Genomic DNA, 288,358 nt, shown 5'->3' on the forward strand with positions numbered 1-288,358 from the left:
GTTGGATATGAACAAATGTTAAATGTAATTTTAGAAATACACATGATAGCTTAGTTAGGACAGATCCGCAGCTGATACAAATCAGCAGTGCTTCATTCACATCAGTGGAAATATGCCAGTTTACACCAGCTGAGATTCTGGCACAAATGTTTCTTCTCTTTGCTTTTTACCCACGGGCCACGGACTAAAGGAGGCTGTTTCATCTCCTCTTTCAACAGCTAGTCTTGCCAGACAAAAATGACACTTTAAACATTCTAGGCCTCAATCACTGACATCAGTCGAATTCTATCTGGGAGGGATAGACCTTTAATTTTAAATACAAGCAGAAAATTAATTGTTACCCCATGTGCTGACTGGGACAGTCCCACAGTCTGTTCTTGTACTGATGACTGGCTAGTCACCAGTGGCTCATTGCTAATTAGCCATTACTTAGGTCTAGCCCCAAACAGCCCTGTTCAATGGTATTCATAACAGTGCTGTTTGAGACAATATTCCTGGCCAACGTTCCATGCTACTGCAGCAATGGCATTCCGTCAGTGCAAGCGCCTGGCTTACACACTGGCCGCTATCTGTCTGCTCAGTAGGACTCTGAGTTAATTTAGCCAGCTGGGCTCATCTTTGCTGCCAAACACAGTAAAGTGGCAGCAGTTTTCAGTTCTAGTCTTTCCTTCTCCTCGCAACACAAACAATTCACGCACCCAGCCTCTCATTTATTTTCCAACCATAAGATAGCAACCCCTCTTCTGTATTCTTAGTCCATGAGCTCAACTCACCCCGAATGGTGTTCGGGTTCAGTCCTGAAGACATGGTAGTGGGCTATAAATTTTTCGGAACCAAATGGCTAACTCAAGAGCAATACCCCTAAAGAGAAAGCCTCTTTAATACAATAATGAATACACTGTAAATTAATATACACCATGAACACACAATCATTCATGGCAAGACCATCTTCTCTGCTCCTTTAAATCCCTTCTCAAGGCTTACTTCTGCTACGAAGAAACCGGTCATCAGGTCGGAAGGGGAAGGGTGAAAATGAAAAACAAAAAGTATATTTGTACATAAAAGTTATATTTATTTTTGTGTTTTCCCTCCCAGCTTTATAAGTCGGTTGTCTTCAAAGATTTCAAACTCATTGCCCATCTTGGGTTTCGTGCAGTGCTCAGCACACGGGCCCAGTCCTCACTGAGGTCTTTGGACACTACCGTAACATCCTTGTTGTTTGTTACTAATGTATCAAATAAATGCCTAGTAAGGCATATATGCCCAGAGGATAGTCATTTCCCCCAGCACAATTTTTATATTTCAGGTGTTTTGAAATCATGACTAATATTTGAGAAAAGTTAAGCAGTTTTATTCAACAGGATGAGTCCACATCCAACCAGTGGCTTGATCTACATGGCATCATCAGCATACATGACAGAGGATCCAATCAGACATTCTAACCAAATGGCATTTTATCATACATTACAGAGACAATATCCATAGGAGGGACAACAATCATTATACAAGGCAGTTTCTAAGGTTTTCTGGCATGAACAAAAAACAGCCACTCCAAAGCAGATCAGAATCAGGAGGTCTACTGACATATTGTGAAAACTGCAACACTGCTAGTAAATAATACAGTCCAGGATTTACAAAAAGAATCTATCAGGTATACTTCAGTCTAAGGAAGAAAAGTGCACTGTCATTATCATTAAAGGGACTGGCACAATTACAATGGTCGCTTAGGAGCATCTATACAGAACTAATATCAGCGTGGGTGCAATTGCTTTAAAGTCGCCACCGTTAAATGCATCAATGGGTCAACAGAAAGACCGCTTCACTGAGCCACTGGGGAGACAGGCCAAAGGAATGGCTACACTGGTGACTACCTACTCCTGGGAGTTAACAGAAGTAGTTTTGATAGAGCAAAAGCAGGTTATTTCGTGGAGGAGGCAAAGACTCAGAGCAACTGAGAGAGCTGATTCGAGACTTTTGAATTTGTTCTGCACAGCAGAGAATCATCTTCTCCTTAAAGAGTGCCCTTTCCTGGCCCATCCTAGAGACTTGGGCTCTGATGATGTCTCCATATTATAATCAAATGGGTGGAACGGTTTTCATTTGAAACAAGAGAAAATGATTCAGGTGAGCATGTCCAGCAGCTGCTCTGACCAATTTGTAAACTGTAAATTTCACAGTACCCTTAAGTGAACAGAACTGAGATCATATTGAAGACTACAGTCTATAGAAGTACAAATGATCAAGATTAAGTTATTCAAAACCTATGAGTAGATTCCAGTTATGATGCTTGTACAGCACAATGCAGGTGGTTTAATTTTGTGCTGAGCTGAACTACAGAAAAATACATAGTTTTTAATTTACAGTAGTTGCCCCAAACTGCATTTTGACTGCAATATTAAAAAGGCATCATTTTTTCTTTAAATTTAATAAAATGTCTTTTTTAAAGGACTTGAAAAGCAATACACCCACAGCACAACATAACGGTACATAAGAAATCATGATCTGTATACAGCTCCAAGTACATTAATTCCAAGCATTTGTTCTGGTGCTCAAAAGGCACTTAAAGATAAGAAAACAAGCATTAAAAAAAGCAAAAATAAAAGGCAATAATTTAATGCAAAAGACACTGGAATTTGTACCATATCTTTTAAAGAGGGGGGAGGAAAATAAAGATCGTTTTGCTATTAAGTCATTGTTAAAAATATATATATAAAAAAAGTCAGACTACCAAAATGAATGTTCTCCAGGAACTAAGTGGAAAAAATTACTGGCAATGATTATACAACAATTGTGCCAAATGGGGGCTTTTTCACTCTCCCTAAAAGCACATTTGCTGGTTCATTACTAGAACAGACTGACAGACCGTTTGAACATCTGCTGCCCATAATGACAAAGGCAATGACCTCAGGGTTAGGAAAGGGGGAGGGGAAATCATGATGAAAAATAATCATCAATATGAAGTAATTGTGGTAATTACAAATGTCAACAATGTTAATAGACAAGTACGTAAACACCATTTCCTCTTGTAATACTATATTGAGGAACAATAGAATCACTACATACAGTACTTTCCCCCACACACACACTGTACACTGAAGGTTAGGTTTGTGTTTTTGTTTTTATTTTATTATTTTTTACATTGAGCTATCTACTAAGTGCAAAGATTTGGTGAGTGGCATTGGCTTTCATCTAATTTTAACCTATTTTCTTTTTACAGTTTACATTTTAACAGTTACTTTCCAGCATTTAAGCAAGTACAGCAATATATAACAGACTAGAACAGGCAAGAGACAGTTAAGAGAAGAGGATATGTGGAAGTGAAACATGCTTGTGCACTGGACACAGAATAAGAACGAACACCTAATCAGTTCCATTGGATTTGTGTTAAGATTCCTCTATATCCAGTCAAGTAAATGTTACCTTGCACAAACCATAGGGCTTTCCATTGTTTTATGCACATGGATAAGTTATGGATTGGACTCCCAAATGAGAGGTGCTAACATGATAAGATTCGAAGGGCTAGATCACCCCATTGGTCTTTTCCATATGTACATTCTCTGACAGAAATATTGGATTGTTCACCTGGAGACGTGAAGGATTCTGCATTCGGTGGTGGCTCTGAGGTGTCGGATAGAAAAGCAAAAGAACTTAAAAAACATGCGATGGGATGCTGAAAGAAGCTGAATGTTAATCTTAACTCCCAACAAGGCAGCAAGGTTTGTTCACTTATTTTGCTCAATGAAAGCTACTACAGCAGAAATCAGATTAAGGGAAAGGAATTAAGGTGTGAAAAACGCTAGTACAGCATCTGTGCGGAGTTTGAGTGAGACTCATCAAGACCTGTTTCACGTTCGGATGACATATGATTGTATGGAAAAAAAACAAAATTAAACCGCAGGTCAATTCTATGAAAAGCTGGTCAAGAAATAAAACAAAAAAGAAAAAAGAAACATGGAGTGTCTTGTATTCAGCAATTAGAGAAGAGACTTAGTTATCAGACAAAAAGTATCATGCAACCCCTATTTCTTTCTGCATATTTTTTCTCTAGGTTAAATGTTCAGAGGAAAAATAAAATACAACTTCTTTTGCATAAACTCAAACTTCTGTATTATATAGTACAGTACAGAAAGTGCAAAATATCACCCCATCAGATCAGTTATGCGTCTGATATGGTCAAATATGGCTCATGCTTTTCATGCAAGACGACAATCTGAATCAAGACCCTCGTGTACTGCTGTGCAACTTTAAATAAAGGAATGTTATCTTTTCAAAGCCTCCTTGCCTGTTTAGTCCCAATTTGTTAAGATGTCATTAGTTAATAAAAGGCCAGGGGAGAAGGGGAAATGAAACATTTCAATACTTTATAAGTTAGCCTATTTATTTTTTACCACAGGTCTCTTACTAGTCCTTGTTGGTTTGGAAATCTTCAAGACAACCCAAGTTTTGTGGTTTCTTTTTGTACACACCTAACACTGTGCTATGTCGTGGAGTAGATATTTATACACTTTATCCCTATATATGAACTAAAGGAATAAAATGTTTCATTTGGCCATATCATATTCTGTACAACCTACTGGCTGGGTAACAGCCGCAAGATTCAGAGGTGAAACGAAGAAATCTTAGGACTGAATGCAAAGAAAAAGAAATCCACCCAGCTTGCTGAGAACGGTCACTAGATGCATTTCAGTTTCTTCTCTGTAGGCCAATACTTGAGCAAAAAACAGCGTGTCTTCTCTTCTTTTTAAATGCCAACTACTACAGAATAGAAATTCCAGGATTGATCTTGTATTGCTTGATGCTCAGTTGCTCCACACACGCACGCGCACACACAAGTATTCTCAAAAAAATTAAAATCAACCAAAACTCTAGAGAGGAAATTTCAGGGCAAGTTTCTGAGGTAAATCTAAAAAAAAAAAAAAAAAAAATTTGAACTTTGTACACTTTATATATACTTCTACACAGATTGTATATTCTCCAGTGACAATACACAGGACAGCCATCTTATTCTGCCATACAGTTTTACTGCAATCTTGGTAAAATACTTCTGCATGGATGTGTGTATCTATAATGGAATCGTTAGGCCTCAGGCCTACGCACTGGTTTCCCTACTGAAGTTTTCTTCAGAGCGTAATTTTTCTGTCTTTTCCTTTTAAAGAACGAGACTGCAGAGTTGCGATTTCCACCCAAAAAAATATCCAGATATTGACTTTTTTCCACCCCTCAACTAAGAATCCCTTGCTGCAGAGCTACATGGTGCCTGATTTATCCGAGGAGCTATTGGGGTAAATCTTCTCTGTAGGCGTCACTGCAGGACTGCCCATTCCTGAACTGCTACTACTGCTTGATCGGTGTTGAACCACCGGTCTGACGGGTCTCATGGGTGGAGGCCTAAGTTGAGCCCCAGCAAGCCGGGCTGAGAGGGCTGGTTTAAAAGTAGTCATCATTTCAGTGGTGGAGCTACTGCTGCGTCTCATGGCGGCATCAGGGTCTCGGATCATGATGGTGTGAAGTGGGCTGGCAGGTTCTGAGTTGACAGAGCCCCCCTGAGGAGTTTTCATTGGCTCCAGGGTGTCAAGGACGACATCAGGGGCCTGCTTCACAGTGTTCTGTCTCTCGAGCTCACGCAGCTCATTCAGAGCGGTGCTCATGGTCTTCTCAATGTCCTGTCAATGCGATAAGCAAAAGTGTCATCAGCATCCCTGCATTTTAGCATTACTTTGGCTTTCCTGCACATCACTCTGCCGTCCGGTGGAGCTTTAACCCTGGCTCAGCATCAGTGCAGTTGTTTTCTGCCTCCCGATGGCCATATGCCCTTAAATCCTGAGAACTGCCGAGCTTCTGCAACTGCACTGACATGAGTTGCTGGTGCTCACCACCTCTCATGAGCTGGCCTCTAAAGGAGGAGCTGGCTCTGAGAGGAGATGTAAAACCCAGGTCCCGACCACTGGTAGGCACCATGCATCTTTGAAATCCTGCACCTTTGACATCAATGGGAGTTCTGGCAATGATTTCAAAGGCAGAAAGTCCTAAACGCCCCATAATACCATGTGCAGTTAGCCCTCAGAATCTAGTGAAATTCCAGGTGGGGGAATTAATTTTTGCCTACCTCCCCTATGCAGTTTGTTTGATACAACATTTTTCTCCACTCTCTGACCTAAGTTATCATGCAGTGTTGTTGTGTCTCTCAGCAGCTACCACGCTCTACTCTAGAGATGGCTGCATTTCACTGATGGGAGACATATCCCTTGCTGTATCTACTTTTACAGATGTGTGGTAAGTCTTAATTATCTAATGTTTGTAAAGTGTTTTGTGATCTTTGGATAGTGTTCAAGTATTATCATCAAAAAGAGGGAGTTAAAAGGTCACTATCAGCCAGGTTAGGACCCAGCTAGGTTTTGTTACATATAAAAGATTTACAAAATTAGCAATATTTTCACAGGGCCAGATCCTAAGCTGGTGTAAACTGACATTGCTCCATTGATTTTGTTGGAATTACTGATTTATACCAGTTGAGGATCCGGCCCGTGATTTTAAAAAAAGACTAAGAAAACCATTTTATATTTTGGTCTGTTCTTAGTTGTGATATATCCAGCCCCCCAGCAGTGTTTGCAACTCGGGTGCCACTACCATGAGCTGGTGCATGAAAAGCAGAGTGTGAAACTGACAGAGGCAGATTGGTTGCCCAGTGCAAACAAACAGCAATGCAGGAAGTAAACAAAGAAAATCCAGTGGTGGAAGAGGAAATGAGACTGTAATAATTCTTTAAATATACTGGACTTTTTTAGCTGGACTTTTTAGCTTGCCAGGACCAGCAAACAAACAACTAGAAATATTCCCAGGCTGAAAATACACCAGCACACGCCCATGTGACCTCAGTGGGAAAATGCTGGTAGGAGAGAGCAGCCCTGAACTGTTCTAACTTACTCCAGAGGCTGAACTGGGCTCTGGGGAGTGCAAAGGTGGCACGAGGCACAGCTGAGTCAGACCCCAGAGCATTTACGTGGAAGGCTCTGCTTTTCACTTAAGCTACCGCAGGCTATAGAAGTTATTTCTTTCTCACCAATGTTCTCGCCGCTGGCATTTCTTCCTACATTGGGAATAATAGGCTCAAGTAGGAAAGGGCCAGTTCTCATGGTAGTGATTTGTGAAGCATCGAACAAAGAGCTCTCCCTGGCATATGCGGGATAATAACGTTTTACATGGTTCACTGCTTTGAATGGTGAACTGGACCAGCTGCCTGGAATACAAAAAGAGTCCCTATTTTCCTGAGAAAAAGCAGGTCTGGAATAATGGTATTTACAACAAATCCATTATTGAGAACAAAAATATGGCATATACCTTTAAAAATAAAGCAGACACATGACTTAGGCTTGGTGTAGCAAAAGTGTCATAGTAACAATGAGCAACAAAGGAACAACACGCCCGCATCAGGCAACAGCCCCCACAGAAGAGACTGAGGTGTGAAAAGCTCAAGCAGCGCTACATCAAAACCAAACAGCTACACAAAATCTCTGGGCAGCCCAACCACCAACCTGCACCGAGGGAGGAGGCAGAGTCCAGAGAAAGAAAATGCTCCCCCACTCACACCATCCGGCCATTTCTTCTAAAAGACTGCCCAGCATGCCAACTTCCTTGAATCCAAAGGCACAATGTGCCTGGCGTTCCACCGCCTTGCAGTGTGTGCCATCACTGACACCTGTGTAAAGCAGAGGTAAACTCCGGATTCTCTACTCCCAGTGGAGAATGGCACAGTTTTACACCTACTTTCACAGGAGTCAATAGCTACACGAGGTGCAAGGCGGCATCAGGACCTCTGTGGTCATGTTTGGATCACAAATAACACTCTCTGATCTTGTATGTATCTGTGTATCAGTGGCCCACGAGAGACCCCAAAGCACCTTGCAATTTTGTGCCCTGACTCTGGTATGAATTCTGTGAGGTAGAGTTGCCACTGTTGTGAGTTGGGTCTGCAGCTGAAGGACCTTAGCTTCTGATTTCAACAGGTCTCACGGGCTACGTGTAGCCTGGTTGGTACTTGGATGAGAGGCATCCATTAAAAATTAAGAGTACTTCAGGATGCGTTGCTGGTAAATTAGGAAGCAGTAATGAATCAATAGTGAACCCACTGTGCAACATACTGCTAGGGGGCACTGTGTCGCTGGAGAGAACATTTTTTTGGATTAGACATAAAATGGGAGGTCCTGGCCACATATGGTTACTAACAAACCTAAGGTGTGTTTTACAAAAGCAGGGATGTTAGTCCTGGTAACTCGACCAAATTCTTAATGGGGTAATTAAGTTCTGTCACTTTAAATCCCCCCTGAAGTTCTAAATAGAGATAGTATTCCTCTTTACTTCCTGTCCTGTCCATGAACAACCACCACATTTCTTCCCACAGGTGACTGCAATTCAGTGGTTGGTGAAGAGATTCCTCTAGATAATTGTAAAGGGCTTTGAGGTGAAAGGCACTTTGTACTGTATCTCCAGTCTCCACAGCACACAGAGCCATCTCGCAGCCCTCTTACCTCCGCAAGTGCTTCCGCTTCCAGAGATTTCTGATCTCCAAGACTGCTGTGCCGAGTAGACCCACAGGTCGATCTCAGTGGGTGGCCATCAGACAAGGCCTTCCTGTCTGGATAATTGATGCTGCCAGCACTGCCAAACGTGGCCATTCTGCGCTTCTCAGGGCTCTCAATCCTGCCTCTGTTGAGCGGTATTTTGTGGGGGCTGCTAGGACATGCTGCTGCTCGAGGAGGGGTGTCTATACCAGGACCCATCCCCCTTGGGGGGCTATGAGTGTCCCCTCCACTCCGACGACGAGGGATGGCTGCGCCATCAGATCTCAACCTTACTCTGCAAAGAATTCATTGAAAGGAAATTAAATTGGATCATTATCTGGCATTTCAGATTTGATTGCATGCTGCAAAATCCCCAGTGGATCAGCTCTAAACGCCCGTATCAAGTCAAAACACAGATCTTTCACCATGAGAAAACCCAGCCAACAGGGGTGCTAGAAATTTTGGAGAGTGCCAAGAAGTGGCAACCATAATATTTTGGAGGCTGTTTGGATTGATGGATCTATTTGGCTCCCTTCTAGTTTAAATATGGCATAAATGGTACAAGTTGTTCTCTGGTTCTTACTGAATCGTGACATTCTAATTATCCTACCCTAAATGGTGTGCCACAATCGATTTGTCTTTCACAGTTCAAGGCCACCCGTACTTTCATACCAAAGTGGATCAATTGCCCTACCGGCCCATTACTCCCCCAAATCCATAGTCTGGAATATGATCTGTCGGAGACTGGATGTCATTCTTTGATGAGGCTTTATCATCCAACAAGGGTCCACTGCTTGCCTCGCTGTCTGCCTTCTGACTCAAACTGTCGGAGAATGCATCATCCCTATGAAAAAAATGAAACTCTGTATCAGGCAGGCAGATAACTGAGTGCCTCACACATGAAAGAAGAGTGTGGCCTCTTAGCATTTTCATGCCTTTGGAATCCTAATGCATCCACTCCAACCAGGGAGGAAAATAACATTCATTAGCACCCAACAAGGAGAGAGTGGGGTCTAGTGGAAGAAAAGGAGGCCAGGAATCACAACTCATGAGTCCTAATGTTGGTTCTGCCACTGATTCATTGTGTCACCTGGGGCAAGTCCCTAAACTAGAAGTGGCCCCAGCCGAAATCTTGGCCTGAACACCCTCAAACCAGATCCAAAATTAACTATACCCGAGCCCCAGATCCAAAATCCCCTGAAATTAGGGAAAGTTTGACACTAAGCTTCATGGCTCAGGTCTATCTCTGCAAACCTCCCTGTGCTTCAGTTTACCCATTTATAATGCAATCCTAGGTACAGTACCTATTCCACAGGGGCATGGTGAGACAGAATGAGTGAATGTTTGTCAGGGGCGCTTGGATCCTTGGATTAATGGCCAACTCGATGCAGTGTAAGCCTCAAAGATACAAGTCAATGGTGCAGTGCCAACTGACACCTGCTGAGGACCTAACAGCGAGTCTGGACTGCTCAACTCTGTTCTTTTATGAAGCCAATGACTGATGTGTTTCAACCCTCTTGGAGCTTTACTAATTATTTAGGTGCTGTTGTATTCTTGAACAAGAAGCAGCATCTGAGCCAGTAACAGGAGAAAGGTACACGTGACCAGCTAGAATCTTGGCAAGGAGACAAAAAATAAATGCAGCACGTGGCTCGGTTCAGTTATCGGCCACCCCATGGAAGGTACAAATATCTTCACACTAGTTACTTATGAAACTAGGGGTACGTCTATACTTACCTCCGGGTTCGGCGGTAAGCAAACGATCTTCTGGGATCGATTTATCGCCAGTACTCCTGCTCCGCGAGAGGAGTATGCGGAGTCGACGGGGGAGCCTGCCTGCCGCGTGTGGACCCGCGGTAAGTACCTTGTAGTTCAAACTAAGGTACTTCGACTTCAGCTACGTTATTCATGTAGCTGAAGTTGCGTACCTTAGTTCGAACTGGGGGGGTTAGTGTGGACCAGCCCTTTGAAGCAGTGTTGGGCAGCGGACAGGCAGCCTAATTGCTCTGGTAGGCAGAAGAGCGTTTCATGGTAAGAAACGCAAACCCTCAGATGTGTGCTTTCCTGAAAGGCTCAGCTGGTAACAGGACATGAGCAGAGGCCCCATGTCTTTCACATCTTTGGCCATCAGGAGCTGAGGGTACACTGGAAGGCTGAAACTTGGAGCTTGGGACAAGGTCCCTGGATGTTCTGCGTCCCTCTGAAATTTCTGATAGTCATTGACCATTTATGGCCTGATCCAAAGTCAATTAAGCTGGTGGAAAGACTTCAACAGGCTTGGGGACAGGCTAACAGCAAATGCTCTTTTGTTTCCTCTGCCACTAGGGGAGCTCTGTATGTAACATGCCTTTGGTGTCTGCATTAGCTTCTTCCCTAAAATTTCCCACCCAGCTCCATTGTTCTACTGTACAATGGCTGCTAGCACTTTAACTACAGTGTCATCTAAACCAGTGGTTCTCAAAGCTGGTCCGCCGCTTGTTCAGGGAAAGCCCCTGGCGGTCCGGGCCGGTTTGTTTACCTGCTGCATCCACAGGTTCGGCCGATCGCGGCTCCCATTGGCTGTGGTTCGCCGCTTCAGGCCAATGGGGGCTGCAGGAAGCGGCGTGGGCCGAGGGATGTGCTGGCCACCGCTTCCCGCCACCCCCATTGGCCTGGAGCGGCGAACCGCGGCCAGTGGGAGCCGCGATCGGCCGAACCTGCGGACGCAGCAGGTAAACAAACCATCCTGGCCCACCAGAGGATTTCCCTGAACAAGCGGTGGACCAGCTTTGAGAATCACTGATCTAAACACCTCCTGTATCCAGAGCCCAGCCCCCATGTAAATTAGAGCAGTCATTGTGGCTTTTTCTCAGATGCCTATAGCCACTCTGTGGTCTCAATAACTGGAGCATGCACGCACCCTCTTGCCTCTGACATACCCCTGTGCCAGGGTATCCAAGGAGGGGCTGGCAAAAAACTGCCTGCACCTGCTCTATGCTGCACAGGTAACACCTGTGCCCCAGGGGAATTCCCAGCTCAGAGAATCTGACAGGAGTGGTGCAAAGGGGCTGGAACAAGGTCGAGAACTGGACTGGTTTTAGTTTAACGTTTAATCGTCACTTGAAAGCGGGGGAGTGGGAGGGCGTCAGATTAAAACAAAAGAGCGTGATGAAGGCTGTGCAAATTGCAGAAAGGCCTGTGCACCTGAGGGACTGCCAATCCCTCCTGGGAGAAATAAGCACCCTGGCTATCCTCTATGGTCCGATGCTGTGAAGTGCTGAGAATCTTCAACTCCCACTGCAGTCACATTGCAAAAGGAACCCAGCACCAGCCAGGACTGTGCCTCAAGTTTCTGATAAAGGCCCCAAGGAGCCCATCCTTGCAAATCCTGCCCATCTTATTTCTTGGAGAGGAAATAGCCTGCAAGGGTTGTCCACATGCAGATTTGTTTCAGTTTTTACAGCAAAAAATAAATGTCAGTTGATGGACAAAAATGCTGTAGATATTTACTAGGATTTTTTTTCAGGCTTCATCCCATTTCAGACCCCACAGAGCGTATCTATGCTGGGAGCAGATTTAATTGTAAGAATCAGCTCCATCACGTACATGGTTACATATCCTGATTTCTATTTATTATGCTGTGCAGATGAATTAGCCCCCAATACTGTCTGGTTAATCGTTCACCTAGTGAAAAAAAAGTGCTCTAATTTATTATTCAAAGAATTATTGGATGGAAAATAATGCAACAGTGTATGTCAGAAATTGTCCGTCGATATTGCTGGCTCAGCTCTTTCATGCATGTATTCAATAATACAGTGCTGAAAGAGACACACAGTGGATTAATAATTGCCATTCAAGCAAAGAACAAAGGTAAGAAGAGAAAATTTATTTGCAATCAAAGATGGGAAGAATTCTTAAAACAAATAAAAGGACATTTTAAAAAGTTACCAAGTGACTTACGAGCCTCCCAAGTCCCATTTTCAAACATGACTTGGGCACTTAGGAGCGGTGCATTGACTTTCAATGCGACTTGGACTCCTAAATGCCAGAGTCACTTTTAAAAATGGGAATGAGAGGTTTCTGAAAATTTTGCACTAAACTCCCAAAGCAAATTAAGGGGAGAAAAAAACCCACTACAGTTCATCCAGTGAGTGAAGATTACAAATTTCTTGCTTAAGAGGCCTGGATTAATGGTTAGAAGACAGGACCAGGAGCCAGGAATTCCTGAGATCTAATTCTGGCTCCAACACTAGACCCCTCTGCCTCAGTTTCACCGTCTGTATAAGCTTGACACCCACTCACCTGCATCATCTATGCCCGTATTTTGGGCACTTAAATAAATGGGCAGATTTTCAAGAGAGTGCAGACCCAATGGCTCACATTGAAGTCAACAGGACTTTGTTTCTTTCACAAACAGCTTAAATCCCGGCTTTTGGAAAACAGGGATGTGCAGGCACCCCACAAGCGCTCAGTGAAGTGCACAGCACTTTTGAAAAATCAGGCCATTCATTTAGGTGGCTAAATAAGGCTGAAGAAGCCTAAGTGTAGACACAATTTTGACATTCTTACACCACTTGAACTGCCCACTCACATGTCTTGTACAACTATATACTGATGTGGTATGAGACCATCCACACCATTATGGCGCCCTTCCCACCAGTCCTCCGATGCACGATGGTACAAGAGGAGTGAAGCTCCTTTCTTAAAGGAGAGTTCTCGCAGGGACCGGCCAATGTAGTCAAACTTCGCTATTGCTTCAATCTGTTCCACTTCTGGAAGAGAAAGAGAAAACAAAGCAAATATAGGCATGTTGTCCTCAGAAATCACCTGAGCCCCATCAGATGCCTCTCACCCACAAGACATTGATACTACTCTCCATGCTTCTCCATGCTCCATGCAACACTTTCTACTAAGTACTGTCCATCCTTCTAGGATTGCTAAATTCTCATTGGTTTCCCAGACTACCACGCAAGAGGAGATCAAGAAAAGCTACAAAGCAAATGGGAATGAATGAAAATTTCATTGCATGTAAGTGATGTTCCCACCATATTTATTCATGGCCACCCATATTTATAAAGTCATTTCTTTTGGTTATGGATTTCGGTTCTTCCTAGGTGGGGGACAATGTAAATTACACTCACATCCTGGGATCAAATCACCACTTGGCTACTGCTTCAGATTAGATTTCACTCCCTCTTCTTTATTCTGGAGGCAGTTTGGTCTGAATTATTAATGGGTAGCAAATACTCTCAGAGGATTCCCATCGGGAAAGTGAATCCAAAACCTGAGCTATGCTGATACCCACCATCCATCATCAAATCATTTCTCTAGACTCCCCCACTACTCTGCCACACCCCACCCCTTCCAATCCGAGCGCCGCCATTCACCAGATATTTCAGAATCAGCAGCTACAGGCCAGATTTTCAAAAGAGCTCAGCTGCCATTACAGCACCAAAATTAAGCGGCCAGGTTTCCAAAACGTGCAGCAGTCAGGGCACTGAGCCATTTTGAAAATCTGGCCCCAGAGTGTCTCAATGGGAGGGGCTGGGTGCGGAGCACTTTTGAAAAGCTGCCTTTTCTTTAGGTGCCGGACAAGTAGCAGCGCTCTTTCGAAAATCTGGTTCCAATTGTGGATGCTGAGCACTTGGAAAAAAATCAGACCAGCAACTCTCCTGAAAAGCTGGTTTTGCAATAGCAAGGCAGAGACGACATCCCCTCAGGATTGTGAGCGTGCTACAGTGCACGACTTAAATGCAAATTATTGGATTTAGGCAGCAGTGTGCACCTCGCTGCCCACTATCAAGGCCATCCGTGGGTGCCAGTGAAATCAGTTTATGTAGCTTGGTTTTCTTAGACCCTGCCTCTTGTTTTCAAGCCGTACCTGCAGTGCAGAAAAATGGGGACCGACAGGGGCAGCAGCAAAGCTAAATAGGGCAAATTAACCTTGATCTTTCATATCTGCCCCATTCTCATTAGACTATGGAAACTTCCTTCATTCCATCTGCTGCCTCTTTGAATTGCAGGCTCAGCACCTGCTGGTAATCAGGATCCAACCTACCCTTCTGCTTAGAAACTAAGTATGAATGAGGCGGGCAGTGCTAGGGAGGGGGAATCTGCAAGATATTGACAAACTCCCCAATCTTCTCTCTCTTGTGACACAGTACACCATTGTTTGAGATGTTCCTTTGTGCTAGATCGGTCACCCTAAGATACATATTTTCACTCAGTACAAACGATGTGACATTTGGGGCTATTACGGGAGGGGAGGCAGATCGATGGAGGAAGCTCACTGGAGAAACATAATAGGAGAGGCTATCAGAGGAGCTTTCAGAGCCCTGATAAAATATTGAGCTTCTCAGCAGGGAGTGTGCATGGGGGTAAAGAGAGAGACAGAGTATGTAAATTCATAAAATAAAGCCGCTCTTCTTCTCCACACTTGCATCACAGTTAATCACCCGGAAACTCCAATCAGAACTATTAATGTGACCATCCAAGCATAAAATTGGCTAAATGGCAGCTTGCTCTCCTTCACCTTTGAGTCACGTTAGCTCCCGCTTGTTGCTTACACTGAAAAACGTAGAGTGCCTTTTTCGTTAAAGACCCATTTTCAATCATCTGAATGATCATCTCCTTCCCACCCCTTGTGCCATCTTTTTACAGACCACCAATTAGGGCCACTTATGCCATTTCCACATCAAGTGTCAGAAAGGCATTGGGGTTTTTTTTACAGCAGTAGAAGAAATCAATGGAAACAACAGCAATAAAGAAAGTAGACAACAGGTGTGCATAGCAGTGCATCATGCAGATTTTCAAGTGCCCCTTCACTCTGCAGAGTAACTCAATTAAAAAGGCATCTGGGGTTCTGGCTTCATCATCTCTCAATAATCCCAAGACAAATTTGTTCAGTTTACAATTATTTTTCCAAAAAGCCACAGCTGCAAATGCAACCTGGATATGGAAAGCAAACTGGGCTCTTTCTGGTTTGTGCATCACAACTAGTGACGAAAGGTTCTGCCCTTGTTATCTACGCTGGTTGTAGAGATTTTACTGAGGGCACAACTAGGCCCCGCATGTAGAATTTAGTTAACAAGTCTGTTGCCAGAACAGAATCCAGCACCTCCTCCCGTAGCTGCCTCAGCTCCATAGGTCTGAAAGGAGTCAGACCAAGTTCAGGTTATTCGTGTCACGAAAGAAAGCAGACCTGACTGTGAATAAACAGAGGGTGCCTAAGAACGGCACCATTTTGGCTAAGGTTTCTGTTCAGTGTAGGGCCACCGGGTGGGCGTGACCCACAGCCCACTGATGCCAATTGAAAGACTCCCATTGATTCCAGTAGGCTTTGGATCAGCCCCTTGAAATTCATTACTCTTCCTTTGGTATGCGCAATAACGTGGAGGTGAATGGAAAGGGGGTCCCAAATACAACGGGCCCTCCCCGCTGTACTTGTCAGTTACTTTCACACAGCAAGTCTCTTGCTCTTTTCCCCACCACTCACACCCATTAGGTGGCGATTGTATTGTAAAAACAGTGGCCAAAAGCCAGCCAGGTCACCTCAATTCCAAATTCAAAAGAGAAGAGCTCACCATCGGGATTAACGGGAGTATAAGGGGCAGTTCTGAATGCATTGTTTTAAAGCTCTCACAATAGCGCAGAATGAAACTGAAATGTAGTCAGTGGCCTCCTGCACTGCTCCCCGTGGTCTATGTTGATTAGATCCCTCTAAAGAAGTGTTCATTAATATGCACATGCACTGTCAGACACATTGCAGCATCTTCCCCCCTAAACAGCCATATGGTAGTCCAAGCTAATTTGATTAGGAGCAAAATACACACTGCTTTCCTGCACGCCTGTTCCCCTGGCTCTTCCTACTCAGACTCAATTTTCCGCCGTTTATGTCTACACTCACCGTCGTCGCTGGTGTGTGGCTCTGTGCCGTTGTCATGGTCCACTTCATCAATGGTGCCCGGCTCGCTGTGGGGGCTGTCGCTAACATTGAACAGTTGGGAAAAAAAAAAAAAGGATACAAATGTAGTTTAAAAAAGAAGAATTAGATTCTACTTGCAGACTACACAGTAAAACAAGTTCTTGGGGCAAAATCCTGATGCCACTGAAGTCCATGTGAGTTGTGCCATGATTTTAAAACAAACAAAGGGTGAAGTCAAAGGCACATCTCTGAGCTCTCTCTCAGAACCCAAGACTCTCATTCTAGGAAATTCACATACAGGGCCTGAATCTCCACTGTCCTGCACCTTGTGTCATCGCTTACACCTGTGCAAAGCAGGGGCAAAACAAATTCTCCATTCACCCACTCGGTCTCATCGGTGGTATCATTTCACACTCTCATTGTACAGGCATTCATGGTGACAGCAGGTGCAAATCATGGGATGAATGAAAGCTTTAAACACCTTGAACTTCAGGGATTTTGAGCTGGAATTTTGGTTGAGCCCATTATAAAGACACTGACTCACTGTAAAAATTCAGATCTGAATCCAGGTTTGGATTTCAAGCACCCCCGAAATTCCTGGGTATTGATTACTGAGATCCTTGTTTGAGCATGGGGTTATGTTTTCTAGTTTCCTCTCAATTGTGACTATTAGAGGGGCTATTTCTGCAGCAGAAACGAGCTGTGCAGTAAATCTTGCCCATTCCCCTTTTCTGATAAGCAGAACTCTGAAGTGAAAACTCCCATTGAAGCAAGTGTTTCTTTTTAACATTCATGAGAGAAGGACCGAACAAGACATATAGAGAGATGGGTCCCAAGCCAAACCCTGGCTTCATAATCTTGAGTCAATGGAACTTTGTATGCGTAACAACTGAGTAAAGAACTATGGAACTTCAATCAGAATTCCCAATTCAGGAGAAATTTGGTCACAACAACTGACCTAAAATTCAGCTTCTGTATTAACAAGCTTCCATGAGTCTTAGACCTAGAGAATTTTTGTTTACCATAAATGCAAATACAGTTTTAGAAAAAAACCCAACCATTGTCCTGAAGCTTTCGTAATGCTTTGCGGCACTGAACTAATGCAGGAGGACTGGAAAGGGAAATTGACCATAAGCAGACTAGTCCATTGTCACTAGCGAAGCTGAGAGAAATGCAAAACATAACAAGCTGCTACAGAAAAGCAAAGCAGATTTTTAAAATTCTCTTTGTTTTACTAATCTACAGTGTGACAGTAGAACCTTGATTTTAGAACCCCCAAACTTACAAATGACCAGTTCCACAAACCATTTTCTCAACGAGGGTGTGGGAAGTGATGTTGATGAAGAACAAGTCGACATCCCTCCACATCCCAAAGCCCTCAATGCACTGGAAATTGCTTTGCAGTGGTTTGAAGGACAAGAAGAAAATGCTGCAGTGCACCATTCTGCAACTTATGGATTGCACTGTCTGTAATTTTGAGATGTTCTACTTCATGAAGTTTGTGATTTTATGAACTCCTCAGTCCCCAGTGAGTTTTCAAACAGGGGTTCTACTGCATTTGTAACGAAGATAAGGATGCAGTAGCAAGGGATAAGGCCAGATCCTCAGCTCACGTAAACCAATGTCCTTCCAGTGAAATCAGTCAGTTGTTCCAATTTACACCAGCTGAGAATCAGATCCATGATGTTTATAACAGGAAGAAGTAACACTGACAAAACGGAATGAATTCCCACCTGGGGTTTACCCCAGACCTGTAAGGCCTGAATGCTTGGCCCAAACGTTCCCAGGGCATTCTGCCCAGCCCATCTCTTAAAGAGCTGCTTTTATAAGCCATTTCCCTGAACTCATGTGAACAAAGTTAACCCTTGTTCATCAGGCACCAACTAGTAGCCCTGCATTGTCACAGACTCACTCTTGGCTTGCAATGGAAAAAGATAAAGCTAGGGAGAGAGGTCTGGCCCTGTTTAGAAGACTAAAGTTGCTTATTTCAATCACCCACTTCTTACCAATACTCTTCCCCTCCAGTCATGCATTTCTCATACACAGGTCCTTCCAGCTCTCTGTGGTTGGGGAAGATGCCCTCGTGATTTATTATGATAGTTTTGATGACCTCATTTACATGGGCTTGGCAGGACACCGGATCCTGCCCGTCTGGAATGTGCATCAAAGTTGGTCCAAAGCAGATGGCCAGGTTGTAGGGATCCATCATGTTCTCATCACTGTACTGTGACAAGCTGCAAACACAAGCAACCCACAGGTAAAGTTCTGAGCCGTCTAATGTTGGCTCCAAACCCCAGCACTACAGAGAGTTCACGCAGTCATGCATAGGAAAGACATTAAGCCAGAGCAGACAGCAAAATATTAACAACCAAAGTGCCTGTCAGCATTTGACTTGACAAGAAAAGGGAGGCCACTGGAAAGGAAGGGAGCCAGCAGCTGAGTTAAATAAGACCCAGATAAACAAACTCACTGATTGAGGAAAGCAAAGAGGTATCTCATGACAACAATGACGGCTCGGGGCAGGGTAATGATGATTTGCTGGATCTGGTGCACTCTTTCTGCAGGGTTCTCCATTTCTGGAACACAAGAATACATGGTAGAGTTTTATGGTCAGGCACTTGCCTGAAGGGTTCTAGTGGCTAAACAACATAGTAAAGCCTGGACTTTTATCCAGACCTAATAGCCTGACATGTAAGGGGGAAAAAACTTTATGTTTCCAGACAGATCTGATTTATAATTTGACACTAACAACGAAACATAGAAACATGCCTACCAAAATTGTGCAGCTCTGTGTGTACGAATGCCCATTTATGCCTGTAAATGTAGAATTTGCATGGAGAAATTCAACGCATGCATTAGATTCTGTATCTAATTGAAACTGTAGATATTTCCATGGCTACATCTTTATTACCAGTATTTATACATTTGATCCCTAAACTGCTACTGCATTTCCCAAAGTATTTAGTCAATACAGGGACTTGAAAACAGAGCAGTTTTTCAGCTTTCCTATCCTACTTCTGTTTTAATTTTCTTTACTGCTTTATGGGCCTAATCCTGAGGTCCTTACTTAAGCTTGGTCTATACTAGAAAATTAGGTCGTCTTATCTATATCACCTATGGGGTGTGAAAAATTCTCATCCCTGAGTGCCGTAGTTAAACTGACCTAACACCCAGTGTAGACAGCCCTAGGTCAACATTAGATCTGTTGACCTAGCTATCGCCACTTGGGGAAGTGGATTATCTACACCAGCTTGAGAACTCCTCCCATCGGCGTACGTAGTGTCTACACTGAAGAGCTGCGGTGATGCTGCAGTAGCATTTCAAGTGTAGACAAGCCCTTAGTCTTTCACTCAGTCCTTGCTCTGTTTTTACTCACGTCAAACTCCCATTGATCTCAAATGAGAGTGTTGCCTGAGTACGCTAACTCAGGACAGGATTTCTCCCTCTATGCACACCATCAAAGCCAACATACTGTATTAGAAGCTGACCTATTTCTTTATGAAGTGTGACTTCAGGGACATAGTGTGGGCACAATGTTGGGAATACAGATGAGCACACTGGTTCATATGTGACCCACACTATTCCCTGAACCTTCACTGCAGCTAAAGCACTTTCCATGGCCCAACCACAGAACTTGACTGAACATGAGCAAAGCCTTTACTCAAGGTGACTTAATTAGCTTATCCCATTTCCCACCCCTGCTTTTTTTCTTTTTTTTTTTTTTTTTTTTTAAATTGGGTGCCTCTGCTGTCCCAGATTCTATCTAAAATGTTACAGGAAAAGTGACTTCCAGGCCATTTCTGATCCAAACAGAAGCAATAAAGACCAAAGATGTTGTGAGAACAGGCACTCTTAGGAAATTCCCTGTCCCAGGTGGATGATCGAAGAGAGATTTCTACTCTAGAGGTATGTCTTACACAGCCCCAGCAGTGAGCCTCCCAGCTCAGGTCAGCAGGGCTTGCGCTAGCACTCTAAAAACGGCCCAAGCCGCAACATCTACACCGCTAATTTTAGCACAGTCGTGCAAGCCCCGTGAGCTCGAGTCTGTTGATCCAAGCTGGGAGGCTCATTGCCATTGGCTCTGTAGATGTACCCGAAATGAATTGCCTAATGTTTGGGTGCTCAGTCAAACTGTGAACCTTGCTGAAGTTTGCTTATCGCTCTGAAGCACAAAAGCTGGTCAATATTTTTTGTTCAAACACTTTTCTGTGACTATTGGCCATATTTCAAACATGGAAATACTGCAGGAAACATTTTGATTTTCTCCAAGTTGTCCATTCTTTGAAGAAAATATTGTTTTATTCTCTATTTGTTATCATTTGCGGTGGTCAGTTTTCGTTGTTTTGATTAAGGATGGGGGTGATTTAAATTAAATTTTTAAAAAATTAAAAATAAAAGAATTTTTTAATCCAAACAAGATGACAACGACGAACGATCTGTACTGAAACCCAGTGGAACAAAACTCTCTCGGCAAATTTCAAAGTGTCCATTTATAAAAAAATATTTCAACCAGCTGTAACAGAGAGGTTTTAATGGATGTAATCACAACTGGGGCAGGCCAGTGAATTGTGAACCTCTAGAATCAGAATTCCTTTTCTGTCCATTTCTTTGGCATGTGCATTTGAGAAAGGTTTCCATGTAAACTCTCAGCTACCAGCTGAGCAAAAGTGACAGGCAGCCTCTCATTTGTTAAGGAAGGAAGATGCTTTCGTATCTCATAAACAGTGAGTTATATGGCACTGCAGCCTTCCGGGGCATTCAAAGGCCCTCTGACACGTGCAATGCCACCTGCTGCAAAAAGTCACTCAGAATACTTTAGCGTGAGCCAAGGGAAATCAAACAGGCTTTCTGTTTTACTGCAGTAGAGAGTCCAGAGAGACTTTTCGGCTGAGTCAACCTTTCTGCCTTAGTAAGTTCGTGGGCCAGAACAGAAAGTACAAGGCTTGATCATTTTACAGCATTTTGTTTTTGAGTGGTTTTCAGATGTAGACATTTTCCCAATCCATTTAGGTTGAGAGACATATTATATAGCACACATTTATTGGACAGAAAAAAGGAAGACATTTATTATAAAACGTACCATCAGCAGCACTTGATGTAAAAGAAAGTTAGAAAAGAGGAGAAGAAAAGCTACATAGAAATTTTTTTTTAAAAGGGGGATAAGGAAGAAGAAAAGGAAACACTAATAAAAGGAATCAGAAAATTAACCACTGATGTATGCTAGGAATCACTCCCAAAGGCTCTTATAATTGTGCTAACTGGGCCCAATTCAGCAAGGTACTTAAGTACATGCCTAACTTTAAGAACATAAAGTAGTCACGTTGACTCTTATGGGAATATTTATGTGTCTAAGGTTAAGCATAAACTTACCTACCTTTTTGAATTGGGACCTTGGGCCAGATCCAATGCCCATTCACGCCTATGGACTTAAGTGAGGGCTGGATCAAGCCTTTTGCAGCCTTGCTTGCAACTGTCTTTGTCAGAGGCAGCCTGTGTCAGCAGCATGTACGCTAGAACCGTGCAAAATTCAGCACTTTCATTTTGTGAAACTGTTAGTGGAAATCGCTTCCATCATGTGGGATACTTGCACACATACACCCTCTGCCTCACAGACTTTGCTGTATGTAACATTTTGACAGGAATGGCTATTTTATACATCAAAAATATGAGACAACAATGAATTTCCTAAGCCTATCGACACAAACCTAAGTTGCTGGGAAAATGTGCATACCGTAGGCACATCTTAATAGAAATAGGCCAATTTGAATGTCACCCACCCCTAGATATAACCCATTTCTTCAGGTTCTGCTGAATCCTTAGCATTTTTGAACACTGACATTGAAGGGAGAGGTTAGACATGAGCAGTAAAGGCCCTGATTAAGCAAAGCACTTAAACGTGTGCTTATCATTAAGCAAGTGAATAGCCCTATTAGAATTATTCACATATTTTGACAGGTGCTTTGTGACTAGGGCTGAAGTCTATACATTCTGGATATTTCTTTTGCCAAATAAAACAAAGAGTAAGCATTTTATGCAAAAATGCACATCACGCTCCCCTGTTATTTCTAAAACTGCAGGTTCATCCCACCAGTTCCCCTTTCCCTCAAGGGCGCTAAGAGTGTCCATCACTTGGCAATACATATTCACTTCAACCCGGAGGTATTGAGAGAAATAGAATTAAGTCTGAGGTTTTTTCCCCAGCTCCATTAGTTTGAGAAGAGCAGTGTGGAATGTTTTGAAAAGAATAAGAATCAACCTGAACCTTCACCCTGAAATTCAAACCCAAACTTTGTAAGGTTCAAGTTACCTGAAACAACCCCACCCCTGACCGTTCACATCCCTCAGCACTTTCCAAATTTGTTTGGGACGTGAAATGCAAATGGCAAAATACCATGAGAAAGACTGGTCTCTTGAGGTTCTTCTCGCCGTTTGAGCCCAATTTTGCAGACAGAAGAGGTTCGGATGAGGTTTTGATGCTTATCTATACTGATGGGCTTATCTACCACTGCTTCTCTGTTGGGAGGACACGGTCTTGTAGCTGCAAAAATCTAAGGAACCTACCTGTGTCTCATTGTTGGTACTTACTTATAGTAGATATCAAATCTTGAAACCTTTCCTTAGGAAAGAGTGGGTTTTCCAGTCCTCGGAAATACAGCTTTAAGACCCCAGCAACCGAATTAATATCACGTTCATTTTGATCGTCAGCAAGAGGGTCTTCACCTGAACACACAAAAGATTTATTTTCAGCATTCTTTCCTAGCTGAATTAGGCACCAAGCACCACTCAGCTAACTAGAATTGGAAAACCAAAAGCTCTGCATTGATAAAAAAGCAACACATGCAATGGTAACACTATGTAGTTTCCCAGCACGTTAATGGCTTAATAAGATATTGTGTTAAGCAGCATCATGCGGAGACATGCTATAGCCTAGCCTATAGTAATCAAGGGGATGTGGGTAATGGTCACAGTGAGGGTTTTAAAACATTCCTGAAGGTTAGCAGTATTATTTGGTTCTTTTTCCATCGTTTTCAGTCCAATACATCTTTTGCATTCAATGTGTTAGACAACTCAAGGAAGGATGACACAGTGGTACGGGACAGCCTCAAAAGATGGGACCTGCTGGGTGATGCAATCATGTCCCACCTCACCTGTGTTACATTGAAATCAATGGAATAGTATTGGCCAGCTCAACAAGTGCATTGTATGGTGATAAGTCTGGAGGCGGAGATTTTCAAAGCTGCCTAAGGGATTTGGATGCCCAGTTCCTATTAAAATAAATGGTAATTGGGCATCCAAGTCCCCTAGTTGGCTTGGAAAACCGCAGCTGGAACCTTCAGTAGTGGTCATGTGCTAACAACCTTTCCCAACTACCAACAGCTATTTTGAAGTATTTATGGAGTCTCAGATTCTAAGGCCAGAAGGGCCCATTATGACCATCTACTCTGACCTTCTGTCTAACACAGGCCATATAATTTCACCCAGAGCAATTTTGATATAAATATAAGGCCCAATCCCGCAACCCTTATATGTCTGGGTGCTTTTTGCCAGGCTGAGGCTCATTGTTATTAATTTTTAATAAACTATGTCATCTGGAGGTCAATTTAACATTTATTCCCTGTATTATGAGTTAAGATGAGCCTTTGTGAAGTTTGTCAGTCTTTTTCCTATGTAGTGTGATAAAGGGTAGCTAACGTGAACAATTTTGTATTGGCCCTATCAAGCACAGAGGGACAAGAAAAGGTCTTCATCATCCCCATTTTCTGTTATCCAGGAAATGATACGCTGTCTAAAGGCCATTAGGGTGTGATTTTCTAAAGCCCTTAAGGGAGGAGTTAGATATCTTAAAATCCACCCTTAATCTCGGTCTCCTTGATGGATAGGAAGAGAGGTCCCAGAAATCACACTCTTAGCTGCATCTACGTTCCTTGGCAGGTCCAGAGGCTATTCACATACCTCTTTCAAATGAATTCTTGATGTCATTGACTTCAACCTGAGACCCAGGAACTCTAAAAATACCCTGTTGCTGAAGACCTGGAAAGAAGGAAGGGAGGGAGGAAGAGATTGATTGATTTGTTCCAGTGCATTGAAACCAACATCAAAATTTGGAATTTCAGTTGTTTTATTCTGCTGTTTTGCTGGAATCTGATGGGGGTTAATATGACAATCTCACAGAATCTGGTAAAGAACAATCCTGGGGAAAAGTAAAAGCAATGGACCCACCCATTACCCCCAAATTAATAAATACATAAAAAAAGTCAGAACCAACTCTCATGTCCAGAAAACCTACACCTCACCCATAGAAAGAAACATAGCAGAAGTCTGCATTTTCCACACTGAGCAACACACAGCATTATACAGACATAGCCATTAAGAGCTGATGTTAAACCTTCCTGCCCTGGCTTGTCAAAATCTCGAGCAGAAAACAACCCCACGGGCTCCCCTCAACCGCAACCTTCCCTAGTAACACAAACACTTGCAATGAAAAAAGAATTTGAAGTGGGCGCAGGTGCGATCTGAAAGACGAGAGGCAAAACTGACAGGTAAAGGGCAGCCCAGAGCCAGCGTGCAGTGACTTATACAGACTGCACTGTGTCGGACTTGAAACATGCCAGGCAGAGCGTCCCCTGAGGAATCTCCACTGGTTTTTGTTGCTAAAGAAATTGAGAAGCTCTGCATGGGCTACATCTGCCTCTTTGTGCAAGAAAGGGAGAGGTAGGGGATACCATATTAAGATTTTATTTCTGCTTTTGCCTTTTCTATTCCAACCTCCCTAGATCAAATACCCGAACCGGCTCCCATTGGATCAGGGTCCAAGTGAACAATTTAACGCCAAGTGAGCACATATAGGACCCATATATTTATCATGTATACAGTATTACATCACAGTTTATATCCTTATAACTCACATCCATACAATTGGTCAAGGCAGCTGGCTCCTCTATTATCTTTCATCATCAATACTTTATTTCTTTTACACAACAGCTTCCATTGTAGCTATCAGCAAATGAGGAATTAGCTTACCATATAAATTGATGTATCGGATGCAGCTTTCAACTACAAGTGGGATAGCCTGTCCTGAATCCTAAAAAAAAAAAATTAAATTCAATAAAGAATGAAGAGCTTATTAGCTTGTTGACAACAACGTATTGGAAGCTTATTCAAACAGAGATTGCAAAAACTCAGGTTTGAAGATCAGCGCCATTGAGTTTAGTAAGAGAATAAGCAAGAAAAGGAGGTGCTAAAAACATCAAGCCATCAAACAATGCTGAGTACACTTGTGTGAAGTCAATTATTCGTGGAAAAGGCCTCTATTAATGTGTGCGAAAAGCTAATTCTCCTTATATGGTTGACTGAAAAACAAAACGTAAGGGACAAATGAAACTGGATCACAGCTACTCCGTTTCAAAGACGTAATGATAAGCCAGATCAAGACTTGCATTATACCTGTCTGCTGAAACAGGCTTCTGGTTACAGAATTTAAAGAATATTTTAGTCTTAAAAAAAAAAAAAAAAAGCCATTGTCACAGAAGTGACAAAAAAATGTGTGAAATGCATTAACTATGGACCTAAATGGGGGCCTCGTGCTAGAATGAATTTTGGCTTTTGTTCTCGTATTTAAGCCACTTCTCAGAGGGCCCCCAATAGACCAGGGGAGGTCTGCAGGTAAAGGTTGGGCTTTGGAAGTGGACATTTTTACAGTAGGGATACAAGTGCATCCCTCACATCGATTTCGTTTGGTTTCGGAAAGGAGGCCCTCTAGTAAATACCTGGTTCCTTGTTCGAGCATTCCTTCTTCCTCTGATAACATAAACAAGCAGCAGAGCAGGAAAAAAAGAAAAGATTAAGCAAGAATAAGATCAGTTAAAGTAAGCACATCTTCTGGAGGCCATGAAAGCTCAAATGCAATGGCAGCTTAGAAAGAGACAGTTCAAGCTCCCAACTTCCCCCCACCCTCACCCCCGAAACCCGCTAAGTATGCAGTGTCTGAGCCTCAGTGATTGACGAGAATTCAGAAGCCTCTTGCCCGATTTGTGCCATTCCTCCTCCTCCTGCCTTCCTGCTACTGAACTGCCCAGACCCTCCCTCCCATCACTGTATTCAAAGTGGGCTTCTATTTTTTACCCACATGCCATAGATGTTCAGAGGGAAGTGTGGTGCCCCGGCTTCTCAAAAAGAAGGGAACAGAATTCTTGGGAACAGAAAACCCTGGTGTTCAAGGCATCTGTTAAACACTAACTGCCCTGGGTTAGCTAGGAACTTCCATAATTGTCCATTACAGGGGGTTTTATGCAGACACATCTGGTACCAGCCTTTGTTGGGCACAAGGTTCAAGACTAGATGGACTGTGGGTCTGATTTGGTGCAGAAATCCCTAGGATTCTAAATAAGTGAACAATGGTTTCCCACAGACCTCTCTTCATTATGTAGGACGCTAGTCCTTTCAGATAGGTTTCCAGTGCAGCTAATTACTCCAGAACAATATTTAACAGGCTGGACTTTAATCAATATTGCCTTTTTAAAAATCAATTTAAGAATGGAAAAATTATAAGTATTAAAAGATGAATAGTGTTGTATGTCTGGACTGTATATTATTTGTGACAATGCACTTCCCCATTTAAAAACACTGCCTTTAGGTTTATGGCTGCACTAAAATAGCATAATAGAATAATCTAAAACAGGGATGGAAAAGGCCCATTAGTTCATCTAATCCAGGCTTTACTCAGTGCTGTTCACTACAATATTTTCTCTCATGCTCTTTCCAGTCTCAGTTGAAACATCTGCAGCAAAGGAGCTCTCATCCCCTCACAAACAGAATGTATTGCAGGGTTAGATGTTGGAGGATCAGTGGTTAGGCAATGAGATTAACCCTTGGGGAATACAGGGGAAAGACTTTGAAGGCCTCTTCAAAGATCTGTACTATTATTCTTATACTATGCAGTTTATTCAGACTGAATGGGCCAAGTGGATTCTGAGTTATATGCATAATAAAGGGTCACATTCTGCTCCTAGTTTCACTGGTATCAACCAATTTAATCTGGATTGATACCGCTGTAATTTAAAAACTATTTGATCCAAAAAGTTATCAAAGATGCACACTGTGCACTGCCAGAGCAAGTCAGAGCTTTCCAAAGAGTGTCACAGGCCACTTAGCCAAAGCTGTTAGGGCTCTTCAAGAAACAGTTTGCTCCTGTAATGGAAGAGTAATAAAAGGGAAACATTGACATTCTTCTCCCAGGTATTGCGTATAGTTTTTGTTTTGTACAGCCCCCAGTTCACAAAGCATTTAAGCACATGACTGAAATTAAGCACCAGTTTAAATGCTTTGCCAAATAAGGATGGACTGCTGACTCAGGGTCTATGGGGACACAAGCACATTACTTCTATTTCAGCCGTTCTTCCATTCCCCAGCCTGTGTTAGAGTAAAACACCTTACAAGAGGCGGCTCATCCGCTCTGCCAGCGCTGGATTTGACTGGAGGGCATCAGCACCTATCCACACTGGCTCTAATTGACTAGTTTTTGGGGGGAGGGTTAAGAAAAGCATAGAATATGTAATCCTCCCACTCAGCCACCTCTAAACAAAACATTTCAAGTCTGCTTTGCTAACATTCCCTACAACAGGGAGGCAATTTGTGAGAGTTTATGAATCATTTTATCTCCTCCTGTAGCCATGAAAACAGGAGATAAAATGTTCTGATTTCTTTTTAAAGTTTCTAATCAGACATTGCTCAGGGAATCCTCCTCGAAGGACAATAGTTTCTTGGGAGGTCGCTTCACCCCTGCTCGACACTCCTCTTAAAAATAAAAGTCTAGGTGTTAGCACAATATATATATATAGTGCTATCTTTCCTTCCCCAGACACAAAGGACCCCCATCAGTGGAACACCAGGAGCTTTGGGGATTTTCTTTATTTTTTGCTGCTTGATCTTTTGCAAGTCTCTTTCTATGACAGGTGGGAGTAATGCTGTTTACTTCCAGGGTGTTCATAGAACAGCAACTTAGAAAGCCAACACAGCTACGCCTGTTGTGATAAGATATGGCACATTGCAATTAACCTGCTGACAGGCAAGAATGACATGGTGACTCCACACTGTTCCACTAGGGTCATTACCATTATCTCATCCCTCCCAGTTGGTGTGGACAGTAGCATGACAAGTAATGTAATGAATGCACCGTGGGTGAGAACAGATATGGAAGGAAATCTTCACTGAGGCAGAGAGCATACTAGCCGTGTTAACAGCGTGCACAGTGGATAGGAAGGACCAGGTCCAAAAGAGGAAATGAGTTAGCAATTAGGATAGAAAAACCACCATTACATTCAGAGCGTTCATAGACTCTCACTGTCAGCCAGCAAGTACCTTAATGAACGTTTCCATATTGCCGTTAAAGAGTTTATGATTATAGACTGAGAGAGGCCTAGGTCTCCTCATTTTCTGTGGTTTAGGGGGAAGACATGGGGGCCTGGGAGAAATGGAACAAAAAAAATCAAAACACCAACATAAATACATTGACAGGGAAAGATTTCATAGGCTGTGGCGGGCGGGCGAAGGGGGGAAACTCGCTGTGAGGACTAGTGCATTGGCTCCAAACGGATGCTGTATCTGTTCCCCCCGCTGGCATCTTCCTACGAAGCATCCCCACTTACTGAGAATTACTTAAATCAAGTCACAGGGTTTTACTGATTATGCCCACATTGTTTGGGAATCCACACAGCACTGACTATACTCTCGATGTCCCGGGCCAGGGCTCAGCGTAAAACCTCACATGGGTTTTCTAGGACAGACTCTTGATTATTTCAAAGCCCTAGCTAAGCGTCTGGAGGGGGAGATCCTTGTGCGTGTTGACAGACCTTGGATGTAAGGGTTAAGCCTCACTCTTGTGATGAGCCCCAGGGAAGCATGCGTAGGAGAGCCTTTCTGTGGGCAGCTCATTGCAAAATTGGGGCCTTACACTGTAAGCTGTTGGAGGCAGGGACCGTGTCTTCCCACCGGCCTGTACATCACCTAGCGCCTGGTCAGCGCAGCCCATTACCCACCACGATCTCCCAAAAGTTGTCCCACAATGCCACATGAGATGATCACCAGCAGAGTAGCAGCAATTAAACAGCTCTAACAGGATGTTGCTACAAGGCACAACTCTGACAAGCCATCATAAGACACACCCCTCTCAGGAAATCAAAAGCTGCGCACTGTGGTGACTAGCCAGGATCTTAATAAATGATGGACTATTAGCAATCTTTTTCTCCTGCCACACACAGAACCTGTCACTTCCATGCCAGAAATTAATACAACTGCTTAGTATTTCTGGTCAAGCCCTTGTCTATTACCTCTGCTAAGCTGTGGTTTGTTTTTCACTCTCCGAGACAACATGTATCACAGTCCCTGCTTGGGATTTGGGCTAGAAGCAGGGGTGACATTTTTACAGAAGTAAAGACCAGTGTTGGCCCTTTGCTAGGTTTTTAACATTTTCCTGCCACTTATGCCAGTTTATCACACTGTCCTTCTGAGAGAACTCTCAGAGCGGCTGAAAAGTTCAATCCATTCACTGGCAGACCCCAATGCTAACCTACAGAAAACACTCAGGGCAAAACTGTTTATTCCCAAACAGATCTCATCCTAGTGTTGGGAACTCAGCAATTAAGAGGAACGTGATGGCACCTCCAAAGAACCCGCAGCTAACTTTTATTTGTAAGATTACAATTACAAATATTCATAGGGACACTGTCTAGGCAGGTGAACTTAGGCCCAAAATTTGCAAATAGCTGTAAGAAAAAAATGCAGGTCAAAGTTCCTGGGTTTTGTCATTTTTTCCCCTTCAAAATGGATGCTTCAATGTCGTTTTTAAATTTTAAAGTCAGGACAGCCCCCAGCCACCCCATGCAACCCTGCAGAGGCCAGCACTCATGCACAACAGAGCAGTAAAAAGCTGAAGTGCACAACTCAGCCTCTATAACAACCCTTTGGCCACAAACCAAACTGAGTGTGGAATGGTGGGGGGAAAAATCACCACCATATTTAGGGCTCTTCCTTTGTCACAATGAATTCTCTTTGTTTCAAATTCCCAGTGGGCTTTTCTAAACAGAGAGATTTTTTTAAAAATAAATCACAAAAAGTCGTTCAAGTCCACAATGGTCAAGTAAAAGGAGCATCTGATAGACAGCAGGGAAGTGTCAGGGCATCCTAAGGGGCAGGTATATGAAAGAGGAATCTGAAGTGAAGCAACTATTGGGCCTGATTCTGGTCTCTCACTTACTATTACTGCTGGAATCACAGTAGTGCTTACAGGCCCCTACAGAGAGCAGCACCCATTATTCCAGGCACTGTACAACACTGAGTAAGAGACAGTCCCTGATCTGAAAACTTACTAGTCAGAAATAGACAAAGGGTGAGAGAGGAAACAGAGGCACATAAAAGTGACTCACCCAAGTCCCATAGCAGAGAACTTACAACAGGGTCCAGGTCTCCCAAGTCCCAGGCAAGCGCCCCATCCACTTACACCAGAGCAATTACGAGCAACTCCACAAAGACAATACACTTACGTAGGAGTGGAATTGGGCCGACTGCCTTTATAGCTGGAATGGCTGGCAAGTGATACTAGCTTCTGCCCTATGCGCTGCTGGTGTTTGGACCTGATTTTCAGAGACAATGAGCTCCTGCAGCCCCATCTGACGTCACTGGCGATTGTGCTCAACACCCCTGGACATGTAGCCCATGAACGCACAGGAGGATTATTTCAGTGCATTGGGTGGAGATTTAGCCAGTTGGTTCTTATTGACATTATTCAGAATGTGACTATATCTTCTAAAATTCAAGTCTACAGAACTCAAATATCTAGACCTTGAAGGAGAAAAATGGCATGAAGTCCTACTGTCATGATTCCACTCTACCTTCATCCTCACCGCCACAAAATGTTCTGGATGTTTGTATTGTAACACATCACAGGAGGGGATTTTAATGAGTCTGGCTAAAATCAGTGCAAAGAGCCTTCCTGCAAAAATTCTCGGAGAGCTGAGCTGAACCGATAAGAATAATTTACAAACAACTCTAAATGTTAAAGGTGACAGAGTCATGATCTACTGACACATAAATCAGGTGCCTGTAATTAAAAGAAACAATTTGACTCTAGGCACTTTTGCTGCTTATAGCCATTCCTTCAACTGACAATTCAGGAGCAGAAACCATTACAGTGCAGCGAAGAGCCCATCCAATTCTCAGTTAGATGACTGTGATATAAACCAAAGAGACCGAGGATGTTTGTTGCTCTATAATTTCCTCTAGCTGGGTGAGGCCCTGAAGGAAAAAGATTGTGGCATTCTGGCCTCCAGCTGGATTTAGTCGGAAGGCCATTCTGACAGTGCTTATAGTGCTGCCTCGGGAGGAGGGGATTTTTCTCATTTGTTTGTTTATGTGATGCACAAGCTAATTCGGGGACAAAAAAACAACAAAAGTAGCAGAGTGCTGTGTTGTCATCCCTCACTCATGAGTCTTAGTTATTCGTTCCCCTGATTATTTTGGCCTGTGACACTGTCCCAGTCACTTCCGCCCCAGATAAGGAAGCTCCTTAAAAGCAAAGTTTAGGTACAGTTTTTGGTCTTCCTTTAGTTACTCTGGTGTCCCTTCACCAATCAATCAGTCCTTTACCAAAGCACCTTTCCATCCAGAGGATCACAAAGTGCCTTGCAGGCTGTATTGCTACCACTGAAATGCAATCTCATCTGGGCTGGAACATGGCATCATTAGAGAACGCTGTACACAATTGGCTTTATCGCTCTGTCTGCAATCAGCCAACTATGGCTCCAACTAGGACCAGTAATTAGGTAATCAGTGGCTCCTGGGGTAGCTGGTAGCCTTGGAAGAACCCGGGAAGGACCTGGAAGCATGATTCTTGCAGAATCAGCTATCCAGGACTTGCAACAAGTGAGTGAGCAAGCATTTGAGCAGACGCCTCTTGCCTCCATTGGATCTTGGGAGATATGCAGATTGGGAAGTTGAGCCATGTACCTCTTACACAGCAGATAACCCTGATGTAAGAATTCCTCAAATTCACAGACCTTCCAGTCCCCGCCATGGGTTATTCTTGCCTAGGGGAGAAGGGAACCTCTGTGTTTTCATGTGATTGGCCCCGGCCACCTCTGTTTAGAATCCTGGTCAGTTCTCAGCCTTGCTGACGTTCTAAGGCATGTTAACTCCGGCAGTATGCCTCCATTTCCAGCCAAGGCACCCCAAATAGCTTGCTGAAGAGAGAGCTCCATAGAAAGCTAGAGGAGCTGTTTTTCTGTCTGGAAATGCAGCCACAGCAGCCAGCATGTTTCAGCATTTATAAGATTAAATGTTTCTGCTGGTATTGAAAACTTCATGAAAAACTGAAACAGGGCTATAAAAAGATGAGGGGTTTCTACAGGCTGTGGGGAAAGGTTTGGCAGCTCCACTGACCCACATCCTATTGTTATAAATCCTACAAATTCATAGCAAGCCACTAAAGCTAAGCTCAATGGCTTTGTGTATCGAGCATTCGGAAAATGCAATGGAAAAGGCCCCTCCCTCCTACATCTACTCTCAGCTCCATCAATTGCTTCATTTGGATGGAAAGTTGTGGGGTGCACCAGCATTTTCTGTACTGCCCGTTAAAAGGGCTGGATCAGGGGTAGTCACCCCAGCATCACCTGGAGTCCCATGCAGCAGGTCCTGCCCTTACTTGAACAGTGGGTGGACAGGGAGGGGCTGGAGACAGGGTTGGGAGGGTTGACACCCATGTGTTGTGCAGTCCTAAGGCTGGCTATGAATACAGCACAACTTCAGATACGTTTATCGAGACACTGCAATGCACCGTGCTGACACAGCACTTCCAGGCACGTCAGAGCTAGTCAGCTGGAACTTACACTGCAGCAAAACAAGGGCCTGTTTGTCATCATTCTAATTAATCCACTTAGACAATGCAGCAGAGGAGCAGGCCACTGATGTGGGGAGCTGGGTTTCAGCCTCTCCCCTGTCGCACGGCATAGCCCAGCACTGGGCAGCTGGAGGACTGTAAACCCAGTGTGCTGGGTCAATAAACACCACATCAAGCCATGTCTTCCCTGGGTCTTGGTCCCTCGGAAAAAGTGAGCCAGCCCCCTCCCCAAGCAGGTAAAGCAGACGAAACCCTTCTTACCTGGTTGTGCCACATTCAGCTCTTTCACCTAGAAAGAAAAATTGCACATGACTTTCCATCTCATTTTCACATCAGTGCCAAGGACGTGGGCTGTTTTCTCTCTCTCACACACACACACACACACACACACACACACACACACACACACTTAAGCTGTCAGTTAATTGCTTGTGACAGGTGAGAAACTGAATATGCCTCAAGGTCCTGTATGGTACAGAAGATTTCTAGTTTGTTGCTATGTTACCCCACTAACAACTCCTCCACTGAAAGAAGTTTTACAAATCACGGTCCCTAACCTGTGAGCCACGGAATCCCCTCGCAATCCACTGATGTTAATGGTTTATTTGCAGGATTGATCCCCGAGATAGTATTTTGTGTCTTCTTGCCTCTCGTAAAAACCAACCAGGTCCTCAGCTGATGTAAATCAGTGCAGGTCCATTGCTACCAGTGCAGCTATACAGATTTACACCAGCCGAGGAACTGACCCTTGTGTCTGATTATTATACCAAACCAAACAGGAAAACAGGATTGTGATAAGGCCTGTTGCCCCTGGGGAGTGAGCTGAGATTATCCCACTGCCTCATGGAGGGCCACTAATAGCATCTTAATACAGTGGAGTATTCAGTAGCTCAGCTTTTCCTAAGATATAAAAGACCATCTAATCATATCCAGGCAGACTCTATTCTGGCTGTCAATATTCTTATTCCCTTCATGTATTTATAGTGCTCGGATTTTATATAAACGGCAGCATATCACTGATAAGATCTATTCATTTTTATAAGTTTATGTCATTCCGCAGATAAATTGTAAACTAATTTCGCATGCTGTTTGTGCCTTTCTGCAAAGGCCTGAAAAGCTGATTTCCTCTTTATTTTGTATGGCACATAAAAGGAAACGTTCAAGTTCACATCCCTGCTACAATGTCGCCAGATATCAGACCTAAGCTGACTCCTCACTGCCATCTACACACTGTCCTGAGCGACACTGGTCAATCACACAAGTTCAAACACCATCTCTGCTTCTGCGACGGCCACCATCTTGGCCATCAAGCCTGTAACGGAAGCGGGGACCTCCAGAGATAAAAGCATGAGCTGCTACAGCTTGAGCTAACAAGCCTAGGCTCTGTACCTGGGGCTGTAACAGACTCATATCCCCGACACATTGGATGCAGAGAGGGAGCGATAACACACACTCACCAGTGGGTCACACTTACAACTCACAAAACTTTCTTTTCCCACCTGAACCTCTCCTGCACTGTGCGGACTCACATGACTGTCTCTCTCACATCTCTTTCCAGATATGTCTGAAACTCAACATCATGAAAAAGCCCTCCTCTCCACCTCCCTTCTGCTGGACAGCTGGCCATCCAGCCATCCTTTCCCAGACTTGCCACCTCTATGGCATTTTTGACTCCAACCTCTCCTCCTCCCCCAGTAGAAAAGCTGTTGATAAATCTTCACTGGTTTTCCTCTAAAAATATTACACCCCATGATAACGTGACACTGAAGTGGTACAATAAAATCAAGGAGAGTCAGGAAATACAAAAGTTAAGGTCCCTGCAGCAAATCATTCCCTACTTTTGAGCAAAAAAATACAGTGTTTTGAAAATGCCGAATTTCCTTCAGATAAAAATCAGGTCACATTGAAATGTGCCATTTTAAATATGTGAAAATGGCCATTTAGTGGATTTTTTGCAGAAAGTCTAAACGTTGGAATCACCCGAGAGCTTGGAATGAAATGCTCAACATTTTCATGTGAAATTTTGTGACACCTGTGGCTTTTTCCACACAGCTCTTAGGGAATAAAAATGGGAGTTTAAACTGACTCTTTGCAACCTTAACTATAGTTCTCTCTCCTAAGCACTGCCATAGTTTTTCTAGTTACGGGAACAATGATTAGCAATGCATCATCAGGAGTCCGATCATTTTACGCACTGATTGATGGTATCATCTTAGTATTATCAAGGAAACAGGCCTGTTCTCTGCATTAAGATCTGATCTACGGGAAGAGCCCAGATGGGTCAGATTTCTACTAACACTTTACAATAACAATATATGGAGATATACCTATCTCATAGAATTGGAAGGGACCTTGAAAGGTCATTGAATCCAGTCCCCTGCCTTCACTAGCAGGACCAAGTACTGTCCCTGACAGTTTCCCCCCCCCCCCCCACCAGATCCTAAATGCCCCCCTCAAGAATTGAACTCACAACCCTGGGTTTAGCAGGCCAATGCTCAAACCACTGAGCTACCCCTCCCCCTTTGCTCCACCTACCCCTCCCTCCTCCAAAATATCAAGGCCTGAATTTGGAAACAGCTGCTGGGAGCTCTGCCTGGCAACGTACAGTGATTGACTAAATCTAATGAGATCCATATCCAAGTTCATTTGAAATATGGGACTACCCCAATAAGAATGTAGAACAGACTGCTATTGTTCTATTACTGCAGTGTGTTAGTGGGCTATCCAGGGTACTGTGAATTCTAGGAGAGGAAAGTATTTTCGTAGAGCCCTATGAATCCACCATGACAGTTTTCTTACGTTAAAATTTTATTCTTCAGATGCAGTTCTGTTTAGGGAACACACTGCATGCAATAAATCACAGGATCTAAGGGAAAGGTAGGTTCTAAAGCTAAAAAACTTGGAGGAGAAAATATGTTTGGGATAAAAGACAACAAAAGCTAATTAATTTGTATTACATGAAGATCAGCAGTATGCTTATTGTAGTACTAAAATGAGATTGGAGACAGCTGATTCTTTAAACTTTAAACATAAGTATCCTCTCCCCCATTGTGGAACAACTATCAACGGCTATAAATCATCTCAGTCTTCTGCAAAGTGGGCAGAATACACAAAAAATATATATTGTTCGCATAAAGCTAAAAATCCCTGTGTTAGGTATCAGTGAGAGAAAAGCGTCTCTATTCAGGACAGCACTTAAGCAGCTACTTAACTTAAAGCATGTGCTTAAGCCTTATCCTGGATAGGGATAGACTTAGGCATGTGCTTAAGATGTTTCCTCAATCGCGGCCTTAAACTTAATGAAACTGTGGCTAAAAAAAAAAAAGGGATGACAGAGACCCCTACGCAGAGAGTGAAGATTCAGACTGTAGACCAGAAGCCCAAGGTGCTATAAGAGGTTTGTAACAGGACAACAACGTTTGCCGGAAACACCCTCTTGTGTTAGCAGGTAGATGAAACACCCTACTCTTTAAGTAGGTGGGAAAGAGTTAAGTGGGTTTTCCCCAACTCACTGAGACAGGTGACTATCTGCATACAAGCAGGTGGAAATGGCTCTCCAGCAGGATTGGATCAGGCCTGAAGGAGGAACTCTAGCAGCAGCCAAGACTGGGGATGGGGACAAGGTGTGAGCTGACCGTTATAGGATCTCATTGTTTTGTAAATAAAGCCAAGCCTCAGGGAGGGGATGAATCTGCAGTTTACACAGTGCATGGACTAAGTTCAGACCTATTGCTTGGGTAGCTGAAACACTCTACTGTTCAGCCTGAAGATACCCTTCAAGTTCCCAGTGCCCTTATGTAGTCATATGAACGTGAATGTACGCAGAGGGCATGTGTAGGTCATGAGCATCTCCTCTGCCAATCAGAAATGAGGAGTCCCCTTGTGGTCTAAAGCTCAGAAGCTTTATAAAGCTAATAAAAAGTCTTCCTTTTTGAACAATATCATTAGTGCTCTTGGGAAACCCCAATTGGCTTCTCAGGAGGCTACATTTCCTTCCAGTGGAATCTTTCACTAAGACCAGGCCCCTACAATTAAAGAAATTGAATTTATACATTAACTGAAATTAGTCTGTCCAAGATATTAACTGCAGTGAAATCATTTGTAATTCAATAATACAGACCATCAGGAATGCATATTACCCCAGGTTATCCTAGTCCTAGTGAATTTAATAGAGGTTCCTACTAGAAGACCTACTGAACTGACTAAAGAATAAAGATCCCGTCTACAGATTTTTGAAACCATCCTACAGAATTCTAGGGCAGGGATAAAAGTCTCTTTTTATTCTGTTCCACAGGAGGATCCACAAACCTATAGAAATCTATAGGATTGCCCATAAGGGAAGGTGCTGGGGCCTCAGCACACATCAACTTGATGTCAGCACCTGTCGTTAACAGTTGCAGACCTCAATGAGGGTTGTAGGTGCTCGGCACTTCAAAGACTCAGGAAGATTGTCAAGGATAAAAAAAAAATCATATAAATGTTCTTAAATTTCTTTACTGTACCGCCATCACAACTCCCTGATTATTAAAAGTGAAAGGGTTTTAAATATCCAATGACTTTTCACCATGTGTCCTGTTTGGTTTGGTTTTCTTCATTTCATTTGCTTGGAAAGTGAAACTAGACCAGACGGTTAACCACTATGTGTTTCCAGTCAGGTTCACTGCCAAGTCTCCATGCTTAGCAGAGAGTTGCTGCTGCAGTTGGCTTTAGATTTCCAGCGCGGCACGGAATTTAATTTAAAATTACATTTCTGCAAGCATTTCAATTCACATCAGTGCTCATAAAAATGTTTAATGTTCAAAACCTAATCTGGAAGCCCAACGTATTTGAAAAATGACCCTTGAATTGCCAATGAAAACAGTGAAATATACAGCATCCCTGTGAAAATAGCTTCCATTGGGTTTGGGGTTGTGCCGTTAACCCCTTGGTTGCTGCTGGAGAAAGCGTGATTGGGTACAGCTGTAATTCTGGGCTGAATCCTCGCAGGCACCCAGAGCACCTGGCAGTGTAAGCAGCTATAATACAGCCTAACATTTACATTTTGAATTCACAGTCTACTCTCGGTCAAAAATAAAGGTGATCAGGTCAAGAATATTTTTGCATGTCTTCTGTTAAGCTTAGAGAAGCAACTAATTGTAGAGGCTAGCATTCACCCAGGGAAAGGAAAGGGAGATTTGAAAAGTTCAAGGTCTGGTTTGAAATCTTGATGTGAGATGCAAGGTTTCTCTCTGGACCTTACCCTAGGACTCACCTTCTCCAAGAGTCTGCTTCAGTAAGTCATGTTTAGCCTGGAGCTTGGTGATAAGGTTACTGCCATTCAAATACTCTTTAAATTTCTGGAAAAAAAACCCACAAACACAAATACAACATGGGTAAGGACTCTTGGTGAAAATGTTTTCTAATTGATATACATTTTTGCCTATGGGATTGCTGGAAGGGAATTCAGCAGGAGAGTCTGTAAGGCTCTAATAAACCAGACTTCAGTTACATACACAAAAGAACCAAGGATGGGTTAAAATTTGCTCTTTCACTATTCAAACAGCAGTACTGTTGATCTTATTAGCCCAGAATTCTTTGTGTTGTACCATGTGCTTGAGGTCAGGGCTTTGGAACACAAGGAACCCCAAAGAAAACAGTTCAAAGAAAGCCTTCTTTTGTCAGGCTTCTGGGAATGGCCCCAATGAGCTTTTCCTTCCAGAGACAGGGCTCTGCCTTTGTGCAAACAGCGATAAGGAAGGGAGAATTCCCAGTGCATGAGATCTTGCTGGCTCAGGAGATCAGATATTATGCTAAGCAGCTAGTCTTATTCAATGCATAACCTTCCTATTTTATTTAGAGACTGCCTCATACCCAATAATGCCTTGGAGGCCAATAACTTTATACATCTCAGGAGTGGGGGAGAAAGGGACAGAAAATGAAAGAGAGAGATGATAACTTTTGCAAAATGCCTTTAAAAAAAATCCTCCTTACAAATAAAATTGCAACTAACTCTCTGAATGGGAACCATAAAAAAAATAAACACAGAGAAGCTGTAAGCCCTTCTGCAGATGTGAATGTATCATGGGACACTACAAGCCACGTCATGTTACCAACCACCTTCAACAACATGTGCCTTGTTGAGAACAGGGGACATTTCTCTTGAAGTCACCTCTTATAATACTTGAAATAGAAATAATAATGAGCCTGTTCTACAGACCCTGGGATCTGCACAGTGGAAAGGTGGACAGGTCAGAATGAACATCACATCCATACCCAACCTTTAGAGCTTGCTGCAGAAAGATGCTACAGCCCCAGGTTATGGGTATCTTCCTACAGCCATCTTTCCATGATGGAGATTACCCTTAAATTTGTCCCCAGGGCAGATGCCAGGCTGTGGCTCTTGGGCAAGGACAACACTGAAGTCCAAGAGTTAAAGCAGAGGCATGGGCTCCCCACATGGATGGCCTTGGCCTCCTATTGACTCCCCGGGATGCCTGTGGACCCCCTGAGTGGCCCATTCTATGGGGCCAGAGGGAGCTAATCCCATACCCTCCACAGAACAATAGGAGAGAAGTTTCAATGTGGAAATGTAGCCATGCCTGTAGGTTTTTGCTGAGGATAGGTGGGCTGAACTGACAGTTCTGCAGAGTGACGTCTTATGGGAATTGAACAGAGACCATCAAACTCATCTCACATAGACCCTGAGATGGTAACCCTACGAGACTGGGATGGTTTCAGATCCGCAAACTGGAGTGGAAGGCTCTACTGCCCATTATTGAATCTCCCAGCTCATTTCTTTAAGTCTCCTTTCATGGCTAGCTTTTAAAGTTGTTGCTTTTTTAAAGTAACACAAGGATGCATGATTGTTCCCTGTGCATTTCCCTACAGTTGAGAAGCAAATATTTCAATTTCAAACAAAACACAAGACAAATATTTAAACAGACCAAACTGGCTCTTGCTGTTCACTAACGAGCATTTCAAATGGGACTCAACCCAACCAATTAATGCTGTGTAGCCTATATAGCTTGAGATGAGACTCACCGTAAAATAGAACATTTCAGTTTCCTGTTGGTTGGCTCTCCTCTTGGCAATGTTTATTTTACTCATGTAGGTCTCTGAAGCGGCTGATTTGACTGACTCAGTGGAGCGACTATGCTGGAAGGCATCGGAAACATCGAAATCTTCCACCGTCAGCATGTCCTGCAAGGTCTGCATAGTGGCATCCAGAGTTTTTCGTACCTGCAGAAACGGGGAGCGCAGGAGTTGTGAAACAAACTGGGAGAATGACATATTTTGGCCACAATAATTGGCCATCAAGCAGCTCTTATGTACTGGGCTTGATCCAATATCCACTGAAGTCAATGGGAGTCTTCAGAAAAGCCACCAGAAGCCTCAGCATTGCAGAAGATTCCAACCCAAACACTCCAGCTGACTGAAAGCTCTAGCACAGAATGTTGAAGGTCATGTGGCTCAGACTGTAAAGTCATTAGCACAGTCCACCAGAATAATGATCTAAGCCAGTTATTGCTCTCACCTCCTCATTCTCTATCTTGAGAGTGGCAAGTCTAGACTGCAGCTGGTGATATCGCATGAGCAACTCCGTCTGCACAGGCTGTTGGGCGCTCACCTGACATACCTGATGGCAGTAACAAAACCAGAGAGAGGAGACTGAAACATTCACTGGACAAATAGAAATACTTTAAGCAATTAGATCGTTCTCTCCCCCGCCCCAAGCTTGTCTCTTTCTGGTAGGTTAGGGAGGTTGAGTACCCCAACCCATCTCTAACCGGCAATGCCCTGTATCTGGGCCTAAGCAAAGCATTTATCACATAGCAGTTGAAAAGAGTTGAAAAAGGAAAGAAGCACGAACAGAAGCACCGTGGCAATAGGATGGGAAAGAGGTTAAAGATCACAGACAAGGGGGAGAGGAAACAAGGACAGCTCAGGCTATGCCAAATTGCTGACGCTGTTTTCTGCAGGTCCAGTACCTCATCCCCCATGTGAGGCTGGAATTCAAACTTCAGCGGAGGGCAGAAGACCTGGTTGCACATGTCCATGACTGTATGCTTGTCACTCCGTGCGTCCAGGTTGTCCACCGCGTTCTCAATGATGTCCAGGCCCTCATGGCGTGAGGTTTCTAGGTTATATTCAGCAGACAGGTATGTCCTGAATGTCCGAGCTAGGCTGGCATGGAATCCCAGATCACAACACTGAGGGAGGGGGAGAATTATTGAAGAAAGGTCACGTTCACAGACTGAGTAACATGAGTAAAGAATTCTCACATTTAAATATCCCCTTCACCCCGAAGGGTCTCAGAGCACCATGTATGGGCACAGGAATCATTTTGTCAGCCACTGAAATGTAGCCACTTCCGGAGTAGAACACATCAGCTGTTTAAAAACATACATAGCAGTAGGACGTGAAGCATACAGTACGCACTCAAAGATGCTGGGGGAATTAAAGGAAATACCCTCTGTCATAACTATAAAGGGAAGGGTAATAGCTGTCCTGTGTACAGTACTATAAAATCCCTCCTGGCCAGAGACTCCAAAATCCTTTTCCCTGTAAAGGGTTAAGAAGCTCAGGTAACCTGGCTGGCATCTGACCTAAAGGACCAATAAGGGGACAAGATACTTTCAAATCTTGGGGGGGGGGGGGGAAGGCTTTTGTTTGTGTTCTTTGTTTGGGAGTGTGTTCGTTCTCGGGACTGAGAGGGACCAGACATCAATCCAGGTTCTCCACATCTTTCTAAACAAGTCTCTCCTATTTCAAACTTGTAAGTAAATAGCCAGGCAAGGCGTGTTAGTTTTCCTTTGTTTTTCTCAACTTGTAAATGTACCTTTTACTAGAGTGTTTATCTTTGTTTGCTGTACTTTGAATCTAAGACTAGAGGGGAGTCCTCTGAGCTCTTTAAGTTTGATTACCCTGTAAGGCTAATTTCCATACTGATTTTACAGAGATGATTTTTACCTTTTTCTTTAATTAAAAACCTTCTTTTTACGAACCTGATTGATTTTTCCTTGTTCAAGATCCAAGGGGTTTGGATCTTGATTCACCAGGAGTTGGTGAAAGGAAGGAGGGGGGATGGTTAATTTCTCCTTGTTTTAAGATCCAAGAGGTTTGGATCTGTATTCACCAGGGAATTGGTGAAAGGTTTTTCTCAGTGCTTCCCAGGGTGGGAATCTAGAATTGGGAAATGGTGGCAGCGGAACCAGAGCTAAGCTGGTAGTTGAGCTTAGAAGTTTTCATGCAGGCCCCTACATTTGTACCCTAAAGTTCAAAGTGGGGATCCAGCCTTGACACCCTCACTGGACAGTGGCCATTTCAAGCTGGAGGAGTAAATTCCAGCTCAAGGAAACATACCCCTCTAGCTCTGAATGAGCCAGCAGCCACAGCAGTGCAAGAGGTGGGCGGGGCTAGCTGGCAAGTGCCTAGAGCCTCAGACAGGTACATACTTGGGGTGGCTAGCCCCTCCTGCCACTCACACAGCCACGGCTATGCTTGATTTTTAGTGCACTGGCTCTATCAGAGCTAACACAGGTATGACTCCTCTAGCTGAGAATCACACCACCCAGTTGCAGGGTCGACATACCCTAAGTCGTGCCAAGAGTGACATGGCTCAGCTGAAGGGAAGCACCTCCAAAAGTCACAGTACCTTCTACAGCCACGCTGGGCTATTGGGCAAGTGCTGGCTCAGGGGGAAGCCTGTAAGCTAGTGCCTCATCAATGCCCATTCCTGCCACAGCCTGCAATTTCCTGGGCCAAATTCTGATCAGACCCAACTCTGCTAACTGATCAGATTTCACAGGACAGTAGCCAGGGAGGAACAGGTCATGTACTCCTTGTTCACTGACTGTGCCTAGCTTATTTCTCCCTCCTCAGTCAAGTTACTGCACCTTTCCATAAGCCCCTTCTAAGCACAGAAATGCATTCATCAAAATTAGCTAGCAGAGACAGACATTAAAGTAAGCTGGCATTCAAACACTCCCTGTTATCATAAACTCTTTCATCACAGCAATGACGATGCTTCCATTATCCCCCTCTCTCTTACTCAAGATGGAACAGTTTCTCATGCATAAGTGATCATTCCTCCTTGGGGAAAATGATAGAACTGAAAGCTAATTGCTGTCAAAATTCTGTACATGAAAAAAAAGCCCAGTTTTCAATATAATTGAGTCTTGTTTGTCTGATATATCAACAGCATTGGATTCGCTGCAAAGAATGGCCAGTCACCATCTAGTAAAAATGACTTTTATGGTCTCCTCCCAATCCCTAAAGGGAGTTTTGGCTATGCCGCAAAACCACTATGTAATTTGGGCTTGGTTGGCAGACTCTACTTGAAAGGGGACCAAGTCTTGAAGAGCATGTATGCTGTGGATCAGGGCAGAGGTACACTGGCAAAGACAGGGAGCGAAGGGACATTCCAGTTTTGGATCTCAGCCAAAATGCAGGTATAGTTGTGTGCAGAGAGAGAAAGGGAAGACTGGAAATGGTGGGATTGTTATACATCAGCAGAGCTACGAGGGGACTGAGCTAGAATGGACAGTCAGAAGATGTCTCAGCCCTGATGACAATGACACTTTAACAGGCCTGTGGAGGACAAGACTGAAACAGAAAGTATTGTGGGTAAAGATTAAGGTGCATGAGCAGAGCTCTTTGAGACCCCAACATTGGGAGAGAAGAGGAGTTAGAGTTCAGGATAGAAGGGCACTGGCACAACTGTGTTGGGGAGCTTATACCACTCCAGGCTTTACCCCATGTGAGGAACTTCACATTCACCTGTCCCCAACACATGCATACTGTGATATGTCTAAAATAACCCTCTCCCCCTAGAAAAGAGGACAAAGAATTGCTGACCCTGGCATCCAGTTTGGGAAGCATCTTTTGTTTCATACGGCATCTAACTAATGACTGCTACTGAATTATCCTTATATTATAAAAAAGCTGTCAAAATACAATTAACATTACAAATTGCAAATCGTAGAGGTTAAGAAGTTTTGCTGACATATGAACAAAACAACAGCAGACGAAGTTCATCACCGTTCTAGCTCTAACTGAGAAAAGCTAGAAAGCTGGACCATCTATCAGGACAACTTAAGTGCCTGATATAATTAAACCATTTCTAAAATTCTCAGTGGATTAAACCCACTCCTGAAAAATAAAACTCCACATTATTTCAACATTGCTTCTATTGCATTTTCAAACTGGGTTACATTGGCTACCAGCATGCTCCCAAATTAGATCATTAATATTAAACAACCACTTGGTCATGACTAGAGTTGGGACCAAGTCACTAATGACTAGAGGTTGGTGAATTTTGTCAAATAGTAAATTTGGCCATGCCGCAAAACCACTATGTAATTTGGGCTTGGTTGGCAGACTACTTGAAAGGGTGTGTATATATATATGGGGTCAAATTCTGCAAATAGCTTTGGCTGAAAAAACTGATTGGGGGTGGGGCCGGGAATCAGTAGATATTTCAACAAATTTCTAAATGAACCATTTTGTTTTGAAATGTCATTATGAATCAACATTTGAAACCTGTTGTTTCATTCAAACTACATTTTCCAGTTTTTTTATTTAGTTAAGAATTACCCCCAAAAAAAATTTTAAAAAAATCTGTTTTGGTTTGAAACAAAACCAAATGTTTTTAATTTTACTTTTCATAGCAGTCACCGAACCAAAAAAATCAGTTATTCAGTCAACTCTAATCATGACCGAGATTCTTTACGGTTTGATAGCTATTAAACAACCTATGTGAAATGGAGTGGGTGGGCTGAGTTCAGGTCTTCAAGCTCATCATAAAACCTGCCACCTTATTTGTTAAGTGATTGGTTCATATTAATGTCAGTTATGCTGCGCCTGTTAACAGTATTTGTTACTTCTTTATCACTAAAGGTGTGTGAGGTGCCTATCACACATACGAGGAGACAGCTCTTGAGTCAAGGAGTTTACATTCTAAGCCCTGGATCCAGCCATAGCACTGCCTGACTTCAATAGGATTTGGTGTGGGTACAAGGGATCAGGACCTAATTTAATATAAATAGGCCAAATTCAATCCTCCTAGTGTTAACTGTTGAAACCAGATACCATGGTGATCAGTGTAGACGGAAAGAATTTGGCCTGGTTAAACTAATCAAAATTAATCCAAAATAGACTGTTCTGTGGATACACAGAGGACTCCAGTTTCCAGACCTGCCATCACCTTTCTGAGCAATACACTGAAGGGAGAAAAAAAGAATTAAGTCATGTTAAAGAAAACCCAGAATTCTGCATCAAAATGTTACCATCACTAAACTCAAAGTGAAATGTTCAAACTCCGTTACTGCCACAAGCAACTCCAGCCAAAGACGACATCTCGTCCTATCCATTGATGTGAACTTAAGAGACGTCCCTCAATTCAGATTAAGTCACACGGAGATATTTTTATGTCAGTGTGTGCTAAAAGTGGGAGCAAAACCATGGCGGGCTGACTCCTGCTCACTGATATGCAAGTGTACTCAGCCTGCCCTGACCCAGGCTTGCCACATGTGCAGTAGCCAGTTTGGGACATGAATGACATGGTCATAGTGCACCCTTTACCCGGACCTGGCTTAATTTAAATAAGTCAGACTGCCAGCAGTCAGACATGTTGACACTTCTTTGACGGCCCCATGAGCAGAATTAAAGCTTTCCTTAAAATAAGCGTCCAGCCTTTACAGTTGAAGAAAAAATATGATGGTGAACCGATGCACTGTGCCTTCCTGAATGTGCAAAAGAGACTGAAAGAATATTTCCTAAAGAGGTAGGAAAGGCTCCCATTCATAACATTTGGACGTTAACACTGAAGCCTAGTGATGGTAATCCAAAATGTCAATAGTGTTAACTCTTTCACCACTGACAATTTTAGAACAAATAGCCAGCTACTCTGGGACTGTGGGTGGAAGTTGAGTACAGTATTAACATAATCTACCCATTGCCTTTCAGCTTTCATGAGATCAATGTACTTCTCTGATATTCAAGTATGTGAACAGACAGGCAATGATGTCAGTTACAGGAAGTACCGCCTCCAGAAGGAAGCCCTTTTGAGACTAATGTCACAGTGCCAGGAAGTCAGAATTTCAGAATGCCACAATAAAATTGCAAGCAGGAGGGGAATAAAGGCAAAATTCTCTTCTCAGTTCAACAGGGGAATCTTGACTCTATGATCTGCTCATATTAGATGCAGGCAGATGCCATTCCTGTTAATGAGATTTCTGCACATATGGGAAGAGCAGAATGGGGGAGCCATGATCCATGTGTTGACTTGACAGAAGAATGCTGTCCTACTTCAGACTCAGCTGATCAGAGCCTCATGCTTCCAAACGGATCCCAAAAGTCTTTGCTGAAGAGGTCTACAAATCTGTGCTACTGTAGATCCCCAACAATTATAGCACCAATTAGCAGGTCAAAAAAGACATGAAACCAAAATATCTGTGTCTGCCTAAGGGTGGCATTTTCCAAAGAATCCAGTGTCGGCCTAGCTGCTGCCATGGAAATCACTGAGAACCACTAACTTTAGTGGAAGAAGGGTTAAGGCAGCGCAGTGCGCTTCTGAAAACCTCACAATTCAGACACACCCTGGAGTTCTCCATAATGCTGTCTCACCTCATTTTTAATGCTGAATTCATACTGAACCAGCAGTTACTGTAATACCAATAAGTCTGCTGCTACTGACAACTAGGGCAGCCGCCTTACTAACAACATTTTTACAGCTCCTTCAGTCTCTGCTGATTAGCACCGTGCCTGATGCTTCACACTCTGGTGCCCAGAAAAGAAAGAAAAAAACAAACCTTCAAAGAGACACACAAAGAAAAAAAAGACTTCAGACTCCTTCTCCCAGCATCAGAATAAATGGCATTTTCTAACTCCATTCTTCCCTTTGACAGAAAGCAAATCAGAACCACAAATGCTAATAAGAATTCTTAGCACTTCTATAGTGCCTTTCACCTGAGGAACCCCAAGTCTTAATATATTAACTAATAAAGCTTCGCAACACCCTTGTGAAGTAGGGAAAATATTAGCTTTTTTTAAACAGAGGTAAACTGAGGCACAGGAAGTTAAGTGACTTGGTCAGAGTCAAAGAGTAAATCACTAACAGAGGTGGGAACAGAGCTATGAAGTCCCAATTCCCAGTCCCACCCCAACTCTTACCAAAACCCCTTCCCTGTCATTAAAGCTGCATAGATACTAAAATGAACCAAGAATTGTCCCACTGCTGCACTGGAGAGGACAATCCTGCATTTGGCTGAGAGATAGGTAGGGTGATCTAACAATTCTTCCCATCTCTAATTTCCATGAGTCTGATGAACTCTCAGGCTCTTGTGTATTTTAAAATGTTATACAATAAACTTAGGTTTTCAGAAGAGCTCAGGGGCAGATTTTCAAGTGCTCTGCTCACATGATTGGGGCCAAAGTTTGAAAAGAGCTCAGCTCCCACTTCTCTCTCTCTATGGCACCAATTACCATAGTATTTAAGCACCTCAGAATCTTTACTTATCCTGACAACATCCCTGCGAGGTAGGGAAGTGCTACTATCCCCCTTTCACAGAGGGGAACTGAGTCAGAGAGATTAAGGGCCTTTCTAGGTTGCGCTGCAGCACAGACTGTGGGAGTATGAACTGCAGAGCACACCAAAAGGTTGCAATGTAACTGCCCTGTGTGGATGTTGCTGGCATGAACTAAAAGGTACAGTTAAGGTAGTCCTGTTTGACAAAGAGCTCTATGGTAATATGAGCAAGGCACCTTTTAGCTCACACCAGCAGCATCCACACAAGGCATTCTGGTGCACTCTGCAATCCACACTCCGCATAGCCCGTGTGGCGGTACAGAGATAGGTACAGCTTTAGTGTCTCACAGGAAACCAGTGATGGGGCAGGGAACTGCACTCAGGTCTCATGAGTCCTAGACGAGCACCCTACTCACAGGGCCATCTTTCCTCAGCCTTCTTCACTTGGGCACCAAAACGAGGGACAGGTTTTCAAAAGAACTCAGCTCCCATTGTGACACAAATGGCCAGATGGTCACAATTAATGTGAACATGGTTTTAAGCGGTTGGCTGGCCCCTAACTTAAGAAGAATTAGTCCCATTGGTCATGGCACAGGCACACAAGTTGCGCCAACAGAATAAAAGAGGGAGTAGAATTTTAAGAATAAAACCAACTTTCAGCGGACAAATATTTGAGCCTGAACTCCTTTGTTAATAATCAATGACCTTAAAACATTCTTCACCAGCACACAGAGGAACTGCTCTATTTCATGGCACAGGTAGATCTCTCTGCAAAGCTCAGTTGCTCCATTTTCCTATTCTTGTATTTGAACATATTACGAATAGTTGTATCCACGCTATCAAACAAATTGCTCCCAGCAGAATGAACTAGACCTTTTGCTCGCGATAGGGAAGGAGTGTGGCTTAGTACTGAAGGCAGGCGAGTGGCCCACATGGAAGTGCCCTATAGCATTTAATACCGATAGCAACTAAAGGGTTCTACAGAAATGTTATAGAGTACTAGATAAATAACCCTACAAACCTACAGAATTTAATAAAAAAGGAGATTCTTTCTATAGGCTTTTTGAAGCAGGGATAGAATTCTATGGGATGACTAAAAAACCCATAGAAAGTTTAGTATTGTTGTTTTAAATTCTATGGGACTTTTCCATTTGGGGAGGGAGGCAGGACTCCTTGGTTCTATTCCCATCTATGTCAATGATTTACTGGGTAACCTTGGACAAATCACTGAACCACCTGTGCCTCAGATTCCCTATCTGTAAAATAGGACTAAAATACCTAAAATGGCTGTAATATGGCTTACTGTAATGTTTGTAAAGTTAATACTTGCACTGTGCTATCACAATGATAGAATCATAGAAACACAGAGCTGGAAGTCATCTAGTCCATCCCCTCATGCTGAGACAGGACCAGATATACCTAGAGGCCATCCCTAATAACAGGTTAGACAAACCCCTATTAAAAGCCTCCAAGGGATGCCACAATCTCCCTTTGTAACCTGTAGGCACTGGTGCTCTGCAAACACTTGTAATAAATGTATGCAACTGCTTGAGATTCTTTGATGGATGGTGACATAGAATGGAAAGTGTTAATGTTACAAAAAATAATTTTTAAGGAATAATTGTGTTGATCTATAACAAATACAGAAGACAGACTAATAACATTTCTATAGCCAATGTTTGTGTTTTTCCTGAATGGAGAGGGGACATCACAATAAACATTGCACAGGATATTCCAGCCCAATTGTGATAAATGCAGTCAAAATGCCTGACCACAACAAGCTGTTCTGCTCACTGCAGTACGTGATCGAAGGGTGGATTTGCCAGGGTGGGAAGTTCTAATACACTGATAGGATTGAAGAGATACTGGTTTAGCTGCCATAGATACTTCCTCAGAAAGGAAGCGAGGAGGCATAGTAAACAACACAGTCCTCCCTCACTGATGAAAATTATTCCCCATTGCTAGCTATTTGTAGCGAACCAGCCATCCTGGTATTTTGATGTGGATAATAATACTTACCATGTATATAGGTCTTTATACTTTCCAAAGAGATGGAGAAACACTAACCTCTCTATATCCCAAAGTTTTTGCAACGATGATTAGCCCAATATTTTCAGATTTAGCTATCCAGCCAAGATACTTCTAAGGTACCTGTCACTTCGATACCTGAGCACTTATGAGAAAACTGAGGCAGAAAGGTTAGCAAGTCGCCCACACACCACGAGTCTGCAGGCAACGCTAGCATTAAATTTAAGGCTTACTGGCTTCCCACTTCATGTCAATCCGCTAGATGAAGCTGCCTTTAAACCAAGATAAACCTCTGTGAGCCACTTCAGTAGTGAGGAGGCAAAACATTTCCTCCAGGAAGTAGCGAAGGTGATTTTCTCCGAGAGCAAAAATAACCATAAATTGTTCTGCTCGTCCATCTGCCTGAGAATGAACAGATTCTTCGAGTGCTATGAACACCTGCTGTAATTTAATTACAATGGGCACAATCCCAAAGTCTATCCCAGTTCTAGAGATTTTTACCAGATCCCAATTTTAAATAAGGAATCTCTTTGAAACTGGACTGGTCTTTTGAAGTATGCTCACTGTGCCTTAGCAACCGGTCACCTCCCTTCCCAATTTTCTGGATTCCAATTTCGATGGGTTGTTCCTGCCCCTTGCCAGCTAGCCTGACAGGACATTGAAAGCATCCTGAAAACCCTTTGGGGCCCATACAACTTCACCACATGGTGACACGTCAAAATGTCTGACTGTGATACAGCATCAAACATGAGGCAAAGGCTATGCGCTGCAGAACAAAATTTAGAAGCTGGTGACTGTCCAAGTATGGGAGCATCCCCAGGAGGTATCTGCCAAGGGCTTGGCTATTTTAGCTTCAGTCTATGTTCCAGACCTTCAGGATGATCTGGAACTTTACATTTGCACTGTAATGGGATGGCTGCCTGTGGAGAGGCAGTTCAGGTTTCAGTAGATCCTGATACGGCCCAAGGCACAACCTACAGTCCTGATCCACTTATGGATTCTCTAGGAGACTGCCCATGTTTCTGACTCGCATCAAAACCACCCCTATTACTTTCATGGAATATTGACAGTCATAACATGTTAACTGGGGACTTGAGGAATTTTCTTATTTGAAGCTAGGAATTGGAATGCCTGTGTTGTGATGCAAGATAAGGTAGACACAGAACACTAAGCTATCGCCTTTTCCCCCCAGAACTCAGTGTGTAAGGTTTTCACCCCAGACATAGGACCTGACCGTACCGCCCTCTAAAAAGTCACTGGGATTGGAACCTTGGACGCCAATTAATTCCAGTATTCTCTTCCCCATAGGAACTACGGGTCCATCAAGTTCAGTATTGTGCCTGAGGCAGTAGCCAATACCTGATACTTCAAAGGATATGTTAAAAACTACCTATTGTGCTCCCAGCCACATGTGTGGTGATGTGTGAGGGGCAGGGAATAGGGGAAGAGATCTTTCCTGAGCCCTGCAGTCATCGAATTAATGCTTCACAGCATGAACTGAATATCTTTATCTTACATAACAAATATTACTTGCCTTAAAACTACCCATCCCTTTTTAAAATCCAGCTACAGTTAATTAACTCTGTGGTCTCTGGAGTAGTTCTTCTCTGAAGGATTTTAACCTAGATTTCATTCTTTTCCCTAAAGTCTCTGCAGCAATCTCCAATATATGCAGGTTTTCTTAGCTTTTCCTTTTTTTAAAAAAAAAAAAAAACTGAATTCATTGGTGGATTATTCTTGAAGGGATTTGGTGAATTCGGGGCTGTCCTTTCAATTCTACCTATTGGGGGATTGACTAGAAGTTGTCGAGAAGCGGCATATTTTGTTCTGAGGGAAACTACCACCACTTTTCAACAGGGCCGGCTCTGGCTTTTTTGCCGCCCTAGGCAAAAAAGCCCCCCCCCCCGGCGCGGCAGGGGAGGGCGGCGAGCCCGGCCGGGGCTCTCCGCTCTCTCCAGCGGCCAGAGCGCCGGGAGGAGGGCAGAGAGCCCGGCCGGGGCTCTCCGCTCTCTCCAGCGGCCAGAGCGCCGGGGGGAGGGCAGCGAGCCCGGCCGGGGCCCCGCCGTGCCGCCCCCCTCCAGGCGCCGCCCCAAGCACATGCTTGGTGGGCTGATGCCTGGAGCCGGCACTGCTCTTCAAGGTAACAAGGGCAGTCAAGCAAAATCTCTCTCATGGTCTTCATACAATAATGGTTTACAGGCTCCATGATTTTCCTGAACCAGCGCACACACAAAAGAATTGGCAAATAGGACCAGTGTATGAACTTTCCAAGCAAGGAAGCTGCCAACTTTGGCAAAAGAAAATATGTGCACTTTGGCCACATTATTAAACAAGAGCTTGCAAAAATGAAGAGGTCTACGTTTTATTTCTAACTAATTTATTAATATGCTCTGGACACAGATCAAAACCATCTTCTCATTATTAAGGGCATTGGCTTGACATGCAATGGGAAATGAAAGCACTTTGACACACGAGTAGTTACTGTTAATTTGTCAGCTGTGCACAGAGGCCCCAATCAATGTTCACAGCCCCATGGTGGCCTTGGGCAAGCGACATCCCTTCTCTGTTCCTCAGTTTCCCCATATAAAATGGGGATAATAATACTTACCTCCTCTGTAAAAGCGCCTAGAGCTCTGCTGATGAAAAGTGCTACAGAAAACAACTAGGCATGATTATCAGCATCACCTACCAAACTGGCTTGTTTGTAACTTCTCACAGCAAAATGCTGCAGTGGATCACAACAGAGCTCTGCACTTTCCTGCGTGGACAGGAAGAGAGCTGGGCAGCATATTTAGAATAGATACTATTTCTCCTTCAAAAGATCTGAATTCACAAAATTTCAGTGAAATTGCCCCAATTTCATAGGATTTCAACATTGGCCAAATTTAATGCAAAATTGCTTTCTCTGGAGGTGGAAACTGGACCAGCTCAAGGCCTTCACGCCATCTACAGGGTTTATTCAGGACCTAAGTGGTGCACAGGTCTTTTGCTGGCCCTTTGCACAGGAACAAATTGCACATTCTCGGAGTGTTGGGAAACATTAAAAAGAGGCTCTTGATTGAAAACTCGTACCTGTGAATTTTGAGAAAGCTGAAGAAAGAGAAAATGGTGCCAGAGAAAGTACTGGATGAAGCACAGGGCTGGAACTAGACGGTCCTGAGTTCTATTTAAAGATCTTATGTTGGATTCTGCTCTCAGTTACATCAAATAAATCCAAGTAACTGGCCCCACCTCCATCCATTTGCCTATCTGTCCATAGGTTTTATACTGCTGCCCATCACCATGGTATCTGAGCATATTCCAAGTAAAATCAATAGTGGACTTCATGGAGTCTCTGGCACATCTCCCTTTTGGGGTCAAAGCTGCTTAGAATAGAGTTTTTCTGGTTGGTAAGTGTTTGGGAATAGAGGAGGCTGTTCTTATTGCGAGCATTACTTACGGTGGAAAAGCCTTCTCAAAGAGTACGGCTTTGCAATGTTTGCTAAAGATGGCCAAACTCTGGATTTGCCTGAGCAACTCTGGAGAAGCGTTCCATAGCTGATCCCCTCCACTAGGTATGCTTTGTCCTCAGCTCTCATATCTTCGTCCTGGGATCTGCATTGGAGCACAGATTCTATGCCTACTAGTAGAACCCTATAACCAATGCAGCATTCCATGATGATGCATATGAAGCTACCTGTTCTTTTCCTTTGGAAATGTAAAACTCACAAGAGATGGTTTTATCAGAATTTAGGAAAGACTTGCAGAGAGAGAGAGAGAGAGAGAGAGACCGACCTATTTGTCTAGGTCCTTATATGTCCCTCACTGCTGCAGTATCTGAGGGTCTCTTGAACTTACTCTCTATCACCATCACCACAAAGTAATATTCTATACAAATGTCTGTCATGTGTAGAGGGGGAGGGGGAAGAGAACAATTGTACAAAAACACCACATTTCAAGAACAGCCCTGTCACAGGGAACACACATGAACATTTTTAAGGACACAAAGCTTCTTTGTTAATACATTTTATCTTTCTTGAATATTTCCTCCCAGTTCTGCATGCCCAGTTTAGCCTTGGTAGCCACAGTCTAGAATAGGAGTTAAACAACTCAACCACAAACTTCCCCATCCGATAATGTTCAAGAAATACCTAGCAAGAAGCCATCAATTTAAAGCCACGGCTTGGAATAGTTTAAGCCACCCCACAGCAAAAGAGATCATCCCAACCAAAGTAAGGGTTGGATAATCCCCATGGCCACAAACAAAACATCAGCTTCTGTGGTCAGCACAGAGCAGTCAGTAGGCTCCATTTTAACTAACAGGAAGGTGCTGTGCACGCAGCTAAGGGATTATTACAACCTTGTTATCAGTTAACTGAACCTTTAAGCCTCCAAGGACCGCTGTGTTGACATACGAAGGCAGCACCCCTTTGCTCTCTTGGAAAGAAAGTAGGAAGAAATTATTAGACTGTGATACAGTTTTCCAAGGGAACAGGCAGGGATCCTATCAACTGAATTACTGAAATTTGAACTTCCAGCCCTGAAGATTTTTCTGTAGAGAACAATTAACTGGCTGAGGAATAATCCAGGGGATCTACAGACATTTTCCATCACATAGTAAGGTACCAGTCAACATGAGCACACACGGCAGAATCCAGCCCTATGATCCACGGGATTATTTATCATACAGGATTTGTTTCAGATGTTTGAGTTTCATTATTTAAATGCCAAAGGGCCTAATCTTGCCCTCTTAATATCCCTGCAACCTCACTGAACACAAGGGGCCGAACCCTGGTTGTACACTTAAACCAGGGCTGAATTTGGTCCAGTGAGACTCCAAGGGTATAACTAAGAGCAAAATTCAGCCTAAACCTAAAGATTATTATTCATAAAGGTACTAATTTACCTAACTGACCATTATGGCCAATTATTCACATCTGTACGTGCCTCGTTCACTGCATTAAAAAAATAGATAGATTAGCCTGGGGATGTTATGTAATGTCAGACTAAAAACAGCTCCAGCCACATCACTGTATCTAATTCAAATCTAGACTATTCTATGTTACCTGATCAAACCTTCACAAAAGCAATGTCCAGATGACCCTATCACAGAAAATACCTATCAGGGAAAATACTTTGAGCCCAATAATTCCCAAAACTTTTTGGAGAAGAGCCCACCTTGGGGAAAATGAAACCAGCTGCACACCTCTGCAATGCAACCACGTGTTTTTAAACCACTTGTTGTTAAACGTATACATCTTCTGCACCCATCCTCTACCCCCAGATAATCCTTTGTACATTACAGGGGCTCACCCCACACCTTCGGAAATGCTGTGGTGGATCTTCATAATATGATCCTTCCTCGCCTTTCTTATAGCAAAATAGTTAATTTTAAAGTTTAAAATAGCCTTTAAAGTTTCACCCTTACCAGCTGAGCTAGTGCCCTCTGAAATGAATGAGCACTTCATACTTCAGGGCTATTGTTTCAGGCTCTCTGCAAACTCTGGCACCCATTGCTACTTTGCTCACATTCAGATCATGTTTTGAAGCTTATCTAGAGACTAGCTTTTTTTCTTCAAAAAGAAAAGTCCTTCACAACCATTCATTGTGTGTATGGAATGATGCAGGATACATTCCTTACTGTCTACTTTTTTCATTGTGAATGAATACTCAGTTGTACAGACTCGGGGTGCATATATTTCCTCAGGACACAGCTCCCTAAACTGGCATTCAGGGACTGGAGTGGAGAGGAAGGTTTCTCTCTAGTACCGCCTGGCAAAGTCTTCTTCATTTTTCTTTCACAGAAAAGATTTTTTTTTTCCTCCCCCACCCCCAGTAGCGGAGAAAGTGACTGGATCAGGTGCTGGGATTGCCAGTGGCACTGCAGAATTGCCTCCTCAGCGGGAAACTGAATAATAGGGACACAGCAGGCTGGGAAGTAAAGGCTGTCAAGAACTGCACTGCGCCTTTTGAGAAAGTCTAATTCCCCGTGATAGACGCTGTTTATTCTTTTTATTGCTATGCTTTATTTGAAACCCCCTGAAGCAATGAGATCTCTTAGTTGGATACATGAAGTCTATCAAGCTGAAGTGAAGGCACCTGCAACTCAGAGAGGGCTACTTTTGAGTTACAGAAAACGCTACGTGTCACGGCTCTCTTAAAGCTGCACTTTGCATACAGTACCCACGACCCATGCCTGGTTCTCAGTCTGCCATTTGACAGAGTGCCTGAGATCCAGGCCAGCAAGCTAAGTGGGGTGCTGGGACTCAGAGGAGCTGAAAGGCCTTTTTTGTAAGGGAAATAAAAAGCTGATGCCAAGTGTCACTTCCTTCAAATGAAAAAAAAAAAAAAAAAAAAAAAACAGGAGAGAAGAAAAATCATGTTGGATCCAGTTCTGATCTCAGCTTCACTGGTGTAAATCCAAGTAATTCTTGACATAAGCCGGATAACTGAGATCAGAACCTGGACCGCTATGATTTGCGTCTCTTCCCTTTCCCCATCATTTGTATGTTTCTGGCTCAATCTGGAAGCAGTGATTTATTTGTGAAATTCCTGGGAAGAGGGGAAAGCCAGGAAGATCTCTTGAAGCTGGGGGCGGAGGTACAACAGGGTGTCATAGTATTTGGAAAGAACAATGCCAACCACAGAAAAATAGAGGGATTAGGGAACAAATATGCTCTCTGATAGAGCCTCAACTTGTGCAAATGGGGGCCTCGCCATTAAAGTCAACAGAGTCAGACTGATTAAACCAGATGAGGATCTGCCATCTGGGAGATAATATCCCCTTATAAACATGGGGGAAATGAAGCCCAGTGAGAGAGACAGAGACCTGGCTTCTGATTTTGTAGGCACAGTTAGGCCCAGGCAATTAACGGTGGGTAGAATTTATGGCAATTTTGGCTGTAAATGCTTACCCTGGGTGCCTACATAAAAATGGGCTGATTTTCAGAGGAATTGAGCATCTGTATCTCCTGGTGACTTCAGCACCTCTGAACCTCAGGCCCATTTTTAGTTAGGAGCCTATATGTGGATTTAGGCACCTAGCCTATGCTTATAAATTTGTGGCCTACCTATTTAACTTCCTGATTCAGGGCACCATTTGGTAGTTAGCCTATGCCACCACTGGTGCATGCAATTAATTGGGGGTGCAATGATTTGGCCCTGCAAAATGAAAGGCCATGTTGCAAAATCAAGCTCTGGGTGACTTGTTCAAAGTCACAGAATGAATCAGTTACAAATTTGAGAATAAAACCCAGGAGTCCTAACACTAGCCATCTGCCGCTCTAACCACTAGACCTTAGTCCCTCGTTAAGGAGGAAGACCACTACTCTAATTTCTCCGATGACAGGCCTGAGACTCAGCAATAGCTCCTCATCCTACATCTTCCACACGCTGCTTTTAAAACTCTTGCCATAGCAGAGGAAAGAAACTGTTTTCCTGTTCCTGTGCCCCAGCTAGAGGGTCTTTTATTTTTCTTCTTTTTCGGGCTTGTGCTCTCTTGACATATTTGCAACACCAAACATTTTGCTTTGATGGAAGCAAATTGCTTTGCTTGAGGACTTTTAGCACTATAACTTTGACTGGCATCTCTGTTTCCCTGCTTGACTAGGCATTATTTGACTGTGTGACAAATGGCAATGCCATCAGCTAAGTTTTCTAGTGCCCATACAACTCGGCAATAGAGTACAACATTAAACTGCCTGATGTACTCATTTTTCTGAATGGCAGGTTGTTAAGAATACTGCCCCTTTACCTATCTATCTAGCTGTCTGTCTTAGATATGACAAACACACCCATCACTTTAATATCTAGATGCAGTAGAGGAGATTCAGAAAGGACATATGCATTTGTATTTCCACATATTACCACCTACTAAGTCCTACGACATATTTCATCTGACTACCTCAAAATGCTTTGCAAATACTTCCCACAAACCCCAGCAAAGGTATATCAATAGCGTTATCCACATTTTACCATCAGAGGTTAATCCAGATCATGCAATGAATCAGTAACAGAACCAAAAAAAAAGAACCCAGGAGTCCTAAAATACATCCATGCTTCTTTGGAGGAATTTGCACAAGGACACTCTTTAAATGAAAGTCTAACAACATGCCTTTCTCTCTGTTGTAAATCCCTACCCCCACCAGGAAGGATGGAGCAAAGCCCACTTGAGGCAAAACAAGGGACAGTCATGTGTGCTAATTCATGACTACTCTGATCAAGTTTTAATTTCCTCATTACAATCCAATGCTCCGAAAGAACTCCCCTTTCTCCAAGCAGCTGAGACCCTGTATCTCACCAAAATGGAGACAACTCTTTAGCAGGCAGTATAGTTGTGATTCTGCTTTGGTGCTGATAACATGAGAAATGTAAAGGCTGGGCCTAACAGATGACATTTACCCATCCAGGATCTTTTTTTTTAGATGCTGCTGAATGTTCCAGTGATCTGATGGTTCAGACATGCGTACAAGTCATAAAACTCTAAATGGCAATTTGTGCTGGATATGAAATGCCTGTAGGAGCCCTTCTATAACCCCTATTATGTTCTAGAGAGAAAACACTTTACATCATTAATCATCGCTCTTGGTGACGCTGGGTGGAGCAGCTGGAAGTAGAATCATAACTGCAATACATCAAGCTTAAGCCCTTTCAAGAATGTCAGTCTGCTCTTAGGCCCTTTGCTCAGATTTAATTCTCACTTGAATACGGTATTCTTCCTCTCTTCAGGCAAAACTCACCCCTGCAGAGAGGCTAGGCCTAAAGGCTATGCACCACTCAAGCTCCAGGTAGGCCCTTCAAATTAGGGTGCATAGGCTTTGTGCTGGCTCTCTGCACCGGGTGAATTTCACTTTTCATATACAACACAGTTGTGCAGCACAGCCCCATGCTGTTAAATAACAGCTGATCTCCACCCCATAAGTGGCTACATTTAAGTGGTGGATGGAGAGAGAGAGAGAGAGAGACCAACTATACATTGAGATAATGATAGAAATCCAGATACAAATTTGTAACTGTAACAATAACACGCAGCACTGAGTTTTTTCTTGTATCAGTTACACGCATGGGGTTGAAAGTCCTGCTGTTGCTAGTACTGGACAAGTATGAAAAATATATCTTTTTCTTTTCACTGCCCTTATTGTGTGGTGCAGTGAATGGGATCCCTTTATTCTGGGGTGTACGGAAATCTCCCCTCCAGTGCTCCTGTGAAACACACTGGATTTGTACAAAAGCCTGTTCAAATAAACTGCTCTTCTCCTGGGGGATTTGAAATTAGGACACCCATGAACAGCTCGTGCATCCTTAACGATACTTTGTTTTCTTTGGCAATCAGAATATATAATTAGGCGCATATAGTTGTACAGAGTCAAAGATGCTTTAGTTAAAGTCCCCTGAAGGGATTCCTGGAGTGAGGAAGAAAAACCATCTGCTGACTGCAATGGAAGTGTCAGCAAGGAAATAAACTTGGGAGGAACATAAAAACAACTCAAGCTAAACTGGAATTCAGCAACTCTCCAGCAAAACAAAAGTCACTCATTAAAAAATAAATAAAAATAATAAAAAATAATAAAATAAAAAAAAACAGAAACCAAAAGGGCAAATCAGTAAGGCAGCTTCATATCCTTTTGTTCATGTGTTTCCATTGGCAAGGGATTTTTGTTTGTTTGTTTTTTAATGTGAATAAACACAACCAAGAGGAAAAAGAGCCTCAAAAATTGTACCCAATAACATTTCTATCAAACTAAGATCTTGAAATTCCTGTGGGTCTTACCTCAAACCTCCCTTTAAATTACTAACTAAACCAATAAATACGATCTGTAGATTCATTAAAAGAGATTAACACGCCCATGTTTTTTTAAATAATGCATTTTAGTGACATTTAAACCAGGACAAATACTCCGTACGCACAGATAGATCACTATTATTTATATAACCATTGCTGCAACTTAAGCAAGTTAAAACTGACTAGCAGGAGGCAATTCCTTATGGTAAGAACTATGAAGCTGTGATATTATCTCCCAAAGGAAGTGACGGAAGTCCTATTTCTTGAATCACTTAAAAGTACACAACATGAAACACAAGCAAATATATACGATCTGATCCTTACTACTGGGCTTGCATCCACGAGTAATGACTGCACTGGGGCTATTCACAACTGTAAGCATTACAACTTCAATTCAGGAAAGCATGAGACTCAAGCACCTATTCAAGCATTTTTCTGAATTGGGATCTGGGCCCAGCCATAGGTGTTTGCCGCCTATAACGGGGAACAATGCTGAACTGGTAGGGCAGGGACACACGGCCCAAACCTGCTCTCACTGAAATCAATGGATATTGTGCTATGGATTGAGTGAGGACAATTAGGTTTTTCAATGTCTAACTTCCATAATAAAGAACCATTTGAGATGCCTAATTTTCAAGAGGTTTTTCTTTCATCCATTTTAAATACAGATTCTTAGATAGGCCAGATGAGACCACTATGACCATCTAGTCTGTAACACAGGATGAAGAAATTCAGCGGACAATCTCAGTACTCATTTCTGTTTTAAATAAAAGTTTGCCCAGTTTTATGCTAAAACTTGTTATAAAAATATACTCAACCATGTGATGTTCCTGCATTAGGGGTGAAATTCACCCCACCTCAAAAGGTCCATGTACGACCCGATCCATCACTTAAGCTCCTTATTAAAAAGTTTATATGTGATGCACAGTAGCTTTTCTAGGCCCTCTTGCACTGAGGTGAATTCCACTGTAACCATTTATGCCCTTGTAAACCTCCATATACATGTGATAGTGTATTCTAGCCATTTTATATCAGGCCACCACCACAGGCTATAGGAAGATGCCAATCCAGACACAAATATTTCTCTGGAAATTTCTACTGAAGCCATAACCCTGGCACACTGAAGCCAAAATCTTGAGATTCTTGTGCGATGAAGTAAAAGATGCTGTAAGTGTTCAAATAATATGTACTTGGTAGATTTATCTTAGAGATAGCCCTGGACCACTAAGTTCAGACCCGGCTCCAAATCCAAACGTCTACATTTGTGGTGTTTGCATCTTGGAGGACTGACTCGTGCCCTGCTCTAATTTATATGTATCGATAGTTACCAAAAAAAAAAAAATCTCTATTTTGTCAACTGTTGAGGAGGGAGGTTTAAATGTTGAGTAAAAATGAATCAATGACTTTGCTTTCATGTGGCCTCCATGAAATATATTGAAGGCCAACTCCTAAATAACGACTACTGGGCTTCTGTCACTATCTTTGTATAATGTGGTGGGGAGCCCTGAGAAAAAAACTGTAATGTTTGTAAAAGGCCTACAGGTTAGCCAGAGTTCAAAATGCCAACCAACTCCCCTTTATTACCACAGCACACATCAGGGTGAGCTACAGAATCAGTGTGCAGTACTCGGCTGCTTACTCGCCAACAGGAAGAGGGGCGGATGCATTCAAAGAGAAGGATCACTTACATCGATGAGGTCAGAGACATCGTGGATGTAGTATTTACTGACGGCTGCATTTGTGGCTGCCAGGTTCAGCAGATAATCGTTCCTGGCTTTAGTGCACTTCAGCTTGTTTTCAGAATATTTGGCTTGCCGCTGAAAAAGCAAAATAGAATGAAAAAGCACAAATAAGTTATCCAGGAGGTTCCCATTTCCTCTTGCTACAAGTCTCCCACAGCGCATTGCTGTGCTGGTGTCACATACAACATGCGAGTCCATCTGAATATACCTGATACATTCAACAGCACAGCAAGTGCATTCAACTTGAATGTACGTAATGCATTCAGAGCACAGTTATCTTATCTGCAAATTCATGGAAGATTTGGCATCAGTCAAGATTAGAGGGCCAATTTTACTCACATTACACTGATGTATATCTGGAATCACTCCAGATTTATACAGTTGCATCTGGCCATGGAATCTGGCCCAAAGGTTTAAGCTGCAAAATTCAGAAGGGGATCCAGAATTCGAACCCCTACAAGTTCAGGGCATTTGTTCAGGATGGTCTCCAATCAAGAAGTTAAACAAGAATGCCTGACCCTTGCAAGGGGCTTTCTGCTATCTCATATTCCAGTGCAACATACACAGCTGGGTAAACACACATCTAACTAACAGTTTCCTGGCCAGGGAGGCTACTTTTCATTTTCACAAAAAAAGAAAATCAGAAAAAATGCCCACATGACAATTTGGAGATTCTGTGAATCTGCAGAATGCAAGGTTTTTGGCGGCCTGGAGAAGAAAGAGGTAATGGGTTTTGCCAGTAGTAAGGGCTGCATTTTTCTTCAGAGCCCCATCAGAATGCTGCCCCATTAGCTCACAGCCAGTGGAAAGAGTATCCAAGTCTCTTCTTCAAGTCTCTGATGTAATGAATCCTGGGATATCTACTGTTCATTGTTACAAGAACAGATTTGGGAGATGAAAAACGAAGCAGTGAAATACAGTCTGCAAGCTGACCATAACCCTCCCCTGCACAGTGTCCTCTCTATCCACTTGACAGAGCATTACCATGGCAGTCTAGATTTACAGCTATGCTCCCTCCCTCAGCAGTCGGCAAAATCTCTCAGATCCTAGATTGCGTGTGATTAAAATATCAGTTGGACCCACTGGCCACAGTTTGACTAGCTCCTGTATAAGCATTTCATTTGCTCTAGTTTATGCTGGCTGCCTCAGCCTCTTTTGTTGTGTTTGTTTTCAAAGCCATTGCTTTTTGGAGGCCCTTTCAACTGCCCTTTTCAACTCTCCCTCCATGCTGAGGCACTGTGCAATATTTAATGGTTGGCCACATCAGACCCTAACTACGTATTTCATCCTCTCTGTGGATGTGTGCTGCATGATGTTCCCCAGGCCCCGTTTTCTGCTAAAAGGTCGCAGCCTGACTTTGAATCAAACCCTTGCTGCCTACTGACTTTGGCACATCTCCATTACTAACAAGCAATAAAGAGACTTTTTATAGCATCCCCAGACTGCTCTTCGCTGAACTATACACAAGCATTGAACTAGCAGGAGACTTCCTCCCGGATCTCTTCAAAGGCTGCAGAAAGGGTTGCACGAGAATGCTAGATGAATGCTAGAGCCAAAACCTTTGCCACAGGGAGATTTTTGTCTGCACACCTAGCCCAGTGCACATGTAGGTGGCATCCACTACTGCGTCCATCAGCAGCCAAGCAGTCAGCCATGCGGGAGGCTCGTTATTCCTCCCACCTACCTTCTCCTTCATCTTCTCAATCTTCTTGACGGAGCTCCGGCGTTGAGGCCTGTCCTCGTGCCGCAGCAGGTTGACACTGATGTCCCCAGACTTGTTGAACTGCTTTTCCTCCTGCTTCTCTGCTTCCTTCAGCTTGCTCTCAGCGCTGATGCTTTCCGCGTGGTACATGTGGTAGGTTTTCATCACCTGAAAAGAGAGACAGTAATGAGTCTCCTACACTTAGTGTTAGTGCTTGTGCACGGTGCAGGCTGGAGAGCCCTAGAGACCATTGGCCGGATTCTCAGTTATGCTACGGCTGTTTGATACCACCCCTTAAAGGGGGCTGGGGTCAGCCACTGAGACTAACCCTTAAACAGAACATCTCCACAGCCAGGACAGAGCTGGCGTAACTCTACACCATCCCTGCCCCTATCCCCCAGCATTAGAGCATGGCCAGAGGGCACTGTACTCCAGCTTCTCATTCAGAGCCACAGGGAAACAGGACATAGCTTACAGCAGCTCTGAGCTGCAGGCAGGCAGGCCCTAGCATGGCCCCAGGATACAGGGAGCACAAAGGTAGCTTGATACCACCTTGGCCCCAACCCTCCTCTTCCCAAGTGCAGGAACTGAGTAACTGAGAACCAGGCTCAAATTCTCTAGCCATAGAAACAGATGCAGCTTGGGCAGAGGCAAGCTCAACCCTCCACCACCTTGCCAATGTGCCTCATCTTTAACTTGGAGGGGTGCTGCATCAGAGTGAAACAGAATTTGATCACCAATGCCCATTCCAATTGGTGCCTTATCTGGCATCAAATGCAATGGTGGATTTGACAACATGGATGCCCATCCCACTAGGAACTAGAGTGGCTCGAGTTGTGTGGTGTTGTGTGTCCCAAGGAAAACATCTACAGCTGTTTCACTTCGACAATCACATTTTTAAACATGAAAGATCAGAGGGCACAGTGGGATCATTTTAATAGTGTTGGCAAGAAAAACCCATCTACTCCTCTCTCTTTATGCCTTCAGTCGCATTGTCCCCTTTCATCAGCTCGCTCCAGGACCCAGATGTTTTATTTCACATTGCCTTGACAAGGCCAGAGATGCTGGATTTGCCTCTGCAGAGCAGAATTACATATTCATGGTCCGGATGCTGCTGTCAATGGGGCTGTGAAATATGGCTAATCACGAAGGGCCAGATTCTGGCTTTTATGCCACTGCCCTCCGTAGGGCGCAGTGTGGAACTACATGGGCCCAGGAGCAGCGCTGGGGAAGATTGTGCCTCACACCAGCACAATCTCTTCCTTTACAGGCGGGTGTGTGCTTTGCCCCAGCCTTTACGTTGCTCCCCTGGGGGCAGGGCTATGGAGCGATCCCCTTTCTCCTCATCTGCTTTTGAGTGAGCAGCTCCCTAGGTAGAACAGGAGCAAGGAGCCCCTGCCAGCCCCAGAGTGAAGGGGAGACACACGGACAAACAGACCCACGCTGATGCCACTTTCTAAAGGTTTAAGGATTTTTCTCAAGCCCTCCTCAAAGGGCGTTATTCAGAACCAATCTGACCTCTCAGGGACCCATGCACAGATGACGACATTTACCAGAGTGAACAAGCAGCTAACAGAACACTAGATACAAAGACCGAACTCATTCTGCCATGCTGACGGCTTTGAGAAGTAAGGTTTTAAAATGGGACTTAAAGGAGCTCTGAGCACCTCCTAACACAAGGATGGAGAGCAGGCCACAGCCCCCAGGTGCAAAGGCAACGATCCTGACACCTCTCCCTTTCTGCACCTCAAGCCCAATGCTGCAACCACACCAAACCCTCCAAACTGAAGACATGCCAGCAAAGCTCTCCGCCTACAAAGCACCAGCATTACAGTATGATCTTGACAATAAAATATAGGCTGCAACCAAACTATCAGAGAAAGGAATGCCCAGGGCTCAACTCTGGGAGGTGCGAAACCTCACATCCCATTGGCTTCAGTGGAACTTGGGGTACATCAACACTGCATCTGGGAGCCAGCCTCCCAGCCTGGGTCCACAGACTTGTGCTAATGGGGCTCACGCTGGTGCACTAAAAATAGCTGTGTAGACATTGCTTTGACGTTGCAGTTTGGGCTCTCAGGCCCAGGCCCAGCCCCACCCCACCCCCGACCTGAGCGCCTGAGCTCCACTCTGAGCTGCAATGTCTACATTACTATTTTTAGTGCACTAATGCGAGTCTCTGGACCCAGGCTGGCAGGCTCACTCCCAGATGCAGTGTAGACATAACCTGAGGGGCTCAGCTGCTCTCAGAAAAGCATTCAGCACCTAACAGGATCACATGTGCCATGGGGAAACATTCCCACCATTAACACGAATTAAGCTTCCCCTTGACTCAGCATCTTCACACCCGTAGTTGGTAGACAGCCAGAGTACACCAGTCTGCAAGGGCTAGGCACACGTAAGTCTAAAAGTAAGGGGGACCCTTAGTAAACCGGGTGCAATGGAGAGAGGCTGGATCGGAAGGAATGGAGGCGACAAGGGGATGGGTTTGCGTTGAGGAGTTTGTGAACCGCCGCTGGAAGATCATTCTGTGTTAAATTCTACAGGCTGGTTAAAAGAAACTTTTCATTTTCAATTACATTCTACCGGACTTTTCCTGTAAGGTAAGGAGCCAGCAAGGGGCTCGGTAACACGAATACAAGGGTTGCGTTTTTGCAGGCCAGCTCCTTTTTTCTCTCACTCTAAGCAGAGAGCTGGCTGCCTCTCAGCCACCCCCTCATGACCAGGCGTGGCCCTCACTTCACAGCCACATTCACCGCTCTCCCACCCAGTCCCTGCATTCTCTCCCTTTCCCCCTGTTAAGCTTTCCATAAAGCAGTTGGACTCAAGGTTTGAAATCCTAGCCCCCCCTGAAGTCAATGGCAAGACTATCATTGACTCCAATGAGGTCTGGACGTTGCCCAGGATATCTACCTCAGAGGAAATTCTCTTCGCGGCAAAGATGCTGGCCACAATTTTTACTAGTGACTTGGGGTGCAGAGTTTGGACACAGAGGGCCTGATTTTCAGAAAATCAGGTCCCTTTAAAGGCATCTCAAGTTGGGCACCTAAAATCACTAGGCACTTTGAAATCTAGGTCTTTGATCCCGCACTAATTTCTGCTTTTTGATGGTGTCCCCGTTTCTGGGCATTTATCCCAGTGTTTCCCTGCGGTTCTTGTCAGGCTGAGCAGTACTTTAGCTCTCCGTGCCTTTAATCAGCCCACATGAACATAGGGCCAGATCCTCAGCTGATGTAAATTAATGTAGCGCCACTGACATCAACGGAGCCGCGCCGATTTACTCCAGCTTAGGAAATGGCCCACACTGCTCAAGTTGATCTACTACATTTCTTGTGCTAAGCATTTTTTTTTAGCATCCTTTCAACAAGGAAGTAGAGAGAGAGAGAGAAGCCCAAGGAGGGAGAAAACGACTGAATGTAACTCACCAGCCCTTGTCTGTGATGAGAGAGCCCTTTATATTGTCTGACTCGGGGATGGGGATGGAAAGAGGAATCGTTGGGGGATACTGAACTACAGCCTGATAGTCCTGCAGATTAGCACAGACAGTTTATCCCCACCCATATCCCTCCACCCTTTAGGCAATGTTAAAGAAAATAAACTTACAAGGACTTTCTTTCTGAGCCATTGATTTTCCAGAGAGCAATAACCCCATATCCCTGGCTAAAAATGGAGTGGAGGGACAGCTTTGGCCTAAAGCACACCTTGTTATATAACTGGCTCTTCAGATGGCTGCTGGAATCCAAACCAAACCCTAAAGGACACGTGCTAGATTTAATCTTTCTGGCCTTTGAGATCTGCCATGGCTTTGGGCTTTGCTTTTGACACTCCCTACCAGCATACTTCTGTGAGACTGCAGAGTAAACACAGCATTTGCTTTTCATTGGCAATGTACTGTTCTAGCTTCCTAACTGCACAAACCCATAACAGGGCATATTTTACTGCTCCATAACACACTAGCAACTAAATGGAGGCGATAGATAAGGATAGGTGGAGTGTCAAAGAATGGGCCTCCCTTCCCATGCAATATGGCTGAAGTTCCTGTAGTGGTGCTCCAAGAGGCTCAGGCTCTGGAGGTGTGGAGAGGTAGGGAGGTGACAACTACCCCATGGCATTGTCTCCATCCCACAAGAACCCTGTGAGGATCCCTACAGCAAACTAGTGATGGTCTCTTACCTCACACTGGTTCCCCCATAGCAATATGCAACATCCGACCCCTACCAATGGAACTTGGGGCAACAATACTTGCCATTACATGGGGACCATTGGAGGCAAGCCAGGAGGTAGTACAACTATATCACCTTATAGCTAGGGCCCTACCAAATTCACAGTCAATTTTAGTCAATTTCACAGCCAGAGGATTTTAAAACTCATAAATTTCATGATTTCTGCTATTTAAATCTGAAATTTCACGGTGTTGTAATTGCAGGGATCCTGACCCAAAGAGGAGTTGGGGCGGGAGGTGGGTTGCAAAGTTTCTGTAGGGGGGGTTGTGGTACTGCTACCCTTATTTCTGCACTGCTGCTGGTGGTGGCGCTGCCTTCAGAGCTGGGAAGCTGGAGAGCAGTGGGGAGACCAGATTTATAAATAAATTAATGGAGATATCCTATCTCCTAGAACTAGAAGGGACCTTGAAAGGTCATTGAGTCCAGCCCCCTGCCTTCACTAGCAGGACCAAGTACTGATTTTGCCCCAGATCCCTAAGCAGCCCCCTCAAGGATTGAACTCACAACCCTGGGTTTAGCAGGCCAATGCTCAAACCACTGAGCTATCCCTCCCCCACCATGGTCTGAGACGCGTTTTTCATGACCGTGAATTTAGTAGGGCCCTAGTTATGGCCTACCCTTCCCTTGCAGCCTGGCCAGACAGAACAATCAGGTTCCATGAATCTATGCTCTCAGAATCTTCCTGCCCCATAGACAGCAATAAACCACGTAAGTGGCAATTTGGCCCAACGTAATTATTACAAACAAAATAAATCAGCTTTCATTAATATTTCCACTGTTCTCCATAATGGCTATAGACACCTCTTTAAATGAGCCTTTTCTCCAAACCAATGCCACTTTTATATTCCCCATCCAAGATAACACCAACTCTTTGCAATACAAATCTAGAAGAATGTCAAAGGATAACAATCTTTTACATGGACAGAAAGACGAGTACCTGGAGGGGGTTGGGGGAACAAACAGCTTTTGTCTGAACAAGAGACAAGTCAAGTAATAATCAATACCTGCTGGCAAACAGATCCTCCCGACTCAATTAAAAGCAAATATAGTTCAACCAAAATGATGTCCTCTGAACTGAGTTTTAACATGGGCAAAAGCTTCCTTTTAAATGTCAGCTGAGTTGTCAGCAGAGGAATAAAACTGTTTACTATGTTTTGGGAGGAAAACGATGGTCCTGGGATTCAGCCCCAGGCCTGGGAGTCAGGAGAACTCCCACTGTCAGTAAGGTAAGCATTTCACCTCTGCACTCAATACATAGCTCTGTCACTGACTTGCTGTGTGACCTTGGGCAAGTCCCAGCTTGCCTGTAACAAACCCACTACCTGAGTCAGGTACGCTGCTGACTGAGATCTGCCTGAGTTTTGAACAAAGCTGGGCCAAGTTACATTTTTGGATGGAAGCTACAAGAAACCATTGTTGACGGGGAGGATGGCGGGGGCAAAACAGTGAATTGCAAGGAGTGTGCATCCACAGAAAGCAAAAGCAGAATAAAAAGGAAGTTTGCACAAGCCCCAGTGAAGAAAACACACAGCATTTTCCACAGCTGTGGCTGTCAAAAAGAACCTAGTGTTTTGCTTGGAAGAGGTTCGGCTGAAACATAAGATCTTTTTCCCAGCCAAGCATAAACATAGCCTCTAAATGAGCTTCAAATGCCTTATCAAAAAGTCCCCCAGAAACATGCCATCTCCGATTTATAATTTAAGAAGAATGGAAAGAAGAGTAAGTGGAGGTTTGAGTCCCATTTCTGCCCTGTCCTGTTATTTCACAAAGCCCATAACTTTCCATATGTGTTTGCAACTGCAGTTTTCCTAAAGAAAATCACAGAAAACAAACCAACCAGACACCTCCTATGCTACATACACCAATGGGGAAGAAAGACTTGCTGGGCTTTCATATAACCCCTCCTCTGCTACCCTGCCCCAACCCTGCTTCTTTTTGTTGAAAACACAGAGGAAAAGGCTGCACTTTGGGCAATATCTGGCTATAACAAGAGAGGGCTCCCAGGCATTTCCAGAGACCCAAACATGCACAGCTGCATTGTGCTAGTGTCACAAGAAGGTCTGACAGTGGAACCCTGGCCCAGTCAGTATTTTAAATATAATTAGGTTTTTGTCCCAGGTTGTGATGTGTTCATTGGACCTGGATACTGCTGTGCCCAAACAGCAACTTTCAGCACGACTATTTGTCACCTGTGTTTGAGTTTCTGTACCTACCATGGGCCTGATCCAAAGACCGCTGTGGTCAGCTAGACTCTATGGACCTGAATGGGCTTTAGTTCAGGCCTCACATTTGTTGTGCAAGAAAGACTGATTTTAAAAGAAAAATACCTTATCACAGAGCTTCATAGAACATAACCTACTCCCACCGCAGCCTAGTCACTTTACACCCTTTTCACAGTCATGTTTGCTAATTATAATTATGTTGCTTCAAGAACTTCCTTCCCTACCATGTTTTACTCCCACTTGAGCCTGATGCGCATACAGGATTGGAGGAGAAGAGGGGCTACAGGACTGGAACTTCACTGCAGGATCGGCTCTGCTTATTCCGATTTGCATATCATCTCCCACTCATGAGCAGCAAGAATACAAATGATTGCTGGGAGAGTCCAGCACAGTGCTTTTCAAATGAATGTTCCTTGTCCAGTTTGCACCGCCTCTGAAAATCTTCAAGACTGCACAAAAGAATCATTTTATATCATTTATTCTTTCCAAACTGATGAAGTTTGTGTCACTGACACCACTGCCTTGGAAAGTCTGCTGTACAGACCACAGCCCTCATTATCTCTCATCTGATGCCACTTAATACAGCTAGGAATGAACTGGTCTTTAAAATTCCCAAGTTGAAAGGAACAACTATTTATTTTAAGTGCTCTCTTAATTCTGGAGGATGTCTACCTATAGCAATCTACTCTCCAATCTGCAATCCTCTCACGCCTTCTGGACAGCACTTGGAAAAAAGTCACGTTGTTCCTGTCTTAAGCTATTGTGTCATAAAGAAAAGCTGCCACAGCTGTGTCCCTGGGATCTTTTTGCAAACAAGTTAATTAGCTACAATGGAAGGAGGAAAAATATGTTGTCATGTTCATTAGTTATTTAACGACACAAGTTGCATTTTGCAATATTAATATCATGTTCTAGATAAAGGCCACAGTCAAAATTACTAGTCATAAATGGTGCTGCTTGCTGCCTTTAGCTAGAGTGCTTTATGCTTCTAAATAGTTCCTCATTAAGGCTCAGATTCAGCAAAGCACTTAAACATATGCTAAGCACTTCGCTGAACAAAGATGGAGTTAAGCATGGGCTTAAGTGCTCTGCTGAATGAGGGCCAAAGGCCAAAATCCTGCTCCCAGTGGAGTCAATAACACAACTGTTACTGAGGTCAAAGGTGCAGCATCAGGCCCAATAGGGGACATACCTCTAATCTAGGCTGGACCTTATCTCTGTCCCACTCTAAACTGGTGTTATTACGCTATTGTTATTTTAAGAACATATGAACTGTCCTGCTGGAATAGACAAAAGAAGTCCATGCAGGCCAGTATCCTGTCTGAAAACAGCCAAAGCCAAATGCTACAGAGGAAGGGACAACCACCTGCACTGCACATAACTGCAGGAGGACATTTCCGACTGCAAATGGCAACCAGCTTCAATCTGAAGTACAAGGGTTGATGGCTTTTATAATTTTTCACTAATTTGATACAGCTCTAGATGTTATTCTAATTCATATCAAGAATGCAATCATTTTTTAAAATTACGTTTTTTCAATATCATCTTGCAACAGTGAATTCCCCAGGTTAATTATACATCATGATGCTTTGGCAATTTTCAGTACACTGATTCTAACTGAATGCTCGTTTGTGTATTACGTGAAACAAACATTGTCACATGCAAAACAAGTAATTACATTGCGCCTCTAGAAAACATTAGCTCTATTATACAAATTGAAACTTCACTTTGCGGCTATCTATGTTGACCCAAATTTTGGCTGACGTTCCTTTAAACATGAATGCATACAACAAAGGGAACAAGTGGTGAGTGAAGACACCATATCTTCACGCATGACTCTTGCATCAACTTGTGCCCAAATTCTGAGGGCTTATCTACACATATATTGGAAGTAAAACAACAAAATCCATTTTAATTCACACCTTAATTACTTTGCTGCAAGACTGTGTGTGGATGCTCTTATTTCAGCATGAAATTTTGATGCAACTTTAAGTCATTTTTTTTTATTTTTACAGACTTACTTAAATGAATAGGGCCCTCATTCCAAAATAAGGGTTTGTCTGTAGTACAGCCGGGACATGTACACTCCAGCTTGGGGAGACCTACCTTCACTAGCTCTGATTGAGTTACTGCACTAAAACCAGAATGATAGTCGCTGTGGGGAGGGATAGCTGCCTAGCGTACAATCCCATCTGAGGTCGTAGGTATGTACTCAGGGCAGCTAGCCCCCCCCAGCACTCGGGCCACCACAGCTACACTTCTATTTTTAGCATGGTAACTTGGAGAGCTAGCATGGGTATGTCTTCTCAAGCCAGAACGGACACCTTCCATCTCTAGGGCACACGTACCCTAAGCGTCGATACACACAGGTTTACATCAAAAGAACGAAAGGTGTGAATTAAAACAGATTTAGTTATTTTGGCTCCGGCTTGTGGGTAGCAAAGCCCTGAGAGGCAAGTTAAACAGTGCAAAAGTTGCCACATGCTGTATACAGTTCTCCTCGCACAATCCCCATCGGGGTCCTAGCCAGGGCACAAGAAAGCATGGGACGCTCACAGCTTCCTCTTTTATCATGCATAGCTGAAAAACATGCAGGGAAATCAGTCCACTTGATGAACATTATTCCAGTAAAGAAATGCAATACTGTAATGCTGATATAGCCCTGCACAGCATGCAATGTGCTAGGTCAGCATGTGTGATAATGTTAACACCCAGTGGCTGGCCAGCAGAGGATAAATGACTTACTATTACTGCCAACTATGACAGACCCCATTAGCATAAGAAGGAGAAGACTGATTTTGGAGCCAATGGTTCCAAATTTTATCCCCAATTCTACACAACAGTGATTTTGCTGTCGATTATTGTTTAATTATATGTGCAGTTCCTCGATTCATTACAAGACATTGCCAAGGTCTGAGAACACCACTTCAATCATGGGTATGGTGGCAAGTCACAGAGCAACACTGCCACGCTGGGTCATCCTACAAGCAAAATATGCTACAACATTTTAAACGATCACCCCAGGGATGACACAAGCCAGTTGCCTAACCAAGGTAATATGATTTGTACTCTGTGCATTTCGGATGATCTCTTAAGACAACAGGCTGCCTAGTAAAGCTCAGTTCTTGAACCCGTTTCATTGTAATTTCTGGAAAGAGCATGCCACTTCCAGGCCACGCATTTCTAACAGGCTAACACAAATAGTTGGCTGTCATAGGTAGATCAACTCAAAGTAACATGGTTCTCCTTCTCCATAGATTTCTGCCTTTTTATTCATTTAAGCACACCCAGCTCAGAATGTGGGAGCAGAAAAGCATCATGGGTGAAATCTCACTGAAGACATTGAAAATTTTGCCATTAATTATGGGGCCAGGATTTTACTCCACATTTTTCTTACAGAGTTGCATTCATTTCAGACCCCAACAGACTTTTTTGAGACTTAGACTGAATTCACGGTGTTATGTCCTTCATTTGGTGTCTTTATCCTATATCTGGATCCTTTATCCAATCTGTGAATAAATTGATCCAAATTTTTCCTCCAACCTCATCTTGAATCTATCACATTGTTTCTGAAATTAATCTTAATATCCTACTGCCACTAAGAGACCTTTGACATCCAGACATCAACTCACTCCCAAATCTGGCCCTTTTAATCTTCCTGATCACCCACCCACATAGTAACCCACAGAGCAATTCAATCCTACAGCAGCCTGTGCGGAAACGAGCCTGTTAAATAAAGAAACTAGCTATTCTTAGTTAAGGATTTTAGCAGAAATTTCAAAGAAAAAAGTTAATGATCTATTGTTTAGGCCAGTTTATCAGCGTGACGGTACAACATGATTATCCAGCTTGTTGGTAAGAATAACCTGCTGTGGAGCAATTTATGTCCAGGGAATGGATAGGGTTGAGGGGCTCAACTAGATTGCCTGACTTTTCCTAGGTAAGATGGATGTTTTGCTTCCTAGAATACATCACCAATCCTTAAACCCAAACAGAAATGAAAAACCAACTCCTGATGGCCAAGGATCAGGAGCAATACAAGGACTTTTACTGCCTCGCTCATGAAAGCCTACTTTGGGAGGAGTGGCTCAGGTAACAGGGTCATTGTTTCGTTTAGATCTAGGAAGATGAGATCTGTGAGGAAACTGCCACTGTTGAATTAAATCAGAAAGAACAGCACTTACAGGAGAAAAGTGATACTAAATTTACCTGCTGAAGGCCAGATTAAGCCATCATCAACTCTGTGACATGGGCAGGCAGCAGAACTCACAGAAGAGCCAGATACAATGTCACTTAAACAGTGCCAATTCAGAGTGACTCCACTGAGCCATCAGAACCTGGCTCAAATTGGAGTCACTGGTGACATCTAAAAGGGACTACAGAAAACAGGAGTAAAGGCAGCATCAGGAAAGCCCCAGCAGGTGTGAATGTTACAGCAATGGGTAAAGATCATATTGCATCTAACCCAAAGCAGCCTGAGGGGCCTCCACTCCACTTAACTGCAAGAATCAGATCATGTAATCTATAATACGGTCTTAAATCCATGGCTTTTAAAAGCTCTCCACTGTAGGACTAGGACAGCTGGTAAGTTTTTCTCTGCCCTAGTCAAACCCAATTAAAAAACAAATATTTCCAACAACTAAAAAAAACCTAAAAAGGCAGTAACTGTAACAGGGATGGAGAGAGCCTCCAAAAGTAATTGTGTTTCACACTGTACATAACCAATGACATTGACTCTGTTCGTGAATAAGGGAATCCTCACTACACAGCTTAAAGAAGAGAAGGAAGAACACATTACTTACTGTGTATAGCTCATTGGTGACCTTCAAGAGTTCTTCATGCATCTGTAGACCAATTTCTTTACTCTAGGACAAAAAACATTGAAAGGTAAATTGAGATTCTGTTATGGTCACAATATTTACTTTTTCTTACAAAGGTCAGCACACTGGGAGGGGAGGGGGGAAATAAATGAACAAGTTGTGCGACCTTGCATGGTTCTATGCTTACATGACATAATACTTAATGGTTTTCAGCCTTGCTCGTCCTCAGGTGAATTCTGGATGCTTTTTTCTGTGCTGCTGGTGGACCCTGCCTGTAAGACCAGCACTGCCAGACAGAAGATTGCCTAGGAGATGTGGATACTTCAGTGGCACAAAGATTCCTATGCCAACTTGCCCCTGCAGGGGGGGTGCAGCCAGGGATAGGAGGCCTGGCTCAGCTGATCCCCAGAGCCTGTACTGGTGCCTTGGGGCTAGCAGCTGTACATTAATCCAGCCTTTGTGTTGCTCTTGGTTACGCTGAGGGACCAAAGCGGCACACAGCCAGCCCAGGATTAGAGGAAAGCAAAAGGCACTTTGACATATGCCCCATCCTGAGCTGGACTGCATCCACCTCAGCCATAGCCAGGGATGTGGGCCTTCATCTTCAAACCTTAACTAACCCGTCAGTTCTTTCTTCCTGCTGCAGTGGGAGCTCTGCACTCTGATGGAATGCCAACAAACACCTCCTTCTCCACCACCACAATGCACGTTTATTCAGCCCCTTTCATCAGGGGAGGGTTAGGTCAAGTGCTCAGTGTTCTGCCCGGGCAAGTGGTGTAGAAGCCATGTGAGCATCACAATTACAACACTGGCAAAATCTAGCAAACCCCTGATAAGCATGTTGGACTCCAGTGAGGTCTGCTGCAGTAGCCATGCATCTTCAGTGTGAAAAAATGGGATTATGGGATGACGACATCCCTTCTCGATGATGTGACACACATGCAACATAATCAGTGGGGGGCAGGGGAGGGTGATGAACAGAAGGTTGGGGCTCAGATAATATGGTGATGGGCAACAGAAGATATATATCAGAGACGGGGAAGGGATTAATGTTACAGCATTACAAACATGCTGTTAAAATTCAGGAAGATGGTGACTCTTAAAACTCACTGATCACGCGCATAATGGAAGAGGTGAGTTTTTGGGGTGGGCGGGTTAAATGAGGCTGGGTGGTGGTTCTGCAGATCGAAGCAGCAAGGGCGTTCCACGCTGGAGGGATGCCAAATATCTGGGGTGGGGGAGTTCATCGGTTTGGTTGGGCTTTTTTTAAAACCACAAATAAGGTCTGAAACATCATGTAATGAGATGTCTTTGTTCCAAACCCCTTAATCACTTGCGTCCGAGTGAATCCTGCTAATCCCTAGCAGATGCCTTCACACCCATCCCACAGAGAACAAAACATAGCAACTTAGAAATGCCACTGCTATCTAGCCGCATTTTTCACATTACTTTCGTGCTTGCAGGGTTTTTCCTTTCCTTTTCTCAGTTTACAGAGGAGCGGGTAGATTTTGGCAGCACAACAGGTTTCTGGCAATGCCTTTTTAAAATACATTCTGCCTCCACCCACATTTGCCCTCTGTTGCTTCCACTGCTTCCTAGACAAGATTTTCCATCCTTTGCTCTGCTCCAGCACCAACCAAATGTGTAGATTTTAATTACGTCTCTATTTTAGAAATTAAATTCCCCCATGGTGGGGAATGCCCCCGGGGCTTTATTTACAACACTTCTACAAATCCTGTCTAATATCCTTCCTGCTTCAGAAACTGAAATGACACCATCAAGTAGGCTGCCAATCCACTTCGGGATTCTGTTTTTCACATTTATAAACTTGAAAACTAAAATACAGATGTTTTCTGCTTTCACTGCACCTAGAATATTAGCAGTGGGCGGCCCCAAATTAACCAAGACTTCTATTTCCATGTATTTTTTTAAAAATCCTTATTCAAATAAAATCCATAAATGTAGATGCGAACAACAACATTGTACAGACCTATACATCCATATTGTACCTCTCAATTATTGCACTCCTCATTCCAGACTTACATTTGCCCCTGTATCACCCAAACCAGGTTTCAGACACCATGGTGATGAGCACAATACAGATCTCTATACACTCGGATGAAAAAATTCCTCATAAGGTCTCTGACCCTGCAAAGTTCCGAGTAGCCCCAGCTCCCTCTGTGTTCAGGAGGAGCTGAGAGTATTCCCATTCCAGCAGGAGGCACTCAGCATCTCTGAGTCAGGGCCTTGGTGTAATTTCTTTGCATTGTGAATCCACAGTCATGAAACTGAGTTTATAGAAAAATATTATTTTGCTAACAGAACTCATTCCACTCAACACCGAACTCTGTGGGTCTAACATTTTTTTTGTTTCTCATTTCGGGGATTCTGTCCAATGTTAGGAGACAGGAAGGGAGAAGGGCAGTCGGGTCCCCTGGATGGCTGCAATAGCCTTTTATATCTTTATGTTTACCTAGCACTTTTCATTCTGAGGCATCCCAAATTTTACAGGCTGTAATCTAAACTAATATACAGGTATCACTTAATCCGCCACACAAATGCAGCCAACTCTGGGGAGAAATAGGGTGGCTTAGCAGCTCACAGCAACAACTGCCTAACTGAAGAATACTGCATACGGTTGAAAGTACATTAAGAATTGAGATTGGAAGCATATACATGCCAATATGGGAATTTTACCAGGATACTGAGGTTAACAATTGTAAAAAATGCCATCTCACCTTTAATGAGCTCAAATGGTCAGGAAAGACAGCAAGCCTAGCAGCAGAGCACTCCCAGAGATCATTGCAGGGTTTTCGCTTCAGTACCAATTTAGCAGGCAGAGTATAACCTGCAGAGTCACTAACCATGTGCTGGGGTATCTTTCGTAGGTGATTGTGGGAAATGCCCCAGTCAGCTACTGATCCCATGCAATCCTGCTTAGCTTGTAGAAGCTAACAGAATCACCTCTAGTATTGGAATGGATGAAGTAGCCCTACTGCCCTTCCTTCATTTCACTTTGGGTGGATCAATGTCTGTATGAGAATCAGTCAAAATACTTCTCCAATGAGGCACTACACTACAAAAGTAACCACTTCAATGCCACATCATGAGGGCCTCTGTTTCCACTCCAGCACTGGCAGGGCCTTAGAAAGCTTAGGGAGGACAGTCCATTGTAAATGTAAAGTTTCATGGGTATTTTTCCTTGGCATCCTTTTCCCCCCGATGCTGAAATCCCAATATCAATTTTTTTTTTATTTTGGCAAGGAGATGCAGATTTTAATCATGAGATAGCCTCCCAGCTCCCACAACATGAATATAACATTTCACAGAAAAGGGCATTTCTTAGGGAACTGCTGATCATTTATTCTTGGCTGCAAACAAAGTCAAATCCTACTTAAAAATCCAGTGATTGGATGTTACTGCACATGTGCATCCATTACTTTCCTGTTTCCCTTGTAATTACACTCAGATTCTCTCTGTGGACTCTTTTTGGCCTTGGCACATTCATTATAATTTGAAGACAGGTTTAAAATAAGTATAGACCCCCAAACACTAAGAAGTCACTTTTAGAGTTCCTCAGGCAACTCAATATATTTTTGTGCATGCAGTTAGCATGAGCAACCTCTCCTGGGCCTGTTGGTTCGATGGCTTTAATCAAGGAAGCCCACATCAGACAGGAGACCTGTAATTAAAGCTGCGTGGGTAACCTACGCACATCCAAAAAGTTTAAGCTTAGATTACTAAAAGTTAGTCTTTAGTATGCAGGGTGCAGCTGAGAAGATGGCCAATTAACAGGCTGCAATTTATCTCTGAACGATATTTCAGATAAGAATAAAATACAATTTTCAAAAGTGACTAGGAATTTGGGGTGCCTTGGGTTTTTTTGGTGCCCAAACTGGGATACCTTAAAGAGGTTGGATTTTCAGAAGGAGCTAAGTACCTCCTGCCTTCTGAAAATCAGGCTTCTTTAGGGTGTTTCAAATTGGGCCCCCAAATTGAGGCAGTGAAAATCTCTAGCTATTCTTAGCAGTACCTTCCATTAACATAGAGGTAACAAAGGGTATGTCTACACTACCCACCGGATTGGCAGGCAGCGATCGATCCAGCGTGGGTCGATTTATCGCATCTAGTCTAGACGCAATAAATCGATCCCTGAGCGCTCTCCCATCAACTCCTGTACTCCACTGCCGCGAGAGGCGCAGGCGGAGTCGACGGGGGAGCGGCAGCAGTCAACTCACCGCAGTGAAGACACCACGCTAAGTCGATCTGAGTACGTCGACTTCAGCTACATTATTCACATAGCTGAAGTTGCATAACTTAGATCGATTCCCCCCCCCACCAGCGTAGACCAGGCCAAAGGTTTTTCACTCACAGCTCAACCCAAACACCCAGTATTTCCACTATTTAGCCTTTCCCACACCAGTGAAAGGCCTAACCCAAAATTCAAGCTCCAAATACTCTGAGTTTGAAGGCGTTCAGATGGAGGTCTGAACTGTACAGCTGACCTGTATCTTTTGCAGCTGCCAAGCCAAAACCCCTGAACCAAACCCCTCCCAAACTAAATGGAGAAGGGTGGTCTTGTGGTCAAGACACTGAAACAAGACTCTAAATTCCTGGATTCAGTTCTTGCTTCTGCCTCCGACTTCCTGCGTGACTGTGGGCAAGTCAGCGAGGCCATAATTTGCAAACCTGGCTACCTAAAATTAGGCTCTTGAATCCAGCTAAATATAAGTGCCCTGATTTTCAGAAGTGCTGCTTACCCACAAATTCCACAAAAGAAAATGGAGCTGCAGGTGTGCAGCACATTTAAAAATTGGCTCACGTAGAAGCACTTCATTTGCACTTTCTAGATTCTGGAGGTTGCTGGGAACCAGAGCAGTCCTGTTATGAGTTAGAACAGCCCTTGGGATTGCTCTACTTTGAACCGTGCTGTCATGCCCCCTAGAAGCCTAACAGGCCCCTTTTCCTCCACCACCCACAAACCCACCCCCAGAGTGGGTAGCCTAGTGCGGTTTACCAGCTCTACACTGCCTGGAGAGCCCTGCTGTTCTGAGTGGTTGGGGTAAAGGGGCCAGGATCTCAAAGACCACAGCTCACCAGTTCACACTGTTGGATCCTTTCCCAAATGCAGCTAGGCAAGAAGCCAAAGGACACTCAAATCTCTTCAGAGTTTGCCCTCTCTCTTCTAAACAAGAGAAAAATTATACTGATATATTTATGAGGAGACAAAGTCAAAATGTCAGGCAGCGCGTTCCAATTCGCCGGCACCATCTGCAAAAATCCAACCTTTAATTTAGCTGCCTGATTTATGCCTTCCATTCCTATTAGAAAGCAGTTACTTGGATAGAGCAAGAGATGGGTTCAGTTTAGGAGCCCTTATTAAAATCAATGCTGCTGCAAGGGAAAAAAGAAAAAAGCACCCAACGATGCAGTGCGGCCTCCTTGACAACACAGAGAGTGAGCATTTAAAAAAAAAAAGCACTTCCTTATTTGCAGACACCACATCGTCATTAGGTTTCCATCCAGAACAATGCAGTACACACCATAACCAAATTCACTTCACTGTCACGGCAAGTAATTAAATCTCAGCTCAGGGAATAACATAGCACTATTATTTCAAGCACAGCAATGTTTGTGTCTGTTACATATTTTTTCCCTATGTTCTATCCTAATAAAACAAACAGCACGTTTATTTCCATCCCTTGCATTGGTGGTGACTAAGAAGCTGGGGAGGAAGAACAGAACCCCTTCTGGGGGTCTGCACCGATAGCACTTCTCCCTCTTAGGACAGCAACCTCCATTGGCATCTACTAAAACAATGTGCTGAGGCTGAAGTGGGGACACCGATTTGTACAGACGGGAGATCAAGTTGGATCATCTTCAATAACTGTTCTTAGGAAGGCAATAAACTAAGAGGCTATCAGTAATACTAATAATGGCCCCAATCATCTCCTATGTGGAACAAGCATGAGTAGAAGCCTGGGAACTCTTGGAATATTCCCTTATCAGAGTCTCCTCTCTCTTTGTACCTCAAAGGTAGGGTTCACCTCCTTCATGGAGTAGGCGGGGAGTTCATCTCTGCAAGTACAGATAAGCTAGAGGACAGGGATGGCTGAACAGAAGCCATGTGCCTCCACAATGCTTGAGGACACCTCCACACACACACACGGCTCTGCAGTTTCCCATTGGCCATTCCCCTGGAACACTTCCTTTAGGGAGGGCCACAGTGGACAGGAAGCACACTTAAATGATCATCTCACTCTGGACTGCATGGGAGGGAAGAAGGATGGGGGCGGGAAAACAAAAAACACATACTCCATGCATGAAGCCCAACCTCCCCAAGAAACATTCCAGTGGACCTGGGGAAGGAGGGAGGATGCCATGGAGACTACATACTTCCCAGACAGGGACTCGTTTAGTTTATAGCTTGTCTCCAGGCCAAGTGGATAATTTGGCCCGATGGCTCTTACCATACGAGAGTATTTTACACATGAATAAATTGACTCTTGCACCCCATAGATGAGGTAATCACCATTGTCTTCATCTGAGTGGCGGGGAAGCAGATGCAGAGAGGTTAACTGACCTCCCCTGGTCACTAATAGTCATTCTCAGAGTCAGGATTAGAACTCAGGAGGGCTGGCTCCCCTACACTTAAACCACATGATGATGCCCATACCTTTCAAAGATGATGATTAAAAATGAACAAAGTAGATCAGAGCTCTTCAAACCCTGGCCCATTTCTAGAGCCAGGAACTAGTTTCTAGAAGTAGGAACAGCCATCTGTTCTGAAGGTGCTGAAATGTTCAGCTAACATTTTCCTTCCGCACCCTATTATTTTTTCCATTTTCACTGCATGCCCCTCCAGCGTCCATCATGGACCAGATGCACTGAAATACAGAGAGATGGGGCTTTCTCGTGGTATTTTCGGCTTCAGTCAAAGAAAGAAGTACCAGAAACCTGATAAACAATCCAGCTCAGGTTTGCATCTCCTAAAAGTTCAGATAAAGACATTCTGGGGACTGCAGAATAACTTCCCAGTGACAATGATTGACAATGAACTAGAAATTATACTGCAGGGCACAAATCTTTATTAGCCAGGGAATGGATTCGATGATCCAAAAGGTTTTTTCCCCCCCATCTCTAATTCCTACCACTTTATGACCTGAACTAAAACCTTTTGAAAACCACCCATCAATAAAAACTGAATTTATACAGTCAGATCCCAAAGTCATGTACAAGCTGAAATATAGCCACCTCTGGGTAGGAAAACTGCAGCCTCTTAGTTTTTAAAAGAAGCACTGGACACAAAAGAGTTCCTTTTTTTGGTTCGGTTTTAATCTGACATTGCCCATGCTTGCAAGTTTTTTTTTTTTTTTTTTTTTTAAACAGGGAAATATTTTGGTTGTCAGAGAGAAGTAGAACCAGTGGCACAAGTAATAGAAAAAAAAATAAAAACACTGTGTGTCTCACAGTTGGAGACCTAAAAATGGAGATACTCATAATCAGAAGCCACTTATGAAATGGCTCGCTCATGTGTCCAAAAGGCACTTGTCACCGTCCTAGTAGTGGCGCTGGGATATTTGTATTGTAAGTATTCATGTTTCTGTTTGGACCTGAACACACAATCCCAGTGTTCAGCACCAGAGCTGGCTGGAAAACAAAATATTCCCGATATGAAAAAATTCAACTTCTGGGGGAGGGAAATTATCCCAAATTGGGAGGAAAAGTCAACAAATATTGGGAACATGTTGATTTTGACAAATCAGTATTTTCCAATGGAAAAAAATTTCCTTTTGAAATTTTCGATCGGCTCTATTCAGCGGGCAGTGTGCCGGACTGTAAACCATTCTAGTGAAATTTATTACTTTTGGAGGACTGATGGATTTTACCTAACAAGAAAACACATCCACTAGAGAACAATTGCCCTTTGTCGTTGTAACTTTAACAGACCAGTGCAACAAGAAAAGCGATATCATTACTGGGTCTTTTTATAAAGATCCCAAGACACATTTAATATCCCTTTGGGCTTTTCCTTCGCCATAAAAGTCATCAGTACAACACTACCCAGCCTTAGAGTAACTAATGAAAGGCCTCGAGCTTGGGTTTTAAGATTGCAGTAAACTATTGTGAAGATTATAACAAGTGCCATGGCTTTAGATTACTAGGCCCATAGAAGGCAGGCAAAGTGGTCATGGAATCAGAGAGTCATCTGATACTGAGTCACTCCTGCCCCTGAATCAACTCAAATGGGTTGCTAGGAGGCACTGTAATTGACAGTCAAGATTGTAGCAGAAGGTTCCACACCAGATTCTAATGCATTGCCGAGTGAAGGAGAGTGCATAATTCACTTAATTGCTGCGATAAAATTTAAATACAGCGGTTCGATTATAGCAGGGTGAAACCTGTGCCACCTACTACAGAGATCAATCGTGCTGATTAGACCTTCTCGCACATCTATCGTGTTGGGATTATCACCCTTTCCTTTGCAAAGAGAATCCACTGCAGCCATTTTACACCATCCCAAATGACTGTGCCACATTGAGTAGTGATGCAAGTGTCACAACAGAATGATGCAATGGCATCTGAAGCCAATGAACATGAGGTGGTGGGGGGAGAAATAATTGTGGTGCTTCCACCACAACATAGCTCACAACAGGCTCTATTTACAGATGAAAGAGTAATTCTCTCCACCTTCTATTGCTCTAAAGGAAACTGACACTCCATTAAAATACTGCATTACCCTACAGTAACGGCCCGAAGTACTATATTATAGGTGATGCCTATTGCAAAGGTTGCCTAACACTTTCCATGTTAACCCCCTCTTTTCAATGGCAAAGAACTCTGGCAAACTTTAACCATTTGGGCTCAAATTTGCCATGACTGAGGTCTGCCTCGAGTTGAATTTTTCTGGAAAGCTTGAGCAAAAAGGCTGCAACTATTTCCAAAAGGTTATTGAAAAATAATAATTAGTACTATGGATATGTGACATATTTTACAGGCATGTAAGAAGACTGAGGATTGCCCTCAAAAGCTTATCGTGTAAGTAGACAACATACAAACTGGGGGCAGTAAGGATGCAATACAAGACTATTCTTTTTACACACACACACACACACACACACACACAAAATTTGCATTGCGTGTGCTGTATTTTTTTCCCCTTTAACTCCTGTCCCTTTTCTGATCCTTAATCCTCATCAACACTTCAATAATTTTGGTCTCTCTAACCTTTAACCATTTCCTTTTTGAATTGAAGTAGGTTGGTTTTCTTTAAGCCTTTCCTCGTTTCCTTTTTTTCTTTTGTTTTAATTTCTTTACTCTTTTCCAATTTTCCTTTCTCCTTGTAAGCTATAGTGTCAGGCCATTACTGTAGAATCCTAATGGGATTTTTGCTTATTGGGGGCCACTGTAGTAACAACAATGGCTTTCCAAGAAATAGGACTTCTCTTTAAGATGATAAAAGGATTTTGAGAAATAATTTCTGCTGCTTCCCTAAAAACAAGAGAGACTCGTCTCCTATTTGGACATGTTGAGCCAAACTGCCAGCTGCTATAAACCGATATATCTTGTTGACATACAATTGTTGTAGTTCCACTGAATTCAGTGGAGATATGTCGACTTCCACCAACTTAAAATCTGGCCCTATTGGTTTGCCTTGGCTCTCACTAAAACGCCCAGTGACAAGGGGGTGCAGAGCCCAGCTGCACAAAAGCTCATTATTTTCTGCCTCATCAAGTCTTATCAAAAGCCAAGATGCTTGGAATCATCCTTGTCCCTGGAGCTCCAAACAGATTTATATAACCAACACTATAACCCAGCTCCCTGAGGAGAGCAGCTTGCATCTGGGTTTTTTTCCGGGTTCATAATTCCTGGTAAGGAGGAAAAGAAACAAAACGCACCACACACACACATGCAAGCAGAAAGGGGGCTTAAGGTTTGGGAAAGGGAATGATTTCAAAGTAGTTTTTCCTCATCGTTCAAGGCTAACAAAGCTCCCAGTGCTTTCAGTCAAAGAGGGAGTGTTCCAGGAGGAAAGAATGGGAGAGAGACATGCCTAACAGAATTGCACAGTGCCCTAATGTTACCAACAACTAGGGTGGTTGTTACTGCATGGCAATGCACTGAGAGGCCATCTTCCAGAACCAAAGAGTCAACTCCAGTCTCAGTCCTAGAGAATCTATGGATCCTCACTGGGTTCAAATTATCCATCTCCCTGACAACATCACAGCAAGCAAGAAAGGTTAGAATCAAACTGGCTCCACTGCAGAGCAGGAGAACAAGCTGTGCCATAAATATAAGAAACCAAGATATTAAACTTCTCCAGGAGACTCCAGAGTTCAGAGATGTGCAGTGAAATCAGAAACCATCTTTGGAGGAAATGACAACAAGCAGCATCATTGGATCATAGTAGGGAGAGATGAATGAGGCTTCTAAGAGTGGGCCCAATGCAAGGGCAGGATACAGTCCCCGGATAAAGGACGTATTGGATATTAACACTGATTCTGCACCTCCCTCCCCATGAGCCTTTATGGGATCATTTTTATTAGGAAAAGACAAAGCGGTTCAGACAAAAGTAAAAACTAACTCAAATCTTAGCCCCAAATTCAGAATCCAAATCTTACCTAAGGTTCCAAAAGTGTAAGTTAAACTTCCCTCTCCCCCTCAATGTGACAGCTGAGGCCATTGTGAGCCTTTATACCAACTTGGGAGTGAAACTGAGCGATCTGTTGGCTCTCTTAAATCCTGCCTACTCCAACACTTTTAAACACCAGCTCAGTGTCTCCAAAGTTCCCATTTCCCTCCGGCTTGGGTAAGCCAGTGGGCCATTCCTTGGGCTAGCCATGCAGAAACCTATCTACCATTGGAAGGATAAAGATCTTCAGTGGAGAACAACAAAATACAAAGCCACAGTTTACTGGCTGATGATCCTGACGGGAGCTCAACTGAAGTCAGTAGGAGGTTAAGGAACTCAGCACCTCTCAGGACCTTTGTTGGCAAATTACCATTGTGATGATCAAATGCAACTCAATTATGCATGTCCTGATAGCTCAGCAATTATACATCCCTCTCTTTACTGCAATAGTTTCTATTTACATAATGAGAGCTCAATATACACTTGTAATGGGAGAAGTCACAAAACCTTCCAGTTCCTCTATGCATCCAGTGTGTCACAATCCATTAATAAATCCTGGACTGGGGGAATTCAAAGTGACATCTTGGAAACAAATGTTACCATAATTTATCATCAAAGAGCAATCTACAGCAAAACTAAACGGCTGAAGAACAATTAGGGATGCCTTTAACCCTTCTGGTGCTGGCTTATTTGCATGACACTCATCTATTAATATAGCCTATGACATGCTCTCCCCAGGATAAGGACTGGAAGTGACATCAGTTGAGATATTCAAAGCTACACTGGACAAAACACGGGAAAATACATTTTAGGGAACAATCATGTTGGCTGCAGGGCTAGATTGGATGATCTAATAGGTATTTTCCAGTTCTCATTTCTGGGATATTCATCAGTGCCTAAACTACCTCATCAAAACACTGACAAAAGTGAAAACCCTCAACTCAGTTCTAAAGATTCTGTCTGAAACAGTACACAGGGGGTTAAAGCATAACGCTTATCCTCTAAATTGTCAGCCTCCTGATATACGTTAGTGGCAAATGACGACACAAAATAAGCCTTTTCAGTGATTTAGCTGGTCATTATTTCTATGGACATGTGAGTCCTACTGTGATTTAAACCTCCAGGGACAAATGCAAGTGAAATCACACGACTCCACAACTCAATTGTGCAGCTTCCTTCTGATTAAAAGCAGGTGCTGGCTTTGACAGGCTAGAGATGGAGACAATGCTACTTTATTTCTGTCGGCAAAAGGACTGGAGAGTGGGGAAAGGAACCATTTCTACACAAAGTAAGTACTTGTACCATTAAGTCTAAATAAAGGAAAAGAAATGGAACATTGTCTACTCAGCAAAATATTTTATCACCTTGGCTAGGTAAAAGATTGAAATATTTGAAACACTAGGCCCTTGTTTAGTCACCATTCAAGCACAGACATGTGCTACTGTGATTTAAAATGAGATATGCCATCCAAAGATACACACTGGGACCAACTGGGGAGAAGGGAAATTTGTAAAAGTAAATTGTAAATAGTTCCTTTTTAGTCCTACTTAACTCTGAATTAGGCAAAAACTGGACCCTTGAATCCAAGACCCTTCAAGGCAGTTATGGGGCAGAAAAAGGAGAAGGATGTTCAATTTCAGGCCACCAGAATCAAACTTGCCCTTAGGATTTCAGTTCTAGGTCAGATCCAAAATCAGAAGTGTTACAGTTTAGACCCAGATATGGCTGAAATATCATAAGAATGGCCAGTTTTCAGGAGATTTTGGTCCATGGCAGCAGAAGTTTAATGATAATTGCTCATCCTACCAGATTCCCACCATTTAGGATGGTCAGAAAGCTCACAAGACCATCTGATCCCATGAGATTATTGTTGGGCTGGAATCTCATAAGGCCAGCTTGACATTTTGGGAATGTCAAATCCAAATATTTGAACCTGAATCCTAACCTTGACACTAGAACTAGCCTGAAACCTCAAACCCAGCCTAAACCAAATTGAGATTGGAGCAATGTCAATACAGTCCAACTCTGTTAAAGCGAGAGGAGACTTTATGGGCAAGGAACTGATCCTATTCACTCACATGTAAATAGCCAGCCACACAGTGTGGAAAATAAGATACTACACTTGTGCCCAGACCATAAGCTCTGCAGAAGGCCATCAGACAGGTCCAGTGTGCATGCATTTGTATCTGGGATTGGTTTAGTGGATGCACTAAAGAAAATTTTGGTCAGGAATTTAGAAAGAGAACTGGGGAGTCTCAATTCCCAGATTCCTCCACTTCTTGTTTCTGGAAATATCTCTAAGAGGTGTAGCCCTGGTCTCTCAAGTCAATGGCAGTACTCTCTCAAGTCCAGTACTTCAATAGGGCTGGAATTTCACTGCAGGTTTCTTTAGCTCCTGCAAAAGCAAGATATTTTACAGTTCCCACATCCACACTATTTCTAATATGAAGAGTTTTGCATTTTTCATGTAAGAATTTCAGATTGCTTTACCATAGTGACTATTGCTATCCCCACTATTACTATCCCCACTTCACAGCTGATCTCAATCCCAAAATCTAAAGTAGGTTCAAACTATCACTCTCCCATCTTCAATGGATCTCTAGTTTGTGCACAATCTCATAGGAAGTTGCATTGCTCTGTGAAAAACTAAGAATGGCTCCTTAATAAAAACTGCCCATTGCTTTGCTTACCTTCTTAAAGAGCCTGATGACGTCTTCGCTGATCTGCGAGAGGCGGACAATGACATTGTTCATGAAGATGTCATTCAGGGTAGCATGGTCTCTGCTCTCTCGCCGAGTCTGGGTCAAAACTAGATACCAGCAATTCACCGGGGAAAGGAGGTGCTGATCCTTCCTGGGGAAACATGAACAATTCAAAGAGGAGTTTAATTCACAAGTGGATACTATCAACCAAACTGATACAGTCATCTTCCACTGAGTAAATCTGCTACTATCCCTTCTGCCTAACAAAATAGGTCTGAACTCAGCCTTGTCACCTTCACTAAAGCCAGTGCAGCATTTGATTAACTACTTGATTGTCATTCATAGCATGTGTTCTGGATTCAAGCTGTTCCTGCTGTGCATGGCTGATTAGAATGAAATGTGAGGTCTCATAACAAATATCCATAAAAGTGTTACTTCATTGGATGCATTTATTATACCCAGAGCTAAATGAATGTGAAACCTCAGATGTGCAGATCTGTTGACGGGATAGCTGGTCATCACATCTCGTGCTACCAACATCCATAATCTCCTCACGTCTATGGTGCTCCCTTCCCTCCCCCTGTGGGGACTGGCTCGGGCCTTGCCATGCCCCCCTAGTGGGGCACACCCCACAGTTTGGGCACCAGTGTTGTAATGATATCCAGGCCTTTAAAAAAAATGTGTGGCCTGCAAGGGGAGAATTACACTTCAGTAACACAGTGCAGCCTCTCTATATACAGCAAAAGGTGCAAGTCATAGCAGTGTGCCTGATATAACAGGAAAGCTGAATGTATTTCATCAGTGTTCGTAACCAATACAATACATCATAACCTCATAATAGGAGAATTCTGATAATGACCCCTAGGAGTGTCATGGTGAATTGGTGCCTGCCTCGTCTGGTATCTCTAGTTGTCTAGGAAGCAGACACCAGTCAGTTTGGTGGGAGGGTTTCTAACTACACAAATTTGGCATTCCGCTCTTTTTCCCCCCACGCACCAACTTGGCAAAATTTCAGTCAGCCAGTGAGGCAGACTTATAATTTCTGTGTCTAAATCTTCTCTGAATCTCACGCTCCACTTGGCTATTAACAAAGTCATGATTAATGACAATTTTAACGGCAAGTTTGTGCCAAAAATAGAGGGGGGACGTTCCAGCAATGTATTGTCCAACACACAGTCCATCACTTTGCATTCACATGCAATATTTTAAAAAGCTATTCTCGGATGGGGTCCCAAAATGCTTCATCAACATCCCTTGGTTCACACAACCCCTTTGCAAGGTGGGAAAGTATTACTCCATCCACCAGAGACTGATAACCTGAGGCACAGAGAGGTCCTATTCCCAAACCTTCAATTCTCAGACTGATCAGTAGAGTACCAAATTTCAAAGGAAAATATACCCAGGTAATCCAGCCACTGAGACTGAGGTACCTGTATCTGTCCCTAGGTTTGGCTAAAAGCCAATGTAACTCTCTGGTAAATGTGTGTTCCAGGTCCCTCTCTGTGCTTGATCAACAGATGATCACTTGGAGGAGAGGAAGGTGATCAGGAACAGTCAACATGGATTCACCAAGGGAAAGTCATGCCTGACCAACCTGATTGCCTTCTATGAGGAGATAACTGGCTCTGTGGATATGATATATCTTGACTCTAGCAAAGCTTTTGATACGGTCTCCCACAGTATTCTTCCCAGCAAGTTAAAGAAGTATGGATTGGATGAATGGACTATAAGGTGGATAGAAAGCTGGCTAGATTGTGGGGCTCAATGGATAGTGATCAACGGCTCAATGTCTAGTTGGCAACCGGTATGAAGCGGAGTGCCCCAGGGGTCGGTCCGGGGGCCGGTTTTGTTCAACATCTTTATTAATGATCTGGATGATGATGGGATGGATTGCACCCTCAGCAAGTTCGCAGATGTCACTAAGCTGGGGAGAGAGGTAGATACGCTGGAAGATAGGGAAGGGGGTACAGAGTGACCTAGACAAATTGGAGGATTGGGCTAAAAGAAATCGGATGAGGTTCAATAAGGACAAGTGCAGAGTTCTGCACTTAGGAAGGAAGAATCCCATGCACTGCTACCGGCTGGGGACCGACTGACTAAGCAGCAGTTCTGCAGAAAGCGACCTGGGCGAGAAGCTGGATATGAGTCAGCAGTGTACCCTTGTTGCCAAGAAGGCCAACAGCATATTGGGCTGTATTAGTAGGAGCATTGCCAGCAGATCGAGGGAAGTGATTATTCCCCTCTATTCAGCACTGGTCAGGCCACACCTGGAGTACTGCATCTAGTTTTGGTCCCCCCACTACAGAAGGGATGTGGACAAATTGGAGAGAGTCCAGCGGAAGGCAACAAAAATGATTAGGGGGCTGGGGCACATGACTTACGAGGAGAGGCTGAGGGAACTGGGATTAGTTAGTCTGCAGAAGAGAAGAGTGAGGGGGGATTTGACAGCAGCCTTCAACTACCTGAAGGGGGGTTCCAAAGAGGATGGAGCTCGGCTGTTCTCAGTGGTGGCGGATGACAGAACAAGAAGCAATGGTCTCAAGTTGCAGTGGGGGAGGTCTAGGTTGGATATTAGGAAACGCTATTTCACTAGGAGGGTGGTGAAGCACTGGAATGGGTTACCTAGGGAGGCGGTGGAATCTCCATCCTTAGAGGTTTTTAAGGCCCGGTTTGACAAAGCCCTGGCTGGGATGATTTAGTTGGGGCTGGTCCTGCTTTGAGCAGGGGATTGGACTAGATGACCTCCTGAGATCTCTTCCAACCCTGATATTCTATGATTCTATGCTGTGGTCCTACCTAGAGAGTCCTGTCTCTTTAGTTCGAAATGTAGCAGTTCTTGTTTATAGCTCTGGAGGTCCCTGGTTCAATCCCCAGTGCATCAGCCACTGTCACGAAAACACCTTTTACACAGCCATCCTGGGTGTCCAGCCTGACAGAAAGAGACTGTCCTAGGAGGTCAACTGTCAAGAATATCCCTCATTGTATAGGGCAGTGGTCCTCAACCAGAGGTCCGGGGCCCCCTGGGGGGCCACGAGCAGGTTTATGGGGGGCTGCCAAGCAGGGCCAGCTCTAGATTTGCTGGGGCCCAGGGCAGAAAGCTGAAGCCCCACTGCATGGGGCTGAAGTCTGGGACTCTGAGCCCCACCACCCAGGGGGGGAAGCTGAAGCCTGAGCAACTTAGCTTTGCGGAGACCCATGTGGCATGGGGTCCAGGCCGTTGCCCTGCTAATTACCCCCTAATGCTGGCCCTGGCTTTTAAATGCCGAAAAACAGTTGTGGCAGAGGTGGGCCGTGGAGTTTTTAATAGTATGTTGAGGGGGCCTCACAGAGAAAAAGGTTGAGAACCCCTGGTCTAGGGCTACATGGCCCACATATAGAGAGATGCATCTTAGAACCCTCTGCGTTCACTGGCATAGCTCGGAGCAGGTCACTTTCTCTCATGGTCAGCATAAGATATACATAACACAATGTCCTTGGGTGGGTCCCAGGCAGCGGGTTGAACCAGAGACCTCTAGATTTAAACCCATGAGCTTCTACTGTCTAAGCTCAAATTCCTAGCTTGGTTAGCAGCAGACTCACAGACCTCTATGTGGTCCAGCCAGAAGTGGAGCACAGAGCAACTCACAATGTAAACATGGGGCAACACCCCTCCCCAATCATCTCTGGCAGCATAACCCATGTGAACAAGGAGACAGTGTATGGGGATGCCACAAATGGGACGAGGTAGGGCTAGAGGATCCACTCGCACATGAATTCTCCGTTCTCTCACTGCACAGCGAGTTTGTGGAAGTCTCCAGGGTGCGGGGGGCGAGGAGGGGGGGGAGGGAGAGAAGCTTCCCAACCATCCCTAGTACATCTGTCCTGCACTCGTCCAGCTACTCAGGATGGGTGTTAGCATGAGGATTTGGCCCCCCCTCAGTCACAGAGGGAAGCTGCTTTTTTTGGCTCAACTTCGTGATCTAGAGTGGACCCAAGGGACCTAGTTATAGTCTCAGATAAAGTAGCATGAAAGAGGCATGCAGCAAATTCAGTCACTAGACAGGGGACTCCTCTAATCATTGAAGTCTGAACTAACACCTGCCTTGCAGCTGGGAGAGTTAGTTGCTACAGCTTGGTCTACACTACAGTTAGGTCAATGTAAGGCAGTTTACATCAATGTACCTCAGTAAGCATTTATACTAAAATGTAGCTCCCACCGGTGTAACTCACCCACTGCACCGACTTAACTCCACCTCCACGAGAAGCGTAGAGCTTAAGTTGACGCAGTGTTAGTGTAGACACTGCGTTGCTTACATCGACTATTGCTGCCTTTCAGAAACCATCCCACAACACCCCACATTGGCAGTTAAATCGGTGCAAGTGCTCCTGACGAGCATGCGCACTGCAGACACAAGGAGCATAGTGTGGACATGTAAAACTGACTCAATTACTGTGGTGGCTGTACATTGACATAACTTAGGTTGACTTAATTTTGTAGGGTATACTTGCCCTAAGAGACAGGCTAAATTCTAGAACAGCAAGTTAGCTACACCAACCAGTGCAGAACTTACAGCAGAGCAAACCTGCCCTCCCAACAGCAGGTCCAAGGAGGTGGGCTGAAGAGAAGCACCTATGGATTGGGCTCTCTAGGTTGGAAAGGAGCAAACTAGGAAAAGTGGACGGGGGGAAACACTAAGGTGGACAGATAATGCATTATGCTCATAAATAGCTTCGTTCGTTAAGACAATTTTCCATTTTTCCTGTGGAGCCTTCATTGCTCTTCTAGTCCTAGATTCTCCTTCAAGTTTGCCATTAGCAATTCTCCGAGTTTCCATCACAGACACAATAGGTTGAATAATCATCTCAGATTTATAAAATTTCCAAGGTTTGCTTTTTAAAAAAAAGCACTTATTTTCAGTCAGAGACTTCACACACTACACTGCACTCTGATCTTCTTTTCCAGTCACTCAGTATTACCGTGATGGCACTGCTTCTTGATGTTTTCTTAGTTATATTGTTAGAGATGGATGGTACATGCTCTGGCCCACTGGTTTCTCAAAGCCGGTCCGCCGCTTGTTCAGGGAAAGCCCCTGGCAGGTCGGGCCAGTTTGTTTACCTGCTGCGTCCACAGGTTCGGCCGATCGCGGCTCACACTGGCCGCAGTTCACTGCTCCAGACCAATGGGGGCTGTGGGAAGTGGCGCAGGCCGAGGGATGTGCTGGCCGCCCTTCCCGCAGCCGCCATTGGCCTGGAGCAGCGAACCGCGGCCAGTGGGAGCCGCGATCGGCCAAACCTGCGGACGCGGCAGGTAAAAAACTGGCCCGGCCCGCCAGGGGCTTTCCCTGAACAAGCGTCGGATTGGCTTTGAAAACCACTGCTCTAGCCTGTTCTTCTAGACTTCCACGGTAATGATTCCTGGATTTTATTCCCTCCAATTATAATGGTAAATTGAGCATCCAAGACAACTTTCTTGCCAAATCTACTGTTAGTGGTGGCAATAGCCTCCCATAGGTCATTATGTTCTGTCCATTTCCCCTTACAAAGCAAAGAGAAGTCCCTCTGATGCTCTCGACAAGGGTGCCAAGGGAAAACCCCAAGTGCATTGCATCCCTCAAGTTGCGGGAATGAAGGTCCTTCCATTCATGTAATTCCAGCAATTTCAGTGGAAAAAATATGCTGTAAAGTCTATTTTTTATTTTGGCCTGGAAAAGCAAAGCTGCAAACTCCACGCAGTAGTTACATTATTTGCTGTTCACATACACTCAAGATGACACAGAGAGCTAAGGGTGTCCTGAGGGAAAGAGAAGATGGGAATTCACCCCAAAGTGCTTGTCCTCCTTCAAGCTTCATTTCTACCCAGGCTCCATAGCAGCCCTACCTGTGGAAGCTGAAGGGCTGGTGTATTGAATCAAAGCATGCTCTGGACAATCTGGTTATGCTCCCAACATTTCTCAGGCAGAACCGGCTCTCTACTCACCACTAGTGGAATGAAGCTGCCACCACTCTCCGGAATGGGAGGAGCAGCTAAATTTCCACCCCAAGATTTCTGCACCAGTTTTCCGCCAGCTCAGCCACACTGACTGTTCTGGCTCCAAACCTTACCCCCTACAGTTTTTTGGGGGGGGTTGTATCGGATTCCAGCTGCATGGGGTCCCGCTTGCATTTTTCAAAGAGCACAAGAAGAAACATTTTACCTAATATGGCTGACTAAACTGCCACCCCTGGCACTATTCAGTGCAGACTGCTGCACTGACAGGATGGCTAAGCCTCGGAGCACTCATGGTAACTGGCAGGGCTTAAGTTCTCACAGACTATTTCCCAGAGCTCAGGGCTTCAGCCCCCTGGAGCACACTGGGGCTCCTGCAGGTTTGAAAATATTTACTGGACTCTGCTCTGATTTAAGTCCTGGAAACTGGACTCTGTCTCCATCGGGCGACAGAAAGATGAAGGGTTAGTAGACCGTAAAACAAAAAGAGCTGTTCTGATCCCACTATGCATGTCCCCTCCTCCAATTCCAGTTAACATTTCCAGTTTCAATCAGCCTTCAAATCGCCCGAAGACTCAGCTTTGGAAGTGGCCACCTTGGTCATCTCACTCAGGGCCATATATCACCTTTGAGCTGAGCGTGCCGTTCCCATTAATTAGTTTACTATGCAAGCACTGAGGGCAGGATGCTTTCACCAAGCTCTAAACTATTAAAAAGACATTTTAAACATACTCATAAGAGTAAGTCTCCTCCGTTTAAAAAAAAAAAAAAAAATTGTACTGGCCTTAACACTTGAACATTGCTCCTGTCCTGCAGGAAGATTCCCACTGAATAACTAGGTACTTTAGCAGAAAAAAACAAACACCACAGGATGGGAGCATTTTTAAAAAAAGAGTGCCAGAACGCTACACAGTGCCTTAATAATATAATAATGTATACCTGTACCCCAATATAATGCTATCCTCGGGAGCCAAAAAAATCTTACCGCATTATAGGTGAAACGGCGTTATATCCAACTTGCTTTGATCTGCCAGAGTGCGCAGCCCCGCCCCCCCCGGAGCGCTGCTTTACCGCGTTCTATCCAAATTTGTTTTATTTCGAGTAGTGTTATATCGGGGTAGAGATGTATTATAGGGGAGGAGGCGTATTATAGGGGAGGTAGTGTAGTTTAATGGAGAACACACAGGACTAGAACTCCGTAGACCAGGGTTCTAATCTCACCTTTGCCAATGGGTGACCATGGCAAGTCATGCCAGTCCCTGCTCTGTGCCTCAGTTTCCCCATCTGTAAAATGGAGATCATGAAACTGACCTCCTTTGTTAAGTGCTTAGAGACTTGATGTAAAGTTATTAATATAAATCTTATTAATGAATGAAGCCTTGTTACAGCTCTGTGAGAAAGGTGATACGTTATATCCATTTCAGAGAGAAGTAAAGCAAGGCATGGAGAGGCAAAGTGACTAGACGGGATCTAAAAAGGAATTTTCCATCTCTAAATTTCTAGAATTCTCTTCTTCATATGGAATAACCAACAAAATGTCATTTAAAGGGCAAAGATGAACCTTTCCCCTAGCCTGCTCCCATCTTAGCCTTGCAGTTATATTAACATAGGGCGATTGGCACCCTCCAGCTGCACTTGCTTGGAACTTACTAATAATTAGACGTTCACAGTATGTTCCAGGGCTTGCTCAGTCCATCCGCCAGATGCTACTCCTACCTCCATCTGGCTGCCAAAACTAATGAACCCGCAATGAGTTGCTTTAACAGCAGTAACAACTGAGATCACCCATCTCCGAAGGATTCAGAGCCATTATGTGCACACATGGGATGGAGGTCTACTTTTAGCTATTCATTTTTGTGATGCTCTACACAGAGCCAGAGTTCTGCTCCAATTTCTAAAAACTTTGGTTTCCACCTTTCATTTGGGTTCTCTCGCACAGCCTCTGGACCCGTTCTATTTCTTCCCAGCAATGACACCAAGCAACATAAGATTCGCAATATTGGACCAGGCCCTTACTCTATCAAGTCCAGCATCCTGCCCAAACCTGATGCTTCAGAAGAAGACTGGGGGTGGAGGGCAGAGTAACAGACTGACTGACTGTGGCAAACTGTGGAATACTATACGTGGAGGGGTAGTTTTCTTGTTTGTTTCATTTATTTCTATTAAGCCTACTTAATTTCAGAAAAGATCCCATGGGTCATGCAGTCTGTCAGATTGGACTTCCAACTCTAGAGTGTTGTTGGAGCAAACATAGAGTAAGGGTCTGATGCATCTGAAGAAGTGGGGTTTTTACCCATGAAAGCTTAGGCCCAAATAAATCGGTTAGTCTTTAAAGTGCCACCGGACTCCTCGTTGTTTTTGTGGATACAGACTAACACGGCTACCCCCGATACAAAGGGACGTGGTTCTTCTGCTCAGAGAGAGTTTACAGTCCTGACTGAAGCACAACAATAACAATGGGATAGAATTAGCTCCCACCACAAGATCTCAGGACAGGTAAATCTGGTGTGACCTCTAGGCATTCCTTCTAATGAAGTAATGGTTTGTGGTATAGTGGTTTGTGTTCGCATAAACTATTGCAATTCTGGAGGGTGACTGGAATTAAACACTGTGGATTAGAACAGTTCTGTGGATGGATGGAGTGGGGAGAACTGAGGGATAAGATAAAATAACATCAGGGATAGAAAGATTGAAAGTGACATGATGGATGAAAATCCAGAGATACAGGCTAAATCCAGCCCTGCTCTCAGTGGGCACAATGGCACAAAAGTCAATGAAGGTGACTAGTTCATGCTACCGCCAATTGTTACTCTATCAGACCTTCTTACAGCAGGGCTGGGATTGACCTTTTGTCCAGATTTGTCCCATGCATATTTGAGGGTCTCAAGGAAAAACCTCCACTGGCAGCTGGCTCTTGGGATGGGGCTGACAGTTAAAGGCGACCCTATATTCTAATGCCTGGGGCTTATTCTTGATGAAAGAATCATTAAATGGGCTGTTGCACTAATATTTCGCCATGGCAATATAAAAGGACATTCCTTCCAAGGCAAAAAAAGATCTAGCTGATTACGTATTCAAAACCCCAATCATTTCTCCTTCCCTTCCCAATCTCAAAAAATAGCGCACAAGCTGCTGTGGAGACTTCTCACTGCTTAGCCTACACATGGGGCCGTAACTAAGACTAAGATTATGTCACGGAAGTTGCGGAAGTCACAGAATCCGTGACTTTCCGCAACCTCCATGAGATTGGGGGCCCCGCAGCTGACCAGTCGCTGCTGACAAGGGGGGTACCCGGCACCAGCCCAGCTACCGCAGCCCAGCTACCCCCCCACAACTGACCGGCCACCCTTGAGCTGCCCAGCTGCCGCCGCTGGCAGGGGTCCCCCCTTCAGTGGCTCAGCCATCGTGAGCAGCTGGGGCCTCCTCTCCCACAGTTCCCAGCCACCGCCGCCAGTGGCAGAGGGACCCCACAGCTCCCAGCTGCCGATGACAATGCCAGAGGGACCCCGGAGCTGCTCAGTGGCCGCGGACCGGCTGGGAGCCCACCGCAGCTCCCCAGCCTCTGCCTCTGGCCTCTCTCTCCCCCCAAACAGCTCCCCTGCAGCCACAGGCAGCGGAAAACCCCCTGCAGCTCCCAGCCCTGCAGGGCAGCAGGGAGACCCCTCAGAGCCACTGGGCAATGGGGTCCCTTGCAGCTGCCAGCCGTTGCAGGGAGAGGCAGGATGCTAGACCCTCCTCCCACCCCATTTTGTCAGGGATGTTTTTAGTAAAAGTCAGGGACAGGTCACGGCTTCTGTGATTTTTTGTTTATTTTGTCCCTGACTTGTACTATAAATATCCATGACATAATCGTAGCCTTAGCCATAATGAACAGATACGACATGTAGATTTACTCTACCCTGTGGGACTCCATGACCAGCTCACATGGATAGTAACATGATTTCTATTAAGGACATTTTAAATACAGGCAGATTTTAGAGCCTCCTTTGTCGAAGGTTAAATATGACTGATTGTGTCACCTATCATGTTCTAAGGGTGGAAAAGCTGGTTCTTGCTCATTGAAAGTACGCTGCATAGCAGCTCAGAGACCTGGAACTGCCTCCTGTTACACTCTTAATTGGAGGACAGTCTCAGACATGTGTATGTGCACATGTCTAATTGAGCAGGGAGCTATTGATTGCATCACTGATGCACCACACTCTCCAACCGCTTGATCAGCGGAGTACTAATGGCGTTGCTTCTGGAAGAAGCAATCTGTGCTCCGAGCTGGCGATCAAGGACTTGCGTGTGATGATGTGAGGGTGAGAAATACAGTCAGTCAATAAGGAGACACAATGAATGCATAATAGTCACCATTATTGAGGACTAGACCATAGTCTGCCCCATACAGCTGCACTGAAGTACAAGTGGGGAACAAGATGCTCTCCCATGTCCTGTTCAGCCTTCCCACATCTCTGCTGCAGGCATGGTGGGGAAAGCAGGGGTTGCATGGCTGAGGCTGCTCCACCTGCACAGCCAGAAGCAGGAGCAGAGGGAAAGGGGTGGGGAATGGAAGGAACTTGGGCTCCATCCCAGAACGCATTGACCCACACAGCTGAGATGGTGTGGAGCGGAGCTAGTCAGAACCAGCAGCAAATTACTACCCCTGGGAAGAAAGGCGATAGTACGGAAGGAATTATGCCTCTCTGGGGCCCAACTAATTCCCTGGGCTCTCAGTCCTCTTGCGGTGGTGCAGCTATATGCCACTTCGTATACAGAATGAAGCACAATTTAGCCCCACAGCCTTGCTAGGCTTTAGTGTGACTGCACCCACTCTCTCTCCATTGACTGCGGTAACATCCTATCCCAAGAGCTCATGATGCAGTTCATGCATGTCACTGTATAGCAGTGGTCGCCCAACTTTTTACGCACAAGATCACTTTTTGAATTTAAATGCATCCCAGGATCTACTCCGCCCCTTCCCCGAGGCCCAACTCCTTCCCTGAAGCCCTGCCCCTCTCACTCCATCCCCTCCTCTCTGTTACTCGCTCTCCCCCACCCTCACTCACTTTCACCAGGCTGGGGCAGAGGGTTGGGATTCAGGAGGAGGTGTGGGCTCTGGGCTGGGGCCTAGGGGTTCGGAGTATGCGGGGGGCTCCGGGCTGGGGCTGGAAGCTCTGGGAGGGAGTTTGGGTGCAGGAACAGGCTCCAGGCTGGGGAAGTGTGTTGGGATGCAGGAGGGGGTATGGGGTGCTGGCTCAGAGGGAAGTCAGGGCTGGGGCAGTGGGTTGGGGTGCAAGAGGGGGTTCAGATGCAATAGGGGGTATGGGGTGCTGGCTCCAGTGTGGGCTCCCGCTGGGTGGCACTTACCTCAGGTGGCTCCCGGGCAGTAGCAAAGCAAGGCTAAGGCAGGCTCCCTGCCTGCTCCAGCCCCACACCACTCCCAGAAGGGGCCAACATGCCCCTGGGGTGCGGGGAGGGGGCACGTGGCTCCATGTGCTGCCCTCTCTGCAGACACCACCCCTGCAGCTCCCATTGGCCACAGTTCCCCGCTCCCGGCCAATGGGAGCTGCGGAGGCGGTGCTTGCAGCACACAGAGACACCTGCCCACCCACTCCCCGGGGCATGCTGGCCACTTCCAGGAGCAGCATGTTGCCGGGGCAGGCAGGCAGCCTGCCTTAGCAGTAGCCTCACTGCACTGCTGGACTTTTAGCAGCCAGAGATCGCGATTGACTGGGAGAGTCTCCAGGATCAACCAATCGATCGTGATCGACCGGTTGGTGACCACTGCTGTATATGAGCCCATCCCATTAGCTCCATCCAGACACACTAACCTCAAATTAACCTCCTTTGAAGCATGCTATCACATCCTGCTGTGTGGTAACTTCGTGTATATGCTGACCATCAAGGGGTGGCCACTGCAAGCGCATTACTAGGCACTTTACAAAGGTGAATAAGTATTATCACCCCACAGCGTGAACCTTACAGGGCATCATCTCAGCATAATAAATGCAACACCCACACTCCCCGCGGGCAAATGCTTGCCCAGCACTCCAGTTAGGGCACTCGCCAGGAGGAGATGCACATATGACAAAACACCATTGCCGACAGTTCACAGAGCACAAGCACACTGCTGTAGCCAGTGCTCACGAACTCCTTCCCCTGCTGGGACAGGTATCCTTGATGTAGGGCACAGCAACGTCAGCAAAGCCACCAAGCAAACCAATGGGATTGTACATGTGAATCAATCAATCTATGACCTGTGCATAAATCATGAAAGCCTGTTCCCTAGAGAGTCAGAGTAAATAGATTAAATAAGATTTAGTAATGGGGAGTAAATGAGATATAGTAATTTAGCCGCAGAAGCAGCAACTTCTCATGCTGTAATGGAAGAAACATGAGGCTGGAGAAAAGAAAGGGTTTGTAAGGGGCTAGGAATTAGAAAGGTTAAGTGTATCATGCAGGTAGAGGCTCAAGTCCCTAGGATGGGAGCTACACCATGCTGATGGTCCTTGGCCTACAAATGGAATGACACTGGCATCATTCTGGGAAAGATACTTCATAGCTGTGGCTGTCAGAAAAGAGACAGAGACAAACGCTATGGCCAGGGGAGAGAAAGGAAAGGAATTTCCGCTGCAGAATTGCATTGGAAGTACACAGTATGAATATCCTTCTCTCATACTGCACACATTTATATGCAGTTCACTTAGAGTTCAGAACCTGGAAGGCACACATTAGAAAGTGGCATACACTACACAGCATCACTCATGTTCTGCCAAGCGAGACATCCAAGCTAAGACAGGCAGCCAGAGTGAGCTAATCATCATACAGAACACCGGAAATATTGCTGGAGGGAAAACATGAGACCAATTCAAGAGTATGTGCATATTTGGGGCAGCCTCTTTTGTGGTGCCCAACCAAAGATCTTCGGCAAAACTGAATTTGCTGAGTCAATGAGAAAAGAAAAAGTTAGGCAGTCCCATTTTACAGGGAGTCATTCTTCCACTCATAACCTCATTTTTAAATGGAGCCTTGGAATGATAGTACAATAACGTTACACACTAAATAGCTTCACCCAAGAAATAGTCTCCCCAGACTCTAAAACTCTGCCTGAAGTTTTTTGCAACCAAGGTTTAGAATGTGGGCTGAGAGTTCACAAGCTGCTTTTGAAAATGTACATGTATTTATACATTCTAAGGCCAGACAGAACTATTATGATAATCTAGTCTGACCCCCTGTATAACACAGGCTTTAACTTTCACCCAATAATTCCTGTTGCATTGAGTCCATATCTTCTGGTTATGCTAAATATGCTAAAGCATATTTTTAGAAAGACATCCGCTTTTAGTTTTAAAAAGACTTCAAGTGAAGCAAAATTCACCACATCCCTTGGTAAGTTGTTCCACTGGTTAATTACCGTTCAAACTGTGTACCTTATTTCCAAGATGAATTTACCTAGCTTCAGCACATTGTGCGTGTGCATTCATGCGCGTGTGTAATAGACAAATATTTTAAAAATACAAATACTTTAGTGAACTCAATTTTCAGAAGTTGCCTCCAATTTTGAGTCTGCAAATATCTTCAAATGCAATTTAAAGCACTCTAACCAATAATGACTTGAGTGCATATACAAATCAAGTCCTATAAAATGTACCTGACATTATTGGCACTAACTGAAGTGAAGACACAGAAAATGGAAGCTGAGTTTATGCTCTTTTGGGGGAGGGGGGGAGAGAGAAGAGGAAAAAAATCAAGGTTCACATATTTGACGGTACTGTTTGGAGAAACGAGTTAAAAGAAATGAACTGAAGCAGCAAGTTCAGTGTGACTGTACTGCACAATACCTGATTCTTGATTTCACTTCTCATGACCCTTCCATGCTGAAAACACAAAACAATGCCACTGTAGCACAATCACTATTAATTTTAGTCAACATTTGGACTTTGCAGCCACAACCAAATGTTAGTTATTGATTCAGGCTCTGGAGCACCCACATGCTCCTGGAAGTCCGTGCTTACTTGAATTGATGGTGTTCTCTGGAGCTGCGGATCTTGGAAGAAAATCGTTCTGCCAGTTTCTCCAGACTCCTGGAGTACTCCAGCTCTATCTCAGCCTTTCTGCGGAAGAACTCCTGGAGGTCCTGCAGGAGCTGCAGCCGGGATTCGGATTGTTGTTCCAGACATTTGAACTGTTCCACCAACTGGGTACGGATTTCTGAACATGCACAAAAAAAGGAGAGAGAGAAAGACGCATTACACAAGCAAAATGCAACAGGCCCTACATGAGATTTGTCCCATTAATGGGCTCAACACCCAATCTAAAGCCCACTGAAGTCAATGGGAGCCTTTCCACTGACTTCCATTGGCACTGGATTGGGCCCTGATCAAAGACTTCAGAATTTGACCCATCAGTCTCATATGAAACCTTATTCCTTGTAGAATATACAGTATTGCAAGTATATAAGTGGCTGACTTTAAAAGCTGTCCAGTTGTCTTAGATAACACGAAAACTGTACCGCTATTTTTGTAATATTCATAGTACTTTCATATTCTTAGTATAGGAAATAACACTGATACCTATTGACAAATGTTGATTTCTTAAAGGCTACTACAATAGGAGGCCAAAAACATAACGATGCTCCCCTTCAAATGCAAAGTCCTTATTTTCGTTCATTTCCCCAATATAACTGTTGGGTCAATTAGCATTTCAACTGAATTGTACATTGTGTTTTGGCTGAGAAGTAAGCAAAGGGGAGAAGGTCCAGAAAGCCTTTCAGGCCCTCCAAATTTGCGCTCATAGAACCCTGTGAAAATGATTAGCTTAATGATGATTTGCAGCGATGTGGTCATGTGAGTCTTCAGGACCCAAGTGACTGATATACAATGTATTAAACAGAAATGGGGTTGGGGGGGGAAGGGAGAGAGAGAGAGAGAGAGAGAATTCTGTTTTTAATGTATCTGTGCCACACCTATCACGATGGTATTTTAAACACCTATTATATCCTACAGGAATTAATATTCTTTAAGAATTAGATAAATCTGTGCTTTCATCCTGACACTGATCTAGTTCTATCTGTGCTGATAACATCAGCCATATTAAGTAAAATATCCTCTTCGGCAAATCAGAACTATCGGCGAAGTCTGTTTTATATGATATATCTCCTTTTTGTATGCTGGAGAAGTACTGTTTCCTTTTACCATTTTCCTTTTGACAAGACTTTTATCTTGTGCTGTGAAAGATCAATTGCATTTTTTCCAACTCCCACTTCTTAGCCGCTTACATAAATGTAACTGAGGCTGGAAATCTCTTAAACAGGACTGATTCTTGGAAGCTAAGCAAGCAGAATTGGCATAGGGAAAATATGGCTCACTCAACCTATTAGACAATTTGCATCTCAGCGCAAGACAAGCATTATGGCATCTGTGGCACTGGGTGTGGGTCTGAGGAAAACAAACCTTCCCAATTGCTGCTAAAACGTTTGAAAGGTTTATAGCCAAGGATTTTTGTTAATGGTTCTTTAAAGGGGTGAAAAGTCTGGGAAGACTATAAGCAGGAAGTGATTGTTCTTTCTTTCAGAGACTGCAACTATGCTTGCTGCCTGGAGGGAGGGAAGAGCCCTTGAAGGAGAAAACAAAGAGCTTGAAGTGAAAAAAAGAAAAAAGAAAAATCTGACTAGATAGTAGGGAACATTTCTTAAGAGTGACAACAATTAGAGCCAGCCACAGAGACTTCTAAAGAAGGCAGCTGCACAATGGAGGCACCTAAAAAAGGAAGCTAGAATCGGAAGCTAAAGATGAAAATGTTTCATGAGATTAGCCTCTGCTCCCTGTCTCATGGGGGTCAAGCCTGTTCCCTAAAGGTATGTCTACACTGCAACTGGGAGCATGCCTCCAAGCCCGGGCTGACAGACACTTGCTAGCTCAGCACAAGCTTGTGTGCTAAAATTAGTGTGCATGTTGCATGGCATGGGTGGCAGCACAGGCTAGCCACCTGACTACAAGCCTGCCCGACCCAGGCTGGGAGCTCGCTTCCAGCTGCAGTGCAGACATATCCTAAGAGGCCAGAATTTCAAAGCTAGACATACACAACTGCGTGTACCTAAACATACAGGCCTGTAGCCAAGTATGCATATGCACGGGGCCAGCTGGGCACTTTATCTAGCATGTGCAGATATCCAATGTGTGTGTTCATATCAGGTGTTCACAAATGTACGCAGACAACTGCATGTGCCTAAACCTTCAAAATCTAGTCGTATAATTTCCCCAGTAGGAATGGTGTGAAGAAAATGTCCTACATGATGCAGGAGACAACCTAGAACCATTTTAGCCAAGCCATCTGCAGAAATTTTAAAAATACGGAGGACATTTTTAAAATACATAATTTATTTTTACTGAGATTTGTGTATTGAGATTTTTTTAAAACTCAATCAATTTAGCTGCCTGCATCCAAGTTGAATAGGATGCGTCTGCATATTGTATATTGCAAAAAGCTAATAGCCAAGTACAGCATTAAGCCTGTATCCTCCATATCTTATGTACTGAGCTGGAATTCTTATCTCCTACATTGTCATTCTCGGGTGTAGATTGTGACAAAAGGACACAGCTCATAGTAAGGGCCGGCATGGCAGGAGCATCTTAGGGAAGGCATTATGACCCACAATTCCCTGCCTGCTCCTCCATTGCTCTAAAGGGTGCAATAAATTGCAACTGGCCTAATACCAGCACAAAACGACTACAATCACCACTCCCATCCCTTCCCCTTTGTATTAGCTAAGTCCTCCCCTTATTCCAGAGGGCTAGAAATTTACAAAGCAACCCTCCTGCAGTGGCTAACCTCCGCAGCCCAGTGCTTTGGGGATGGAGCCAAGGATCCACACATTCCCTATTATTCCCAGATCACCGGCTTCTTATTCCTCCTTACGCCCCTGAGCAGTCGTGCAGGCTGAGGGGTGATTCAACCCTTAGTCTGTAAACTGCTCAGGCACCAACAATTGTACAGTACAATGGGCCCGGATTCTGATTGCCTCTGGTGCGCTACTGCAGTATCAATAATAATGCCCAACTCACTACAGAGCTATTTACTCTTAATGTTAGTGAGAAAAACGTAGATTTTTTAAAAATGTCGTAGCCCAGATCCTCAGCCGATATGTAATCGCTGTAGCGCAAATAAAATCAGAGTTAGGCTGATTTATACCAGCAGAGGATCTGGCCCAATTTCTTTTTGCAGGTTTACTCTTTTGAAGTCAGTGGAGTTGCACCCGCAACACCAGGAGTCAACTTGTCCCATTCATCCAAAACACAGGCCATATTACATTCCATCATGACAACAGCCCAAGTCACATGGATATGGCAAGTCCCAGCCTATCCACTACGCTAAGCGAATCTGAACACACACACACACACGGAGCAGAAATGCAATTTGTCGTTATTGGGAAAAGTGCTGCATCAAGACTCATTGAACTGACTGCCCTGAAATTTCATTTCAACAGCACATCTCACAGGCTTCATTATCAGCAAAGTGGCACGTTGGCAAGACAGCAAAGGAAGATCGATATTCTGGGATGCTTCTGGAGTTCAAATGCTTTGGCACGTAGAACGTAAATTTGCGGCTTTTTGTTCTGCCAGCACGAACACCACAAAGTGGAAGGGATTTCCAGAAAAATTATATTTTGGTAGAACTAAAATGGAAATGTTTAGCTTCCCTCATGCCTGTCTGTAAGAATCATAGAATATCAGGACTAGAAGGGACCTCAGGAGGTCATCTAGTCCAACCCCTTGCTCAAGGCAGGACCAATCCCCAACTAAATCATCCCAGCCAGGGCTTTGTCAAGCTTGACCTTAAAAACCTCTAAAGAAGGAGATTCCACCACCTCCCTAGGTAACCCATTCCAGTGCTTCACCATCCTCCTAGTGAAAAAGTTTTTCCTAATATCCAACCTAAACCTCCCCCACTGCAAGTTGAGACCATTACTCCTTGTTCTGTCATCTGGTACCACTGAGAACAGTAGATCCATCCTCTTTGGAACCCCCTTTCAGGTAGTTGAAAGCAGCTATCAAATCCCCCCCCATTCTTCTCTTCTGCAGACTAAACAAACAATCCCAGTTCCCTCAGCCTCTCTGCATAAGTCATGTGCTCCAGACCCCTAATCATTTTTGTTGCCCTCCGCTGGACTCTCTCCAATTTGTCCACATCCTTCTTGTAGTGTGGGGCCCAAAACTGGACACAGTACCCCTGATAAGGCCTCACCAATGTCGAACAGAGGGGAATGATCACATCCCTCGATCTGCTGGCAATGCCCCTACTTATACAGCCCAAAATGCCGTTAGCCTTCTTGGCAACGAGGGCACACTGTTGATTCGTAGCCAGCTTTTCATCCACTGTAACCTCTAGGTCCTTTTGTGCAGAACTGCTGCCTAGCCAGTAGGTCCCCAGCCTGTAGCAGTGCATGGGATTCTTCCGTCCTGAGTGCAGGACTCTGCACTTGTCCTTGTTGAACCCTATCAGATTTTTTTTGGCCCAATCCTCTAATTTGTCTAGGTTTCTCTGTATCCTATCCCTACCCTCTAGCGTATCTACCACGCCTCCCAGGCATAAAGCAAACCTGGCAAGAGCCTTCTGCAGGCAGCTGGGGAGCAGTCATTTTAATTTACCCAATGGAAAAAATCAAAAGTTTTCAGCAAAATTTTTCAATTTTGTGTGAAAAGGGCATTTCCTGTTGGAAAATTCTTCTAATGAAAAATTTCCCAACCAGTTCCAGGAAACGTCATTTTGCAAGCTCCAGTGCATTCTCAGCAAGGCCATCCTCACCTTTCACCCAAAGGAGAGACTAATACAAGGGGACCTTTGTGGCAGGCAATGGGGATTCTTTTTTTAATATCTGCTCTTGGTGTCCCAATGCCACAAAACTCGGAGTATCTCCTGCGATAGGGTAGCATCCTGTCCTTCCACTGATTTCAATGGGAGTGAAAGGCACTCCGTGTCCTGCAGGAAGTGGCAGGATACGGCCCAAAACGTAGCTCTTTAGTGCTTTGCTGACTGGATCCCTCCGTGCCTGCAAGCAGTAGCTGTACTTTCTAGATGTACTGAGTCCAGACTGTATCGTGTTAAAATGTCACAGACTGCATAATACCAGAGGCACAGCCTAAACTCAAAAGGAAATAAACAGACGTGGGTTAGGAAAGTTGCTCCTTGGGAACATCTGTTGTTTGATGGGCAGGCTGGGCTTTTTCCCTGGGGTTAGCATGATAGATTACGAATGACTACAACGGCCACAGCAATCTAAAAAATACTATCCAACATACAGAGCATGAAATCAGTATATCACCAAAAAGGAAGTTCAATGATCTGTACCAAGATAATACAACAATATCATTTCAACATCTCAAATAACATGAGAGTGAGCCCACAAGCATGCACATGAGCATGCGTGTGTGTGTATATATTTGTATGCTAGTCCTCAATCTTTTTGAAGTATCATGAAGTCATAGTACTTTGTAAGGCTGGGACAATATCCTATCTTAATCCTATTAGGATAAGATGATCAACAAGAACAGCCAGTTTGCCCTACGTCACTAGTACTGAATGCATCCCAGTCTATCTGGCTTTGTTGCGTATCGCTTACCAAACACAAGCGAAGAGAGCTTGCCACCACTTCTGCTTCTGGTGCACTGCCCAGTGTTACTGGAGGGTTATGGTTTATCAGAAGAACACTCCTAAAAGTTTCATAGAAAACTTGACTTGCCTTTAGTGGTGGCCACAGTAAAAAGCCTCCAAAATCAACATGCATATATAACATATGGAACAATTCCTGGGCCTCAGATGTGCCTGAAATAATTAGACACAGAACCAGTTAGGATGACCATACATCCTGTTTTGGCCAGGACAGTCCCCTTTTTAAGCCCTGTCCCAGATGTTCCGACTTTTTTGGCAAATTTGGACATTTGTCCCATTTGCTCTTGCCAACCGACCAGTTTTGCCAAAAAAAGTGGAGTGCACCTCCCTAGGGGCATGAAGGAACATTCAGGGTTACCACCTGGCTGGTATTTGTCCGGCCTGGCTGGTTTTCTTATGGATTCTTCCAGTTGTCAGGAAAATAATTTCATCTCCCGGGGGTTATTTTACATGCATCTAAAAATTTGCATTAGCATCACAGTTCACTGGGGTATCCAATGTTAAAACTTCCGGCGTCCAGCTGAAGATGCTGCAGTGTTCCCACTTCTGCAGTTTAAGCGAGAACAGATCAAAACTGTTGAAAATACAGTAGCTGTCTGCCCACCAACACGCAAGCGCATCGTGTGTGTGTGTGGGGGGGGGGTTAGGTCACTATAAGTGGCTGTTGAAGTGGGGGTTGCAAAATTGCCTTGCTGTTGGGGTTACAATGGGCTTGCCTTGTGTGGGGGAAAGAGGGGAGGGGTTGCTGGGTTTTTTTACATTTCACCCTAGGTGCCAGGGCTTGGGCTGTCAGCCCCTGGGGGCAGGATGCCTCTGGCTGTCAGCCCCAGGCAGGGGACGGGGGGGGCTCAGGCAAGCCCTGCACAATATCCAGTTTTCCCTTTGGGAAATATGGTCACCCTAGAACCATGAAAAGCTCAACATGTCAGCATATACACATTTAAGTCACCTCATACCAGCAATTTATTATTCGTCGCTGATCTAAGAGGCATTTCAACAAGATTGCCCACTTTCACCCCTACCAACTGGTGTTTAAAGAAGAGTGTATGGAGAGCAAACAAGCACTAGAGAATTTGTATCAGGTGGTATTATTTATGCTTGTCTAACTCCCCACCTAATGATCTGCCACTAGGCTGCAAAGAAAATCCAAGGAGCTACAAAATCAAGTGTGAGAGCAGCCTCTCTTGCTTATGCCTGTGACCTCTTATGGTGAATTAGTAACAATCTCCAGGAACACCTACGCTCTCTATTTCTGTACATAGTTGCTGGGAACCTGCTTTTTTTTTTTTTTTTTTTTCCTTCAAGTTGCTGCTCACTGGCTAGCTAGAAATTACAAGTTGAAACAGCTGTTTTGACAGATGTGCACATACAGCTACTGGTGCATCTGCAGTACATGCCACAGCCCATTTGTTTGACTTAAGCTGGTTCATTTGAGAAGGTCCACAGCACAGTCAAGCAGCTTTTCTAATTTCTGTTCATGTATCTCCTTTTCTCGGGTTTCTGCTCGAGTAGGGAAGGGATGGTCTATCTCATGCTCTGGCTGTCTGGAGAAATGTTGGTGGACCAATATTTGTTTCAATCCTGCAGCCTCTCATTTTCTGAGTAACTTCTGTGGGGATCCAACAGCCAACCCAGACATTATTGGGCATCACTGCTGTCATGTTCCTGTACCATACCAGATGTGTTCATAAGATCCTTTAACGCTCTGCCAGGTATGGCTGATGTTCATTTAAATAAAGACTTTTATACACAATGGTTGAACAGTATTATGCAGTTTAGCATTCCATTACATCTCTCCCTTTAAGTTCTACATTCCTATCCTTTACAATATTTACACTATCACGTTGTCTTTGAAGTTCAGTACGTGTGAGTCTGTTAAATGTCTCTGAATCGTACTGATTTTCAAATGACATGACCTAAACACATAAACTTGGTCATCTGGCTGTCCATTAGTTGCAATGACTGGCTGTGGTTGATTTGGAATCCTTGAGTTGTCTTCTTGTTTCGCGTTTACCCTGTTGACTGCTCTCTTTCTGAGGAACAAACTGTTGATGTTGATTGTTTCTGTTGAACTCTCCACTGTCAGTCTTAATCACATATGCTTTGGATGCTTTATGCTTTTTGTTCACTACAGCTGGAGTTGTCCATCCTTTTTCTCCACCCAATTTGACATGAACATGGACACCAGCTTCTAGACCTGGCAATTCTCTGAGTGGCATCTGTTCTAAAAGTGTTCATAAGCTCTTATCTTTATCTGATTTGGCGACTCTCTTCATGTCTGGCCACTTTGGAAACAGGTTTTTTTCCCCAGAGTTGGAACAGTAGTTCTGAGTTGCCTTCCCTTCAGCAGTTGTGCTGCACTATCTCTAGTAGCCGCTATTGATGTTGATCTGTAACTCAGAAGAGTGAGGAATGGATCTTCCTGCTGCAGGACTTTTTTTTTTTTAAGTCTATCTGTACAGTTCTCTTGGCCTCCCCATTTGCTTATAGATAATAGGGGCAGCTATTAATATGATCAGTCATATTTCATTTGGAATTATTTAAATTCTGCTGCAGTGAATTGTGGTCCACTGTCCACAATATGAGTCAACTCCCTGACTGCTTTGGTATGGCAAACAACTGCAAAATGTCTATATCTCATGCATGTATTACACCGTGCACCTATGGCTGGATATGCATCATTTCTTGGGATATGATTCCTTCCACACCTTGTGCATGTAGGTTGGAATTTGTCTCTCTTAGCCTGGGAGTTCTCTCGCCTTGCCTCAGGGGTTTTTGATAATGACTTTTAACACTCAAGAGTCTGTTTTTAGCTTCTAAGCTAGTTTCAGGTTTGTCAAGTTGGTCCTGGCTTTTGTTCTGTTTGACTGATTCTGACTCTTTTGATAACTGTATAGCTATGACTAAGGTAAATTTTTTCTTAAATTGTAGCTGCTGTGAAATGTTTTGAATCTGTTAACCCAATAACCAGCCTGTCTCTGTGATTTTGGGGAATTCAAAAAAATGAAAATGTCAGTTTTCAGCCAATGTCTGCAGAGCTCATATAAAACATGCAACATTTTTCCCTGGTTCTTGAATTCTTCTGTTGGAAACATGCTCTTGCATCAACCACATTTCTCTGAGGTATAACGTATACATCACAGAGTCATCTTTGTGCCTGTCTACAGTAAAGTCAAAGGATTTAAGGACATACTCTGCTAGCTTCCCCATAGCATAAGTGGAAGATGATACCTGTATATCTCCAGTGTCTTTGTGCAGCTTGGTAGCAATGTGAAATCTTGCAAAATATTGTTTCCAGTCTCTTCACTCTGAAGGTTTGTCAAAGCTGAAGTTCTCTGGGGCACTGAAAAGTGGCACGTCGGTGAGATCCTGCAATCTTTGTTGATTTGTTCCTTCTGTTTGCAACTTCTGTTGCTGTTTTTCGTTTACTCCGGACTCCATGTCACGTTCCTCCGTGCCAGATATGGACTGGCTACTGAGCTTGCTGACATACACCAGATGTGTTCATCACAAGGTCCTTTAATGCTCTGCCAAGTACAGCTGAGGTTCATTTAAATCAGGTATTTTACATAGTGCCACCTAGTGACTAAATAGTATAATAGCTTAGCATTCCACTACAACCACTATCGACTGGGATCATCTGGACAAAGCCTACATCAGGGGTCTCAAACACGCAGCCTGCGGTCTCAAACAGCAGCAGCTCCCAGTACCCCCAGAGTTGTTTCCTATGGCCGCCAAGCTCTCCTCCCCTGCCGCCCCCAGCGTGCCGTGTCCCCGCTCCTCTGCCTACCTCCAGGCGCTTCCCGCCACCAAACAGCTGTTTGGCGGCGCTTAGCGCTTTCCAGCAGTGAGGGGGGAGGAGGCGGAGAAGAGGCAGGACAGGGGTGGAGATTTTGGGGAAGGGGTTGGAATGGTGGCGGGGAAGGGGTGGGAAGAGGCGGGACCTCATGGAACGGGTGGAGTGGGGGTGGGGCTGGGGGGGGCTTTTGTACCTTTATATGAAAAGGTGTCAGTGATGTGGCCCTCCAGTCAATGTACTAGTCCTCATGTGGCCCTCCTGGTGATTTGAGTTTGGGATCCCTGGCCTATGTGATCAATTTCCTGCAACTGGAAGGTGTAATTAACGACAGACTTAAGTCCTTCCTGTCTTACTCTTTCGACCCTTCGATTTTGGGACTGTCTACAGGTATCTGGGGTGACAGATTCTCTTCTTTCCTGACTTTGTTGACCTATCATCCAATAATCTCCTTGACATCAACAGTAACCAAGTCTTACTATCTCTCATTAGTGTAATTCCCAGTACTATTTCCACTTACATTATCCTCTGACTCTCAGTAACAAGGACCTAGGGCAAATATCATTGAGAAAGTGGCAGGCAACTTTAGATTAGATAACCTTTTTTATTTTTATTGTTTTAAGAACTATTTGTTTCTCCACATCTTGCTCACCAGCACAGTTTAAACCTATGGTCTCCAGCACTGAAGTCGTGTGCCTCTACCACTTGAACTGGTAGCAGCAGCGCTCTCCTGTCCTCTATGTGGACTAACCATGTGAAGTAGACGTGACACACAAAGTGCATACTTGCGGTTTTTTTTTAAATCTAACCTTGGCCAGGTAGGACTGGCTGAGGACAGCTCCAATGGCAAATATAAAGGAGGGTTCTGTATGTGCAAGAACAGCAGGAGATGCAGTAAAACACTGGATGTAGGTCACCACTAAGAAAACAACTAAGTAAAAGCAGAAAAAAGTTTCACTGTGAATGGAAATTCTCACTTGAAATTGCCTCTATGGCTCCTGAACAGATATATTATTAAACAACAATACTGCAAAGAACAGTCAGACATTCAGGAAAAAAAGACTCCCAAATATGCTGTATACTGCTGAGAGATGAACTTCCTGTTCACAGCTTTATGGACAATTTTCAAGCCATTAAAATTCTTGAGCCCTGGTAAAACATCTTTGAGGAGACTAAAATGGCCATTACAATAACCAGAAAGAGAGTTTGATCTTTTTCAATAATACCCTTTAGATTGCAAAGATCTCAAAAGTCTGAACTTTCTTAAACGCCTGGCAGGTGAACTGTAAAAGCTGCAAAGAATGTGGAGGAAGAAGGACACCTACAGAAACCTCATTATCAGCTAACATAATGTCTGCAATAATGGAACTGGAGGCTGCGGGCTGAGCAACAGTCACGGAAAAAGCAAGAGATCCTGGAAAACAGTGAACACACTGAAAAAAGAAAAGTAACCCCGAAGTTAATAAGGCAGCTTACGTGGAATCCTCCTTGTGCTGAACAGAAAAGCAAGCTCATTAGTGCAGTCCAATCATATGTACTCTACTTGAAACCATTTTAAGTTGCTGGCTCGCATTAGTTACAGGACTGGAGATTTCTTCTCTAGCAGTCAATGAAGTAGACTCAAAATGGTTTTCTTAAAACAACTTTCACTTTGGTCCATTCATTATACCATGTTCTCTTCATAGCACCATCCTTAGGAGGGCAAGTGAGATCCATTGTAGGCTTTGTAGGAGAGTAGCCAGCCACCTGCTTTAGACTCCTGCCTCTCTCTCTCTCTTTTTTTTAAAATGATTACTCCAAAAGAACTTTCCCCTCTGCTTCTAGCACCCAACATACCCAACTGCTAGCCAGACCCCAGAGCAGACTCTTCCTAGAGCACCCTGCCTGGTAGCTGAGCTCACTGCATGCATGTGTCCTGCATATTACTGCAACCGAGACTGGAAAGCAAAACGTCATGGTCCATGCAGGGCAGGTCTATTACATGCTGCACAAGGGCACGTCAAGCTTCCACCTGCCCAAGCCAATAGGAGCTGTGCTGATCTTGCCTCATCAGAAAATTGCTCTTTGTGTCTTTTGCATGAAGAATCCTCCTGGTGTCATAACTAATTGTAATGAAATTTAGTATATCTGAGCACCAAGGAAAAGAAAATAGGTAGATAGGGGTTCAAAACCAACACCTAGATGTGAACAACCCCTGAACTTTGGGAAATATTCAGATCTAGACTCAGTTCAGCATTTGACAGCTGGCTGCTGTATCCATAATGGGCACAACCAAAACTCAGACTGAAATGACTCATTACTGCTACAGTTCTTTCTTATACAGCGCTGACCTTGATGAGAGGCCAACAGAACAATACATCCATTGGATATGAAATAACGTGTCTATACCTCAAACCTATTCAGTACACTTCATTTATTCAAACAACACCATTTCCAAATCCTGAAAGGTGTCCTGATAGAGTTAGCTGTGCATGCATTGCCCGTGCTACCCCCACTTCTCATCCTCGCTCCCATCTGACCCACATCTGATGTAAAACACAATAATGCTACAAACAAGGATCAGTAAAGCAAAGAGTTTCTAGGATCAGAGGCAAACAGTGGCTTGTAATTGAGATGAGCTCTGCATAGCTCCCACCTCAGTCAGGGAGAGGCTGCTTAGCCAGACAGACTCCCTCGTGACTTACCTAGGGCATCTGCTGCCTACACAAAATGAGAATACCAGCTCATGTCTCAGCTGCAGAACACACAAAGATCTACTAGATCAGTGGTTCTGAACCAGGAGGTACGCAAGGGGTACATCATCTCATCTAGGTATTTGCCTAGTTTTACAACAAGCTACATAGAAAGCACTAGCGAAGTCAGTACAAACTAAAATTTCATACAGATGATGACTTATTTATATTGCTTTATATACTATACACTGAAATGGAAGTAAATAATTTGGAATATAAATATTGTATTTTAAAATTCTATGGTAAAAATGAGAAAGTAAGCAATTTTTCAGTACTAGTGTGCAGAGACATTTTTGTCCTATGTCTGGTTTTGTAAGCAAGTAGTTTTTAAGAGAGGTGAAACTTGGGGTACACAAGGCAAATCAACCACCTTAAAGGGGTAGAGCACTCTGGAAAGGTTGAGGGCCAGCCACTGTACTAGATGAAGGGGAGCTCATTTGAGGCACATAAGCTATGCCACAGACACCCGATTTGTGATTAAAAATAAAAAAAACTAATGGCTACTAAAGGATGAAAAAAAGCAAACAAAATGCTGATTGAAAATGATATCTCAGAACAATCAATATCAGAGTGTTTTGGTCTTTATGCTAGCAAGCAATTCCTTTCTACCTCATCTTTCATTATGAAGGCTTCCAGGGCAAATATCTGCATATGCCACAGTCTGTGTACACAAACACACACACACACACTTTTTTAGATATTGGCATAGAAAGTATGCTTATTAAGTTTGCGGATGATACCAAACTGGGAGGGATTGCAACTGCTTTGGAGGACAGGGTCATAATTCAAAATGATCTGGACAAATTGGAGAAATGGTCTGAGTTAAACAGGATGAAGTTTAACAAAGACAAATGCAAAGTGCTTCACTTAGGAAGAAAAAATCAGTTTCACATATACAGAATGGGAAGAGACTGTCTAGGAAGGAGTACGGCAGAAAGGGATCTAGGGGTTATAGTGGACCACAAGCTAAATATGAGTCAACAGTGTGATGCTGTTGCAAAAAAAGCAAACATGATTCTGTATTAACAGGTGTGTTGTGAGCAAGACACGAGAAGTTATTCTTCCGCTCTACTCTGCTCTGGTTAGGCCTCAGCTGGAGTATTGTGTCCAGTTCTGGGCACCGCATTTCAAAAAAAGATGTGGAGAAATTGGAAAGGGTCCAGAGAAGAGCAACAAGAATGATTAAAGGTCTTGAGAACATGACCTATGAAGGAAGGCTGAAAGAATTGGGTTTGTTTAGTTTAGAAAAGAGAAGACTGAGAGGGGACAGGATAGCAGTTTTCAGGTATTTAAAAGGGTGTCATAAGGAGGAGGGAGAAAACTTGTTCACCTTAGCCTCTAAGGATAGAGCAAGAAGCAATGGGTTTAAACTGCAGCAAGGGAGGTCTAGATTGGACATTAGGAAAAAGTTCCTAACTGTCAGGGTGGTTAAACACTGGAATAAATTGCCTAGGGAGGTTGTGGAATCTCCATCTCTGGAGATATTTAAGAGTAGGTTAGATAAATGTCTATCAGGGATGGTCTAGACAGTATTTGGTCCTGCCATGCGGGCAGGGGACTGGACTCGATGACCTCTCGAGGTCCCTTCCAGTCCTAGAATCTATGAATCTATGAATCCACCACTGAAATGGAGCCATCTCTGGAATGAAACACAGAAGCTTAACACAGAAGCACAGCAACTCTGCCCAACTGGTTTTGTAACTGAGAAATACCATACTCTATTGCAGGGGTTCTCAACCTTTTTCTTTCGGGGGCAAACAGGGGGCCCCAGGAAGCTAAGTTGCTCAGGCTTCAGCTTCAACCCTGGGTGGCAGGGCTTGGGGGGACTTTGGATTTCTGCCTTGGGTCCCAGGAAGTTTAATGCCGGCCCTGCTTGGCGGACCCCCTGAAACCAGCTCATGGCCCCCCAGGGTGCCCCGGATAGGGTGACCAGATGTCCCGATTTTATAGGGACAGTCCCGATATTTGGGGCTTTGTCTTATATAGGTGCCAATTACCCCTCACCCCATCCTGATTTTTCACCCTTACTATCTAGTCACCCTAGGTCCAGACCACTGTTTGAGAACCACTGCTCTATTGGAACTGCAGCAGAAATTTTGGTAGGCAGAATTTAGAAACCATAACTGAAAGATGGCCCAGGACACCACCCCAGTAGGCTAAAGTCCCAACTTGGGGGGGAGGGGGGGGAAAGAGTCATGAGATTTTTTTATGACCATAAGTATCCAGCACATCAATTTTAATCTCATTAAAAAAATTGTACCTCAGCATTCCTTACATCATGCTCATAAATTCATAGACTTTAAGGTCAGAAGGGACCATCATGATCATCTAGTTTGACCTCCTACATATTGCAGGCCACAGAACCTCACCCACTCACTCCCGTAATAGACCTCTAACCTCTGGCAGAGTTACTGAAGTCCTCAAATCATGGTATAAAGCAGTGGTCCCCAAATTTTTCAGGGTCACATACACCCCTTTATCCCTGTTCCCCCCCCAAGAGCCGGGGCCATGGCTCTAGGGGGCACATGTACAGGGGTAAGGGGACCAAGGGTGGGGCCTGCAGCTGGGGGCAGGGCAGGGGCTGAGTCGCAGCAGGGGCCAGCAACCGGGGCCACGGTTGAGGGCTGAGGCTGGGGTCGGGCACAGGGCCAGGCACCAGGACTACAGTTGGGAGCAGGGGCGGAACAGAGCTGGGGTGTGCTCCCTCCCCACCTCCTGTGGGGACTGGCCTGGACCCCACCGCACACCCCCTCCCAAACTTTCCTCCGCGTCCCCTAGTGGGGTGTGCCCCACACAGTTTGGGGACCACTGGTTTAAAGACTTCAAGTTAGAGAATTCACCATTTACACTAGTTTAAACCTGCAAGTGACCTGTGCACCATGCCACAGAGGAAGGAGAGAAAAAACCCCATGGTCTCTGCCAATCCGACGCAGGGGGAAATTCCTTCCCAACCCTAAATATGGCAATCAGTTAGTCCCGAAGCATGTGGGCAAGACCTACCAGGCAGATACCTGGGCAAGAATTCTCTGTAGTAACTCAGAGCCCTCCCCACCTAGTGTCCCGTCTCTGGCTGTTGGGGATTTTTGCTACTGGCAGTCGCCGATGGGCCACATGCCATTGTAGGCAGACCAGTCATACCATCTCCTCCATAAACTTATCAAGCTCAGTCTTGAAGCCAGTTAGGTTTTTTGCCCCCACTGCTCCCCTTGGAAGGCTATTCCAGAATTTCACTCCTCTGATGGTTAGAAATACTAGGGCCTTGCTTCCTTACTGAAACCATAAGAAGAGACCACCTACTAATTCACCACTGCCTCCAAATTCCTGGGTTTTTCCTCTTGGAGGCCTCCTATCCAAATAATGACAAGACCAAAGCCTTATAAATTATTGTAATCTGACTAGATCATAGCCTGAAAGAGCATACCTTCCTCAGATATGGCACTTCTGGCATATTATTGTGCTCCTATTCTACCCATCTGCTTTTGAAGCCAAGCATTTTGTATATTACACATTTTCAAGGATTAACAATGGCATTCACTAGAGCAGAGAGTGGCAGAAAGTAATTGCCTCAGAATAAAGTCCCCTACAAAAGCACCACTGGTATCTTTGCAAAGGTACAAAAATACTAGTTTCAGAAAATATTTTTAAAGTCTTTGCATTCCCCTGCTGACAATAGTTTCCTTCCCACATAAGACCAACGGTGTGATTTCATTACATCCCATATGGATTTTACATTCCCGTTCCTGCTGATGTCAGACTGGGTTTGCTGAACAGATCCCTGCTTTGCTGAGCAAGCTTGGTGGATTATTTTAACATTATCTCCAATTTTGCCTTCCAGGCTGCCCTAACACAGAGGATTACAACCCAAGGTAGCTGCTGCAATAGTCCTTAACAACAGGAGCAGTGCCTTGACATATGAATGGTTTTGATGGTGCGTCTCCCATCTGTTCTCTTTCTCACCTTTTCTTATTTCTTTGGAGGTTTGGGCAGCTGTAGTTTATTTGATCTTTCTGTGCAGCATCAGGATTTCTCCTTAATCCTCACAGAGCTCCCTCATTGCCGTTCAGACTAACACAGAGAATAGAGCACAGTCTCTGGGACGTCGTTAGCTTTTACTATCCCCCACAAAGTAAGTGGAGTTAACAGATTAGGGCTCACCTGTGACAGGGGGCCACCGGCCTGTGTTGGGAGTGGTGTGGCTCGATGAAATCCTTACTGAACCTCCCAGGTGCCCATTGTCTCACTGGCAAAGAGTGAAGCTGAATGCAAGTTCAACATGTGGAACTTTATTAAAGCCTGTGCACTGCTCCAGAGGCAAAGCGTGGGGGGGAAATGCAGGGTCAAGTGCCCCTCCCCCATACTGGCCTGCCGGGGGCAGGGAGGGAGAAGGGCTCTGTCATGGGGTAGGAGGAGAAACATGGGGCGGTCACTTGTCCACCCCTTTTGATTATGCTCCCCCCCAGTATGGGGAGGCACCAGTCGTCTATACACTGCTCTGTTCATGTGGCTGAGCCACTTCCAACCTAACTCCCCGCATTTCCTGTTCCCGTCAACAACGCTCCCTCTGACTCCAGTTCCACCAATCATGATACACCCACTGGTACCTCTGTCACGGGTACAGCACATGGCCACCCGCACACCCAGGAATCTCTGCTGGCCAGTGCTGGAAGGGAGGAGAGTGAGGCCATGGGCCCACCTCTTTGCCTTGCCTCTCCTCCTCTGCCCACACGAGCAGTGTCTGAAGGGAACATACGGACTGCCACTGTGCCCCAACAAGGAGAGGGAGGCAAGGGAGCTCCTTGCCTCTACCACTTAGTCATCCACATCATGAACAAGCACAGTTTCAATCTCAATCAACAGAAGCACCTTCATTTCCCCTACTCTAATGATGTGTCACTTTGGCATTTTCTAGGTTCCTTCTAGAAGTTCACCCAGGTCAGTTCCATCCAAGTAGACAGAGGCAAAGGTCAGTATCACAGCCGGCTAATTGTGACCCAAAAGGCACTTGGCTCTGAGCAGCCACACAATTAATGGGCACAGCCAGTGACCCCTAGAGTTTTTGGGGCATTTTGAACAGGAAAAAGTTTGTAGAAAATAAAACTGAGGGTTAGTGGCACCCGTAATGCTGAAGATAGAGGCAATAAACACAGGGGGGAAAGGACATCATTTAGTGCTCCAGAGGTTTCTGCATGTCACTCATTCACTCAAACACAGCATCTGCAGAGGTCTTCATGGTTATTTTCCTGCTGCCATAGCTACTTTCCTGCTGCCTTTAACACTCACCCTCCTTTCAATTAAAAATGAGCTAGTGGCTCTTAAGTTATCTTCAGATAACAAAAAGATCCAGCCAAGCAGAGAAGGCTTCTTCGCTCAGTGCCTGCTGCCTAGGGAACCTGCACGAGAGTTCAGGAGGGCATGCGTTCTCCCTCACGCTCATACACTGGAGCAGACAGCCAGATGTCCTTGTGATGGAGAAACAGCCATTTGCTGCTGGAGAGGCTCATTCCAAATTCCCAATTTCCTCCCACTCCAATTTAACCTTATGCCAGCTTTCTACTAACCGGCTGCTCCACTTAGAACACAAAAAGGCCAGATCCTGAGCCTGTGTCAAATCGACATGCCTTCCTGGAAGTCAGTGGAGTTCTTCCAGATTATACGCACTGAGGATCTGGCCCAGCAGTCAACAAAGATTAAGCAAACAAAGCCCCACCATTAGCAGCGGTGTCTTCTGGACAGCTACAGTGTGAGTTTCATCAGTTACTGGGGGATTAATAAGCCTTTTATTATTACTATTTATTATCGATCACATGCCAATTATATTCTGGATGCTACACAAATAGGAGGCAATTTCTGCCCCCAAAATCTCGAAGACAGATAGAAAGACAAGGAAACCCCAAAGGAAGGAGTCCCATCAAAGAATGTATTTGTTTTGTCTCACGTAATTGAGCAGGTTGACCTGATTTTCAGGTATTGGGTTTGTTTGCCTCATGAAAGAGGTGGGTCTTTAGAAAGGGCTTGAATAAGGGGCAGACTCAACACACAGCAAACTGCGAGGGCCTTCCATTCAAAGTCTACCTGGAAAGCGATGAGCCCCAAAGAAAAGCCTCTAAACCAGCAGTTCTCAAACTTCATTGCACCACGATCCCTTCTGACAACAAAAATTACCACACAACCCCAGGAGGGGAGACTGAAGCCTGAGCTCGCCTGACCCCACCACCCCAGGCAGGGGAGCCAAAGCTCAAGCCCTAGCACCTTGGGCAGGGGGGGAAAAGGAGGAGGCACACGGCAGGAAGCCGAAGCCCAAGGGGGCCTGTAGCCTAAGCCCCACTTCAGCGTCAACCCCAGGTGGTGGGGCTCAGGCTTCGGGCAGTGGGGCCTGAGCTTTGGCACCAGCCCAGGACCCCTGCAAGTCTAACACCAGCACTGGCAACCCCATAAAAATGGGCTCACAACCACTTTGAGGTCCCGATCCATAGTTTGAGAGCCCCTAAACAACTCAACTGTCAGCAGCGGATGCTTTATGAATCCACCATCGTTAGCTCATTCGCTCCTGGCTCTCTCAGATCAGTTGTGCAACTGTCATGCATATCTCATTTCAATGGGACATCAAGGCATACAATCAGCACCAAAGCAGGTGCATTTTACCCAGATGTATTAGGAATATTCAGCAACGGGGACAGCAATTAAACAGGAAAGCCAGGAGTTAATTGGCTCTTCAGCTGCCAACCAAAGTACAGCGCGATCCCTTTGCAATGCAGCCTCAGAGATACTTCAGACATCAGCCATTGTTCTCTACAGAAAGCAATCCCATGCGCACCAGCGAAGAAAAATTTACAGCAAATCATTTGGAGGGAATGCAACACACCTCAAGTCTACACCTTCTCGGTGCCACTATTATTTGAACCATACAACTTCCCTTTCCCTACATGAAGCAGAAAACTAGAAACCAGAAAGCCCCCAATAGTATATTTTATCTTGAAAATCAGTACTTATAGGCTGTGAGACAGATCAGCATTTTCAGAGGTCACGGTGAGGAATAATTTGAAATTTAAAGCTACACTAATGGACTTTGATAAACCAAAAACTACTGAACTATTGTATGAGGCTTGGCAGGCATTTGCCAAAAGTGGGAAGCAAAAAACAGAACAAAAATGTTGATCTGGTCAAGTTTTCAGTTCTATTTGGTTAAAATTACTTCATAATTTATCTCACGGGGCTAGTTTTATCATTAAGTCATGCAATAGAACCAACTGGAGAACAAAATGAGACATTCTGCAAACAAACAAGACAAAGCCCTCTCTACTTCATGTTTCCTTGAACTGCATTGGACAACAGGCTTTAAAGATTTGCTGCCCCTTCCAATAAACAAAACCAAACAAAGTACTTTCCTTCATACACAGTTTTGTTATTACTTTAAATGCAGAGGCAGAGAAAGCAGAAGCAATTATCCCTTAGTATTTTGTACTGAGATGGCAGGAGCAGCATGGAACGACAGCCCTGGCAAACTGACACAGAGAAATAACATTTGAGATAGATTACAGAACTAGTGGCAACATATTCTGAAATTTTTTAAAACAGCCAACTCTCGGATATTGAGGGAAGTGGCTCGTTCAGGGGGATCTTAATGGGCCACAGATTCTTTCATCTCTCCATCATCACTCGGAATCCAACCTAGATTGGGAGGCTTTGAAAGCAGATATCATCCAACCACTGACTTTTGTAAAATGCAGTGTTGGACCCAGTCCAATTCATAATAGATGAGTGTCCATGCCAGAGAAAACTCCATGTATTTTTCCATCTACATTTTTATGTCACACTGATCACTATGGTACCTGAGCATGTTAGAATTGACCTAATTTTCAGAGGTGCTTGGCAGACACTAAGTAAATGGCACCTCAGGGCGGGGGAAGGGGGGAGAAGAGGTTATATCTACAATATATGAGTGGTTCACACAGAGTAGATTTTCCACTTTTGCTTCCAGTGTCCAGAGGCAGGTAGGATTGGCTGGAAGTTCTCTGCTGAGCCTGCAGTTAACACCAAAGAAACTGAGGCCCAACGGGGCATGGAGAATGAACTGATTCAGAGGTGGATCCTCCAAGTCAAGGCCCATTGGCAGCGAGAAGATGTGGAAAAAGCTTGCATTGCAGCACCCATTTTGAGAGAACGTCAGTCCCAAGGGCCATCAATTATTGGTCACCACTGACAGTGAATTGTTGAAACCACTAAATTAAAAAAAATATCTGAAGTCTGCAGCCCTGTTGTTTTACCAGAGTCTTTCCTCAAAAACTCATTGCAGTCTTGAGAAGCAATGCTATTTTAAAAGCATGTTATTTTAAACACTATAAGGCCTTCCTGTCTCTAGTGAAGGTCTTAATTTAAGGGTAGCTAGAGAAAAAGAAAGTGGTTTTCGAGTGGTGGGAAAAAGGCTAAGAGTGGGTGGTTGGCGAGTGGGTTACTACTCTGCATGTGCATGTGTTGTGTGTATGTCAACCCACAGGGTGGAGCAGATTCCATGGTGGCTTCAATAAGCACTACAGGTTTGTGGCAAAATGTCCCATCAAAAGGGATGTCTGCTGTTCACATCCCATCTCTATCTGGAGAGAACAGAGAGCACGGAAGCCACTGGCTTATGAAGTACAAAGAGTCAGGGACTGGAGTAGGGACAGCAGAGCATTAACCCAAAGAGTGTAGCATCCTTGTAGTACTGCAGATGAGCACAGCTCTTGTAACTGAAGTGCTAGACACAAGAGAATGGGAAGGTTGTCACTAATGGGAAACTGACAAGGACACAAAATGACTAATAGGCCATGGTAAGGCCACGGCATAGATGCCCTTGGCCCTTTTACAACCAGCATTTTGTTTTCCCCCATATCAACTCCTCAGATTCCCCAGCCCTGAATCTTTTAGAGACAAAAGCTCATGTATTACAGCCAAACTGCGATTATCACAACCCAATACAGCAAACACATTGATTAACCAAAGATCAGATATATCCCCCAGCCAGGTGTGAGTAAAGCTAAGTTCCTGAGACTCCCTGCACCCCAAAAGGGAACCTATCCCTTCAGAACAGGGCTTTAGGCGGCGCAATGGGGCCTGAGATCCCCAATCCCTGGTAGGACCTCATGCCCAAAGTGCAGAGTTGGAGAAGCAGGAGCTCCAATCCCCTGAAATCTCTCTATTCTTATCTGTACCCCTGGGACAGCGAAGATGATGGATAGGCCAAAGAGTTTATCTACATTAATCTTCAGATATCTTGTAATGCTTTACACATATTGTTTCTAGAGCAAACATTTCAGTTATACTGATTATTGTGCAAGACATCAATGCCAACTGCTCAGCACACATGACCTACGATAACAATACCAGCCTGCATAGCCCAACATTGATGAGCAACCCTACAATAAACAACCAGGATGCACCCCCTAAACACTCATGGGCAATCCTACAACAACAAAGTACGAGTAGCTCCACCAGCGTACAATAATAAAGTGGTAACATGCATTTCCTGAGGCTGGTAAAGAGATTGGCAACGTATATTTTACATTCAAGCTTCCAAGGATTTATAAATGAATCTCAGTATTTTTAAATTGATTTTTAAAGGTATGAAAAACAACTTGAGATCCTTTTTCAAAAAAGTGTTGAATCAGCAGGAGCCAGATAGTGCAGATATGGCATATCTGGGCATTAATGATTATTTCTCATTATACTGCAAGCATAAAAATCAGAACATGCTATAAATTATACACTGTAGACTTGCAGCACTCCACCAAGGTTCTCTAGCTAACCACCAAAAGCTAAACATGGAAAGTGATCCCGTTCATTACTGTCTTTTATAACATTAAGTTCCTCCTAGAGTGCAACAAGATGATTTACAGTCACTTAGAATACATTTTCTATTAAGATAAAGAGCTTTGCGATGCTAGCTGCTGTAGGCAGTGGCAGATGCCAACTGAAAGAAATCTGTTGCACAGAGTGGCAGAAAGATTTCAGGGGAAAAATCTGATAGCTCGAAGGCCTGATTTTCAGAAGCACTGTGCATCTGCAGCTCCCACTGACTTCAACTGATGGGGGATGTTCAGCACTTCTAAAAATCAGCGTCACAGAACCTAACTTCTCTCAGAAAACTGATGGTTACAGCTGAGCCCTATCTTCAACTATGCAAGGTCAAACCTCAACTGCAAGTTAAACCCTAAGGAGACCGCTTTAATTCCACGCTTATTGTGGTTTGTAGGATATACTTAGAGCATCAGCTCAGAGAGGCACATTTAGTTAAACACCTAGAATCTGGATCTTCAGTTTGAACCTCTGGAGTCTGGACAACTGAGATGAAAGCTGCATAAGAACAGGCTCTCTAGAGATGTTCAGGGCTTCCTATCTCTGATTGGACTAAGAAAAGAAGTGCAGAGATGTGCAAGAGGAAGAAAAAAAAAAACTGTGGGCCAAAGGGAGTTACCCCCAACTTTTTCAAGACAAAGAAAATTTTGATTCAGGCTTGCTTTAAATTTTGGGCAACAGTTCAGGACTAGAACTTATTTCATTTAGGACTGCTTTACTTGTGCCATTCCCTAGCCAAGACAGCGCCAACAGACCTGGGGAACTGCAGAGGCAGAATGGGATTACCTACACTGAAACAACATGTCTGCTATAACTTTGGTGATGAAGTCCTTTGTAAAGGACAAACCTGATCAGGACAAATTGTGCCTGGGCTGAGAATTTATATTAAAAGTAACATGACCTGATGGAGATGTCAGAAATGAACAGCAAGCTCAGTTCCAACAGGTTACTAGTCGCCCAACTCTGTAGCCACTTTGGCTAGTTCCTCCTGAAAAATGCTGAAGGATTCTTGCTTTGAGGTCTTATATATAAATATATATATATATTTTAACACACACACACACACACACACACACAGAGTAACTCCTCACTTAATGTTGTAGTTGTTCCTGAAAAATGCAACTTTAAGCGAAACGATGTTAAGCGAATCCAATTTCCCCATAAGAATTAATGTAAATGAGGGGGTTAGGTTCCAGGGAATTTTTTTTCACCAGACAAAAGACATATATATATTTTACACACACACACACACACACACACACACACACACACACACACAGAGTATAAGTTTTAAACAAACAGTTTAATACTGGTACACCGTGATGATGATTTTGAAGCTTGGTTGAGGTGGAGGAGTCAGAGGGTGGGATATTTCCCAGGGAATGCCTTACTGCTAAATGATGAACTAGCAATTGGCTGAGCCCTCAAGGGTTAACTCTCTCAGTCTACAAGGCAGCAGGAATGGAGGGAGGGGAGAGAGCATCGCAGACAGAGACATAGATACACACTGTGTGAGAAAGAGATGTGCATTTCCCCTTTAAGTTCACGGTCTTGTTAATTAGATCAGCTTGCTGAGACCGCAGCTGCTGCTGCCAGCAAGCTCCCTCTGTCCTGAGCCCTGTCGTGCGTCCCCCCTATTCTATGGAAGATGGGGTAACCGGGGTGCAGGAGCAGGGGGGAAGGAGGACACCCTGACATTAGCCCCCCGCTCTTCCTCCCCACACAGCAAGCAGGAGTCTCAGGGAGCAGCTCCAAGGCAGAGGGCAGGAGCAGCACATGGCAGTGGGGGAAGGGACAATTGCAATTGCTAGCCTGCTGGGCAGCTGCTGCACAGGGAACTTAAAGGAGCGGGGAGCTGATGCAGGGCTGCCGGTCCACCCTGGTTCCAAGCCCCCACCAGCTAGCTGCAACAGGCTGCTCTTCCTGCAAGCAGTGGACAAAGCAGGCGGCTGCCAAACAACGTTAGACGGGAGCATTGCACAACTTTAAACGAGCACGTTCCCTAATTGATCAGCAACGAAACAACGTTAACCAGGACGACTAAGTAAGGAGTTACTGTGTATGTATATATGTTTATATTTATTTCATCCATGGGGTCACTTGAGCATTCTATCATGTATGAGCAGATCCTAACTTCACAAAAGATCACAGTAGTTCAATCCATAGCAAGATGCTGCTTAAGTGTTAATTTAACAGTTAGCTGTTTTTTCATAATTCAGCATCCTGGGCAGAATAGAACCTTGAATTTGGAGATGTACTGTCTAAAATCTTGGCCACAATGAAGTCAATAGCATGATTCCCATTAACTTCAATAGTGTCAGGATTTCATCCTTTGCAGATAACTGGAGTGAACAAGACACTCTGGTTCTCCTTAAGCTAGTTGTAGGGTTTCCCCTCTCCTGGTAACCACTGCCTTGGAGGCTTCTTACTGCAAATGCTGATAACGATACCCATGTTGAAAAACAGATCTTTATATTTACACAGTATAAGCCTCTTAATTGGCACCAGTCGTGCTGGAAACAAACATGTACTCATGAAGCCATGGTGCTGATTAGCAGAGGGTTCTCAGGAATTCATCATAGGGAACCAGCCTACAATCGGTAGCTTATTGTCTTTATAGTCTAGAAATTGCTTTAATAAACTTAAAACAAGTTCACTTGAAACAATCATATCAAAATAAGTTTGGGAGAGGTAGTCAATCTGTCTTGCAAGCCAAAAAGTAATCAATTATCTTCCATTATTACACTTAACCATGTAGTTAAGCAGTCCATACCATTGTTTCTCATAACCAAACAATCCATACCATTGTTCCTCTAAGGGTACGTCTACACTACCCGCCGATCTATCTATTGGGGATCGATTTATCACATGTAGTGTAGATGTGATAAAATCGATCCCCGATCGCTCTCCCGTCGACTGCTGAACTCCATCAGTGTGAGAGGCGGAAGCAAAGTCGACGGGGGAGGCGCGGCCATGGATCCAGCGCCGCGAGGATGCGAAGTAAGTAATTTTAATTTGATCTAAGATACGTTGACTTCAGCTACACTATTCTCGTAGCTGAAGTTGCGCATCTTAGATCGATCCCTCCCCCAGTGTAGACCAGGCCTAAGAAAAGTATCTTCAGAATGTGAAGGGTGGAGCCATTTTGGAAACCCCATTCATTTTTTACATTTCTTTGTGATTCCCCCATCCCAACGTTCTCAGAAACATTTCTAAACCGGGGTCAGATGCAGTATGTGAAATTTTGGGGTGATTGGTTTATTTCTGAGGAAGGAAACAGGGTAGGGATGGGGGAGAAAGAAAATTGGGCTTACTCCTGGAAACTAGCTTCAACCTTAATGGTGTAACATTAAGCAATTGTAACATACCCAATTGATTTCTGGATCAAGCATTCAGTAGTTTGGAACAGCAATCCAGTCATTCCTATAGTATCTAAGGTAAATTTTAGCACTGACTAAACTATTAGACATATGAGGCTAAACTAGAGATGGGCAAGTGTTTGGTTTGGTTCCTAAATTCCCCAAAGTACGGCGGTGTTAAGGGCCAGGATTTTGGTTCGGTCCATTAGAGATAAGGGGCCAGACAAAGTTTGAATCCAATTCTAGAATAACCCCAAAGTTCAGACGCAAGGTTCTGCGTCAACACCATCTCTCGGTAAAACACAACTTGCGTGCTATTGCCCCACGTAATCAAGACAGTCCTCTCTGACATGTCAGGAAGGTAGGCACTTAAAAAAGCGTCCCACTCTGGCCCACTGCAGTGAAGCAGTTAACATGCTCTTGGGAGGAATCACTCCAGAGTAGGGTAGAGGCTTACAGCATGGAGGAAATCTGCACAGTCACTGTTCTGCAGATAAATAGAACTCTAGTCCCCGTGGCTGTCAATCCAGCAATCTTCACCAGCAGGAGATTTAAAAATAATAATAATAATAATAATAATTTGTTGCTATTGGCAATGTGTTGACAGGTTCACTTGCCTCAAATTCAGACAAAGCACCTACCCTCCCCCCACACGCACATCCTCTCTGGCTTCCCACTCTGCCCCCAGGGGAGTCTCAGGCTCACCACTTGTTTTCTTTTCACTTTCTCTCCCCCTCTCCCCCCCACCATTTCTCTGTTAAAGCTAGCAAATGCTCCCAAACTTTGGGCCAGACGGAGCCTCTGACTCACATTGGGGAGAAATCACTTAGGCTCTGTCTTAACAGGCAAAAAGGGTGTGTTAAACTAATTCGATTGAGCTAACTAAAGTGAAAACCACACCCCTTTGGCCTGAAATCCCAGGAGGAAAGGGTGGCTGTCTCACCAATATCAAAAAGAGGCTCAAAATTGGCCCTTTAAGCGACCAGCAGAAGATGTGTGGCCCTCTGTGGGAATCATCTCACCCCAGATAAGCGGTTAGGTTAAATAGGGTTTTTTCCTACATACCATCCCCATGACCCACAGAATTGCTTATGTACAAACAGCATTAAGTGCCAAAGCTCACAGGTCTTAATTAAGCAACATTTCTAACAGGAACTATGCCTGAGCAAGGAGCCCAGAATTTTGCCTGAAATGAAACAGTCTTGCTGCAAAATGTATGTGTCACTGCCACAGGACAAGATTAGGACATGCTTATTCATTAAAAACCAAATCAGTGTATAGGGGAAACTGAGAACAGTACGTAAGTCCCAATGCAAACTTTCTCTGCTCAGAGAAAAGATTCTGCTTTGATACGGAAGAGAAGAAAAAAAAGTATTAACTAATGTGAAAGACCACAGCAGTCAAATGTAGTCTAGTGAGTATAAAAGTAGAAAGAGAAGGCACTTGTCTACGAATGATACAGCCAAAGGCATTAATGTAAAACTTGATGCCTATTTTTGTTAAACTCTCCACTGAAAAAAAATCTACAAGAAGGGACTCTATGGATACGTCTACACAGCAATGAAACTCTCGCGGCTGGCTCACGTCAGCTGACTCGGGCTCGCAGGACTGTAAAACTGCAGCCTAGACATTCAGGCTCAGGCTGGAGCCCAGGCTCCAGGACCCTTCCCCTTTGTGGGGTCCCAGAGCTCAGTCCATGTCTGAATATCTACACTGCAATTTTTCAGCCCCATGAGCCCAAGTCAGTTGACACAGGACAGCCCCATGTATTTAACTGCAGTGCAGACATACCTAAAGTATCACCCCACATAGGCAACATGCATTACTGCTGGCCTGGAGCTAGGCCTCACCCACCACACAAACATGCCACATCCCCAAATCTTCCTAACCAAGAAGGGTAATATACAGTCCTTTCAATCGCTATTTTATTTTTAGTTGGTTTCTACTTCCCCCTCCTTCCCCCATGTCAGCACCACACAATCCACAGCTCCGTGAGAAGAGCCAGCCTCTGAATGAGGCAGCTGTTGTAAGCATACACAGACAAAAGAAGGGGTTTCTCTAGCAACGGGGATGGGATGAAAGCTTTCAGACACCTCCTCCTTCCTCAGGTTTCCTTTCAATCCAGTGGCATTCACACAGCTCCCACGGAGAATCAGACACAGAAGTGCCCAAGAATGTGTCCGGGGTGGGAGGGGGGAGAGGAATGAATAAATGGAGTGTGCGCCTTGCTCCTCCAATTTCCTGCCCTTTTCAATGGTTCTGCATGCAGATAACCTGGCAGCTCAGATTTGGGAATTACTCCTCTCCCAGGCTAACTTCCCCATCCCCTGATCCCGGCACAAGAATCTTCCCTGGGATGTTCAAAGATGAAAGAGATTGAAACAAGGGAAGGCCAGGAGCTATGTCCTCCCGCCCTCCCCCTCTACTCTCTCCTCCCATGTCGGTGCATACCAGGGCACCCTTTCCTCCTGGGATTTCAGAGCTGTGTTGTGTTGAAAGACCCACCATGATTTTTCAGTCCAAGCCCTCCCATCTCCAACTGCACAAAACGGCTCACGCCATCTGGATGGCGAACACACGATTCAGGCACCGCTAACTGGATGGTGATTGCACGCGACTCCGGCACTGCCACCTGGATGGGCACAACAGGTGGTTGCTTCTAGTTTCAACAAGAAAAGAGTCACCTTCTCCAACCCATCTTGCTGAGTCTCTCACTTCAGAAGAGTTGGGAGATTTTTGGTTTTTCCCAGGATCCAGAGGATGGTTGCACACAAAAATATGTTTAAGCTGTAAACACATCAGGGCAAGGTGTTTTGTTTTGTTTTTTTTACTCAGTGTTGGTGCAGAGCCCAGCATCATGGAGCCCCAAGTCTGGGAGCTCGGAGCAATACAGATAACAATGGAATGGGCCCGAGAGCATCTCTTTCAATGGAATACATCGTTTAGGGCCAGACTGTGCTTTGCAGGCACTGGCTGCAGTGGGGGGGGGGGAGGGGAGGGCAGGGTGACGCCATCCTGCTCTAGGGGGACGGGGCTCTGCAATCCCAGCACTCTGAAGGCTGCCCAGAGTGTGCACACTGCAGCATCCCTTAGGGTCAGGAAGCCTGCTCCCTAAGCACAGTCTGGCCCCTTGCCCTTTGGCATGTGGGCAAACTTTGTTTCCAGGCTCCACTGACAAAATCTCCCATGCAGCCAACCCCTTCCTATTCCACCAGCCATTGCCATCTCCTGCCTTCAGAGGTGCTGCCTCACACCCCTGGCTTGAAGTGGTTTCCATTACATACAGGGTTTACAGTTTGGTTCAATGGCTCTCAGCACCCCCACTGTACAGATTGTTCCAGCACCCCTGCCAACCTCAGCAAGACTTTGGGCCCCTCCTTTACTACATTAGATGTCTCCGGGGAGGCCTGCAGAGAGGCGTCAGGGGCAATGAGTCGGTTGTGGGAGTGACAGGGAGGTCAGCTGGGTGGAGAAGGGAGGTTCACAATCTTTCACCTGCTTGGAGAGTGTGTTTGCCAGACACTGGGGAACAGGGGCTGGGTTAATGAACACCTCCAGCTCCAGGCTCAGTCTGGGCAGATCTGAGGCTCTGTGGGAGCATTTCACACAGCTCTACTCCTCTCTCTGCTACTAGACACTGCCAGGGCTTCACCTAATAGAACTGAATCCCTATAGCGCCTCCTACTGCAGTTCACACTTTACTGAACACCCACCCAGCATCTCTGCTCACACACCTGGTCCAGCTCAGCATCCTTCAAATGAAATCTCAGATAACAGGATTACAGCTGAAGTCATACCCACTGACAAAGGGATGGAAATTTGAGAGCTAGCCCTGTCCTCTCACCCGCTACCACATACCAGCTGCTTGATACTTCTTTAAACCAATTCATTCGGCATGAAAAATCACCCTTGAAGAGAACCACTCGGAAATGAAAAGACCACAAGTAATTATGGGAAGCTACTTTTGTCCCTATATGCTGAGCCTCATAACAGAAACTTGAGCTCCCCTGCATTCAGCCAACAGAGCAAGTCACACACCCCTGGCATTTAAGAAAATGGTCAGGTGCCTCTCTCAATTCATCCCTTAAGAGAAGGTTGACGGATCAGAGGCAGGGTTTAAGGAGCGGGTCTGAGAATGAATGGGAGCCCAGAAGAGGTAATCCCTCACCCTGCTATCTACGGGCCACGGCAGTAAATTCTGTCATGATCAATTTCAATGGTAGGTTAATATTCACAGATTTGCTGCACAGTCCCTGAAGGCTCTCTGCAGTTAAACTGGAAGAGATCAGAATTCATAAATACTAAATTTCCAGCTGGTGCTCTGATTACTGAATATTTTTTCTGTTTTCTTTTCCTAGAGCTAAGAGATGGCTGTGTTGTTTTCAAATGAGCACAGAAATGGATATAAATGCCCAGTGCTGCAGGTAGCCAGGGAAGAATGAAAGATCCAGAGACCTGCACAAGCAATAACGTTTACTGCTTTTGGTGACGGGCGTGGAGAACTTGTGGGGGGTTTAAATAAATTTCGTGCTTGTGAAGTAGCTGGATTGCCAGCCCCGGAGACCAAAGTCTTCTACTTATCTTCAGAATGGGTAGACCCTTGGCAATAGTGCAGGTTTCCTTTAACATATGTCCTGGGTCTACCCATTCTGAAGATAAGATTAGAACTAATAACTCACCTCAGATATACCCCTGGCAAGTTGTACTCAAAAAAAGGAAAACTGAATCCTATTGCAAATAGGCAATATATAATCAAGGGTCAGCTGATTGAGTTTTTGGGGGAGGTTCTTTGCTGACCTCTTAAATCTTTGTTTTTTCAGTGACTTCCAGCTGGCAATCCACCCATCATCCAATGCAGGATTGTTCCCAGCAATGTATTTTCTAGTGCTGTGTCTCTCCATTTTCAAATGTTTGTGCTACTTCCCTCCAAAGATTATTCTGAAGTCTGTCTAGTGCACTGTTAGCCTGTATTCAGAATTACGGTTCCAATAGGGCTCTTAAAACAAGCAAACAAAAACCAGTTCCCTCAAGCAACACAGTTGTGAACTCAGCCCCGGAGGAGTGCTAAACCTGCCCTATATGTCCCATACCGGGTGTAAGGGATAAGTCTTTGGGGAAAGCAAGAATATTAAGGTAAGTATGTTATGTGTGCATACACATGATAGATGCCTGTCTGCTTGAGGCCTCCTATGTTCCTCATACCTCCTACTAATACTTTTCCCTCATACAGTCAATGGGGACACTGCAAGTTAAAGAGCCAAGTAGCTATATAGACCAAGGAGCTATATAGACCATGCATCCTGAACAAAGAATCCCCACCTGCGTTCGGTCTGTTCTGCAGTATGACACACACTGAAGAACCTGGATCTCCTGATGTTCCATCTGGTACAACCAGAAACAGTGCATGCAAGTGAGAGGCTCCTGGGAAGGCACAGAAGGAACAACTCACAGTAAAGAAAAAAAAACAAACAATATTCCTTCCTTCTTTAGACAGGGCATCATTAACCATCCCTCCTAGCAGAGACTAGTGATTTGGCTCAGTCTAAAAACAAAAACCAAATCAACCCAAATCTTGTGTCAGAACCTAGAAACCAAAACCTTTCTGAATTCTGAAAACATTTCAGATACCTTTTGGTTCCGGTCCCCAGCCTCTTCTCATGCATTTCTTTACCTCCTAGTTTTAACTAGCCATAATCAGAGAATCTCGAGAGAAGGCCTCTTCTCCAGCCTGATTACAAAACCAAAGAAAGTTCAAAGCAGCCGCCACATTTTTAGGTTCTTATCTCCATTGAGCCTTTAGAGGTTCTTAAATCACTTCCCGGGCTGTCAGGCAGGATCTCAATTTGTCAATACTTCAAATGGAACGGAAATGGAAATTCATTAAATTTGATCCTGCTCTGAGCCAATTTTTCCTCCTGATAATCCCTTTGCCATTTCTTTTTCCAGTTTACTGTTCATAAAAGTACAGGGACAGGATCAAGTCACAGGCAGGGTATGGATAAGCCTGGCAACAGCTCCCCTGAGAAGAAACTCATAGTTGTGTGGTTTGGAAATACAGACCAGTACCTCAGAAGAATCAGGGTTAAGCAAATGCCAGCTTCATTTCACTGCTAACCCAGATCCTTTTGAAAACCCAGCCATTCCACTCTGCTTATTTATCCTTCATTTCTGTGCAGACTCAGATCGCAGTAACCTTGCCCCTTTTTAGAGGGGATGTTAGGTTTCTATTTACTCACAAAAAACATTCTGCACTATCAGTATCCTACAGTAATGATCTAAACATAGAAGCTTACAACAGTGTTTCTGCACTGTTTGGGACATAGTTGGGGAATACCACCAGAATTTTTATTATAAAGATGTTGGTGAAAAGCCTTTTTGGACTCTGTAGCCTGGTAACTCCTCTCAACCAGTGAAGAAGCACATCTGACCATCCATCTCAGAAGAAATACCAACCTGGCCGCCTTTCTTTAGCATGGTATTCTCTTGCTCCCTTCTAAAGCTTTGGCTACACATGAAAATATGGTTCCTAGACTGTGGACCAGATTCTAATCTGAGTGACTGCAGTGCAAATCCAAGTTACTGTTGATTTACAGATCAAAATCAAAATCTAGCCCATGATCTGCTGTGTCCCTCTTCTCACACATGCATTGAGAGCTGCACACCTCCAAGACTCTGAAGTACAAGTGACAGAGAGCTCCAGCTCTAGGACCCAAGCATTTACACCTCAGCTCATGTTTAGTGCATTTCCCCTCATTACAGAGCCCTCCATTCAGCTCCTGTTTAGACATTTCACCACTTTAAAAGGTTCTATTACAAAAGACACAAGAGTAAAAGAAATCCTCCACTTCGCTTCCTTTCAAAATTAATTCCAATGTAAACAATGAGACACACCACGTAAGCAAAAAGTAACAGAGGGTCCTGTGGCACCTTTAAGACTAACAGAAGTATTGGGAGCATAAGCTTTCGTGGGTAAGAACCTCACTTCTTCAGATGCAAGTAATGGAAATACTTCCATCTGAAGAAGTGAGGTTCTTACCCACGAAAGCTTATGCTCCCAATACTTCTGTTAGTCTTAAAGGTGCCACAGGACCCTCTGTTACTTTTTACAGATTCAGACTAACATGGCTACCCCTCTGATGTAAGCCAAGTGGCTATACTTGTGCTCATTAAATCACAGGGCAGTTTTGGAACAATGGATGTTCAGAATCATCTGCAGCTATAGAACCCATTCTATAATCCCATTGTTGCATTACCTAAAATAACCAATCATCCAGACAGCTCTGGCAATAGCAGCAAAGACCACAACCCGGGGAGGGGAATCTCGAACCTTTGCAGAGTCCTTCCCTTCCCCTCACTTTGCCTCTCCAGTAATTCATCAGCTGGCAGAAGTTTATTGCACTCTGCAGCTTACTTTGGCAACAACTCAACTGTAATAGTCTAACTACGCCTCTCAGTTTATGTTTCTCCCTCCTTTCCTCTCTCCAGTTACCTACATATTTTCTTCTTAATGAGCCTCCATTGAGACCTAGCTCATCTGCTGAAATAAATAAATCAGTCAAAACTACTGTCTACTACCTGCATTTCCAGCATCAAGCAATTGTCCCACACTTACATACATATATGCATTTTGGCGTAGGTGGGCATATATCAGGTATACGATGGGGGTATAATATTGCATTTCTTATCGGACAACATTTATTTTTGTTCTTCCATCAGGATTCTTCCATTAAGAGGTTCCTAGACCAAGCTGCACCTGTTGTATTAGTGCCAGGCCATTTCTATCTTGGGAGTTTACAGATAAAGTGTGCATATAAATTGAGTTTATAATGGCTTTTTTAAAATGTTTTATTTGAAGTGTGAATTTAGCCTTTCCCCATCCTATTCCCCACATTGTGGCCTTTGGCTTTAAAATCCACAGGCTGGGGATCTGATAATTGTGGGAGGGAAACTTGGCCAACATATGAAAACAGACATGGGCAGCAGCATCTCCATGAAACCTTTATTTTCTCCTTTTTACACTGTATCTTTATCTGTCCCAATATGTCAAAGCTTTGTGCCATTATAATTAACTTAACTTGAGTCAGAAAGGCTCAAATGGGATGTCCATCAGAGTGCTATTGGTGCTGCTCCTGATGGAGGAGCAGCTGTAGATATGGAAGGCTCAATCTTTCATCATGCAACACGAGTGGAGAGGGCTGCCTCAGCTTGGTGTCACTCACACTTTCTCTGGTAGCTATGGTGTGACATTAGACATACTAGTCTCCAAGTGCTCAAGTAGAGAACTAGAGAATGAGCTCCTATCCAGAAGTCCCTCTGCTTGTTAAGTTGCTCCAACAAAACCTAGCCCTCTCTGGAAACTGGAGAACCAAGAAGCCTATAAGATCAATTCAACTCCACAGTGGCTTGGAGAAGCCAGGAATAAATGGAGGCCTCTTGCCCCTCATTAGTGATCAGCTTCCCTTACCACTCCCTCCAGGCCACTGAGCAAATCTGGTGGGGGGAGGGGGTTGGGGTAGGATGCAGCTAGAGAGAGAGAAGGGGAAAACAGAGGAGTTACCATGCCAGAGCACACTAATAGTCCATCTGGTCTAGTCTCCAGTGTTACTGCACTAGAGGGAAAATTCCCCCCTGTGCAGGGTCTGCTCACCACTCAACTCCTTAACACAACACCGAAGTCGAGCTCTGTAGGAGGACATGGTAGTTCTCATGAGGACCCGCTTGAGAGGTGAGGTTCACCCTAAATGAATGAGATCTTTTGGGAAGATGCCATCCAATTTATTATTTTGAAGGAGATGGGGGAGAGCTTGCAAACAGAAAAGAGCATTTCTTACCAGATATGCCACATCAGCTTCAATGCTAACAACAAGATAAACATTGTTTGGGCTCCCATGGTGGGTTTTTCCCAACATCTCGTAGCTCCATGTCAAATATAAAACTAAGGAAATGCTTTCTCTCTGTTCTTTCAAATGAAGCATATAAATCAGCTTCCCCACCTCAGCAACTCACCACAGCAAGAGCAACAGGTTAATCAGGATTCAAGAAAAGGATAAAGAGTATTAATAACATTGTCATTTTCGCTTGCGCAGCGCCAAGATAGCAAGGACAAAGACTCATGAGCTTCAGGGCACAGCTAATCACTTGTGGGAGGGATGGGGAAAATCCTCTCCCACACCCCAACCTCACTACACGTCATAGCTTGCCCATCAGTGAGGTGCATTAAAATGGATGGAATTTCTAATTTTGCAGGTTTTCAGTGTGAAAACAGCCATTTTGCTGAAACTTCAGCATATTTTACTTTTCTGAGTTGGGGAATAACGTGGACTTTAAGTGACAAAAATATTTTCATTAGAGCTGACTGGAAAAAAGTCAAAATGTTTTTCTTTTTTATTTCTCAAAATTTTGAATTTCTATAGTTGTCAAAAATGTGAGTTCTGGAGTGAAAATTTATTCTTTGTCCCCTCTCTCCCATGACACTCAAAATTTTGCTGAAATTTTTCATCAAAATTTCTAGACCAACTCTACCATTCACCCTTTCACACCGACCTACTAGAAAGCCATTTCTTTGGGAGGATTAACAGCACAGATGGACCAGTCATTTCCTCTAGATATCAGCGATATATAACCTGTTTCTAACAAATCTACTTTACATATTATCCACTTAGATCCAATATATGGAAAGCCCCATGTTACTATTCATTTAAAGCAACATTGTTATTTTAGTAAAGGGAAAAATTCCTTCCCACTAGAAATGGTGTAGTAGAGTAGCAAATATCTTCCCAGCTAGAGCAAAAGGTTTCTTTTTATCATTCATGGCTCCAGTGAACAGCTAAAGACAAAAAGCAATTGCTAACACAGTTCAAATGTATGGAAAGCTATACATACATGAGATTTGCCAGGGCAAATGTATCAGGTGTGTTTATATGTATGACCTACACAAAATTCAGCAATTGTTCTTAAAGTTATTCAGTTGCACACACTGTTCAATTTTAAAAATAAAACACTGATGCAGTCAGGAAGACTTTTTTCCTCTACTAGGATATATACTGAAAATTTCAAGGCATTGACCTTTTCCCAGGGAACCCCACAGATCAAATTAGTTCTGGTGTAAGCAGACACACTGCTTACTTAAGGTCTGAATTTGTCCCAGTACTTCTGCAAGTACATCCTGCAGCCAAAGGTGGTGTAAATAATTCAGTAGAAGAAGAGATGCAGAGAGCACATTTCAAAGCCAAGACAAACACCGCATGGCAAAGTGCTTTCTGCAGAGCTCTACCTCAGCCCTGCTCTTTTCCTGTGTAGCACATGGGGCTGAACTATGCTCCAGAATTCCAGATGCCAATCCTGTGTCAAACCAGATGGGACAGGGAAGATCTATAGTATGCTTCTTGCCTGGTGCAGTAAAACATTTTAAACCATGATCATCTTAATTCCCTGCCACTTGAGAGCCATTTCACCACTCACTGGAAGGCCACACATTTCAGAAGGATTGGTTCCTGATTTTTTTTTCTAGGAATGTTTATCAGCTTGGAGTGCCTCTTCCCTGGAGGGCTGAAAACTTAACATTTCATAGAAGGGGGAGGAGAGAAATATGCTTTCGATGAAGACAGTTCTCGTTTATTTGCTTTAGAAATGATGAGCCAGGTGTTTCCACGTAACCCTTTAGATTTATAGCACTGAAGTGAAAGAAGAGAAGGTAGGGGTGAGGGAAGATTCACGGGTTTACAAGACAATGGAGGTCTTGTAAACTGGAGGCCAGACTATGGTGCACCGGAGGCTAGGCTGAAAGTGACACAGAGGGCAGCACAGACTTATGGGAGGAGGGAAAATAGGCACCAACTCCATAGATGCTCCAGGGCTGGAGTAACCACAGAAAAAAAATTAGTGGGTGTTTAGCTAGGGTTACCATATTTTGTGCCTCCAAAAGGAGGACACTCCACGGGGCCCTGACCCCGCCCCCAGCCCCGCCCCCAGCCCCACCCCAACTCCGCCCCCTCCCCAAAGTCTCCGCCCCCTCCCCTGCTTCCCGCGAACATTTAATTCGCGGGAAGCCTGGGCAGGTAAGGAGGGTGTGGGGGGAGGAGGTGCGGCCCAGGCTGGCCCCCCCGGCGGCTCCAGCCTGGGTCGGCTCGGGCCCTGGGGTGCCGGCCCTGGCCCCTGGCCGACCACCCCCGGCCCGCCCAGCACTGCCGGCCGGCCCCCGGCGGCCCAGCGCACCCCCCCGGCTCCCGGCCCGACCCCCCGGCCCCAGCGCACCCCCCCGGCGACCCGACCCCGCGGCCCAGCGCACCCCCCCGGCGGCCCGGCTCCCGGCCCGACCCCCCGGCTCCCGGCCCAACGCACCCCCCCAGCTCCCGGCCCCCTGGACCCCGGCCCGGCACCGCGCGCCCGGCACCGCGACCCCGGCCCAGCCCTCCCTCCCGATTTTCCCGGACATGCCCGGCTTTTGGGGATTTCCCCCCGGACGGGGATTTGAGCCCCCAAAAGCCGGACATGTCCGGGAAAATCCGGACGTATGGTAACCCTATGTTTAGCACCCACTGGCAGCCAACTCTCCTCCTCCTGCCACAATCAGCTGTTTCGCAGCAGCAAAAGGCTCTGGGAGGGAGAGGGAGGAGTGGGGACGGGGCACGCCCAGGGGAGGGGACAGAACTGGGCAAGAAGAGGCAGGGCGTGGACTTGGGAGAAGGGTGAGGTGCAGGCAGGGCCTGGGGCAGAGCGGGGACAGTTGGGGACGGAGCAGGGACTTGAGCACCCCCGGGCCCGAAGGAAGCTGGCATCTATGGGAGGGAAGTGGGAAAACACTAGGGAGGAGGAAACGTTAAGCAAAATGAAGCAGTGGGTCCAACATTCCTCCTCTATACTCCTCCATATCCGTAATGCTCGGGCACCATCCAGGCTCCTGACAGGGTCTTCTGACTAATGGAGCGGCTTCTTAAATATCCATCCAAGGTTTTACACTGAGCCCAGTGCATGATGGGACAGGACTTTGGGAGTGTGGTCAGTTCTGTGAGGATACTTGAAGTGCAGATGCACGGTGGGATTTTCAAAAGCACTCAGCAGGCATAAGCAAACTAAGCAATTGCTTTAGGGTCTCAAGCAGCTCAAGGGGGCCTCAGTCACTTTTTATTATGTATTGTGTGGGGGAGGCCCAAAAATATTCCTGCTCAGGCCTAACTTTGCTCCTATTAAAGCCAATGAGAACAAGTTAGGTCAACAGTCGATGCTTCTGAAAATCCTGTCCATGATCAATAACACTCCTAGCTGTGTACCTCAATATAGAGTCTCTCAGTGCCTTGATTGAAGGCCCTCCCAGTAAGTCAGGCCCATTTCTTTCTGTTCAAGAATAACTTGACATTAACCCTTTATTATAATAAAAAAAATAATACAAATACTTGTGCTTGTGTGGCACCTTCCATGAGAGGATCTCAACACACCTTACAAATCAATTAATCTTCATAATACCCTCTGAAATGAGACACAAAGAAACCAAGTGTCTTACCCAAGGTCACACGACAAGTCAGCTGCAGAAGCAGGATTAGAACCTGGAGTCTCAACTTCTAATTTCCCATTCAGCTCTGCTTCATTTTCAGCACCCTACAGATATACAAGTACATCCAATACAATAGAGCTCCAGTAAGGTGGATGCATCTCCTGCATCTTTGAACTTCTCTGAAGTACACTACATCTGGTGGCCTCCCAGAGTGCATGCTGCTCCTAGCATATTAGGAGTTAAATCTCGTGTCACTGGAAATACACTGCTCCAAAGGGAATGAAGCAAAAAGCATGTTAGAAGGACAAGTGTCTGCACTTTTCTTCCCCATCTTATGGAGTTACTCCAGGAATAAGGCTTTGGCTGAGCCCAGGGTAGAGGCTGCCAATATCAGCAGATCCTGGAAAATCATCATAATTTCCTTGTTTTGAAGATGCCAAAGACCGTCAGATCTGGCCTGCGACATTCAAACTGAGGATTTCAAACCAGAGTGCAAGGGGAGTGAATGAGAAACAGTTTTATAAAATATCTACTTCAACAAAATGACAATATCAGCTCAGCATCTGATTTGTGGACTTTGAAACAGCATCGCTGATGGTAGATGGCAACGCAAATAGACTGGAGCAGGATTATTCTGCACCACCAGGGGATACCTAGGGTAAGACAAGCAAGGAAAGCAAAAGGGAAATTTTTTACACTGAAAATTTTCACCCTCTCCAACAAACGATTATGGGGTCCCCCGCAAAGTCAAATGTGAGTTACATTTGCAAGGACCAAGATTCAGTTCATGACCTTTGTCCTTCACCTGCAATACAAATAGGGTGAAGCTGAGAGAGATTCAGACCAATAGGGTTTGAGTGCTGGGGGGAAAGTAAGCTGTGTAGAAATGGTGCATTTGTGTGAGGATGTTAACTAATAATCTGGGAGCGGTCTCCTGATCAAATAGAAAGAGTGGAAACCTGTACTGTACCCCAGCGAGACCAGTGGTAAAGAGGGATAATATCCTTAGTCCCCAGGGGTGCTCAAGTTGTCATAGTCAGCCATTTGAGGGCAAGTGAGCTCTGTCTTCACACCACACTGGAACAATAACTTGTTTCACAGTTGGCCCAACCAATGTTTATCTTGCACTGGGGAACATGGACCACAAGGATAAATGCACTCTCTCTTTTGCTCGGACTCCTGTGCAATGCTCTCTGCCATTCAGCAAGAACCATGCAAGAATGGAGAAGAGAAATACCTTTGATGGGCAAACCTCAAGGGATGCGATTCTGAGAAGAATCCAGCTGCTTACCTAAGGAGCATGAGGAAGGTAGGGATTGGTTTTTAGCTCAGATCTGGTGGCATCTCCCCCTTCAAAGAATGAAAGATCTTTTAAAAAAAAAAAATCTCGTGTAATTTCAGCCTCATAAATGGCTCCAGAAGGTATTTACCAAGCCAATAAAAATACAGACACAAATACTCGTCCCCAGTTTCCGAGAAAACTGGTAAAGCTGGATTGAAAGTCTCAGCAGAGTTCAGTGTCATCAACAAGGGCTTGCACCAGGAAAGAAGTCAGTAAGATATACAAACAGAGTCTTCCAGCTGAGATAAGCTTACCACAGTTCTTACTAGTCCAGCAGGCTGAGATGGACTAGAACTATGGAGCAGTGGGGTTCTGATTCAAGTGTCAGAGAACATACAGGTTTAAGTTAGGTAAACTTCAGCCAAAAGTGACTGACAGCTGTCCTATCAGGGGCATGAAGAAACTAGTGACATCAGTGGAGATACATGTGTAATAACTGAAGCCAGATATTGGCTCACTGAGTTTGCTTTCCTCAGAATAATGCAAGTCTGTGTAAAGCACCAGGACACACCAACATCGAAAGCAGAGACAGCCCCTGAAGAATCTCGCCAGGTTTTGCACAAGTCAGTGCATGCTGCAACTGGAGGGTGGCTTCCGATGCTGTGGTTCTTTGCTGGGCGTTCATTAAAGCTGGTAGTGTGCTCATTCACATCTCTGCGTGAGCTGGCCTAACACAATCCCTTTAGGGGGATAAAAGGAGTCCGATAAAAAAAATAAAGCACAATCATTGCCATCAGGCTATCTGCCCAATCAGACAGACAGAGCCTCGTTAGTAAGAATATCAAGACTGATTGTTCTTTGTTGGCCTGTGTGAAATGAGTTGGGTCTCAGCCCTGTTAGTGGAGAGATGTCCACATCCCATAAGACACAAATAGCCCCCTTATCAGTCTCAGCAAAGGTGCTAAGGGCTGAAAAGGTCTGAAAACCGAGCATCCCTTTGATGTAGCCCTTTGGAAAACAAGGCAGAGAGAGACATCGGTGGAGGCAGCGAAATGCTGGAGTCATTACAAGTGACCTGGACAAAGCACTTGAAACCATACTGCAGGGAAAATTTCTCCACTAAGAAGAGATAGACTGGAGGCCCTTATAGGGCTCTTCTAGTTAGCAATTCTACGATTTTATCCATAGGCACCAAACTTTCCCAGTGCCGGTGGGTGCTCGACCCCTCCCCTGCCCCAACTCCACCCCTGCCCCACCCCCATTCCAACCCCATCCCCAAAGTCCCTGCCCCAACTCTGCCCCCTCCCTGCCCCTATTGGACTCCTTCCCCAAATCCCCACCCCGGCCCCACCTCTTCCCCAAGCGCTCCGCATTCTCACTCCTCCCCCCTCCCTCCCAGCGCTTGCCGCACGAAACAGCTGTTTTGCGGCGGCACGTGCTGGGAGCTAGGGGGAGAAGTGGGGATGTGGCGCGCTCAGGAGAGGAGGCGGAGTGGAGGCAAGCTGGGGTGGAGGGAGCTGCCGGTGGGTGCAGAGCACCCACCAATTTTTCCCCATGGGTGCTCCAGCCCCGGAGCACCCATGGAGTTGGCACCTATGATTTTCATCAGTGGTTTGCAAACCATGGTTTGAGAACCAGTTAAATATACAGGTGGCTGTGTTCATTTCAAGGGGACTTTTGTTGGTTCTAGATTCATCTTGTAATCCCAACTACAAGACCCACTACTGGCAGAACAATAAGGTGGGACCATTTTCCTATTGACAGACTCTCAGTTTATGTCTGGAGGTAACTGGACTTACACATGCTGAAAAGGATTTATCCAGATAGAAAGACTAATGAGCATTTCAAACGATGCATGGTACCCAGCTTTCCTAGCCCGCCTCAAAAAATCTGAAGTCTGATTCCAGGAGGCACTTCCAAGATCAGACACAATTTCACCGTGGCAGGAAAGTCTGTTTACCTTCCTCCAGAAGGGAAAAAAAAAAGTGTGGTATATTCTTAACTTCAGTCCATTGTCATCTCAAACCCAAATGGTACATGGATAAAGACTGGCTGACAACAAATGTGATGGTGCTTTGCAATGATGTTAAACGTAAAGAAAAACTCTCAAACACATACATGTGTGATGAAAAGTGAAATCCCAGTGCCTATCATAGAGAACTGACATATCAAACAGGAGAATCCAGACCAAAAAAAACAGACCAAGGCAGTCCCTTCTCAACTGCGGTTTCTCCTCTGTTTTACAAGTACAACAAAACAAAAACATAGTGGCTTTTCCATATGAATTTCATTATGATGTAACATGTTATGAGAGATACTGTGGTTTTCCTTTTTGAGATCAAGGACAAAGCCAGACCAGCTTCCAGGAGAAAAACCTGACTTTTCCTTGTGACCAATAGTTCCATATTAGAATAAGGAAAGTTTAACATGCTAAGGAAAGAGACTCAAAGATAGGAGATACGATAATACCTCTCACAATATAGAAATAATTAGTAATTCATTCGTACCTTTAATCTAGGGATCTCAACACACTCTATAAACTTTAACTGAAGTTTCACAATACCTCTGGGAAGTAAGGCACTGTTAATTACCCTCCTCTCACAAATGGAGAAGCTGAGGCTGAGTGACTTGAAGTGCAGTCAGAGTCAGCAAGGAGTAGGACCCTCGTATCCTGGTTACTAGCTGTAGTCCTTAGGAAGGTATGCAAGCTGTTCATGTGATCTGGTGGTTAACGCAAGGTAAACAGACTTAGGAGTTGGCAGAGCTGGGAATAGAACTTTCCATTGGATCAGGCTTATAATGAGCAAATGCAAGACTCCCACTGTCTTAAAATGGACGGGGTAAGGGGTTGCTGCAGTCCAGGATGGTGTTTTGCATGAATGTGCAGTTGCTGTGGCCATGGTTTTAGTTGGTTTTATGTCATTGTTTTGAATAGGAAGATATGATATTTTAAGTATTTAATTCAATCTCCTAGGATATTAAATATTATGTCTATTGAAATGCCCACTAATATATCATGGAAAACATCCCAAAACATCTGCTCTTGGTCATTAGTACCACAGCAACACCTACAAGCTCCAACTGAAAATAGAGCTCATTAAGCTAGGGGCTGTACAAACTGATTACAATCCAAATAGACATAGCATCTGATGGGAAACAGAGAAATGGTATGTCAGGTCCAAAGCAATGCTGGGCAAACCACCCGTGTCACCTAAATCACAGGCCAAAGTCTCTTCTATCTACTGGGCCTCGCTGACTGATCTAGAAACATTTCTGTTGATGAGTCACAGAATCTCTCTGCTTCTTTTCCTGTTTTGCTTGCTACTGGGGACAAATGCCGGAAACCAAAAAAGTCATTTACATCTTCTATCTGTGACATCAGAATTAGCTGTCATGGTTACAATTATGCTATCAGAAAAAGAAGATTATGACATCAGGTAGTGACTAAAACTAGCAGAAGGACATGATTTCTCAAGAAACCAATAATCCAATTTTCATATAAACATTCTTAATAATTATGAAGGGGGGGAGGCCAGAAAAGGAAAAATATCCAAAGATACATATAAGCACAACTGTTCCTTAAGTTAATATATTACAAATTTTTCCATGGGGTGTCAGCAGCTCTTTCTGAGTTTCTAAATGCCAACCCCTAATGAAATTCAGTGCTTTGATGATTATACTGTTTTCTCAAGAAGTTGGCAAGATGTCCAGTATTTTAGAAAAGAGGGAAAGAGAAAAAATTAGGCAGAGTTTAGTCATTTCAAACCGCCACATCTAATAACTTTAGGAATTTCTGTGTTCTACAGAGATAAGTAAAGGAGCTGGTTCCATATGCTTCATGAAGATATACAGAAAGGCAGGCAATAGTCTGATGCGGAGATAAGCCAAAAATCACAAAGTTGAGATCTGGATCCAAACTTTCCCAAACATCAAATGTACAGAACCAGAAGTCACTTACAGATACACTTCAGTCGATTAACAGATACAATCCTGGATCCTTATGTTTCTATTTGTCCTACAGGAAAAAAGTTATTTAAAAAAAATTGAAATGGTTATTCAGAGTGAAGCCCTTCAGACTAGGTAGCTCTTGGTCAGCCATGAAGTTGAGATCTATGGGCTAGTTTGGACTTGAACATCCCCAAAGTTTGGGATTGTTCAAATCTAGAGTTTCTGGCCCATCTCTAGTTTGGTGTCTTTAATTAGTAGTTTATCTACTGTGTTTTTTATTTATGTTATATTTATTAAGAATATTATATCTAGGGTGACCAGATGTCCCAATTTTATAGGGCTAGTCCCAATATTTGGGGCTTTTTCTTATACAGGTGCCTACTGCCCTGCTCCCCCGTCACAATTTTTCACACTTTTTATCTGGTCACCCTAATTATATTCTATACATATCAGGGTGAATAAAAAATCAATGATTTTAAATAAATTAAAAAATCAGATTTTTTTTATAAAAAATGCTTTTTGAGGAAAAAACCTATCTAAAGATAGTTTTAATTAAGATGCATTATAGCTCAAAGATAGCTCATCATGGAATAGGGATTATAAATTCTAATTCTATAGTATTAGACAATATATTCATGTAATGTTTAAGAAAAGTTTTGTAAATGAGTTCCAATAGTTCATGGATTACGGATCCAATCTTATGGGGTTCCAGGGGCTTCTGTATAGATTATTTAGGCTAATCTTTCTATCTACCCAATGGGACTCAGTGCTCAGTCTAGAAGATACCATCAGAGATGCTTAGTTTTGCAGTTCTCAAACTGGATTTGTGTCTCCACAGGTAACGTGCTTGTTAACAGCAAAAAATTGTTTGAAATAAATAAAGTGAGAAATAACAGACCTCAACCCTATTGTCCCTCTGCAAATTTGTGTACACAGAGTCAATCCCTTACCTCTCTCTAAAAGTGCAAAGTTTCAAAAAGTTCAGTGAATAGAAGATTGTTGGGGACGGAATAGATCTGGACAAGGAGAAGAAGTCTGAAGATAAATGTGAGAAGGGAGGGACAGGCAGTAGCAACAAAAATGAAACTGTTTGAGCAGCATATTCCAGAAGTCTTGAGGTCTTTCTGAGTGTAGCCTTCATTGATTTGAGATCTACCATACCATTCTCTCACTAGAAGGGAAAACCTATAATGGCAGCTGTGATTTTTTAATCACTTTAAAAATGTATAGTGTGTACCTTCTAAAAAGGAACCCTACATCTATCTCTGAGTTGTGAAGAATATGTATTAAGGTTATACCACCCAACACGAATGAACTTTTATGTAGAAATCCATGATTAAATAGAGTCTTCCTGACTAGTGATTTAAATCATGATTTAAATCAATTTGATTTAAAGCAAACCCATCCTGATACACAAGCAAAGACAAAGTAGCAAAGAAAAGGTGGGAGAAGAAAAAGTGTATACAGATCAAAAGGAACTCTTGAAAGTGAAAGGACACAAAAGCAAAAAAGCAGGGTGAAGTTAGGAAGACTGAAAAAAAGAAAAAAGTAGACACTGGAGTATGCATACACTCCTATTTAGATTTCCTCCCACACAACTTTGTTCTGATTTCCAAAAATCTCACCCTTATTAGCACTTAAATGGGTATATCATCTCCTCAAAAAGGTAATATTTCCACCATGCCCTGAATCCCATATTTTAGAAGAATAATTATACTTAGCACTTCTATAGAGAAGATATCAAGATGCTTTCCAAAGGAGAATAAACTATCATTATACTTATTTTACATATGGGGCAACTGAGGCACAGAGAAGTTAAAGTCACTTGTCCAAAGTGAGTCAGTGGCAAAGCCAAGAACTAGAACTCAGGTCTCCTGACTCCCAGTTCAGAGCCTTTCCACTGGGCCATTCACATTACATATGGATTTTGCCACCTATGCAGAAAATAACCTTCTCACTAATGCAACTCACTTCTTTGACTATAACAGGTTCTTTTGTTCAGATTTTCTAAGCTTCCTAAGGGATTTGGATGCTGAATATCCATGAATTTTAATGGAAACTGAGCCTCTCAATCCCTTAGGCAACTTGCAAGAACTGAGCTTTGACTGGAGTGAAATCATACAAGGGCATTAACCAGCTGAGCTGCAGTGTGCTCTCACCCCACCCTGAGCTCGATCATTTGTAGCCTTGACCCTGATGCACTACTGCAACCGCTTTCCAATGGCCATAGCAGAGGTGGCTGTCAAGGAGCAGATTAAAGCTCCCTGAACCTCGGGCCAGAGTGCTGCAGAGCAGGCAGGCATACAAGGAGAGCAGGGGGCCAGAACCTGGACCCCCGATTCCAAATAGGCTGGATCCATGGGTTCTTCAGTAGGACATGCCCAATATCGGAACTATCTGTTTCACACCTCCAGAGCTGATCATCCTCGAAGGCCAAAATTTCAGCTGTCCATTTGGAAAACACTGTCTCTCTTTCAAAGCAGGTTTGCTTTTGCTGCAAAAAGGCCTCTTCCTTCAATTCCAACCTCTCGTTAATTCCACTTCAGTCAGAAGTTTTGGGGCATGATATGGAAAGACCAAGCCCTTGATACCTCAAAGCAGAGGTCAAGACTATGTTAACCAGATGGAACAATTTTCACTGAGGGAAGGTCCTTTCTTAGCAATAATGAATGTGTAGGTTAGCCAGAAATGACTCAGGAGTTTGCAATAAAAATCTGGCACAAAAAGTGAGCCTAAAAAGCCAGACTGTAATGTAGTCAGAGTGAGAGTGTGTGTGCACGCGCGGGCTTGCAACTGTGAAAACAAGAAAAAGCCAAGACATCTGATTCCTGCAGAACAGAACTGGAAAGCTGCCCACAGGTTTACGAAGTGGCTTTGAGTAGTGAAAGGTTAGCGCTGCTGCAAAATGTTCGCCACCATGCTGATCAAGAACAATGCGTGAGATGTCGCAATAATCGCCCCACCTGACGTTCTAACTGGAGCTTGCTCCAGTAGCATACAGGAGGCATAGGTTCAGGTGCAAGCTTGGGACTCCTGCTTTCTAGGATGGTCACAGAGCTAACATAGTTGCTAGCAACATGGGGTACATAGAGCAGAAACAATCAACATTATTCAAGTGCCCCATTGTTAACAGGCTAACAAAAGCTATCAACAGAAGATGCATGTTTCTGCCCCGCCAAAGAGTGGAAGGTTGCATGTGCTATAGAGGAGTGCAGCTATAACGACAGCATAAAATACACTGGATGTAAGAAAGAAAGAGCCAATGCCCAAAATACAAGAACAAGCTGAGTAGGGACTAGAACAGCAATGTTGGTGAGAAGAGGAAATTAAAACCAAAATTAGGACAAAAGCACAATGACATGGAAAACACAATCGTTGACTTTTGTTAATTAGTGAATTACAGCCTGTAATGTTTGGAGTAAGGAAATGGTTAATAGCACACTTAAAAACAAACTAACTCAAGGAATATGACTCCAGATATGACCAGGATCTGGACCCCCACCTGGACCATTCACTGTTCCTCCTATGCATTAGAGACCATCCTTTCAGAGGAGGCTCTCTAGTGTTTTAATTGTAATTGCATAGTTAATATTTCTTAAGAGTCACCGGCGTCTATCAGTTCATACTGTGAAAATACATCTGGCCAAATTCATCCCTGCTGCAAACTCACTGGACAGGATTCTAGTATCAGTGCCACAAGGTGAATCCAGAGTAACTCGACTGACTTCAGAGTTATACCAAATTTACAGTGGTGTTCCTCAAGTTAGAATCTGGATCATTGGATTTATAGTAGGAATGTATTTAGACCAGCATATTTATGTGTACATGTACTTTTTATACACATATATTAGGGCACGCACATGTGTAATGAAAGGCGGCTGTATACAAGCAGCAAAGAACTAAAAAGGAAAACCAACATCAAAGCCGAAAGACTAAGGAAAATACATGGAATCTACGTGAGGATTTCAGCTCTAATGAAAATGATACAGTGGGCAGCTCACGAGGTGATGTAGCCAACAGGCACAGAGCCAGTCTTGGGATGAATTCAGAGCAAATCCAAATCCAGGGATTCTTACTGGCCAACAAAAATATGTGCAGCAACAGTGAAGAACCTGTTTTCACAAAGTGATATATTCACCAGAGAATTCAAACTTTTTATGCTATTTAATAACTCAATTAAATTCAGCTTTCCCAGATGCTACTTGAGACAATTCAGACTGCCTAAGGGTAGGTGCAGTTTCTCATTCTATCCCAACGAAACAAAGAACAAGAGAAGTGGATTTTTTTCCTCTCTCTTGTCCCGAAACAGGGGTGTCTATGTGTGACCGCCATCCTGTCACTAGCTATTGATTCAGGTCTGTGCCAGGGACATTTTGAAAAGGTAGCTGACCCTTATTTTCAAACTGTGGCTTACCACATGAGTTGCTCCTGGAACCAACCAGGGTTTTGGGGGCTAAATTTAGGCAGTGGAACTACATCGCTTCATTGCTTCTCCTTTTGCTTCAGGAGGAAGACAGCCAAACGTGGGATTATTGTTCCTCAGAGGAAGAAAGAAAAAAAAAAAAAAAAAAAACACACATAGGAGCATGTTATGACTAGAAACGGTTTCATTTCCACTGGTCTCACCTGCAGGGTTTTAGCACACATCCCTCCACTATCTGCAGTCAAAAAAGCAGAACATTCAAAGCAAAGTGTTATGCAAATTAAAGCTAGTAGAGACTTGGGCTTGAAGGTAAAGTTGTTAATCTTCAAGACCACTGAGGCAAAGGCAGGGGCACATGACATCAACTGGAGCGGTAGTTTAAAACTAACTGGAAGACGCTCGGCTGGATGCAGCCAAATACTTAAGAAGAACAAAAGAACAGCCATACTGGGTTAGACCAAAGGTCCATCTAGCCCAGTAACCTGTCTTCCAACAGTGGCCAATGCCAGGTACTACAGAGGGAATGAACAGAATAGGTAATCAAGTAATCTATCCCCTGTCATCCATTCCCAGCTTCTGGCAAACAGAGGCTAGGGACATCATCTCTACCCATCCTGGCTAATAGCCATTGATGGACCTATCCTCCATGAACGTATCTAGTTCTTTTTTGAATCCTGTTAGAGTCTTGGCCTTCACAACATCCTCTAGTAAGGAGTTCCACAGGTTGAGTATGCATTGTGTGAAAAAAATACTTCCGTTTGTTTGTTTTAAACCCGCAGACTATTAAGAAGGAAGCAAGCCCACCACCACCACCACAAGCATGCTAGCGCTCTTGCTCTCTTCCCCTCTCAACAATGAAATTCACTTGCTATTGGTGTTGGAGGTCAGACATGAAGGGGATGACCTGAGAGAGCTTTCTCACGGAGTCTCAGAAAAGCACATAGCTGAGAGGGTTACTTTTTCTAGGATGCTCCCTCTCTCCCTATACCCCTTCCAACACTGTCACTAAATAACTGCAGTATTGCTAGCCACAAGCACTCAGAAATCTTGAGCCAAGCCCCCCAAAATCATGAGATTAAAAAAAAATAGTAAATGTTGGGTTCTTTTTATTTGCCTTCAGTTTCTGAGCCTTTAGAGTGCACTTGGGCCATATTTACAAACTTCTCCGCAGCCACGAAGGTGAGAATTATCTTTTAAAATGAAAGTTCAGATGCTCACATGATCATATAGCTCTCAGAATTGAGGTTGAGGAAAACGTATCATAAGACTCGCAATAAAAATCAGCAAAGTTGGCAAACACTAGCTCTGACTGAGTTACCATATTGCCTTCTGGGAAGGCAACTTGACTCCATCAAAAGCATTACAAATACAGTAAATAAATAATAATAATAATATCCATCTGTCAACCATGGGGGAGGGGGACAATGATATGCCCCATATCAGCAGTTTTGAAAGCCACTTCTTAACCTGGAATACCATGAGCTGCCCGTTTTCACCCTTTTCTTGCCACTCTCTGTAGTGGTAGAAATTAGTCTTCCCTGTGAGTCAGTAGGTTTAGCTGTGCAGAGGAAACAAACAGTAATTTGGCAAAGCTCATTGCCTTGCACTGTAGAATAAAAGTTGAGAGAGTAGGGGAGAAAAAGCATTTCCGGCCTTAATACAGGCTGTATTTCACTCAAAAAACCTAAACCCCTGGACCACTGTCCCATATCGCACAGAGTGGTGGAAGTGCCACCGCTGAAGTCATTTAAAATTAAACAGCACAAAAAACATTTCAGCCTAAGGAGAACAATCAAAGTAGAAAACTGAGGCAAAACCTCAGGATTTGGTCCGCAGGGAGGTAGTACAAGAGACAGGTGAGCAGCAGATCTATGACTGCAGATAGGGCACAGCTAGTCACCTTAGCTTCTCTTAAAGAGCCAAATCAGAAGTTAGGAAACCCTAGAACCGTGCAGCCACCATTGCCCGAAACCAAACAAGATAGCAAATGTCATCTGTGAGGCTCTTGCGGCTATGGCTTGGTTGGGCCCGGTGATGGGTACTGCACTTTAAAAGGAATCATTTACATTTTTCCATTTCTTTGATTTCTAAAGGGTTCTCTGTTCCACGTTAAGAACTTTAAAGGAAGACAGCACAAAGAGAGCTGCATAAAGTTCAACAAGCTGTCACTCAAACAGACCTCAAAAGCTTCCTTTGCTGGGCCTCAAACAGAGATGTCTGCAGGAAAGCTAGAAAGCAATTAAGCGAAAACCTCTTTTAGTGCAGCAACAGTTCATACAAAATGTGCTGTTTCAAGCATGTCCATGTGGATCTTAAACCCTCCGGCCATATTTAAGAGATGAAGATCAGAGTTCAGAAGAGAGCAGGATTCCTTTAGAAAAGTGCACACAAGGCATTACAAATTTCCTTTTCATGCAGGATCAAGAAATATCCCTGGGCTTGAAGGGGGAAAAGGTCTATAAGTAACCAAAGGGCCTCTTTCTCCCCTTCCTTGTACCTCAAGTAGTTTCGAACACCTGTGCAACACGAGTACAAAGCAGGCTGATGCTAAGATTTTCAAAGGAGCCTAAGGACGTTAGGCTTCAAAATCACATGGAATTTCAGTGGGAACTGGGTGCCAAACTCCCTTAGACTCTCTGGAATGTCCCAGCCTTGAAACACTGCCAGAGCAGAACTATGCAGTTGTAAGCAACAACACTATATGCAAGGAGCTGGAAAGCCACACTCAGAATGCTGACAATCCCAGAGACCGAACAGCTACAGCACAGACAAACAGTTCAAGCTTCATCCCATAATCCTTCAAACTCGGTATGAGGAGACCACCTGTATCCCAGAGATTTTATAATCCTTGTCCTCTCTACTGACATCGTAAACTAAGAGGCCAGTTGCAGTGGAGTTTTTTGTGAGGTAGACGTGTCCCTTAGGAGATGGACTCAGACCCATGAACTCATTTCAAACAGGCCATCATTCTGCTGGCAGATATAGCAGCAGTGACTTTGGGTCATTACTAGAAATGAGCCCAGACAAGAACAGTGGATCTGAATATGCCAGAATTGAGGGAGAATGTTTCAGAATCAAAACTCTAAGCCAGACCGAAATTTGGCAGCTGGCCTCCATCGGTGTCTTTCATCTCTAGTTACTACTGATCTGGGACCAAATTCAAAAATTGATGACCCAGTGGTGATCACATTACCAACTCTCTGAGCCATGCACTCCCCCTATGCTCAGCTTAGCCTCTAGTATTGTATCTCACACATGCAGTAAGAGATACCTGCTCTTTTAACCTTGACCAACAGTGTACTAATTCCCATCAAAGATATTTAGCCTACTGCTGGAAATCATCTGCCTGATGCAGGGAATGAACCATTCCAAAGTTTAAAAACCAAAAAAAGAAAAAACCCTCAGGCTCTAAAGCAAGAACAAAGTCTTGGGATATGAAGCATCTTACTCAAAAGACAGTGAGAAAACCCAATGCTCATTCAGGTCAATCGAAACATGTTTGTTTTTCTAGAGAGTGAATGAAAAAACATAATCAGGTATGTTCGGTACTGGAAATATCATGATCCTTGCAGGTAACTGGTGAAAGCTGAGAAATATGCAATAGTCACTGCTCTTGGAGGCTCATCTCAGAAATTATGCAGTTTTTATTTTCAACTCTCAGATGCCTTTCCCTGCTCCTCCTTTATGAGGGTCTCCCCTCCCCCGACTTCTCCATCGCACAAAAACTGACCAACTGTAGCCAAAATGGTGATATCTAGGACACACCTCCTCATCTTGCCCTGAAAAACAACTCCCACTACATGGCTCAATTCTTGCTGCGAAACTCATGCAGCGAGAACACTGCTGGACCCTCATGTTCACCAAGAGACAGAATGGGACCCATCCTGGTTTTCTAGGGCAATCCCTTTACCGTCCTAAGGAATGAAGCCATGAACTACAGAGGCTCCTGGGGCTGTCAATGCCTTCTTTCCATTAGCTGCTCTCTCAACCCCACTGATACATCATCACATGCAATCACATCAGATCCATCAGTTGACACACCAACCCTGAAGAAGAGAAAACTCAGAGGCAGAAATATGACAGCTGGTAAAATAAATGAGAATTCACTAGTTCCACTTTTTCCATCTTTCAAAACAAAATTGCGGTCCAGGTGTTAAGTAAGCAAAACCATCCTAGTGCTATTATTAGCGAACGCTCCACCAGGAAGCCTCTCTCTCCAGAAAACCACAGGACTACCCGTTCGGTAACGGAGAGTCTCTGCCAAGAAAAAACCCAGGACGGCGCAATCACATGGAGTTAGTTGCTCAGTGATTTCTTAAAGCAAGAAGCCTGATCTCTACAGAAGAGGAAGAAGATTGCAGCTATCATCAAAATACCATCGGGTCAATGCCTAAGCACTGTACGGCTTCATTTATTATTGATAATATTATCTGATCCTCATACAGTAGCCTCTCTTATCCCAAATGATTTTGAAATGCTTTGCAAAACTTTGCAATCTCTATTATTATTAGGTTATAATCATTCTCTCCCCCTCATATATACAGACAGAGGGACAACTTGACAAGGAAGAATAGCAACACCGCTGCAATGGAGCATTTTAGCTGTGCAACACCGCATACACACTATGAAGTACATTCTCTGCTTCCACCGGCCCCTAGAAGTCAGTGGAGTTATGCCGGCAAAGAACTTGTTCCTCTATTACACAACAGTTCCGAACTGGAACTAAAATGAAGACCATGTCTAACTGATGTTATAGTAACAATGTAAGGTGTCAGAACAGAGATACCCAAATTAGAGCCTGATTTTGACCCCAGGCAAACACCCCTACTATTGCGAAAAGTGCCTGGGGATAGTTTCCTACCCTGCCAGAGCACAACCATCCACTGACAACCAAGTATATTCTATCTCACTAACAGCAAGTTACTCACGTATGACACATGAGATATCAACAGGTCTGGAGGAAAATGAAGCAAGCGGAGGTGGTGTTAGCTCTAACATTCCTTCTAATTTTCTACCAGCCACACAACTGACATCCAGTACCAGCTTTCCCAAAGACTAAATGGGCTAAATTCATCCGGGGTGTAACTCCATGAACTACAGTGCAGTTACACCAGAGATTGGAGACCGACTCTGCCAATTAAATTAAAAAAAAAAAAAAATCAAGCATTTTATATGAGCATGGGCAAGGGAAATAATTCTTATTCACTCTGTGACAGACGGACATCAATATTATGGGCACCATATGAACACAATGGAAACTGTAATTTAAGGACAGGGGACAGACTTAGCCAGAGGAAAAATATGGCAACATGACAAAGCTTTTTATAATCCTACTTTCTTGCAGAACAGTAGGAACACCACGTTGTCAGTTCCGGGGGAAGAATCGGATTCAAGTCTCCAGCACCTAGACGCTCTTTAAAATCCCCTACAAGTAATTGGCAATCTTGGATTGTAATCTGTGCCGGTGCCTCGCGTACCAGAGTTAGAATTTCTGTCAGGATGCATCTGTCCTAATTATTTTTTAAGCAGGTCTCATACTGGCAAAGTAGCTGTAAGCAAACCCTTCAGTAAGCATTAAGAAACAGAGTGCCTAATGTTTTAAATGGTTTAAGCAGTTAAAGAGGGCTGATTTAGTAAGAATGGCAACACATCAGCACAGCTCAATAACTGCACAAACAAAAGGACATAAAAAGCAAAAAGATGTGAAGAAACACTTTGCAGATTGGCTTGGACCAATCACATATCAAACCAAAGCACCAGTGGAGGATGCGGTGGTTTGGTAGTTGTCCCAGAGTTGTTTGTGCCTCAATCCAGGGGTGACTGAGTTCAAAGAGGGACCATCTGAACAACTAGAAAATGGATGGAGTTAATGGAAGAGAAAGATGTTAATCAACATGGACCAGGCTGCAGTCTTGCTGAAGCGAGGAAGAGGACACCAAAGCCAATGCTAACTCTACTCATGGAGAGTTGGGCCACCTACCTACACAGTTTTCTAGGTCTTGGATCTCACTGGGGCAGTTTAAAAAGGGCTCCCCTGTCTGCTCTTGCAATATTGCATGGGCCTGCATAACTAATGGAAGGAGAAACGGAATCTGCACCACCAAGCGTGGGACACGGGAGACCCTATTTTCCAGAGAAGGTTGAGTACTCCGCAAAAACGTTACACCGGGGGATTGACTTCTTTCTTCATGTGGGGTGGAGGGAGCTGGGATGGGATGTCCGGGGGATGGAAAAACAAAAAACATTTGGGTTTATTAGTTTTTCCTCTGTTTTGTTTTGTGAATCAATCACAGACATACAAAGAAGAAGCAAAGATTTCACTGGCCATGGTTAACACAGTAGGCCTACATAGTGCTCTCTTTTTAATATGTTTGTTGTCACATTTAAGATTTAAGAAGAACAAAAGGAAACTTCACAAAAAACAGAGTAACAGCCGTGTTAGTCTGTATCCGCAAAAAGAAGAACAGGAGTACTTGTGGCACCTTAGAGACTAACAAATTTATTAGAGCATAAGCTTTCGTGGACTACAGCCCACTTCTTCGGATGCATCCAAAGAAGTGGGTTGTAGTCCACGAAAGCTTATGCTCTAATAAATTTGTTAGTCTCTAAGGTGCCACAAGTACTCCTGTTCTTCTTTTTACAAAAAACAGATGGTCTTTTTTCCCCCAGACAAAACTGATATTCTGGCTGCTCCCATGAGCTACAAACTTCGTGGGCTGCAATAGTTCCAAAGGCATATCTGCCCACTCCTTCCAGTGTGAAAAACACAGCGTGTTGAGTTCAGGGGTACTGTCTTTCTGTTATGACTGGAAAGAGAAAGCCTTTTATACAGTGAATGTTCTGACATGACGTAACTTCTTCTCAGTGTTTATGGGGCTATTAAAACTCTAAAGAAAATTTATTTGTACTCAGTGGGAAAAAAAAGAGCTGTTTGAAATGTGAGTCACGCCCTGAGTCACTAAAATGGAATCGAGCAGAAGCCAGTTAAGTGGTTCATTCAAACACCTTAGGTTCTGTAATCCTGATGTGGATTTTACAGTTCATTAAAAAGAACAGGGGCTTCAGAATGAGGTTACTAGTGTGAACTTCATGCATCCACGCAAACACAAATTATTGGGCTCAATACAGGGGTAAGTGGGTGAAATTCTACTGCTGGGGTTATAGCGGGAGGGTCGGATTATCGAATGGTGCCTTCTGGTCTTAAAATTTATGAATCCATGAATCTATGAATCCATCCATGTAAGTAAGGCCTCCCACATTAAGTGTCTTCTAGCCTACAGATTCAAGTCCTACTTGCAGCCAATACTGATACAACATTGGACACCTCTGATACTTCCAGCAAGCATCTCAATGCACATCACAAGCGCTAGTGATATAAGTCTCAACACCCCTGTCAGGGAAGGAAGTGTCATCATGACCATTTTACAGATGAGTGAACTAGAGCAGAGAGATTGGGTGACTTGCCCAAGAACACACACTGAATCAGTGTCACAGCCAGTGGAAGTGAATTTTCTAGTAGACAGTAACCCTTCATTATTGTTAATCTCTGCTCATGACACGTAGTATCTGGGTACTAGAATGAAGGGTGCCTTACAAATGGATAGATTAGACAAATTCAAATCTTAGTTAGTCTATAAACCAGTGAGTTAGGCAATTGCTAAATCTGCTGTTGCCTAACTTCCTGAACTCCCTTATTTCTAAGAGCACAAACCAAAATGGGGAAGTGGTTCTTTAAAGAACATAGGCACAGAGAAACATTCAACTGTGGCACTCACACCACCTGCCGCTGCTAGCTAAGTGCAAAGTAACTAGATTTTCAAGGGCAGATGGACTCACTTTCAAAAGCCAACAGCACCCTGCCTTCCCATCCAATGTGTTGCTCTTTGGAGGTGTGAATCCCATTCCAAACATCCTTGTTTGGTCTCTATAATAGTGTTCCTCTCACTCTTTTGTTCTGCTGCCTTGAACAACGCAAAATTGGTTGGTTTCATGGGAGCATGTATGGGAAAGAAGGTGGTGGGATGCAGGATTGTCTTTGGCCTGAAAGTGAGATGGGCGTCACAAAAAAAAAAAAAAAAAAAAAAAAAAATCTATGACCATCTTGCAGTATCCTGCTGAACTACAGCATGAGCAAGTGGAACCTGACTTTCAAACTACAGGTTGTTTTCCAGGCCATGTCAGATATCCCACCACTAAATCTCAGGCTATCGGAGTTGCTGCTAATGCTGCTCCCTGTCCCCCACCCCTCCGCAGTCTGCCTGTGCATGATCAGAAGAGGGAATTACAAGTATTTGTTGGTGTAGCACTTTGAGAACCCAAGATGATGGGCTCTATAGAAACACAAAGCTTTATTATTACTAAAGATGAACAAAAACAGAACCATGGATTCAAATCCTTTCACATTAGGGGAGAAGAAGATCAGGTTCAAAGCTCTGGATCCAAACACGCCTCTGACATTTTAGTTCTGGGTCAGATTTAGAACCAAATCATAGGCGCCCACTCAGTGAGTGCTCCGGGGTTGGAGCACGCACGGGGAAAAATTGGTGGGTGCTTAGCACCCCCGGCAGCTCCCTTCCCCGCCCCAGCTCACCTCCACCTCTAGTCTGTCTCCGCCTCCTCCCCGGCATGCCCGCTTTTTCCCTCCTGGCTCCCAGTGCTTGCGCCGTGAAACAGCTGATTCATGTGGCAAGCGCTGGGGAGGAGGGAGAACACCACATGCTCGGGAAAGAGGTGAGGCTGGGATTTGGGGAAGGGAGGGGGCGGAGTTAGGGCGGGGACTTTGGGGAAAGAGTTGGAATGGGGGCGGGGGAAAGGGTGGATTCGGGGTGGAGCCAGGGGCGGGGAGCGCGAGCACCCACCGGCGCCGGGGAAAGTTGGCACCTATGAACCAAATGAGGACTATATTCTGGTTCTAGATGAGATGCATCTGAAACAGCTTAGGACCAGCCCCTCTCACAAGGTTCGGCATAGCTCCACTAGCTTCAGAGTCAATTGACACCAGTTGAGGATCCGGCCCAACAGATTTAGCTAGTCGTTATCGGGATTCTTGGATGCTTAAAAAGCACCACAGGGAGCTGACCTGCAATGCACAGCAGCCTCACTCAGTAGGTTTTCAGAAAGTCCTGAGTTGTGCATAGAGCCTGCACATCACATGCTTACAGTGGCCACAGCCAGTCTGGCAACATACAAGCTGCTTTTATTCTGAGGGGCAGAGGGTTAGTAGATTTAAAGAAAAACAATTACAGACAATAAACCAAAACAGTGAGAGAAAGAGACAGAGCGAGAGAGAACTGCAACATAATAAAGACAATAAAACAATGCCTGGAATAATAGCATTATGTTGATATGAAGATCCAATTACAGAGGCTGAGCCAACTACAATGGATTACACACAAGGGAGATAAAAGCAGGGAAACTAAACATGCAATCCAAGTGAGAGGAACGGTTGAGAAAGATGGGGCAGAAAAAAGGATGGGAAAGGTTGCCTGTGAGAGTAAATTCTTCAATTGTATAATTAACCCTTGGAGAATGTTGACCTATTCCAGATTCTCAGCCAAAAAAATGCTTAGGAACTTGTTATTTTGTATCCTATAATATTTACCACTCCGCCACATGCACACAAACACACAGCTGTTCATAATGTAGGTGGAGCTGGTACCACCATCTATATGTAAGGTTGCCCAATACTTCCCATTGTAAGAGAATTTTTTCAGTTTTTGGGCCCCACACTACAAGAAGGATGTGGAAAAACTGGAGGGCAACAAAAATGATTAGGGGGCTGGAACACATGACTTATGAGGAGAGGCTGAGGGAACTGGTATGGTTTAGTCTGCAGAAGAGAAGAATGAGGGGGGATTTGATAGCTGCTTTCAACTACCTGAAAGAGGATGGATCTAGACTGTTCTCAGTGGTACCAGATGACAGAACAAGGAGTAATGGTCTCAAGTTGCAGTGGGGGAGGTTTAGGTTGGATATTAGGAAAAACTTTTTCACTAGGAGGGTGGTGAAGCACTGGAATGGGTTACCTAGGGAGATGGTGGAATCTCCTTCCTTAGAGATTTTTAAGGTCAGGCTTGACAAAGCCCTGGCTTGGATGATTTAGTTGGGGATTGATCCTGCTTTGAGCAGGGGTTGGACTAGATGACCTCCTGAGGTCCCTTCCAACCCTGATATTCTATGAATGAACTTGTAAACATACAAACACCTACCCATAGGTATGCATTCACTGAATACAGTTTTTCCTATAAACACAAAGCAAAGTGCACATCAAGACAGATCATTTCTGTATTCTGATGAATTTGGTATATTTGTTGTATTTGAAAAAAATAAAAAATTATAAATAAAAAAGATAATTTCTGAGTCTGTAACAAGCCATGAATGCTTTGCACATTGGGTCACCTCTAATTCTGAACATAAGGATAGTTACATTTTCTCCTAGGGGTTCAAAAAAGTCTTCCCATTTAAAATTTTCAAGCGCCAGTGCCCTATGAAGGAGACACATGCATTTCTGACTTAACATATTGCATTTGGCTCCACTGGCCCTTGAATCTGGGATTCCGAGTTCCAAAGTGTGTACTCAAGGACAAGGAACAATCCAAAACAGATGCCAAGAATGGACAACAGCTAACTAGATGCCAACAAGTAAAATGTTAGCTTGACAAATTTCAGTCATGATCCTTGGAGTTAAAACAAGTATATAAATAGACTGGCAGGACAGTACCTTTTAAAATAGGGCCAATAGCTTCCCCTTTTTAATCTCCTCCCCATCATCCAAAAGAATTGCACTTTGACATTCACTCCAGCTCTCCCATGATCCTAGGCACTGCCTTAGTTAGCCCTGTGTCAGAGTCATAAAAAAGTCATTTTCAATAGGATCTTATTATTGATTTCAACTACATAGGAGTTGTGGGAGTGCTGTAAAGGTCACAGCATATATTTTCTCCACAAACAAATAAGATTAAAACATCTTCAGTGTGAAATGACTGACTGAAATTTTTGCATTGGAGGCTCCGGTGCATAAACAAATTGGAAGTGAAGATAACTCTTGCCAGACAGGAGTGCCTGTTGTCGGAGAAAAACTGAGTTCTCACTATTTGTTTAGGTACAGCAAGTCAGATACTTTATTAACTCTCACATGTGCAGAGGGAGAGCAAACAGGTCTCTCTCTCTGGTAACTAATTACAGCAAGCATTTATACCTTTCATTCCAGAAATAATGAGGGACAGCAGCATTTTTGTTTATACATAGGCCATCTTGATATCTCATTTTCTCAGTTGTTTTGACTCTTGCCAACATACAATTATTTTCTATACCTTATCTACCCGCTTCCACACTGTTAACTCAAATGATCTGGAAACACAACTGCTGAACACAGACATAAGCAGAGGGAAAGCTATAGATGGTGTCGAGTGACCCACTTAAGAAAAATTATACCCCCAAACCAAAATGGCCTGTGCATTTCCAGGGGATTATTGTACTTCATCTGAATTATGCCCTAATCACCTAGAAATACTCTCCCTTTCATGTCCTGTTGGTTAATTATCCCCACTGTGCACTTTCTGTACTATCAAGACTAAACATATTGACGGGAAATGTAAAGCATGTTCAGCATACTGTCTTGATTAGCAATAGTCCTTTATGTTTTCCTATATACTCTCCAATAGCGAGTATACTGTAGAATCAATGTTTTTTTCCCCAGCTTCTCAGAGGAAATCATCCTAACGCCAGCGCCATGCCTGCCTGCCTCTTACCCTTTTTTCTGCAGAAAAGAACGTAATGTCAGGCAAGGGAAAAAAAATTATATATACATACATATATATATATATATATATATATATATATATATATATATATATATACACACACACACACACACACCAGTGACCTTCTACAAAAGAAAAGAACTTTCTGTCTCCACATAAACAGGAGACACAAGCTCCTGAGTCCAGCCTAGCATGGAAACTAGAGAAGAGAAGCACAGAGACAAGGAGTAATTTCACCTCTCATAGCTTTTCTGAAAGAAGAACGAGCCTGATCTGGTCATTGCTTTCTCGTGATGATTCTAGCAAGTTTATAAATCCATCTTCCAGCTATCTGAACAACTGTCTCTGGCAAAGGAGAGTAGAAGTAGAATGTGAATTCAGCTTGGACCTGGGTCCCAAAGTATTCAAACTTTCAGGTTATATCTAGGGTGCTCATCGCTGAAGTATTGAATTGCCATCTACAGTCAATAAGATTTCAATTGAATTGATCATAAAGGATTCTGCTCTTTGCCTCTTCTAGGTTGGGCTTCTTACACTTAGGGTCATGTGACAAATGAGAGAACTGACATATGTGGTTATGGTTTTGGCCAACCTCTTGTTTCAGGGGAATCCAAAGAACAGCCAAATCAGCCAAATACAGCCCACGGAGCTCCAAAATGCAGCCTTTAATACAGAGGTTCAGCCAACCAAGTCTACTGATTCCAACAGATGACAGATTGACACTATCTTGATCCAACCAGTCAGATCATTTGGATGAAGACAAAGAATTGCCTGCTGAGACCTGTAGCCCTCTGCAAGTTGCATCAGAATATTAAATATTAGGCTGGTCACCATCTGTCCGATATAGTGATTCCCTTCAGGCAATTCAATCCTCAACTGGGCCAAGTTTAGGTGCCTCTGTCTCATGTGCTGGTTTGTTGTTCTTATCTGGTTTCATGCATGATGGTTTTAGGTGAAAAAGCCATGTTAGACCATGTTGCAGCAGGGAATAAGTATAACCATTTGGAATGTAAAGAATGCATGATAGAGAGTGCAACAGGTGTGGAGAGATGGTCTCAGAAGAGCTTTTCCTGCCACATAGTATCTGAACCACATTCTTAACCATTTCATCATGAATCTATCATCTGCTACAGATACCGACGATGTCCAGGCTGCAGTTAGGTTAACATGAGGCCAAAAATATGCAGCTCATTGGGCTCATTTTGTTGTGCAGCTGCTATACACACACAATAGATAGATAATCTCTCCCTTTGGTTCAGTTACATAAAGTTGATACTGTCCTCTGCCATGAAATGATTTCTTTCTTTCTTTTTTAAAGGAAGTAACACAAACAATGTAAAGCACACAACGGCCCAAGGGGTCATGCTTTATTTATTAGTGGGCACCAAGCCAGCTAGTTAAAAAAGGGAAAACAAAAAACAAAAGAACAGGAATTATCTTGAGTTAAAAGATTCTCTATTGATAATCCATCTTCCAGAGCAATAAGGAAAAAGTACCAGCAGAAAACTCTGATCTTAATCAAAAGGGGATTTTCTGCACTCATAATTAATTGAATCTGCAATTTATCAATGTAACTCTCTCAAGTCTAATTGCTGGCGACATGCTAGGCCACCTTAAGATGGTTTAAGACTACATATTCCTAGGTAGAGTATACTATTTTTATTTTATATATATATGTGTGTGTGTGTGTGTGTGCGCGCGTGTATACACACACACACACACACACCCCTACCTCTCCCCAGGTTCTCTATATCATCCCTAATGAAAACTATTGCAACTTTAGCTTAAGGGTCATAGTCCTTCATTAAAAGGATATTTCTATATAAAATGGAGTAAAGTGTCAGTGCCATTAGGTGTGACTGCACTTCCAATTAAAATTAAGACCTATGGAAGTCCTTCTGCTTTTTCACACAGAAAAGGGAGAGACAGCCACACACTGGGGTTATTTATTTATTTATTTCTAAGTAAGAGGCTTGCGCTGCTTAATGGTTTTCAATCTCTTCAATTGTCCTCCGGTTTCACTTAACCACTTCGATTAATGATGCAGTTAGAAAGCTGCACTTTCCAGCTATTCTTTGAATTTAGTGAAAACACTCCTAGAACAATATTTCCTAGATGGCTACAAAGCCTCGAAAGACACTTGTACTTCATAACTCTTAAGAGGAAGAACAAAATAGACATATTTACTAATGATGCTCACTGGGAGCAGAATGGAAAGGAAGCTGCATATTACACAAATTCTACACTACTTCATAAGCAAATATTCATGTACCTCCTGTTTTTACCTCTCTGTCCCATAGTGCAACACCACCACATTCATAAAAGCTGCCTCCAACATCTTGTTCTTTAGCTTACAGCCCCACGCTTGATAACATTTAAACAATGGCAAAAATTCCTTTGCCTATCAGATCCCCTGTCCAGAGGAGCTTACAGTCTAAGGGCCCAGTCCTGCAAAGAGATGATCACTCGCAACTTCTATTGGTGACAGAGGAGGCACTTGGCATTTTACAGAACCATGGGTAAAATTGAGGCACTTAGGAGCCTAAACCACAGTGACTAGAGCTGACTGGAAAACACCGACTCAAAAGTGAAAACATTCCACAGGGACAGACAGACCATTTTATGAAATTCCAAAGGAAACCAGGCAAAAATTCCAATGGAAACCTGGCCAGTTTCCTGCCAGTTCACCTGTCCAGGTCCTCGGTAGCCTGGCTGGGTTGCGCCCAATGAGCTGGGAGCCTGGAAAACCTGTGTCTCACGCTTCTCGGTTTCCAAGGCTGCCTTGAAAACATTTTTAAAAGGTCAAAGCGAAAGGTCATTTTGACTAGAGTTTTTGGAATTCCCATTCTCCAGGAATTGAATTTTTTGTTCTATTTCTGAATGATGATTTTTTTTTTCTAATTTCAAAAATTCCCAGGGAGTGAGAATTCCATTTTCTGGCCTGCTCTATCACTGGCTTTCACTGAGACTTAGGCACCTAAGTACCTTTTGAAAGTGTGACTTAGGCACATCTACAAATGTTACCCCACCCTTTTCTTTAAGATGAGAACAAAAGGAAGAAGCTGCAACACAGGAAGGGGCCAGGGAAGGCATAGGATGAGTTCAAGGACAGTCTGATTAGGAATAGGCTTGGCAGAATTTGATTTTTATATATTCTATTGATAATATTTATGTTAATTTTAAAGCATTTTTTCAAGTTTTAGCAATTTAAATTATCACAGTTGCAGGAACTTAGGGGAGGAGCCAGACAGTAATTGCCTGATAAAAGTTTTATAACTATTAAAAACACACTGTCAACATTACATGTCAAAATATATAAAGCAAAGAACCTTAAATCAAACTGTAGTAACTTCTCAAGCAGCATTTTTCTTTCTTTGCCGATGTATATTTATTGTTGATTAAAATATTTTTTCGTCAGTTGGTACGTGCACAGTTTAATCAATATTTATCAACTATTACCAATAAAAATCTAATTCTCCCAAGACTAATAATGTAGTTATTTGAGAGACAATCACGCGTACCTGGGTGCTCGTCTCACTGCTGAAGGTCTATCATAGAATAAAACAGGTGTCGGCAACGTTTGAACGTGGCTCGCCAGGGTAAGTACCCTAGCGGGCCAGGCCAGTTTATTTACTTGCTGACGTGGCAGGTTTGGCCGATCGCGGCCCCCACTGGCCGCAGTTCACCATCCCAGGCCAATGGGGGCGGTGGGAAGCCACAGCCAGCACATCCCTCGCCCACGCCGCTTCTCACCGCCCCCATTGGCCCGGGATGGCGAACCGCGGCCAGTGGGGGCCGAGATCAGCCAAACCTACCGTGTCAGCAGGTAAATAAACTGGCCCGGCCCGCTAGGGTGCTCACCCTGGCGAGCCGTGTGCCAAACGTTGCCGACCCCTGTAATAAAACAATAGAAACTGTGACTGACCAAACACAAAGCAGGTTGGAATAAAGCGAGTTATCAATTATACTGATCCGCAGCCCACAGGAGAAGTGGGCCAAGCAAAAAACTACAGATCCCCACTCTACCCCTGAATCCGGCCATGTCTGAAATCTGGATCCAAATCTGAACATGGCCCCATTTGCGATACACAGTCATTCTTTTTTAAAATTATGACTCCATCAAACAAGCACCCAAAGTAAAGGGACGTGCTAGAAGTCCACCCCAAAATAACAAACACTGTTAATAGGTGGGACTACATCGAATGTTACCAAGGTGTGAGGGCAGCCAACCACAGGAATGAGTCAGCAGGCAAGTGCACTTGATCTGTACCAATTTACTTACTGTTACTACAAGCTTGGCTAAACAGAAAGCTCTCAGCAGTGAAGGCTGGGCTACCATTCTACAGGTTATAGAATTCTCCACGGACTTCAGTGGAGTTGCACCTGCTTACACTAGGTCTTAATTTGGCCCCAATTTAGTGTGTGTCATTACACTAGAAACACACAAACACTTTATACAAATGCATAATCAACACATATGCAGTACATAAAGATACTGATACATGATCTAGTGTAAATTTTTTTCCCCAAAGCAGTCTCTAAATTTCCACACCCCAAATCACCAAACCCACACGTTTTTCAGCAAGGAATGTTACCCATCCAAGACTGTGCGCTCAAAATGCTCGGATTTGCAGTTGTAAGTCAGTTCTGCATCGAGCCGTAATTGGGTGTACAAATTCAAGGGTTGGGCTGAGGCCATTCAGAAAAGGTGCTGCATATAGTTTATATCTTTAGAAGGTACGAAGAGCTCGACTTGCCAAAGTGTTCAACCCCCCAGCTCCAGGTGCAGTAACCAGGAGCAGCAGGTGTTCAGCACCTCTAAAGTCAGGCCCTTGATTATTTTATTGCATTCAACTTGCTTATACTTTATTGTCAGAATATCTCAGGGTACTTTGTCACTTCCGTTTATTGTTATCAGGCTTTGGTATCACTCTGAGGAAGACAGGATCTGCCAGGTACTATTCATCTTGTTAAACTATTGCTTTAAAAAGAAAACCCACTTCCTTTTGTCTTTCAGAGCCTACGAGACTTTGAATGTTGAAAATACCATTAAACCTGAATTTCATGATCACTTATGAAAACTTCTGCACAGCTGTAGATCAGAATTACTTGATTAACCTCTTCATCCCTGAATTCTTTGGTATCAAAGGGACTATCATTTACTATTTATTTGTACAGTGCCTAGACAATGGGGCCTCAATTTGTCTAAGCACTACAGCAATACAAATGTTAACAACAAGGGTCAAGGAATTAATGAAGTTCCATTAAAAAAAAAAATCTGAGCCACCATATAAACATTCCAATTCTTGCCTTGAATCTGAACAGTTTCAGTGGGAGCCCCACACACATAAAAGTAGCCCTGGAATTTGGTACTGGGACAGCGGCACTTCCTTTCTCATCTCTCTCATTCCTTCTCTCTTTTTAGTTAGGCTATTTTTCAGGTAGTGTAGTTGGACTGTATGTCTAAAGTAAGGCAGAAGAAAACAATCCCAGGAACTTCCATGCTCATTGCAACAGCTTTGTTCTGACTGCTTGTTGTCTGCATACATGCTTGTCTAAATTCTACACCTATGCAAACCCATGGGTCACAATGGTGTTGCACCATCTGCAAATCAGTGAAGAATCTGATCTCGTGTGTGTCTTGTATCTGGTCTGCATCGTCTGCAAACTCCTCCTTGTAGCAGATTACTAATTACTCCTGATTTTGTCTCTGATCAGATAAACTCAAGATGCAAACTGCACAGAGGTCAACATTTGAAATTCATTCAACCAGCGAGAAAAAGACAGGAGGGATAAAGATCTAACACAACCAGCACCCCTCACCAATCAAGGATGGATCATGTGCCCACCTTCTTCTAACCTATGATCCCATTCAGAGTGCTGGAGGAAAACCGAGAAACCTCAAGGAACCTGCCAATATGACTTGGGAAGGAAGGAGGAATTCCTACCCAATGCCAAAAGCAGCAGTCAGTTTAACCTTTTGCATGTCAACAGAAGCACCATAATTACATATCTACTTCTGTTAGTAACCAAGTAACTGCCCATTCTTTTCCTACACCTTAATATTAGGATTACTCCGAGTACCACCCGAGGGAGAGAATTAGAAATGTTGAGTCACGTCAGCTATCGTTTTGCAGAATATCCAACATGGGCAAATGCCCAATGTGGGCTAAAGTCCAACATGCCAGCATTACATTTAACAGGTGACTGAAAGAAGGGGGGGAAGACACCAATCTTGGTGACTGGCCCTGCTCCAAAAAAATCAATTAACATTAGCACAAAGAAGCAGCAGCTGACATTGTGTCAGTGTTTGATTGTTCTACCCAATGGGTGAAATCCTTCCCATTGACTTCAGTAGGGCTAGAATTTCATCCAATATTTCTAATAGCTGGGGGAGAAAGGACTAGTAGGAGCAGATGAAGGCAAATGAAGAGGCCACGTGGTGACTATTTTAAATACGTAGACTGATTATGGCCTAAAATGAAAAGAAGTGAAAACTGAAGCTGAGGGGAAGTGGTGGAAACCCCATCACTTGGGGCATTTAAAACTAGATTGGACAAAGCACTAGGACGCATATTGCCAGGAAAACCCTGCAGTGGCTAAGGGGATGGATGGACTCCTATCTCTAGTCTCTCTGATTCGTTAATAAGTAAGGTTGAGATTTTGTCACATTTATTTTTAGTAAAAGTCACAGACACGTTGCAGGTAAACAACAAACATTCATGGAAGCCTATGACTTTTACTAAAAATGTGGGGCAGGGGCTGACCATCAGGAGGGACTGAAGCCCCAACCCCTGCCATAACCACCAGGGCTGACAGCCCCAGGGCTGCAATGGGGGCTGAAGCCAAAAAAGTCATGGAGGTTCATTAAAGTTGCAGAGTCGTATCCTTATTAAGGAGATAGGGATGTAGATTTCTACCCCTAGGAGAAGAAAGAGAATGATTGTACCAATAAGCTTTCCTACAGACAGACAGGACACCCTACATTCCTTATCCGTTCACCCAGATAATCTTTAATGAGGACAATTATCAAATGCTATTTTTCTTTTACTTCCCCAATTGCCAACTATTGCTGTCACAACTTCCCAGAGCTCCACCAGCTTACAGCAGTCCATGAGTCCACTCTCCAATATCCCTTCCACAAGCTGTCTTTGCTTAGGTTCCTGTTTTTAGCATGTGCTCAGCTCTACCAAAACACTACATTCATTACTATTCCATCCGAGGAGCTCAAAGTGCTTTACAGACATTAGTTAAGCCTCACAACATCCCTCTGAGGCAGGTGTTCTTGTCCCCATGTTACAGGTGGGGATACTGAGGCACAGAGGCCTTAATTTTCAAAAAGTTAACATGCAGATGTCAGCACAAAAAGTATACACACACACACGTGTATGTGTAAATCAGGCTTTACCACGACCACATGCATAAATCAGATTCTGTACTTACAGATGCAATCATCAGTCACAGCAACAGCACACTCCGACCAGCCGCACAAACGTACACACATTTTATATACTGTAGACAATTGCATATACGCATGTATTTGATGATCTTAAAACTTTTAAAAATCAGGTTATTAGTGACTTTCGCATAGTCAAAGGGAAATTTTGTGGAAGACACAGGAAGGAAACCCAAATCTCCTGACTCCCAGTTCTGTGCCTTAAGTACAAGACCAGCATTGTTAACGTGATTGCATCAAGCTAGCCTGCCTTGCCTGCACCGTTTTTTTGGTATGCATCACCACGCACAAAAATAAGCCAGATACTGAATGACTGATTTTAGATTTAGGGAAAAACAACAAGTGACAAAAAGAATAAAACTCAAGTTTTCATAAGAGCACTCCACTAGAACAGGAACTGAACACAAAATGGCAGGGGCCTTCAGCAGACAGCAAGCTCTTAGAAATGAAGTTTCAGTACAGGAGGAAGGAGGAGGGGAGGAGACATATCTGCATAGGTATTATCTGTGCTTTCCAGGGCTCAGTAACTTCACCTAAGGGATAGACCTCCCAAGAATATCAGTTAACATTACAATTAGGGATGTAAAATGTTAACTGGTAAGCATTAGTCTTACCGGTTAACCCACCTTAACCGTTAACCCCTGAGCCAGCCAGCCCACCAACCCCAGCCGACCTTATCGGCCCCACCAGCCAAATCGGCCCCAGCCCTGCCGGCCCTTTAATAGGTTAACTGTTTAAACAATTACAAAATATTTTATTTAAATGGTTAACTTTTAAAACAATATTTATGTCCCTAATTACAATCACTGCTGTCCTAATCTCAGTAAGAACTCCAAGACCTATTGCTATTTGGACCCAGTGCTTTGCCTGCTTTAAGTAATTCTTTCAAAACCATTTCTGCTTTCATACGCCTTCCCCCAACTACAGCAGGAAATACGAGCTATCCCTTAAGGCAGCTCTCTGACTTCTATAAAGACAGCTGCAAAATGTATCACAATTCTATCACTCCTTATCCACAGCCTCCAACTTCCCGCTCCCATTTTTACAGGGGAGCAGTTAGCTCCTTTGCCTTCTTTCTTGCTGCAAAGATAGGTAGAAAAGGGTTGTTGAAATATTCCCCGTTATCTAGAGTTCAATATGCCACCTTGTTTTGCTGCTCTGTGTTTTCCGTTCATGCATCTCCCAGTCCTCTCCCTAAGTGCTTCAATTTTTTATTTTTTTTTTTAAACCTCCCGCTTACTGCTTTTCACAGCCCTATTTATCCTTTTCACTGCTGGTCTGGCTGTAGCATCTGCACCACAGCAGACTACTAGCCACTTCACAGGTGATTGGGGCACTGGGTATCTAGGGCCCAGATCCTCAGAGGTGTTTAGGCATCTCGCTCTCATTCAAATCAATGGGAATTAGGTACCTAAGTACCTTTAAGGATCTGGGCTTAGTACACTTGTGGCAGTGACCCAAGTTACAGATGTAATGCTCCATCCTGCAACCCTCACTCACATGAGTAACCTCACATGAGTAGCCTCACTGACTCTCTCTGTTCAAGAAACACAAGGTTGCAGAATCAAGTGCCATTAAACTGCATGTCCTTTCTCTCTTTTGGTTTAAGCCAGGATGGATTTCAGGCTTTTCAGCTCTTTTGCAACATCTCTCAGTGTTCAGTATCCCCCTTTGCATTCTCTTCAAGCAAGCCCGACTTCCTAATCTCAAACTCTTCCGTTGCTTGCTGTTGCAAACAGTGCTGCCCTGATGAGCAAGTCAGAGCTAATGAACGAGGATCTCTCATGTATTCCAGTGTAGAGCGTTCTCCCACATCAACCTCATTTAGCATTATCCACTCATCAAGAATAGTGAAGTGATCCAAATTCTGTTCTGTTTCTTCAGATTAGATCAGAGGTGGGCAAACTACAGCCCGCGGAACCATCCTGCCCGGCCCCTCCACTTGTCCCTCCCCTGCAGCCTCAGCTCGCTCACTCCACCGCTGGCGCAATGCTCTGGGCGGCGGGGCTGTGAACTCCTGGGGCAGTGCAGCTGCAGAACCCGGCCCGGTCTCTGTGCTGCGTGGTGGCAGCGGCGGCACGGCTGTAGCGCCGCCAATCTCTGGTGCTCCAGGCAGCACAGTAAGGGGGCAGGGAGCAGGGGGGGTTGGATAGAGGGCAGGGAAGTTCGAGGTGGTGGTCAGGAGGCAGGGGTGTGGATAGGGGTCAGGGGGCAGTCAGGGGCAAGGGTTCCAGGGGCAGTCAGGGGACAGGGAGAAGGGGTGGTTGGACAGGGCAGGGGTTCTGGGGGGCCCATCAGGAATGAGAGGAGGGGTTGGATGGGGCAGGAGCCCCGGGGGGGGACCAGATAGGAGGTGGGGGCCGGGCCACGACCCCCTCCCCTAACCGGCCCTCTATACAATTTACGAAACCCGATGTGGCCCTCAGGCCAAAACGTTTGCCCACCCCTGGATTAGATTCACCACAGCAATAGGCCTACAGGATCCTCTACAATTCAGCAGTGATTTGGAAACCTGTCACCTTCCCTATCAGCTGTTTATTGTCTTTCCAGTCAATATCTGAGAGACACTTGATGAACACTGAGGTAACATGGCTATAACTGAGGGCATGTTCTGGCTCCCTCTTGGGATATGTCTACATTGCAGCTGGGGGTGCGCTTCCCAGCTCGGGTAGACAGAAGCACTCCATCTGCTCAAGCAAGCTCGCTGCAAACAGCAGTGTAGCCAGCCAGGGTAGCAAGATCAGCAGCTCAGACTTGCCGTCTGAGTGCAGATCCACCCAGACCCATCGAGTACATACTCGGGTGGTTAGCCCAAGCTGCCACCCATTTTACCCCTCACTATACTGCTACCATTAGCACACTATCTCAAGCTCCCTGTTCAAACATGCTCCCAGCTGCAGTGTAGACATACCCTCGGGTCCGTTAGCCTCAGCATTTAGATTAAAAATTAATATAAAATTGAAATGTCATAGAATTTTGTGTTTTAAAAATCCATTAACACCTGGGGTTTATTATTATTCAGCACATTCCCCTGCAATGTTAGAAACCCATTCACAACAGTATCATATTATTGCACTGGAACCAGCAAGTGAAACTGACCAGGCTGAGTGAAGGGCAAGTAAATGTGTTCTAGTAAGCTATTATAGGCGTGGAAAACACTTGTTTAACTACATGATTTATATCTTGGTAATGTCCCTGTTATTGTCAGTTCTGGGCCTCTCAATCTGAAAAGGAGTTTCTTTATACCTTTTCAAAATACCCCGGAGGTCTTTAGTGCCATCCAAGAATCACCCAACTTCCTTCAATGCCTTTAATTGCTATCCAAGCTATATCTACTGCATCAACCACAATATGTATATCTCCTCTCTCTGTTGACTCAGCATTGTCCCTCACCTATTTAAAAACCCATGTTCCTGGTTCAACCACATTTCTTTGCTTTTAAAAATACCCTGTTTATCATTCAAACATGTGACTCTCATTAAGCAACCTCTTTACATAGCGTCTGCTGCCAGCATTTGTCTTGGAGACGTTGAACTTTCCTTTTGCATTTCAGGAGCCAGATTCTCCCTTGTGATCCATCCCCTTTCTGCCACTCCAGCAGTACAAAGGAGCCAGAAACTCACTGAATCGCCCCAGCTGAGAATTTCACTATCACGGGGGTGGGGAGACACCTCAGCTGGTGTAGAACGGGGGTAGCCAGCTTTCACACCACCACTGGTGTAGCAGGGTGTGCTGGGCAAGGAGGTTGTGCTGCCAGCATGCGGCTGCACTCCAGCTGTTATAGCAGACTGCTCCTTGGGGCAGTTTCCAGCTAGCATCTGTTAGAGCAGAATCGGTGCAGGGGATGGCAAAAAGAATTTGGGGAACTACAAGTTTTTAATATCCCCTCCCTGCCCACTCCCCAGCAGAGAATCTGGTCCCGCGTTCCTAACCCACAGAATTAAGTAGTAGATATGCTAACTGCAGTCCACAAGAAAATTCATCTTGTCCTCCGCCTGTGTGGCAGGAGACAGGGGGCTTTAGCAAACATGGAGAAGACATTAAGTGTGGAAAAATAAGTCAAATTACTTTGTAGGCATTTTGTTTTTGTTCCTAGATAATCAATATAATATTAATATGAATCCTCCAATTGTGTCTGATTCTGTTGAGCTATAATCATTTGTGTGTTAAGGTTCAAGAACCTTTGGGATTCACAAACATTTTATGAATAGCTCCTGGTTGTCAAATACCCAGGAATAGGACCTAGTGAATAACGGTAAGCCAAGCTCAGCACTATTCATAGCAAAATAGTTAGTGTTTTTTAATTTCATATTCCACCAATGCTAGTTATTTGTATGAACAGTTGTTTGCATATCTCTATGCCTCTAAGCCAAACTATTTTTTCTTCTAGTTTGAAAATCTCACACTTTTTTGTAAAAAAGAGAAATACAGCCTATCTTTTCTATACTAATCGGGTGTCCCCTAGAAATCATCATCCACATTTTTATTAATCCTAAAGCTTCTGACTGATACTGACTGGCCAAGGTCACCCCAAGATCCTCTGTGTGAATGCTTCACTTCTACCAACAAGTAGAAACTTCCCCAAAGACTACATTTCACAACTCTTCTCTTTGACTTGAAGTCTGAGCTCCTGTGTCTCTCTCACTGGTTGCCTCTCTATTATCATTTATTCCAGTACGCAGAATTACAAAAGGCTCAGTCTCTGTTCTCAAGGCAACTTTCCCAGTACCATCTTTAATCTCTGTCTTTGGGAGACTCATCACTTTCCCATTGGGTGAGCGCCACTTATGGAACAGCGTAGCCTCATACCACCATCATTTTCCTGCTCTGCTCCATGAACTTTCCTCACTTAATTCCATAATCACATTGCCTGAATTCACCTCAACAGCATTCAAAATCTGAAACCTATTGAACATCAATGCTGTATACTCAAGACAAGCCTGACCCAAAACCCTAAATCTCATCATCCCTGAATTTTGGGGGCATTTGAAATACAAACCCAGTTGGGAATTTTACAAATGGTTCCCATGACTGTCTTTATAAGGAGCAAGCCAAAACTCTGGATCCAAACAAACTAAAATGCTAAGTGTATAAACTCTGAATTTGGCCACTTCAGCCTCTCCCTTCTGTATTTTCATCTCTGTATTACATGCCACATACGGGCCTCTTTAGAGCCACCTACTATACAGACCTAGGTCTGTTTGAAATTCAAGTCAGCATCCCTCTCAGCAATGATTTCGCTATTGCACACAAACCAAAGAAATTCCCTCCTTACCTTTAAACAATCTATTCCCTGGCACTAAACAATTCATAAATTCCCGACCCAGAGAACGTACTCTCCTCTCTCCACCCACATATTTCTCCTGTGGTTTGTATGATCATTCAGTAAATATATTACAAAAAAGTTCACTGACCTCAGTCTGCTGCTTTGAGACCTTTGTGTGGCTCACCACTCTCCACCACTCCTCCCCCATGCCCTTGTGGGAGTGTTTCATAAATAAATTGTTGCTGCCTAGATCCCAAGCACCCTCCAGCCTCAGTGGGAGTTGAGATCCCCTTGATGTTAACAGCAAGTGCATATTTCTGAGGCTAAAAAGCACCTATCAGGTTAATGTCTGGAAGGAGCAGCCTTCTGAAGACTGTGGAGAGGAGAGTGAGGTCTGTCTAACCACATCATCTTCCTGCCAGTTTCCCCCACAATGTGCATCAAGAGTGTAACATGCAAAATTAAGAACTCCAGTTTGCATTTGTTTCCAGAACTCAACCCCTGCATGCATTCTTGCTCCTCAATGCCAGGGGATCACTGGAGTGCAAGAATGGAAACCTTAACTCCAAACAAGCACAAAGTCTAAGACCCCCATACAAAAAAAAGTTTTGATTCACTCAGAGTTGGGCTTTGATCAGGCATTCTAGATCATGTTAGTCAGTGGCTGATGGCCAGTATTTTCTGTAAGTCTTGTAGATTTCCTCCTTGGCAGTAGCCATCTGCCCTTTTAAACCCACTGACTTTTTAAACTTGTCTTTGTTAATAGTAGAAATGTAGGACTGGAAGGGACCTCGATAGGTCATCTAGTCCAGTCCCCCGCACTGAGGCAGGACTAAGTATTATCTAACCTGTTATTAAAAACCTCCAATAATGGAGATTCCACAACCTCCCTCGGTAATCTGTTCCAGTGCTTAACTAACCTTATAGTTAGGATGTTATTTCTAATGTCTAACTTAAATCTCCCTTGCTGCAATTTAAGCTCATTTCTCATCCTGTCCTCAATGGAAAAGGAGAACACTTTATAACAACCTTTTACATACCTGAAGACTGATGATATGTCCCCCCTCCGTCTTCTCTTCTCCAGACTAAACAAACTGAGTTTTTTCACTTTTTCCTCATAGGTCATGTTTTTGAGAACACAAATCATTTTTGTTGCTCTCCTCTGGACTTTCTCCAATTTGTTCACATCTCTCTCAAATTGAGGTGCCCAAAACTGAACACAGTACTCCACTGAGACCTTATCAGTGTTGAGTAGAGTGGAAGAATTACTTCTTGCTTATAACACTCCTGCTAATACACCCCAGAATGAAAATCACTTTTTTTTTTTTTTTTGCAAAAAGTATTACACTGTTGACTCACATTTTAGTTTGATCTACTATAACCTCCAGATCCTTTTCTGCACTACTCCTTCCTATGCAATCGTTTCCCATTTTGTATTTGTTTAACTGATTATTCCTTCCTAAGTGTAGTACTTTGCATTTGTGCTTATTGAATTTCATCCTATTGATTTCAGACCATTTCTCCAGATCATTTTCTCTCAAACTAGGTACTTTATATTATGGTTATATCTATCTCCCTGCTGATACCACCTGGTAAAACCCACAAACATTTCATAATTATGCCTATAGGCCCCACAAAGGAAGCGATCCCCTCTCACATTATTAAAGGTGGAGGTGAGACTATCTTCTTGAATTGTCAGTGGTCATTGCCAGTTGGAGCCCTGCACATTCTGTCACGTGCTGTCAATCTCCAGCACACTTCATGTAATGAGATGCTGACATCTCAGCCCTTACTCTGCATATTTAACAGTGACAGCTACAGTACCTGAAATTTTAATTAGCAAGCGTTCTTATTGCTATGGCCCTGGTTCTTTGGGTCACCCAGTCCTGTCAGCAAGTTATGCCAGTCGATCAAATGTTTGGTGGCTCTTCATGATCTGATTTTACGGATGCTTTATTCTGATCCTGTCTCCAGCTCATATGCATAACTGCTTTCCCTGCTGTGTCTTTGTCAATCAGTGGTTTGATGAACAAACAACGGGTGGGGGATGGTTTCTTTGTATTTTCTGGTGTCACACATTTCTATGACTACCCTCTGAACAAGAAATGGCTCCTCCCCTATGGCTACCATGGAAATCCAAAGGAAAGAGGGCAGAAGGCTCACTGCTAGTCTTGTTCACATATGGATAGTCATACAGTACTATAGCAGACTGAAAAGTACACTGGTCTGAGGGTCTGGGACTAACTACAATACATTCAGCCCTGGACCAGTGCCAAAAGACCACTTCTAGACACAAGGACCAGTGACAGGTTTAAAAAGCCCCATGTCTCATGACTCAATGAAAAAGATGGGAGTCCCAGCTCTCCTATGCCATGCAACCTTTCGGCCTGATGCTGCCGTGTGACGAGAGGCCTCAGCTCCAAAAGGAAGTTAAGGGAGGGTTCAGAGCACTCACATTTTGCGGGAACAGGCCCCTTGTCTTTGGTAGGGCACATCAAGTGATAGAAACTCTTGAAATCTCACCACTCAGATGACCATGTTGTGATATTCTACTTCAGTGCCATGCCAACCTGATATTAGTAGCTGCTATTTTGAAAATGGCTAGTTCGAAATCTGATGCTTCATTCCCTATGAAAGCACTTTGATTATCCCGCTTCCAGGCAGCATAAAGCCTTAGACTCTGATCTAGTGGTTTGCAAGATGTCAGATGCTAATGTAACGGGTTTGGAGAAGGCAACGTGTTAACATCAGGAATAGTATCTCTTTCCCTTTCCAGTGTGCACATGGGAGCAGAGGGAAACCTTCCCATAGTTGGGACCCTCCTTCCAGATGGTGCTGGAGTTGCCTCTCGCACTAAGGTTACCTCTCCGGGGGAGGGAACTCCAGCTGCTAGGAAAAGGCAGGTGTTAGTAACAGGAGATTCGATCATTAGAAACATCGATAGCTGGGTTTGTGATGACCGTAGCGGTCACACGGCCTCCTTCAAACTCCCTTCGAGTCTGCAACGAGAGTCCGCAATTTGCGCAGCTAGCCACAATTCTAGTCCTCCTCCTCTCAGTGGGGTGAGGGAGCCTGCAATCTAAAGCCAACAGAACTGGCAGAGTCCCTTGAACATAATCCTCTCAGAAGACTCTTCTGGTCCATGCACTGTTTCACCTCCGAGTCCTTCAGACTGGCTCCCACTCTTCAGTAATTCATAACCTTCCAGGGCTAGGAACACTTTGGTGATCCAACATACAGGCTTGCAAGACCCAGAAACTTCTCTAAGCACTCGTCCTGGACAGTGATCAGAACAAAAAAGTTCATCTCCGACTCTACAAGTAAATAAGGATCAGGCAAGGCTAGAAATAATCTTCACCACATGATAAATCAGCAGCTGATACACAGAACATCTCAACAGAAATGACCATAATATGAGAGACAGCATTCCATGAAATCTTGGTGCTGTTTTATTACACTTACAAATTTCAAAATACTTTTCAAAGCATGAACTGATGAAACTTCAACAGCTCTGTGAGGGAAGTAGATATTATTATACTCATTCTACAGATGGGAAAACTGCAGCCCACTCAAGACCACAGGTTTCTTTTGAGGTCTGAGAAGACGGACTCCTCAATTCAAAGGAAACCTGCACAACACCTTCAAAAGACGAATCTGGGAGCTTAAATTCATAACTTTGCTGGACAATAAAAATCATGGACTGAAGAGCCCCCGGACTTATGGCTTATAACAACAATCTAAAACCCACTAACTGTCATCCCCACCCTTGCCTTTTTCCCCTCCTTTCCCCCTCTCACTCTCCCCACCACCCCATGACAAGTGTTAACTGGCCACTTAACACATATTTCGAGTGACAAGTCAAGTTATCTACTCATGCTAAACAATCTGTTCCAGCTTGTATTTAGCTGGGACACTCTGAGTACCTTTCCCAGAAGAAGAGCTAAGCTTGTCTTTTTCACCAACAGAAGTTGGTCCAATAAAAGATAATTCCTCACCCCCTTCGTCTCTCTACGTCATTTAAAAACAGTTTAAAACTTTATAGCATTTTTAGAATTGCAAATTACTGTAGGAAATTGAGTTCTCTCTTCCCATTCTGTTCTGTAGATTTTTTTTTTTTTTTAAATAAAACAAAACTGGAACACATGCTGTGATTGGACCTCACATGCATGTGCAGTTTTGTTCATGTTTACGAACCTTCATTAGTGGTAGGATTGTTAGGAGAAAGGGAATAAGCATTCAATAGTAATCTGATTTTTTTTAAGTCCACGACGGGTGAATAAGAAGCACATTTCCTGGTATAATGCACAGCTTCAGAAAGCTCTCTCTCAACTTCCTATTTGCATTTGACAGAAGAAAGATGAAGTACTGCACAATTAAACTGAGGGGGATTATCTATTTAGCAGCCAGGAATTAATGTGGAATGTGTTACAATATTACAGCTTATTAATGATTTGCAGCACAGTACACTGAACCAATTCGAGCAACATATCCACTCTGTATTTACTGACATACCACATTATCTGCGACTAATCAAAGGAACACTGAATCGAAGGATTCCCTGCATGTAAAACGTTTAACCACCACACTCACATTCACTTGATAATGGGAACCTTATTTTCAGTTACCGGAATCTCATCAACTCCAGCAAAATTAATCAGGAAACTGTATCTGGTCTGACTTGGGCATTTACATTATGTACAAGAGCCATCCGTCTTCTCAAATATTCACAATAAAAGTTGATTTGTGCTTTCTGTCAATGGCCGCCATTGGTCAATATTTCCAGATATTATTGTCCTTCACCAAACATTGATAAAATTCTTTCAGAAAGGTAATTTGTAACTCATGCAAAAAAGTGAAGAGATTTATCTCACTGGTTTAAAACAGAGGCTCTTGGCTTCTTAAATGTATTGTGTGCTTGAACAATACAAGCGCGTCTTTTCCTCCCTTCTGATGTGTGCATGGCCATTGCAGCATTAAGATTGTACCGAAATTCCTCCATTGCTCTCTCTGTTCTTTGACTTAATCTGATTCCATCCCTGCCCTTTCCCTGGGGTTCTGAGGCTTTTTTGCTTTCATCTCATTGCATTTACCTTTCAGATCATCATCCGCCCACTGTAATCCACTTCAGCACAGCATTAGTATATATTAATTTAGGGGACTGTATGACTCATGTGATATAGAGCTTTTCACCTTTATTTTGCTAGTTCAATCCCAGCATAGATGATAGCAACCTAAAATGGTTACCATCTGATGGCTGTTTGGTATCCTATGTCAACAGCATTCTGTGGTCACAATCCAGTTCCCAGTGGACAGGTGCCCATATCACTGGCAGTAATTAATACCCTTGTTGGCAGTCTCTCAGAATCCAAGGACTGTCTGGACCATGGAAACCTCCCCATTGTTTGTCCCTCCACAGGAAGCTGCAGCTGTTGATCTGGTATCTTTCATTATGCATTCCCCGACTGTATCCCCACAAAGTCATGGGACCGCCTCATCAACCTCCTCCTGGCGCTGGCCAAGACGGTCATAAATCAGTCCAGGAGGAGCAAGTTCGACAGAGGCCTTACTTGTCTCACATATCTGGGCAGGGTCCGCTGACTCCTTAGATTCCTTTGCAGAACAGTGGGTGCTGTCCAGAGATTTCTGCTTGGTGTTCCCGTCCAGTTCCCTCATTTTAAACCTATGAGCTGTGTGTCAGTTCCAGGATAACTGCACCTGTATTCCTGTGTACCTACATTGTCCCTTGAGGTCACCCACTTAAGGTTTCCAGCTCCCAGCCATCATGTCTCTTGGGTAGAGACCCTCATCTCTCTCCCTCCTGAAAAGGGTTTTAAGGGGGCACAGCTCCCTGATATATATGGTGATATCCCCAGCAAGCCTAAAGACCAGCACCTGTCCTTCGCTTTCTCTCAGAGGGCTATGAACAGTGAATTGTCAGCACTTACAACTTATTGCACAGCTCTTTGTAACCAAGCATCTTCATTCCTAAGGTAAAAGCTTCAAGAGAAAACATAAAACACAGATATAAATGCACACTAAATACACCAGGAGTCATACCTCAGATTTATGGGACCCTAGTAGGCCAAAGTCTTTCCAACCTTTCAAAAGGGTTGGGGCTTCCCTTGGACAAAAGGTTGTCTCTCTTTGCTGGATCAGAAAGGTGGTCCTGTGAGATTTCAAACTCACCCTTTTATACCCAACACCCCTTTCTTCATGTCCTAGTCACTGAAAAATTCAACTTGAACCAGTATGTGTGAACCAGTCCAGGGCGTAGTACCTCTCTAGAGTTCTTTAGTATCTGTGAATCACCTCCTACTGTTTTTAGTTCTTGTAGGAGCTGTAGTAACCCTCCCACATGGAGCAGAGCACAATCATACATAAACCACTCAAATTTAATACAATGGCCCCCCCAAATTACTTCGTGGGGTTGCAATATCGGTGTCAACCTACACACCTGATTTGGTTTTTTTTAATTTGTGCCATAGAATTAGTTGAGCCCTGATCCTGTGGCTCCTCCCTTGATTGAGGGGGCGGGCATTTAGTTTTAGATGGGCTCTGCCCTCCTTTCTGGGACAACAGAAAGACTGGTCTCTCTCATCACTACAATAAATTAAAAATAAAATCATAAATAGTTTTCAAAGTTCATTTGGTTCCTGCCTCATACCAGCCACCCATCTTCCAAGATCAAGAGGAGTGGTATATTTCTTAATTCCAGTGGCTCTGAGATAAATAAGGCAATTCAGAACTTAAACATGTTTGTCCACCAATATACAGCTAGCTTTTTAATGGTCATTTCATTGTACCTGTTTTCATAACCACTTGCTCAAGCCACATTTCTCCTCCTTTTTTTTTTTTAAAAAAGATAGATAAGTAAGATGAGTGTCATTAAAGGGCTGTAAGACGGGAACACATTTGACAGATGGACTTGAGTGTCAACCATCAAATTGAGTTCAAGCAATTACAGCTTTGGCAAAAGAGCTGGTGGTTATTTTACATGGTTTGTTGCATAAAAGTGTATCCGATTTCTTTTGTGCCATATCTTGAATCACTTTGATGCATGATCGCTCACTACTCCCCTTGACTGCTTTTCAAAAGCAATCTAAATTAATGTGAATTGGTAAAGGGTAATTATCTCTATGAATAATTAGCACATAATAATAAATGCAAATAGGACAAAATGCTACGTTCGACTAGACTAATAGGTTTTGTTCTTGACATGCTCTCTATGAAGCGGACATCTGCAGTACACTGACAAAGGGGGACAGTTGTGTTCCAGGTCCCAGGGACTACGTGCAGAGTATGGCGCTACTTGTTGTGAGTAAGGGTAATGAGAGTCAGGCCTTGCCTTTGTTTAAGGTACATAGTTGGCATCGACAAAGGATGGCTCTTTAACTGTCTGCACAGGGCCATGAAAAATTATAGCACTTTATTAAGTATTTAATCATCTAATAAAAGGCCCCAATCCTGCAGCTGTTCTGTGACTAACCCTTACTGACCCAAGTAGTCTTGTAGAAATCAGTGTGATGAGTCATATAAGTAGCGCTGGGTCACATGAAGACCTCCTGAGGACCCTGAAGAAGCACAAGCTGAAGTGGTACAGCCATGTAACAAGATCATCTGGCCTATCCAAGATCATCCTCCATGGTACAGAACGGGGGAAAAGAAGAAGAGATGGATTGACAACATAAAGGAGTGGACAGAAATGGACTTCACCAAGCCTCAAACACTGACACACGATTGTCAGGGGTGGAGACAATTGCTTGATGGAGCACCATCACTGATGAGCAAATGACCAGTGCAGTTATGCAAGTGATGATGACGACTTACATTCATGAATAAAATGTACAGGATGAAGCCCCGGCTTGAGGAAAAAGAGAGGATGAAACCAAAGGGGAAGCGGAAGGGAATTCTGTGAAATTAAACCTGTAACACTTTTTTCCCCCACAATATTCACATTTGTGCCATTCCACTCACCTTTTTGGTATTTTCCCAGTTAACATTTGCAGACTGAGTTCCCAAATACAAACAAACATATCAGTTCTTTATACTCAACACATCCTGGTGAAGACAGTCATTCATGCCTCTAAAAGAGAAAAAAAATTGCTGGACACAGCTCTGGTAAAAATATGGTACATGAAAATCAGATTCTTCTGTTTAGTTCTACCCAGAAAACATGGGAATGTCATTTTGAAACATGAATACTCCATTGCAGCAACTTTTCTGAGGGCTACCCTGTGGCTTCAGGCACAGCTCTGTCTGCCCCAGGGATGGCATTATAGAAGAGCTCTGTGTAAGCTCGAAAGCTTGTATGTCTCACCAACAGAAGTCGGTCCAATAAAAGACATTGCCTCACCCACCTTGTCTCTCTAATATTCTGGGACCAACATGGCTACAGCAATACAGCATACAAAGGGTGGTATGTGAAATGCACCTCTGTTAGAGACACTGGGACACCACACCCTTACTCTTAAGCACCAATGACCAAGATCCAGGTAGCTCACTAAGTGGTGAAAGAGAGGTTCTTACTCCCCTGCATGGATGTGTACACCAAGAGACAGTATAGCCCCAAATATGCAACCTTCTTCTGCTAATCACTAAACTACACACATAATACACACACCACTCCCATTATCAGTTGGATTACACTGCGGATCAAGCAGAGCATTTGGCCGTAAGTAAGCATTTGCATTATAATTTCCATTAAGTTTTATTAAGCTGAATAGAATCACACAACACTGTTTAGAGGGCTTGCAGTACATTAATCAGATTAAACGGAACACGATGAAAAAAAATTTAAGTGCCTTCTTAGCAATAGAGGGAAGCTCAGCAAGTAATAAGATACTCATTCAAACCACAAATCTGGAGATCTCTCTTTGGAAAAAAAATTATAACCCTACTAGAACTGCATTTGCTACCTCTTCAGGACCATGTTAGACATCCTGGCATCATAACAGGGAAGACATTAGTGCATTATGTGAGGTATATTTTAGTTCAATCTGAGTCCAGCACATTATTATTTTATTAATGCTCTTTTACATGTTTAGCATGTAATGGATCTAGGAGGAGGATGCATTTTAGAGGATAGTCCAATTCAAGTTTGATTCCAAATTTTTAATCAAATGTGAATTAGTTTATTCATGGCTGAAATGCTCCCATAGCTTAATTTCTCACACAATCCTCCTCCTCCAAATGACAAGAAATGAAGCAAGGCCCAGGTCTTCCCTTACTTCTGGAGCCCTCATGTTTCCATACCAACCTAATAGAGCTTCCTGTAAGAAGATGACAAACTCTCTGTGATGGGTTGGACCCCCTTTCTGGGATGCCACCCTGATGTACTGGGATTTCATTGAGCCTGCCTGCTCCACTAGCCTGGGCTCCCTCTCCCTGTTTTGCTGAATTAGGCTCTCCGGCCTCTGGCAGCGCACACACAGGTAGGGACATACCAGTTGTAGAATCACACAGAGTCTGCAATCAGCTCTCTATGACAAGACAGCTAGGAAATCCCCCAGCACTCAAGTGCAGCTCCCATCTGGAAAATACACCCAAAATAATATTGTCTTGCGCTGTAGAGAAATCGATACAATGTAAGCTCATAAATTTGCCCCCTCCCTCAATGTGGAGGAAGATATGAACAACTTTTCCTCCACCCCCCACCCCAGTTAGAAATTGCACAAACTGGGTTTAATAATGAACAAAAACAAGCTTATTAATTATAAAGGGCAGATTTTAGGTGATTATAGCAAACAGAACAAGGCAAATTACTAAGCAAATAAAACAAAACATGCATACCAAGCTTAAACTTAAGACTGGTTTCAAGAAATAATTTCTCACCCTAAATGTTGTTTTAGGCAAGTTGCAGAGTTTCTGTAGCTTAGAGTTCCAGTTATTTCTCTTTACAGACTAGACTCCTGTCTTAGTCTGGACTCAGCCCTTGGCTTTCCCACCGCTCAGTTCCTTTGTCTCTTCAGGTACTTTCAGCAGTCTTTCTTCTTGGGCAGGAAGGCAATGGAGAAGCGTCCTGTTTGCCTTACGCCCCAGCCTTAAATAAGATTTACATAAGGCAGGAATCTTTTGTTTCCTAGTCTTGATCTCCTCCTCTTTTTAGTGGAAAATTACTAGAAGTCCAAGATGGTGTTTACTAGGCCAGGTGTTTACTAGGTCAGGTGGTATTAGTGTCACAGCTACGTCCCAGGACCCCTCTCAGGAAGGAGAGAGATTAGTATCTTCGAAGTCTTATTGTTTCTTCCTAATGGCCCATCAAGGCTGATGGCCTGTTGTCTGGTGGGTGTCTCCCAAATACACACACAGTTGTAATGGTTACATAGTCAATATTCCTAACTTTAGATACAGAAATGATACATGTATACAAATTGGATAATCACTTTCAGTAAATTATAACCTTTCTAATGATACCTTACAAGACCCATCTTGCATAAAATATATCTCAGTTATGCCATATTCACATCATAAGCATATTTCCATAAAGAATATGGGGTGTAACGTCACACTCTCATCCACTATTGGGGCTTCAATCTCAGTTGCAGCTCCTGAAAACTGAATACTTGGGCTGCAGAACTGCTTTTGCCAATGTACCTTTGGCTCATGATAAGGTCTGAGTCAGTCTGGATCAGCCACAAAGTAGCCAGGATATTCATTTACACATTTTATTTGCTAACTAGTAAAAAAAAAAAAGTTCACCCCAATGTCTTTTGGATTGGAGGGATTACTTTGTAACTTTGTCTATAAACATGCTCTCCCTCAAGAGAGAACAAGGATATTAGCACTCACATAGATGACTTGTGACAGAGATTCTTGCTTTCTTCTTGAAATAGGAATGCCTGACCACAAACAGGGTTTGAGCCAATGGCCATTGAAGTCAATGGGAGTCTTTCCTAAGGTGGGAGTCGTCATGTTTTGACAACAAAACTATGGAGTGAGCAGTGTTTCATTGCTGTGATGTGGAGCTCCACAACTTACCCATAATACTGCTCTTAAAGTGAATGGGGATGTCATTGGATCAGGAAGAAATGCATTATAAAGGCCTTGGACTTTAGAAAAATCTTAGGGTAGGGTAGAAAGGGGAAGTCAGAAGCCCTCGTCCACTTGACTAAACCCAGGAGATCAAATTCTTATCTCTGTCTGGAGTACCTCATGCAACTTCAAAACCTACAGCAATGCACATTAGAGCCAGCTTTGGTCCATAGTACAACACTTCAGCTATTTAGAGGGAGAAATCCCAAGTGAAATGGAGCTTTTACACTAAATCACCTTTGGACATAACTGGACTCTAGAAAAATGAATGTGTTTTCTGTAGCAGATTTTCACTTGAGTGTCTAGCTGCCTCCCCATTCTGCACTTTGCCTTAGGCCCAGGCCTATCCTTAGAGCCACTAGGTTCCGTTTATTATGCAATTTCTAGTTGCAGAGGCCATACGATATTTCATCCACAGCACATAAAGCAGAACAGCCGGTGTAATTAATGGCCACTGCTGTAAATAATATGATAAATGCTCACACGGATGAGCCAAGGCATTCCTATTTTTCCCATTTGCGTACCACGATGAATGATGCATTCTGAATGCATCACCCACCATCCATCACAATGAAACCCACTCATCACGCACAGAATAAGAACTCGAACTTCCCTTCTTAATTCAACAGGCAATAATGAGCGTGATGGGAGATTTACAGCATCCTTCAGGATTTTTATTTTTTAAACGATTTAATAGTGTTTGAATCTAAGTAACAACAGTGTTGCAAAGGATGGCTACTCTGCCGATTAACACATGCAAATATTGACACCAATGTGGCCTGCAAAAGAAGAACAACAGGTTTGGCTGGTATCAGCCCTGTCCCTCACTGGCGTAAGTCTACGGCTTTGTCTACACTACGCAGCTTTTAGCAACAAGGCAGTGCCGCTACAGCCGTGCCACAAAAAGGGGCGCACTGTAGCTGCTGTTTGTCAGCGGGAGAGAGCCCTCCAGCGCTTTTCGTTGGCAAAACTTTTGTTTTTTGGGGTGTGTTTTTTTAATACCTCTGAAAGACAAAAGTTGTCAGCTGCCAGTGTAGACAAAGCCTAACCGTATGCCTGCAGAAATTGCAGTTCTTTAGTCTTTGGTGCCCTCGTGACTTCATATTATAATAATTCATATGATAAATGGGCCCACTGAAGGGAAAGTGGTGAGTTTGCCAGTGTTTCGAAATATATGAGGTAACGGGCAGAGGAATAAAGAATGGCTGAGCAGTTTTGAAATAAAAGATACCAACTCATCTAGGCCTGGCAGGGTTCAATCTCACTGGAGCCAACCTGAGTATTTACCTTGTCAGCTAGCCAAACTATCAACTCAATACAATACTGTGCTTGTCTGTTTTGTTTGCACCAACTGCACTGAACTGGTGGCAACAAAATGGAACACCAAAAACACAAACTGTATTAGGGGGATACAAGGAGCATGAAACAAAGAGCCAATAATCCAAGAGCTACTCCGTTTTGGTAATAGGATATATTCTATTCTCTATGGGGTCTCTTTCCTCCCTCGCCATGATATCTGAGGGCTTGTCTACACTGGCAATTAACAGCGCTGCAACTTTCTTGCTCAGGGGTGTGAAAAAACGCCCCCCGAGCGCGGCAAGTTGCAGCGCTGTAAAAGCACCAGCGTAAACAGTGCCCCAGCACTGGGAGCAACGCCCCTCGTTGAAGTGGGTATTTTTAAGAGCCCTGGGAAGCTCTCTCCCAGCGCTGTGCCACGACCACACAAGGCACGTTGAAGCACTGCTGAGGCAGCACTTTAGCGTTGCCAAGGTAGACTAGCCCTGAGTGCCTTGCAACTACAAATTCTGCACCTGTATGGCTAAAACGTCTGTACTACTCTGCTAGTCTACATGATTACACCAGCAAATGGGCTCCTTAGAAAGCTTCAAGTAAAATAGATATTTGCAAATAAGCTACATCTCTGGATAATTTTAGTGAAATAAAAAACAAACCTCTCCAGAGTCATATTTTGCACTTTAGAAAAAGTGTAGGTAAAAACCCTTATTCATACATTAATACAACACACAAAAAAATACCACTCAAGATTTTTCTCTGCATTCATTTTGATGGCCTTGTGCTCTTTCCCTTTTTAGGTAAATCACATCTCACGGCCTTTAGGGAACTAATTAAGTAACATTCTGAAGCAGTGGAAGGCAGCAGGCTAGGGACAGATAAACCAAGGGAGACAAAATGCATGAAAGAAAATATTGGAAACCTTTTAAAAAAAAATCTTATCTTTAGAGGAACGCTGTAAAGGAGTTTTAGGGCAAAATATGGGTTTTATTTTTTTTTTTTTTAAGTTTTTTTTCCCCCCAAACAAAGCCTGGTTTGAAAAGAAATATTGTCATAGTTTTTATTTTATTTCTGTGAAAAGGGGAAGGGATTACATTTAAACATTTCCCTGAAGTTGTCTCATTGTTTCCTTGCATTATCCCATCTGTCTCGGTCCTTCTGCTATCTCTAGTCTCACACTTACTGATGTTTGGGGGCAGGGACTGTCTTTTTGTTCTGTTTGTACAGAGCCTAGCACAATGGGGTTCTGGTCCATAACTGGGGCTCCTAGCTTTTACGATAATACAAATAATAAATGCTAATAAAAATAACAATGAAGTGATGGAAATCTAAACACAACACTGTATCGTACTAAGGGCTGATTCAAAGCCTCTCAAGTCAGTGGAAAGACTCCCAATGCCTACTGAAATTAAAGGACCAGCAGTCCTCTACTGCATTGCAACCAGAAGTGCAACTGACTAAAAAACAAAATAGAAATTGTCCAGTCTCTTTGGCAATTTCATTCCCGTTTAGATAATGAGACAAGTAAACATAATCAAAAGCTGTTATTACTAGTTACAGGTAAGGGAACAATTTTAATAAATCAGTTTTACCTTGACTGTGTTACTTAAGTATTGAAAGATTTTTTTATATGAAAATAGTCAATGAAACTGTATCCTCTCCCACACAAATCATGCCCAGTTACGTAGCTTCTATTATACAACACCCTTGTGTGAATGACATTTATTGTTTTAATTATTCTTTTAAAAAGGAAAACCAGTCATGGATGTATGATTTTTTGTTCAAAACTTAAAAACAGAAATAACTCCCAACTCTAAAATATAAGACTTTAATCTTATTTCTAGTAACTCAATAAAGTGCATTTTTCTCCTAGTTTAAAATGAACAGCAAATACCAACAAAAATGCTAATTTCCAGGAGTGTGGTGATTTAAATCAAAGCAAGGTAATCAATCATTGAGAAACGGATGGAAGCCCAGATTTCATGGCTTTTCCTTAATCTTAATTAGCCCCCAATGGTAAATATCCCCTTTAGACTCATTGTTGCTTTGTAATGAAGAAGAAATGCAAAATGAGTCATTATTTTACAGCTGGGAATGCTCAGATTAGTTTACATCTGAGAGATACTGCAAGCCTGAATTATTAAATGGATTAAAACCTGGCTAACTTATAAGTCTCAAAGTGTAACCCTAAACAGAGAATCATCATCAAGGTGGTGTATTTCTAGTGGAGTCCCATGGGGATCCATTTTTGGCCTTACAATACTTATCAATAACCTAGAAGAAAACCAAATTATCACTGATAAAGTTGGCAGATTAGAGGAGTGGTAAATAATGAAGACGACAGGTGACTGGTAGAGAGCAATCTGGATTGCTTGGTTAACTGGGCACAAGGCAACAATATGCATTTTAATATGGCTAAGCGTAAATGTATGCATTTAGGGACAAAAAATGTAGGTCAGATATACAATGGGAGACTTTATCCTGGGAAGCAGTGACTCCAAAAAAGATTTGGGAGTTTTGGTGGATAATCAGATGAATGTGAACCTCGAGTGCGATGCAGTGACCAAAAGGGCTAATGCGATCCTTGGATGCATAAACAGGGGAATCTTCAGTAGGAGTAGAGGGGTTATTTTATCTCTGTATTTGGCACTAGTGTGACTACTGCTGGAATACTGTGTTCAGTTCTGGTGCTCACAATTCAAGCAGGATGCTGCTAAATTGAAGATGGTTCAGAGAAGAGCCACAAGAATGATTAAAGGGATTGAAAACATACCTTATATTGGCAGACTCAAAGAGCTCACCCTAAATAGTTTAACAAAGAGAAGGTTAAGGGGTAAAATTATTACAGTCTAAGTATACCTACCTGGGGAACAAGTAGGTACTAATGGACTCTTCAATCTAGAAGAGAAAGGTAGAACATCATCCAATGGCTGAAAGTTGAAGCTAGACAAATTCAGACTGGAAATAAGGCTTTTTTTTTTTAATTAAAGAGTAGTTAACTACTGGAACAATTTACTACGGGTCATGGTGGCTTCTCCATCACAGACCATTTTAAATCAAGATTAGGAACCATTTTGGGGAATTTCTCTGGCCTGTGTTATACAGGAGTCAGACTAGATCATCACAGTGGTCCCTTCTGACTTTGCAATCCATGAATTAAAAAGACAGTACAGAAACAGATCTTGTCTTGTCATTTTGCAGTTATAAATAGCTAGACTGGTTTGTTAGCATCCGCCATACCTGCCTTTCTTGCTGTTAACAATTTCAGATCGAGCTGCCAATTTTTGTTAAATTGCAAGCTATGTATGTTTTCATTCTGTATTCCTATAAAATAGTACGCTGTCACTGGCTTAAAATGCATTTTTTAGACAGCTCCAAGTCTGCATTTCTCTGCAGTAAAAATACTGCTAGGTTAGAAAGAACAGCACAGAGGAAAAAACTTACTTTTAATATATTTTCATAGATTCTAGGACTGGAAGGGACCTCGAGAGGTCATCGAGTCCAGTCCCCTGCCCGCATGGCAGGACCAAATACTGTCTAGACCATCCCTGATAGACATTTATCTAACCTACTCTTAAATATCTCCAGAGATGGAGATTCCACAACCTCCCTAGGCAATTTATTCCAGTGTTTAAACCACCCTGACAGTTAGGAACTTTTTCCTAATGTCCAACCTAGACCTCCCTTGCTGTAGTTTAAGCCCACTGCTTCTTGTTCTATCCTTAGAGGCTAAGGGGAACAAGTTTTCTCCCTCCTCCTTACGACACCCTTTTAAATACCTGAAAACTGCTATCATGTCCCCTCTCAGTCTTCTCTTTTCCAAACTAAACAAACCCAATTCTTTCAGCCTTCCTTCATAGGTCATGTTCTCAAGACCTTTAATCATTCTTGTTGCTCTTCTCCGGACCCTCTCCAATTTCTCCACATCTTTCTTGAAATGCGGTGCACAGAACAATACGCCAGCTGAGGCCTAACCAGAGCAGAGTAGAGCGGAAGAATGACTTCTCGTGTCTTGCTCACAACACACCCGTTAATACATCCCAGAATCATGTTTGCTTTTTTTTGCAACAGCATCACACTGTTGACTCATAAACAAATATAAAAAAGTATTTGTCACAAAGTTGATTCAAGTTAACATGATACTAAGAGTCTGATCTAAACTACAAGAAACCAGGAAATTCACTGCTACTGTTACAGCAAAACAGCATTCGGATGTACAAGTTCTGAACAACTTGCCAGGGCAACCTTGTCTGGGTTCCTTTTAGAGAGTTTTCGGTCAAACAGATTTTTGTTTACCTAAATATCTGAGAAATGGCTTTTTCTTGCTATTCTCTGGATGAGAGACTGGGACTCTGAAGGGATGAAGAGGGGACTGAAGATTTGGGTTCAATTCCTGGTACTGCCACTTATTTCTTATGTGGCTAAAGTCATTTAAGGCTATTTTCAGATAATTCCAGGTGAACTCAAACAGGAGCCATCAGAACTCCTCACCCAATTTTCACAAGCTCTGAATAGCTATGACTGAGGTCAAGGCCATCCCTAGGGAGGTCCAGGGCCAGGGGCACAAGTAACAGATTAGTCTCTTCTGGGACCGACCGTGCTGGCCAATCTCACCAGCCTGCAGGGCCCCCCAAAGTGTGGGGCCCGGAGCAGTCGCCCCAATTCATACTACCCAAGGGATGGCTCTGACTGAGGTTAATGAGAGTTGTAGGTGCTCAGGCCCTTAATCTTGATGTCTTGATTCCCCATATGTAAATAGACTCAGACTTTAAGGTCAGAAGGGACCAATATGATAGTCTAGTCCAGGGGTAGGCAACCTATGGCACGCATGCCGAAGGCGGCACGTAAGCGGATTTTCAGTGGCACTCAGACTGCCCAAGTCCTGGCCACCGGTCCGGGGGGCTCTGCATTTTATTTTAATTTAATTTTAAATGAAGCTTCTTAAACATTTAAAAACCCTTATTTACTTTACATACAACAATAGTTTAGTTATATATTATAGACTTATAGAAAGAGACCTTCTAAAAATGTTAAAATGTATTATTGGCACGCGACACCTTAAATTAGAGTGACTGAAGACTTGGCACACCACTTCTGAAAGGTTGCCGACCCCTGGTCTAGTCTGACCTCCTGCACAACGCAGGCCGCAGAATCTCACCCACCCACTACCGCAACAAACCCTGACCTATGTCTGAGCCACTGAAGTCCTCAAATCATGGTTTGAAGACTTCACAGTGCAGAGAATCCTCCAGCAAGTGACCCCTGCCCCATGCTGCAGAGGAAGGCGAAAAAACTCCCAGGACCTCTGCCAATCTTCCCAGGAGGAAAATTTCTTCCCGAGCCCAAATATGGAATCAGCTACACCCACAGCATGTGGGCAAGACTCACCAGCCAGACACCCAGGAAAGAATTCTCTGTAGCAACTCAGATCCCACCTCATCTAACGTCCCATCACAGGGCATTGGGCATATTTACCACTAGTAGTCAAAGATCAATTAATTGCCAAAATTAGGCTATCCCATCATACCATCCCCTCCATAAGTTTATCAAGATTAGTCTTGAAGCCAGATATGTCTTTTGCCCCCACTGCTCCCCTTGGGAGGCTGTTTCAGAACTTCACTCCTCTGATAACATTTCCCTATCCCACAAGGGTGTTGCAAGAATAAATTCATCACTGTATCTGAGATGTTCAGTTACTACGGTGATGGGAAAATATATAAACCTAGATAGATACCGATGTTCATATGCAAAAATGGGTTTTCATATGCAAACAGCAGTATTCGCTATTTGTTCTCCTGGTTTATACATTTTCATTCATTTGATCAGGAAGCAAAAATAGGATCATGTGACTTACGTGACCACTCGCATACCCTGAGTAAATAATAGTCAAATGTACAGGCTACAGCAAATATTTTGGCATCAACTGTTTTAATGATGATTTATAAATTCGTACCATAAACAAAAACACACACACAAAAAGAAAAGCCAAACAAAGCTTCTTCCTAGATAAATCTCAAGCAGAAACTAGGGCCAAACTTGTCATATAAATTATTCACAGTGGTTCACTCGACCACCTTCAGTTGTATATCAAAATCCATCCATACTTATTTAAATTTAGTGTATTTAGGCCCCAATCCTCCTGTGTTCTTTCATAACACATCTATTAGAATGAACTTGGATTTTCAAATCTTTGTGGATAATAAACACAGCAGACAAAGAATAGATGTTTTTAGTGTAATGCTTCTATTAGTCTACTGCAGGAGTTCTCAAACTGGGGGTCGGGACCCCTCAGGGGGTCATGACTGAGGTTATTACGTGGGGGGTTGCGAGCTGTCAGCCTCCACCCCAAACCCCACTTTGCATCCAGCATTTATAATGGTGTTAAATATACAAATGGTGTTTTTAATTTATAAGTGCGGGGGGTCGCACTCAGAGGTTTGCTATGTGAAAGAGGTCACCAGTACAAAAGTTTGAGAACCACTGGTCTACTGTATTCAGCTTTGAATTGCTGGCCTGAGGGGTGAAATTAGTACCAATTCATAATCTTTGTGGCCTTTTTCAAAGAACAGCTGAATACTCATGGAAAACGTTGGAAACAGTTTTAGTTTGAAATTATTTTGCCCACAGATTGTGATGGATTTGGAGCTGTAACTTCCTGTAACAGTGACACTGATCAATTTTTGGGTGGGGCGTTTTTCATCCTTCATATTGACTACCGAGGACACACTCAGGCAAACATGAGCTTTATTCCTTAGAAGTTCATCTGCTCCTCTTGCCTATTCCTCACATAATATTTATATCAAGGGATTGTGGCTTCAAGGTAAAAATACAGAACTACCTCAATTATCTGAAACTCCACTTCAAAACCAGGAATTGCAACTTCCCTTCAAAACCGGCAACCTGAGATAAATGAGCTATTGAAACAATTGAAAACCAAAAGAAGTTTGGCATTTACGTGTCCAAAGTCAAAAGAAAAAGGGAAGCAGAAACCAATTAAAGAAGTGGCCGAATGATTTCTGAATCCAATCCCTCCCCGACAATTCTGCGTTGTTATGCTCTCTCACACACTCCTTTTTAAGCCAACTACTATGTTTCAGCAACCCATCTCAAGCCTTAAAATAATGATTCCTGAAGTGTCAGGTTTCAACACCAAGTAGAATGACTCTTTAATAGATGGATTAATAAATTCTATCATAAGGCATCCTTCTGACCATACTGCAGAGACACTACACTGGCTGAGATAGAGTCAAAATTCTAAATATGTTGGTTACCTCTCTGCTACTTTTACAGAGTTAATTACTGAAAGCCTGGATTCCCTCTGCCCCCAACACACACAGCAGGTAGCAAACAGCTATGAAAGGGGAGATGTTGCCAGCTGGTAACTCCTGAATAACTCATTAGTTGCTACGGCTGTTCATCCAATATTATTCTGGCATTACCAGGCAGTCTACAACCATATGGGTATATTTACTAATAAGATGGATCAGTTTTGTCAGGTTCTAATTGGTATTAGAACAAGCAGCCGCCAAAATAACAAACAACAATTAAAAGGCTAACAGGGCCTCCACAATGTGCAATTCTGACTGGGTTTTATAAGGAGGTCAACAGTGGGGAAGGAGTGTTACCAAGGATACACAATCAGTGCACTATCATGCATTCTCAGGTGGACCTACGGAGGCTCCCCATGACTGAACAGTTCTACATCCCATTATCAATCGCTTCCCATCAGCCATCCAATTTGCACATATGCCTTTCTGGTTTCTTTTCTGTAAGTTACATATTGTGCATCTGACTCTAGCACTCAGAAAAAAACAGCCCAGCACACTGATAACGACATATTACTTATTTACTCCCCGTGTATCTGGCAGGGAGTTCTCTTTTTTTTACTACCCGTTCATTCGTGGTTTTGCCGCAGACATTCCAAAAATAAAGTCAGACAACATTATTCTGCTTTCGCATTAGACACACTAACAGCTGGCCTACCCTGAAAACTTACTTCCGCATAACTACATCTCTCAGGGGGGTGAAAAATCCACACCCCTGAGAGATATAGTTAAGCCAACCTAACCCCCTCTGCAGACAGCACTACATCAACAGAAGGATTCTTCTGTCGACCTAGCTACCACCTCTTGGGGAGGAGGTTTAACTGCAGCCATGTTGCTATAGTGAGTGTCCACACTGAAGCATCGGTTACAGAACCCAGCTGAGCACTGTAGCATTTTAGACACAGCCTTAAAATCACAGTACAGCATATACCGTCTATTGGTTTCATAAAATTTCAGACTATGATGCTGCTGCCGCTTCCTCTTCCCCTTCCCTGTGGGCCAAGTTGATTTTCTCCAGTAAGAAAGCCAATGTCTCCTACAACTGATTCTACCAGCCAAGGAGGATATGGTCTAAAATAGGGGTCTCAAACACGCGGCCCACGGGCCACATTTCCTGCGGCCTGCCATAGCTCCCCTCACCCCCCCCCCGCTTATGTCCCTCCGCCCATCCCTCCCCCCCCATGCAGGCCGCGTCCCCGCTCCTCCGCCTACCTCTCAGCGCTTCCCGCCGCCAAGCAGCTTAGGACTTTCCAGGAGAGAGGGGGGAGGAGCGGGGACACGGCTCTCTCAGGGGAGGAGGCAGAGCCAGGGCGGAGATTTGGGGAAGGGGTTGGAATGGGGGCAGGGAAGGGGTGGAAAGAAGTGGGGCAGGGCCGGGTATGGGGGGCTTTTGTATCTTTGTATGAAAAGGTGTCAGTAATGTGGCCCTCGGGCCAATGTACTAGTCCTCATGTGGCCCTCGTGGTGATTTAAGTTTGAGATCCCTGGTCTAAAGTTACCTAGAAGTTCCCTAAGCACCTCTAGTATTTCAGTGAGAAACATCAAGTGGGAAAAAAAAAAAAAAAAAAAAAAAAAAAACTATAAACACAGAAAGATGAAGTGATTCGCCCAAAGCATAACACAAGTTAGCAGTCAAGCTTGGAACAGAGCTCTGACTCCCAGTCTCTCCGGTCCACATCACCTGACATCAAGGCCTTCTGTGCCATGAGGCAGCCCACCACTGCTTTCTATGCCAGCACTAGACAGAGTAGAAGGAGCGGTGATGTGGTTGAAAATGCAGCACACAATAGCTCTGAAGCAGTAAGATTCATAGCTATTTGGACATAATTATCTCCGTTCCAAAGTAACAGAAGAGGATGTTTTCCACAAGTCTGTCAGAATGTCTGGATTATATCTTCAGAGAGGACTGTGAGCATGCTTAGGTCTGGAAATGAAAAGCTGCAGATCAATGTTTTTATCTCCATATTTGTGCTAAGTAGTCTCCAAGAAAGGTTCATGAATACTTTAAACTTTTAAGAAATACTTTTAAAATCCTAAAGTAGTTATTTTCTGGCTTTGTGACCTGCAAAATTATCCCCTTTTCTTCCATATCCTGGGAAAGAGATAAACCATCTGTTACACATTTCTCTCACATCTGACAAAGATATCATCATGCTACAACATTATCTGAATGTATTTCTGTTGTTGTTGGTTTTGGTTAGTGACTGAATATGCTGCTTTTTCCAAGGCAATTCTGCTTCCTAAAAAAATATTAACAAAACGTACAAGAATAAGTAAGATGATCAGAAGGAAATGCACACAACGTATCGGTTTTCTCCTCTGTTCCTTAGTCACTCTCAATTTGGAATTTACCTCTTACATGAAAGACTATTCTTTCTCCAACTGAGCAACTAAACCTACCGTCGGACAGGACCGATGACTACATAAGTACCCCTTTTGTTATGGTTTCACTTTCAGGAGTTTATAATGTGATATTTTCACTAACATTATGTTTGCTTATTGTTTCTTTAGGGATTTTAGCAAGAGTAGGTCAAGAACACAGGATCACTGCTCTGGAAAATGGCTTTTAAAAAAAAATGTGGATCATTCCAAATACTCCCAGACAGGGAGGCTTGAAAGAAACAAAAAGTGCTTTTGACAACCTTCCAACTGAGAGCATGTTTTTCATTTCACTCAATACATGATTTGGTCAAACTCATTCTTGTGGTTTCCTTCATTGCTGTTTTGTTTTCAGTTTTTGAAATTACTCATGGAAGCCATTTGTCAGGGATTTTTAACTCTGACTCTGAAGAAGCAGCAAAATATAATTATAATAATCATGATCCTATGCATGTAGAGCGCCTGATCTTGCATCCATTCAATTCAACGGCAAGACTCCCATCCACTTTATATCCGCCTGTTCTTGCCCCATTAAAATGGCTACTTTTCAACCAAGGACCTCAGAGTTCTTTACATGTGTTAATTAGTTCTGCCTAGGAGGTGGATTTATCCCCATTTTCCTGTGTGCCCCTACAGAACATCCACTGAATAGAGTGAAAGGCAAATTAAAGAGTGGCTGGTAAAAGAATTTAACACCCCACTCTGCAAATCCTCCATATGCACAACTTTCAGCCATTCCAAACAGAGTGGTCTTGTGAGACCAGGCCCTTAATATTTTAAGAATTGCATGCTGAGGAACTGTAATCTAAATGTATTTGCATCTTTGCATGTACATTCCAGGTCACTTACCATATATTGCATTTGCAAAAGAGAAGTAAGCCCCTCCTCCGCACTGTTCTCAACCCTAATTTACAGTCTTATCAATTAAGTTCTTCTTTTCACCAACCAATATCTGGTGGAAATAAACACAGCCCCAGCTATGACAGGCAGCTCTGTTCCCCATAGGTGTGAAGTGATCTGGTGTCCATGGCAACTCGGCCCCATTCAAACACTGCCAGCTGTGCTAAACTCAATAGTTCTGGAGAGAGACAAGGCGGGTGAGGGAATATCTTGTACTTGTCCAACTTTTGTTGGTGAGAGGGGCACATTTTTAAGCTTACACAGAGCTCTTTTTCAGCCCTGCATCATACTTCTGTAGGGTAATGTTAAGTAACCTAGACTTTCCCAGTCATTCTGGTTCCAACACCACATAACCTCCGTTTCCTGCCTCTCCACCCTGGAGCCATAGGGAAGCTCTAGAGTGGAAAACTATTTATTATTTACATTGTGGTGATCAGAGTCCCCTTGTACTACAGGCCGTACAAACATAGAACATTGGGGCCCCGCACAAAATCTTGCAATCTAAATTAAGCATTCGAGCCCACAGTTGTTTGGGACAAACAGGCAGGGGGGGCAAAAGATAGGAGTGGAAATGTTAGGAAGAGTGTAACAGACAATTGTTGTGTGGTGATTGCTGCTTAACCATGGAGAGAATTTTGCAGGCCTCATGGCAAAAGTGGATTTTAAGGAGAAAATTCAAGGGAGGATAATGCAGTGGACGCAACACCCAATTTCTATGGCTAATACAGTATACAAGATTAGCAAAGCAAACCACTGATGCACAGGGAGGGAGGATGCTTTTGTCATCTCTCAGGGGTGTGAATAATCCATACCCCTGAGCAACATAGTTATTCCGACATAAGTGCCGGTGTACACAGCGCTATGTCAACGCGAGACTTTCAGCCGCCAACATAGCTACCATCTACTGCGGAGGCGGAGTTATTAAGATGACCGGAGAGCTATCCCCCATCGGTTTAGAGCGTCTTCGAACACATTACAGCAGCGCAGCTGCATTGGTGCCACTGCACCTGTGCAAATTTCTAGTGTAGACCTGCCCTAAGTCATTTCACCTCTCTGGGCCACCGTTTCCCAGTCAGTGGAATTGGGCTAATAATACTGTCTCTGAGGGGAGTTGTCAAGCTTAATTTATTAACATTTTAAAAACACTTTGAAGATCTTTAGATGGAAGGTTTATAGAAGTGCGAAGTGTTATTTAATCTAGTGTTCTCTCTGCAGCCGAGAGGTGATGGTTTAGACAAAAGAGAAAAAATTATAACGCACTTAGCCAAATTTGCAATGTTGTACCTGGGGGAGGGGAAGGATTCGAAAATTCCTCCCTGACCTCTATCAAAATCTCATGCCCTGAAGCATGAAATTTCATCATGGCATAATTACAATTAAAAACTCAACAAGATAGTCAAACCAGTACTGTGCAGAGCTGAACCCTTATTAAAAAAACAAAGTAGAATAACGTTCTGCAGTAATTATCCATCTCACTATTACACACAGTACCATTACAGCAGCATTTTGGTCCATTACCTGTAGCATACTGTAGTATTGTTTATATTAGAGAAGGAGCTACTAGTCAGGCTTCCTAAAAGACTTTTCCTGCATTCCATGGATTGCCTGTCCCAGAGACAGTCGTCTCAGGTCAGCTGGGGCAGTGCTATTTCAGTCCTTGCAATATGGAAACAAAACACAAAACAAACATGGAGTTCTCAATGCTGCCATCTTCTAGGTCTTTGCATTGCATATTATGCCCTTCCTATTAAATGCACTACAGAGATCCTGGCATGTGTTCATTTGGGCCTGACCCATCATTCACTGATATACCACTGACTTGGATTAAGTCTTTAAAGAATTTGTTGCATTAGTCATCATTTGAATCAAATTCTTAAACAAAACTCTCAAATCTTTTGGCCAGGGTGAGAGTTCCCTACCTTAACCATCCCTTAAAATGCTCTGACTCAGGAAGATTCAACACGCCCTCATGAAGAGCCACAGAGGGTCTCACTTCCTGACTGCCCAAAGCATCCTTCTCCTAGAATACCTAACAAGTCTTTCTTTATTAACCAGGCTCTCTCCTTCCAAGGGAGGTCAATATATCATACAAGGCGATCGGAGACAAATTGCGCACAATTGTACAACAGAACTTCTTCCTCACTCTGCTTCCAATGTGCTTAAAGACAACCCCACAATGGTAATGGGCCAGATTTTGCCCTGTGTTGTAATGGTATAAATCTGGAATAACTGATTTCTAGTGAAACCGAGAGTAGAATATGGCCCAAAGTGGCTTAACAAATGGAGTGAAATCCATTCTCTGTTTTTTGGCATACAAATCCTTCGTTTGTAAGTGACAGAGTAAATGTAGCCTCTCACTATAACAATAATAATTCCACCTAGCGCTTGTAGAACACTTTTTATTTGTGGATCTCTCTTCTCTTTACAAAAGAAATCAGTATAATTATCCCCATTTCACAGATGGAGAAACTGAGGCACACAGCGACGAAGTGATTTGCCCAGGGTCACCCAGTGGTGGAACCAGAAACAGAACCCAAGTGTCTTGAGTCCCTGTCCAGCACTCCATCCATGAGGCAGTGATGCTTCGCATGACATACTACAGCCCACACACCCAAACAGTTCTCTCCTGTATAAGATCTTTCTCTCATCACCATTTTCTAATCAATTCTATACTAGATCTCTATCCCATACAGGCAATTCTGCAGGATGAAGGTAGTTTTTGTTTCCAGGTCAGATCTGTATTTTTAAAGTTTCAAAATTAGGTAGTCTTACCTTGAGTGAGACCTCATTAGGTTCTTCCCAAATAATCATTAACTTTCTCTTTATGACGGCAAATCTTAAAACTATCTCTGGAGCTTTTGCAAACATAAAAGCTTTAAACTATTTGGCCAAGAGTGTGTTTGTGAGTCCTTAACACTTTATAGTGGAGTTTTCTATAATCTCAATGTCAGATTAAATTATGGCGTCAGCCCTGAGTTAAATTTCCATAGAGTGACAAATGGTCATTTGAATACATGCTTCTTCCCAGGATTAGCTCAGTTAATCCATAAAATCATTAGTACTGTAGTGTAAGTACTTTGAAACAGGGACTGTCTTCTTGTTATGTTGGTACAGCATTTAGCATAATGAGCCCCAATCCATGACTGGGACCTCTCAGCTCTACCACACTACAAATCATATACAACATATTCAACCTTGTCAAGCCAAAAAAAACCCAGAGATGTGGCAGCTCTTAGCTTTATTTATCTATAGAACTTTGAGACACTTTCCAGGTCTGTCTGTATCAATGCATGCATTTTGTATCACTAGATACGCCAGTTCTCTCATAAAGCAAGGGTTAAATCCTGTTCCCATTGTGGACAAAAGACAATATTCCCATCAACTTCAAATGAGACCACAACAGTGGCTATCTCTGAAAAGTAAAGATCCATTCCTATTGCTATACAGCCCTGATTAAGCAATGAATTTGATAGGGGAAAAAAGACCATTGTGCGTCTATGTAAATAAATAATAATAATGCCAGTAACCTAGAAAACACAAGCAACCCTGTAACAACAAAGCAGTGACAGTCTAGGGTCCAGGACCAAAGACCATCTCTACAACACACCAGTATGCCTACACAAAACAATGGCAGAAACGCATTCTAGGCTCTAGCCAAGAAACCGATTTCAGCCCCAAGCATCTGTCTGGTTACTGAAACAAACCACACGAATCAATGAAAAATATTCTTCAGGATTCTTATAGAGGACACTGGAAAAAGGAAGGCCACTGTTTAGCCAGTCTCTCTCCGAATTGCAGTTCATACTCTGCTCCTTCATGGAATTCACCCCTAGCCAGACTCGTGCAGCCAACCTTGCTATGGGAGAGAAGTGAACAAAGCAATTTAGTTTCCCTGCTCAACCAACCCTGAATGTCTGTTGAATAAGACTGAGCTGATTAGTTTCTATTAAACCCAAGAGGTGGTGAACATTACTACTTTGGGGGAGGCAAAGGAGGGAATCTCTTTCTTCCGAATGCTGGTCTGTTAGTTGACACAGCTCTTATTTCAGTAGTTAACAAGATTTTTTTTTAAATACATGCACTTAAGAATTATCCTGGCAAGTTATTGCTAAAATGACATGAGGATATCCTACTTGACTATCTCAGTTTTACTTTGCTGTGTAGGGTAGTAACCAAAATAACGTCTTAAAATGTGTGAGCCGGGCACATACATCTCTACCCTGATATAACGCTGTCCTCGGGAGCCAAAAAAATCTTACCGCGTTATAGGTGAAACCGCGTTATATCGAACTTGCTTTGATCCACCGGAGTGCGCAGCCCCTCCCCCCCCCCCCCGGAGCACTGTTTTACTGCGTTATATCCGAATTTGTGTTATATCGGGTCACATTATATTGGGGTAGAGGTGTATCTAATAATGCCTACCTTATTGCAGTGGTATTATGGTAGCACCTAGAGATCCCAACCACACTCTGCAGCCCATAGTGTCAGAAGCTGACATCCTAAAACCATCGCTGCCCCAAAGTGCTTACAATCCAAATAGACAGAACAAAGAAAGTATTCTCTCTATTTTGCACACAGGGAACTGAGGCAGAGAGAGATGCAGGATGTGCCCAAGCAGAGTTTCTGTGACTGAGCCCAGATCACCTGAGTCATGTCCACAGACTTAGCTACAAGGCCATCTTTTGTCTTTATATCATACTATTCATGCCTGGAGATAATATAGATGGGGAAATAGAGGCACGGGGCAGCAAAGTAACTCTGTCAAGACTCCAGGTCTAATGCCCTAGCCACTGGCCTATTGCCTGCCTTCAATATGAACGTGACCATGTAGCAACTTCAACAGTTTCACAAACTATCAGTTTTAGTCTGAAACTGGGGTTTAAATAATCTGCATTATTCTTTCCTGGATTCCAAAAGGAGCAACAGCGGTGGGGAGTCATTGAAAGCACCATGCGATCAAACCATTATTTTAAGATCAAAGCTCACTCAAAGTAGCCATTCTAATACTTCGGTATTCTGCTAGAGCTTAATAATGGTTTTATGGAGGAATATTTTTTCCTTCTGAAGTGCAGCTCCCATAGGTAGACTGCCCCTTTCAAGCTAGGTAGGTCTGCCAAACTTGTACAACTTTCATGGGCCTTCATTATACTACAATGCAGAGCAAACGCATGCAGAGCTGCTTTGTGGAGAAGGCTGCCATTTATGACTGAAAACCCTCACCACATGCATGACAGCTCCTCCCCCCCAAAACAGAAGTGAAACCAAGGAGGGAGAGTAAACTCCTCCTTCATGGCTATTGTAGGGATGGTGACTATACAGAAAAGATTCTTTATTGAGGCTGCCGGACACAGAGAGACCCTGCAGTTCTCTCATAGCTCCCAGGCTTGAGCAGTCTGTGCAACTTAATATTTTCACATAGGATTTTGCCTAAATTCTGGCTTGGACTCCATAGTTGTGGGATCGAATGCTTTAATGCAGCAAATGACAGTTTTGTCATTAAGAAAGACATGAAGAAGAGCTCTGTGTAAGCTCGAAAGCTTGTCTCTCTCACCAACAGAAGTTGATCTAATAAAAGATATTACCTCACCCACCTTGTCTCTCTCATATCCTGGGACCAACACAGCCACAGCAACACTGCAAATAGCTATTAACCGCTGTAATGCAAAGAGGCAGGTCACATTAAAATCGTTCTACAACAGCCTTTTATTTAAATACAACAAGTTTTCAAAGCCAGTCTCCCATGAAGTTTCTTTCTCCCGACTCCTTGATCTCATTTTCTTATATTCACTTCTGATACATTAACACAGTGGCTCTCAATCAGGGGGTACATGTACTCCAGGGGGTATGCAGAGGTCTTCCTGGGGATACATCAACTCATCTAGGTATTTGCTTAGTTTTACAACAGGCTACATAAAAAGCACTAGCAAAGTCAGGACAAACTAAAATTTCATACAGACAATGACTTGTTTACACTGCTCTGTAAGTAAGTACAATATTTATATTCCAATTGATTTATTTCATAATTGTATGGTAAAAATAAGAAAGTCAGCAATTTTTTCAGTAATAGTGTGCTGCGACACTTCTGTATTTTTATGTCTGATTTTGTAAGCAAATAGTTAAAGTGATGTATAACTTGGGGGTATGCAAGACAAATCAGACCCCTGAAAGAGGTACAGTAGTCTGGAAAGGTTGAGAGCCACTGCATTAAACACACTATTACTGCAATGGAATTCGCACACTACAGATCCTTCCATCCCTTTAATTCTCAAAGGAGAAGAATGATTCGAGTCAGGCTTTCTCCCCATCATGGAATGTATCTGTTATTATCTGTAGGTCTTTTTACCACCCCTTTCTCTTGTTGATGAATACTGATAAATACTTGGATAATATAGTGACTGCCATATATATAAAACCAGAGGCCAGATATTCTCCAGCATGGTGTTGGAGAGCTGCTGAATTGCTGGAGATACCATGTTTAAGACGAACTGTAAAACCAAGGTCCTGACTGCTTCTGGCAATTAAAGATCCATTACATTTTCACATGGGTAGCTATGATGGGTTCCCCTCGGGGTGCCACCTGGAACTGGGGTACAACTGAGCCTAGCCTGGGCTCTCTCTCTCACACACTATGCTGCTGTGATAAGCTGCAGACATGCTCCAGGTCTTAGACTTCCACCAGCATTCATGCAGCTACATGCAGGTTCTCTGACTAGCCACTGCAAGAACCACCAGTAGAAAGGCTAAAGCCAAGGTAACTCTCAGCTCCTCAGGCACACACCCCCTCTGGAGCATAAACCCAAAATTATATCACAGGGGTCGGCAACGTTTGGCACGTGGCTCGCCAGGGTAAGCACCCTGGCGGGCCGGGCCAGTTTTATTTACCTGCTGACGCGGCAGGTTCGGCCGATCACGGCCCCCACTGGCCGCGGTTCGCCGTCCCGGGCCAATGGGGGTGGCGAGAAACCACGGCCAGCACATCGCTCGCCCGCGCCGCTTCCCGCCGCCCCCATTGGCCCGGGACGGCGAACCGCGGCCAGTGGGGGCCGTGATCGGCCGAACCTGCCGCGTCAGCAGGTAAATAAAACTGGCCCGGCCCGCCAGGGTGCTTACCCTGGCGAGCCACGTGCCAAACGTTGCCGACCCTTGTTATATCATCTTGTGCTGCACAGGGAACTGTACAGCGTACGCTCAGCATTCACCCCACACACACCGCCTGCAAATGTGGCAAGGAATATGCAAAACCCCCTCTGAGCTAAGATTCCCCACACACTTCATTCTAAACTCACTGGTTTAGATTAAAAACAAAAAATAATTTTTAAATCTATCTTTTGTAGTTAATAAGTTAGGGATAGCAAACAGATCAAAGCAGATTATCTAGCAAATAAACAAAAACACAAACTAAGCTTAACACACTAGATAAATTGGATATGAATTAGCAGATTCTCACCCTAACTGATAGTACAGGCAGACTTGTAGATTCTTAAAGGCACAAGCTGCATTAGTTTTACAGCTTGGGGTTTCTCAGGTCTGCATACACAGGCTAGAAATTCCTTTAGCCTGGGTCCAGCCCTTCCCCCCAGTTCACTCAGGTGTTTTCCGGAGTCTTCTTGTTTGGGGAGTGAAGAACAACCGATAATGTCACTCCCTGGCTTATATAGCTTTAGCATATAGCAGGAACCCTTTGTTTCAAAACTTGGTTACTAGACCTGTTTTGTGGAAAAATACAGACATCCCAAGATGGTGTTCAGAATCATGTGGTCTGGTCACAAATCTTTGTAGAGTCTCAGCAGCCATTACTTACAGGCTGTCTGAAATGTTCTCAGGTGGGAGATAAGCTTCTACTAAGGCCTACTGTTTTCCCTAATGCCTCATTGCCCTGAATAGGCCCTTCCCAACCAGCTATCTAGACCGAAAGCATCTTGTCTAGTGGGCATTTCCCAGGTGTAACTACATTTGAAGTACAGATGCATATCAGTATTTATAACTTCAGACACAAAAATGATACATGCATACAAATAGGATAATCATATTCAGCAAATCATAACTTTTCCAATGACACCTTACACAGCCTGCCTTGCATAAAATACATCATAATTATGCTATAAGTATATCATAATACATTAACTCCTCACTTAACGTTGTAGTTATGTTTCTGAAAAATGCAACTTTCAGTGAAACGATATTAAACGAATCCAATTTCCCCATAAGATTTAATGTAAATGCAGGGGGTTAGGTTCCAAGGAATTTTTTTGGGCAGACAAAAGGCATTATATACTGTACAGTACTGTACTGTGGTTGGGAAGTGCCCCGGCTTACTCCACACAGGCACAGCGCGCTGCAGGCAAGGATGCTAGGAAGCACCTTCACAGCAGCAGCAGCTTCCCCAGAGAAGAACAGGCACTGACTTTGCCGGGGGATGCTCCAGGCCCACCTCTTCCCACCCCCACTTAGGGTGACCAGATCACCCAGGTCAAATATCAGGACGCGGGGGGGAGGGGCGGCAGAGCAAAAAAAAAACACACCCCCTTCCTCCTCTCTCTGCAAGTGCTGGAGGGAGGCCCCAGAGATGCAGGGGGAGCGCCGGGCTGGGCCGAGTGAGTCCAGCCTGGCCCCAAGCGCAGGCAGGACTCAGTTGGGTGGTACCTGGAGAGAGAGTAGGGGGGCGGCCCGCGGGGCCAAGCGGTGGCTGTTCTCCCCACCTGGGCAGTGGGACTCGGGAGCAGCCGCTGCTGCCGCTCCCACTGCCGCGGCCGGAGGAAGCGGCCATGGCGCTCGGCGGCTGCGGCTCTGGCTGCCGGGCCCGAGCCTGTTGCGGGGACCCAGCAGTGCACACGCTGCGCACACCCAGCCCCTAGCCAGTCGCGGCTGGGCTGGCTGCCCAGCTGGTGCAATCCCATGGCGGCCCAGGGGCGGAGGCATCGGCAGCCCAGCCCCGTTCTTTCCCCTGCGGGACCCGAGCAGGACAGGGGAGGCTGGAGCCTGCTGCCCCCACTCCGGGGCCGCCCACAAAATTTCAAAAGTGCAAAATTTCACCTGCAACACAGCAAGTGCCAAAAAGGGAGTCCCCAGTTAAGTCTGGGCTGCCAACGAGACCCATAGTTTGCAAAGCACTTTGGAATCTTTAAGGAAGTAATAAATAATAAATAGGAGATATTGCTACTACTAATACTCCTTAGATTATCAAGATTTACTCATTTCCATTTCCTTCCTTGTTTGCTGGTATGATACATGCCAATAAAATAATATATGGGGTGCAACGGCGGTGGGAGGGAGACAGCACAATAATGCTTAGTAAGAAATACTCATCTTCGAACAGGATGATTTTGCTGGTGGCTAAACCAAAGCACGGCAGAATTAAATCAGAATTCAGGATTAAAAAAAGTTAGCCAGGCCGTAAGAAAGGGGAAATTACTGTATGCCATATTTACTAGAGCCTGGCAGTTTGCAACATGAATCCAACATGTAACAACTTCTTTCTTTAGCTCTGAACTGAAGCCATGTGTTACTTATTTGAACTGCTCAGTCATTGGCCACATGTCAGGAGTACAAATGCCTCTAAAAAGCTTGGTAAATGCATTTCAAGAGGTGATTGCTATGCTGCTGTGGGTGGTAGTTTAACAAACAGCTACTGAGACAAAGCCAAATTCAGGCAAGAAGAGGGGGGAGGAAATTAACAGCTCACGTTTTTGTTTTTGTTTTCCTTTTTCCCTCTTCAACGGGCCAAGGGAATGGGAGAGTAGCTTCTGCTCTTGACAAATGCTGAAAACCGTGCACATAGCACTTAAAATATTATCCCTTGCAGGAGCCTATAAATATCAGTTCAACACAGTAAAAGTATTTGGTGTTGGACTCTTATAGGCCTTAAAAATCCTTCACCTGGAACCAGGACTAGCGACAGCCCTTGGATAAATGTTACAAGAGGAATTTATTTAAAAGATTGATGAATGGCGCCCATTGCCTCAGCACCCAAGCACCTGGCAGCAATTAAAGAGGTAGAAAGAAAGCTAGATTTACAAACGTTCAAATAGCAGCCTGCTGGAGCACTGAGTTCCAGACGATGAAAGGTCTGGTCGAGGTGCTGCTTCCTGAGGCTGCCAAACCCCGGTTCCTGAAGACCACCAGCGTGAGCAGTTCCCAGCCCCATGATGGGGCTTCTGCTCTGGACAACCTGCTACCAGTGCTGCAGAGGAATTACTGCTGCAAGAGCCACCTAGCTGATCATAGCTGCAGCAAGAGGGCACATACAAGGTGTGTTGAGCCCTCAGACAACTGGGGCCCAGGCTATTTTGGCTGGATAGATCATAGCCAACCCTGTGACCTGTGCTCCGACTAAACAAGAAGGAAGCACAAGAGCAATGGGCACTAGTGGGATCCATTCATAACACTTGGATTGACTCAAGGGAGAAGCTGCTCCATTCTACGCTATATGACGCTTCAACTTTTTCCCCCCCAAGAATCACCCCAAGCAGAGCACACTACAGTTATCTAGCCAAGAACATACAGAAGGTGCGGGTCAGTGTAGTGAGAGAGGCGTCAAATCAGAGTAAAACAGTTGCAGTCTCTTTGCAGCCTAACGTAGAAATGGCAACATTAGCAAGAGACTCCGCCTGAGAACCCAGGAGCATTGATGGAGCCAAAGTGAGCCAGAGACTGAACCATTGAACTGCACCAACAAAATCTGGACATTGCAACTTTAATTGCTGGTGTGCCGAAGCCTGAGCTGGTTTTCTTTAGGGGCTTTCTCCTGCTTATCAGCAACACTTCTGTCTGACCCAGACTGAACCTAAGCCACTGTCCTCCTGATCCAGACAGTACTTCTGCCTGAGACCAGGAAACCAAAAGGGACTATAACATATGGGTTAAAGAGAAAAGAACCTGTGGATCAGTGGCTTAGCCATATACTCATGATGATACTGCATGCCAAAGTGCTTCTGTCTCCCTCATCTGCTGAACACACACATTATACGGGATCTCATCTGCAAGAAGTCATAGGGAGACTAGAACCTGTCAGAGGGGAAGAAATACACCCGGTGAAGGGCTTCTCCATTCATTCCTACAAGGCTCCACAGGTGAGTCAACAGAGCACCACAGTCACTGGTACCAGTCCAATAAAAGGTTAGCGTGGATACTTTCCCTTTGCCTATCCCCTAGAGCAGAGGTGGGCAAACTACGGCCCATGGGCCAAATCCGGCCCCTCAGGGCTTTGGATCTGGCCTGTGGGATTGCCCCCGTGGGCCCTGCGCCGCTCTCAGAAGCAGCAGGTACCACATCCCTCAGGCAGGGGGGTAAGAGGGCTCTGTGCGTTGCCCTTGCCGCCAGGCACCCCCACACACAGCTCCCATTGGCCGGGAACGGGGAATCGTGGCCAATGGGAGCTGCGGGGGGAGGTACCAGGAGGCACAGCAAGGGAAGCGCACGCAAAGCCCTCTGCCCCCAGGGGCCGCAGTGCTTCCTGGAGCGGCGTGGGGCCGGGGATAGGGCAGGCATGCAAGGAGCCTGCCCTGGCCCCAGTGCGCACTGCTGCCACCCCGGAGCCACTTTAGGTAAGTGGCACCGGGCCAGAGCCCAAACCCCTCCTGCACCCCGCCTCCCAACTCCCTACCTTAAAACCTCCTGCCCGCACCTCACACCCCTCCTGAACCCCAACTCCCTGCCCTGAGCCCCCTCATACAGCCTGCACCCCTCCTCTGCCCCAATACCTTGTCCTTAGCCCCTTCCTGCACACCGCACCCCCTCCCACACCCCGCACTCCCTCCTGCACCCCAGCCCTGCATACAATTTCCCCACCCAGATGTGGCCCTCGGCCCAAAAAGTTTGCCCACCCTTAGCCTAAGGGTAACAATACCACAGCCGTGTCTGAAAACAGGCTGGGAGATAACAAGGGCTAGAGGCACCAGAGACTGAATAGAAAGCTAGCAGACACAGGCTGTTAGCATCAAATTATGGTATTTCAGAAAGGGCTTAACCACCCCTCCCATGAGGGCAGCTCCCCACGTGACAGAGTTAACAAACCTAACGAATAATGGCCCAAATGCTCCTGGATGGTTTTCTCCAGCCACCTGCAGCAAAGGCCCAGCTCACAGGTGATGAGAAACAAATCCCCACACACACCTCCCTCATTTCCATCAAAGTGAATAGGGAGTGGGAGGCATAGGGACCTTGGAATTTTTATTATAAATCGAACTGAATACTACACACCCGACCTTCTTTAGCAAACTGGAACAAAACCCAGCTAGAGAAACACCACATTTGTAGCCTCCTCCCTCAGCTCCACAGCCATAATGCTGTTCAGATCAGTTCAGACTGGATTCAGTATTTTATATTTATTAATTTAGCAGATAAAATGGAAATTCATCCTGGTGAGAAAAAAAATCTTGACTCAGACCAATGGGCAGGGAGATCTGATCCTACACACTGAAAGCCACACCCTCTTTCAGACTTAATGCGTCTCTCCCATGCCCTTGCCCTGAAGTGGACTGTTCCCGCTTTGCCCCTTACTACTGACGCCAGTTGGGTAGAACCAGTTACAAGACTAATAATCAGCTTAAGAGAATGATCCGACCAACATCCAAACCCATATGCACGACACATCCCTGCCTCACCCCACCCACATTCTTCTATTCGCCACCACAAGTGAATCAAGCATAGGTAGGCTGCAAGAATACTAGGGCAAAGCCCACAGCATAAATAGAATGGGATTTTGAAAAAGAAAAAGAAAAAATTAAGCCCAGGTATTTCCCCTTCTTTTTCCAACCTTCCCAGCAGAAAATACATGACTGCAAGATGGGAGTTACTACCCCTGTAATCAAGGGTTTATCCCTGAAATGCCTCAAAGGGAACAGACTGCCCCAGACACTTCAGCTTTCTGCCGCAGCATATACACAATGGGTAGGCGGGTTTAGAACAACTAGCAAGCCAGTGAAACCCTCTCAGATCTGGAAAACCAGAACTTTGTAAACAGAATCTGTTTTCAGGCAGATCAAATCTCATTAGGACTAGATCAGGATCCCAGTACTGCAGAGGGTGGGAAACAGAACCTAGAGCACAGTAACCTCCCTCTCCTGCCCAAACATCAGAGGGGGAAGTTGGGTTGGTTTCCCTGGTATCACAAGCAGTAACCTGCATTTCTTGGGCCAGGATCCAAGTAACTCCCACTGAAATCAACACGGGGAGAATTGGACCTGCTGCGTTTCAGGCCAGCTCAGAGCCTCACAGAGATCAATGTCTGTCGATACACAGATTACACTGGTTATATATTTGCGGTGTGGAGCTCCTAACCACAGTCCCTCAGCTCAGGGAATAGCTTCTCAACCTAGAGCAAAGTAAAACCTTCAAGTCCAAGTTTAAAGGAGAGAGAAAGAAATGCTTGTGGTGGTTTAAACTGCACATTGAAGTAAATAGGAGCACTTGGATTTTTACCTGAAGGAAAAACAAAATCCTGGCCTTTTTTGAGTCTCAGGGGGGAAAATAAAAATCTTTTGCCTCACAGCTACGCAGCAGGGGCTGAGGAATATGGAAATGGGGACCTTGCGTTGTGCTAACAGCTCAATGGGGAAGGAAGGATTGAGAAGGAGAGACCGCTCAGTCAGCAGCCTTTTTATCTAAAGTGCAGGCACTCCCTCAGGGTCATCAGCTGGAGAAGTAGCGGCTTCAGTCTTAACCAAATGCTTCCATATGAACCCAAGGGATTAAAGTATAGTTCTGTTCAAATGCTGCCTCTGCCATTACTCTGGCTGGTCAGGTTACACTAATGGGCTTTGAATTTGGTGGCATCTCCATTTTAAACCTCTGCGGGGCTTTGGTTTCTCTCTCTCTTTCATCACGGGCTGAAGAGCATCGCTACCTCAAATATGGCGCACAGAGCCAACCAGCACAAATGCACTGCAAGTCGCAGGGAGAAGCGGCACAGAACTGGGAGTCAGGAGAGCTGTGTTCTATTCTCAGCTCTGTAGCAGACTCATTGTGTGCCCTCAGGCAAGTCACTAAACCTGTTTCTGTGCCTCAGTTTCTTCATCTTTAAAAATGAAGGTAACACTTCCCTACCTTACAGCAATATGGGAGGCTTAATTCATTATTGGTTGTAAAGTGTCTGGAGATCCTGGAATGGAAAGAACTAAAGAAATACATATTATAGGCAGGAGGTATTTTAAAAGACAGCAAATTTTTCCCACAAATAAATTAAATCACAACCTTTTGGAAATCAGGTACAGGCAGGCACCCTGGCACTCAGCAGCTCCCAGTGAAGTGCTTTGCACTCTTGAAGAATCAGGCCTCTTAGCCAAAAGCCTAAATACAGCCTTAAGGAGACTAGTTTTTTGAAGTATCAGCCATGATGGTTTAGCAAAATTTACTTGTCACCATGTATAACATGGTAGTGACTGGGCCGTGCTATAATCTTCTTTATGTCCTCCCTGTCAGCACAGGACCAAACTTTTATAACTATGCTACAGTCAGGGCTGAATCGGGGCTTGATCCCATCACACACAGGCAAATTGAACTGTGGTGAGGACATTATCTTGCCTATAATCCAGGGTGTCCTGGCCAAATAAGAGTTGCTGTGCAGGGGAGCCTTAGAGTATGCCTCAGGTTAGCCTACCACTGTGGTTTTTAACCTTTTTTCATTTGCGGACCCCTAAAAAATTTTGAGTGGAGGTGCAGACCCCTTTGGAAATCTGACAGAGTGTGTGGCCCCCCCAGGGGTCTGCGGACCACAGGTGGAAAACCACTCGTCTACAAGACAACCGAATAACATGGCTCTCAGACAAACACTCCATGCCCATGTGCAAACAGGACCCTGTTGGCAACAAGAGTGAAACATGCACAGCTTTGTTCCCAAAGCCTACTCTCCCGCAAACACCCGCATGTGCGCACACACTACATTTCCAGTTGCTTTCTGTAGGATGCCAGCTGCCCTGTCCAACTCCTCCCAATTGCTAAATGAAAGACACCCGCTCCAAGGGTATTTCACTGGCTGTCCATTTAGCCGCTATCTTGAAGATAAACATAAATGGCTTCTGATTGTCAATTGTTTCCAAGAACTTGCTGATTTAGTTGAACTATCCTGGCCTCCATGCACAAGTGTTCTGGATGTTAGTTTAACAGGAAGCATCTATGATAGATTCAATTTGTTTCCATTAGAGAGCATCAATTAATCTTTATTATGATCACAGAAGTGCACCACTCTCTCTCAGCCTCCTGAGCAGTGCTTTGTTCTGCACACACAGCCCTCTCAGTGCGTAGATTTTTCTCTCATGCAAAACTCATGTGCCTGAACCAAGTCATCAGACCCAGATTAAAAATAATAATAATCCACACCCCACAAGAAAAAGAATGAACTGAAAAGGAGACACTGTTTGTCCATTTTGATGTATGAATGCCAGGCCTCACAACTTGGATCTGGTACACAAAGTCTGCTCTCACGCCAGACTCAGGGCCTGGGTCTCAGCTGGTATGCATCAGCAAAGCTCTCTTGAAGTCAAAGGATCCTAGATGCCAGTTGAGCATTCAGCCCTTAGATTTTACAGCAAAATTTGTAACACATGGCAGCTAAATCAATAGGAATTGCATATGTGTATCTAAGAGCAGAATTTGGCCCAATAAATAAAATAGTTCCCACCAGCCTATATGAGGGAGCAAACTTTCTTTCAGTCACATCAGAGAAGCCCACCCTGTGAGATCTCTTGGTTCCATCCAGGCAGACAATTGTTGGCCCCTTCCCATTTCACTTTAGTTTACAAACCAGTACAATTGCAGCCGTAGTATCTATGATCCCCAAAGTCAGGTTTGGCAATAGGACGGTGGTATCTATACACATTAACATGCCAGAGTTTGGCCGGATGAATTTAGGCCTGGAACAACAACCCAACTGGTCTTCTGAGCAGGTGCTGGCTTTATGGCAACCTGCCATTTCTCAACTATGGCTACTGACACGGAGAATCTTTTTATACAGAAATACTCTTCTACATTTCCTGAGCAAAGTGGGACCAGTGGGAAGGGATTAGCTGCTACAGTGTAAACTTAAGTGCAGTGCTCCAGTGAAAATTAAGAGGATGCTTTGGTTCTTGTCAGCCCTGGATTCTGCAGGCCCTCTTCACGCAGAAATCACTTTCATGTGCTAATGCTACTAAAATGCTGGTTTTACCAACAATTCATATAGTAATTGTTAAGAACCCCCAAGGCACAAAAGATGAGCCCCAAGCAATTCTTCCACAATGGAGCCAGTGCCAACAGTGAAAGAAGATCTCCCATACCCATGGGTCATGGAGGAGTCTCGTCAGCTGCCAGACAGACAGCAGAACAAGGAGATGAAAGAGCATTGTGGGATCTCGGCTTCGACAGTGACCAACAGGGTATTGCTGACCTGTATTTTGCCAGGGTTAGCGGAAGCCCCAACAAGCAGTTTCAAATTAAAACAGCGCTATCACCAGGATGCCTAATTCCCTGCAAGATTTATAACACTGAATCATCCACGTTTGCATCTACATAATTAAAAGTAGTTAGTTTTGCCACATTTTTAAAACAACAAATCATTCATTTGACAGTAATGAGGCTGAAGAGACATTTTATTTATCTTTCTGGCCAGACAGACCAATTAAAATTTTATGTCTGAAAATGCTCATTTTAAACTGTGCATTGGAGGATCTCCTGTATTGTAGAAGTAGCTTTAACGCGGCTGTAATAAATATGTGCCTACAGCTTTATTGGCATTTATTTTTAATGCATCCATTCTTGCCTCCGAAAATCTGGGAAATGCAAAGACGAAAGCTTGCATCCTGAAATGGTATTTTTCAGACTTGTTTGCTGGATACACAACAGAACCTTCCGGGTGCTGTTTCTAGGCCTATCTCATATTCTGGCAACTGGAAAAGGATGTAGGGCAGCAGCAGAATGCAAAAAGTAAGGGCCTCAGACCCATTAATTGACAGCAGAGGACACAAGGAGAGAAAATGGCCTGGCAGCAATGATGAGTGGTCCAGAGAGGTGAGAGAAAGGTCCTGACAGCAGACAGAGAGCATTAGGGGCAGCCAAAGGCCAGATGGCCTGACGAAAGGCAGACAAACAGAATTCATTTCTTTATTTCTAAAATAAAAGGGCACCTATCCGTAGCTCTACGTGCCCTGCCCTCACTGATGATCACATACATCGTAACAGAGCATCCAAATCAGCCTCACCCCCTCCTTAATGATACCCAGTGGGAACCAAGCAATCACAAACAAACCAATACCCCATTCAGCCACAGACCCTCTCCTATTTTCTCTACGCTCCCTTCCTCTCCAAGAGCTCAACAAAGTCTGCTTATTTTGAACCAGCTGGGAGTAAATTCCATAGTCAAGTGGCCCCCATGAGAGCACCTCATGGAGAACATGCAGACCCCTCTCTTGTATATGGAGGGAGTTCTAGCTGGAGTGTCTCTGTGGATTATAGCTGGGGCACTCTGGCACATGGAGAGAGGTTGTCACTCAGGTAGAGTGAATTCCAGGCCATTTAGGCTTTTCAGATCAAAACCAACATCTTAAGTTGTCAAATGGCAAGCAGTGCAGATCAGTGAGCACTGTGTCATGCTCTTGCTAAGACATTCCCCTCATCCAGATGGCACCCAGATGGTTTAACCTGGCAAAAAGACTTAAGATGCAACTTCATTGCAGTGTTTAATCTTGAAGTGACAAAAATATGGACAACGGTAGTGAGACCAGCCCAAACCTTTCCAGCCAAGTGCAGATGGAAGTGTGCCACCATGGCCACAACTGCTACTTTATTGTTCAGCAGCAGCTGTCTGTCTAACTAGACACACAAATTATGAACCTTGGCAATACACAGCAGGCACACACCATCAGTCATGGGGGTCAATGTAATCTCTGCTGTATCTTTGTGTTCTCCCAACCTAACAGCATCACATCATTTTATCTGGCTCGAGCTACTGACAGCTCACTCTCATCCATGCTCCAGTCTTCAGATGACACTAGGTAAAGGTGCCATATCTCCTGAATCAGCCAAGATATGGTCAAAGCTGAGTTTCAACAGCATACTGAAAGCACTATAGATTATGCCTCTTCACGCACAGAAAACAAGAGAGGCGAGACACCCCAAACAAGAGAGCCCATTTTATCCAACTGCATAGACACTACTGATGGAAAAGAGCTTTTAGGTCACCTAGTCCTAACCCCCTGCATCACCCCCCGTAATAATGCTGCTACTACTAACATATCTATCTGTATATGTATATAACTACCTTATATCTTCAACAGTGTGGTACAAGCATTGACTAATCTTCACAACCACTCCCTTTCCACCATGAGGTAAGTAAATGTAATTATCCCCATTCTCCAGAGAGACAGACAGACACATTAGGGGGTGAAAAAAATCACCCCTGCATCCAAGGACTACACACCACTTCAATCCCATTTCAGCCTCAAAAGGGACATAAGTGATGCATATTCCTTGTTCGGACACTGGGCAGAGCTGATTTTCACTGCAAGCAAATTGCTCAAGACCAAAGTTGAGGCAGAGCTCAGTTCATCAGGCCACACACACAGTACATTATATTATCTAGTGCTCTGTCCAGTCTACTTTTTAAATGACACAAGCAGTGGGGCTTTGGCCAATTGAAATCTCACTGTCATGAAAAGTTTCCTGATATTCAGCCTAAATGCCCTTTTTCCTTTGTTTCCTCCCATTATCCACAGTCAACCCATCTCAAACTCCATTAAATAATTCCTCTCCTCTGTGTTTATTACCCTTCAGGTATTTGTAGACAAGATCATAGAAATGAAAGGCTGGAAGGGACTTGGACAAGTCATCAAGGGCAGGCCCATGACTGAGGAAGGACCAAGTAAACCTAGACCATCCTTGATGTCCAACCTATTGTTAAAAACCTTCGGTGATGAGGGATTCCACAACCCCGGTTGGGGGAGGGGAGGAGCTTATTTCAAAGCTTTATTACCCTTCTAGTTAGAAAAATGATCACATCCTCCCACACTCCCTTTAGTTGGCACTCAGCTCTTTTAATCTTTCCTCAAATCAATCCAGCCAGCACACTAACCATTTGTTCCTCTTCTCTGAGCTCTTTCCAGTTTGTTTACATCTTGCGTCACTTCCACACCTATTCTGCTCTTTTATGCTTTCAGTTCCTCTTCAGCTAACTGCACACCTTAGAAAGCTTTGGATTTGAACCCACTCTCGTTGAAATCAATGGCAAAATTCCCTAGTAACCTCACTGGAAGTACGGTTTGGCTTTCATCTGCATTGTTTCTACTATCGCTAGCTAGGGTTACTGTTATAATTCATTGCGTTTCTCCAACCTCTCTATCACTTTCAGTGTGCCGGTGAAACTTTTTTCCTGGTAAGCATTTTTGTTTTTCTTTATTGCGCCTAGCTCTTCCCTGATTTATTGTGTTGTGATGTTTATATCACATATTTTCCTCACCAAGTCAATTTTAGTGTTTAAATCTTAGCCCTTTTTCTCGTCTCAGCTAAAGGCACCTTCCAGGATATGCATCTAGCCTACTAAAATAACTGCTCTGTTAGCAGCAACATCCATGCACATTAACACACATGCAATGACCTGTCTGGACTCATGGGTTTTGCTTTTGGAAGTAAACAGTTCTGATTTGAGAAACCATATATAATCACCTGGTGGTCTCTTCACCAAGAGGGCCTGCTGTTTCTAGCCAAGTTATCCCCATCTTATTAATGGGTTAAAGAGGTGGGAATTAGGTTCTCTCCATTCTGGCCTCTGACACACTGGATGAGAAAACTACCCCTTAATATAGCCATAATTTCGGTCACCATTGTATCACAAGTCTCAGAAACTTCCTCTATAATAAACTGATGTAGTACGTGCCAGTAATCACCCTCCCTGCATAGATCATGAGTCTTTTCTTGGGAGGTGGAATTTCAACATACTACAGCAAACTCCTTTTCTCTCTCCCCAGGTGGAAATATTTCTCTGGAAATAAATGTGTGAATTTTTTCTGCTCTCGCCCCCTTTTTTGATCTAGCCTTTTGGAACACTTTGTAGCCCTGCGTTCAGCATTCAGGCTTCTTCTCCATAACGAGACATGCTTCTTCAATTTTCTCCTGTTCTAGTCATGTGCCAGCTGTTCCAATGCCAGAATTTTGTTTCCATAAGTCTCTTTCTCTTACTAGTTTCCTCCATTTTAGTCATTTGTTGGAGATTTTGTAGACAAGACTTAGGCTAGCTGGAAGGAAAAACAGAAGACCTGTTCTCCTCGAGCTTACATCCACGCAGCCCATTGCCTTCAATGGGGGAGTACAGTTTTGGAGGAGAGCCAAATTTGATTAATAACTGCAAAGATTCTATGTCAGATATAGATGGGCCTGAATCAACACACTGAGACACGGGGGAAGTCTGGTTACAGATCTGAACATCACAAAGGGGAAGAAGGAAGAGAGAGAAAACAGATGTTGTAAGGCTTCCATCATGGCTTTAGTGAAGGAACTCATTTGCACCACAGATGTGCATTGATAAATCCTGCACATTACAGCACCATTTGCTAGAATCCAAAGCACCTCAATCCGTTCTGTTCGTGTAGGAGGTGCACGATATTCACAGAACATGCCTTACCTTGAAGGAGGAACTCAGGCTTCCCTATGCAGGCCTTTCTGTATTCCGCACAGTGGTGCTCAACATCTGGAACTATAAACTACACCACCATTTGGGTGCACAGTTACGAAACATGATCAAAGACTATTAAATAAACATTCGTGCCCAACCATAATTTTTCCTCTTAAATGTTGGCTTCATTTTAAAGCTCAGCCTTGTGAGCTCTGCCATTCAATGCAATCAGCCATTCTGTTCATGGAACCACAGCGGTTACGAGAAAGAGACTGACTAGTTTGTCTAGTCCAGTAGTTCCCAGCCTTTCCCATACTGGATCCTCGCCCATTTCACAGATTTTAGAGGCCAAACGGGACCATTCTGATCATCTAGGAGAAGTCCTGGCCACAATGCATTTAGCAGGAGTTCTGCCACTGATTTCAATTAAGCCAGGATTGTACCCCTAGTTTGATCATTTAGCAACATGCAAAAGGCAGAGTGACCCCAACCCCCTCACACTGGGGAAGGGAGGAAGGAGAGGAGGTCATGACCCCAGAAGTTGAGAACATCCATCCTGCTGGGGTGGGAGATAGGGTGACCAGACAGCAAGTGTGAAAAATCGGGACGGGGGTAATAGGAGCCTATATAGAAAAAGACCCAAAAATCGGGACATTTGGTCACCCTAGGTGGGGAAAGTCATCAGTGCACAATTATTCCCTACAGTATACTTGCTAGTGTTTTGCCCAATCTAGGATAGATTTGTTTTAATGTCTCAAACAGAGGAACTCCCATCACTGCCCGGGGAGACTACTCACCAGCCAAAAATGCATCTGCTAGGAAGTTTCTGCTGATACAAAATTCTGGTCCTGATTTGGCCATCCTACCCCCAGTTTTATACAGAGGTAACTCTACTGATTTCACAGGAGTCATGCCAGCATAAACCTGCAGTGGGGCAGCGGTGAACCAGACCCACTGTGTACATTCCTCTTTTCCTAATTTCATCTTGTTAGTTCTAGTCACATGCCTTGGCATCGTCCTAAACAAATCCTCTCTCCTCACTGTTTGCAGCCTTCAGCAACGCATAAATTAACATACATTCAGATTAAAGGATAGATCAGATGGTTGTATCAGAAAACAGTTTTCTGTAAATACAAAAGGCACTGTAAGAACGGAATAACCTCAAGAAAATTATCCCAATTCGATGGGCAAAATGAGCCTCCATTCTGTGTTGCTGCCACCCAGAAAAGTGGCCTGGCCCAAGTCCCGATTGCTCTGATGAAACAGGGCATCAAAGGAGAATACGTTCCATGAGTACAACCCCAGTGCCAGTGATCCGGCAGCTTCAATATTTCCATTTTGTTGAAGTCAGACAATGAACAATCATCGCAAATTAATATTTTGAACCTAGTCATACACCACAAAAGGGTATGGAGATATTCATGGAAAAACTTGTTGGAAAGAGTAAGCCATTACCCCATCTTCAGTCACCCTGTCACAGCCCTAGTGATGTCAGCGGTGTAGGGGTAGAAGTAGGGTCCACATTTGGCCCAATCCATCTTTAAAAACACTGTATAAGCATGGGTCAGTCTTCAGGAATAAAAGCAAATCCCTCCCTCCCCTTTAAAGCAGAGAGATTTCATAGGCTAAGAGAGTATTTCATCTGCTTAACTGCAGGGTGCAATAACATCAATTTGCCCAAATTATACATGAGGAGAAAGGTAATTGGCACCAAGCAGTATATGTTGTGACTGTTATATCATTCTTCAAAACTGGCTACAAAAGGCTGAAATGCAAAAGAGAGTAAACAATGGCACAAAATCAACTGACAACCCCCACCTCAAAATCCTCCCATCTGGCACTGGTTTGAGCCATCCACGCAGCAGCTCAATTTAAATGATGTATCTGGGGAGAGAGATGTGGCTGAATTCAGGAGGAAACTGACACAAGCTAATTGACCCTTAGTGAGAATCAAAGAAAGTTCTTTTACTTTAAGTGTTCACAAGTCTTCCCTCATTGATGCATTTCACACTGTTTTATATTTTTTAACTCTGCCAAGTATTATATATATATGGCTTCTCCTTTAACCAGAGATTTTAGGAAACAGCAAAATATGGAATTTCTATATAACAAAAAATTATGATAGGGTCATGGGAGCTGTTCCATATAATCTCACATCTATATATTCTGGGTTTTCTTTAAATGGAAACACATTAACAATGAATAGTTTAAAATTGCAAGCACAAGAGTTTTTTGCCATCAACAAAGATAATCCAAGTGACAGATTATTATAATGATGGTACTATGAACAAAATTAAGGAGTTCTCTAACAGAATTACAGGCTATCCAAGAACAATTAATAAGCGCAATTATGAGGCCCACTATTAAAAATCATGTTTTTAATAATCAGAATAAAACCATACACAAACACACACACACAGCCACCCACCCCCCTTTCACTACACTGGAGGCATTTGTACTGTCGTTAGACTGGAAGATGCCAACTTTTCCATCATAAATCCAGCTGTAATAAAAATTAGCTCAGCGTCTGAAATTTGGCATTCAGTGGTTTCAACTCAGGAATTTTTTTTATTATTGCATTTTATCTGTACAATTTAGAAATAGAGCAGTCTGCCTGAAGGGACCTGATCCTGCAAAACATTTACTAACGATTGTTATGTCCACAAGTAGTCCACTGAATTAAATGGAACTACACCCAGGCATAGTCACTTGCAAAAGTATTTGCAAGATCAGGGCCTACATTACCAGAATGCAAACAAATAAGGTACACTTTATTTATTTACTTACAAAAATACATCAATAATTTCCTTTTCCCTTTAAGATCCTGATCCTGAAAAACACTTGCAAGTGTGTTTAACCCTATGCATGCAAGTAGCCCCCTTGAACTCAAAAGGAATACTCATGCGCATAAACTTAAGAACATGAATTAAGTGTTTGCAGGATCTGGGTCTCAACTGTTAATTTCATGGGAAAGTTATCACTTTAAATAATTAAAAAAAAAAAGAAAAAAGAAATGAAGGTGACCATTCCATTTTAATACGTAGCAATTGCTCACTATCGATTTTGCATCCAAAGTTTCCCAGGGATTTTATTTCTGTCTACAGTCTACAGAATTGGTGCCTATCAGCAGATGGCGAGGACATGCAAACACAACAGATCATAACAGCTCTTTGGGTTATCCTGTCAATAATCCACAGATTAAAGAAAGCCATAAGTAGACATTGATATTGGTTCCACACCAGACAGCACAATCTATCGTGTCAATAATCTGCAGATTAGAAGGTCACCCATGCCCTGGGCCTTAATTTATCAATAAGAATTGTTTTTTTAAAAATACTTGTTTAAAAGAAGGGAGGAAAGACAAAAACTATGTTACATTATCGCAGAGCTACTGAATTAGGAATAAATATATACATTGATGCCAGAAATTCCATGCAGAACCCACCCTATTATTGCAGAGGTTTCACAGCAGAGGGTGTGTGCAACATATGTTCTACCACTATGCCTAGGCACAATATTGTGTGACCTGGGAGCGAAGGATGGAGTGCCAATCCTACATTTAAACGTCCTTGGTTTTAATAGTATTAAGATATATCCTAAATATTACTGCATGGAATAGATAGTATTCTTATACCTCAATATTTGTTAATATGAATATGCTGAATATCTATGGAAATACTGTACGTGGGAGGTATACATCCTTGCCTACATAATGCATACTAAATGTCAATTGCTTTATGTATACAACAAACAGATTGATGCATACATATTCATAGCCACATAGAAAAAGACTTTACTTTATCTGAGGAAGGTGAAATTTATCAAAATGGCTTTAGAATGACTTATCACCATCAAGAAGAGGAAGTATGGATCTTACTAAAACTGACACTCCTAAAGCCAACCATATAGCTTTCATACAACTGCAATGCAGCTTTTACTACCCATCCATCCTATAATCCACACTCCAAGCCGCTCGTTCTCTCTGTACGGCCAAAGGCAGAAAATAAAACAACCCGGTCTTGGGCTGCTTATCCAGGATTTTCACAATAAGATTATTGATGCATAATAAGATTTGACAATGAGAAACAGGGGAAGGGCGGGGGGGGAGTCAAAAGGTAAAGCGTTCACTAACCTTTTACTTGAGTTTCATATTCTGCTATGATCTCTTTGTCTTTCTTGAACTTAGTTTGAGATGACATCTTTTGAAAGATCTAAAAAGATCCCAGGATCCTTTCTCTCTCTCTTTTTTTTTTTTAAAGTCCCCCCGGTCTGCTCCGCTCTATTTGATCACAGTGAGTCAGTTTCGCAGCTTTTCAAGCGTGCCTGTTTCACTTTGCTGCAAAGATAAAAAACCCTCCTTCTCTCCCTTTGCAAAAAGAATTCCCTTCATTTGCAACAACCAAGGGGCTGCAGCACCAGAAAGGAAGCTTGGGAGCGTGCCCTTGTGGAAACAATACTAAAAGGTGGGAGGGGGGGAATCTCAGCTGCACCCAAATCTTCAGAGAGATTTTAAAAAATATATATATTAATCACAATTTAGCAACAGCCTAGCACAACAACACACACACGCATGTAGTCAAACCCAGCGCAGGCAAGGAAAGCCCTGGCTTTAATCCAAGAAGGTCAGGTTGCAAAAGGGGCTCTCATTTCGCTTCCTCACACCCCCACCCCTCAGCACGTCTGATTAACCGAGAGGCTTAAAACCCAGAGATAGAAGTTTGCCTGCTGGAAATGTATTTGCTCAGTCCCCTAGAGCTTGTGCACACCCCTGCTTTTACTGCAGGCTTGAATCGAGCTCTCCCCACGTCACGCAGCCTGGCTCCTCCCCCCAGATTTTATAACAGCTGACACATTGTAGCCTACAGGAGAGCATAAGTCACTGCAAGAGGCAGCGGCAGAAATCAGATCTGCAAAAAGGTGTAAAACAGCACTTAGCTGTGTTGAACGGAACCGCTCTGCAATGGGAGTAGGGTGACCAGATGTCCCGATTTTATAGGGACAGTCCCGATTTTTGGGTCTTTTTCTTATATAGGATCCTATTACCCCCCCACCCACCCACCCTCTTTCCCGATTTTTCACACTTGCAGTCTGGTCACCCTAAGTGGGAGAGGCACGCGTTTGTCCTGGAAAACAGCGCTGGACACAGTCTCCTCTACTCCTTCAATTAAATGCTATTGGGAAAGAGAACGGAAGGGCCGAGCAGAAGCGATCGGATAGATAACACATAGATTTTTGCCTTGATTGTAGTATTGACGCCAGGATTTTTTTTATCTCCAAATTAGCCTCGTAAAAAGATTTGGTTGCTGTTGCAAAAATCAGTGGCAGTGCCTTGAGATCCACTGATTAAGAGGTGCTTTGCATGTGCAGCCATTTGTTAATTAAACTTCGTATCATCCTGTGGGAGTGAGGAATAGGGTACCCCTTTTAGAGCTGGGTAAAGTGAGGTATAAAAAAAAAAAACCGAAATGCCCCTATGCACAGGCAGAACCTTACATCCTTGAAGTCAATAGGGCGTCAAGCATAGGTGCCATTTGACTTCTATGGGCGGCGGGGCATCTTCAGCCAAGCCAACGGGACTACAGATGGGGACCAAATTCAATGCCTGCCCAAAACTTGCAGTTTGGGGGGCAACACCCTGCATACCCCCCCCCAGACTATACCTATAGCTTCAAGGGGGTGCAAGAGTTTGCCTAAACTGAGGCGACTGCGGGATCAGGCCTCAGTAATTAGCTAAAGGTCAAACAGTGAGCAAGTGGCGGAGTTAAGAATAAGACTCAAGAGTCCTAGCTCACTCTTATGACTAACCAAAAGAAAGACTCCAGTCCTCCTACACATTTCCTTCCCAAGTCCAAATGCAAAAATAGCAACCTCCCAACAAGCAGGTAGAGTATATACTGTCAGAGCCTATATAGACCGCAAACTGCAATATTACTGATCTACACAATATCCGTCTATGCATTTCTAATGTGTCCCTCCCTCTAGGATCCGTTTATATACACAAATAGTCATATTTGTAATTCAACCACTCCCCCCCCTGTCTTGTGCACACAGATATTACACTGAATGTTCAAAACCAAAGAGAGTAAGAAAATAATGTTGCCTCATAAAAGCCCATCCAAGCAAGGAAATTCACGGCTAGATATAAATGAGCTCAACATCAAAGGCTTAAAGAGCCCTCCAAAAACAATGGTAAAGAGCCATTGTCTTGTTCCTAATAATTCTGTTGATTGCTCTTCCCCTAGTGGGCTTCTCTAACACACAGAACATTTTAATTAGGAATGTAAATACGGTTTTAAAAGTTAACCGTTTAAACGATTAACAAATATTTTGTTTAAATGGTTAACCAATTAGGCAGCTGGGGCCCATCCAGCCAGCGCAGCTGGGCCCACACCAGCCAAGCGGCGGGGTGCCGCTGGGGTTAGCCGGCCCACCGGCCTGGGGTTAACAGTTAAGGCCAGTTAACCAGTAAGACTACTGCTTACCGGTTAACATTTTACATCCCTAATTTTAATGTGGTGTTTGATAACTTAATACTTGGCTCTTACCAAGCATTTTGCCTATTCAAAGTACTTTGCAAATATTCATTAATTAATGCTTACATTAATTAATACCCTGTGACATTGGTGAGTATTACTGTCCCCATATTATAAATGAAAAACTTCAGTATTGCCAACCCCAAGCATTCAAAATGTTTAGACTGGCTTCAATATCATGATGTTTTAAAAATAATAAGTTTTGGGTCTGTTTGACCCGGGATGCCTGGGGCAGCCCTCAATGAAAATGCCACAGTCAGGGCAGGCTGCAAAGCGAGATCAGATACTCCTAAAACTGGTGGTTAACACTGAAGTTATTGGGCCAAAAGAAACCTGATGAGGTTCAACAAGGACAAGTGCAGAGTCCTGCACTTAGGACGGAAGAATCCTATGCACTGCTACAGACTAGGGACCGAATGGCTAGGTAGCAGTTCTGCAGAAAAAGACCTAAGGGTCACAGTGAACAGGAAGTTGGATATGAGTCAACAGTGTGCTCTTGTTGCCAAGAAGGCTAACGGCATTTTGGGCTGTATAAGTAGGGGCATTGCCAGCAGATCGAGGGACGTGATCGTTCCCCTTTATTCGACATTGGTGAGGCCTCATCTGGAGTATTGTGTCCAGTTTTGGGCCCCACACTACAAGAAGGATGTGGAAAAATTGGAAAGAGTCCAGCGGAGGGCAACAAAAATGATTAGGGGGCTGGAGCACATGACTTATGAGGAGAGACTGAGGGAACTGGGATTGTTTAGTCTCCAGAAGAGAAGAATGAGGGGGGATTTGATAGCTGCTTTCAACTACCTGAAAGGGGGTTCCAAAGAGGATGGAGCTCGGCTGTTCTCAGTGGTGGCAGATGACAGAACAAGGAGCAATGGTCTCAAGTTGCAGTGGGGGAGGTCTAGGTTGGATATTAGGAAACACTATTTCACTAGGAGGGTGGAGAAGCACTGGAATGCATTACCTAGGGAGGTGGTGGAATCTCCTTCCTTGGAGGTTTTTCAGGCTCGGCTTGACAAAGCCCTGGCTGAGATGATTGAGTTGGGTATTGGTCCCGCTTTGAGCAGGGGGTTGGACTAGATAACCTCCTGAGGTCCCTTCCAACCCTGATATTCTATGATCCTATGATAAGTTAAACTCACCAACCAGTTACAAATTGTGCTTCTGATCCCACACACTGGTTATAGAGATGCTGAAAAAAAGAAATCACACAGCCCCATTTATTGCATTCCAGTTCTCTGGCTCCCAATCAGCGCCTAGGTCCAGTACAGTGAGAAGTTATTTAAAAACTCTGCTCATATATACAAAATGTTCTCCTGACCCCAAAAGGTCAGCTACGACCAGGTCAATATTAGTTTGGATCTTACCCAAAATACCACACTGCCAGCCAATGCTTTAGTGTCTAAAACTAAAGGTCAATTATAAGGAAAAAGAAAGAACAAGAAAAGAGTTGTTAAATGATAAAGCACTCAGATACATACAAAGACTTCGAAGTCCATATATCAGGTTCTTAGCAGTATTGAGGAGTTTGCTGGCTTGGAAGTCCCTCTAGAATACATCCACAGCTTGGATGGGTCATTCAGTCCTTCGTTCCGAGCTTCATTTGTATAAAAGTTACTCCAGAGGTAAGAAGCAGGAATGAGGACAAAATGGAGATGATGCAGCTGACTTTTATATGCTTTTGCCATGCAGACATAGGCGCCGACTCCGTGGGTGCTCCAGCCCCGGAGCACGCACGGAAAAAAATTGGTGGGTGCTCAGCACCCACCGGCAGCTCCCCATGGCCCTGCCTCACCCCCCTCCTCCAGTTTACCTCCGCCTCCTCCTCCTCCGCAAGCGCACCACCATGTCCTGCTTCTCTCCCCTCCCTCCCAGCGCTTGAACCGTGAAACAGCTGATTCGCGGGGCAGAGAGGGAGGGAGGAGGAGGGGGGACGCGGCGCACTGGAGGAAGAGGCGGGGCCGGGGCGGGGATTTGGGGAAGGGATCCAATAGGGACAGGGAGGGGGCAGAGTTAGGGCAGGGACTTTGGGGATGGGGTTGGAATGGGGGCAGGGCCGAGGTGGTGATTGGGTGGAGTCAGGGTGGGGCCAGGGGCGGGGAAAGGGGTGAGAGGGCATGGGCATCCACCGGCGCCAGAGAAATTTGGCACCTAAGCATGCAGCTTGTACTTCCTTTGTCCCAAACACAAGCTGTACAGCACGTGACATGGAAAAGCCTTAGGGTATGTCTACACTGGCAGAGTTACAGCGCCAGGAGTCACAGCGCCACTCAGAGAGCACTGAAGGGAAACCGCTGTTGAGTGTCCACACTGTCAGCTGCCTGTGCAATAGCGTGTTCACACTTATGGCACTTGCAGCGGTATTCGGAGAGGTACACTCTGGACAGTTATCCCACAGAGCATTTCTTCCTCTTCTGCCACTAAGAGTGGTGGGAAGACAGAGGGGGGTCATGGGGCATCCCGGATCCTGTCCCAGTGCCCCGTGATACATTGCTTCACATCCCAGCAATCCCTGTGCTTCCATCTGCATTTGGCGCCATCTATCAATGGTTTGTGTACTGTGTGCTCTGCCTCTTCAGGCTGCAGGAATGGATCCCGCACTGTTAACCAATATGCTCCTTGCTCTGACCAACACCTCACGAGTGGCAGTGGAGTTATTCCTTAAACTACAAACGCAAGAGGAGTGTGACATTGATCTTGCCACGTGTACTAGCTATGACACAAGATTGCTTGTGGCATTCACGGAGGTGCTGACCACAGTGGAATGCCGCTTTTGAGCTCAGGAAACAAGCACTGAGTGGTGGGATCACATTGTCATGCACGTCTGGGATGACAAGCAGTGGCTACAGAACTTTCGGAGGAGGAAAGCCACATTCATGGGATTGTGTGATGAGCTTGCCCCAGTCCTGCGGTGCAAGGACACGAGAATGAGAGCTACCCTGCCGTTGGAGAAGCGCGTGGCAATTGCACTGTGGAAGCTGGCTACTCCAGACTGCTACTGGTCAGACCTAACCAGTTCGGAGTGGGAAAGTCTACCGTTGGACTCCTGTTGATGGAAGTCTGCAGGGCCATTAATCACATCCTGCTCCGAAAGACCGTGACTCTGGGCAACATGCGTGACATTGTAGATGGCTTTGCACAAATGGGCTTCCCTAACTGTGGAGGAGCAGTAGATGGCACACATATTCCAATTCTGGCACCAGACCAACTAGCCACCGAGTACATTAATCGCAAGGGGTATTTCTCAATGATTCTCCAGATGCTTGTGGATCACCATGGGCGTTTCACAGACATTAATGCAGACTGGTCCAGAAAGGTGCATGACGCACGCGTCTTTCGGAACACTGGCTCATTCAGGAAGCTGCAAGCAGGGACTTTCTTCCCTGACCAGAAGATCACTGTAGGGGAAGTCAAAAAACCCATTGTGATCCTGGGAGACCCCGCCTACCCCTTAATGCCATGGCTTATGAAGCCATACACAGGGCAACTTGATACCAGCAAGGAGCGGTTCAACAACAGGCTGAGCAAGTGCAGAATGACTGTTGAGTGTGCTTTTCGCTGTTTAAAGGCTTGCTGGCACTGCCTCTATGGGAAGCTGGACCTGGCCGATGACAATACTCCTATGCTTATAGGCACGTGTTGTATGCTCCATAATAGTTGTGAAGGGAAGAGTGAAAGCTTCACTCTGGATTGGACCGCAGAGGCTCAGCACCTGTAGGCTGAGTTTGAACAGCCAGAGACCAGGGCTGTTAGAGGGGCACAGCGCAGGGCTATAAGGATCAGGGATGCCTTGAGGCTGAAAGCACTAATATTTTTTGCTATTGCAGTGCTTGTAATGCTAGGAGGTGATTGGTGTAGACGATGCAAAATGTGGGTTTAACATAATTGTATGTTGCTTTTCAGGGCTCTTTGCCTTCAGTTAGTAGAATAAAGATTGCTTTCAAACCAACACAATTCTTTTATTAAAAAACAATAACCGGAGGAAAGAGTCAAACAAAAAAAAAACATCAGCAGTGAGGGGGGTTGGGGAAGGGAAGGTCCCAGGAGAAGGTGGGGTCCCGGGACGGCTAAAGATTTGTGTATGTCCAGGGATCATATCCAACCTTTTCCTTTGGAGTACAATGCAGCGGGTACTGTACTTCAGCAGGGCCAAACTGCAGAGGGATGGGTGCTGAATGCAGTGGGTAGTGGGAGTCCACAGTGCTGGAAAGTGAAGGGGGCAGAGTGGAATGCCATGGGTATAGACTGGAGCCAGGAGGTTGATAAGAGTGTGTTGGTGGTGTCCGGGGGGAGCATGGGAAAGAGTTTTGCAACAGTGGTTGCAGGGGAGGGCAGGTGCAGAGCTGCTCGGTTTGCAGAGCTAGTATTGCCTGGAGCGTGTCTGATTGACTCTCCATAACCTTTAAGAGCCGCTCCGTGGCTCCATTCTGGCGTGCCGCATTCTCCTTTCAGTTCCTCTTCTCGCTGTCCCACCACTCCTTCAATTCCCGTTTCTCAGCGGTGGAGTGCATCATAACCTCATGCATAAACTCCTCCTTAGTTCTTCTTGGACACTTTCTAATTTCTGCGCAGCCGTTCAGCCACCAATAACAAAGAGGGAGGCTGGGCTCCCAAGGTCATCTCTGAAGTTTAAACGCAACATTTTACAGAGGCAGTATTGTTTGCAACACACAGAACACTGATTCAGTGATTAAAAACACAGCCAGTACTCTCACACCTGTCACTAACTGGCTGACCCCAGGCAAGCACACATGAGCCACAAGACCCCCAAAATGGTGAGTAGCCACAGGGGCAGGGTAAATCACTCTTCCTGGACCCTGCTATACACTGGGGACGTGGCTGTTGGGGAGAGCCAGCACTTTAGGGGGGGGCCTGATAATCATTCTTGTTCCCACATTTTCCACAGGAGGTGATCATTATGGAAGATATCTCGCTGCTGAGGGTGAGCAGGGAATCATGGGAGGGTCTTCTCCAAGACTGCGGATTCCACCCTGGCACCTATGCGGCTAGCCTGTGTGCAGCAATGGTGTCCCCCTCCCCATGACGGTACAGAGGTGCAGGAAAGTTACCGTTAATGGGGCAGGAAACAAAGCAGCTCTGCCAAAGAACCTGCGGCAGCAGATTGCCCGGTATCTCCACGAGAGTTTCCTGGAGATCTCTGAGGGAGATTCTTATGAAGTGAGGGAGTCAATCAACAGCTTGTTCTGCCGGTCAGACTAGGCATGCCGTGGGAGACAATCCTGCTTTCTGCATCCCTCCTGCCCCCAACAACTCGCTTCAGCAATTCCCAAAATCCAATCCACTTACCAGGGGCCTCCTCTCCTGTTTGCGCTTCACCAAGCTCCGATAGCTGTGACTGGCGAGCCTCCTCCGGGGTAGAAAAGAGCTCTTGGCTGCATGCATCTCTGACCTCTGAGTCATCTGCCTCTGGGTCCCTCTCCCCCATCCCATCCCCCTTCCCCTTCACATCCTTGTCTAAGATGTCCTCCTCCTGACTCAGTCCGCTCTCGACTGGCACACGAGCCACCAAAGTATCCACAGTGGCCTTTGCAGTGGAGGTGGGGTCGTTACCAAGTATCGCGTCCAGCTCTTTGTATAACCGGTAGCTCATGGGCGCAGCACCGGAGCGATGGTTTGCCTCCTGCGTCCTGTGGTAGGTGTTGCGCAGCTCCTTCACTGCAATGTGTCCCAGACATGGCCCCTTTCTGTCATGCATCGTGAAATCTGTCCGTAGGTTTCATAATTCCTACGGCTGTAGCACAGCTGGGACTGGACAGCGTCCTCTCCCCAAATGCTGATGAGGTCCAGCAGCTCGGCATTGCTCCAAGCGGGGGATCGCCTGGTGCATGGAGCAGGCATGGCCACCTGGAAAGATGTGCTGAGACCACTGCACGCATCACCAAGCAAAGAGAAAGGGGACTTTCAAAATTCCAAAGTAATTTAAGGGGTGGAGGGTGACGGTTGGTCACCTAAGGGCAGGCAGTAGAGTTTAAACTGATGACCAGAGAGGCGAGAACAGGCATTGTGGGACCCCTCCCGTAGGCCAATCGCAGCACTGTAATCAACCACGGTGTCTACACTGGCACCACAGCGCGGTAGCCCCGGCGCAGAAAGCTGTACGCCTCTCGTTGGGGTGGTTTTTTTAAAGTGCTGCAACTGCACAGTTTCTGCTCATTAAGTGGCTTGGCAGTGTGTACACCTCGGGAGTTACAGTGCTCAAAGCCAGGGGTGGCAAGTTATATGGGCCCATGGTGCCCATGCTCCAGGAATATTCAGGGCCTGGGGGCCCAGCTCCACCAATGTTCGGGGCCAAATCTCTCCCCGGGCCCCACCTGCCACCCCCACGCGCCTCCCCCACGCGCCTCCCCCAAAGCATCTCCCGGCCCCGCCTGCCACCCCCGGGTTATTTAAAAGGACCTGGGGGCCCCCCCAGTTGCCGCTGCTACAACCGGCAGCGTAGCGGGGTTAAGGTGGCTTCCTGCCCGGCCTCACTCCGCGCCACTCCCGGAAGCGGCTGGAACAGCCCTATGGGCCCCGGGGTCTCCACATGCTGACCCTGCCCTGAGTGCCAACTCCACAGTTCCCATTGGCCGGGAACTGTGACCAATGGGCACTATGGGGGCAGTGCCTATGGGCAGTTGTGCACAGAGACCCCCGCCTAGGAGCCACTGCCAGAGGGGTGTGCAGGTCGCTTTCAGGCACTGCCCAAGGTAAGCACCACACCCCTCATCCTCTCCTGCACCCCAACCCCCTGCCCCAGCCCAGAGCCTGCACCCCTCCTGCACCCAAACTCCCTCCCAGAGCCTTAGGCAGGTGTGTGTGGGGTGGAGGGGGGAGACTTGGACCTGTTCTGGGCCCCACCAAAAATTATACAAACCTGCTGCCCCTGCTCAAAGCTGCTTTACTGCGCAGAAACTTGCTCATGTACATAGGGCCTTAGAGTTCTGTTCAAAGGCATGCCCCTACATGTCTTGCTGACTCATCAGGTATCTCCCCTGGCTCCTTTCAATGGGTTCATTTTACAGCTGATGACCTTTGATGGGCCATCGAACAGGCTAGGCAGTGCTGATGCCAATCAGTCTGGGAGTGTCACCCAGGAACACAGCACAAGTTTGGAAATACAGATATACCATACATATCTATAACTCACAATATAAAGGTGATACAAACACATAAACAAGATCATCATACTTGGCAAATCATAACATTTTCAAAGATACCTTACATGGCATATCTGGTAAGATTCCTTGCAATTTTATAATATTGGTATCAACAATATCATAAAGTGTCTCCCATATTCCATATAGCATCACCATCTGTTTGTGTATCTTTGGGTTTTTAAACGGTTTGGTAATCATATTGTCAAGCTTTTCTTCACCACCATATAGACTAAAAAAAAGCTGAGGCTCTCATATAATCACGTGACTCCAGGAGTCGGCACTTTATGAAAAACTTTATAAATATTGTGAGACTGATGATAAAATCATGAAATTCTGCGACACAGGAACAGAAGCATCAATGTTACATGCCTTGCTCAAGTCCACAGAGGTGTTCCTTGGCATTGTCTCTCCAGAACCCAATATCCCACTCATGCCTTAAATAAACTACAATGGACCTGAATCACCTTCCCCTTAGACCAGTGTAATTCCATTTACCTTTATCAAGTTACAGCTGTGCAAGGGGAGAATCAGGCCCAATTAATTCGTTGGGACACAACAATAAAAATGAATCAAGTTAGCAGAATTAAAAAAAATGTACAGGCAACATCCAGCACCAGCTCACTCACGTTCACACACCATTCAGCCCTAGCTGCAACAACTTCCACCCAACAATCTCTTCTGAACCCCACACCCAGAATGTTCCAGGTCTTACAGGCAAGGTAACAGTCACCATAGCTCTGAAAAAATTATACACTACATTTTGCAGTGCTGCAATTAGAACTCAGGAATTCCTGGGTTTCAGTTCAGCTCTGTCCCAAAAGCTCACTGCCTTGGCTTCCCTCTTTACATTGAAAATCATGACATAGCATCACTAACCTAAATTACAGATATGTCACTTTACAATGCATTGTCACAATTTCTGTTAATTCATCAATAATAATTGTCCTTTGCCATATTGATTCATGTCATTTGACGCAATAAGTGTAATTTGGGAAAATAAAGTTTGGTAAATGTGGGATGTAAGAGGATATACTCTGGTCAAGACTGACTCTAAATGTAGGGTTTCACAAAACCGAATGTCAATAAACTGTTTCTGTACTTTTTTAAAAAACTTACCAATGAAAATAGTTGCTTGTCTGGCATTAAACATTCCCCTGCAGTGTTTGCAACCCAGACCTGGTGCTGGGAGTTATGTCCAGAAAGTGAAACTCACAATAAACCAAAGTAGAATTCACTAGCCTATCATCCAAAGCAAATAAAATCCAGAAATAAGCAAAACCATTTTACAGATTTAGGGTCCAAACCCTGCTCCTGATTGGCTAGACCAGGGGTTGGCAACCTATGGCACGTGTGCCGAAGGCAGCACGCAAGCTGATTTTCAGTGACATTCACACTGCCCGGGTCCTGGCCACCGGTCCGGGGGGCTCTGCGTTTTAACTTAATTTTAAACGAAGCTTCTTAAACATTTTAAAACCCTTATTTACTTTACATACAACAATAGTTTAGTTATATATCACAGACTTATAGAAAGAGACCTTCTAAAAACGTTTAAATGTATTACTGGCACACAAAACCTTAAATTAGAGTGAATAAATGAAGACTCGGCACGCCACTTCTGAAAGGTTGCCGATCCCTGGACTAAACAATCAGCTAGGCACTGTATGGGTTCAAGGGTCCATTGCATGGAGTTCATTATAGGATCAGGGCATTAACTCTACAGGTGACTGGTGAGGATATACACAGGACAGAAACTTGTTGGCGTACTAAAGGACTGGTCCTCCTTCTATTGTTTCTTTTTCCACTCATTCCAGCGGAAGATGATTTGAAATACATACTATACTTTAAAATGTTTAATTCATATTTCATATACACAATGAAGTAGATTTGTGTAAAAATGCTATTTTATACTGGAGTGAACAGTTCCTTTTCAGGTTTTTTTCTCCCGTTTTCCTGTCAGATAATATAGACAATTAGCATCCCTGGGATGCAGAAAACAAACAAACAAAAAAACCACATTCACTGACAGCACATTTTTAAAGTCATACATGCAAGTATTTGTGCTGGCGGAACTGTTTGTGATGGTTGCGACAAACAGAGCTAGCGTGGAGAGGGATGATGAAATGAGATAGCACAATGTGGGGGTTTGGGAAGAGGTGGTTTTTATGCCCAATCCCAACTGAGCTCAAATTTTGACTCTTCACAGTTGATCCCTTCATTGGATTCTCTGTATAATGCATTGAAGGAAATTGTGATCTACTCACAGATATTCTGCAAGCAGAAAAAGAGGCTGAACATTAAGTAAGTTACTCATTGCAAGTTATTCGGCCAGCTCTAGTGGACAATATTGGAGAGGTGACTTTTGAGCAGTCGTAAGAGGAGCCAGAGTGAAGACTGATGATGAAATGAGATGGGGCCTTGGATGGAGGTGATTTTCTATGGAGTGTAGGGAATTAGGGCCTCAGACTGTAAGAGGTTAAGCACCACAACTCCCTCTGACGTCAGCCTTGCAAGAATGGGTCTTCTGCAAGGCAGAGGGAAGACAGTGAATAATTTCAGATAGCTGGTGCAGCAGCAGCCAGGGAACTGAGGCCAACAAAGAAGAAGGAATGAGGGAACACAGGAGTCAGAAGATAAAGTCAGGTTGGTAGAGGGTGAAGTGATCATGAGATAGAAGAGGGTGTCTGTATGAATGGCCTTGAGGCGGATGAGAGCACTTTTGTGGCAGATACAGAAGTGGATAGAGAGCCAGCTGTGGTCTCTGAGAATGGATGTGCCATGATGGTGAAGCTGTGCTGCTGTCCTGAGCAGTCAGGAGTTTGGAAAGACAGGTGGCTTTGAGAGGTCACCAAGCAGGGAATGGCAGCAATCAAGGAGCCAAGTGACAGCTGCGTGAATGAGTGATTCAGCAGAGCGAGTGCAAAGGAAGCCATGTTATGACTGTGACAGCAGGCAGAGTTGCAGAGTGTAGAACTCCAAGGTGCAAAGGAGAGCACAGGGGTTGAGAGGCCTCCATGATTACAGACCAGAGAGGTGAAAGGGAGGTCTGAGATGAGAAGTGTTATAGGACAGCTAGACATACCTGAGGGTAAACAAAGAAAATCCTTGTGACATACCAGTTCAAATGGAGCCAGGCATTTATGCACACAGAGAGTTGGCAGGTCAGAGTCTGGAATGGGGAGGATTTGAAGGAGAGAGTTGGGTGCTGTGAAATGATGCATTCAGTTGGGAGGAGGTAGATGTAAAAGGAAAGGGGTTGAGAATAGCTCTAGGTCTCTCAAGAGAGGAGCAATTGAGAGGCCCAGGTGCCACAGGCACCAGAGACACAGAGAGAGCAGTTAACAAGTTATGAGCAAATCAGAGAAGAAGGGATCCAGAGACACCAACGAAGTGTTCAAGGTGACAGAGGATAGAAGGAAAAGTAGTGTCATGCATGGAACTGAGACCAATGAGGATACCCCGTGAACTACTAGCCATATATTTGGGTGGGGGAGCCAAAAGAATGTGCCTACTCTAAACTGTCTGTTGCTGACTGTAAATATTCTATGACATGCGAGGCAGGAAGTGTGTTGTTCTTGCCTCTCTCTGTTTTTCATGGTTTGCATTATCATTTGCTAAAGAGACTTCAACACAAAATTTACGTTGGTCTGAGCAACTCCAAGGCCTTCAGCAAATTGGAAAAGGCAACTGACTTCTTTCAATAAATCAACTATCACTAAGCTCGCATCATTTAGTAAGACTCACAGCAATGCAGAAAGCAGATAAGAATGAGTCAAGAATACTGTGGAAATGGAGACGCTTGGAGAGATTATTCTGTCTCCAGCAATTTGCTTAGAAATTGCAAGCTGAATATAGGGCAGTAGTTGCTGAGGGTGCTTATGTCAAGGGGGATGTTTTGATGAGTAATGTGACAACTGTAGGGAGGGGGCGGAAATGGGGGGGATGATGCCAATAATTAAGGAGCTAGATGATGGCTCATTATGGTAAATGGAGCTAGAGTGGAGAGCGATGGTTAAATGAGATAGCATAGCATGGGGACATGGGGAGAGATGGGGGGTTTTGTAGAGTGGACTCCATCAGTAAGTTCAAATATGGTGGTATGCTGCAGATAGGCAAAGAACTGGGGGAAAGACAGAAGAAGATGGAAAAGCAGAGTTTATTCTACTGTGGACAGACGCAATTGTGGAGTAAAAAAAGAATGGCAAGATACTGTAGTTAAAGCAATAAGAAAACAGGGCTGTCTCGAGCATTGTGCTGGTCATAATAAATCACCAGTTAACACGTAAGCGACCAGGACTAACCTGGCAATCTGGCATCACCACAAGCTTGGAGTTCTGCACGGAGTACTGTAAGGCTCCCATGTTCCAACTGAGCATGGGAATTTATAAACTTCTCATGAGCTTTCCACCTGTTTCATAATGAGGGACTGATAGGCTGACCAAAACCTGGGCCCTCCCAGCTAACAGATGTCCAGTGTGTGTAGGAGATGAGCAAATAGTCAGTGCTCATGGGGTGGAGCTAATTTAAGCTTTCTACATCCTGCTGCTGAATGCTTAGATACCTTTTAAAAACCTCCAGGTAGATCATGCTTTAAACTTTTGCTAAGCAGTTACCAGACTGCTTGTTTTACATCTCAGCTCTGCCTAAAGGTTAACAGGAAAATTGAATGCCTGAGCCTTTCACTGATGCAAAACAAGGGAAAGACTATCCCAAAAGTCTCTTTGAAGGAGCATGCAGCACAGACAGAGGCAACAGAAATCAACCCAGCCTTGTCATTGGTAGACAGAGACCGTGCGGGAGAGAGCATACAGGGAACTAGCTGGACATGAAATTGCCTTGCCCTTTCCAACCAGAGCAGTTGCTTTGGTGCTGGAATCCCCTGGCTGGGCCATGCAAGTGCTAAGGTAAGGAACACACAAAGCAATACATAGGGGCTATCCCATCTGCTGCCAACAAAACAAAATGTTCAGAGAAATACATTATCTTCCATTACAGTATGCAGTGTTGTTGTAGCCGTGTCGCTCCCAGGATATTAGAGAGACAAGGTAGGTGAAGTAATATGTTTTATTGAACCAACTTCTGTTGGCGAGAGAGATAAGCTTTCAAGCTTGTCTCTCACCAACAGAAGTTGGTCCAATAAAAGATATTACCTCCACCCCTATAGCTCAGAAAAATACCAGTCAGTTGTTGGGAATCTCTGCAGACCCTTCTCTGTTGGTTAATGTGTTGCTCATTTGTGCCATTTAGTCCAGGCATTTAGTTGCAGCGTCAGGAGCAACAGGGGGGTAGAGTAAATTCTGCTCTATATAAAAATTCAATGTCTGGCCGAATTACTCCAGTGAGAAAGCAGAGCTAATGATGAGCACTTAGCAACTCATCCAACCAACCTTGCAGCTGTTTCTTATAGCTTGGACGTTGTGGAATCTGCCAGTGACTCTGCCTGTGAATTCTTGTCTGGTCCAGATCATATTTTTTGTTTGTAGGGGAAGTGTGTAGAGTGGAAAGTGATGGCACAGAGAGGCTCCCTCTCCAGCATCAGAACAAAAGGCTGAATTCAAGAATATTAGCAATGCAAGAAAATTACTGCTCACCAACCCACTGAAACACCCGAATAAACTGATGAGACCAAACTGCAAGAAGAAAAGTATCCATAACTCAAGGCTTGAGAGGAAGGAAGGCCCTGTCATTAAGGCACTGGAGAGACACTCAGGAAAGGTGGGTTCAATTCCTTGCTTTACAGGCTTCCTGTGATGCTTTGTGAAAGTTGGACTCTCTGGGTAAAACCCTCGCCCAGTTAAGTCAATGGCAAAACGCCCATTGACTTCAGTGGAGCCAGGAGCTCTTTGTGCCTCAATTCTCCTTCTGGACAAGTAATACTTCCTTTCTGCCAGACATTGTCTGGCTTGTCAATTTCGATTGTAAGCTCTTCATCACAAGGACTTTGGCTGTGTGTATGTACAGTGCCTAGCAGAGTAGAGTCCCACTCTCAGCTCACCCCTCTAGATTCTATTGTAATACATATGGGGGGAGGGATAGCTCAGTGGTTTGATCATTGGCCTGCTAAACCCAGCGTTGTGAGTTCAATCCTTAAGGGGGTCACTTAAGGATCTGGGGCAAAATCAGTACTTGGTACTGCTAGTGAAAGCAGGGGGCTGGACTTGATAACCAAGATCCCTTCCAGTTCTAGGAGATAGGATATCTCCATTATTTAATTTATAATAATACTTTTCTCTTTTAATCAGTAGATCTCAAAGCACTTTACAAAGGAGGGCAATATCAGTAACCCCGTTTGTAAAAAGGGGAAATTAAGGCACAGGGTAGTGACTTGCACAAGGTCAGCTAGGAAGCCTGTAGCAAAGCCAGGAATAGAACCAAATCCTTCCTAGGTCCCAGGCAGGTGTGGTACTAATGGAGGCCGGAGCACAAGGTGGAGGGATACAAAAAATAGTTCTAGTAAAAATAAATTAGGAACTCTCTGAAACATGTGTAACATAGTTTTTCTGTAATTTATGTGGCATAGATCAAATACGTAATGGTGTGATGTGATATAGCTTTTTGGCGCTCATGTGGAATGACCTGCTTAATTCATCCATGGTTTTGGCACGAGTCAGCAACATGATCATCCAAGTCTTTAAATCCCACTGTGTCCTTATGCATTCTGTACATATAACCATTTTAAAATATGTGACTACATTGTGCTACTACTTTGAGACATCAGTCAAGATGCTAAAAGCAGCTGGACATATGGAGACAAAAGGAACTGCATGAATGTATAAATAATAGGTGTCAAGTGATTAAAAAAAATAATCGTGATTAATTGCATGATTAAAAAAATTAAATATTTTTAAAAAACAAATATTTGCACTGTAAAAAACAAAAAAATTGTATTTTTCAATTCACCTCATACAAGTTCTGTAATGCAATCTCTTTATCATGAAAGTTGAACTTACAAATGTAGAATGATGTTTAAAAAAATGCATTAAAAAATAAAACAATGTAAAAGTTTAGAACCTACAAGTCCACTCAGTCCTACTTCTTGGTCAGCCAATCATTCAGACAAACAAGGTTGGTTACAATTTGCAGGAGAAAATGCTGCTTGCTTCTTGTTTACAATGTCACCTGAAAGTGAGAACAGGCATTCACATGGCACTGTTGTAGCCAGCGTTGCAAGATATTTACATGCCAGATGCGCTAAAGATTCATATGTCCCTTCATGCTTCAACCACCATTCCAGAGGACATGCATCCATGCTGATGATGGGTTCTGCTTGATAATGATCCAAAGCAGTGCGGACTGACACATGTTCATTTTCATTACCCGAGTCAGATGCCACCAGCAAAAGGTTGATTTTCTTTTTTTGGTGGTTCGGGTTCTGTAATTTCCGCATCAGAGTGTTGCTCCTTTAAGACTTCTGAAAGCATGCACCACACCTCATCCCTCTCCGATTTTGGACAGTGCTTCAGATTCTTAAACCGTGGGTCGAGTGCTGTAGCTATTTTTTAGAAATCTCACATTGGTACCTTCTTTGAATTCTGTCAAATCTGCTGTGAAAGTGTTCTTAAAACGAACATGTTCTGGCTCATCATCTGAGATTGCTATAACATGAAATAGATGCAGAATGCAGTTAAAACACAGCAGGAGACATACAATTCTCCCCCAAAGGAGTATAGTCACAAATTTTATTGATGCATTATTTTTTAACGAGCATCATTAGCATAAAAGCATGTCCTCTGGTGGCTGAAGCATGAAGGGGCATATGAATGTTTAGCATATCTGGCATGTAAATACCTTGCAACACCGGCTACAAAAGTGCCATGCGAATGCCTGTTCTCACTTTCAGGTGACATTGTAAATAAGAAGCAGGCTGCAGTATCTCCAGTCAACGTAAACAAACTTGTTTGTCTTAGCAATTTGCAGAATAAGAAGTAGGACTGAGTGGACTTTTAGGCTCTAAAGTTTTACACTGTTTTGTTTTTGAGTGCAGTTATGTAACCAAAAAAAAATCTGTATTTGTAAGTTACACTTTCACGATAAAGAGATCGCACTTGAGTACATGTATGAGGTGAATTGAAAAATACTATTTCTTTTGTTGTTCATTTTTACAGTGCACATATTTGTAATAAAAAATAATATAAAGTGAGCACTGTACACTTTGTATTCTGTGTTGTAATTGAAATCAATATTGAAAATGTAGAAAAACATCCAAAAATATTTAATAAATTTCAGTTGGTATTCTATTGTTATAAGTGCGATTAATCACAATTAGTTTTTTTAATCGTGGCTAAATTTTTTGAGTTAATCGCGTGAGTTAACTGTGATTGACAGCCCTAATAAATAAATAAAAATCCAATCAGATGACTTTGGAAGTTTTAGAAAGTCCAGAACAACCTTCAAATAGATTAGCTCATTTTACTCCAATTGGAATAAAAAAAGCAGCAAAAGCCATTTTTAAACAGATTCATCCCAATGGCATTTGTTACATTTCCAGAATATAATCAAATAGTAATATACAAGTTCTAAAGGTAGCTGCTTTTCATTTCAACATTCATCAAGGTTGTGAGAATGAGTGTCAAATTCCCCAGATACCAAGCTGTGTCACAGCCCAGATTTTGATTGTCTTGACAGATTAGTTGAAACAGGTAAGATCTTCTCTCTGTACCAATTTAAATATCTGAGAATAGTCAGCATCTTCGATCATATCTGTATTACACTCAAAGTAAAACAGAACAAAATAAAAACAAAGTGAAGTTAAGGTTATATAATCTAGTCAAGATTGGCTGTTATTCAGACATCACTAAAAATAAAGAAGCAGCAACATCTGAAGAACAAATCTCCGCATGAATCAGTGATCTTGGCTAAATATATCAGAGTCTAAGATAGGCAGAGATTCCACAAAACAAAACAATAAAAAGGGAGTGGGAGATGAGAAAGAGGATTACAATTCATGTCACATCTCATAGAGAATTTTCAAATGAGGGGTGTGGTGGGAGAAAAACATTTAATTATAATAAATACTTAAAGCTTTAGGTATACAGAAACCAACAGTAACTATGGCAACGTGGTCACTCCAGTAAGGCTAATACAGATTATTTCCAGGGCAGTAGCCTTGCTTGTGCTCAGGAAGCAGAGATAATGTTTGCTCAAAGCAATTCCTAAATTAAGGAAAATTCCTTAGGCAGTAGCTGTCTTGCGCTCTTTGTTTATGACTTCAGACTGTAAGTATTTCATGATTTGCTTAGCATATATGCTATTGCCTCAGAATAGCATGCAGATGCTGTTTGCATGCATATAGACGCGTGCGCACACGCCAGTTCAACCCTCCAGTCATGCCAACTCCTGCACTGACTGGGCTTGGTAGGGCAGGCCCAGAGGCATGCTTGACGGTCATGTCAAGCCTCAACTGACGCAGACATTAAACTATTTGTGAAATCTCTTCACATCTTTATGCAAATATTAACAGCTAGTAGCATTGCTGCCGGTTATCACCCTCAGTCTCAGAATATGACAGTTCACGCTAGGTGACCCCTAATCTTCTTTGCTCACTCACTCTTCTAGTAGACTCTCAAGCTAGGAACTTCACTGTTCTAGTCTTGGGCTGGCTTCGTTTTTTTAATCTCTATCTTTGATGTGCTTTCCAACCTTTGCCATCCATCTTGAAGTTACCTTCACCCACCATACGGCAGTGTTGGACTGGGAGTCAGGAGATCTGGGTTCTGCCACTGACTTGTTGTGTGACCTGAGGTAAATCACTAAGAGCCAGATTCTGATTCCTTTACACATGCAGAATAGCACTTGACTTCAGTAGGGTCATATGTAGAGTAAGGTGCTGCTCAGGGTCAGCAAGGGAATCAGAATCTGTCTACACTGGGGATTTTTGCACTAATGTATTTGTACTGGTGAAATCCCCTCCTTTAGACACACTGCACCAGTGTAAAAAGTATGCTGGTACAAGATGTGTAATACAGAAGCCAGCTGCAGTGCATAACAACAACTTTATTGGTTCTACACATTTATGAACAATGTTACATATTCTTTTGTGCTAGTAGATGGAAGACTTAACTATCTACACAGACACAGCTATATCTCCATGCCTTTTTTATTCTGGTGCAGTAAATTTACAAGGGTTTGCACTTGTGCAGCTATGTCAGTGTAGGTACACTTGTGCAAAACAAAACAAAAAACATACCCCAAAGCACAGTCAAGCTCTTAATCTCTCTGTGCTTTAGGTTCCCTATATGCAAAATGCAGATGATAATATTTGCCTGCATCACAGACATGTTGAGAGGCTTAATTAAGGTTTCTTAAACTACTTGAGATGCTTAGATGAAAAGTTCTAAATAACTGCAAAGTGCTGTGGTGGTCAGGTCTCTCCTCACCCCCCTGCCGTTTCTGGGGACACTGGAAGCTGGAGGAATGGAGTCGAGAGCCAATACAGAGAAAAAGACTAATTTTTCTTCTCTCCTCTCTGATAGCAGCTGCAGCAAGACCTCACTCAAGATAAACTCACACAGTGAAAATCATGTCTAAATTCGGAATTTGCACTAGTGGCTAAAATCCCAGAGTAGAAAAGACCTTAGGATTCCTTCTACCCTTCCCCCAGTCCTTCTCCAGCCAGCACACTAGAGGAGGAGTAGGTGACACGCCCCTTTGAGTGCAGCACTTAATACTCATTTGGGAGGCGATAATTGCAGCATTATAAGTATTGGACACTGGATCATGCAGATATAAGCATGGGAGAGAGCAGTGTCAGTACACCGAAGAGGGGGACTTTCCTCATAAGCAGCGTGAAGCTGAACTTCCCCGAAACAATCTGGGATATTGACTCCACTTCGCTCTAAAGCCTTCTCTACATTAAGGAGTTTTTCAAAATACTCCTACCTTGTAGCACCTCAACTCAGCGTCACCAGTGTTAGCAACTTATACTAGTGCAACTTCACTGATTTCCATAGAGTCACATAGAGGTGAGTGCAGAATTCAGCCCAGGGTGTTACACAGTTTGTGTCTTGACAGGGGACCTTTACCCTTTCCCAGCAGATCCCTTCAGTCCCCTTCAGTTTTACTCATTTCTAGGCTGATTTCCGAACACCCAAACTTTGCCCGTTCATGGGCTGGATGTCCAATTTGAGAGGAGCCCAAGGGATACACATAATTCAATGGAGAAAATGTCAAGGCTCATCTTTAAGAGAGATGCAGCTTGTGGAGACTACAGCTCCTATCATGCAGTGACCCATCTTGATCCAAACAGCCAGGCCTCTTTTTTACATTCCAAACTAGGATCTCACCTGGAGTACTTCACTGTGTCTAAAAATTCCAGAATGGGTGGGGGGCCACGGCTCATAGTTCCAGTGAAGATACAAACACAGATTTTAAAATATTCCCAACTCTCAACTCAGCCATTTGGAAGTGCACTGGTTGGAGGAATCTACCTTTCCACTTCCCAGATAGAATAGTAGAGTTTTTTGCATTCTATGACGGGGTGGACAAACTATGGCCCAGAAGCCATGGCATGGTCCCGCTCCGGCTCCTACGTGCTCCAATGGGAGCTGCAGGGGCGGTGCCTGTGGACGGGGCAGTGTGCAGAGCCGCCTGGCCGCGCCTCTGTGTAGGAACCGGAGAAGGGACATGCCGCTACTTCCAGGAGCCACTTGAGGGAAGTGCCGCTCGGAGCCTGCATCCCCTGAGCCTCTCCCCATGCCCCAAGACCCTGCCCCAGCCCTGATCCCCATCACACTCTCCAAACTCCTCAATCACAGCCCAGAGCACCCTCCTGCACCCCAAACTCCTCATCCCCAGCCCCACCCTAGAGCCCGCACACCAACCCCCTACCCCAGGCCGGAGCACCCTGAACTCCTCATTTCTGGCCCCACCCCAGAACCCATACCCCCAACCAGAGCCCTCACCCCCTTCTGCACCTCAACCCCAATTTTGGGAGCATTCATAGCCCGCCATACAATTTCTATTCCCAGATGTGGCCCTCGGGCCAAAAAGTTTGCCCACCCCGTTCTATGAAGTGGGTTAAGAGAAAGACCTCTGGGGCCTCAAAGTTGGCCTACTTCTTCACCCTTATCCTCTATTCTTCCTATCATGGCCAACTTAGCTCCCGTCTGAGACTGGTTAGGATTAACTTAGGAGGCCCCAAACCTCACTCCGACATGGGCCAGAGGGAGCATCACAAAGCAAAACAAGCTGCTGCTTGCCTTGCAGTGAGGGTGCAAAGGTGCTGTTTATTAGGTCTGCAGGCATGTCATATCTGTTCATTTCCCGGCTATCAGATCCTGGGTAGAACACAGGCCATCAGCATCTAAGGTCTGCTCCTCAGTATTTTGCCTTGCTGTGGCAAGGAGATTTCAGTTAGCTTTGGCTGTTTTCTCTGCTGGGGGATGAGTTTACTGTCTTCCCCAAGCTGGGGTCCATCGCCTTATAACATCTCAGCAGGAAAAACTTATTTCTATATTCACCTTGAAAACACTGCATTTTGTCTTAGGAGCAGGAATTTTTGCAATGACACTCTTTTCCTCAAGATGAGACTCAAGGCCAGGAGGTAGTGGTCGTGCATTAGGTTTGCTGCACAACATAGTTCAAAGCTTGCTTAGGTCACAAGTTAAAAGACTTTGATAAGTTTGATCCAAGTGGGCAGGATTCCAGACAAAACCACCATATGGTTTACTAGCAGGGCCGGCTCTGACTTTTTTGCCGCCCCAGGCAAAAAAGCCTCCCGCCGCCCCCTCCCTGCCCTCCGGCGGGGAGCGCAGCAGGGGAGGGCGGCGAGCCCGGCCGGGGCCCCACTCTCCCCGACCAGCCGGAGCGCTGGGAGGAGGGCGGAGAGCCCGGCCAGGGCCCCGCTCTCCCTGGCCGGCCGGAGCACCGGGGGAGGGCAGCGAGCCCAGATGCGGCCCCGCTCTCCCCGCTGGGGGGAGGGCGGCGAGCCTGGCTGGGGCCCCGCTCTCCCCAGCAGCCGGAGCGCCGGGGGAGGGCGGCGAGCCCGGCCGTGTCCTAGCTCTCCCCGGGTGAGCGCCGCCCCCCTCCAGGTGCCGCCCCAAGCACATGCTTGGAGGGCTGGTGCCTGGAGCCGGCCCTGTTTACTAGTACAATTGGCAGTCTCTGTTCTATGGAGGCCAGTACTGAATTAATGAGAAAAGGATGATATACTGGCTTACACATGTGTATACACCACTGCACTCTCTTTGGTAGCACATCAGATCTGCTCAAGTGTTTGTAATGGTCTCTCTCTAGCAGCTAACAGCCTATAAAAAGGCTACAAGCCCACTACTAGTGACAGCTAATCTATTTTAGGCCTTTATAATGCACCCATTATTATGGTATCTAGGCACCAGTGGAACCTAGACAATGCAGATAGTCTTTCAGCTCAGCTGATTAAAAATCCATGTTTTCAACACAAATGCCTCAAGTTGTTTTCTCTATGCTGTATGTTTGTGGTTTAGCTGATAACTGTAGTATCCTCAGGCACATCACCATAGACTTATTACTTATCTAAAATCAAGACAGTGAGGGGCATGTTAGCAGTATTGGGGAAGACTGTACAACACCTGCCAGCCCTGTCTCTGTCTCTGGCCATGCAGTCAGTCCTTTATTTTCATCAATTTCACATGCTCTTTCTCGTTAAAATTGTAAGCCATGGATGGACTATTTGCAGATCATAAGGATTTTGAGTAGTCCAAATAGATAGTCTTAATTTCAACTGTATTTAGAAATAATAGCTCCTTAGAGCCCACGTATTGCCTTTATAATCCTGTCAGGTAACTAAGTTCATAAATAACCACTCAAACAATATCTCTTAATTCCCGTTAGGTTAAAGTTATCAATCTGACCCACCAGCCACTGAAGAGTGTGCAGCTGTCGCAAAAGAGGCGAGCAGTCTGAGAATGCTTTTGGATCCTTGCAATGTCTTTATCTCCAGACTGCAGTGGTGTCTCCTGTTAGCTAGGAGGTGGTAGCCTGTCCTGGCTGATCTGTGGATGTCTCCAGCCATCCATTCCTTTGTCACCACATAGATGGACTTTAGCAATGAGTTCTGTCTGAGGCTGCCCTGGAAGGACTCTCTGAAGATGCAGCTAATCCACAATGCAGTGGTTCACCTGCTTAGCAGAGAGGCCTAACGTGAGTACGATGCCTGTGCTCCACATACTGTTCTGCCTTCCCATTCGATTCAAGGTGTGGGTTTGCACCTATAAAGACATAAGTGGTTTGGTCCTGGCTACCTCAGAAGCCTACCTCTCTCCTCTTTTCACTTTTACAATGGCTTAGATACTTTCACTGGTGGCCCCTACCGGTAGCTGTTTGCTCTTGAGGACTCGAGGAAGGGTGTGTTAGTGGAAGGTCCCCAGCAATGGGACCCACTCCAGGGCATCCATTAAAGCACAAGTTTGTTACATTCCCAAGAAGGGTGCATCTAAGGCAAATCTGCTCTCATCTTCCCTTCTATGTTTTATGCATCAAGGCCTTTTTTTTATATTCCATACATCCACAAGGCACAAAGATGAGCACATTTATACATTAAATACATACATTCATTATTTAGTCCCATCCAGCTCATACAGTCTACCATCCAATCTCCCCATAACATGCCTCTGAGCCCACTGAATCATGTTTCTTCACTGATTTTTCTTGTGGCTTTATTGTAGGGAAAATCTCACCAGAAAAGACAATCTGTTCAAAAAGTGCCCCAACCGAATGCTTCCTTCGGGGTCTAGGTATGTATTTGTCTGGCTTGCTTTATCCAACCTTGGAGTTGGAGAAAGATATAAAAACAACAAGGAGTCTGGTGGCAGATATAGTGACTCTTCTGGTATTATTTACCTTAATAATTTCAACCCATCTGAAGGCTTAAAGGTTGAGTATTTATTTCTCATCTGCTTGTTTTCCTGTGGACATCGCCTCCTTTTCAGTACCTGCTGTGTCAGTTCTGTGAGGGCTTTATAATTTAAGAGAGCAGTTGGCATGCCTTTTGCTGTCAGTAGCCATTGTAAATTTGACCTGAGAAGGCTGTCTTGTGGCAGAACCATGCCACCTGGTCAGATTTCTTGCACACTCCAAACACCTTGAGAGATTTAAACAAAGGAAACAGAAAAGCAAAGGTGGTTGTGCCCTTAGCTTTATGAGAAATACCACTGCTATTTGCATTGGTAGATGCCCCTATTGTAGCACGATATATAATAATTCTGCTGGGCCTCAGGTCTAGGAGAAACATATCAAGTTACTGCATTGTTTTTCCAGTGCTGAAAATCCTTCTTCAACCCAGAAAAATTCTCTGTGAGGTACCAGCCTGCCTCTAGGACACGCACAGCCATGCACTCAGTAAGATGTGCAGAGGCTTCCCCTGGACTCCTTAGACCTGCACAGTGGAGTTGGGGAGAGCTGCTCACCCAATGGGAAGGACGCAGTGAGATGCTTGGTCACTGGTGGGTGGAAGAGCAGAGAGGATTTTATCAGCTAGGGGGAGTAAGGAATTAGATCATGGTATTTGTCACCAAGCGAGCAGGATTCATCTTCCAAGGCATGGGTGTGTATGAGGGGGAATTCATATCAGACCAGCAGGTGGAGTAGATTGTAAGCATACGCATAGAAGTGGAGCCCCAGAAATGTAAGTACTGTATACCTCATCCTGCCAAGGTAGCTTCCCCTCATCACTAAGAGGACATTTTCTCAACGGGCCTCTGCCACCCCAAAATGTATGGGCACATCCATTTTGCACGTACAAGAGTGGCAAAGCAGCTAATCCTGCGCCTATCAAAGTCAGTAGAAAGTGGTCCATAATGAGTGCAAATGGCATGTACAGCTCAGCCACTGAATGTGCAATGACTGTAGAGGCACACAGATATATGGTGTTCATGCAATACTCATGGTTAAGGTGTGAACATGTCTCCCTCTAGTGGCTGAACTTTAACAGTCTCCTACACATAGGAGTTCTCCTTTAGCTCAAGTAGTAGAGTATTCATTGTGAACCTCCCAGGTGAGTCCCTATCAAGTACTGCACTGACATTCTGTATGTAGCCACAGTTTGTTACATTTGCATGTGCAAAACAGATGAACCTGCAAGTCTGGCAGACATGAGTTATGATAGCCCTCTGATGACATGGTCTGTAAAATCCCACAGAGCAGAAAGATAAAACGGGCACCCCAAACCAGTATTCCTTTATGAAATATGTTTACTGTTTCATAATCTAATGGGATCTTCCATTACAATGATTTTGCTTTTGTACTATTGGCACAAACAGAAATGTGCAGAAAGTGTTTGTTTCTATTTAAAGAATACTAAAAGAAATTGGTTTCTAGCACATAATATCAGTTTGGGTTAAAAATATGTGATACTCCGATAGAGGCCATCCAAGTTACTTAGATCCAATGGGCAATTATAGACATTTAAGAGGGCAATTTCATGTAACTGGTTTCTAAAGGGAGGAGGAGAAAGCAACATAGAACTCATTCCACATATTTCTGTCTGAAATCTAACACAATTAGTGGAGTAGGATTCAGTTACTGAAGACAAAGAAATCAGTAGAAAATTGAATTGCTGCAAAATTTAATATCTTGCTGTCATCTTTGTTCTTAGTACATAGTTGCTGTAGCAACAGACAAAAAAAACCCTTGCACTAGAGTAGGAGGAGCTCACTGTTCTTTTAACCAGGTCATTTTAATCGTTTCTGAATGACTATTTATGGGCAATTGATCAGATGTGGCAATATCATTGACTGCAGATGTTGATCCCAATCCTGCAAAATATGAAGCGAATCACGAAAAGAACTAAATACCCTTAATTCCCACTTTGTATAGGAGAATATTCTATTATCTATGGAATATATATTACAGAACTAAATAATCTGATGTAAGAAATGACCTATTCCTGCAAGCTGCTAAGCACCCTCAACTCCCGCTGTGTGGAGGAGGATGGTCCATTATCTATCAAATATTGATAAGCAATTTTGTTTTGTATATGTAGATAGTGAGCCTGATCCAGCAAGGTGCTCCTGTCCCTTGATTCCTGTTTATATCCCCAGGCATTCTCCACCTTGCAGAGTCAGGGACATATCTGCATATGCAAATTAGGATTGTTTTGCACTGGACATCCTATAAATAAAGGCACATTCTCCTCCAGCTTTCTTCACAAGCAATAAAGATGCAGCAGGATGGGCCAGGGGCGATAGCATGGGAGTGGGAGCCAGAGGATTGTGGCCCTAATTCAGGAAAGCATCCCTATTCAGGACAGCGTATGCTTAACTTTGAAGCATGTGCTTAAGTCCCACTGAATTCAGAGAAAATCTTAAAAACATCAGTGGGATTTACAGTGCTTTCCTGAATCGGGTCCAAAGCCAGTGCTTTGCAGCACAAGTGTGGGCAAGTCACTTAACCATCCTGTCTCAGTCTCCCTGACTGGAAAATGGGGATAATGGTACTAACCATATTTAAGTGCTTTAAGATCTACAAGTGGCAACTATGACTGGGCCATATTCCGGTCTTTACTCGGGCTCAATTCCCATCAATTTCAATGGGAGCTTGGTCTGCATAAGCACAGGGTCAGAACTTAAGGATGTATCCTATTGTTATTACTGTAGTGAACTGGCAAGTGTGTCATGTGTGCTACTGGCCTCTTCCACATGAGAGACTCAAAACTACTCAAATGCTCCTCCCACATTACACTGTTGCAATTCTCCTTACACTCAAGTGGCAGGGGCCAGGGCTTTGGAAGCAGGCCTGTTGCCACCGCGAAGCTTCAAACTCCCCTGGCTTGCAGCAAAGAGACAATAATGAGCTACTCAGTAGCCACAGATTTGTTACCCTCTTCACACATTTTCACAATTGTGCTTGTTCTCATTTACCTACATTGCATAGAAATTAGAGATGATAAAGACCTACTACATCTAGTGCATTCTTGGCCAGTGCAGGGTTCTTTTCAACAGTCTGTTCTCCAGTTCTGTCTCTCCTCTCTTCTAAATGTCTCAAGTGATGGGGCTCCCACTCCTTTACCTGTGAGACTATTTCACAATTGAACAGATCTCCACCAGCAGGAAGTTTTCTTGGATCCAGTTTACATTTTCCTTCCCTTCATTTTGGCCCAGTACTCCTAGTTCTAAGCCCCTGGAACCACCCTAAACATTTAATGCCAAATAATATCTATAGAAAAAGCATTGAGGAGACTTAGAAACTGGGTCTAATTCTGGCAAGGTGCCAGGGGTCCTCGGACCCCATTGACTCCTGTGGGAATTAGGGAGTGCACCGCATGCTGTGGGAAGCATTGAACATCTCAACAGAAGAGACCCAAAATGCACTGCATCACTAGTCCTTGCAATGGCCCAGAATCAACTCTGTGCATTCGAGTAATCTTTCCTGCTTTTATAAAAGCCACATGTTCCTAGAAAGCTTTCCAAGTTGTCAGCTGAAACCTGCTTTCACCCTGGTTTTCATCTCTTGGTGAAATTACCCTTTCTAGTACATTTCAGCCTGATGACTTTCAAGCACCTGCAACCAAACCCAGCTGTTGGGGGCGGGGAACGTAGTGCAATCTGGCTGTAGACCTCAGGATGGCCTCTGAATCCCTTGGAAGGCCTCTGTCCCTTTTGTCTACCAGTAAGTCCTTGCAATCCACCCCCCTGCTCCCCTCATTGCTAGGCATCTCCAGGCAAGGGAGCGGAAAGTACAAAAAAAAAGCCTGGGAAACTGTGACTTCAGTGTTTTTAATCGCACAAAGCTCTATTGTTCCAGGGCTCAGCGATTCGTTTTAGTAGGCCACAGTGTACCCTTTGCTCGGTTCTGCCAAAGAGACGCACACAAACTGAAGGGAAGCTACACGCGGGGGTCTTCTTTAGAGTGACAGCAGCTGAAGAAGAAAAGGGGGCCAAATGGAAGATATGCTTTTCAATGAGAATTTAGTTCGCTCATTAGAGCCAGTGAAAGGGGCCTTCTCATGGCAAAATCCAGAGGCTTCAGCCACATTCACAACTTAATTGTAAATTCCAGCACGACAATGTCATTTCCTGAAACACAAAGTGGAAACTTTTCTCCCCCTCCACCCCGCCGTGAAATAGGTCTATCTTGGAAGCCATCCCTCCCTTTCACACATACCCCTCCCCTTACCCTTCAGAGTCCCTACAACAGGCAGGGGCAGATGTTCACTGCTCTTTGGAGTGGCTGGTCACTTAGGGTTTTCCCCCTCCTTTGTTCTTTGCCTCTGCTAAAGTAAAAGAGACTCTGTTTTTCTCACCGTTCTGTGCACTGCTCATGGCAGCAAATTTGTGACACTGGGGTTGAAGGGCGGTGGGACAGAGTGACTAGGTTAAACTAGGATCCAGTGAAGGGGAAAAATGGGATCAAAGGAGCCTGACAGACATTTCAGTGTCACACACCCCTGCCCTGCAGCCCCTTGAGGAAGTGAGATAAGCACATTTGCACTCACACCACTAAAATTAGACAGGTACGTACTGTATAAATAACACCTGCGGCCTTACTTCTTCCTACGCCCCGTCCCTCTCCCTGAGCTCCACCCAAGCTTCATTCCAGACTACTCCTTCGTCTCTGCACTTTCTTCCGTGTTGTTTCTGCACCTGAACAGTCTCCCAGTCAGCAATGACCAAGCACCGTCCCTCACCACTCTCAAATCTCTCCTGGAAAGTAGGCTGGAGATTTTCACAGCAGCACGGAGGATGTGTGCTTAAATCCATTAACGTTAATTATCCAAAGAGGCAGGCAACTATCATACCCCTCCCATTACAAATAAGATCCCTGAGAGGCAGCACAAGGTGACTTCTGGCAGACCCTGGGTCCAACCTGATAAGTAAGATTCAAGACCCAGCCACATTGCCCTTCAGAACAAAGATGCCAGATCTAGGTGAAGGGCTATTCTGTCTGTTCCCCAGAGCCAGGAACAGAACCCAGAGTGGAGTCCCAATCCCCAACGTTTTGCTGCTGCCTACCAGTTGGGAAGTCCACTGGCAAAGCATGTGCCACATCCCCCTCTAGTGGCTGGTCCACAAAGCTCATAATAGTTACTCCTTTAACTCTACAGGTTCTTTTGTTGATATGAAGGCTCAGAGTTTAAACCCTCCTGATGCTCCATGTGAAGGTTCTTTTTGATGGCCATGATCAAATTTGTTTTTCCCGGGAGAGTGGGGAGGGGTTTAAATAGTATATTTAATTCAAACAGTGAGAAGAACCATCCTTAACAAGAGGTTTTATCATTACTAACCATTATAATCTGTCAATTGCAGAATGGGATACAACTGAACAAAGGTGTTCCACATTTCAGCCATCTGTTGCACACTGCATTTGATCATGGCAAACACTGCTAGGTTTGAAGGTGACAAGACATATGTACAAGTGGGGTTCTTTCACGAACACACTTGCTGTTAGAAATCTGCACAGATGGAGGCTAGGAGTATCCAAAAGCATTTGGCAAACTGGAAGGAGTAGACAGAGGGGTACTGGGCATGCGTATAGCAGGAAATTGTTGCACACACGAGTATAGTTTATAAAACAGCTCAACCTAAATAATCAAAACTGGTTTCATATCAGATCAACGACTGCGTGAGTGTTTTGCACACAAAGGGCCTGATTATCCATTGCTCTGCATTTTACATCCTCATTGACATCAATGTGCAAAGTGGATGTAAAACACTACCAGATAAGGAGAGTAGCATCTGACACCCCCTTTGCACTGATGGAAATGACTAAATAAGGTACAGGGAAACAGAGAATCTATCTGACCCACATGCTTCTGCTGCTACAAATCTAAGCACTGCTGTTGATTATACCACATGAAATTTGATCAGCACAGTAGGTAGCCTACCTGGAGGAATAAGCTTTTGAGGACTGAGAAAAGAAAGGCTTGAAATTGCTGAGTTATTCATTAATGTTTCATACTGTGGATTACATGTGATTAGATTGCCATAATAATAAAATTGCAACACTGCCGGTTTTGAGCTGCACCCCGGCATTATTGCCTCACTGTTTAATTTTCCAAGCACCAGTTTCTTCACTAGCTCAGCTAAATGTGAAGTAGTGATTATCCCACACAACTCCAACTTGTGTTACTGCAGGCCCAATCTAACCCGGAGAATATACTGTCCATTCAGGGCTCACAGAAGAGGTTTGTTACATAGGCAAACTAGGAAGTGTCTTGATCCCAAAGGCCCTCTGTTGCAAAAAACAACAACAACAAAAAACAATTGCTAAATGTTTCGTTATCCAAAATATTCTCCACCACAAGGGCTTAGACTATTGCCTGATTGGCATGTATGGCAAAGCTGGCCCTCTGGACAAACCAGACGGTGTCATGTATATTTTTACAAATAGAGGTGGGCAAAAAAGTAGCAGTGAAAGATGAAAACACTTTAAATTCTTATTAATCATGTTTACTATGGCAATGCCTAAGGGCCAACCAAGACTGAGGCCCCATTGTGCTAGGAACAGTACAGACACAGAGTAGCAGTCAGTCCCTGCCCCAAAGAACTTACATGTGAACAGACAAGACAGACACAAGGTAGGGGAACGGGTAGAACACACAAGTGGAGTGAAGAATGTGATGGCAGCAAAAGAATGTCATGTTAGTTCCATGATTATAGAGATGAAATTAGTTGGGGGAGGGGATCAGCTAAATGGAAAGAAAAGTGAAGGGAAAGGGGATATTGAAGGGAAGAGTGGGGAGGGGAACAGGGCTGGGATGATGGGAGGTAGGTGTGGAGTGAGGTCAGGATTAAGAGACTGCGAGGTAAAGGGAGGAAGAGACTGGAGCAAACAGCCAACCAGCACAGGTCTGACTGACCACCCATATGGGAGTTTGTAGTGAAATGCAAAACTAAACTAATACAGGGCCTGGTACACGCCTGTATTACACCAGTGTACAACTGGAGTGACTGTTGGCCTCAGTGGAGTTACACCAGTATGAAACTGGAGTAACATACGTGTATACCAGGCCGTTGTTTTTGCATTTCACTATAAATTCTCATCTGAGCCCAATCTAACATATTTTGTAAATTTTTCTACTTGGAAATGGGCCCATTTTTGGAGAAAGCCAGACCCATTTTGAGGAAAGGGCATCCAAAAATCTTGCTTATAAATGTGGAGTTTCAAATGTTTTGAATATTTTCAAGGCAAAAATACGTAGTCTGTCAAATTTTGCAGAATTTAGAGGAGGTGGGAAATTGTCCTAAGTGTAATGGCAAAGATTTTCATGCAAAACTTCAAATTCACTAGCTACACCCTTAGTCCATAATAATAAATAATAGTGTTACTTTTACATTTATATTCAGCCTTCATCCAAACAAGCAAATTCAGCTACCACTAAAGTATAACACCTACTCTGGCACAACATGGCAAGTACAGGACAGAGAGAGACCCTTAATATTATCTATCCCAGTGTTTCTCAAACTGGGGTCGCTGCTTGTGTAGGGAAAGCCCCTGGCGGGCCGGGCCAGTTTGTTTATCTGCCCCGTCCACAGGTCCAGCCAATCGTGGCTCCCACTGGCCGCGGTTCGCTGCTCCAGGCCAATGGGAGCTGCTGGAAGCGGCGTGGGCTGAGGGACGTACGGGGCAGGTAAACAAACCGGCCCAGCCTACACAAGCGGCGACCTCAGTTTGAGAAACACTGGTCTATCCGCAGGTTTTCTTTATAACTATATAGAATTAAAGCTGTTCTTTTGACTAAATAAGGCATCTGCTTCCAAAAACAAAATGCAGGCAGATTATAGACAGAAATTGCCATCCAGAACCAGTGGGAAAGCATGAAGGAAACATGGTCACACCCCAGGTCTGTTTATTATTAAATGCATCATTTGAGCAATGACAGTAGTTGATGAAGAATTGATCTATAAAGCAGAATCTGTGGGAAAGCCTGCTCCCTATCCGCACCCTTCATCATTCGGGGTCAGCATCTGCAAAAGTGGATTGGGAAAAATATATAAGGGCAATTGTGGGAGGGAATAGAGTAAAAGGCCAAGGAGAATCCAGAATCCCAACTACCAGGTAACACCAAACCATGTAGCATAACGTTCTTTCGGTGATAGTAGCAATGGAGTCTTACAATGACAAGTTCAGCCTCTTTTTTAGGCCAGCTTTAGGGGTTGGATGGAGAGCCCAATGAATTCTATGGATCTTCTTGCAGATTTCAATCAGCTCTGGACCAGCCCCAGCGTGCACTGGGGAAATGTTCATCAAGGCCTAACATGCTCCCTCAAACCCACAAGTGTTGGACATGGCTGGAAAAAGCAAGCCCCCACCCAACTCCAAAATTAAACTATGGCAGGTACACGTTCGGCATCCCTCTCTAGTGATACGTTGCAATATATGCTACAAAACACCACTGCTGTGGCTCTGTTGTATTAGCGCATGACAAATGCTGTGGACTGATCTATTATACAAAAATCAAGCAGAGATTTTCAGTAGTTGCTCTAAGAAAGCTAATTTCCCCCTTCAAATGGAGCATGTAAATCAAACTCTGCTATACAGCAGCAGTCTTGAGACACTTGACGGTGGTGATATGGCTGTGAACACCAGCGACTTAGAGATTACTTTGAGGCAGTCCAGAAGAAATGAAAAAGGAAAGTTGTGCTCTCTTTTGCTCCCATTATTCCCTGCAATAGTCCACTTCTGGTTTGGGAATTTGTACATGCAGCGAATCCAGTTTAATTTTTATCACCGTCTTCCCCACACACACACTTAGTCTCTAAGGTGCCACAAGTACTCCTGTTCTTTTTGCGGATACCAACTAACACGACTGCTACTCTGAAACCTTTTTTGGGACACTATGTTAGGCTTTTGTTCCAACCCAGCTAAAGGAAGATTTTTGCTGCAATGTGAGTGACATACTTACCAGCGGCTGGCACGACTCCAGATTAAAGACACAGTGTCATGTACAAGGTATTTTATCTATAAACTAAGGAAGCCTTTCACAACATTGAGACTCACGGGGAGGCAGGGCCTTTTACCAGTAGCACTGCCAACAATATTATTTCAATCGATTCCTTTTAGTTGTAGATCTGAATTGTGCAAAGATGGAACATTGTGTTTGCTCAAGATGTGCAACTGCGTGGGATTCATATCAGAAAGGCTCAAAGATTTCCATCAAAAATAGCAGCACTGCTGTTGTTCAGTTACACCCTAGACCCATGGCATCTTTTCTTTTTCTCTCTCTTTTTTTTATAATGTTTGCCATGTGTCAACTGATGGAGCTGCTTTTGCAACTCAGTCAAATGTGAAGTGGGGCTGAGAATCAGCGCTATTATTTATGTCCCTGAAGATCTGTTCCAACAGTCATCTGAAATGCATTATATATTTTTTCTAAACAGATAGAAATATACTCGCACCTCATTTACATAGAGTATGCCAGATCCTGAGATGATGTCAATCAACAAAGCTCAATCAACATTTTCAGTAGAGCTACATTGATTTACACCAGCTAAAGATGTGCTCTAGTGTATTGAAGGTGTCATGTAACTGCTTGGTAACTATCTAGCTAAAAAGATTTTTTTTTTTTTTTTTTAAAGAGCTGCCCTAGTTTTGGTTGGCACTGGAATCTGCCTGTGCATTTCTAGCATGCCAGCATTGTGGCGTTCAGGATCGAGTAACCTTTTCCCACTTGGGCTTGGTACAGAAAAGAAAATCCTTCCATGTCGATAGCGGTACATGCTTTAATAATTTCACACTTATTTAGGGCTTCTCCTCTGAACTCACTTAAATTTGTATAGATACAATTAGCTCTGGGGAGGAGGACAAAAGATGTTTCACAGCACACAGCAGGGGGAAGGCATGTTTGGGCAAACAACATTAGGGCAAAATCCTGCTCCTACAAAAAGGGCCATGCACCTTTAGTGTCCATGGAAGAGAGACGGGATCCTGGTTTTGAAGGCCTAAGATGAAAGGTCAAGCTCACAAAGTAAACTGCATGGTACTCAGTTTATCCACCTTGAAAGAATGAAAGGACAAGTCAGCCCTGCTGGGATTCAAATGTCTGGATCCAGGAGCATGGGGATTTCAAACCTGATTGTAAATTATTTCCGTAGCACCAAATGGGTGCTTAACAAATGTACACCAGCCAGATCCCTGATCTCTAAGGAGTTTACAATCTACATAAAGCTGCTATATAGACAAATCACAGTCAGCTGACCAATACCCCCATGATCTGAGCATGGGACTGGAATCAGAAATTCTGCAATTCTCATCCCAGCTTTGCCACTGACTTACTGTTAAAGAGTCATCATCACCTCCAGTACCAAATGGTATTTTCAAAAGTGCTCAGTGTTAGACTGAGGCTACGTCCTCACTACGGGGGGGGGGGGTCGATTTAAGATACGCAAATTCAGCTACGTGAATAGCGTAGCTGAATTCGACGTATCGTAGCCGACTTACCCCGCTGTGAGGACGGCGGCAAATCGATTTCCGCGGCTCCCCCGTCGACGGCGCTTACTCCTACCTCCGCTGGTGGAGTAGAAGCGTTGATTCAGGGATCGATTGTCGCGTCCCGACAAGATGCGATAATTCGATCCCCGAAGATCGATTTCTACCCGCTGATTCAGGCGGGTAGTGTAGACCTGCCCTAAGTCTGCTCCCATTGAAGTCAGTGACTCTAGTGGGAGCAGTTAGAAAGGAAACAAGCAATTTTGAAAATTCCTTCCTAAAAGTGATGCTACTTTTTTCCCTAGACCCCCTCCTCCCAAAAAAAGTATAAAAATCCCTCGAATTTAAAAATAACTCATTATATAAAAACAACAACAGACGGTGTGTTCCCAAGGCACAGAAGGGCTCCCAATGCTTCTAACAGGAAAAAAAAAGTCTCCGTTTACGTAGAGCAGGGGTCGGCAACCTTTCAGAAGTGGTGTGTTGAGTCTTCATTTATTCACTCTAACTTAAGGTTTCGTGTGCCAGTAATACATTTGGACGTTTTTAGAAGGTCTCTTTTCACAAGTCTATAATACATAACTAAACTATTGTTGTATGTAAAGTAAATAAGGTTTTTAAAATGTTTAAGAAGCTTCATTTAAAATTGAATTAAAATGCAGAGCTCTCTGGACCGTGGCCAGGACCCAGGCAGTGTGAGTACCATTGAAAATCAGCTCACGTGTCGCCTTTGGCATGCGTGTCATAGGTTGCCTGCCCCTGACATAGAGTTTTCAAAATGTAGCCTTCTCTATCTGAAATCAAGGCTACATCTTCATCACAAAAAAATCAGGAGTGTTTTTACATTGACATGGATAGTTAACTGGAGTTCTTGCTGTGAAATCCTAGTGGAAACAAGTGTTATTTAACCTCAACATAGCTCATAACAATAAACCCCAGGTGGGAGGAAGTGTTGACCTTGACCTTTGACTACATCAAAATAAAAAAACACCTGTACCTTGTCTTAATTAAGATTTCACCGCGAGATCGCTAACTCGAATTAGCTTTTACAGTATAAAACCCACACCTTTTTATCAGTGAAGATATAGCCCAAGCGACTAGCATGCGTTAAATCGGGAAGTCATCCCAGAACATTGGCTTTTAAGACTAAAGGCCAGATCCTCAACTGGTTCAGTTAGCTCGTTAGACTGTAGCTATGCTAATTGATGCCAGCCGAGGACCTGGCCTAAGATGTGCCTGAAAACAGTGGGCCCAATTCTCTATTGCCCTGTCACTTGTGTAGTTGCTCACACTAGGATAAAGAGGGTGTAAAATGCTATGCAGTGATAATGGCAGCATTTCTACACCCACTTTGCACTAATGTAAATGGCAACACAAGCTGTAGGGCAACAAGGAATCAGGTCCAATGCCACTGGGTTGATAAGGCGACATTTTGTGGGGGTAGCGTGACAATGCTTGTGAAAATGGTGAACTGACAGACTTGGAGGCTGATGTCCTTGGTCTACTGAGCAAGAACAGCACAGGCAGCAGCAATGCAAACTTCCACACACTGCTTTCCTGATGTGCCTTATTATTATAATAGTTCCTAGCAGCACCAACTGAGATCAGAGCCCCCTTGTGATACACACTCTACCAACACACACTGAGAGACAGTCCCCGTCAGGAAGAAAAGACAAACAAAGCAGGCCAGACAGACAGAAAGTGGAAGTAGATATAGAAGCCCAGGGAGGTGAAGTGACTTGCTTGAGGTCACACAGCAGATCAGTGGCAGAGTCAGGAATAGAACCCAGAACTTCAGATTCCCAGTCCAGTGTCACATGCCACACTGAGTTGCTTAAATTGGCTTGGAGGCAAATATCACTTTGTTACAGAATTAAGCTAAGTCAATATAAGGCAGTCGTAAACCCAGTGCCCATACACAAGGGTTGCACAGATGTAACTAGCCCAACGTAGAAACTCATTTAGTTAAAACCAGTGCACTTTCGGTATATAGACTGAGAGTAGAGCTGTGTAGATAACAGATGGTGTGATTCATTGGTAATTTTAAAATTAAAAAAAAAAGTTTTAGATTGAACTGAAAACAAAAATTGTTGGCAATTTGAAAAAGATTTCAGTTCAAGTTAAAAGAAGTATTTTGATTTTGACCAATGTTTTTGGATTTTTTAAAAATAAAATTAAACAAAATTTTGAAACAAAAAAGTTGTTTCAAACCAAAACACGTTAATATTTTTATTGGGGGAAGGGGAATTCCTAAATGAACAGTTAAACAAATTTGTGAACCATTTCAGTGCTGCTGAATCTGCACTATGCATCCAAAAAAGAGTTTCAGCTGAAAAAATTCCCCTCTCTCTATTTAGATATAGCTCCACTGAAGTCTCATAGACTCATAGACTTTAAGGTCAGAAGGGACCAATTATGATCATCTGGTCTGACCCCCTGCATGCTGCAGGCCACAAAATCGTCCCTACCCCTTCCCTGGACTCTGCTGTTGAAGTCCCCAATCCTGTGTTTTAGTGACTTCAATTGGCAGAGACCCTCCTGCTAGAGATCCCTGCCCCATGCTGCGGAGGAAGGCGAAAAACCTCCAGAGGCTCAGCCAATCTACCCTGGAGGAAAATTCCTTCCCGACCCCAAATATGGCGATCAGTAAGACCCCGAGCATTTAGGCAAGAGTCTCTAGCCTGACCCCTGTTAGCCATTATTTACCTACCATTACTTGGTATTCCTTGGCTACTATGTTTTACCATTAAACCATTCCCTCCATAAACTTATCTAACTTAATCTTAAAACCAGACAGGTCCGTCTCCCCCACCGTTTCCCTCGGGAGGCCGTTCCAATATTTCACCCCTCTGACGGTCAGAAACCTTTGTCTAATTTCAAGCCTGAACTTCCCCACGGCCAGTTTATATCCATTCGTTCTCGTGTCCAGATTAGTACTAAGCTGGAATAATTCCTCTCCCTCCCTTGTATTTACCCCTCTGATATATTTAAAGATAGCAATCATATCCCCCCTCAGCCTTCGTTTAGTCAGACTAAACAACCCAAGCTCCTCTAGTCTCCTTTCATACGACAGGTTTTCCATTCCTCTAATCATCCTAGTCGCCCTTCTCTGCACCCGTTCCAGTTTGAGTTCATCTTTTTTAAACATGGGAGACCAGAACTGTACACAGTACTCCAAATGAGGTCTCACCAGCGCCTTATACAACGGAAGCAGGACCTCCTTATCCCTACTAGATATACCTCGCCTAATGCATCCCAAGACAGCATTGGCTTTTTTCACCGCCACGTCACATTGTTGACTCATAGTCATCCTGCGGTCTACAAGGACCCCTAGGTCCTTCTCCTCTTCCGTTACTTCTAACCAATGCGTCCCCATCTTGTATCTAAAATTGTTATTAGTCATCCCCAAATGCATCACCTTGCACTTTTCACTATTAAACTTCATCCTATTCCTGACACTCCAATTCACAAGCTCATTCAAGTCTCCCTGCAGAATATCCCTATCCTCCTCTGAATTTGCAACGCCTCCCACCTTCGTATCATCCGCAAACTTTATCAGCCCACTCCTGCAATCGGTTCCGAGGTCAGTTATAAATAGATTAAATAAAATGGGTCCCAAAACTGAACCTTGAGGCACTCCACTAGTAACCTCCCTCCAACCTGACAGTTCACCCTTTAATACGACCCGCTGCATTCTCCCCATTAACCAATTCCTTATCCACCTCTGGATTTTCATATCGATCCCCCAGTTTAACCAATAATTCCTCATGGGGTACAGTATCAAACGCTTTACTGAAATCCAGGTATATTAGGTCCACCGCATTTCCCTTATCTAATAAGTCCGTTACTTTTTCAAAGAAGGAGATCAGATTCGTTTGGCACGATCTGCCCTTCGTAAAACCATGTTGTAATTTATCGCAATTGCCATTAACCTCAAGGTCCTCAACTAGTTTCTCTTTCAGAATTTTCTCCAGCACCTTGCACACTACAGATGTTAAACTAACAGGCCTGTAGTTACCCGGATCACTTTTTTTCCCCTTTCTTGAAAATAGGAACCACATTAGCTATTCTCCAGTCTAACGGGACCACCCCCGAGTTTACAGATTCATTAAATATTATCGCTAATGGGCCTGCTATTTCCCGTGCCAATTCCTTCAATATCCTCGGATGAAGATCGTCCGGTCCTCCCGACTTAGCCCCATTAAGGTATTCAAGGTTTGTTTCTACCTCGGATACGGTAATCCCCCATCCTGTATGCCCCTCTGTCACAGTGCTAGTATCCCTAATACCTCTACTGGCCTCATTAAACACCGATGCAAAATATTCATTAAGATATTGTGCCATGCCTAGAGTATCTTTAATCTCCTCTCCAGCTATAGTCTTCAGCGGTCCCACTTATTCTTTCTTTGCTTTCTTCCTATTGATATGGCTGTAAAACCTCTTACTATTGCTTTTAATTCCCCTCGCTAGGTCCAACTCTACACAGCCTTTGGCCTTTCTCACTCTACCTCTACATTCTCTGACTTCACTAAGGTAAGTTTCCTTACTGATCCCTCCCCTCTTCCACTCTTTGTACGCTTTCTGTTTTTTCCTAATCGCCCCTTTGAGTCGGTCGCTCATCCAGCTCAGTCTAAATCTCTTGCTTAGTAATCCTTTTCCCTTTTTTGGGATACAGGCCTCTGACAGCTCATGCATCTTTAACTTAAAGTAATCCCAGGCTTCTTCTGCCTTTAGATCCTTTAATATGTTTGCCCAATCCACTTCCCTTACCAACCCCCTTAATTTGTTAAAATTGGCCTTTTTAAAATTATAAACCCTAGTCTTTGACTTAATTCTGTTACTCCTTCCATTTAGTTTAAACCGAATTAGCTCATGATCGCTGGAGCCCAAGTTGTCCCCTACTACCACTTCCTCAACGAGGTCCTCACTACTTACCAGAATCAAATCTAAAATGGCCTCCCCCCTTGTCAGTTCAGCTACCACTTGATGAAGGAATTGATCAGCAAGCACATCTAAGAACATCTGAGCCCTATTATTGCTACTAGCGTTTGTTCCCCAATCTATATCCGGGAAGTTAAAGTCCCCCATAATTACACAGTTTCTATTAGTATTTACTTCTCTAAACACATTAAATAGTTCCTTATCCATATCCTGGGTCGATCCCGGCGGTCTATAGCACACCCCAAGCACTATCCCCGGAGAGGCTCTAGTAGTCCTTTTACCCAGTGTGAGTATTGCCCAGACGGACTCTGTGTTATCTGTTCCATCAACTATTATTTCTTTACAGCTTATTTCACTATTGACATATAGTGCCACCCCCCCACCTTTACCTTTGTCCCGGTCTTTCCTAAACAGTGCATACCCCTCCATACCTGTGCTCCAGTTGTGACTGCCATTCCACCACGTTTCAGTTATTCCTACGATATCCGGTTTCAATTCTCGGACCAAGAGCTCCAATTCCGCCATTTTATTACCTAGGCTTCTCGCATTGGTGTATAAACACCCTAATGTATGTCGTTTAGCCTGTCTCCCATTAGTAACATTATATGTTGCGAGCCTCTTTGTGTCCGTCCCCCCGTCCCTCCTATGTCCAATCTCATCTCCCCGGCTATGTCTCCTCTCATTTCACTCACCTTTTCAATACTGGAATCTGGCGTGGAGATTAACTGTGCATCTCCCAACTGTCTCCCCAAACTTCCTAGTTTAAAGCTCTTTTGATAAGGTGAGCCAGCCTCCCTCCCAGAAGTCTATTTCCTTCCCTACTCAGGTGAAGCCCATCCCGCGAGAACAGGTGTCTGTCCCCGAAAGCCTCCCAGTGGCCATACATCCCAAAGCCCTCCTTATAGCACCACTCCCTTAGCCAGCTATTTATTCTCACAATCCTATCAAAGTCATGCAAGTTGCAGCACTGTGAAATCATTATTAGTGAGAGATGATTCAGGCTTCAGGCCTGGTCTATACTTAAAAATTAGATCAACCTAGCTACTTGCTCAGAGCTGTGAAAAATGTTGTGCCCCGAGTTCCACACTTAGGTTGATCTGTCCCCCACTGTAAATGCAGCAAAACTGATGGAAGAATTCTGCGGTCAACCTAGCTAGCTCCTCTCAGACTACGTCTACACTACGGGGAGGGATCGATTTCAGATACGCAAATTCGTAGTGTAGCTGAATTCGACGTATCTGATCTGACTTACCCTGCTGTGAGGACGGTGGCAAATCGACCTCCACAGTTCCCCCGTCGATGGTGCTTACTCCTACCTGGGCTGGTGGAATACACGCGTCGATTCGGGGATCCATTATCGCGTCCCGACAAGACGCGATAAATCAATCCCCGAGAGATCGATTTTCTACCGCCAATCCAGGCAGGTAGTGAAGACCAGCCCTCAGAGAGGTGGAAGCGTCTGTACTATGGCTGAACAGCTGCAGTGCCAGAGCTGTGTCACTGTAGCGTAGACATTTGCTTAGTCTCTTCAGAAAACCCCAAGATAGATTGTACTGAACTGTGCCCGAATACTAGAGCCCTCTGTAGTGTGTGCTTAGGCAAAACCTCCAGTAATACAAACACCTTTTACACATTACACACTGAGCTACCAAGGAGGTTAAAAAAGCTGAGATCGTTACATTACGTTGCCATTTGCTCACAATATCATATGGTATGTGACAATTTATATCGCACCTTTGCAAATGCTGCAGCGATGTGAGATAAATAGCTGGGGGGTTGAGAAGGTATCCAAGCAACAGCCAGCACCTTCTCTTTGTTTTTATTTTAAAACCACAAGGTTTTACAACTTAAAATGAAGAGGAAATGGCTGTGACACCACGGCTGCTAGGAAAAACTGGCCATTTAAACTCTGTGTTTAGTTTGGCACCCAGAGCAAAGAATGCGTCCCTGCCAGGCCTGCCAGAGACAGGTCTACGATAGTAGAATAACTCATGCTTGTTTATCTTTCATCCCAAAGTGTTTGCAGACCACAGAAATATTGGGCTTTGAGTGAGCAGTTGCCCACTATAACCATCTAACTGAGCCGGGTGACTAGTCGTTTGCAAAGGGCAGTACATGCTGCAGCTTTTGAAGAGGAGGGACAGTGGCCCTCTCCCCCTAAGCACAAGTGAACACCCTCCCGATATGTCTCCACTGCAGCTGGGAGCAGATCTCTCAGCCCGGGTAGACAGATGTGCATTAGCTCTGCTGGAGCTAGAGCGCTAAAAATAGCAATGTGGACGTTGCGGTGGCACTGGCTAGACACCCAAGCACGGACCTGATTATAATTTTCCTCTCTCGCCAAAGCCTCTATAGTTAAACACTTGGCATTATGTAGGGGGAAGGATATGAAAAATAGTACCAAGGAATCTTTGTGAAAATAGTCTCGATCCTTTCTGAAATAATTTTCATATCAAACTGAACAGAAACAGGTGGTATGATGTGGTGCGCTCCATAAGATGTACTGACGGCACTCGGCCTACATGTCTCACTTGTGGTTTCACCTTTGGAATGTAATGTGAGTGTCCCACACCTCACACTGCTAAAAGCTTTATACCACAGCATCACATGCTCTGTACAGGTGAAATTCAGCGAGAGGTGCAAGGCCCTTCACATAATGTAAGCCTAGTGTTGTATGCTGGAGTGGCATGAGGAATCCACAGAATTACCACACAGGGTACCACCAGCAGTCTCTGAGCTGGCCCTGCAAAGCTCGGTGGGAAGGGCAACACTAGGAAGTGATGTAGGGAAGGTCTATGGGATCCTCAAGTGATGCGGAGAGGACTGTGGCCATACTTGTAGGCTGATGTAGTGGGTCACAAAGGGGGTAAATGCAGTTCTGGGTCTTGGCTGTGGGTACACCTATTAGCTGCATTGAGTCTGACTGTTCCATGTGTGGGTGAAATTCATTCACTAGGGACAGTCAAACCCAGCAGAGTCTGAGGTCCTGAAAACTTCCTTAACTGATCTATTTGTAATGCAAACCCTTCCTCAGCCTTGCCTCCAAAGATTATTTGGGAAGAAAGCCATAGGACATAAGCGCAATGGATCAGGTCTTCAGCTAGTATAAATTAGAGCAGCTTTGATGAAGTCAATGCACCCATTCACATCAGCAAAGCATCTGGCCCAATATTCTTCCCAGGCTTCCATGTTCTTCTAGGAAGTCCTGCTTTGCTCTCACTACAAAGAAAGCAGCTCACTTCACCAAAAATATTGCTATGCATGTACTGGTTGCTGCAATTAGCTTGCCGGTCAGGAACTGGTCAGCTGGAACTAAAGGCGAGGCTTGTTTTTTAATGTATCTGAAAGGTAATAAATGTTGCAGAGTATGGGGTTCTGTTTTGGTACAAAAGGCATCCATGTAGGCTTTCAATATTGTTGGCAGCATTTTCAGGAGCCTTCTGTTACTGCTTTTCCCATGTTTCTTGCGCTGTGCAGCCATGACTTCCCGCTTACCTTATACCTGTCATGATTCACAATAAGAATATGTAACAGGCTGCCAGTGTTTGCATGGAACACCCCATCCTATGCACAGATGTTCATCCACCTGGGAAAGGGTTAAGTGGATTCTCTTGACTCCTGAGGTAGCTGGCCTGTTTCCCCCACCCAATTAAAAGGGAAGTTGGAATGGCTTTCTAGAGAAGGTGTAGGGTGTGAGCAGCCCAAAGGGAGGAACCCTCTGAGCAGCCAAGCCTGAGAAGGCTTGAGATACATTTTGCTATTTTATTGTTCATAGAGCCAAACCCCAGGTAAAGGATGCCTTTAGACACTACAGCAGGGGTCTCAAACACGCAGCCAGCCCACAAAGTTATTTCCTGTGGCCCGCCATAGACGCTGACTCCACCGGCAGCCAAGCTCCCCTAACCCCCATCCCCCCATCAACTCCCATCCCTCCGAGCACACCGCGTCCCCGCTCCTCCGCCTACCTCCCAGCGCTTCCCAGGAGGGAGGGGGAGGAGCAGGGATGCGGCGCACTCAGGGGAGGAGGCGGAGAAGAGGCAGGGCCAGGGCAGGGATTTGGGGAAGGGGTTGGAAGAGGCAGGGCAGGGGTGGGGCCTTATGGACTAGATGAGCAGTCTGAGGTATGAAGTTCAGCATGTATGATTCTTTGCTGAGTGTAGTTGTGAAGAATGTTTGTTAAAAGTGGCAACATATTTTGTATGAATAGTTACTTTAAAAAGTTCCTACCGTTACAGCTATGTTGATAGACTGTTAGTGTAGATCATCATCAGTGTTACTGACCACATAAGGAATAGATACAGGTGTTTATATTTTATTAAAACCCCTCTTTGCATTACAGTTTTTAAAAAGTTAATACCTTGACTTTTAATAGCATACTATATTACTCTTCATTTTTTACTATACTTTTGTATCGTTGTATGAAAAGGTTTCAGTGATGTGGCCCTCGGGCCAATGTACTAGTCCTCATGAGGCCCTCATGGTGATTTGAGTTTGAGATCCTTGCACTACAGGGTGGACAGCGTTTGGGAACAGGTTGGAAGAGGCACCTGCTCAGGTGAATGTTACGCATTTTAACAAACACAGCCTTGATGTCGAAAAACCTTAGCCATATGAAACTACACAGGCTACGCAAGTCACACCTTTCATTTCACAGCACCAGGAGACCTCTGGTCACTTCTGGCTTCTCTAGGGCTTTGAGTTTGACAGTATCCTGATTGAGGGCAGAAGTACAGTTCTGTTCTATACAAGACACCACCTTGTTGCTGTAGACTGAGTCTCTCCCAGTACTGCATTAAGTGACATGACTAACATCTGTCATGTGGGGTTGGTTTCCTCTCATCTGCATTTATTACACATTCTTATTGTGAATCATGACAGGTATAAGGTGAGCATGTGTGTGGAGTGCAGTGTTTTGGTAGGATTGGTGGTGTTTTCAATATACATGCTACTATGTCTGTAGGATTCACAGCAACAGAGGGTTGAGAGTTTAGCTATCTAGCCCTAAAACAGCTTGGGACGAGGGAGAGGCGGAGACAGTTACAGACCCATCAGCTTAACTTCAGTACCCGGAAAGATAATGACCAAATAATTAAGCAATGAATTTGCAAACACTTAGAAGATAATAAGGTGATAAGTAACTGTCAGCATGGATTTGTCAAGAACAAGTAGTGTCATACTAACCTAGTAGCTTTCTTTGACAGGATAACAAGTCTTGTGGATAGGGGGAAGCAATAGATGTGGTGTAGCTTGACTTTAGTAAGACTTTTGATACGGTCATGCATGACTTTCTCATAAACTAGGGAAATACAACCTAGATGAAGCTACTATAAGGTGGGTCCATAACTGGTTGGAAAACCATTCCCAGAGAATAGTTATCAGTGGTTCACAGTCAAGCTGGAAGAGCATATTGAGTGATTAGAGGGGAAAATTTTTTTTTTTTATTTCTTCCAGCTTGTTTATCTTGTGCATTTGACAGCATTTTGCAATAGTCAATTTCATTGTTTTCCTTATACGTCAATTTTCCCTGCTTTTGTGAATTTATTGTACAGTAACAGGAGACAGACACAAGCATTTAAAAAAAGAGATAGATAAAATGAGATTGTAAATGTCTTTGGCAAGGAGACTCAAGAGCAGATGAGGAACCTGGAGCCACTTCTGGTTTCTAAGATTATGTCTACACTACAAAATTAGGTCGCTTATATAGAAGTCAATTTTTAGAAATCGATTTTATACAGTCAATTGCGTATGTCCACACTAAGCGCATTAAGTCGGTGGAGTGCGTCAGACACCAGGGCGATTAGAAGAGCACAGCAAGGCGTGCTACGAATCAGAGAGGCTTTGAAAACCAGTTTCGTGACTGGCCAGGCGTCGGTGTGACAGTTGTGTGTTTCTCCTTGATGCAAACATACCCCCTTTGTTGATTTTAATTCCCTGTAAGCCAACCATCCTCCCCCCTTCAAAATAAAATAACTATTGTTTTGAAACCATGCATTCTTTCTTAATTAAAAAAAGAGAGAGAGAGATAATGGACAAGGTAGCCACACTAAAAATCAAACGGTTTGAATGACAGCCTTCTGTTGCTTGGGCCATCCTCTGGAGTGGAGTGGCTGGGTTCCCCTCTCCCCCTTCCCCCCCACCCCCGTCTTCTTGGGCATCTGGGTGAGGAGGCTATGGAACATGGGGAGGAGGGTAGGCGGTTATACAGTGGGGAGGGGTCTGCTTTTGTTGGCTTTCCTGAAGCTCCAACAGATGCTTCATCATGTCAGTTTGCTCCCCCATTAGCCTCAGCATCGTCTTCTGCCTCTGCTCTTTGTGCTCACTTAATTCTTTCCTGGCCTCTGAATGCCTCCATGCATTAAGCTGTGCCCTATCAGTGCAGGAGGACTGCATGATCTCGGAAAACATGTCATTGCGAGTGCGTTTTTTTCGCCTTCTAATCTGCAATAACCTCAGGGATGAAGATGATAGGGGGAGCGTAGAAACATTCTACGCTCTACGATTCGGGGGGGACTGCATGGTCACCTGTGCTGCTAAGTTCACCACACTGACCAAACAGGAAATTAAATTCAAAAGTTCCTGGGGCTTTTCCTGTGTACTTGGCAAGTGCATCGGAGTTCAAAGTGCTGTCCAGAGCGGTCACAATGGAGCACTCTGGGATACCTCCCGGAGGCCAATACCATCGATTTGCGTCCATATTACCCCAAATTCGACCTAGCAACGTCGATTTTAGCACTACTCCCCTTGTCAGGGAGGAGTACAGAAGTCGATTTTAAGAGCCCTTTAGGTCGATGGAACGGGGTTGGTTGTGTGGACACAGTCATTTTTAAATCGACCTAACGTGGCTAAATTCGACCTAGCCCCATAGTGTAGACCAGGCCTAAAACCAACTAGATTTCAAGTTGAATGTGTTCCTTTAATTTCCGATATTGCCCCCTGTTGACCCTCAGCTCCAAACTATATTAGGAGGACAGATTATGCACATTTTACTGGGACGACAGTACTAGAACTGATGAGCTCTGACTGCCCTTCTTAGCCCTGCTTCTGGAAGCAGAGTCCCTGCAATAGATCTCCTGCCACTGGGATAAAGACTAGAAAGGAGATTGAATCATTTCTGCTTTCCACCCACATCTGTCATTCAAATGCTGGAAAGTCAGGGAAGGTGATTCAGTGTTCAGAGGAAAGTTATGCTCCATTCTAGGATTTGTCTCAGATTTTACTTTCTCAGGGTAGTCATGTTGGATGCAGCTGGAGCTTGTGCTGTAGTCAGGTATGAAATCTCATATTTTGGATTTTTGGTGGCTAAAAACCCACCGTGTTTTGGTTCATGATCATTAGTTGTACCACAATCCCACTGAAAACAGCCAGGAGAACACCCCATTGGAAACAGACAGTGGGTTGCAGTTCACAGAGCAGCAGAGAAATAGAAGTATGATGAATGGGCCAAATGGGAAGGTTCCAAAGCAAGCTGACCACAGAAGACATCCAAGAATTAGTGGAAGAATATTTCCCAAGCACTGAAAAAACTAGTCTGCAGCTACAAGGCACAAAGCAAATAGAGTGACTCTTCCGATTGCTAAATGAATACAGTATAAATCTTAAGAGGTCATGCAATGTTAATATTTAACGCAGCTGGTGAAAAAAGCAAAGCCGGGTGGGTACATTGTTGAGGGAGATGCTTGTGACTGCCATTAAATCTTCAGGAAGAAAGCCACAGAGCCCAGGAAGGAAGATAGGACACTGAAGCTGGAGAAACCAGGTACACTCCTCTTCCTTAATTTGGTGGGAGAAAAAGGTGAGAGCTAACTTACAGTCCCACTAAGCTGTGGCTCGAGCACTCACAAACTTATGACATTATTTGTTGTTTTTTTAAATCTCTACAAGTGACATTCCTGGAATAGGCTCGAGCTCTTTTTCCTCCTTGGGGAAGGGGTTCTCTGAGAACCTGTATGTGACATTACCCAGGGTACAATGTGGACCATTGAACAGCTGTGTCCCCTTAATTTTCTAGGCTGGGGTGCCTTTTACACTGCTTTGCTGTCAGGACATCAACTCCTTTCCTGTTCACACAGCCTTTAGCATGCAAATTCACTCCCAGCTAAAGACATGAGCATCTGCCCACTCACTCATGAATTACATACAGGCCAACACCTGCAAATTCTTAGTCTCAGCTTGCTTCCCCTAGCATCTGTGTAATGGCCACTGCGGTGCGTCCTGTTGGCTGTCTTGGGAATTAGCTCAGCACCCTCTTCAGGTGGTGTCTCACTGCCGTCACTCCTGCTCTAGGACCCACATCTCTCCAAGGACCACAGTGTCCTCTTCAGCAACAGCCATTCCAGCCATGCCATGAACTGTGCTCCTCCCTTCCAGGGGACCTGCAGTCCACTGTTCGCAGCCATTTCCCTGCTTAATATCTTAGAGGGAGACTGTTCATCTATGAGATACAGGATCATTCCCTTGAAAGTTAGTCCTTCCTCTTCCATTAAATTACAAGATGACGGAAAGATAATTAGTCGTGCCTCTTCATTAGCATCTAGGAGAGAAACTTCTCAGCTCTGCCAAGTATAGAAAAATCCTCCATTAAACACCATTAGAAGTGTAAGGAGCTACTTAGACAAAAACCAGCAGGTGAGGTCACAATGTCATGGCAGTTCATTGACCAGTTTGGAATTTACACCAAGATCACCAATCTCCACAGAACAAGTCATAAGTAGACCCCGGCACAGATACAAAATTTGTATCCTCATCCAATCTGCAAACATGGTCTGTGGATATTCACAGATTTGCATGGCTCAAGTCATAAGCATAGCTAGCAAGCACTCTTGCTGACAGTCTGATCAGAGCGCAGCCAAGGGCTTAGTATGTTACGACTAAGGCTGAATTACCATCTTGCACCTAAAGGAAATTGCACGAGGCATAGTGGTAGGGCAGAGTTGGGAAGCTAGAATGCTAGATGTCTTTGCAGAGGGATTAATAAGAGATTGTCAGTGACCAAGACTGTCAAGCCAGGACTTACTGTGAAGACAGTAAAAATTCAAATGATCAGTATTGGATGACAAAAATCTCCTTCTAACAATTATGCACTCATTGGGACAGAATGAACAAGGGCATGAATTTAAACCTTGAGACAGGCTATGGCTACACTATGAGCACTGAAACAGCAGAGCTTCAGCACTATAGCTACACCCCTGTAGTGCCGTAGTGTAGATGCTTCCTACAGCAATGGAAGAGGTTTTTCCATTGATGTAGGTAATCCACCTCCCTAAGCTAAAGTAACAGAAGAATTCTTCTTTTGACCTAGCTGTGTCTACACCAAATTTTAGGTCAGCTTAACTACAGTGCTCAGGGTGTAATTTTTTTCACATCCCTGAGTGGTGTAACTAGGTCGACCTAAATTTTAAATGTAGTCCAGGCCTCAGTTCTAAAAACAGCTCCCAGTAGAGTTATACAGCCCCTTCTAATGTCAGTTCAAAATGGCTTCACACCTAATTTATTTAATGTCAGAAATGGCATTAGTTCAAATGGACCCTAGATTTCTCAGGGTTGATTTTCATTGCTAACCCACTGGACTGGCTCGGAGGTTAATGGTCATATTGGTAAATACAATTTGAGTTTTCCCCATTGTTTAAAATATGGTATTTTTAAATGCCCCAAGGTGTGCTAAGTTTCAGAGTAGCAGCCGTGTTAGTCTGTATCCGCAAAAAGAAGAACAGGAGTACTTGTGGCACCTTAGAGACTAACAAATTTATTAGAGCATAAGCTTTCGTGGACTACAGCCCACTTCTTCATGCATCCGAAGAAGTGGGCTGTAGTCCACGAAAGCTTATGCTCTAATAAATTTGTTAGTCTCTAAGGTGCCACAAGTACTCCTGTTCTTTTTAAGGTGTGCTAAGTAGTTCATAGATCTTTTCCAACCAACATGGTTCAGAGTCAGTAAGCAGCAGTGAGCCACAACCCTGAAGTGTTCATAGAGAGCCTGTATGTGCTAAAAGTTTGCATCCAACTTTGCCAGAGTTTGTGGACGTGAAAAAATATTAAATGTCATCAACTGTTGCTTTGTGGCCAAAGGTCAAACCTCAAACTAAAAGTTTTCATCTTAGTCATCAAGGCCCAGGGGTATTTCCATATATTTCAGTGGAAGTTAGGAGCCTAGATACCTATGTGGATCTAAGACCAAGTTTGAGTCTTCATCTCATTTATTACTGACTTCCTCTGTGCTTACTGAACTGGGGGGTAAAGGGTAGATTTAGGATATGAGACTGTATTTGTGGGTTATGAGTTACTGCGTGTACCTGCCTGAAGGGAGAAGATACACACTGATCTGCACGCACACACACACACACACACACACACACCTGTCTGTGACTTACCTGACTCTTGTACATTTCACTATCTAAGGAAATGTTGCATTTAGTAAAATAAACACAGTGTAAACACCAACTTTTGCACATTGCCATTTCTAGTCATATATGCACACAATTCTCTCTTCTACAGCACTTACAAAGAGAGAGAGAGTCCTACCACGTAGACAGGCACTTGCCTGATAAAAATATAATCAAATAGGATTGACAAAAGGGTTGCTCTGACTGGGAAAAGAGTCAAGTGGCAGGGCACATGTGCACAATCTGGCAGTAGATTCAGGCATGAGTTGCCAGAATCTTAAAATAAGCACAACTGAGAGGGAATGGGAGGGGGGGGGAAGTCAAATTTTTCTCAGAAAGCTTTCCAGCTGGGTCCTATAAGCAGCTCTCATCTGGCCTGCAGATATTGGTCATGTGATCCAGCAGGCCTATGGTATATTATGTATTTATTTATTTATTTTGCAGGGAGGTTGAATAGTAACTTCTGGATGCAATTTGTTCAGACATCCCTTCTTTTCAGTTTACTATCAAGCACTCAAGAGGAGATAAGCAAAAAGGCAGTGCTTGTTTGTTTTTTAAATTGTCTCTTTGTCAAGCCAGACTTTACACAGCAGCAAATCTAACACGGCTAATGTAAAATGTGAACTGGGAGAGTAAAATGATCAGATTTAAAAAAAAAAAAAAAAACACAAAAAAACACACAAGAATGAAATTGATATTCCAGTTAGATGGATTATAATAAAAAGATTATGGGGAGGTGCAGGTGGAGTGAAATATAGAATCAGAGAAATTAGAGATGTGTCATCTGACTTGTTTCATTAGTAATAAGTAAAGTAACAAGCAGGCAGAGTTGTAGGGAAATTATCTTTTATTATACTATTAATTATTAATCAGCTATCTGTAAAATGGGGATAGTGATACTGACCTCCTTTGTAAAACAATGAGATCAGCTGATGAAAAGTGATATACAACAACCAGGTATTAGCAGTGGTTATTAAATATGCTGAGAGACATGGCAGAGATAGCTTTTTTTTTTTTTAATAGTTTGGCCTCTGCTTGCATTCCTTTGTGCCCTTGTGTCATGCTTAACTCTGTCTCTCATGAAGTCTGACCCTTTTTCTCCATTCCCACTCATCATATTATATAACATATTCCCTTGGTCCCTATTGTGTTTTTCCCAACTGAATTTAAATGACTCAAGAGCTGTAGATGGTTTTTACTAGCCTTTTCACTCCAGTAACAGTCTCAAACTTAGCAGTGTCCCTCATTTATTTCTCTTTTTATGCTATCTGGAATTGGGAAGGAAACTTGGTGGATTCCTAAATATACAGAGAGAAACTTTCAAAATGACCTGCCACTTTGAAAGCTCAGAATTTCACTCTCAGTGTTTGTGAATGCACTAGTTTGGGTGACCAATTTTTGCTCACTCTAAATCTCAGTTTTGCAGGCACAAAATATTTGGCTTGTACACCCAAATCCAAATCCCCCCCGCATGCAAAAACTTGGGGCAACTTTGCACATCTGATCCAGAATATCTTTCATAGCTCCCCCATAATTTACCCAGTAATAATTCTTTGCACTGATACAGAGGTTTTCATCCAGAGATCTCAAAACAGTAAGACAATTGGATCCTTTGGACAGTTATTCCTGATGCATTTCCCATGCAAGTCATTTCAGACATTCCTTGGTGCTGTTTTCACAGCTAGTTTAGCCAACCCTCCAAGATTATCCTGGAGTCTCCAGGAATTAAAGGATAATCTTTAATTAAAGATTATGGCATGTGATGAAGCCTCCAGGAATACGTCCAACCAAAATTGGCAACCCTATTCACAGCAATGTTCTTCTTTTTCATACATTTGTGCCATTTTGATTAAAACAAGTTCAATGGCTCTTTTTCAGAAGGTTTTGCAATTTGGAATCCAGCTTCCTAAACTAATCTGGTGCTTTTAGTGTCAACATAATTTGTTAGTAAGTGTACATAGCTCATCAACTTGGCTTTTTAAAAAAGTGTATTCCATTTTTTTAATGATATATTCCACTACATTCCATATATGCATTTTGGATAGATATTAGACTGTAAATGCTATATCCTATTATCTTGCAGTTCTACATAAGTTATGTAGATCATGATAAAAAGTAAGAAGCTTTTTTCATTGAAACTCCCTTTCCACATGAATCTCAGCAAAACCAGCTTTCTGTCAATGTGAGTTATAGTTACAGTCACTTGTATGCTTTTTGATTTCATATCACGGAGGCTGTGGTTGCAATGCCATAAATAAACATGAGTTCTATTCTGCACTTAAAGCAGGGATTCAACCTCTGTTATGTATAAAAATCTAGAACAAATCTTCCCTCAACTTAAAACGCTGACTCTTCAAGAACAAAATTAATTCTGAGAATTTACAAGTAAATCAATTAGTTTGAATTAATTAAAACCTGAATCCTTTAAGAAGTTTAGCATCTGTCAGTCTTTTCTTTGTCTGAAATTATTTTAACAGAATAATGCAATCACTTCAATTTGTAATTCTATGGAAAATTTGAAGCCTTGTGCATAGGCCACACATGAAGAAATCATGTTATAATTAAGCAAAGCTATTAACAATTGTAACTGATTGATATGATTTTATAGGCTATTAACAAGCTCAGGTAACTCTTAAATGGAGCTACTGTGACATCAAAAGTAACTAAAAATATCACCACTCTTCCTTTACAGCTAATTTGAATGCAATTATTCTATTGATTGCAATGACTCAGTAGTAGGAGGTGACTGGACATGTATAAGGAGTTGAAGTAGCCAATTGATGTGACGTCAATCGAGATGCACCAGCTGAGGATCAGGCCCTCAGTTTCCACATGTTCAGTGAATGGTTCCCACATCATTGTATACAGTAATCGCTATTTATTAATCCTAAATACACGAAGCACCCCAAGTGTTCTAGTTGTACATTTTAACTGCATCAGAGACATTTGCCTTTTTTACCATAGAAATGACTAATGATGAGCTGGAAATAATTAACTATGAGCAGAGATCTCAAACAACAACTTCTGTGTGCAGTTTTATTCACAGGTGCTTATTACGACTTACTTTAGAGAAGGAAACAGGTGAAGGCATAGACATTCCATCACTTTGTGTACTAGATCCTGGTCCTAGAGATGAGATTCTGAAACGGGGGGGGAGGGGGGGAGTGGCCTAAGTGGTAGAGCCAGGGACTAGGAATCAGGATTCCTGGCCTTAGAGAAAAGTCCTACAGACTTTAATAGGGATGAAATTAACAGAGTTTTTTGGAAAATACTCTAAAACCCTACAGATTTTAACACCATCCCTGAGAATTCTATAAGGTGTCTATAAGACTTTACTGCAGGGAATCGGCAACCTTTGGCACGCGGCCTATCAAGGAAAGCCGCTGGCGGGCTGGGGCGGTTTGTTTATCTCCAGCGTCCTCAGGTTCGGCCGATCTCAGGTCCCACTGGCCACGGTTTGCCATTCCAGGCCAATGGGGGCTGTGGGAAGCAGCATGGGCCGAGGGCGGACGCTGCAGATAAACAAACCGGCCCAGCCCGCCAGCGGATTTCCCTGGTGGGCCGTGTGCCAAAGGTTGCTAATCCCTGCTTTATTGGATAGTTTAAACATTTCTGTAGAGAATAAGATAACTATGAAATTCTACAGGCTTTTTCATAAAGCCAAGTTCAATTCTTGACTCCAGCATTGACTCCAGGGGGTCTTAGCCAAGTCACTTAATTTGTATCTGTCAATTTACTCAGTAAAATAATTTTTAAACTAATTTGAGTGCCTCAAATGAAAGGCACGACTCTAATATACATGCAGAGCATTTACACTCATTAATACACCTGAGAAGGGGGAAGGGATAGCTCAGCGGTTTGAGCATTGGCCTGCTAAACCCAGGGTTGTGAGCTCAATCCTTGAGGGGGCCACTGAGGAATCTGGGGCAAAACCAGTACTTAGTCCTGCTAGTGAAGGCAGGGGGCTGCACTTGATGTCCTTTCAAGGTCCCTTCCAGCTCTAGGAGATAGGATATCTCCATTAATAGAAAATTGTATTTTTTTCAATAATTTCTGTTGTGCTCAATTGCCCTTTGCAACTGGTTAGGTCCTGAAACAAGCTACGTGACTAGGCAACATGATGGCTAATGAAGCTAATTGTTGATAAAATACAAAATAATGCACATTGGAGGGGGAAAACATTAAGTTATTCTTTATACACCTTGCAGGGTTCTAAATTAACCCTATCAACTCAAGAAAGGGTCCAGGGCTTCATTATGGGCCTTGACAAAGTTTGCAGCTGCAGTCAAAAGAGCAAACAAGATGTTAAGATGCACTAGAAATGGGATAAAGAATACAGAAAATAAATCAATGGTGTGGCCTCACTAGACTACTGTGTACAATACTGCTCATCCCATCTTTAAAAAGACATTGCACAATTAGAGGGGATTCAGAGAAGGACAAAAAGTACAATCAAGGGCAAGGAAAAACTCTCATAAAGAAAGATTGGGATTGTTTACCTTGGAAAGCAAATGAATAAGAGGGGTGTAACAGGGCGTGACTCACCGCCACGGTGCCTCCTGCCGGTATCTTCTGGGAATTAGTTCTCCAGCCGTTGTAGCGCCCTCTGCAGGCCGGTGTCCCACTTTACCTGGCCCCCGAGTCCTCCTGGACCTGGTGTCCCTTGCACGCCAGGGTGCTGCCCTCTGGCAGTACGTCCCTCAGTCTCAGGGTCTCCCCTCCCCAGGGAACCCCCACTCCTTAGCCCCGCCTCAGTCTTTGGCTACTGCCCAGTCTCCATCTAGCCCCCGTTCACTGGGGCAGACTGCAGTATAAGCCACTCATCACAGGCAAGGTTGGGTTTGGACTTGCTGCCTCTACCTATTGCAGAGCTGCCCCTCTGCAGCCCTAGTACCCTCTAGTGGGCCCTTACTTCAGCCTGGGGCTCTGCTAGGCTGGAGCTCCCCAGCTCCCTGGCCCTTCCCCAGCACTGCTCCACCCTCAGTACCTTCCTCAACTCCCCAGGCAGCCTGGTCCCTCCAGGGCCACCCAGAGGATTCAGGAGGCCTGGGGCAAAGCAATTTGGGAAGCTCCTTCCATAAAAAAAAGTTGGAATGCTGTATTCTCATGAGGGCCCCTGCAGGGCCCAGGGCAAATTGCCCCACTCTGGGCGGCCCTGAGTCCCTCCCTCTCCAAAGGCAGAGAGAGAGTCTTCCTGCTCCTGGCTTCCCTGGCCTTTATAGGGCCAGCTGGGTCTGTTTGGGGAGTGGCCACAGCTGAGGCTGTTTCCCCAATCAGCCCAGCTTTTCCCCCCTACCCCAGCCCTCTCCAGGGCTGTTTTAAGCCCTTTCAGGCAGGAGCGGGTGACCATCCCGATACAGGGGACACAATAAAAGTATATAAAATTAATGATTGGACTAGAGAAAGGAAATCAGGAGCTTCTGTTCTCCCTATCTTATAATAGAAGAACAAAAAGGAACATTCAATGAAATTGAAAGATGACAAATTTGACAATGATAAAATAGTTTTTCACTCAACATGTAATTAGACTGTGGAACTCACAGGGTCCATTGAGGGTAAAAACTCAGCAAGATTCCAAAAGGGACTGGACATTTCTACAGATAACAAGAATACCCAGAGTTATAATAATTGATGCTAACAAATGTAGGAAATATTAAAACTTATGCTTCAGGGCTTAAACTGGGCTCTAATTACAAGCAATTAGGAATTTTTTTTTTTGCACTTTTTTCTGAAGCATCTGGTGCTGGCCACGGCTGGAGACAGGATACTGGACTTGATGACCCTTGGGTGTGATCCAGTCTGGCAATCCCTATTTTCCGATGAAGTAATCCTGGAGAAAAGCAGTGCTGAAAAAGCCTTCTTCCTACAGTAGGCCAAGTTGGAAGCACCAAATGTAAGGAATATAATTTAACTCTGGTTGTGTTGCATTTTATTTAGAGTCCTTTTTGTAATCTAAGCAACAAACATTATACACCAGCCGTGAGGGCCAGCACACAACAACGGAAAAGCCACCTTCCTATCAAAGCTGCCAGGAGCCACAAAAGAGTGAATCAGATTTAGGATTCAGAAGTGCACATGACAAGTGATGGTTAATGCATTAACCAGACAGCTAGAGACTGCAATTTGAACAGCATTAACTGGGGCACAAGCAAGACTCCATTCTTAGTTTCCATTACTATGATTACCCTCCACTTGAACAACAGTCTTAAAGTGGTAAAGAGAAAAACAGAAGCTTTTGCTTCCCTTCGTTGTCAAGTTAATGGTCTGATTCTGCAGCTCTTGCTCATGTGCAGGTCTACTTGAGCAGGCTGTAACATTTAACACACACGTGTACAGTGTAGTTTGTTTTAAAGGATTATTTTTCCCTTTGGGCAACTGCATCAGCACACGTGCTCCACCGTCACTCATCACGGAGAGGATGTTGAAGAGTGGCTCTGGCTTGAGCATTTTCTCTATAGAGCACAATAGTTTTATTATACAGAGGTGGCTTTGCATTGCACTGCATGGAAGTCACTAGACATGAAGGGCCAAATTATGCTGCTACAGAAGTGGAGGCACACTTGGGAGGAGGAGGAGGAGCTCCACATGAGCAATGATATCTGGAGGCCACCAGGAGAAGGAGGATAAGATGCTGAGGAACAAGTCTTGTTATGTCTTTTTAAAAAGGTATAGCCAGCACTCCGGTAGGGCTGCCAGCTGGCTTGAGAGGGGAAGGACCATGACCCTGCCCCCATTCCACCCAGAAACACACACACCAATCTAATTGCCAACAGTACTATTTGCCTCCTCCCTAGTATGCTCCCCAGTGATTTGAGCCAAACCATTGCTGCCCCTGACACCTGTGTGCTGGCTGTGGGATGGGAATGACTCTCTGCAGCCTCTGAAGTACCTGTGCAGGGTCAACTGGTCTTAACCGCAAGCTCTGTTTGATGGCAACTGAGCTGCTAATCATCCAACCACTGGTCATGTTCTGTCACACCAGACTCTCAGAAAGGAGAAGCGAGGCAGCGAGGTCCAGGGGGAGGATCTCACTAGATTTAGACTCAGGAGATTCCAGTTCTAGTCTCAGCTTTCTCATGGCTTTGCGAACTTAGGCAAGTCACTTCACCTCTGGGTAGCTAAGTTTCCCTGTCTATAAGATAGGTATGACTTTTTTAACCCACCAACGTAAAGTGCTTTATAATCAAATGGATAAAAGAATGGTAAAGAGCTAGATGTAAAATAAACTGAAATCAGTTTCTCAAGGAATAAGTCAGTCTCACTTGAGTAGAGGTCACTCGGTTTCTTTTAATTGAGAGGCCGCTAATGCATTTGCACCTGGATGGTTTGTGACAGCACTCCATACTCTCAAACTTCCCTATTCTCAGGTCAGTGTACTTACAGAGGCTTAAAGCAGACAGGGGTCGGGGGGAGGAGGCAGTACAGACAATCCTTTGGCACTATTAGAAGATGAAGGCTTCATAACATGTAAACAACAGGGTACATTTTATGGTACATGTTCCTGAAGTCTGGGTTTGGCTGCAGTCCTCTCCTGGAAGGCATCGTGCTGGCTCAGAGATAGTTCCATTTGGTTCCACTTAGTTAAATGTGAAACACACTGCTACCCACTGCACATCCAAGCTGATCTATATAGCGTTCCACGCTGGAATGAAACTCAGAACATAGCCGCTTGGAAGTGCTCACCAGCACATCGCATTCACTTTTCTATCGAGAGTTACCCTGGCTTATCCTCGGAGCACAGCCACACTTGGAGACTTTGGGGGGTTATTACTACAGTCCTTCATTATGTATACACAGCACCAGTTAATGTGAATTGGTAAAGCTTTTAACTGAGGAATCAAGAATTTTACATGGAGTGGTTAATAAGCCTTGAGTGCTGCCGCCCTTTCTACCACTAGCATTTATCTGAATTCAGCCTTTAGAAATGCACTTAACCCACCCACTCGTTTTTGCCTGCTATGGAGATTTGAGAGAGGAGGAAAGGAAGTTTTGAGTGATGCGGTAAGAATCTGACTAAGCCTCTTGTATTGTTGCCGCATCTAGGCGCCCCAGTGGTTGTGCTAGGTGCTGTGCAAACAGAGCAGTAAACGGCCCCTGCCCCAAAGAGCTAACAATGTGAAGAGACAGGACACACACTGGGTGGGAGAAGGGGTAGAACACAGAAGCAGAGTGAACAGAGTGATGGTAGCAAATGTCATGTTAGCCCCACTGTTTTCAGTTTTTTGTGGGGGAGGGAGTAGTTTACATAGGAGGGGATCCACTAAATGGAAAGAAGAAGGGAAGGGGGATGAGAGTTGTCACAGTTCAGGGCAATGGCTCCTGAATTCCCCCTCCATGGCCACTCTCACCTTCCCGCTCCCAGTCATCACCTCTCTTGCATGGAGACACGCATCTTACTCCTTCCTGATTGGAGTATTTCCAGGCTGCACAGTCCCCTGCCTACACCGTGAATTCCCCAGCAATGCAGACTGGCTCAGCCTTCCTCGGAGGCTATAAACAGCATAATTCTCCACAATTAAATTACCCCACAGCTCTTTCTAAGCAAGCACATGTATTCTTAAGGTGAAAGCAGAGAGAAAACAACAAAAGAACTTACATGCATGCTAACAAGCCTACCAGAGATCACCCCACCTCTAACAAGGGCTCTGACAGGTGAACAGTCCTTCAAACCCTAGACAGAGGTTTTTCTGTGGTTACAAGTTCATAACTTCCTTTGCTCAGAACAAGCACACCCATAAATCTGTGAGTCACTCTTCTATACAGTTTGGGTCTTTGATCTGTCCTCACATAGTAGGTGATCAGTAGACAAAGGTCCCTTCCTCACAGCAAAGCTTCAAAAATCTGAGCTCTTGCATAATCTCCCCCTAAAGTCTTCCTGGGAAACCCTCTTAACTATCCTTTGAAGCTCAAAACACTTTCCACCTGGAGACATTCAATCCCACAATAATGCAGAATCATCTGCATTTTTAATATAATTAACTCCTAATATGCTGAACCTTAATTCAATTGGGTTTAATTTAATTTAATTTAATTCAGGATATTGAAGAAAATTGCCCTGTCACAAAGGGGGCAGGGCAGAAGAGGGGAAAAGGGACAGGTGTGGAGGGAAGAGGTGGAGAGACTGTGAGGGAGGGGGAAGGTTGCAGCAAACAGTCAATCAGCGCAGGGCAGAGCCAGTCAGAGAACTTTCTACCGTTTTGATTGGAATGTCCAGAGGTGAAAAAGGAACTTTTATCTCCCACAGATATGGGCAAGCTCCCCAAAAAGACCCACTGGGCACCAGTGTAAGCCAGTTAATGATGTGCTCAGTTCTGATCAGCATTGCAAGGGTAGGGTGTACAAAACATCCCCTGGCTTATAGGTAGGGACTTTCATACTGCATTTAAAGGCCACAAAAGCAGCTTGCTTCATTGTAATGTGAAGGGAAAGCATGATAGCCATGGTCTAGTTTAGGCGATTTTACCAGCAAATGGACTGAACATTAGTTAAATTGCCTTTGGGTTTCTAGGCACTGTATACCACTGAACTGTATACTCACCAAACCTATCTCTGGAGAGTGGGGGAAGTGTCAACCCATTCGGGGAGGCAACTGTGTGTATTAGTCACACCCGCCTTCTCTCTACTCCTCAGCTTGTTGATGATGCCAATATGAAGATAAAGTACCTGTGGACAGCTGTTAGGCTCACCACGCTTCTTGACTGGATGTAAACAATATTACAGAAAAGGTTCTTGCTCACTAGATATCCCTTGCCCTCTACGGAGAGAAACAAGAGGCAGGCCACTTACAAATCCTATAGCCATGGATACTCGAGGCAGGGCCCAAGCTGTATGGTTTGGATCCTGATCAGAACTTCCCCAGAGTGCGCAGAAGTTCAGACCCACCTCTTTTGAAAATGCTCCATTAGATTCAGTGTGAGTCATCTTATAACTAGAAATGGAGCTGAAACAAAGTTTAGATCCAAATCTAAATTCTCCTCAAATTCTGGTTTATTCTCATCTAGGATTTTCATTCAGCCCACTACAGAGAGAGAAAGGGCCCCCATGTAACCGAAGGAATAGCCACTGATTTTCTTCTGCAACTCATAAGCATTTTGCAATGAAAATGTTTTTGTAATGCTTGTTTTTCCGATGTAAAAAAAAAAAGTCAGACTTTGGATTTCAGCCGTGTATATTCAAATAAAATCTGGATGCCTGGCAAGTTTGCTGTTACTCCAGAGGGAGAGAGAATCAAAGCAGGCAAGAGTGACAAGGCATATATTAGTGCTGTTCGCTTGGCTTGTTTTTAAAGGCACGTTGGTGATGCAGATCACAGCAGAGGATTTATTCAAGTGCCACCAGAGATGGATGTGAGCAGTGATTTCAGTATTGGGGGTGGGGAGACACGAAATAAAAATAAGTAAATACATTTTAAAAAGGTCTCATCCTGCTATGATCTGAAATCAGTTTTGCCATTGACTTCAATGGAAGCAGGATTGGGCTCCAAGATACAAATAATTTAAAACTGGCACTAATAGTGGGGTTGGAAAGCCGATCTAAAATGGCAAAGCCAGAGTTCAGCAAACCAAGGCAAAAGGGCTTCTTACCAAATCTCCTTGTCCTTGTTATAGGAGGAATCTCCACATCCAACCAAACAAACCCATGAGTCCAGAGTTCTCTCTAGTCAATCAGTTCTCCAGCTGAGCCCAGTTACATTCCCGTCTTCATCCACAGATGTGATCTTTAGCAATTCCTGTGATGAGGGGATCCACCTTCTGCAAAGGGTTTTAAACACCACCTCCCCCATGCCAAACCATGAGGGGTGGGGAAGGACTATATATGCCATTACATATATCCTCATACTTTGCTACAAATGTTATTGCTCTTCCTGAGCCCACCTGGTAAGTGGCACCTTGAGGCAGAGAAGTGGAGCTGGTCAAGAAACGGAAAAAGTATTTCACTAAACATTTCTTTTAAAATGAAATTTTGAAGTTTCCAGACCATCTCTCCTGGGAAGGGTTCTGGGAAAAGCAGAGAAAGTGCTAGAGACCACCAACTGGTCTTCATGCTGGTCACCCAACTGGCAGTTCTGTCCACAGTCAGAAGTGGTGTTGGTTCCACCATATTGACCTCCACCTTGGGAAGGACGGCCAGGCATTCCAGCCAGCTCTCACCCTAGCAGGCTCAGAAAGATGGATAGAGAGGTTACAGGGCTCCCAAGTATGCCAGGCAGCCACCCCTATAAAATAATGGATGGGAAAAATGGAAGCAAGCCATGCTAGGCCAATGGAAGAGGAGGAACAGGACCATTAGCAACCACTTGATGGAGTTCCAGGCTATCAGGCCACCCATGTGCCTAAGAAACTCACCCATCTGTGCTTTATTCTATACAGGGAAGATTTTTGAATCTAATTAATTGACCACAGTGGTCTTCTATTCTAGTCACTAGACAGCACTATCTTCTGGTGACATACACAGACAGATTTGTTGTTGCTATGGAGCTTTATAGTATCACTGAATGCTTGTGCAATATATCGTTGTTATATGGTTCAACCAATCAGAATGCAGTATTTGAACTCAACAGGTATAAATGACATCCCTTTTGCCATTTGCTCACTACCCGTGTCTCAGTGATGCATCTGCACTGAACCGATAATACATGTAACGTGTGCAAATAGTATTACTGTTACATTACCATCTCTGATTGGACACTGTATCCTGGCTTGGAGGTATATCAGATCTACTTAAAATCATTGTCACTGCAAGACACAGCTGATTGGAATGAACAGAAGGACTCCATTTATTTTTCTAAAATATCCTAGAATAAACTACCTACTGCACTCTTTGCTCTCATTCGCCACTGCTTTTAAAACAAAAGGTTTACCTGCAATTAATCCCAAATGCCTGGACTATTTGGAGAGGGGGAGTGAATGGGTTACTCTGCGTTCACAGTAATGGCAGCTAGGCCAAAACATCTAGCACATAATCTCAATGTTAATGAGAGTTTAGTCCTGGGACAGAAGAAATTAGAAAACAGTAACATTTGTTTGCCTTTTTATTTATTTATCACAAGCTAGTCATTGTCACACCCTAGGCCATAACTGTTAATGAAATTAAAGTAAAGAATTCAACCTCCATAACCTTTCAAAAGGTGGGTAGGCATTATTACAACCATTTGGGAAAACTGGGCAGAAAAACTTGCCCAAGTAATTCAACAAGTCAATAGCAGGGTTGTAAAGAGAACACAGGTTAGCTAACACCTAAGCAGGTGCCTTTGCACTGGAGCACGCTACGTACCCAGTGGAACAGGCAGCTAGTGGAAACTGTTTCACAGAATCACAGAAATGTGGGGCTGGAAGGGACCTCAAGAAGTCATCTAGCCAATCCCCCAGCACTGAGGCAGGTTAAGTAAGACTAGACCAGCCCTGACAGGTGTCTGTCTCACCTGTTCTTAAAAACCCTCCAATGATGGGGATTCCACAACCACAAGTAACCTGTTTCAGTGCTTAACAATCCTTAAAGTAACAAAGATTTTCCTAATATCCAACCTAAATTTCCCATGCTGCAAACTAAGCCAATTACTTCGTTTCCTACTTTTAGTGGACATGGAGACAAAAGATCATTGTCATCTTTGTAACAACCTTTTACATATTTGAAGACTTATGTCCCCTCCCGTCCCCTTCAGCCTTCTATTCCCTAGGCTGAAAGAATTGGGCATGTTCCGTCTTTCCTCAGTTGCCTAGTGAATTCTAACCCTAATTATGTAGAAACTAGTATGGATAGTTGTGATCATTACTTGATGTCATACGGTATACTCAACGGTCTGCATTAGTGTGTCCCTAGCAGCAATCCAGATACTTTAGGGAAAGTGTTCCCTGATAGGGTGATGGCTAAAGCCCTTCCTCATTAGAGGGACTTGGTCCACTACAAAGAGAATGGAAGAGCTCAGCAAATAAAAACACAGGACTAATAGCCAGGAGATCCCAGAGGCCTGGAACCTGTTCCCAGACAAATACTAGGTTAGGATGAAGTTCAGGTTGAGAGTACATGTCAGTAGTTTAGGGTGCGCAGCGTGTCAGGGATGTTGTTATAAATAAGGCTGTGAGTCTTTCACGGAGGTCACGGATTGCCTGGGAGCTGCGGGCAGCCATGCAAATGTAAACAGACTGTCTCACGGCCCGCCAGCGGATTACCTTGACAGGTTGCATGCGGCCCACGGGCCGCAGGTTGCCCACCACTGTATTAGACTCTATACAGGTCTCTCCAGCTGAGCTTCATCTCTAATTAATCTCTGCTACCTGGCTCCTCCTCCAGGTGCAGTCTGGGCAGTTAATTGGCCCACTCAGCCACCTTAACCCCTTCAGACTTTGTGTGGGGTGGACGCCCCCCACCCCACAATGCAACTGTCCTCAAATGGGGCTGAGCACCCACAACTGTATCTTCAGCACCCTTCATGATCAAGCCCTTTTTTGAGAGGGTATATTCGAATCCCAACATCGCGGAAAGTAAACTAAAGATAGGGTAGTTCAATTGATAACAAAATAAAGTAGGCAATAAGTAGTTCTTAAATTTAGAGTGTTATTTCTTCCTGTTGCTTGCAAAACTGCTTTGATTTTTAAAAAAGAATATTAAATTGGCATAGCACCAAAGAGCATTCCCCACAACTTGTACCAAGGCTGTTTAGTTATGAAATGATAAAGCACAGGGGCAAAAAAGAGCTTTTTTTTTTTTTTTAAATTAATCTCACCACTGTGCTTATCTGACGCCAATTATAAAACCTTTAAATGCGGTTCTAAGGCAATAGGCAAGAAAATCAAGTAGCAAGATAAAAGGGAAAGAATTCCCTTTCCCATACAGGTAATCTGTCCCCACAAAGAGCTTGCACAAAGAGAAGCCAAAATGTAAAGAAAACCTAAATGCCATCTGCCATGAAAATAGGAGCCTGATAACATCTGCAAATACCTTAAAGAGTTATTTCCTGCTTTTCAGTCACAATATCCAAGGCAGCTTTCCCCAAGTCTCCCTATTTTGAATTAATATAAAAAAAATCAAACTAGATAAAATCCGAATTTCTGAGTCATGTCAATGATGGAAATCTTATCAGGAAGGGACTGAAGTTTGATGAATTCATCAGGTGGAACAAAGGTGGAAAGATTTGTCTAGTGGCTTGAGCAGGAAAACTTGGAGATCACGATTCATGGGTTCTTGCCTCAGTTCTGCCACTGACTAGCTATGTGACCTTCAACAAGTCACTAGGCCTTGTCTACATTTAGGAACAGCCCTGATTCAGCAATTGGCATAGCTGCCCCATGAGTGTATCCACAGGCAAGATGGGATTTGTATCGAATGAGCTAACTGGGGATTCGAAAGTGTCCATTAATTTTGGGGGCTTCAACTTGAGATACCTAGGGCCTGGTTCTGATTTCTTTTTCACTGGTGTAACTCCATTTACTTCAGAGTTACTCCTGATTTACATGAATGAGAGAGCAGACTCAGGTCCCCCAGGGTAGGACTATTCTGCAACAAAAGTCCCGTGACATGATGGCAGTTGGCCTGGGTCAGCTGACTTGGTCTCACAGCACTCAGGCTGCGGGGCTATAAAGTTGCAGTGTAGACATTCAGGCTTGGGGTGGAACCTGAAACCCCACAAGTGGAAAGTGTCTCCGAGCCCATGGTTCAGCCCGAACCTGAACATCTATGCTGCTATTTTAGTCCTGCAGCCTGAGCTCTCCAAGCCAAAGTCAGCTGACCCGGCCTCTGAGGGCAGGTCTACACTTACAACAAAATCATAACATGCTTTCTAGAGACTAAACATAACTAATAGGTTAATCTCCTGTCTAAAGAAGCGTATCTCACTCAAAGTCCTCTGCAGCGTTTTCAACCAAGGTTGGCTGTTTTCATGAATGCAAATACACTGTCCATTTACTTCTTCCTTTCAGAATGAAGGGGAGTCTTCTTTTCCTTATAGATATACCCCCAAAGTTCATTGTCTTTGCTCATAGACTGAATAATCCCCCTGTGGCTTGTTTTTTTCCAGTGTGCTGAATCCCCGTTGACTTCACATCTCTTCATCCAAACTTGACTTCATATGTAAATGGACATCCATTGTGTTAACGTACAGTACGTAATTTACATCCAGACAGACAGACAAAGTCTTTACCTCCTGTCTGAAGGAAAACCTGGTTTTCCACCTTTGTTGATCTCTTGATACAGACTTTAAAATATATTTTCAGTGTATAGATACATATAACTCCTTACATAGCATCTATACATACATCTATACATACATTTCACAATGATATTGATGACCAGTGTGACACTGGCTTTCATTTGACGCCTCACATAGCATTCTTAATGAAACAGAATGTGCTTTCTGTAACCCTTGTTGGTTGGCACTGAGAGTTTCTTGGGTCACATGTGTGGAATGATCCACTAAGAGCACAAGTAATTTGGATCTGGAAAGATTAGAACGGAAAGATTTTCTTTTACTCCAGTCAGCCCCTATATAAAGTCAAATCCTAAAATACTTTCTCTTTTGCGCTCCCACTGAAGTGAGTGAGTATTTCACTTGAGTAAGGACCAAGGGAAAAACTAAGGAACCTGGGATTTGGCCCATTGAACATAGCTGCAGAAATCCTCAATTCTGGCACGAATGAGAGTTATTTCGTTGGCAGGCATATGACACTGGCATGTTTAAATCTATACTGTACCTACAGTCAAAATCAAACTATGAAGGATTCAATCGAAGGTTTCAAGCCTAGCAAACTATAGTTGGATTCAAGAACTAATTAAAAATATGAGATTGCAGTAGCAGAGACTTGTTAGCTATCAACCTCCCAAGTTATGCTGCGCCTGGATCAAAAGGTTAGCAAACTCAAGACCTAACATCATAGTGCACTGTTTTGAGGAACAGATAAATCCAGGGCTTCATTCCTTTAACTCAACTATTTTTTATTTTTCAGTTACAAAAGCAGCCCACTGTCTTGCATCCTTTTACTGTCACGGTCACAGCACATTCCCAATCTATGATTAATCTAATTGTGATTCACTCTGGAGGTTTGAAGAGGATCTCCTATTGGAGTTTTGATTGGACCTCCAACCCAATGTTAAGTTTTATTGTGGAGTATTATGCTGTAAATCTAATATTCTAGGGCTCAGCCACTGTGCTGGGAAACCAATGCAGACCTCGAAAATACAGCTGAGGAGATAACAAGGAATGGAAGGATGAAGGAAATCAGTTTTTGTTGTTATATGTAGCTAAATCAATATTACAATGCTAATAAAAGCAGCCTTTGATTTAGCTGCTGATATATTGCACTTAGGATGACCAGATAGCAAATGTGAAAAATCAGGACAGGGGGTGGGGAGTAATAGGAGCCCATATAAAAAAAGCCCCAAATATCGGGACTGTCCCTATAAAATTAGGACATCTGGTCACCCTAATTGTACTGGTGGTCATAAGGAAACTTGAGCTTTTGGTTTCCTTCCCCTCACACACCAGCACAACTAGGGTTAATATCAAAATATGCCATCCAAAATGAGGATAAGAGAATAGGAGAAGGCCAGTTGGACTCATCAGGTCAGTTCCTTGCCAGTCTCATCACTTCTATTTACTAATGGTACAATATGATGCTTTTCACTGTATCTTTCATCCAAACAGCCCAGCGCACTTTAGTAAGTTTGTTAGGCCTCACAAGTTCGTTTCTAATGTATTATCCCCATTTTACAGATGGGGAAAACATACACAGTTGGGTTAGGTCACTTGCCCAGTGAGTCACTGGCAGTCACTATAGGAACCAAATGATCTGACTCCCCACACGATTCTTCACTGTCTTGCACCTGGTGGAGTCATTTACACAAGTGCACAGTGGGTGTCAGCCATGGCCT

At 44.0% G+C, this 288,358-nt stretch overlaps 1 protein-coding gene across 2 annotated transcripts; it reads right to left on the reverse strand.

Moving 5' to 3' along the window:
• Positions 1-1,335: 1,335 nt before the first annotated feature.
• On the reverse strand, positions 1,336-221,903 carry SRGAP3 (SLIT-ROBO Rho GTPase activating protein 3). Of its 2 annotated transcripts, none has more exons than XM_054035457.1 (22): positions 221,283-221,903; positions 101,650-101,845; positions 87,676-87,838; positions 74,335-74,397; positions 63,070-63,255; positions 61,332-61,460; positions 41,317-41,538; positions 40,863-40,964; positions 40,370-40,567; positions 38,601-38,685; positions 33,611-33,638; positions 26,229-26,259; positions 25,483-25,543; positions 24,415-24,492; positions 23,047-23,181; positions 18,932-19,037; positions 18,468-18,695; positions 16,444-16,523; positions 13,129-13,309; positions 9,253-9,402; positions 8,526-8,853; positions 1,336-5,663 (listed from the first exon to the last, which is right to left on the reverse strand). In XM_054035457.1, exons 1-22 carry the CDS (start codon positions 221,347-221,349, stop codon positions 5,247-5,249), a joined length of 3,234 nt encoding a protein of 1,077 aa, XP_053891432.1. In that variant the 5' UTR covers positions 221,350-221,903; the 3' UTR covers positions 1,336-5,246. The 2 variants fall into 2 exon arrangements, with proteins under 2 accessions (XP_053891432.1, XP_053891430.1); XM_054035455.1 differs by lacking the exon at positions 26,229-26,259 and adding an exon at positions 28,819-28,921.
• Positions 221,904-288,358: the final 66,455 nt, after the last annotated feature.

The sequence above is a fragment of the Malaclemys terrapin genome, chromosome 7 (genome assembly GCF_027887155.1).
Source record: "Malaclemys terrapin pileata isolate rMalTer1 chromosome 7, rMalTer1.hap1, whole genome shotgun sequence".
Lineage (NCBI taxonomy): Eukaryota > Metazoa > Chordata > Testudines > Emydidae > Malaclemys > Malaclemys terrapin.

What these genes read in the sequence shown, in the direction of transcription:
- SRGAP3 (XM_054035455.1), bottom strand. Translation starts at nt 221,349, where the DNA reads ATGTCATCTCAAACTAAGTTCAAGAAAGACAAAGAGATCATAGCAGAA. An exon ending in AGCCTCACATGGGGGATGAG is followed by an intron (nt 40,965 to 41,316) that starts GTACTGGACCTG and finishes TACTGCCATCAG; the next exon opens with GTATGTCAGGTGAGCGCCCA. An exon ending in CTGAAATGTTCTATTTTACG is followed by an intron (nt 38,686 to 40,369) that starts GTGAGTCTCATC and finishes TTTTTTTTCCAG; the next exon opens with AAATTTAAAGAGTATTTGAA.